General features: G+C 39.1%; 2 protein-coding genes across 2 annotated transcripts; both read left to right on the top strand.

Annotated features, from left to right (window-relative positions):
* Window positions 1-17,357: 17,357 nt before the first annotated feature.
* On the top strand, window positions 17,358-43,455 carry SERTAD4 (SERTA domain containing 4; the record flags this gene model as incomplete). The annotated part of the gene is given in 5 exon segments (XM_083348277.1): window positions 17,358-17,441; window positions 17,444-17,647; window positions 31,789-32,053; window positions 37,505-37,620; window positions 41,085-43,455. Coding segments are annotated over 5 exon segments (1,389 nt in total). The 3' UTR covers window positions 41,805-43,455.
* Window positions 43,456-117,045: 73,590 nt separating this feature from the next.
* Window positions 117,046-240,995, top strand: HHAT (hedgehog acyltransferase; the record flags this gene model as incomplete). The annotated part of the gene is made up of 12 exons (XM_083350204.1): window positions 117,046-117,102; window positions 119,952-120,103; window positions 125,248-125,309; window positions 130,720-130,833; window positions 139,180-139,374; window positions 140,674-140,877; window positions 150,699-150,870; window positions 165,782-165,932; window positions 188,028-188,063; window positions 230,830-231,031; window positions 237,972-238,116; window positions 240,940-240,995. The coding sequence occupies exons 2-12, from the start codon at window positions 119,995-119,997 to the stop codon at window positions 240,993-240,995; spliced, it is 1,446 nt and encodes a 481-aa protein (XP_083206330.1). The 5' UTR covers window positions 117,046-117,102; window positions 119,952-119,994.
* Window positions 240,996-245,697: the final 4,702 nt, after the last annotated feature.

Genomic DNA, 245,697 nt, shown 5'->3' with positions numbered 1-245,697 from the left:
TTTCGGACAGTGTACATCTGAAGAGTTGCTATGCAAGAGAGGCTAGATACTGATTACTTATGAGATTCTCTGTGGTGTCTGCTTTAAACATAATTTTTTTTCCAGAGAGCTGAAATTGTTTTGAAAGAGAATTACCATTTATGGTGTAAAGATACATAACTTTCACTGTTGATAAATAGGCTTTTGTATTATTTCAAAAGTTGTAAAACCTGTTTGACCAGACTGTAGGTCTCACCTCTTAAAAATTACTGGGATGGTGTCTTCAGTTTAACATATCTATGATGCAGGATTATTCATTGTGTGCCTTCTTTGGATCTTAATGAAATAGGACCCAGTGTAAGCACTGAGCACTTTTCAATTTTCTGATTCCTCATTTGCCAGCTGGAAAGCACAGGATCCAAAGATTTGCACAAGGGAGCTTTGGATATGTGATTTTGAAAAGCAGAATTCTTTTCTTTGAAACTGTGCTTCCACATAGATGTTTCTAATGGTACTAATCAAAAGATATTATGTGACTGTTCCACCTTTCCTTAATAAAATTTCTATGCTCATAAAAAAAAGAGAAGCTGAGGAAAAAACATGGAGGTTTACAAGTAGAAGACGATAATATATAATTTCTCCACAAAACGCAGTAGGGCAAACCAGTGTGATGTGGTGGGAGGTCTACTTTTTAAAGGAAAAATGTAAAACAATTCACTGGGCACCCAGAAGTTCCTGGACTTAAGTAAAGTGGTCCCTTCACCCTGTAAACCGCCCTGAGTCCTCAGGGAAAGGGCGGTATATAAATAAAATAAATAAATAATAATAATTATAAGAGGCTTGGAGAAGCTGATGACAACTTGCAGGCAGTTTCTGTCATGGATCTCTCAGTGAGAGATGCTTTAAGTAAGAATTTCACTCATAGATGCTTTTTAATTAAGGTATTTGGTCTTTATATGAAATATGGTTATTGGCAGTTCAGAATCCAAGAAATACATAAATATTTTTTAAAACAGAAAGTTTTAAAAATTCAATGATGATAACATTTTGGAATTATAATATCTGAGTAATTTTAAATAATGACTTAATCCCAGCAGTTAATTCACTTTCTTTCTCTCACGCACATGCAAACAAACTTGAAAAAGACAGTTTCATGAATTACAATAGTTGATATATCCAAGAAAGTGTTGTTGTTGTTATTAGTTGCGAAGTCATGTCCAACCCATCACGACCCCATGGACAACATGGGGCCTTCCAGGCCTTCCTGTCTTGTACCATCTTCTGGTAGAGGACTGGTAGAGGACAGCTCATGGACAGTACCAAAAGGCAAAAACAAAGTATTATACGCTTATTTATTCAAGAATTCTTGCAATAAATGATTTCACCTCTTTCTTTCCAACGATCGCAAGATTTCAGTTATACTGAAGGTTAAGACACTGCTTGCCATGAATATAGTGTTGAGATCATGATAAAAGAAAGTACAGCTTGAAAACACTTACAATGTCCATGGAATCTATATTGGTTGTAAACATAGCCAGAGCTGATGAATTCTATTCAAGTGCTAGCTTTGGCTCTAGAGAAGCTGAAAAAAAGAAGGATCAATGCATTTTTTTAATACTAAAAGTAGACTGATTAAATACATGTTTAATACTCTTACCCACAATAATACTGAATGCTGCTATGTTTGAGATCAAAGACATTGCAGACTTGCATGAATGGATTCAAATCCATCACATGAAGGATGTGTAACGTTCCCAGTTTCAAAAATTTTAACAACCTCCTTAAAATTTCTCAGCCGTAGTCTTAAAATTGTTATTCAGTGCCTTTCATGTTCCACCACTTAAATTTGTAACTATAAAGTGATGCTAAATTGATTGATTTTAAAGGTTTATCAAATGATTTTTTCCTGTGTTGCATGAAATGTATAGCACAAGAAATGTAATTTTGTTAATAAACACTGTTCAGGATCTTTTGCAAACTTAAATATGAATAATAGTACAATTTATTGTATTATTTTCAGTTCTAAATCTTGTTAATTTGCCTTTATACAAGCCTTGCTTTGTATTTTGAAAATCCTTACTTAGTTGCATTTTGGTTAAAAGTTAAATATTTAGATTTTATTTATAGATTTTAGCCTCAATTCCAAACTTGCTTACCATAAAATATGTACTAGAGCTTATTTCTGAAATGCATGTTTAGAATTAAGACTTGCAACATCACAGTGCCTTGAAGAATGGATAAAGTATTTTTAAAGAAGAAAGAATGATGAAAAACTGTGATTATGATCCAGGAAATTCCTGATTCTGGAAGTTTCTTAATCTGAATTGTTCCTCTATATTTTTTTTCTTTTTAAAATATAGTCTATCATAGACACATCTAATGAACTACTTTGTTGGAAAGCAAGATAGATGTGGAGCAATTAATATATATATATATATTATATATATACAGTATTTGTTTTTCTGCCACTGTCATGTCAATACTTTTGTCTTAATTTTGAAATGGTATACACCTTGCTTGAATATTACAATGTACACATAAATAATGTTTGATGGCCTTGTAAACATAATAAACCTTTGAGTTGGCATAAAACATTGGATGGGTACGGGAAATGGAAAACATCTATTACTTTCTATAGGATTATGCTATAAAACAGCTTAAAGTTTCCCACAAGGTATTTTTAAACATTGGGCAGACCTAGTGAATTCAAAACTCCAAAAATTACATTAAATCAAAGCAGTACAGCATTGTATAGATGTGATCTTTTTTATTGCTTTCATTACTGAGGTTTATTTGTTATGCATTTCTACAAACAAACTCCCCTTTCTCTTAGATCAGAGACCTCTGCCAGTAAGGAAGTTTTGTATACAAACTACTTTTTTTAGTGGTATCATTTTCAACTGAATGGATCATGAGATGACCCATTGATAAAGCACACATTTTATGCTTGATGTCCTAAAAATATTTTCTTTACATGTAACTTTTTTGATATAGGTAATCTACATTGACCCATCTGAATCACCTTCCCTGCATGTATTTACTTCAATTTTCAGATTTGGGCAGCACAATCATTTAGTAGTGACTTCAGCTCTCAGAATTTTACAGCTTGATCATTTAGTTGGTAATGCACGTACTTTTAAAATACCACATCTGTCACCCTGGAGATGGAATCAGCCTTGCCTTTAACCACACATCACTTGGATTAGCCCTAACAGACAATTGTGTGCTTCTAGTAAAACAATCAGTCTGTAAAACACTTTACCCACAACTAGGTGTTTCTTAGTTCGAGGCTGAACTTTCTGATGCCACTTTCCAGAGTACTGGTCATTGGGGTAAATGCATAAAAGAAGAATATATGATTTCCAGGATCAGAATCGGGTTGCACCAACTCACAAATTTGATGAGTTTGATTAAAGTTACCTTATTTCGCTGCAACCATAAAGCTGCTCCTTTGAATTTGGTCTCACAGACCCTCACATAGGCAGACTCCATGCTAACGTTTAGTTCACATAAGTATTTGAAATGCCTACATATTCTGGTTTATCTTTCTCCATTTTGATAGCCTTCATGTCATTGGATTACAACATCCATCTCATTTCATTATTGGGTATGCTAACTAGAGATACTGGGATTTGAAATGCTATACATGTGGTAGCACTTATTGGTGGAGGTTAAATTTGGTTTGTCCAATTCATAAAAATATTAATTACATTGCAGAAGAAGCAGCAAATAAAAGTGACCAGGGAAATAACTCTTAAAAATAATAGATGTGTTCTTTAATAGAATTTGACAGCTTTCAAAAGTAGATTTCTTCACCTCTTTATACAATTTCTATATTAGTATTATGGCAGAAGAGCTAGTCAAAGGGAAGTGGTATTGTAACCATATCCACACAATAGCCTCATATGGATCAGACCATTTTATAATATAAAGGGATCTTTCAGAATGTCATTAAGGCTCGTGTGCAATACTCGTTAATTTCAGATTCTTGTACAAGTCACCCTGTGTCTTTGGGATTGACACATTTTAATGTCCCAATTTTGGATTATTTGAAACATTAGATATATGGTTGACTTATGTGCCAGAACTCACACACATCATACAACCTGCCTTGCCTACAAGGTTCCATCCAAAAAAGGTGCCAGAACTCCATTCTGGGCGTTCTGTGACAAAAAAAAGCCCTGTGCAGAAAACTATTTCTGATTAAGAAATTTAAGTACTCTATATGGGCAGTGCTTGTTTCTATGTTGCTGAGATCCTGTTGTGTGTTGATAGTCCCAATTATATATATAATACTATTTTCATTTCTATGCTACAGTAGGGATATACATTATGAGAAAATGTAGTTAAATGCATTTGTAATCAAGGACTTCTCTACACTTGTTCTTAAAATGCCGAAGAAGTTTTTCTTAGCTGAGCACATTGATTTCTGGTTCAGCTGAAACTCAGATGGAAGACTGAAAATATATTTTGCAGCATTAATACTAAAGTTGTGTGATGGGCTGTTCCTCTTCATAAGAACCTTTGCTTCATCCCCCACTGTTTGGCTCCTCTGCTCTTACTTCTCCTTGCTGAAATTAAGGTACTATGTTGCCTAACCAATCTTTTTACCTTGAGTAATCAAGGTTTTCCCCCTCTGACTGAATGAAAAAAAGACAAAGCCTGGGGGCAGGAGGCTTGTTGGATGCCATTTTTGAGGGCTCCATTGGTAGGAGCATTAGTCAGCACACAGGCAGTATTCAGTATTGCCAGAAGAGCAATGCTGAGGACAGCTGACGTATGATGAAATTGTGGTTCTGAGGATAGAAGGTAAAATTCAATGATTAGAAATGTCTTGAATTCAAATGTTGGAATGTAAATAGACCCAAGTATATCAGCCCTTTCCTTTGTTGCTCTCTGACTCATTGGTGTTATCCCTCCCTGTAGGGAAACCTGGCACATTTGGTCGGCCTGCTTCAGGCCATTGATGGACCCAGTGGGTTTCCAGAGACAGCTTGGGATTTTTTCTGAGGAACTGGTGGGTGGGCTTGGCCAAGTCTTTATTTGCTGCTTGGAATGGACAAGTGCTGGGCATTATCCCCTTGTGGCTTCTTCCCATAACCTGATAGAGAGAATACAACTTGCTTTACAAAGGAGCTCTGGGAGGTGAAGATATCTGCTAGATAGAAAAGCTATATTTAGTTACTCTTTCCATAGCCAGGAATTAACAATGGGATGCTGCATAGATTTTGTGTGGACTCTGTGAAGGAACAACTTCTCAGGAGTTTCTCAGGCACTCTGATGTTTATGCAGACCAGGTTTCAATAGGTATTAAAATGAAATTAATATCCAAACCTGGTTCTAAAAGTAGTCAGAAGCCAGCATCATAAAACTGAAAGAAAATCCTAAAGCAAGATAGCATCCTAAATCCAAGATCACAATAGTATTCAAAGAGAAGAAGTCAGGAATGCAGAAGTCAGGGTTAAATGATAAGGATGGATTAAGGTAAGACAGTTCTCAACACCAACTACGCACAGATTAGGCATATAATACAGTCCACTTATTAAAGAGAGAATAAGTATCTGTTAGGTAAAAAGTTCTCAAATTCATTGCAGTAGGTACCAATTTACTTATTTATTTATTTTTTCTTCTTTCCATTCAGGGAGTAGGTGCAAGTGAGCAATCCTATTTGGATAGCACATCTATTTTCTTTATATATGAAGTCATCCTTGTCCTCTAGGAAAGGCAAGTATATGTTTTAATATACATGGATTCCATATGTTTTAGAAATATTTTTCTCTTAAAATATGTCATCTGTTTCAAACTGCTGGGCACAATTACACAGGAGACAATACAGCTTTCTATTTGTCTCTTCATGTAAAGATAAGGCTGCAGCCTCATGGTAAGCATGAATTCTGGTCTTGCTTCTTTGAAAAAGGAAAAAAAAGAACTCAGCCAGAGGCATGGCTTCCTTGGCTGAATCCTATGAATCAGCCAACCCTTTTCTCCTCTAGACAACTTTTCTCCTATCTCTCTTGAATTCAGTTGTGTGCGTGTGAGCATGTGTGTACACATGTAAATTTGCATGATGAGAATGATCAACAAAGGCATATCCAAAAGGACTAATCCACTAACTGTGTACTAGCATGCCTGCTTACACATTTTTGGCACATCATCTCCTGCAAAATAAGAAGAACCAAGTCCTTCAGTTTATCCACTGTCTGTGTGTGGTCACTTGGAACCAAATCTTACTTGCCACAGGAAAGGGCCTATTGACTAGCCTGGGGGTGGTCAAGACAAAGAGCTTTGCAAGCATAAAATCTGGTAATAGATAGTCTTTTCTTTCATGTAAATCCCTTCCTTTTTAATTATATATAATCTCTTTCTGCAAATTTTCTCAGAATGCACATTTTGAATGTTCATTCACAATTTAGTGAAATAAGATCCACACTATAAATGCTACAATACAAAAAAGTTGTTTTACGAAGCAAAATCAAGAATAAAACTATATAGGAACACAAACCTATATAGCAGAGGTGTCAAACTGCCGGCCTGTGGGCCGGTTGCATCATACAGAGGCCGCGCCCACTGCAGCTCCGACAATGTGAAAAAAGTCACTATACATTGTGACACATCACATGACACGGTGAGTTTGACACCCGTGCTATATAGGAACACAAGAACTTGTAAAATTATCTTGAAGGGAAACCAGTAAGTATAAACTGATAATTACTCAATTTATTTTGTTAAAAAGAGAGGGAAAAATGTTAACTATTACCAGAGGCTATAAATTGACAATAGAAACATCTCCCTTAATCTCCATAATGATAAAACAATCTGATTTTGGCAGTCCAAGATCTTAATAGACATAATTAAGGGAGAAAAGTCTTATTTCAGGTTATAATTTTTCCCATAAAAATCAATCTTATCAATGAAATTAAAGTAGATCATAATTTTTAAAGAAGTCAGATATATTTCAAGTGTACAAGTGATTGATATAGCATTTAAATCCTTCGAAGTGTGTATCTTATATCAATCTTCCGTCACTGAAAAAAATGCCTCTAATTCAATAAGGTTAGTCTATGAAAGGTTTCTGGTAATCAATTCCATTACTTTGATTGAGTGATTGTTTATGTTCAATCAAATCAGGGTTGACTTTTAGGACCAATATAGATCTTCTCCTGGACCTAGAGCATCTGCCCCGCAACAGGCCCCCTTAAAGTTTCCCAGTCATATTCCTATTGTTGCTGAAACTAAGTCATTACTTTGCTGTTGGTCGCCATCTTCTTTCCTTTCCTTCCATTTTTTTCTAACATCATAGAGTTTTCAAGGGAGCTTTACAAAGCTCATCAAAAATTCAATAAGCTAAGTCTGGTCACTTTTGCCTGGAAAGAACTCTGGATTGATTTCTACTATGATACGTACAGTATGCTTGTCTTCTTTGTTACTCATGGAATTTCAGGAGTCTTCTCCAATATCAATTTCAAAAGTGTCAATACTTTTTGTATTCTGCATCTTCCAACTCCATCTTTTGTTTTCATAGAGTGTTGCAGGTAAAACTATTACCTGCACAGTTTTGATTTTTGTAAGTATAAATACATCATGTCTTCTGAAAATCTTTCCAAGGCCTGCATGGTTACTTTGCCAAGTGCTAGTCTGTGGCATATTTCTTTACTTTTAGCCAATCCTAAAATGCGGAACCTATCCACCACTTCAGTATCTTCATTATCTAAAGGCTGGTTGCTTCTAACTTCCTTTGATTTATTGGTTGAATAAATTAATACATACAATCTTGTCTCATTCTTTGTTGATTGGGAGCCAATCTGTTTCAGTATGTTCCATCCAAATTAGTGTTTCCTGGCCTGTATAGTGATGACAATCCATATTCCACAGCTTGACAATCAAAGCCTTTCTGTAATCAATGAAGGACATATTGATGTCTTTAGTATTCTTTGGATTTCTCAATCATTCAGGTGCATCAACAGCAATTTCTCTTCTTCTTTAACCTTGTCTAAAACCAGCTTGATATATTTCCATTTCCAAGTAATCTCTGTTAAGCATTAAGCATTATTGTACTGGCATGTGAAATTAAGGATATTGTATGATAGCGTAAGGGACGTAGTGGCTCAGTGGGTTAGGATGCTGAGCTTGTCGATCAGATGGTTAGCAGTTTGGCGGATCAAATCCCGAGTGCTGCGTAACAGAGTGAGCGCCTGTTACTCGTCCCAGCTTCTGCCAACCTAGCAGTTCGAAAGCACGTAAAAATGCAAGTAGAAAAATAGGGACCACTACGGTGGGAAGGTAACAGCGTTCCGTGCGCCTTTGGCATCTAGTCATGTCGGCCACATGACTACGGAGATGTCCTCGGACAAGCGCTGGCTCTTCGGCTTTGAAACGGAGATGAGCACCGGCCCCTAGAGTTGGAAACGACTAGCACGCATGTGCGGGGGAACCTTTACCTTTATGATAGTGTATGTGCTCTGTTAAGTCTCCTTTCTTCGATATTGATTGTATAAACTGACTTCTTCCTATTTTTGAGCACAAGGCCATTTGCTGATGTAATTTGGTTAAAACCTTTACCAATTCTTTTTTTGTATGTATTCCATTAGTTCCTGTGCCCTTCTAATTTAGTAATGGCTGGAATATTGATCTAATAACATTTTCTAGTACTAGAGATTCTTGTGAATAGGGAGCATCTTCCCTATTCACAATATGTTGACATTTCTGTAGTTCAGAAATTCAATATACTCCTTTGATCTTCTATGAATCAGTTATTCTCTGTCTGTTAATATCTTTTAGCATACTAATTCAAAGTTGGAGCTTCCTTTTTTTCAGAAATCTTTTGGAAAATATTACTTGTTTTTTTAACTTTGTTTCCATCTTTCCTTCTTTCCACAGTTAAGGACCATCTCGAGCAAAGTGTTGGAGTTACCTTTCCAAAGCAATTACAGACAGACTCTAATACCAAATAAACATCAGCAGTTGTAGCTAGTTAGCTAGTGCAGTCATGTGGTTTGGTCTTTTGCCAGGCATTTAGGAATATTTGAGATCTACCACCAAAGATTCGCTCCCCCTCTTTCCACTTGGCAGTAGGTCATGCAAACTTTGATAATAACTTTATTGCCTCTACCAACTTTCTGAGCTTTAATGCATCTTCTTCATTATGGCCTAAAGAGAAAAGGGAAGACACATTCCATATTGTGCTTGAAAGGGAACATAGGCCAATAGTATGTAATAACTTGGGCTGGAATTTTGCCAGGGCATTTGGATTAACTACCTTCATGTAGAAAATATGGCCTCAGGTCTTTAATTAACTGAGGTAATTATCATCTCTTTTATATCTTTTCTAGCAGATGGCATCTACCGAAACAAACAAAAAAAAGAAAGAAAACCAAAAAGATTTTCCTGAATATTCCTCCCTAACCAGAGACGCTGCAGCTTTTATAGCACCAAGATGATACATGTAGCTGAAAGAAATTAGGGAGACTGTCCTTACAGTGGCTGCTCATAAGATTCTACAGATTCCCTTAATTGCATGTGGAGCTCTTTACAATACAATGACTGAATAAAGGAGCACCACTTTTAATCCAAGTGATTCATGTATTCCAGGAATTGTTATTATATATAGCTTTTGAAATTTATCTGCAGATACTGCCACTAAGAAAATAATGATCAGATGTATTGAACTTAGTAGCTTTCTTCCCTCAAATTCTCTGTGGGACAGCACTGAATTTTTCATAAAAGGTTGTATTTGAGCTTAGGGCATGAAGTTGTCAAAGTGGGTAGAACCCCTATTTTTAATGAATGATATACCTTCTGAAACTTTTCTCTATACAATTGTTAAAGTAAGGGCCTATCTGGCCACAACCTTTCTCCATAATAAATGCATAAAATGGATTTATTTAATTATTGCCAAAAGGACAATAATTATATTTGATGGTGAAATACGTATATTAGGGAAATATTATTTGTTTATGTCAGAAAAATCAATCCTAAAGTTTCTAAGTTCAATTTCATTGCAAAAACATACACTAACTTCCTATTTATTGCAAGCTTCATTTTCATAAAGTACAGCTGATACTTTATGGCAGTTTTATTACAGATAGTGAACATGATAGTTTGCACTTGTCTACTTGTATAATATCCATCCTCCTAAGCTGGTCCAATGGCACATTATTTTACTATTAGATGCTGACAATGAGATAGTTTGTCTCTGTCAGCTTTAAAAAAGCCTTGGGTGCTCTGTTATTTCATTGCCACAACAAGAACCTATTTATAATCTATTCCAAGTCTAAAATCCTAGTTTTTTCAAACATCCAAAGTCACAGAACTAGTAAATAAGTTTGAGCACACCATCAAGTAAATCAAAGCTTTTAAATGCTTTGTTTTCCATTCATGTGGCACCTGAAAGCTGCCACTGCTGTGGCTACTGCCTGTAGATGGCCTTGGGCTACGCTGAAACAGGAAATAAGATTTGTCCCGTGTCTGGGACCAAGCAAGTGTATTCTGAATGCTTAACAAACATTTAACACACACACACAAATATATATATATATATATATATATATATATATATATATATATATATATGTATGTGTGTGTGTGTGTGTGTATATATATGTATGTATATATATACACACACACACATATTTCAGTCCATAACATTTCCTGAAAATTTCTATAGAACTCATCTTCCTTTCTTTCTACACCTTGTGATCAATTGAAACTGCAGCCAATCTTTTGTTACAATACCTGTATAAGAAACAGTTACTTCCCCTTCTCTTCTTTAAGTTCCCATGCATTCTGATTTATTTTACTTACATTATTCATGAAACAATTCTATTTCCATATGTTACTGTGTTTTGTTATATAGTATATATATACTATATATATATATATAGTATATACTATGAGTCTTACTTCTTAAGGCTCTTCAGGACTCTTACCGTGGTGTTTAGTTTAGTTTTTATTTTGGTCTATGACTGTAATAAAGTCTTATCTGTCTAACCATCTATCACAGGGTTTGTTTTTATAAAGCCTGCTATGTATGTTGAATTCTTCCATCTTTGAAAACATTCTTAAGTATCAAACAATCACATCACAATCAGTTATATGAGTCCCACTCAAACATTCACATTTAAGGTATGAATATGTGCCCAATAATTCTTAAACCTACAGAGATGTCTCAAATGACATCAGCCTTTGGAAAACATCTAGTCACATGATATCTACAACTAATAAATAATGCCTTTACACATATGACTGTACACACAGTGGCTTCCACACAAACAAGATTGCCACAGAACAGCATTTTCTCTGTGCAGAGGCCAGTGTCTGTTAAGGTCTTTCCATGTCCATGCTGGCCATTAGGTTTTTTCAACTGCCGCATTTAGCATAACTCATTAAAGAAGTTAGCTGTTTCTCATTATGATACATGTTGTGTTATTTGTGCACCATTTTTTGAAAATACAGGAGGTGTGTTATTATTATAGTGTATACATTACACTATGGTACAAAGAAATCTACATAGTGGTTCTCAACCTGTGATTTGCGGACCCCTCGGGGTTGCAATATCATCACAGGGGGGTTGCAAAGGCTTGAAGAAATGTTAGGATTTAAATCTTGAGTTAAGCCTTGGTGGTCCATAACCATGATCACAAACTGTATTTAAAGGGTGTCTGTGGTGAAGAAAAGGTTGAGAACCACTGGTCTACATTGCATACGATAATCTAACAGCAAACATATTATCAGAGACTTTCACATAGTGAAGACTTACTTGATGCAAGACAAAGCAAACAGGTAATAAAATAGAGGAATTTATGTTTATTTTCTGAAAAAAATGAGGGATTAACATGAATGAAAGTTGAGGAAATTAGGCCACAATTAAGAAATGATAAAAATCAAAGGGCATGGATTTGGGGAAAGGTAAAAGAGAGCACCAGATCAGAAAGGATAAGTAAATAAATGTCTTTCATTCTCTTGCCCATCAAGTGAACCTGCCTAACACCTTCTAGAAGAGCATGGCATAAATATCACAGCAGAACTTGCCCAATAAATCAAAGCTATTGGCATGCTACCCATGAACACTAGAGTCCATAACATAATCAAGGCCCCCTTCCCAAATTTGTCCAAATAGAAGGAATGTTACAAGTGTTCTTGAGATACTGGAAAGCTCAAAATATCAGAAAACCTATTACATTTCAAATGAGATTTCAAACCTGTCAAGATATCAATTTCAATACCAAGATTCTATTAATTTGAATCAAGTATTTCTCTAATAAGCCATTGTAAGGGAAATGCAACTTATGGCAAGGCTGTTTATTAATTTTTTAACCAATCCACAGAGTCACCATCTTGAGGAGATTTAGCTTCAATTTCCTTATCTATTTTTTAATATGGCATAACTTCTTCATCTTCAGCTCCTCAGCCTGCATGGAAAATGTATAAATTTATCTGGATATTATCATCAAGGTTGTGTTTAAAAATCCTTATAGCATGTAGCTGCTTTTTAAAATCCTCAGTGCTTTGAATGCTCATCAGCTTGTTTCTTTACTCAATGTATTTCATGGCAAGTAAGTCTAAATTCATGTTCTTTACAAGAAATATGCTACAAGTATTTGAAAGATCTCTTACTTCAGACATCTGGAAATATTTGCTCTGCAGGCAACTTTCTAATGTGGTTGCTATATGAGTGTATTAGACTAAATTAAGGAGTTTTTTCCCCCTTGGAGCTGATCATTATGGGATACTGTTTTGGGGCAGTGGGATGGTAATATTAAGTGATATTTAGTGTATCATTAGGTTCAGCCAAACATCTTTACAATTTACACTTCAGATATAATTACATTTCTGAAATTTGTAAGTCTTTACACTGCTTCTCGTATTCTTAACAATTTTAGGCTTTTATTTGCAGACATACAAAAAATCAGTTCAATTCATTTCAGTTATACTTCATTCCTAAAAGTACATGGTAAATTCACAAATACAATTTACATTTATAAAATAGAATCAGCTAGCTCTAAATGCTAAATAAAATAATTCCAAACACCCAGGTTTTAAATTGACTTTTTCATGTGCCCTTGAGTCATTATTGACCCCTGGCAACTGCCTGGAAAAGTTCCTGGGTGGCAAGATTTCCGAAGGGTGTTGCCTCCTTCCTAGGAAGGAGAGAAACTGACTGGGCCAAGGTCACCCAGCTGGCTGTGTGCTGAATGCAAGATTAGAACCCGTGTTCTCACAGTTTCTAGCCCACTGCTTTTAACCACTACACCAAATTGGCTCTCAGACATCTTAATTATTAAATTGATTTGAAAACTGATAAAATACAATTGTCCTTTTGGTATATACTTACCGTAGATAATTTTAGCATTTTGCATTCTGTTGATGTGAACAAGCTAGTCAACTTTTGTTACTTGAGATTTATAATCTTATTCTTTTTTCGTTTGCTTGTCTGCATGCTTGCAAATGAAGTTTTCACTTTAAGTAACACTTTTAGTAAGTCACTGTTTTCCTTTCCTCTAATTAACACTTTGTAACTATTTTGCAAAACAAACCTCAGTATAACTTTTGCTATTATGTGTGGTATATGTATATTATTTGATAGTATCATGATTTAATAAATCATGCAAAATAGTGTCTTCCTTGTTTTATTTGCTTATCTACAGTGCTTTCTAACTGGGTTTGAGATTACAATGTTCAGTTACATTTTGCTTCTTTTTTAGTTAATGTAATAAACGGTTTGATATTCATAATCACTATTTTACCACCTGCAGTGCTTTGTTCAGCTTATTCAGTTGAGCCTGGAAACACCTAAGTTTGAAAAGAAAAAGGAACAAAAAGGTTAGAAGATTCACATTTATACATTTCACAGATAGAGTAGGATCAGAATATTCTCTTAACTTCCTAGTAAATCCTTACAATTGGAATTGAATGCTAGTGGTCTTTCTGAAACTCCTTGATATTTCAGAGATGTTTTAGATCAAAATAGATGTTTTAACCTGTCCAGAGTCCTGAAGATAATGATAACAACAACAACAACAACAATAATGGTGGTGGTGGTGGTGATGATGAGAAAGTTGGAAGGGATCTTGGAGGTCATCTCGTCCAACCCCTGCTCAGGCAGGAAACCCTATACCATTTCAGACAAATGGCTGTCCAGTCTCTTCTTAAAAACTTCCAGTGTTGGAACATTCACAGCTTCTGGAGGTTGTTCCACTGATTAATTGTTCTAACTGTCAGGAAGTTTCTACTTAGTTTTAGGTTGCTTCTCTCTTTGGTTAGTTTCCATCCGTTGCTTCTTATTCTGCCTTCAGATGCTTTGGAGAATAGCTTGACCCCGTCTTCTTTGGGGCAAACCCTGAAATATTGGAACACTGCTATCATGTTCCCCCTCGTCCTTCTCTTCATTAAACTAGACATACCCAATTCCAGCAACCAATCCTTATATGTTTTAGCCTCCAGGTCCCTAATCATCTTTGTTGCTCTTCTCTGTACTCTTTCTAGAGTCTCAACATCTTTTCTACATCGTGGTGACCAAAACTGGATGCAATATTCCAAGTGTGGCCTTACCAAGGCATTGTAAATCGATAATAACACTTCACGTGATCTTGATTCTATCCCTGTGTTAATGCAGCCTAGCACTGTGTTGGCTTTTTTGGCAGCTGCAGCACACAGCTGGTTCATATTTAAGTGATTGTCTACTAGGACTCTAAGATCCCTCTCACAGTTACTACTATTGATCAAGGTACCACTTATACTATACCTGTGCATTTGGTTTTTCTTGCCTAAATGTTGAACCTTACTTTTTTCACCACTGAATTTCATTTTGTTAGATAGCACCCAGTATTCAAGTCTGTCAAGATCCTTCTGTAACTTAAGCCTATCTTCTGGAGTGTTGGTTGTTCCTGCCAGCTTGGTGTCATCTGCAAATTTGATGAGTTTCCCATCTATCCCCTCATCTGAATCATTGATGAAGATATTGAAGAGCACTGGGCCCAGAACAGAGCCCTGGGGCACCCCACTACACACTTCTCTCCATGTAGATTCAGTTCCGTTGATCCAGCTACGAATCCATCTGGTGGTGATACTGTCTAACCCACATTTTTCTATCTTATCAAGTAGTAGTGTCATGGTTCCAATAGATGAAACTTATTAAAGAACTTCAAGGCAAGAATTCTTCCTTAAAGGACATTTTATTCAGGAAACAAAGTATCGGCACTACATAGTTGAACCCAAAACTAGATTCCCTTTCCCCAGATACAAAGTAACAAATTACATGTCCCACCCCCACAAAGCAGTCATAAATCACATTCTCCAATTAGCCAGGAGCGCGGGCTCTCTTCCCCAGCTCCTCAGCCCTCCAAAACGTTATTGGTTTGTGTCCTTGAGTTCACACAGAGTCCCCCTTCAATACCTAATTTCTAAAAAGAAGAAAAAGCATGTTAAAAGCAAAGTAAAAATGGCTGCAGTTTCCATCAGTTGTCAAAGCAGGAACATCCAATGTTACAGCATTGACAAGTAGGTTGTGGTCTATTTTATCAAATGCCTTACTGAAGTCCAAGTAAATTATATCCACAGCGTTCCTCTGTTATACTAATTTTGTCACTTTATCAAAGAATGCAATAAGATTTGTCTGGCATGATTTGTTTTTGACAAACCCATGTTGGCTTTTGGTAATGACTTTGTTTGCCTCTAGATGTTTGCTGATTCGTTGTTTGATTATCTTTTCTAGGTATTGAGATCAGGCTGATAGGTCTGTAGTTTCCTGGATCCATTTTTTCCCCTTTTTTGAAGATGGGAACAACCTCAGCTCTTTCCCAGTCCTCTGGTAGTTCCCCAGTGCTCAAGGAGCTTTGAAAAATATAGTTCAGTGGTTCTGAGATCACATCTGCCAGTTCTTTGAGAACCTTGGGGTGTAATCGATCTGGTCCTGTTGATTTGAACTCATCTAGGGTGGACAGGTGCTCACTTACCATTTTTTTTGCCTATCTTAACTTGTGTTTCTAGTCTGTTTTTTATGGTACTGTTTTTGATAGGTTTCGCTTTTTTCCCTTTGTGTAAATACAGATGCAAAAAACGAGTTGAGTAGTTCTGCTTTCTCCCTATTGCTTGTCAACTTCTTGTCACTTTCTCCCACTAACGGACCAATCATTTCCTTAACTTTTTTCTTGTTTTTTACATGTTGAAAGAAGCTTTTTTTGTTTTTTTTTACTTTTGTTGCAAGCCTTAGTTCATTTTGAGCCTTAGCAGGCTCCGGCTATTTGTTGATATTCTGCCTTAGTTTTGTGCCACTCTCCACTTTTTATACTTGTCCTTTTTGTCTTTCAAGTTATCAGAGTTCTTTATGTAGCCATGCTGGTTTCTTTTGAGAGTTGTTATTTTTCTTCTTCATTGGTATTGTGCTAGACTGGGCTTTTATAATCTCACTTTTCAGATAATCACCTAACTAAAGATAATCATCTTTGGATAGCAAAGAAATTCCCATAGATTGATCATAAATAAAGCTGAGCAAAGCAGATTTTACAGAAGGTATTCATTAACCACTCATAACTATCAGTGCAGTTAATTAAGTAGTTATTAGCTCAGCCCTGAGTATAGCTCAGACAGCTATACTCAGGGTTGCAGAGCTCCTGGAAAGCTCACGGTAAAGTCTTGCTAAATTGGATGTGATGTTGAAATAGATAATTAGTTCTCAGTTCCTTATGTGCATGAAACTTTGAAACAGAGATTGGTATATGGAGCCATCATTCATATAATGCATCTAATATAAAGCATAGAACTATCCTTTGTCACAAATTGATTTTATTTGTTTTTAGAAAGTCTATCTAAGATCGCTCTGGGCCAGAAAGCCCACAAGGGACAAATAGAACAAAAAGGCAAAATGAGCCACACAGGAGCAAGGTAACTGAATTCGGCCTCCCAGACCCAGGTGGAAACTCTTATCCTACAGATCGGCCACCTCCTCTAATGCTTGGCCTTCCAGCTCCTCATCTGGTTCCTATCTGTGCTGCCTTGACTTGAGGAGATGAAAGGACTGCTGGGAGGAAAAAAAAAATTGCAGGGCTCCATAAGCAACAATGGTGATCCGAACAAATTTAACCTAGCCCGTGCAGCAGAAGTAGCCCTTCTGTACCGCAAGGATACCAGAAAGAGGGCGAGAGAGGGCGAAGGGTCTTAACCTCGGGCCGCGAGGGCTCTTTTCGTCCTAGCTGGAGGGGACGGAGAGCCGGAGGTTATTGGAAGACAACAAGGGAGCCTTTCGTTTCCTTTCCTTCTCCTTTTGCTTAGCCAGCCGGTTGCGGCAGGAGGAGCTGGAAGGCGTCCCGTTCCCTTTCTAACCCCGGGGGCACCCTGAGCTGAAATCTGTGTGTGTGTGTGTGTGTGCGCGCGCGCGCGCGCGTATGTACAATTTCATATCCAGGGGTGTACATGAATGTGCAGAAACAGGACAGACTGGTTTCACACGCTCCTTCGCTTTGGGGAGCGAGAGAGGCTCTTTCTTCATCCGCCTCAACCACAACAGCCTCCTGCACACCAGCCAGGGCGGGAAGGAGGAGACAGTCCTCCTCCTCCTCCCCCCTCCGCCGCTTCCCCGGAGAAGCAGCGGGCACCGAGGGCAAGCCTAAAAGAGGCCGCCAGCGGGATCCAGAGGGAGGGAGGAATCGCCGCCGCTAGCCACGCAAAGCTGCGGGTAAGAAGAAGGAGATGGGTCCGGCAAAGCGACTTGGCGCGGCTGGAGAAGGGAAGCCCTTGGGGAGGGGGGAGGCGAGGGGGGCGGGTGAAAGGGTCCAAGGCTTGACGGGGGGGGGCAGCGGTTTTTTTTTTCTGGCCTCCCCCTCCGCTTCTCCAAGGCTGCATCTGCTTTCTCCTCAGGCGAAGGTGCTGCTGGTGGTGGTGGTGGGAGACGGAAGGACAGGACATAAAGCGCGCGCCTCTCTTAAGGTGCCGGGGCGGGGAACAACGGGGGAGGGGCTGAGGGAAACCCAAAGAAGATGCTGAATGACCGATCCTGAGGAAGAGGGCAGGATCCAGTCGAGGACTCCGGTTCCCCTTTGGGAGCGAAGAGGGGAGACGGCGAAGAGGGGCGCCCAGGGTGTTTGGCGTCTTCACCGTGAGAGGCGTAGCCGCCTCTTTTTTCTCTCACCAGCGCCGCCGTCATCACCAGTTCCCCCCCCTCCCCCACGCCCGATAGTCTTCGGTGATTTGGAGGTGTGTGTGTGTGCGTGCGCGCGCGTGTATGTGTGAAAGTGGCAGCCTCTGGCCGTTTGAGGAAAGGAAAACTACGCGAAGCCTGGCGCTCTTCTTGCCCTCTTTTGGCGCTCTCCTCCTTCTGTTTCTCTCCCCGCCTTCGCTAGAAACCCGCGCGCCGTGCCAGGCTCTCTCTGAAGGAGAAGCGCCCGACCCTCCTCCGGAGGGTTATAAATAAACGGGTCGCTTTAGTGTTCATTAATCGCTAACAGCCCTCTTAGTTCACCCTCCTTTTCCCGAGGGCGCCTCGTGCTTAGGAGCATCCTCAGTCTCCCGGCGAAAGGTGTGTGTGTGTGTGTGTGTGTGTGTGTGTGTGGAATGGAGAGTTGCCGTTCGGCCAGTAGCTTCCCCGCGGCTTTCTAGGACTGGCTGGCAGCGCCTTCAAAACGTGGGTGCGATTTCTCCAGACGTGTTTGTGCGTCTGTGATCATTAATCTGCACGTGTTTTGGACAATCGTACACACACATACACACTCGATTATTTTTTTTTGTATTTTATACGGATGACGTGGTTAGCAAAGGGGATTTAGGCCAACCGAAACATTCAGTTAGAGTTTTGCTACTGACTTTCAGATACTATCAGGGTAGAGTAGACTGTCTTGTCTGTCTCTAGTGTGATGCAGAAACAAAAATAAAAAGCACGACTAATAGGTTGTGTATAAAGACACAAATGCTGTACGCTAAGGTAAATTTCTGAAGCTGGGAAGAAAAAATATATATGGCTTGTAGTGTTTGAAAATGAGCTGGTTTAGCTTACTGGCTGCCAGTATAGTTGCCTTTGTCTAAGAGAACCATTCTAAGTGTAATAAATAAATCAGTAACGATTTTGTCCTAGCCAATTTGGGGAGGTGTTTATCTGTAATATTTTGCTGCAGTGCCTCAGCGTTTGAAGATACATGATTCCCATTTTCCTTGCTTGCCAAGGAAATGACTCAGTGACTCAGTCATTAAAAATGTACAACTTAATCTAAAAATGGCATCTTAAATAAAGCCCCTAAGGTAGAGGGCAGGAATTTAAAAGGAGAAAACATAAAGTTGTTATAGTAGCTTACTCCACTGATTTTAATTGAAATTAAGAGGTGAAGTAGCTGATGCAGATTTCTGCAAAGAATGGATTTGGTCTTGAAAGCCTGTTGCCAATATTTGTGATTCACTTCCTTGGAATCCTTCTTTTGGTATTTATTTCTTTTAGTAGGAATCTTGTACAAGTGTAATAATAGCTCTTAAACTTCATGGAAAGTAGCACATGATACAGCAAAGACAACTTCCCTTTTTCCAGAATGCTTAACTTTGGTTTTGTTTGCATTATTCAGTGGACAGAAGATAAGGCAGGAATATAATTAACTCATAAACCATCTAATTTATTGTGTCAGTGACATTTGTGCACTGCTTCATTGGGGTACAAAATCAGTTGGAAAGGCAATTTTAATTGGTACTTATTTTAAGGAGAGTAATTAAAGAATCAAAAGAACCAACATGTGATTTTAGAAATCTTTGTTAAGAGGAGAAGTTTATCAACCCACTCAGGACTCCACTGACCTGTTTTTTCTTTAAAATTAATATTATCAACATGTATTTTGAATTTCTTATTATATAATAACAATTTTCTACATGAAACTTAATTGTTCTATAGATCTATAAGGAAAGGATCTATGTTTTATTAAGATTCTTTCCCACAGCCTCCATGTGATAAACATGCCCTTTAAAAGTAATCATTTACACAAACCATGTAAAATATTTCATAGAGATTATTTATTTATGTAACTTTTCCAAGGATGAATTAACACCAAAGACAAATGCAGTGGAATAAATCTAACAAACCTGCTAATTGATGCATCCCAAAGTACTGCTGTTCTATTGAAAAAAAATATATGAAATTGCTTTTAATATAACTGGAAAATTATGTCAGAAATAACATTTATATATTCAAAATATCAGTTATCTCTGTCATGTTATCAGCAGCCTGATAGCAAAGCATGGTACTTGGAACAGAATAGTTTGGAATCTTGAATATTTTATTATTGTCAAAATATTTACGGGTTCTTAATTATTGTATCATATATGTATCCTAGAACTATGGGTATACAATTCAAATTCCTAGATACTCAAATAAACATGAATCTTCAAATTTTGTATCCTTTCAAGTTTGAAAGGAGGCATACAGGTAGTTTTCATTTAGCAACTGACTCATTTAGCGAATGTTGCTGATAGGATGATTTTAAAAAGTAACTTTGTGACCAGTGGTTGGTTTTATGATCATGGCAAGTCTGTAAAGCAAAGGAAAGCTGAAGTAAAATAGTAAAATCATGATGTTTCAGTTAGGGGACACCTGTCAGGCACAAGCAACCAGAACCTCTCATGAAGAACCTCAAAGTAGAATCTTTGGAAAAATAAACCTTTGGTCCCAGTGACTGACTCAGATTAGACCCTGTGACATAATCCTGGGATATGTACATTTACTGTACCTTCATTTGCAGTCAGATAAGACTGCAGGGATTCTGGGGAAAGTCAGGGCTGTGCTGCACTCTGCAGTGTAAGGACTTCTCCTCTTAATACCTTTCTCCTGACTAGTTGGCGATTCCACCACATCACTTCACTCAATGACTGAATTGCTGGCCCCAGTTGTTAAGTGAGGATTAGTACCTGTACTCTTCTCATTTCTTTCACCAAGAGTCATTTTTCAGGGGGAAATCGATGTACTGTGGTCACATAAGAACTGAGAAGTGAATGCAACGTTTAGATATGCTTTGTAGCATCAATGATTCTGTCCTGATGTAAAAACACTTCAGACTTATTCATTATAGGTACTGCAGTTATATCTTTTTCTGATGGCATATTCTAAAAAGTCTGTGTAAAACTGATGCCAGTTAATTGACACTTAATTGACCCCAACATTTTAAAAAGAAATCAAACTATTTGAAAAAGCTGTTTGTAGAGATTTCAGAAGAATAGTAAGGAAACCTGAAGCTATACATGGGGAAAAAGAAATGCAAAGGTGTTTTTTTTAAAAAAAAACAACTAATAATTTATAACCTGGAATTTTGTTTTTGGAACCCTTAAAAAAGAACTTAAAATCTTTTCTGAATAAGAAGACCACACTGATATTTTATTTTGGCCCTATGAATACATAAATTATTTCCCCATTTATCACTGCCCTAAGCAAAAATAAAAAAGAACTTTTAAAACATTGTTTTAGACTTTGAAGAACATTGAAATGTACTCTAATTTCAATATTTTTGGAAAGAAACAGAGGTATAAGAATTTGTAAAGGTTTTTTTGTCATCAATACTTTTTAATAATTTTTATGAATCTCATAAAACATTAACATACTGAAAATTTATTATGCACTCAGAAAATATTAATATTCTTGAGTTATTTTTAAGTCTGTAGAAATCTCTCTCATCTCTCTGCATATTTCTCTCAATGTATACAGACAGAAAAAGAAAATCTGTAGCCCTCCAGGTGTTGCTAAACTACAATTTCTGCATTCTTAGCCTGATCAATGGCAAAAGATGCTAGCACCTATAGGTCAGTAAGATTTGAAGACTGTTATATTTCCAATTGTCCATTAAACCATTTCCAGTCCAGCAAACTTGTGAATATTTCTGTGAAAAAAAATGGTCAAAAATTGTCAAGGCTACTGAATTTGTTTAAAAGATGAGTATAGTGTCACTAGAATGTGATTCAATACATGAATGTTGAAACTTGATTTAACCCTTGTGCTGTTTTAGGAAAATAATACATAACATGCTATTGTTATCTTAATTTCCAGTGCAATACTTAACAGAAATAAGCTGAGTAATAATTATGTTGCCAGTCAGCACTTACATGAGAAAACTATGAAACAGTGTAACATCATATATATTAAACTTTCCTTTGTTTTATCTCATTTTTTATTTTACCATTCTCTTCAGCCCATACTAGAAGGTTCTTCCTTTAAACTTGAGATATATTACCTGTGGCCACATACAGCTTTCCAGATCCATTCCCCCCAAAATTGCTGCTGAATTGGAATTGCGTGCATAGGGACATGGACTTCACAGGTTATATAGTTTAGCCTATGAAACAGTTCATAGTTGTATAAAATGGTAATCCTTTAGATTTGAAGAAGACATGCTGTTTTGCAGTTCATCTATGGACATACTGATGGCTCTGCTGTCCCAGTCTGGAGGCACAGAATCTGGTGCTGAACAGACTGAAAGGTCATTGTTGTAGTAACTGTGGGTGTTATTCTGTTATTCTGCTCATGGTTTTCTACCAGTTTTTGATGGTGCCTGTCTTCAAAGCTGGTGGAGATTTCATAACAAATGACTCACCAATTGGTTCTGTTAATAGTTGCAGCTTCTAGTTCCTTGGCTAGAATTTCTTTCATAGTGTCTTGCAATGCTTGTGCTGCTGACCTCAAGACCTTTTCCCAGAGTTCAGTACATTACAGAGCAACTGGCAAACTATAGAGTTGTCATCCATTCTGATGATGTGCCCTACCCATCTCATCTGGGCTCTGATAATCAGGAGCCCAATGCAGATGTACTCTTTGTGATCCAAGACCTCCAGATTGGAGACCCGATCTTGCCAATCAATGCTGAGGATGGAGTGCACATATGAAATTTCTCCAGTTCTTTTATGTGCCTTTGGTACAGAGTTGAGGACTCATATCCATGTAGGAAAGAAGGGATAATACAGCTCTGCAGACTTTCACCTTTGTGGAGATATGGATGTTCTGTTGAATGAGTACTCTAGCATGAAGCTGCCCCAGTGCCTAGCAGATCTTGCTGATTTTGGAATCAATTTCTTTGTCCAAAGATCTATCACTCAAGATGAAGTTTCCCAGGTATTTGAAGCTTTTTGCATTTATTAGCTGGATATCATTAACATTGATTTTTGGTTCTACGGATTTGATGTTTGACATCAGTCTTGTTCAGGCTGATAATCAAACTGAAGAGCATAGTAGAATCTGAGAATTAGTTCAGCTGTCAACTACAGATTGCTGACTTTGTGCACCAGGAATGTACAGCAAAGGGTGTTTCTTGAATGACTGTATGAAGGCACTTTGTCTGTGTGTTCAAGTGACAAAAGTCAAAGAGGGAACTGTCCATTAGGTAGTTGATGTACACTCCTTCAGACCCTAGATAGCACGTAACAATATGCAAGCAAAGAACAGATTGAAGAAGACTGGGACCAGCACACAATCCTGGGTTACCCCACTGGAAATGGCAAATGCAGCTGATGTATCACCATTGTAAAGAACCCGTCCTATCATTCTGTCATGGAGTAGCTGAATCAATTTTATGAATTTCCTCAGACATTTATCTTAGGATGATCCAAAGAGCCTCCCTGTTTACATTTTTTTAAAAAAATATTTATTTATTTATTTATTTATTTATTTATTTAATTAATTAATATTTATTGGACATAGTTGTACAGTTTAAGTAACTGACACCTGAAAACATCTTTCTTGGTTTATCATGACTAGCAGATGGCAGATTATTGGCTAGATCCAGAAACTAATTAATGTTTCATATCTAATCTCAAGGGGAAGCAATTTTGGCCATCTGAAATATCTATTAGAGTATTTTACAGGATTTTAACAATTTTCTTCTAATACTGAATGTAAACTATACTTTTTGCACCCTTCCCACTTTATGTCTTAGCTATTATTTATCTGGTACCATACAGATATACTGGATTGTACTTTTCATAATTATATATGAAACAAACTTTTCCAAATCTCCAGTTAGTATGATCAATGGATACATGAATACATTGCCAGACACTTGGATAAAGCAGCATGCTGGCCTAGTGGTGAAGATGCTTGCTTCCCACTCTGAAGGTTGAGAGTTCAATCCTAGGTAACAGCAGATGTTTCTCTCCTAGGGCACAAAGAAAAAAATATCTGCTGTGAACTTCATGTAGCATCAGGAAGGGCATCTGGCCAGTAGCAATAGTAACAGCACTTAGACTTATATTCCTCTTCACAGTGCTTTACAGCCCTCTCCGAGCAGTTTACAAAGTCAGCATATTGCCCCCAACAATCTGGGTCCTCATTTTACTGACCTCGGAAAGATGGAAGGCTGAGTCAACCTTGAGCCAGTGAGACTCAAACTGCCAAACTCCAGACAGCTGGCAGTCACCAAACTAGCCTGCAGTACTGCATTCTAACCACTACACCACCACAGCTCAGTAAATGCTCAGCTCCATCCAGTTGCCCCAACTCTTGGGATTACAGGGTTATAAAAAGGGAGTATTGCCAGACATTTGGATGGGGAATTGCTTTTCTGCTTCTATATTCATTCATTCATTCATTCATTCATTCATTCATTCATTCATTCATTCATTCAATATGTTTGACTAGCCATTTGCATCTGAATAACTAACATTCATTTATAAATAATAATAATAAAACCACCAGCAGAAATTAAAATACTTTATACCTCAATTATCTACATCAATAATCTTGCTACAGATGGGCTCACCTAATTTCCTATCAGTTCTTCCAGATAAACTAGATTAAAAAAATGCAACTAGATGAGCTAAACCTATTTTACTGTAAGACTACATTACAGTGTGAAGGTACAAACTTCCTATTGCCACTTTTAACTATCTGATTTATTAGGGTGAGTCCTTCCTAAGCTTCTTCCTCTGACCATCAAGCCCTTGTTGACTTCCCCCGTCCTCTTGTCTGATTCTTGATCAGCAGATTGTTGACAGGCAACATCGCTTTCCATTGTCCCCCAACTCCATGCATTTCATTACATTTCCTTGCCTGAGGTAAAAAAGCATCACCCTGGGTTCATCTCTTAGTTCGGCAAAGATATGTATCAATACTGTTTGCCTTTACATATTTTCCAAGCCAGACTTACAATGTAAGGAAGGAAGGAAGGAAGGAAGGAAGAAAGGAAGGAAGGAAGGAAGGAAGGAAGGAAGGAAGGAAGGAAGATTGTGAATTCAATAAAAATCCTATACTTACTGAATTGGATAGTAGGTTTGCATAAAATACTGCAAGTCTACCAATTATTTATTTAAATTATTTAAAACATTTATATAATTACCCATCTTATACCAAATTGTGAGTGACTCCCAATCTTTGACAACAGTTTTCTCCTTAAATTAGCCATTCCCTCTCTAGCAACTTTTTTTTTAAAAAATAGCAAAAGATTTCATATTGGAAGTATACAAATTCAGGGAAAAATTCAGTAAAACCTAGGTTCCCTGAATTCATATGGACTATGAATAGCAACGCAGTTTCTCCCATCTAAATTATGTAGCGGTAAGGATGGTGATAATTCTGTTTTTTGATAAATTGTTGAAGCAATAGCAATTTTGTTTCATATGTAATCTGATGAGAAAATACATTTATTATTTATGAATGTCAATCAAAATGCATGCTAAAAAGAATTCAAGGTTCTAGAAGCAAACTACTGTAGTATGTGAGATATAACCTTTCTTGACATCTTCTGTGTATTTGACAGACATAGTAAAGTACTGTGTTATATTACAACTACTACTGAGTTACCTCAATAATTTGCAATACATAAAATTGAATGAATGAATTAAAAAATGAGTTTGCCTTGTTGTGTAAAGTGTCTTTCAGTGACTTACCTTCATGCTGAATTTACTAGAAGTCCTGCCCTGCCATTTTAAATGCCAAACTCTAATGTCTTCTTCTAGATCAGGAGTGTCAAACTGGTGGCCTGTGGGCCGGATGCATCGTGCTCAGGCGACACCCACCCTGGCTCTGTGAAGATAGAAAAGTCATGATATGTCATGATATGTCACTTGACGCTATCAAATTTAGTACCCATGTTCTAGATGAATGTATGTGTGATTAGGTATATTTGCCATTTGTTGGAAACATTAGAATTGTTCTGTGTTTGATTTCATTAATCTTAAGCAGAAAAGAAGAAACAGACAAAGATCCTGGAGGAAATGAAAAGCCAGACTGAAAAAAAGGAAAGAAAATGCTAGGGCTGTTGATATATCCATAATACATCACTTTCAAAATGGAACACATATATAGTGTTGATTTGTATACAATGACTTCCTCCCCAACTCACATATTTAATTAATCAGACATTGGAGATATCTCTCTTTTAGATTAATAAGGTTCTGCATTGTATCAGTCTTTTTTTTTACTCTGCATTAGATGAAATGGGTACCAGCTTATACAAATTGATGTTAGATTTGTTTATTTGTTATCATATATGTATAGCTGCCCATCTCACATGAAAGCGAATCTGGACAGTGCATAGGACTTAGTTAAAAAACAATAAATATATAAAACAAGCAATTTAAAATAAGTCTAAATACTTGAGAAGATTACATTTTAGTCACTAAATTTAAAATCAAGTAATGCTATTGTCAAACAATGATAAATACATACTTCTTGACCCAAAGATGCAAATTGAGTACATTTTTTTCATAAGTGCAGATAAGAATGACTTCATACAACTAACAAATCAAAGAGTTTCAGAATTAGTAATGCCGCATGCTGTTGCTAAACAATGTAGAGTAACTAATGAGGCCCTACCAATACCCCACATTGCTTCCATCTCCACTCCACTTTTTGGCCTGTAGGGATTTCACAAGATTTGCAGCATTGTTGTAACAAGTATTTCAAATTTAACTTCTGTTTTACTGGCTTTCTAGAAGTGCATAAATACCCTTTTTCCTTGACATTGTGAATGGCATCATTACAGTTCTCTCATTAGCATCATAATGACTCTAAAGCAGGGGTGTCAAACTCAATTTTATTCAGGGCCGCATCAGCATTGCGGATGCCCTCAGGGGGCCGGGTGGGTATGGCCAGGGTGGGTGTGGCCTACTGGGTGGGCGTGGCTAGAGTGTGTATGGCCTACTGGGTGGGTGTGGCCAGCTCTACGTTCGCATCAAGGGTGCCTATGGGGGGCTGGGCAGGAGTGGGACAGATCTGAGGGTCTCTGGCAGAAGGAGGGTCTCTGGGCCAGAGCCAAGGCAGTGGGGGCCATTCCCTCACTGTTTCCAGGATGGCTTTGCGGGCCACATGAAACCACTTCGCGGGCCGGATCCGGCCCCCAGGCCTTGTGTTTGACATGTCTGCTCTAAAGGAATAGTAAGTGAAAATGGAATAGTTGTGAAAATAGAACAGTTGAGAAAATGGAATAGTACTGCAAAATGGTCTATCACACCAACAGAACTACACACATGCAATGAAATTTTAACCTTAAGGCTGCTTAGTTGCCTCTGGGTGTGCTCTTAATGCATTCAGTTGGCTGGCAACTGATAGCCTAAAATTTATAAGCTGAATTCAATTCATACTTCATCTAGGCTTCAATATCACTGAAGTCAAGACAAAAATTTGCAAACAGTTATCAGCAGAATTATAGTAAAACTTGAAGCTTGCAAATATGCAAAAAATATTTCAGAATAAAAATTGAGGAGGTGGGAAAGATCCTTTCCGCAATAGTCCATAGAATATGAAACTGAGTGATGGGGAAGGAAAATAATAACAAAATGGAGGCTTGCAGAAGTGGATAGCTGGTTAAGAATAGATATGTAAAGAAAAACAAAAAAGTATAAACCTTGTGGCATTTTGTAATTGAAAAGTTTTGTAAGATAGCTCATACACTTTTTTGGCCTTAACAAAGCAAGGTTTTTTGTATAGTATAGTTACATTACTGAATAATTGTTATATTTATGTTAATATCACCGGATAATAGCACTGGGTGACATTATCTGTCACTGGGTTAAAGTATCTGTAATAAGCTGATGATACCCAACACTTTATTTCCACCCTTGTTCATCCAAGTGATACTGTTGCTGCTGTCTTGTGGTGCCTGGAGGCTGTGGGGGTAAATGGGGGACAACAGATTTTGACTGATCCCTGGCAAGACCATCTGCCTTTAGGTTCATGGATCTTCAAGATCCGGGATTTTGGCATCTTTAGTGCATGATGGGTGGTGGTGGTGGTAGTAATGCAGACAGATCCAATCTACAATTTGGGGGTTCTCCTGGACCCATAACTCCTGCTTGAAGACCAAATGGAAGTCATGGCTAGGAAAGCCTTTGCGCAACTTCAGGTTGTGTGCCAGTTGTAGCCTTTCCTAGATCAGGAGTCCCTGTACTCGGTCATTCGAGCCCTAGTCATCTTGTGGTTGGACTATTGCAACACACTCTACATGGGGTTACCCCTGAAGACTGTTCTGAAGCTACAGCTGGTGCAGAGTGCAGCAGCACCGGCAGTTTGTGCAGCCCCAAAGATAGTATGGATGGGTTTTATATTGATTTTCTGTAATCAAGGATACAGCAACAAAATTACAGAAATATCCCATTATTCAAACAAGTGCAGTAAAGGTAGTATCCTTCCCACAATATATCAGGCACAATGTTTACAAGAAATTTTGGGTGTAGATTCAGGTTTGTCAGAATTGACAATTTGCTACAGTTGGGTGGTTCTTGGTCACAGCCGTTATGTCATGGTGATGTGAAAATGATGGGACATTGTGTAAATGATACAATTATTTACTTTGAATCATTTAATTTGAATTCATTCTGCTAGCTTCCTTTGACCTGTAGAATATGCATTGAGGTAACTTTAATCATTCATTTTGGCGATTAAGAGAGATAGACACACATTAGCCAGTGAATCAAGTTATGGTCCTCCAATGCACAAGAGTAAGTGTAGCCTTTTTTGATTGTTGACTGAAATGGCAAGATGGTCTGCAGGCATTTAAACACTATCCAGAGGAAATGTGTAATGCCCCTCATTTGTAACAGTCATTCTTAGTCTTTCTTAGAAGAGGGTGAGGGCACTTCCTCATTTCCTCAAGAGACGATGGTGCTCCAGGTTGATAAAGTCTACAAAGAACTCACCTTGCTATCTTGAATAAATTGAAGTTTCCAGGACCAGGCAAATTATGCTGTAGCATGTTGAAGGAGCTGGCAGAATTTATTTCAGAAGAAATGATTGTTATCTCCAAGAAACTAGTATAAGGGCAAACATAGTTCCAATATTTAAAAGGGATGAGGTTTGGGGAAATTAAAGAGCTATTTGTTTAATGGCTGTCCTAGAATAAATTGTGAAGCCATATTTCTGTGAATTCTTGGGAAACAGTAACACTATCACTAGGGGGCCAGGATGGGTTTGTGAAGATCAAGCCATATCAGTTATATTTTCTTTTATTATGACAGAGCAATTAGTTTACTAGACTAAGTGAATGCTATCGATAACTTGATTTTAGTACAGTACTTGACAAGTTCAGGTATGATATCCCTGTGGATAAAATGGATAAATGTGGAATAAAAGAAACTTGGCCCGGCATATTTGCAATTTGTTGAACAACCACACCCAAGGGGTGCTATTACTTCACTGCTCTGGAAGAAACTTATCAAGTGGGGTCCATGGGATTCCATCATCATCTGAATGATATTTAACATCTTTATAAATAACTTAAAAAGACAGGGAGGGAAGTTGTACTCTAATATACAGATGACACCAAATTAGAGAGACTGGCTACTAGCTTAGAATACAAAATTACAATTTAAAATGAGCTCAGTTGGCAAGATTTAAAAAAAGTGGTTTGCCATTGCCTTCTTCCTGGGGCTGAGAGACAGTGACTGGCCCAAGCTGGTTCAGCTGATTTCATGCCTAAGATGGGACTCGAACTCACAGACTCCTGATTTCTAGTCAGATGCCTTTAATCAGTGCATCAAACTGGCTCTCTGACCATAACAGGATCAAAGAGGATGCAACAGTTAAAAGACCCAAAGCCATTTTGGGTTGAATTAACAGAAGTATTGGTTCTAGATAGCAGAAAGTAGTATTTTTGTTGCAATTAAGCTGATTAGACTATATTTGGGAGTACTGCACCCGGTTTTTGGAATCACACCTTAATAGAGATGTAGACAAGTTAGAAGATATTCAAAGAATATATTGTCAGGATGAAAAAAGATTAGAAGCCAAGCTTTATGAGGAAAAGTTAAAAGATACAGGCGTTTCTAATTGGCCAAGATTGGCCAAGATTGGACTAAAAGATTTAAACAATCCCTGCCAACTCATCCATTCTTTGAATCCACCTTCCTTATTAATTTTGCCAGACAGATTGTAATTCTTAACACAATATCAGCTTTTGATTCTTTATTACCAGCACCCCTGCACTCTTTACTTTGGAGAAAACGTGCCTTTTGGCAATCGTCAAATCTCTTCAAAATACTCAGGACGGAAAACAGAATTATTCTTGTTTCCTGAAGAGCAAGGCATAGAGCTGAGGAGACATCTGGCTTGTGTGCCAAGGAGTATGTGCATTAATGTAGAAAGCACATTGTAATGCGGGTTGCCTCTCCTTCTCAGAAATTCTCCCTCTCCCTCTCCTTCTCCTGCAATGGGATTGGATAGATGGCTTAGTGCCTGGCTCTGGCCCGGGAATCCCTGCTCCTGTTTAATATTCTGCTTGCTCCACTGATGTTGTGCTTGGCTCCTGTGGGATTGCAACTCACCGCTTGAAACCAGAGCCAATTTTCTGTCTTAATCTCAGTGTTTTGACTGGAGGCAGATCCAGTTCAACGCAATCGGAGCTGGTGGAAACAACTACCTAAGAGTCTCGCTCTGTTTCGCTTGGGGAGGGAAAGAAGAAGGAAGAAGGGGTGGGTGGGGGTGGGAAGAGAGAGAGAGAGAGAGAGAGAGAGAGAGAGAGAGAGAGAGAGAGAGAGAGAGAGAGAGAGAGAGAGAGAGAGAGAGAGGGGCAGGCCAACCAACCAGCCACACGTAAGAGACAAATATACAATGCCGTCTCTGGGATCACTGTATCTGTAGAGAATAAAGTGATTCCTCTGCAGTTGGGTATATCTCTCAGATTGGTTTGTTTGGTCTTTCTTTCTTTCTTTCTTTCTTTCTTTCTTTCTTTCTTTCTTTCTTTCTTTCTTTCTTTCTTTCTTTCTTTCTTTCTTTCTTTCTTTCTTTCTTTCTTTCTTTCTTTCTTTCTTTCTCTCTTTCTCTCTTTCTTTCGCGGTAGAGGAAATCTGAATTAAGAATCGGGAGCGGCAGCCAAAGGGCTTTTAGGCAGACGGTCAGTGAACGGGGAGAAAGGGTTGCCTTTCTTGGGGAAGGGCTGCCAGGATCCTTAACCATTCGGCTGGAAATAAGACGAGAGCCCGGGATCAGCGGCGCTTACTCCTGCCACGAATCGCGGAGGAACGGGGGTGGCCGGGTTCTCGGCTCGTCCTCGCCATTTAAGCAATAGGTGACAAGACAGGGTGCTGAAGGGCAAAATCGGCAGCGACGGAAACGTTCAGAGCCAGCGGCGCGAACCGAGCGAGGCGATCGGCGTCGAGAGGGTGAGAGAGTGGGCGACGGGTGCAGAAGGCAAGCGAGAGCGGGAGGCACCGGCCCTTCGGGGCCGGAGGAGAAGGCCGAGGGCTCGGCGGAGATACCAAATGCCAGGTTGACTGCAGAGCGCGGGCGCGCAATGGCCGCTGCCGGATGAGGGTACGCCAGGGCAGGGCGAGCTTGGCGGGCGCGTGGAGCGCGCGGGGGGCGGGGGGAGCAGGTAGGAAGGAAAGGCGGCGGCTGCCCGACCTGACCGGCCGCGCTCTCTTTGTCTCCGTTTGCAGATCGGAGGCGCCGCGATGACTCTGGTGCTGCCCCTGAGCAGCTTCTGCGAGCCCATTGTCTCTTCCGAAGGAGCCGGCCAGTTCCAGCCGCTGTGGGAAGCGCACTGTTGCAGTAAGAGCAGCCCCGCCTCGGATGCCGCCGCCGCCGCCAGCAGCAGCAGCAGCAGCACCGCCCAGGGGCAGGCGCAACAGCCGCCGCCGCCGCCGCCGCCGCCGCCGCAGGGCAGCGACGGCCGGACACCGGTTGGGCAGCCTCCGCCCTCAGGTAACGCTACAGGCCAGCTCGCTTCTCCTGGAGCGCGGGGCAGCGAGTCTAGAATTACTCCCCCCGTTTTCCTGCCAACCTCCCGTCCTGGGAGATAGTCGGTGCTCAAGGTCTGACTGGCCAGAAATCCAGCAGGAAGCTTCCGTGACGGAAGGGGACGTGGGAACGAGTCCCGAGTCCAACATCTTAAGCGCTCCAGCATACTCGACTCGCTGGCTGTTGCTGGGTTCTGCTTTCATTTCTCTCCACAACCAATTTGGGAGATTTAGACTGGGAATTTTTTTTTTTTTAGCTCCGGATTATTACTTGAGATTTAGGAAAGGCCTCAACTGATCCAAAATCTTTTCTGGTTCAGGATCGTAAAGCCGGCGAACAAAGTCAGCTTTCCACTAAGGGGCATTTCACCAGCAGAGCAAGAGGCAAGAGCCCTTCCTTCAGTTTGGCTGTTGCTTTCCCCCAGTTTCTGGTGCTTTGTGCAAACATGGGCATTTCATGCAGTTAACATAGTATGAGGTGAAAGGCAGGGGTGGGGCAGGGGGACTGATGAACCAAAAAGAGATGTTTTAGGATAAACTGCTCTATAGAAAATCTCTGTAAGGTCAAAGTTAATGCTTTTCTTTTGCAGAAGCTTTTACTTTAACTGACCCTTTGGTTGCTGTGAGCACCTAACGTTGGGGGGGGGGGGTGTTTGATCTCTGTTCTTGTTGGCTGCTTTGTTTTCCATGTTCCAAAAGCAAAAGGGGGCCAAATCTGTGTGTTTGTGTATTTGGTGTGGCAATGATTGTGACTTGTGGTGGTGAATAATAATAATTAATAATAATAATAATAATAATAATAATAATAATAATAATAATAATAATAATAATAATAATAATAGTAGTAGTAGTAGTAGTAGTAGTTGATGATGATGGTGATGATGATGATGTTGGAAGGGACCTTGGAGGTCTTCTAGTCCAACCTCCTGCTCAGGCAGGAAATCCTTTACCTTGGTGGAGCAGTGGGCTAATGCCTCCTTAAGTAACACCAGCTGCCTGCAATTAGTGCAGGTTCGAGTCCCACCAGGCTCAAGGTTGACTCAGCCTTCCATCCTTCCGAGGTAGGTAAAATGAGGACCCAGATTGTTGGGGGCAATTAAGCTGACTTTGTAATAATGCCGCTTGGGGGGTGTGTGTGAAAGCCCTAATAAGCAGGCATATACATAGAATGAAGGCTACTGCTAAGCTTGTAAGCCGTCCTGAGTCTTCGGAGAAGGGCGGGATATAAATGGAATTAAACTAAAAATAAATAAATAAAAATTTCAGACAAATGGCTTCTAGTCTCTTCTTAAAAACTTCCAGTGTTGGAGCATTCACAACTTCTGGAGGCAGGTTGTTCCACTGATTAATTTTTCTGTCAGGAAATGATTCTAAATTAGATTTAGTGCAGGCAAAAGCTTCCTTTGCTGGTTCTCCTGTCGATGGATTGTCTCTCTAACATCCTCTTTGTCTTACTCCATTCAAGAGTAATAGTTCGATTTTTTTTAAAAAAAGGACTTTTTATAAGTTTCTCAAAGGTCCTTTCTTCATTGTTAGATTTTTCCGAGCACCAGTGGAAAAAATATGAGTAGGGTCTAACTCCTAAGCAAACTCAATTTCTAATCAGATCCTTGGTAGTAGTCAGTTTTTAAAAAAGAGAGCATTTTCCAACTTATTCTCTGCTATGTGACTGGTGCAGACAATCTTTGGAATTTACATAACATACCTATATTTAAAGAAAGAGTTGAGAGAAGAAGTGGAGGGGGGTGTCTTTTGAGGTTAAACCTTATAAGCTGAGGAGGATATGATAAAATTATGCGTGGATTGTGTCACATTAGACTGTCTGGTGGAGCTCCTTGTATGATACTCCATAAAAGGTGAACATTTTTGTTCCAAAATCAAACCTAAAGCCACAGAACTAGATATCTAGCAGAATTATTAGCACATCTTCATTTTTTCCATTTTGAACTATTTTAGTTTTGTATGGCAGTACATTTAATGGCAAAAGCTCCCACTATAAGCTGAAATATGGACTGTTTGGACAAGACTGCTAAATTATCCTGATTTAAGAATATTTTTTTCTACGTTACATTTTTTTTCTATACATTACACTCTTTCACCCCACTGAGATCCCACAGTTAGCCCCATTCCATGTCTGGATTTAGGATAAATCCTGGGATCTTTAGGGATGAAGTGTTGACTTCCTTCCAGAGGGAATTTTGAACTGATCTCAATGTGATGGTTTAGGGGAGTGTTTCTCCCTTCACTGCTTTGTGTTTGTGAGAAGAAAAATGAAATAGTTTATAGAGCAACCCTTAGCGTTATGTTAGATTGGAATTACTGAATTGAAATCTTCTTTAACCAAAGTTATCCAAAACAAACTGGAGCCAAGTGGTTTCACATCCATGCAAATCAACTAATTTTAATTTAAATGAATGATGAATGTAACATGCATTGCTTTGCACTACACTAAAAGCAGAACCTTTCCTATGCCTTTACAATAAGGAGGAAAACAGACAAAGCTGAAGCTTATCACGATTTATTCCTGATCACTTGACTATGGTTCAGATGTATGTGTAGAAGAGCCTTTTTCTATAAAAGGCCATTGACCCATGAGGAGAATCACTGGGGGAGGGTGCTTCAAGGTTTGATGAATGAAGTGAGAGCTGCTGGTATATGAACCCAGTGCCAAAATTAGAGCTTTCTGCCTTGCAAGTTTGCATAGTTCTCTTGCGTTCTGTTTCTGCACATTAAATTAGAGCATAGAGTGCATGCAGTCACCTAGATGCAGATTTCCCATCCTGAGCTTAAGTGAATTGGAAGCCTCGCAAGTTATTTCCTACCTCTAATTTCAATTATATATGAGCATACTATAGTTGCTTTATGATTCTACACATGCTTAAAGATGCCTTATGTTGAATTTAGCTTTAGAAGCATGTTACAAAAGACCTCTAGGAAAGAAGGCTGAAATTAAAATTCCATATTAATCAAAGTGTAAACAAACTGGATAGTGATCTATGAGGCTTTCCCCCCTCCCTCCAATGTTGGTGATGGTTTAAATGTTTTAATATTTTCTTTCTCGTACTACAAACATTTTTAGTTGCCAAAACAATATTTTAGACATAAATAATTATATATGACTTATTCCAACTTTGATACTTAGCACCAAAAATGATAACGGGGTTAAGTCCCTCAATATCCACTTTGAAAATGAAGTTTGTGCCCACTTCATTTGTATAGCTTTTATTTCAAGTTTAAAGTAGCATAGGGGAAAAATGCAATGCTTCCCAAACAGGTGCCCATATTAAATGCTAGCAATAATTAAAATTTTACTCTCTGTGGTAGCACACTGTCTGATTGAAATACCATGGCCCAGACTAAATTATGGTATCCATCGGTCTCTAAAGAGTTCAGAGTAATTACGTTTTGGTTACCTGTTCCAAATCACTTCCTTTATATTGAATTTAAAGAACATTTCAAATTGGTTTAGAGCAAATTATGCATATTTGATACACAAATTACAAATAAGATTTGTAATAAGGATATTGTTCCTTCTTGTCAGAAGGGATCATACAAATCTACTTTATCTTCTGTAATAAGAGAGTTGTGAAAGAGATAAAAAATTGGAAAAATAAAAAAAAAATCCATGCACTTGAGATAGTAACAGTGGCATCTTCCATTTCTCCATCACATTTCAGGGGAAATTATTCATTAGAAGGTTGGCCAATGAGAAATCAGGTTCTACTGGCAGTATTTCATGAAATGCAGTCATGTGGCTTTTTGAGTGGGGTTGGGGAGCATAAAATACTGTGCAACACCCTTTGTGGTATGAGGGAAGGCTGCTTGTGGAGATGGAAGTTGGCTGCAGAGTTTGGTGGGGAAAATCTACTCTGGTGCTTCCAAGGACCAAATAAGGTAGGATCTAGGCCAAATAGAGGTTTTAGGTCACAAATAAGATATGATAGCTTTCATATGATATTGTTGTTGTTAGTTGTGAAGTCGTGTCCGACCCCTCGCGAGCCCATGGACAATGTTCCTCCAGGCCTTCCTATCCTCTACCATCTTCTGGAGTCCATTTAAGCTAACACCTACTGTTTCACTGATTCCATCCAACCACCTCATTCTCTGTCATCCACTTCTTCTCTTGCCCTCAATCTTTCCCAGCATTAGGCTCTTCTCCAGTGAGTCCTTCCTTCTCATTAGGTGGCCAAAGTATTTATTTATTTATTTTATTTATTTAGTTACATTTATATACCGCCCTATTCCCTGAGGACTCAGGGCGGTTTACAGGGAATTAAAAATCCACCATACAAAAGTTAAAAAACCAATTAAAAAATATTAAATTACCCTGTATACATTAAAACCCGAATTAAAAATTTCTCCTCAGCCTGGGCCTGAGAGCTCAAAGAGCCAGGTCTTCAGGCCCCGGCGGAATGATCGGAGGTCGGGGGCAGTCCTCAGCTCCACCGGCAGCTGGTTCCAGAGGGCAGGCGCTCCCACAGAGAAGGCCCTAGTTTTTGAGTTTCATCTTCAGGATCTGGCCTTCTAAAGAGTAGTCAGGGTTGATCTCCTCTAGGACTGACTGGTTTGATGGCCTTGCAGTCCAAGAGACTCGCAGGAGTCTTCTCCAGCACCATAGTTCAAAGTGATATGATATGATAGCATCCCAAAACCAATGGGAGGAGGTATTTCTAAAAAGTGGGAGAGTTACAAGCCACCACCTTGTCTTTCTTCCCTGGCTGCCTCAAACTCAGCAGGTTTTATGAAGTGGGAGTTCCCCTTCCACAGAGGAACTCTATGACTTTTGGCTTCCATAGAATTGGTATTTCTGATTAAATACTGGTTAAAGCATTTCTGGTTAAATCAATCTTGAAGACTGTAAGTAGCTACTGTTTACTAGCAATGTATTAAACCTTATTAGTCTTTTTAAGATGGCATAATTGCTAATTCTAAAAAAAAAGATTTGAGTGATGAAAGCTGCAGATATTTTTTCAAATGGGTTGGATGTGTGGGATAAAACTTCTTAAAGTCCAGCATGTAAACAATGTTTAAACTGTTGTGACAACTATGCTTAAATAAACAGATTTCTTTCTTAGAAATCTTTTGGAAAACCTTCCATTACCTCAGTTTATTTTTCGCTTAAACTGTTATTAGATAGATAGACAGACAGACAGACAGACAGACAGATTGATTCCTGTTTGGAGCATACAAGTATACATATATGACCAAAGCAGTAAAGATAAGCTGGAATATATTTTTTTGATATTTTTTGCACTCATGATGTAACCTAGTTTGGGTAATGAAACATCTGCAAGAAAACAATCCAGCTCAGAGAACACCAAGGATCCCTCATTTCAACTCCGAGCTCCAATCTCCTTTATTGGTCTTTTGTACCTGTCAGATGCAGTTTACACCATATGTAATCTGTTTCCCACAGCACTACATCACAGAGGAAATCCAAACCCTATAGCACCATCTAAGATCACATATTTTAAAAGAAAGTATGTGGAAGAAGAAGATTTTCATCCACCACTCAGTAACTGTACACCCAAAGTAAGTTTCAAAAAGCTATTACTTCTGAGTTTCTGATTTGAAGTTGTATAACTTCTATTTTTGCTTGAGTGCAATGCATTTCAGTTTCCATAAATAGTAATATGTTTTTGTAAAAAAAAAGTATGTCTGCGTTTTCTAAACTTGTAATCTGTTAATATGAACTGGTCAATTCTTTTATTTTCTTTATTGCTATCAATTCTGTTTTAGTGAAGAAAATTTGGACTGTGCAATTCTTTTGTATAACTCAGAAATTAATAGAGACTTGGCATCATGAGAATGTACCATAATTTTTCCCTCTGCTGTTTATTGAGCAAATGGTCTATGGTTTGTTGAGTATAGAATCCTTCTCACTCAAAATATTGAACCCACCTTCCATTGCATGTAAACGTATTTATTTATTAAACTTACATGCTGTCCATCTCACTTAGAGGGAACTCTAAGTAGTGTACAATCAATAAAAGCCACAAGATAAAATATTAAAGCATTAAAATAATAAATATTAACACTAAAATTGACTTAAACCTTAACAAAGATGGCAGGGCAGGGAGGAAGATGTACACGGGAGGAAGCAAGCATCAGAGATCAATTAGAGATGACCAATAATATTCGCTATGTTTCTATGTTATAGAAAGCAAGAACCTGGAAGGGTCCTGGTGTATCACGAATAAAAATATATGAAGATGTATGCTCTTACCTGATTCTTCTTGCATCAGAAATGGCTAAACAAACCATAGATGCTCTTTCCGTGATATGTTTACTATGATATATGGGCCAGAGCTGGAAATCATGGGTTGTTCTTAGATCACATTCTAGGTTTGGGATTCTCAAATCAGAATTTATAGTTGACACATATGTCTTTCCAATGTTAGTTTACTATATCCTATCTGCTTTCATGTGACATATAAATGCAGTATCTTTTGCTAGCTCTGATTATTTTCAAGTTAGGTGACCAAGAATTAGGCATTTTGATTGAGATATCAAATTTGAAGCGAGCAATCTAATTCTAGACATCTAATAATAATTTTAAAAAATGGCATTTTACTGTCTTTTAGTAATAAAATAAAAGCTAACTTCTAGGCCAAGTTGTCTGGCCTATTCTAAAGAACTAGCCAAAGCTGAGCATGGTTATGTTTAACTTGCTCAAAAAAACTTCTGCTAGAGTGATGAGTAGCCACGGGGAATAAAGTCCGAACTTGAAGTACAACCTGCCAATATCTGAAAAAACTCATGTAAGTAAAATAAACACATAAAAAGTGAGGGAAAAATGTAGTTGAGGCTCAGATCATAAATGGCAGTCTTGTTGTAATATAGCAGTAAGTTGCGCAGTTTTGGTTTGATGTACTTAACCGCATTGAGATTTGAGCAAGAGGCACATTGCTTTTAAAGTAAACAAGCATTGTATGAAAGTTTGCATTGAATGGCAAGTAAGAATCTGGCCCTGTGATCATATAAACCAGGGATGTCTGACCTTGGGAACTTTAAGACTTGTGGACTTCCAATTCTCAGAATTCCACAGCCAGCATCCTGTGTTGCCTGAGGAAGTTCCATAGCCTTCCAAAAGGGTGTTTGAGGGATGTAGTGGAAAAAGGTGATAGAAAAGCCGCCTGAGATTTCTTCCATTCATATATTCAGCATCCATGTTAATAATGAGGATGGCAATCATAACCGAAACAATGAATGTTAGAGCAACAATATCAATAGTGCAGTTCTTTATACTTAACTCTGTATGGGGGAGGCAGTGTATGCGATTAAAAAAAAACCTACAGTGACATTAAAATTTGTTTCTGCTTCCCTGATTTTCTTTATTGGGATAGGTAGTAAAATTACTATCATTGTGTTAATTGTGTATAGATGCTAATTTAAAATAAAAGCAGAATTTCTGCAAAGAGGAAGCTTTATTTTATGGTTTTGCTTAGGAATCAGTGATACAGAGCATGTTTCTGGACTGAAAATTTTAATATTCAAGAGAGAACTAACACATGCATGGGGGGGAGAGGGAGGGAGAGAGCGTGAGAGGAAGGGGGAGAGAGGGAGGGAGGGAGGAGAGAGAGAGAGAGAGAGAGAGAGAGAGAGAGAGAGAGAGAGAGAGAGAGAGAGAGAGATTCCCCAGAACAGCACTCTAGTACAATAGCATTTTACTGCATAGCTGTACAGATTCTCACCAGTTCTATTCTCCATTATGTCTTACTTCTCATAAGTATCTCATTATGAAATTGGACACCAATTTAACAATCCTTGGGACTGGTTTTTTCTCTTTCCAGCCTGTAATAATATAGATAAGGAGAACATTGCAAGGTTGTTATATTGCCTGGACATCTGGAAAGTCAAAATTCATTCACCAAGGAATGTTGGAATTCATGGTTCATTTAGACCATGACTTTTTTGTTAAGTAAGGTTGCTAAAAGTAATAGTGATTACTTTTATGGGAACTAGACAGAGACCAGTAGATAATTTTACCGCAAACATGAAACAGCCTACCAGATATTTATCAGTTTGTAACTATAAGCATAGTCATTTCAATTGAATCAGGTTTTGAAGTGAACTAGAAACATGGATTAGAGTGTGTGCATGTACATGTTTGTAGTTAATCCTGATTCCTTATAATCTGCTATTTTTTTGCTTTTCTAAAATTACAGTAGGTAATCATTAGTAGATTGCGTACCAAACCTACTAATAGTTGATTTATTTATTTATTAAATGTATATACTGCTGTATCTGACAAGACAACATTTTACAGTATAAATTAAGACAAGTATAAATTAAACCCACCATCAAGACATAGCACAAAGTATCAATAAACAACTAGGGCTCTGTTATAGTCAGTAAAATAATATCAAACTTCTACTGTCCTGCGTAACAGCTCCATCTTGAAAGTCTTATGGAAGGACATCAGATTTGGTGCCAGCCAGACCTCCAGGAGAAAGCTGTTCTTCCTAAAATTATTGTTCTTTTTCACATATTGTTCTATTTACTGGCACATTTCTGTTAAAAGAACTCTTCAAAGATGCATTGGTAATGAATTAGTAATCATTCAAGCACTGTGGTTTCTTTCAGTTGCTAGCTAAATTCAGTTTCCTTGATTTAGGAAGTCTTACTTTGGTGATAAGGTTGAATATACTCAACATTAAGCCTCACAGCTCCTGATGAGATTTGTGAGAGTTGAATAATAATGACAGTAAACAACAATGGAACCACTTAACCATAATAATATAGGAATTTATTAAACTTGCATGCTGCCTCTTTAATAGGACAGCTCTGACTCTGGGCAGCTCACAGTGATCAAAGAAATTGGAATAAAATGAATAGAAAATAAAGATAAAAGATGATCTAACTCTCCTGGGCAAAAGAGAGTCAGCTGCCCAAATATTATATGATGCATGGATGGATAAAATCTCAGTGGCATGATTCAATTAATTAACACTGCACTCATTTTTTATTATTATTTCCTCTCTCGTTCATTTTAGACAATCTCTGTATTTGAGGAGCGGGCACATATTCTGTACATGTCTTTGGAAAAACTGAAGTACATTGACGACCCTGAAGTCTACCTAAGGAGATCTGTTCTTATAAATAATTTAATGAAAAGAATTCATGGAGAGATTATCATGCAAAACAACTGGTGTTTTCCTACATGCTCTTTTGGAGGTACTTCAAGTCAAGAGTGGTTCATGTCTCATGACTGTCCTTATAGGAAGCGTCTTCGGATGGCACGGGAGGACTGTGAAAAGATCCACACATGCTGTTTTTATCAAGAATGTGGCAGCCATTATTTAAGTCTACCATTATCTACTAATTCTGCAGTGGGGAATTCCACTGCTTCTGTGTCTTTACCAAGTTGTTCCCAACAAGTGGAATATGGTAGCAACAGTTCCCCAGTTTATAGGAGTGACGAACATATACATGCCAATGAAATTTTCATTACAAATGCTGGGCCACATGGTAATCAGGACAAGTCAATATTCAATAATGAGAAAGGAGGCCATGATATGGATGGAGAACACGCTTCAGACTGGGAATCTTTGAAAAGTGATCATGCCATAGAATGTAAAAACAAATATTACAATTATTTTGAGATGAGTCATGATGACAAGAGCAACGTGAATGAATCTTGGAAGAAGTGTTTACGAAAAAAGGAGTGCTTACCAGGTAGCAAAATTTGTTGCAGTAAAGGAAATAAAATATGAGCCATCTTCTGAATAATTTCAGTTTAGAAGCAAGCACAGTGTTGACATTATCAGAAAAAAATCAGTCTGGATCAATTTTCTTATGCTTTTGTAGAACTGGTACAATTGTGTCCTAAACTTCATGGATACTTTCAGTGACTGTGGAGCAGATTCTATCAAAGCGTATGTAAGGTCTGCATTATGAGCTATTTATAAATACTGTACATGGGATCCTGATAAAGAGCACAGTTGCACTGTATACTTCCATTGCTAGAAGAACCAATAAACCAGATGGAAAAAATACAATTCCTTTCATGTATCCCTTTGGGAACCTAGCATGAATTAAGAGGAATCTTCTTTATGCTTATCAATTAATTATACATTTGATAAGCAGATTGTTACCAGCAAAAGGAAGAATGCATTTTGCCCATCAAAATGGCTTTGAAAAAGACTGCATAGAAACAAAATGGAATAGGCCCACTTTATGGTCCAGAAGTGACATTATTCTAAATGTATTTAAGTCTGGTTTTATTGATAGGGTACAATGCCCCCTTTTTATGGAGACTTCATTTCAAATGCTACATACAGTTCCAGCACATGTACAGTTTTCAGCTTAGCTGCAAGAATGAACAAGCCTTATAGTGGTTTATTGCTATAATGGTAGAGATTTTTTGGTGCCTTACTTTTAATCTTAATTTTTCCAGGGTGAAAATTAAGTTTAAGAAAACAGCTACAGCAGGGATGTAACCTAAACAGGAAAAAATAATAACAGGGTGGATCAAATATTATTAGAATTCTGTCTCCTTTGAAATACAAAGCTTGATTTCCTATTCAACTGCCGCTATTCATTCTTTTTGCTCAGTCGCTTTTTGATTTGCCATTTTAAAGAAAGGATTGAAGGAAAAAAAACAATAGAGACGTGTCTCTTGTAAACAAGCATTAGCTCTTTGAATATTTCTATGGCAACTGTCGGTTGCTTTGATATTTTTTCCCCTTTTTCTTTCTAGTATAATGAAGTTCATGAACCAGTGGCATGCTTTATATTTTACTCTGTTTCATGTCATTTTCTCTTTTCAGAAAAATGTAAAGAGCATGTACTGGGTTTTCATATAATTGTAGGGTTTTTTATTTTGGAAAAAAGCACAATGTTAATAAATGATGTGGTGATATAAGATTTTTATCTGAAATGAATGTAAGAGTTTCAATCTTTTTTTAAAAATTATCTTGGAGAAAGAGGGGGGACAATCTTCAATTATTAGGATTATATTTGGATCGTTTCTGGAATTTGTCATTTTAAAATATTCTGTCTAAAATTCAAGATCTTTAATTCCAGATAGAGCACACAATGAATTTTGTTCCATTTAAATATAATTTTTATAGCTGAAGGAATCAATAAATTGGAATAATCATTACTACATGACACCATTTAAAGGTCTGGCTGAATTAGGAGCAATCATAATTTCAGAAAAGTAGTTCATTATTGCTGCATCATGCCCTTACTTTTTTTTGCAGAAATGAATGAAAACCTTTCATTTGGATCCAACTTATGCTTTAATAGAATTAATTTAAAAACATTTAACCCTCTTAAAACTATTTACATTTTTCTCTACAGCTACATGAATTATTCAAACAATTATAAAATAATGTTGAGTTCCTAGGCCTTACCCTAGAACCTATACAGGGAGTGCAGAATTATTAGGCAAGTTGTATTTTTGAGGATTAATTTTATTATTGAACAACAACCATTTTCTCAATGAACCCAAAAAACTCATTAATATCAAAGCTGAATATTTTTGGAAGTAGTTTTTAGTTTGTTTGTAGTTATAGCTATTTTAGGGGGATATCTGTGTGTGCAGGTGACTATTACTGTGCATAATTATTAGGCAACTTAACAAAAAACAAATATATACCCATTTCAATTATTTATTTTTACCAGTGAAACCAATATAACATCTCAACATTCACAAATATACATTTCTGACATTCAAAAACATAACAAAAACAAATCAGTGACCAATATAGCCACCTTTCTTTGCAAGGACACTCAAAACCCTGCCATCCATGGATTCTGTCAGTGTTTTGATCTGTTCACCATCAACATTGCGTGCAGCAGCAACCACAGCCTCCCAGACACTGTTCAGAGAGGTGTACTGTTTTCCCTCCTTGTAAATCTCACATTTGATGATGGACCACAGGTTCTCAATGGGGTTCAGATCAGGTGAACAAGGAGGCCATGTCATTAGATTTCCTTCTTTTATACCCTTTCTTGCCAGCCACGCTGTGGAGTACTTGGACACGTGTGATGGAGCATTGTCCTGCATGAAAATCATGTTTTTCTTGAAGGTTGCAGACTTCTTCCTGTACCACTGCTTGAAGAAGGTGTCTTCCAGAAACTGGCAGTAGGACTGGGAGTTGAGCTTGACTCCATCCTCAACCCGAAAAGGCCCCACAAGCTCATCTTTGATGATACCAGCCCAAACCAGTACTCCACCTCCACCTTGCTGGCGTCTGAGTCGGACTGGAGCTCTCTGCCCTTTACCAATCCAGCCACGGGCCCATCCATCTGGCCCATCAAGACTCACTCTCATTTCATCAGTCCATAAAACCTTAGAAAAATCAGTCTTGAGATATTTCTTGGCCCAGTCTTGACGTTTCAGCTTGTGTGTCTTGTTCAGTGGTGGTCGTCTTTCAGCCTTTCTTACCTTGGCCATGTCTCTGAGTATTGCACACCTTGTGCTTTTGGGCACTCCAGTGATGTTGCAGCTCTGAAATATGGCCAAACTGGTGGCAAGTGGCATCTTGGCAGCTGCACGCTTGACTTTTCTCAGTTCATGGGCAGTTATTTTGCGCCTTGGTTTCTCCACACGCTTCTTGCGACCCTGTTGACTATTTTGAATGAAACGCTTGATTGTTCGATGATCACGCTTCAGAAGCTTTGCAATTTTAAGAGTGCTGCATCCCTCTGCAAGATATCTCACTATTTTTGACTTTTCTGAGCCTGTCAAGTCCTTCTTTTGACCCATTTTGCCAAAGGAAAGGAAGTTGCCTAATAATTATGCACACCTGATACAGGGTGTTGATGTCATTAGACCACACCCCTTCTCATTACAGAGATGCACATCACCTAATATGCTTAATTGGTAGTAGGCTTTCGAGCCTATACAGCTTGGAGTAAGACAACATGCATAAAGAGGATGATGTGGTCACAATACTCATTTGCCTAATAATTCTGCACTCCCTGTAATTTCTGTTATTCTGTGTGAAAATCTTTGATGCAATTACGAAAAATATGAATTCTTGAATGGATTGCTGCTTCCTTTGTATAGAATATGCTTTGCATAGAGAAATCTTAGATTCTTTCCTTACATTTTCTTTAAGATATGAGGTGGTAAATTAAGAAAAAGTCTTCTGCCAGAAAATTACTGTGAGTCAGGGTAGATAATACAGGGTTAAAATAATTTTCTTCCCTTCATTCAGCTTCTGATATGGAAGCAATTTAAATTGCAAATACTAGGATATGAAATATGTACTTTTTAACACTAGAAATTAGCTAAACTGCTATATTATTAACTGATACTAAGTGTATAGCTTCTTTCTAATCCCTTCACCATCATGATATGCAGAGTGTGGGTACAGTAAACCATAATATAGTTAGTTTTGGACTTAGAATGTTGTGTTAGACCAACTGAGTTTAGTATTGTATAAATCCAGTCAATTTGGCCAATAAGCTGTGTATTAGTGCAACATACATACACACAAAAAAAACCTGAAGCAATTACATATTTGATTGGATAAGAAGTAGCATTTTCTAGTAGAGTGACTTCAATATGTTTTTTCCCTTAAGACACACTATCTGTCTTAAATACTTGCTTAACCTTTTTACAACTATAGAAAGAGCATTCTAAATATCCAAAGAGAAAACATGAGAGTTAATTTTCACTAGAAGTACAGCTTTAAGTTCACTGCATCCTTGCCAGATAATTAGCAGTTTTAGAGTCTAAGAAACCTAATTTATAATTATTAGTATGTCCCTGTATCAGGAACCAAGCTTTTCCTAAAAGAATCTGGCAAGCAAGGAAGCTAGAGATTGGATTTGTGGGGCAGGAGTAGCTGTGTCAGAAAAGTCACGATGGTGTTTTTAAATGCATAGCCAAGGTCACCATCTTGATTTTTTTCCTCTTCCTGCAGACATCCCTGATTAAAGATTAGAATATCTCATAGCGCTATTCTGCTATTTTGCCAAATATAGAGGGAGGCTACTGAGCTAAAGCTCAGTTGCTTAAGATTCAACAAGAAGAGCTTATCTTCCTTGGCTTTACATCTGAGGACCAGGAAGCAATCAAATGAGGTATCTGGGAAACATTTCTGCTCTAATAGCAAGGAAAGGGCCCTGCAATACATTGTGTGGTCATTTTTCCTCAGCGTCATTTACGTAACATGAGGCTGCCTTCAACTTTTTTCTGTACTGAGGACGTGCAAAGATTTCTAGGGCTGGGGCATTCAATGTGGTATTGGAGGGCAGCATAGTAATGATTAGATCATATTGTGTCACCCATTGGATTCTCTCTTCCATATGCAAATGAATTGAGCCATATCATTTATTTGTACCGGGAAAATAAAATTTGCCCTATTAAAAAATGGGAGCCACTAGAGATACTTGCAGACAAGAGTTTTGTCTCCATGTGGGCTTTCCTCTTTATTTCCAACTAATTTTAAGTGGAGGAGGAATCATTGGACCATTCTATTTTCTTTTTCCTCCTCCTTAGTTTTCTATCTCCCTTCCCTCTTCTTTTTGTTCTGTATAAGAGAAAGAAAAACAGAGATAAAGTAATAGGAACATTCCCAACTATTGTGACTGGCCATTTTGGCCAAGAGTCTGCTGTCTGTTTTCATGACATAAACAATCATCCACCCCCTTTCCCCAATAATAGATATACACTATGATGTGGCAGCAGCAGCAGAATGAGAGTAAATGAATCTGTGCAATGTGGACAATTTTAGAATCCACCTAGCTGCTGCAAAAAAGAGTCAGGGAAGCTCTCAGCCCCCGCTTTGCTTCCCCTTCCAGTTTCTCAAAGACTGAGTGAAAAAAAATATAAGAAACCCACACATGCTTCAAATAATTACGATTCAGGGTGAGGGAGTTCCTTACCCAGATCCCATCAATTTCTACTAATTCTTCATTACACATGTGGCAACAAGGAGGTGGATTAAAAGCCAAAATAACTACAGGAATGGAATGCATAGAGAATGTTTTAAGCTTAGATATTTTTTTTACCGGACTTCTCTAGGACTTTGTCCTCTTAGGAGAGACAGGAACTAGCTAACCATCTGGCTAGCAGTCTTGGATGGTGTTAATTTAACTTTCGGCAAGACTGTGTCTGCTATATCTAAATCCATTCCCCAGGGATCAGCTGATTGAGTCTACTCACACATTTTTAATGCTACTATGACACATAAAATGTCCCGTGTCTGAATTTTTAAGATTCACCCATGGTAGCCATTGTATTGCTATGTCACAGGTATATGTCATGTGCCCGTAGGTCCTGTTTATAGAGAATTAAATATAAAATTGATATATGCCAAAATGGGAAATTTTACAAGGTTGACATTTACATTTTAAAAGGTTGTCCCACCTTTTTTTCTCCAAGACAAAAGCATTTTTATTATTGCTATCAATATTAAATATAGGTCTCATTCATACAGTGTATGAGTAGGATCATTTAGTCATTTGTCCACATGGACCAATTTTTTAAAAAGTTGACTTTTCTTGTGTTAGATTCAGTTGAGAACAGAAAGATCTGTTCTTCCTTTTCCAATATATGTCAAACATTGAATGTTTTAAGCTTAGATATTTAGATATTTGTATACTAAGGTGATGTTGTAATAGTGTTTTTTTCTTGATATATATTTATTAAAATTCTAAAACATTTTCATTTAAAAATGTTTTTTTTTCTTTTTTTTGCCATCAAGAAAACATTTCAGCAAACATTTGAGCAAGTGAAATGTGACTGGTAAAGTTTTAATTGGTTAGATCAGCTAAAGACATCAAAGCTCTTTTTTTCCTAGAACGCTTTGTAATATTGTTTTGCTTTGTACAAGAATTGTATATTCTGAAAGCATTGCTACATTCCTAAATATAAGCTGGACTTAATTTTGCTTTCCTAATTTGGACATTATTTATAAGAGTATTGTATTTTATCAGCTGTGCCCATTTTAAATTTACCAGCCAGGTGGTAAATTAATAAATCCCCAGGCTACCATGAGGCTGAATTCCTGTTTTCAGTTTTAAGGAAAATATTTCTCATGTTTATAGTCTGTTTTAGTGAGGAGATACAGATGTATTGAATTAAATTAAGAGATTTCCTAGGAGACAACCTGTTCATTGAAACTTCCTAATAATGGAACATAGGAAAGCATTTTTGTGTAGTCGCTGGAAATCTTTAAGAGATTGAAAGATTCACTGCAATGGCTTAGAACAGTGTGTCTCGACCTTGGCGGCTTGGAGTTGTAAGGATTTCAACTTGCAGAATTGCCAGCAAATAGGCTAGTTGAGGAATTCTGGTAGTTGAAGTCCACACATCTTCAGGTCTCCAAGGTTGAGAAACACTTGCCTAGAACAATTAAGCCATAGAATACAAGGGGGCTTGGTTTTTAAGAGCAATAGACTCTGTTAGGTTAACAACCCCAGAAAATTTGTTACTAATTGAAACAAAATGGTGTTTTCACCTAAAAAGCTCCTAGTGCTTACCTATTTTATCTTTGCTTCCTTAATGGACTTTTTCTAGGGGAAAAATGAGAGGTCATCGAAGGTTACAAATGAAAGGCAGTTTTCTTTGAAATCTCTTAATACTCAGTGGATTAGTCAACGTGATTAAATAATAATTACCCCTCTAACTACACCCGTAGTAGTGAACCTATGGCACATGTGCAACAGGTGGCACACAAAGCTCTCTCTGTCGCCCCAGTCCTAGGCCTTCAGCTGGGTTTTATAAAACCTTTTCGCTTTAGGCCTCTGCCGCCGTGTGCAAAAAAAGAAAGGTTCAATCAATCAATTTCAACTTCTCGTAGGAAAAAAAAGATCTCGCAAAGTTGGAATTGATTGATTGAACTTTTTAGTCCCACCCAGTCTGCTGTTACCACCGCATCCACACCCACACAATGCGCCACGCTCACCCAATTGGGCACACCCATCCAGTGGGCCATGCCCACCCAGCACATAAGTGAGTTTTGGGTTGCAGTTTGGGCACTCGGTCTCTAAAAGGTTCACCTTCACTGAATTACACCCTTGCGGTAAATGACAATGTGGTTTGTTTGATTAAGGATCAATATTAGTGTGATTCCTAAATGTCATTCACATACGTTTATAGCTTAGCATAATGTATGAATCTAATTTTAATTTTGTAGATATTTAAAAGAGCAAAAAAGAACAATTATTCACTCTTCTCATAGAGACTAGCATCACTACATTTGAATTATGACAAGTAAATTATAGCCAAACAACCTTCCATAATCTCTTAGACTGCTTTTCCTAGTTTTAGATCTCCAGATGATTTTAAGGAAAATAGTTCCAAGTAAGCATTACCCAGCATCAAATTTGATAGGAGTTATAATAAAATATCTGCTGACCCATAGTTGAAGAAGAGTGCAGGCACTCAGTCAAGTTGTGAAAACTACTGTGATACATGATAATAGATCCCAGTGTGCATCTTTTAGTTTTTTCATATTTTTAAACAGATAACAAATTAAAACAATACTGTTGGATTAAATAATATGCCTGAGGATAATAATTAGAAGACTAAATTCCTTGTCATAAAAGAATTTAAACAAAATCCAACAAAATTAGAGGAGGTAATATATTAAAGGTAGGGTAAAAATATCCCATGAATTATTTTATTTTAATATTTTTTAAATTTCATGTTGTCCAGCTCCATATGACTCTGGGTAGCTCATAATATGCCAGAGAATATAAAAACCAATATAATAAAAACATTATGAATTTGTTATGACTTCTTACTAGGGCTAAACAGAAATGGCTACCATGCTTTAATGACTGGAACTAGTTAAATCACAAATGTCTTCTGATGTTTTACTTTGTACATTAATTGTACTGTACATTCTAAAAGTACTGCTACATTCCTGGATGCAAGTAGAAGTTAGTTTTGCTTTCCTAATCGGAAAATTATTTTAGTGTATCTGTGTTTTGTCAGTAGTTCCTATTTAAGACTTACCAAATTGTTCCAGTAAAACCCTCCCTCCTAATACAAAATTCATTAATTTTTACACGGAGACTTCGATCATGGAGAGGCTTGATAAAGCCCATAAACCTGCTCTCTAATAAAGTCTTGTCAAAGAACAATGCTCAACACATGGTTTACATTAAGCCATATTGTGATTTCTTTAGTTTGGGCTTAGCATGTTGAGCAAACCTAGCAAACTGTGTTTTGTAAAACATATTTTGTAGTTTAGTGTAATGTGTCAACTCAGCCAATATTGAACAACATATCTTATGGTTTATTGTAATATATAAACCCAGTTCATTGTTGAGATAAATCATGTTGAATAAAGGGAAAAAATACACAGGGACATAGACATAAAAGTATATATATCAATGCATATTATAACATTTTGCTTGGCAGTCTTATGAAACAGGATACCCCCTTCTCAAATAATGTGCTAATTTTTAAACATAGTTAATTAGAACTATGCTGATTTTCACCGTTGCATGTAAATCAGAGATTGAAGGAAGTTGATGGTGAGGCATTAATTTTCTAACATTGTGATCTACAATGATTCATAAGATAGATAACCACATTTTTGCTTTATATAAACAAATGATTAAGCATTTTGCATGCAATGTTTCATTTTTGTTAGTCTGTGATGAGGACACTATGTCTAGTTTACCACAGTAATACCAATCAGCAGTGCTGATTCTGTCTTTTGGCATATAAAACTTACCCTAATTAGGACTTAATCCTGTGCACAATCAAATTTTGACCTTGGCAAGAGTTCACTTACTTAGGAGTCATCATGACTAAGCTTTACTTCCAGACAAGTACATTTCCAAGTATGAGAGTGACTGACTAAAGAATCTCTCCTTTGTTATTATGGTCTCTTTGTTACCATAAAATATGCATATAATTGTAGAATAAGAAATATAACTCAAACAATACAATGAAGATGGTTTTTAAAATGTATATTTTGATAGAAGCACCATGCAAATGCATAGAAACATAGCATTATGAGCTTAACATACAAGTGGAAAGTCTCCAGTATGTTCAACATGTTCAACAAATAACAACCCTAGGGAGAAATGGATTAGCACTTAATATTGTATACAATCATATACAACATTGTATGCAGTGTATACAATAGTAAAATTATCCCAAAAGATAAAGAGATAATTATAAAACAATTACAGTTATCCTGGCTAGAAATTATGAGGGGTAACTTGAATTAAAAAGTGAAAATTTTACATGCCATAATCAACAGTGAGTTTAATTAGCAAATTTTGATATAGGCATTTCTAGTCATTATTTCAATAAAAATAGGAAATTGTGTCTGTTGCTGAAGCAGATGGAAAGCATTGACTGACTCTGATACACAGAGATTCCCTTGTGATGTTGCAAAATATCTCAGGTCAATTTTATTTTAATGCATATTTTGTCCTGGCAGTCTGCCCAGAAGAAGTTAATCCAGCTCAAGATTAATCTGAGAATGTAAGAGATGCATCCAAGACCATGTAAGGCTCTGTTTTGGCTCTTGTGAACTAAAAAGCTATAAATGCTGAGTGTGGAGCAACTCATGAAGGATGTCAGAATGAGGTCTCATTGTTTTCCAAGTTGAGATAATACAGACTCTTCAAAGCTAGATGAATGGTCTTTTAAGACTATGGTAAGATTTGTAACCATATTTATCAGCCCAAATGATGCATTTTGGAATATTAAAAGTAGCCCTGCTATTTTAGGAGGCTGTGTTGATTATTGATAACACAGTGTTGAAATCTCAATACTTTTGTAAAGTCGCGTGCTTCACAGAGAGACGGACACAGAGCTGGGTAACGATGCATTTATTCAGGAACAGAATGAATCTGGGCAAAAGGGGATACCTGGCGTCTATTTGTACCTGCCCAGGTGAATCACATCCAATCAATTCAAACCTGGGCTTCCCGCCAGTGCAGGTGGCCAATAGGTTTAAACCCTGGCTTCCCGCCAGGGCTGACCATGCCTGGGGCTGTCAACAGCTTGAGCTATTCAGGCTTTTCCCGCGTAAACGGTTATAGCCCGGAGCTGTCCAGCCTCCTGCTGTGCTGTTCAATGTGCATGCTGAGTAGCACACACTGCAACTTTCATTGCCTATCTGCTATAGAACAGCGTTGCTCAATCTTGGCCACCTGAAGATGTGTGGACTTCAGTTCTCAGAGTATCCCAGCCAGCATGAAATAGAACAAAATTATACTCCATAATAGGCTACTGATATATCCCATTCTTCCAGCTCCAAAAGGAATACATTGCATTAGAAGTACCAATATACTTGAAGAATATGGCAAAGACATCTATGGAAAAAGAAGTGGAGAAGTAAGCCAAATCAACCTCAAAACTATGTACATAAAAGCCATAGAATGAAGAGGTAAGGAAATGATGAGCCAAACTCAAGAGCAGGATGTATGCCCTCGCCACCTTTGCCACCACCAATGTTCCACTGCTTCCAGGCTTTAGCATCTGCAGCAGCTATTACCATCCTGGATCCATCAATTGTTTCTAGATCCAGATTTACTTCAGTGTTTAATTCCAAAAACTAAAAGCATGCAAGGATCAGAATCTGTGCTGAGGAACTACAATTTTAGAAGTAGCAGAATACTTAATATAAAGCTGCCCTTTCTGACTCCCTCCCCCATTCCCCTGCCACCCATGTAATGGGTTGGCTGCCTTTGGCTATGATTGCAGGGCAGCTTGAAGCAGCTGGCAAGCAACTATTAGCATAACAAAGAATGGTATTATAGCATTGTTGTATACACTTGTGAGCCTTCAAAATATCTTGATGCTCATGTGCATTTTACACACAGTTAAATTCCTTTTAGAAGTGGGTAAGTTTTAAATGTGCTGTTGGACATTCATGGGAGAAAAAATATAGCTTTATAACTTTGCTCCAATTTTACATAGATATATTATCTTCTGTAATACCTGCAGATAATTGTCACATCATCATGAACCTCTCATTACAGCTATAATGCTGTAGGCGTTACATGGAAGATGCTCATACATTAATACATTCTCAAAATAGAGATAGTGCTGAGATGAGACTTAAGACAGAATATACCCAGATTTGGAAGACCTGCAATATAAAGATTCATACATAACATTTCATGCATCTGAGAATGAATCCGTGATCTCAGTTTAAATTTAATGACACTTTACAATAGCTGAAGGTATCCCTTGGGATAGAGAAACTCCCATGCCCTCCATGTATGTTTGGAATTTGCTCCTTCTCTCTGCTAGTTAGTGTTGACCACAGGATTAGGGCTGGCTAGTATGCAGTCATGAGACTCCATAAACTAGCCAGAAAATGACTTCATATTTGAAGGATCTCCTGGCAAGTCTTTTTGGGAAAACCCCTTTTGAGACAATAACTATGATCTGATCAGCAACCACTTTGTTTTCCCACAATGTACCTGATGTGGCATTTCTCTAAGACACTGTGGCTAATTGTATGCTACTTAGAAATGTTTCAGATACAGATGCACCTGGCAGAGTACACACAAAAGGCCTATCCATATTGATTACATAATTTATATGAAACAGTCTATATTATGTAGTATCCAAGGTGTCTAATAATAAATGCACGCCTTCACTTATGCTGCATAAAAATAATCAAAATTGAAATTACTTTAGTTCAAATTGAAACGCTCTGGTTTGAAGGAAAAGTCATTATTCCTTTCCTGAAAGTGGAAAGAACTGGGACTGAACATAGTACTATATTGCTTGGTAGCAACCTAGCAAAAGTCCCTCTCTTGCACACTCACCAAATGGATCTAACAAAGTGAAGGCATTATTATTAAGGTCACATAGTCTTGTCCTGCTAAAGTTTCCATTGAGTATTGTGAACTACATGACTATTTTCTTCCTGTTATTGTACAGTTATTGTCTTCAAGCAACGGATCTGAGAACACCTACAGGCAAATAAAGTCATAACCAGAAGCCAACATGGGTTTGTCAAAAAATGATCATGCCAGACGAGTCTTATGCATACTTTGACAATGTGACAAAATTAGTGGACCTGAGAAATGCTGTTGATATAATCTCAGTAATGACTTCAGTATGGCATTTGATAAAGTAGATCACAACCTACTACTTGATAAGATAGAAAAATGTGGGTTAGACAGCATCACCACCAGATGGATTTGTAACTGTGATTAGTTTGCACTTTGTAAGTTTTGAAGGGATTTCTTTCTTTAAAAAGGTGTGCTTGTGATTTAAAACAGGTGTGTTGCACATGGACCAAATAATTTATTCACCAAATTTCAAAACTGGTAAATTCAGACTTTTGGCAAAGACAGTGTCCCCAGTGGCGTAGCGTGGGGGGTGCAGGGGGCCCGGCCGCACCGGGCGCAACATCTGGGGGGGCGCCCATTAAGCTCGCCGGAGAGGGACAATTCCGCTTCGCCGAGGGTCGGAGGAGCGAGCGAGCGAGCAAGCGAGCGGAGCGTAGAAAGCAACCGCATTCGGTGCGCCCAGCCAGAGTGGGATCCCGTCCTCTCGCGGCTGCGGATCGCCTCCTTTCTCGGGTGGGGGTGGGGAGGCTTGGCGGCGTCTCGCCTCCCTCTCTTTCTCCTGCCGCGGCTCTCCTCCGCTTGGCTCTCAACCTGCAAGCCCGGCCCCCCCGACCCAGCTCCCGCCCCCGTCTCCTCCTTTCCCGGAGGTAAAGGTAACAACTGCAGCCACCGCACCTGCGGCTGCTTGCTGCTCCTCCTCCTCCTCCTCCTCCTGCCGTATTGACTCTCTGCGGCCACTCGGTTCCCCCTGCAGGAGGCGATCGGGACCGCCCCCCCGACACACGTCGCCAGCAGCGAGAGTTTCCAGCCAGGCTGGCGAATCTTTGGGGCGAGGTGCCAAAGAGAAGGAGGCGGCTTGGCTTGGATAAGCAGCGTCTGGACAGAAAATAGGTCGGGCACCGCAGCAAGTATGAACTCCTGGGGTTCAGCCTAAGCAGGCAAAGCTGCAGGGTGGGTTGGTTGGCTTTTCCAGCTTTGGAATAACCTTGGGAAGCTGAGGCATTGTAAGTTGGAAGTCATTGTTTGTCGCCTAACATGTTGGGTCAACCCCACGCCACATGCTAAGCCATAAACCGTGGTTGGTATCCAGGTTTTAGGACAAGATGGAGAAAACTAGCCAATTGTGGGATCATAAATCTTGATGAAGCCCATCATCGCTCCATGTGATGTATGCACTCAATCTACAAACGTAGTCCAAGCCTATTCACATCTGTTGTAAGGTCATTCTCTCGTGGGGTTTATCTTGACGTCCACTAAGAGTGGAACAAACATGCCCCATTAACCATTTTCAACGCCATGTCCTCTCTTTGTCTCATCCTAAATCACAGCTGAGGCACCTTAAAGTTGCCTTGTTTCAGTTTTAAACTAGCATTTTTCCTCTTCTCCAGAGACCCTTTTTTGCCTTGAACCTAACTCAGGGGTAGGCAACCTTGGCTCTTTTATGACTCATGGACTTCAACTCCCAGAATTCCTGAGCTAGTGGAAGAGACTCGAGTGCTAAAATCCACGGGTTAAGGGGCGCAAATTACTTGCCTTGCCCCGGGTGCTGACAACCCACGCTACGCCACTGAGTGTCCCTTTTCTGGATGCTGGTAGGCCAAATAGAGAGGCAGCTCTGCCATTTCTGGCTCTGGTTTCACCTACAGCTGGTTTTGCCTTTGCCTATCACCATTAAGCAGCCCTTAAAATATTACTTTCTCTTCTGATGTAAAAGCTGCATGACAACCAATAAGATCCAGCTTTGGAATCAGAGCCAATGATATCAGAGGAAAGCACCTGGTGAACCCCATGTCAGGGCAGTACTACTGACCTCACAGATCATTGGCATTTGCTTCTTATCCTCTTTCATGTTGCTGTCTGCTCCCTCTCTTTAATGCATGGCTTGCCAGAAGATCCTGAACAGGGCTAAAGTGACTATTGCATTGGGTGCTACACCAGGACTGGAGGTGAAGGAAACAAAATACAATGACTTCTTCCCAGCTGTGATCTACCTGGCAAATCAGTTATTGCATGGACAAATTTGGGAAAAAAAAGTGATTAACCGGAACAAAGGCAGACTATAACTCTACTAAGATTAGGATTACAAGATATTGGAACAGGCAAAGTTAGAGGTAGACAACTGGAAAGGAGGGAGGACATGCTATTTAATTTTTTTTGGCATCCATCTGCCAGGTAATTTTTTTTGCATCCAAATTACAGTGAAAAAGGCAAAAAAATATATACCTAGGCCTAAATGTATATCAAATTACTTTTTCTAGCATCAGAAAAACTGGTTTTTCAATCTTAATGTTTTTCCTATAGAACATATCCTAGTGATGATATAGAACTGACAACAACACACTTTTCAAATTTCACCATGCAAACTTTGGTGGGTCAGGTGATCTACAGACTACAGATATCATAGATCTGAAGGGCGGGATTGAAGCCAACTGCTGAAATCAGGAAGTAACTTAAATAATGTAAATCTTAGCTATTGAATCTGTCAACAGAGGAGGGAAAGAAAGAAGCAGACATAGGGTCACACTACACAAAAGTGTGAATACCAACTATTGTAAAATCAGTCCCCAAAACAGAATAAAACCATTACACCAATGTAATGTATTGGGGTTTTGGCTTGTGTCTGTTTTTTCACGTGTCTGTTTAAATGCTGCTTAATGGTTACTCAATGGGGTGTCTGTGTAATAGCTACAGAATAAGCCAGACTTGTCTACAGTAATATCATTGGTTGATTTGGGGTGGGAACGGGTTCCTTTAAACCTATTGGCCACCGCCTAGTGGCCAACCATATAAGTAGCTGCGCAGCAGCCACTGTTTCAGTTCTGTTCTGGTTGACTCTAATAAAGCATGTTCCTGTTTGAAACCTTCCATCTTACTTATTGCCTGCAAAGAACCAGTTACACAATACTGGCGATGAAGGTGGGATGCTGCTTCTTCGTAAGAGCCTGAAGTCACTAGGGGGTGAGACCAGCACAGCACCTGGTAGGGACAACATTCCACCCCCTCGGTCTGCCTAGCAAGCCACGCTGGAGACCACCTCGCCCTGAGGATCAGTCCCAGGGCCTACAAAGAAGAAAGCAGCATGAGGCAATGCGAGACATGAGCCGCCAAGACTTCTCACCATGTCGAAGATTGGAAAGCTCAAAGAATTTGATGTCATGCACCTGGAGAGATGGTCATCCTACATTTCGAGGATGGAGAACTACCTCCAGGCAAATCAAGTTGCCGAAGATGGTCTGAAGGCCGCAACATTCCTCTGCATGTGTGGGCCTACAACGTTCGACATTGCTGAGAACTTGGTCACACCAGCCCAGCTGGAGTCCGTTACTTACGCGGACCTAAAGAAACAGCTAGGCGACCATTTTCAGCTGTCAATGATAGTGTGGAGGCATGCCTTCAAACAGCAAGAACAACAACCTGGCGAGACGGCCAAGGAGTTCATCACGGCATTGAGACAAGCGTTGTGTCTTTGTCAATTCACGGACTTGGAAGAAAGACTGCGAGATTGACTTGTCTGTGGACTCAGGACTAGAAAGCTCCAACAAAAACTTTTTGTGAAGGAAACTCTCTCGCTCCAAGAAGCTTTGAAAGAGATCATGGCAGACGAAGCTGCTGGCAGGGCTGTGAAGGCGTTGCAGCCCACCAAAAGCATACCACACGAAGAAGCTATCCACCACAAGGACGCCGAACAACAAGAAGGTGTCGACTCTGACCACGAAGTTGGCAAGATTCAATGGCACCAAGACAAGGACCAGAGACCCGCTTACAAGGCAGTTCCCTTCCTTCGATGTTTGGGCTGTGGTGGCCACCACCAATGAGCAGACTGCAAATTCAGGACAGCCACATGTCGGGCCTGTGAGAAATCCGGCCACATTGCAGCCATCTGTAGAGGTCACCAGAAGGACTGCCAACTGGACGAGCCGTTCAGGAGAGGTACTGGGCCCCCCAGGCAGCATAGAGTAGGGTTCTGCTCCAGCCGCAGGAGTGTCTCCCGCACGGGAGCTCACCGCCCCTTAAAAAAAAACTTCGACAAGTCGAGCTGCAAGGCTTTCCTTACAGGATGGAACTAGACACTGGTTCAACAGTATCCATTATTTCCCTTGAGATTTTCCAGTTCATGTGCAGCCGCAGCAAGAGATGGGCCAGGTTTCGGCCATCTGATATTATTTTAACAGACTTCCAGAATTCCCGAGTAGCCGTCAAGGATGAGGCCACTGTGGCCATACATTTCAAGGGGTTTTTCGGGGCCCCAAGATGTCATTGTGGTGGATGGCCAGAGAACAAGCCTCATTGAGCTTGATTGGTTTGATGCACTGGGCATTCAAGTAACCAGAATTCACTGGACATAATTGGCGACCTTGGTGTCAGTATGCAAGGATTTCGCAGATGTTTTTGAGAGAAGCCTGGGAGAGTACAAGGGCCCTCCGATAGCCTTTAAGCTTGATCCCTCTGTAACCCCAATTAGGGTTAAGTCCCATCGTGTGCCTTTTGCCTTAAAGCACAAAATTGATGGAGAGCTGGACAAGCTAGTCAGGGGGTACTACAGCCTGTAGATGGGTGGTGGGGAGTGGGAAACTCCTATTGGCATGCCACTTAAAGCCAATGGGGAGATCAGGATTTGTGCTGATTACAAGTGCACCATTAACCGGGCACTGCAGCAGCACGCGTACCCGGTGCCAGTCATTAGCCACAGATTGGCATCACTGCAAGGGGGTAGCATGTTTGCTAAGTTAGATTTGGCACAGGCCTATCAGCAGTTACCAGTGGATGAGGCCACAGCGGCTGCACAAATAATTGTGACACATAGGAGGGCTTTTAAGGTCAAGCACCTCCAGTTTGGGGTTAGCGTAGCCCCAGAGAATTTCCAGGGAGTCATGGAGTGTACACTCAAGGGTATTTGGGGGTCTGCCCCTATTTTGACAATGTACTCATCGCTGGAGAGTCCATTGAGGTCCTGGCAAGGTGGCTCAAAGCTGTCCTTCAGCAGTTCTGCACAGCGGGACTCAAGCTGAGGAGGGACAAATGCAAAATTGGGGTCCCTTCCAGTGAATTCCTGGGGTTCCATATTGATGCTGAAGGCATGAATCCTGCAGAGTCCAAACTGCAGGCAATTCAGCTGGCACCAGATCTAAAGGAGAGCTCCAGGCATTCCTGGGTCTCCTAAATTTTTACCATGCATTCCTTCCTAACAAGGCTGCAGTGGCAGAACCATTACACTGGCTCTTAGACAAGAACACTCCATGGAAGTGGACCAAGGTTCAGGAAAACAGTTTTAAGGCAGTAAAATCACTACTGCCCTCAAATTCAATGCTCACGCACTTTAATGAAAACTTGCCAGTTTGTATTGCAAGTGATGCTTCCCCATATGGGGTTGGGGCAGTACTAAGCCATTTGTCAGATGATGGGACTCAGTCCCCTATTGCTTACTATTCTAGGACCTTGTCCTCGGCTGAGCACAATTATGCACAGATTGACAAAGAGGCTTTGCCATCATGGCTGGGGTTAAAAAATTCCACAACTATTTGTACGGCTGCAAATTCATGGTTTTCACTGACCACAAGCCATTGCTGGGACTGTTTACCACAGACAGGCAGACGCCTCAAATACTTTCCCCTAGAATGTTAAGGTGGTCCATTTTTATGTCAGCCTACAGCTACAGGCTGATCCACAAACCCAGCAAAGATATGGGCCACGCAGATGGCCTTAGCAGGTTCCATTGCCACACGTGGAGCCAGCTCCAGCTCCAGCTGCTCGTATCTTGTCCATTCAAGATTTGCCAGAACTTCCTCTCCATGCAGGGGATGTTGTTGTGGAGACAGCAGCAGACAAAATTTTAAGCAGGGTGTTGTCCTGGGTTCACATCGGATGGCTGGAAAATAGCCTGGGACCAGAGTTCCAGAGCTATTTTACACGTAGACATGAGCTCTCAGCTCATAAAGGGTGCATTCTTTGGGGAAGCAGGGTTATTGTTCCCAGTTCATTAAGGCACAGAGTGATCCAGTCTCTGCATGAGGGCCATCTGGGTATCATCTGGATGAAGGCATTGGCATGGAGCTACCTTTGGTGGCCAGGGTTAGATAAGGCTATCGAGGCTCAAGTACACAGGTGTTACATGTGTCAACAGTCCAGACCAGAGATGCCGCAGGCCCTTGTCCACCGATGGGAGGAGACTCACACACCATGGTCAAGGATTCACATTGACTTCTCTGGGCCCTTTCAGGGACAGTTGTTTTTGATCATGGTCGACAACCACTCTAAATGGTTGGAAGTAATTCCAATACCCACTATGACTACTGCTAGGACCATCCAGGTGCTTAGGAAGCTTTTTGCTACACATGGGCTGCCGGATGTCTTAGTCTTGGACAACGGGGCCCGGTTCACAGCATCTGAATTACAGGCCTTCTTGAGGGCCAACCTCATAAGGCATGCAACGTCAACTCCTTTTCACCCCTCGACTAATGGACAGGCAGAACGCATGGTGCGTACGACAAAAGAGTCACTAAAACACATACTTATGGGGGATTGGCCCTATAGGCTGGCTGATTTCTTTCTATGCCAGCACACTACGCCATGCACAGCCACGGGCAAAAGCTCAGCAGAGCTCCGCTGGGAAAGAAGACTGATCACGAAAGTGGAAATGTTGCACCCTGACCAAGTAGATGCAGACACCACATGCCCAAAGGCACCAAGGAGGTTGCAAGTGGGTGATTGGGTGTGGGCTCGGAACTATGGGCATGGGGCTTTGTGGGTGCCCGTTAAAATTGTTAAGATCTCAGGACCTCTGTCCTACGAGGTGGTTCTGGAAGGGGGGGTGAGTCATCCGCCAACATATTGACCAGCTGTGATGGCGGTTTGCTGAACTAACCGAGGACTCCCCAGAGGGTCCGCAACAAGAGCCATTAACCAGCAGTCTAACAGAGCAGTTCACACGCTCTGAGGATTCTTTCAGACATTACAATGGGGAGGTGGCTATAGATGGACACAGTCCAGAAGTTCAAATTGGGTCTCCAGATGGAGAAGGACAACTCGAACTGTGCAGCAGCTCTGCTGACCCAGTTACTACACTGGACTTTGGTTTGGGCCAACCAGGAATGACCAGCCAACGGAACTCGAGTTGACTCACTTGAACCCAAGAGTCCTGGTCTACCCAGCCCAGTGGGCAAGCAGGTAGACCGGGAGTTTCCTGGAACCCCCAGGCATTCTGAGCGGTCACATAGACCACTGAAATATCTTTAAGATTAAATAATAATAGTAAATAATGTGTGTACATTCTAGGGAGGAGAGATGTAAAGTATTGGGGGTTTTGCTTGTACTGATTCATGTGTCTGTTTAAATGCTGCTTAATGGTCACTTAATGGTATGTCTGTGTAACAGCTATGGACTAAGCCAGACTTGTTGTCTCCAGTAATATCATTGGTTGATTTGGGGCGGGAACGGGTTCCTTTAAACCTATTGGCCACCACATAGTGGCCAACCATATAAGTAGCTGCACAGCAGCTACTGTTTCAGTTCTGTTCTGCTTGACTCTAATAAAGCATGTTCCTGTTTGAAACCTTCCGTCTCGCTTATTGCCTGCAAAGAACCGGCTACACAACACCCAAGACACTAAAAAATAAAACTGAGAATATTTCATTTTAAGGGTATGTTCTTTTGCCAGAACTTCTGTAACCATAAACAACAACAGCTTCTAGCAGATCCAGCCAATCAAGGACAGGTTTGATTCCTCAAACAGGTTTGAGGAAGCGTTCATAGTCGTAGGAATAATATCCAGAAGGTGACAGGCTCCTATCCCTGGTGTAAATCATACTAAGAATAAGGCAAGTTTCATTTTCCTTTTTGATAGTGTGTAACCTGGGCCTAGAAGGAAAAAACAGGTGGATCGAGTGGGGCAACTAGAAGAAGCCTTGTTCAGGACACCTTCCCCAAATCTTGAGCCAATATTGTTTTGAATGAATCTTGCTATATTTTTGTCATGCCTGCAGCTTTTCAAGACACAGAAGGCTCTGCCCAAAGGGAAAAAAGGAAGGAAGTCTATTAAGAAGATTGGAAGTCATGCCTAAAATTGTAACCAGCCCCCTCCCTTTGCCCCAGACCCTCAGACCTTCTGCTTAGAGCTGATGCCTGGTAAGAGAAGAGAAAGATACCTGAGGCAGGTAAGGGCATGGTGGATAAGGCTACCTGTGAGACCTGCCAGTGGGAGGGGCTGGCAATAGAAATCTAGGTTACTTTCTGTCAAACCGGTTGCTAGGGAAATTACACATACCAGGATTTAGAGGCATTGCAGAAAATAAGAGAGAGCAGTAGAGCAATCAATGGCATTTTCCTGAAGCTGATTCTCCTTTGTTTTTTTTGTTTTTTTGCCTGTCAGAGAGGTTTGCTGCATAGAGATGCTACATGCTTTCAGACTGAAATCCTCATCTGTAACTTTGCTTGCCTACCTCAGATTGAGAGACCTGACAGAGCAGGAAAACAAGTAAATCCCCATTAGGTGACAAATTCTGTTAGCGTGTCCTCCTCCCACCAACCCTCATGTATGTGTGGCAATGAAGGAGGAAGACTGAGAAAAGTTATGGCAGCCACGTGTCATTCATTCCTATTAGATATTCTTGTCGAACTGAAATACTTTTAACAAAAATATTAACTGCTTAGGTACAGCACTGAAGCAGGATGGAGTTCATAGCACATAGGATATGACTAGGTTTACAGTAAAATGTAACATTGATTATTAACCAGAATTTTGATTAAAATTCTTGGATACTTACTTAAAGTCTTTTGGCGGTTTGGTTTAGCTTGTTTATAAGCTGCTTTTCAATTCTTTTCGTAGAACAGTTAGGAATAAATGTCACATATCAATTGAAAATATATGTTCTTTTGAAGGATGGTTTACCACAAAAGCAGTAGTATCTGCAGCTTTGATAAAATTCCCAAGTTTGGAGAGGTATCTCCCCCCCCAAGTATTAGAAAAAGACTCACAGACAGGGAGAGAACCTTGAATGTGAAATGTTGTGTAGTGGGTTCTGGAGCGCAGGAAGGACGCCGAGACGATGAGTACAGCATAGTAGTCCTTTATTGGTGGAAGTGACTGTACTGGGGAATAGGGGTTACCTGCCCTCCTTTTATACTTGGCCAGGTGAGCAGGTGGCCAATCGGGTTGAACCTCTGTTTCCCTCCGAAACTGGGTTCCCGCCAAAACAGTTACAGTTCAACGCCCCCTGGTGGTGACTGCTATGTAAGTGTGTATGTGTTCTCTTCACCTGGATACATAATATGAAGTAAGGATGGAAGAGGATGAAACTAAAGAGGAAATAAAATAAAATGGCGAACCTTGGAAAAGAGTGTAGCTTGCAGGTTGCCTAGAACTGTAAGCAGGATCATCTCAACGTTTTGTTGCAGACTCACGTAACACTAAAGCCAAGCTATTATGTTTATGCACTTAATTTCTGTTCAAGACTAATTACTTCACAATGATTTGTCATTTGTTATTTTGTGGAACTACTAATTCTGCCTGGCCCAACAGATCCAAAAGAGTTGGCACATTTTAGATCCCTTGTATCAACCAATGCAGTCTAATGGGAACCAAGAAGTTGCCCTTTCTGTTGTGGCATCTGCCTTGTGGAACAATTTACTCCCTGAATTTTTTTTTAAATTCCATTTATATCCCGCCCTTCTCCGAAGACTCAGGGCGGCTTACAAGCTTAGCAGAAATTTGACAGTCCTGATCCTGTTGGCCTTTTAAAAGGTGCTAAAGACCAGGCCATTTCCACACATGCTGAGTTAGTGCGTTGAGGAAGTCAAACTCTGAGTGTTTTTAGAAGCCTTTAGAAGTTGAGTGATTAATCTTGGTTGTGATTTTGCTGTTGTTGAGATTTGATGTTTTTAATCTGGTATTTAGTTGTAAGTTGCCCAGAGGAAGGAAGGAAGGAAGGAAGGAAGGAAGGAAGGAAGGAAGGAAGGAAGGAAGGAAGGAAGGAAGGAAGGAAGGAAGGAATTCTGACTTTTGCCATGAGAAAACTGTATATGCTCCCCTATATGAAAAATGACTATTACTCTGCTGTGGATATCTAGACTTGCACATGCAAGTACACACTTTTAAAGTATTATTGCTTATGCTTTGAACTACATGGCCAAGGATGGTATTTTGCCCATTCCTTACCCACCTTTCCTTCACCTCAGGCTTTGCTCTTCTTTTTCTCCAAATCCTTCCTAAATCTGCAAAAGCTGTGCCTGACAGGTGGTCTTGGCAACAAATTCTGAGATCTATAGGACAGTCACTGTTCAGGGACAATCACCTGAGTCAACTAAGAATCAAAAAGTACCCCAAGACAGGAGGCAAATGGTAAAAAGATGCTGGAAGGAATTTGCAAAAAGCTTCTTTGTTTAAGCCTTCTAAACAAGACTGGACAAGAAAGTGAAGAAATACACCATAAGGAAAACTTCCGCACCTGCCCTCAGGGAGGAATGGCCTGACCGAAGAGCTCTTTTCTAACTTTAATCTCTGTGATCTTGCAGTTAATCATCACCTGTGAAATCCTTGCTCTGAGGGAATGAGATAATTTTACCTGTGGCCAAAACATTCGTTAAATCTTTGTCTAATAAGAGAAGCTTCACATTCAGCAACAAAGAAAGAACTTGGGCAATTTTTTTTCCAGCAAGCTGAAATCATACAGACTACCTGAAGTTAAAACACTGCAGTTTTATTGCTGATGGGTTAGTCTCATTTTACAGCAGAAGCCTTTTGGCATTTCAGTTTTGATTTTTACAAATGCTGTTATGCAGCACAGTTTGAGAAATGAAATAGGGAAGTATTAGCGTTGGTTCAAATCTCGAAGAGACTCACAATACCTTTCACTATGAAATGAATGATGAATGAGCATTGGAAAAGGAAGCATGAAATGACTGGTTCAGTTGATCCAAGTTGTAGCACCCCACCTCCCCATTACAACATACATGACAGAATGAATCTAGGTGCAGAAACTGGAACAGGATTAGAATTTGGCACTTGGAATATCCTTCTTACTTACAGTAATTTATTCTTAACTGTTCTTAATTCCACCCGATTGGATCGTAATCTAAAGATTACTATTGAGTTTTATTTTGTTTGAGAGGCTGTGTTTGTGTGCCTGTGAGTGAACCTTCAGCTCTAAAGCAGAGGAAGAAATCTAGGGGAAATGTAAAATAATATATATATCTGATGGATTAGCCGTCTCTTGTCCAGAAATGCCACACCTTGTAATTAGAGAGTCTGTTAGTCTCTGACACAGGAATGTATTGGGTGTGGGCCCTCTTAAATTTACAGGCTTTGGGGCTTGTGAAGGAGCCTGAGCCCTTTTGGAACCATAAAGTTGATGAGGCCTTTGTTTAAACTACAATTCTGTTTAGAAACTCTGGCAGTTCCCTGGGAAACAAGGAATCAAACATTTTCTTGTTAGAACCCAAGGAAATTTAAATAGACATCTAACCAAAGACTGCTGCAACTTTCTGAGCCCACCATTTATCATTTTAATCACTCTTGATGACCAAAAGTTATCTGGTCTAATATCTTCAGAACTGGCAAACCAAAATCTACTGCTAATGGACATTTTTAATTAGAAATTGGACAGTGCTTTTCCTTTTTTGGTTATTAAACTCTCTTTTTCTTTAGTCTCTTTTTTGTACTGTTAACTGGACAGTACCTTTTCACTGCAATAGTACCAGGAATGATAGTACCAATGCACTCCCTTGCAATAGTACCAAGGGAGTGTAGCCTTCTTAAATGCAGAGCTGTTCAGATCTGCTGCAAATAGTATTTAGGAAATTCTCAGCATACTTGGACAAAGGCTAGTAAAGCAGGTAGAATAATCCGTCTTCCCGAACTACATGATTTCCAAATATGTTGGGTTATAACATTATCAAGATAGCTAAAGAGGATGAGATGCAAAGATGAAACTATGTTGTCACTCTACTGCTATGAAAAGGCCACATTAATAAGAAAAAATAAAATAATTGTTGCCAAAAAAGCTTATAGGTCCACGTTGCCCAGTAATACATACTGCCGCATACATTACTTTGCTAAAATTTCTGAATGGAGGACTTTTGGCACATTCTTAAACATGCAGGTAAGCAACAAAGGGAATAAGGTTACTAAGGAAATCTTTCCACTTTCAGAGGCTCATAATTTAACATCTTTAATGGCCAGAGGCAGAGGATTCTGTTTTTTTTAAAAAATAGGGAACATTTTTCTCCTTGGGAATGATGATGGTAGTGCTCCTAATAATGCCATCTTCCATAGTGATATCTGGGAGAAAGCATGGCTGCTCCTTTCCAACTCATTTCTGGCAAAAAAAGGTAACTATATCCAGTGCTTTTTTTTTGTAAGAAAAAAGGTGCTGGAATCACATCTTGTTAATCTTTTATTTACCTTTTGCATGTAGTCAATCACTGTACACATACCCACACACGTCAGTTGTGTAACAAAACATAACTGTCATCGCCCCAGTAAGCATTCAGCACGCGACCACATGACCAATCACAAACCGAGCAGTGCCACAAGCTGAGCAGTCGGACGAAGTATGCATGCATCGGACTCGACACACAAGCAGCCTGCATGCACTGTTTTAATGATTTTGCCACCAACCTGCTATGCTCAACAAGGCGATTCAGGTCCATGTGGACCAAACATCAAATTTTCAAAAGTTACTTTTAAAACTTGGAAAATCTGTCAAAAAAAAGGTGCCGGAACTCTATTCCGGTGATTTCTACGACAAAAAAAAAAAGCACTGACTATATCAGACATGTCAAACACAAGGCCCGGATTTGCCAGATCCAGCCCGTGAAGTGGTTTCATGCGGCCCGCGAAGCCATCCTGGAAACAGTGAGGGAACGGCCCCCACTGCCTTGGCCCCGGCCCAGAGACCCTCCTTCTGTCAGAGACCCTCAGATCTGTCCTACTCCTGCCCAGGCCCCCATAGGCACCCTTGATGCCAACGATGTAGAGCTGGCCACGCCCACCCAGTAGGCCATATGCACTCTAGCCACGCCCACCCAGTAGGCCATGCACACTCTAGCCACGCCCACCCAGTAGGCCACACCCACCCTGGCCACACCCACCCGGCCCCCTGAGGGCAACCGCCATGCTGATGCGGCCCTCCATGAAATTGAGTTTGACACCCCTGGACTATATCTTTCCCCTCTAAGTGTCAAAAAGAAACTAAGGAAGAAGAAAAAAGCCACTGGACACATCCCACATTGTCCCAATTGGCTATATTTTATTTGCCCTACAACTAATAGTGAATGGCCTTCTCTGTATTAAAATCAGCTTCTAGTTTGGCCCTAAATGTCTGTCTTAATCAAACCAAAGCAGAAGCCCCTACTTTGCCTACAAAAGAAAAAAAAAGGAGTAGCTTTCTGCTTCTCTAAAAAAAAAAGACCTTTTGCAATAGCCAGTAGTTGTCATCTTGTCAAAAACTTGCTCCATGGTTCTCTGTAAAACTATCCTCATTATGTCGCGTGGACCAGGAGTTTGATGGTTCTCTTTTGAAAGGATTTTGCATATGATCCCTGTCCTTTCTATATGGAAATCTGGAGATAACCTCTGAACATTTTGCTGATCTTTGTTTCAGCTTCAAGGACTAGGGTTTGAAAGCTGAAGAATGATCCATATTGTTACTGCTTCTTATTCATTATTGCAGGCTTTTAAAATGCTTGATTTGCAGCTTGGATTGTTATAGCTACTTACCACATGTTGCAATCCTGTATCCTACATATCTAGGACAATGCCAAATTGAGGGGAATTGAGTTAACTACAGTACTCATTGGATATGAAGATCTTGTATATCTCATCATGATACCTAAGTCAGTTTGCTTTTGTTTTATTTTAAATTATTCCTAGAGTTTTGGAGGGTAGCTCATTACAGACACTCCCATATGGCTAGTCCATCCAAAAACACACTTATTTTTCTGGCAGACTTTCTTTATCTTTGTACCATAAATGTATGACACATGGAGATTTAGCAGTTGAGGTTTTCCATGACATTTGTTGTCATACTGGGAAATGTTTTACCAATTGAATCCATGTCTGTTATATTCCTGCAAAAGAAATAGATTTCCTGCTGGGTAAAAAAAGATGGCAACCCTATACTGCTGTGAATTTTCTGTTGGAAATACACCTTTCTCTTCAGTACAGTGTGATGGCCATCTGTGTGAACAGAAGGAAGGGAGACACATTTTATTGGCTTTTCATTTTAATGGAAACTTATCTAATTCATACTTTCCAAACCAATTAATGAAGTGAAATTGGTTCTCATTTGGTATTCACATTTTGCCAAAGTTTGATGCAGTTTTTCAGTTAAAAATGTTTATGAAAATTTTCTATTTACTTAATGTATTTGGGGGCCTCTTTTCATTAAAAATAATGCCAATGGGATTTTTTTAAAACTCCATTTATTTGTGAAAACAATATCTATAGAATGCATGGTATATGGAGAAATGGGTTGTAAAATGTGTAGGCATGCAAAATACAGATTTTAGGAAAATTGTGCCCAAGAATTCATATAACTTTATTTTTTAAAAAAATAAAAATCATGGGCCAAACAGTACTATAGGTAGCAGAATGCACAGATTGTGGAACAAACAATGAGTGATTGGTTCTATATAGGTTAAACTTCAAGAATTGAAGGGTCAAGGCATGTGTGAGTAAATTTTATCCAGAGACAATATTGTTAAAATATAAATTCTATGTAAGGAAGGACTATAATCTATATACCTTATTTATGCAAAAGACAACCTGATGAATTATGGGAAGTAATAAGAGACCTAGTAAAACATGAAGAAGAAAACTCTTCCCCAAAGTTGAAAGGATAAATGTTTGTCTTTCAGAAGAAGGTGAAGAGATAGCCAGGAAGGGACAAAAGATAAAAAGCTTCAGGCAACAGGAGGAATATGCTATAGGTTTGTGCACTTACAGAGAGCATGAAAACTAACATGAACTGATAAAAAGTAAAAACACAAAACAGAAAGAGAAAAAGAAAAAAAACAGACAAAAATGCAGAAAGAAAGAATAAAAAGGAATAGAAAGAAGAAGCTTCTGATTTTCTTTGCAGCAAATATAAGAACAATAACAAATGCTGAGTATAAGTATCTCTTACAGTGCTGAGCACTGAGACTTCATTCACTTCATTTATTGTGCAATTGGTAGAATTCACTGACAGCTTATGAAAGGAAGTTGATGTGCACAAAAAGGCCTGTGATATGAGATGTTCTCTTTCCCTTTCCCCCCCCCCCTGTAACACTGAATAAGCAAAACCAGCCTTCTTGCATCCAAGATGAAAAATAAAGGATTTTAAGGCTCATTTTTCAGATAATCTTGAGCCCCAGGAACTCTAATTTTAAAAGTCAGATGTTGATGCCTGTTGTAGTTTTCTTACTAGTCGGAAACCACTGCCTCAGTACCAACAAAATCACGCTCACAATTGTTTGTGCAAGTCTTCCTCCTCCTTCTTTAAAAACAACAACTAGAAAAAATCTGGCTGCAAGCTGGCTTGTGTCTTCTTGGAGCAAGCTTATGTGTTCTAGTCTGCATTGAATGCAAATTGATCCTTGTATAATAATTCTGTGGGAAAATCCAGCCCTACCGGCATAACTGATTTGGCATGGCACTCGGCTTTAATTGCTTTCAGGTTTTACTTGTGAAGGCCAAAAAAACTGAAACCCCACATAGTGTTGTGCTGCTTTTCCTCTGCAGATGGAGTCTCTGTGGAATATATGACTGAAGATTGAAATGTGCACATTGAAATGCAGTGGGAGGCTTTTAAAAGGCCCAGCAGATGTCTGACTGGTGGGCCTCATGGCAAATTAATGTTTTATTAGGCAGATTCTGTTACGAAGCAGGAGCATTTTCACTGGAGCCAGATCTTTCTCAGGCTTGGATGGACTTAGCAGGCCTGAGTTAAGAATGCCGCTTCAACAGGGGCCCACAAAATAGATCTAACAAGTTGCTTTTTCTCAGCTTTAGTTTCATAACTGCAAACTGGGAATGATAATTACCAGTTGGCCCTTTGCTTATGACAGCAGTAAAGGGCCAAAATAGCTGAAAATCTGTGTAGCAGAACAGAAATCTGTAGTTAATCATCATTTTCCTTCTCTATATATGTATTTATACAGACCAAATAATTTTGCTTTGCTCTCCTATGTAACAGATTTCTGGTGAAATCCTAGTGAATGTACTTTTTCCAGGTAGTTTATTTAATCTCATTGAACTCTGTTTTTTTTAAATATCTAACATTATTATCTAAGAGAATAAACATTTATAATTCTTTTTATCCAATTGTTCATAGATCTAAGAAACAGTGTTGGGCAGCAGTTAAGGCATTACAGTTCATTATATGACTGCAAAGTTACTGATTTGAATTCCCACTTTCTAGTGATCTTGTGCCAGTGATCTCAATCGAATCTACATCACGATGCCACAAGGGAGAAGAAGGGACAAGTTAAGAATGCAAGAAATTAAAATCCTGAGAAACATCCATTTGTACACTTAGTAGGGTGATTCCTTGGGGATGTTTCATATCACAGTGGTTCTTTTTCTTTTCCCTCACTCCCCCAACCCCATTTAAAACATTTTGAGCCATTTCCCACAGAACTGCAGTTTTTCTATCAGTCACAGAAGAGGTGTAAATTCATTTACACTGGTGTTGGGAACATAGTTGGGGAATGACAGATTGTTAGATCTCAAGGATGCACAATATATACCGTATTTTCCGGCATATAAGACGACCAGGCGTATAAGACGACCCCTGACTTTTGACAAGATTTTCAAGGTTTTTCGTCTTATACGCCGGAAAATACTTACATGCCAGTTGCCAAGTGTCCGACACAAGCCCGATTCAGATTCAGCCCCGTCTGATGCAAATGGTGCAAAGCCACGCGCTCTTCCAGGCCAGACTCTGCAAACAGCCGCAACCACCGCGGGAACTCTGAGTCCCCGCCTTTCGGCAGCCTGCACGGCCAAGCGCGATTCGGCTTTGAGAAAGCATTTGCAGACGGAGCAGCCGCCGCGTCTGGAGCCAAGCCCCGCCCAGGAGACGGTTGGCCAGGCGGGCTCGGAAGACGCGCTAGAGAGCCGGGCTTGGGGCGGCCATGCCGAAGCCGGCTGGCGAGAGCCGCTGCATGGTCTGCGGGCAAGAGGGGTGCCAAGTACCGCTGTTCCGCACTCTGTGACCAGGCAAGCGATTCTTCTGGTCGGCGCGGGTCAGGCGGTGCCTCGGCAGGAGCAAAGGTGCTCCCTTCCTACTGTCTGTCACGGCCTATGGGCGCGACATTCAGCGGGGCCCCTCTTTGCAGCACGCCACACGGGCCTCACCCGTCTCCCCATGGACGCGCCTCCCTCGCTACGGGAGCCAGCCCCACCATCCCTGCACGCCACAGACGCAGGCCCACCTCGACTCATCGTGAGCCTACCTTCCGCGCGTCGGCTGCTTCTTCCGACCGACGCTGCGTCCGTCTCTCCAGCGATCGCCGGCCTGGCTCGGAGGCAGGGGAGGCTCACGAAGAGGAGGCTTCTCCCTCCCGTCCAAACCCCGGTGGTGATGGCGACAGCGGCGGCTCAGCTCCAAGCCATTCCGTCCCCTCCCCCGATCCGATGAGTGATTGACACACCGATACCTGGCAGCTGGCCAGCGCGCGCACGCAGGACAACTCTGCCGGGTCTTGCCCGGTGCCAGCGGGCTCCGTGGCGTCCTTGACTGGGACCGGACCCACCCGGGCTGCAGTGCCTAGACGTGGTGTGGGCTGTGAAGTTTGGTGGCGACATGCTGGCTGGGAGGCGGCTTTGGAGCACGTTGCCGGGGACTGCAGATCAGAGAGGTGAATAATATTTTCCGGCGTATAAGACGACCCGGCGTATAAGACAACCCCCCAACTTTTGAGACGATTTTTATGGGTTAAAAAGTCATCTTATACGCCGGAAAATACAGTAATCTACCTCTCCCATATATCCAAATTTAATCTTTTTTATTCTCCCTAATTGACATTAGCTTCAATACTGATGAGATAAATAACACTGACCCTCTCAAGTCTTGCTTTACTGGTGTGTGTGTGTGTGTGTGTGTATCTGTCTGTCCTGGAGGAACACTGGGAATGTATGTCAAGAATATATAATCTCAGCATGGTCACCCAAAGAATGAAGATCATACCAACAGCCTCTGCAATGATACAAAAAGATTGAGTGATGGCATAATACCAAATTATGCCTTTCCTCCTGTTATGTACACAGTTTTACAGCATTGAGCCACTGACACCACCAGGTGGCAACATACTCTATCTGGATTGGCTGGATAGTCCATGGCGGGAAATCCAGACGAGGAGATTGGTCCAGGTTCACCTGGCTAGGTGTATATGTAGGACCAACAGTGGCCTTTGTCTCAGTCTGGTGTGTCCATTCAATAAAGAGTGATCTGATGCTGTAACCTGTTGTCCGAGTCATCCATGCGGTCCACGCGGTACAGACTGGCTATATAGAAGTGGCGACAAAGGTGGGATGCTGTTCCCATCTGCGCTGACTCAATAACAGAAGTCTACGAAGTAGCATTGCTGGACCGGATGCATCATGGCAAAATTCAGACAAACAAGCGAATTCTGCTTCAACATTGATGAGCCCGAAAGATGGGAAGTGCACCTGGGTCGGATCGAAGGGTTCCTGCTGATCAACTGGGTCACGGAGGACCGGATGAAAGCGGCAGCCCTGCTGTGCCTCAGCAGGCAAGATGTTTACGACATAGCCATCGGATTGTGCACCCCGACACTCATTGCGACCGTTCCATACACAGAACTTAAGGAAAAACTGGCTGGCCACTTCATGCCAATGAGGGCTCCAATCTACTGGCGGTTCCAGTTTAACCAATGCATCCAGCGTCCAGGGGAGACAACAGCACAATACGTAGTGGCGCTGAGACAGGCTGCCCGTTCTTGTAAGTTCACCGATCTCGAAGATAGAATTTGAGATCAGGTTGTATTCGGGCTAAGAGATCATCAGCTCCGTCAGAAAATCCTAGCAAAACCTCTGATGAACCTGCGAGAGATCCTAGATGAAGTAATGGCCCACGAGACGGCCACCAGCCCCGGCAAGCCAACACACCGTTCCAGCAGCAGCCCAGGTGGAACAGTCCATTGGGAGTCTGCTGTGTTTGGTGGAAATGGACAGATGGACGAAGAGGCAGAAGTAGATGCAGTGCATCATAAACCAGGAAGACAACCAACGCGATGGGACTTCGATGGAAGCCATCGGAAAACTCCAGCGGCCAGCAAAAGCACCGTGTGCAGCTGAAACTGCAGCTGAAGAGAACAAAGACCTTCCAATGCCTCCAACCAAAAATGTGCTAGCTGCGGAGGGAACCATCACCGAACAACATGCAGATTCCGCTCCACAAAGTGTCGCTCCTGCGGCAAGACGGGGCACATCTCAGCCGTCTGACGAAATTGCAACAGGGACAGCCTAAACAAACTCCAATCCATGGCATTGGCATTAGAAGGTACTGGGCCCCCGCAGCGCAGGTCACCAAAGTCAGGGGGGAGCCGAGGAACTGTGTCGCACATGGACATCCATCATTTGCTCAAACCAAAAATCACAATAGAGGTCCATCTGCAAGGTGTTCCTTGCATGATGGAGCTCGACTCCGGCTCCGCTGTCTCAATAATCTCGTATGAGACATTTAAAGGCATTTGCAGACGGAGCAAGTGGAGGGTTCCTTTAAAGCCCACAAATGTACAATTGTCAGATTTCCAGCCTATACCCATAAGACTCAGGGGAAAAGCCACCTTGCTAGTGGGGTTCAAGGAGTTCCAGGGTCCCTTGGACATCCTGGTAACCGACAGGCAAAGGACTAGTCTAGTGGGGCTGGATTGGTTCGATGCACTGGGCATTTGGCTAGGGGGTGTAAATAGTATCCAGACCAAAAGCCTTGAATCCATCTGCAAAACATTTGCAGACGTATTTGAGGACAAGCTGGGTAAATACACTGCCCCCCCATTAACTTCAAGCTAAATCCCAGTGTCCTACTGGTGCAAATCAAGCCCTGAACAGTCCCATTCACTCTCAAACATAAAAATTGAGAGCGAATTGGACAGGCTCATAGAACAAGGGGTGCTAGAGCCCGTGGAAGGGGGAGAATGTGAGACCCCTATTGTAACCTCTCTGAAGGCTAATGGAGAGGTAAGAATTTGTGCAGATTATAAGGCCACAGTAAACCGGGCCTTGAATCCGCATGCTTACCCGGTCCTGATGGTCCGACACGTCCTCTCGGCAGTACAGGGCAGCACCATCTTTGCTAAGTTAGATTTGGCACAGGCGTATCAGCAGCTCCCCGTTACCAAGGAAATGGCAGATGCTCAGACTATAGTGACACATAGAGGAGCTTTTAGAGTCAAGCACTTGCAGTTTGGCATCTCTGTAGCTCCTGGGATATTCCAAGAAGTGATGGAAAGGACCCTGAAAGGAATTCCTGGGATATGTCCTTATTTTGATGATGTTCTAATTGCTGGAGAATCTGAGGAGATCTTGGCTGACAGGCTGCAGGCTGTTTTAAGCAGATTTCGCTCTGCTGGACTCAAACTAAAAAGGGGTAAGTTCAGTATAGGAGTGGCATCCACTGAATTCTTAGGGTTCAGGATTGATGCCAAGGGGATTCACCCCACATGCTCTAAGGTGAGAGCAATAAAAATGGCTCCAACCCCAACGAACAAGGCTGAATTGCAAGCTTTTCTGGAGTTACTTAATTTCTACCATGCGTTTTTGCCCCACAAAGCAGCAATTGCGGAGCCCTTACACAGATTATTAGATAAGAAATCCCCATGGAACTGGACATCAATCCATGAACAGAGTTTCAGGAATCTTAAACAGCTATTGTCCAGTGATTCAACTGTTATGCATTTTATGGAAAATAAGCCCATATGCATCGCTTGTGATGCATCCCCTTATGGAGTGGGCGCTGTATTGAGCCACATTGAAGAAAACGGGGAGCAAAGGCCCATTGCATATTACTCCAGAACCTTGTCAAGGGCAGAAAGGAACTATGCCCAAATTGACAAGGAGGCCTTAGCAGTCGTGACAGGAGTTAAGAAATCCCATGATTATCTGTATGGCAGAGAATTCACTATTTTTACAGATCACAAACCATTGTTGGGGTTGTTCACCACTGATAAACAAACACCACAAATTCTCTCCCCAAGAATGCTAAGGTGGTCTATATTCTTATCTGCATATACTTGCAAGCTGGTCCACAGACCAGGGAAGGATATGGGCCACGCTGATGTATTAAGCAGATTACCATTAATGATCACGGATCTGGACCCAGCACCTGCGGAGCAGATCCTAGCCATCCAAGATCTACCAGATTGCCCACTTCAGGTGAAAGACATTGCTGCTGGCACCAGGGTGGACAAGGTACTGTGCAGGGTCCTCACGTGGGTGGCATCTGGGTGGCAAGAAAAGAGTCCTGGCCCAGAGTTTCTGGCATATTTCATGAGAAGGCATGAGTTGTCTTCTCATAAGGGATGCCTTTTGTGGGGTAGTAGAGTTATCATCCCGGAGAAACTGAGGGAAAGAGTCTTGCAGTCGCTACATGAGGGTCACCCAGGTATAGTCAGGATGAAGGCTCTAGCTCGAAGTTACTTATGGTGGCCTGGTCTTGACAAAGCCATAGAAGAGCAGGTAGCTGGGTGCTATACTTGTCAAAGGTCAAGACCGGAACAGCCGCAAGCCCCCGTACACAAGTGGGAAACAACTCATACTCCATGGTCAAGGGTACACATCAATTATGCGGGTCCTTTTCAAGGTCAGCTGTTTTTGGTAGTAGTAGACAGTCATTCAAAATGGCTAGAAGTAGTTCCTGTCGCTATTATGACTACAGCTAAAACTATACAAGTGCTCAGGGGACTATTTGCAACTCATGGGTTACCTGATGTGTTGGCCCCTGACAATGGCCCACAATTCACATCTGCTGATTTCCAGGCATTCACCAGGGCCAACTTGATTAGGCATGTCACATCCGCGTCCTTCCACCCATCGACTAACGGCTTAACAGAACGGATGGTGAGAACGACTAAGGACGCATTGAGGCGCATCATCAGTGGAGACTGTCACCAAAGGTTGGCTCAATTCCTCTTAGCTCAACACACCACACTATGCACATCAATGGGCAAGAGTCCTGCTGAGTTACGTTGGAGACGTCGTCTAATCACTAAGTTGGACAGGCTGCACCCGGACAGAGTGGCTGCACAAACGGAGCAACCCGACACTCCTAGAGAACTGCACATAGGTGACATGGTTTGGGTCAGGAATTATGGTCCTGGGCACGTGTGGATTCAAGGGGTGGTGGTTGATAAAATGGGCCCTGTATCATATATTGTAGAGGTGGAGGAGGGCCGCCAGGTCAGAAGACATCTAGATCAATTGAGGAGGCGGGCCCCTGAGAAATCACAGGCAGCTCAACATGACCAACCATCTTCATCTGCCTCATTTTCTTCAGGTTGGGGGAAGGTGGAAGAACATTCTGACAGTAGACATTTACCCAGAAGCATTGGTGGGGCTGAGCAACAACAGGCCCTGGTCCAAAATGACGGGGTCAATAGGGCATGGGATCAGGGCGAAACTGACGACCAAATGGCGGACCTGAGGGACATGAACAAGGAACAAATACCAAAACGGTCTGCCAGGACTCACAGGCTACTGGCGTATCTAGAGGAGTTTGTGAGGGATTGAGGCAAAGGTCTAGTAGGGTCCAAATAATCAGTTATACACTGTTTGTTGTCAATTGTTGTGTCTTTACAGCCTCTGCAATGATACAGAAAGATTGAGTGATGGCATAATATCAAATTATGCCTTTCCTCCAAAGATGAAAGAAAGACATAATCTGATATTGCATGGAAGAAGGCAGTGGTAAACCACTCCTGTATTTTACCAAGAAAACCACGTGATTAGACATTACAGTATAAAATGATTGATAATAACATGGTGGCTCCCTCAGATTGAACGGCACTTAACATGCTACTGAGGAAGAGCTGTAGTTCTTTTGGAGAGTTAATGGTATTTATGACCTAACTAGGTTAAAGTCTTTGGGATGTTTTGTTGCTGATGGTGTCATGCAGGAAAAGAAAATCCAAAACTGAAAAACCAGAATTATAATAAGAAACATAAACACAAGAAAGCTAAACAGAATGAAAAATCAATGAAATAAACGAGTACTGTACACTTCCAGTGAGAATATCATATTGTTTGCTATTTGGAAACAAATAGGAACAGTATTGCTTTCATAGTCAGGAAGGATATAGCAAGGGTAATATTTGGGCAGAATGCAATCAGTGACTGAATATCAGCAGACTTCACAAACAGCCCTTTAGTGTCATGATTGTATTCCAATCACTGGTGCAGAACAAATTCGGGGTTATTGAGTTTTATGATCACATTCAATCTGAAATCAACACAACATGCCAGCAAGGCATGTTGTTTGTGATTGGAGATCAGAAGACTAGCATTGGAAATAATAAGGAATAAAATGTAGTTGGAAAAATGAAGCAGGAAAATGATTTATCAATTTCTGTGAATCCAATGATCACCAGAAGCACACACAAATCAAATTGATTATGTTATTGTCACAAGCAGTGGAACAGCTCAGTTAAGCAAGGTGCTGACTGTGAAACGGGTCATGAGCTGCTCATGTGCATGTTCCAAGTCAAAGTGAAAGAAGAAAGTCAACCGGTTTCCATGATATGATCTGGTATATATATATCATTTTCAAAAACAACTTCAGGAATTGTTTTGAAATTCTGAACCTCATTGATAGGAACAAGGGGAATCATGTAATTATATCGAAGAAGTTGTTTGAGATAAATGTTGAAAGAGACTTCCAAAGACCAAGAAACAGAAGAAAGCAAATGGAATGTTAAAAAAAAAACCTGTGAAATTGTCAAGAAGAGAAGACCAGAAGAAAGAATTTCAGAGAGCTGTTAGAAGATACTTAAAGAAATATTACGACAACATTTGTAAAGACATTGAAGAGGGAAACAAACTTGGAAAAGCAAAAATAGTTCTCCAAAATATCTCTGATCTGAAAGAAGATTTCAACAGGTTGGTATGCTAAAGGACACCAATGGAGAGATAGTAACTGATTCAAAGAAGGTCAAACATAGATGGAATGTACACTGAAATCCTGTATATAAAGATGTCAACATTCAAGACACCTTAGGAAATATGCCCTACTTTTAAGAGCCTCTAAATTGGAACATTAATTTAGCACTCTGGCTATCACTGAATTAGAAGGTTACAGGAATTAGTAGACTATGTACAGAAATATGGAAAGCAACAGAAGGATTAGTAAAGGCTTTGGCCAAACTATTTATTTATTGCACCATGATGTCACTACTTCCTATGCTCTTTTAGTTTTGGTGGCGTTTTAGCCACTGTGGATTTTTTTTAAAACCTATTACACATGCGCTAAAACTTGTCAAAACATGAAACATTAGTATGTGCTCATTTTTCTTCATGTGACTTTTATTTATAAAAACTTCTATGCACCCCAGCTAATCTGGAAACAGCATCCAGGAAATTACATTCTAGTTAAAAGGGGCACTTGCCATCTGCAGAGCGGCAGAAACCTGCCAACTGTATTTTTGGGGGCCTGGCAATGTAACTACAGTATTGGTGAAGCCCACTGTGGCTTCTATTTTCTTGCTCTCTGATGTTCTAAGGCTGACAAGAGCACTCAACCACTGGCACATTTTAAAACAAACAAGTTGGAGCAAATAGTACATGGTTTTGCTTTGCTGACCTACTTAATTAAAAAAAAACAGTTTCTAAAAATGGAAATGCTGTTTGATTTAATACGAAGACAGAGCTGTGTTTTTCCAACATCTGTGTCCAGAAAGGAAGAAAAATCTTGTTTTGACTGGCCTTCCTCCATCACATTTTTCCCTCCCTCTCTTTCAATTCGTGTCTAAGGCACAGTAAGTTACATAAACATTCCATTTCTTTCCATAAATTGGCTTCAGTTTCTGAACAATGGAGTCACTGTGAAGAAGTGAAAAACCACAGACACACCCCACAACTGCTGGTCACACAGCCAAAAAGAACTAAAGATGCATTCTTTGAAAGTACCCAAAAGGAAATCCATGGTCTTAAGGCAAGACCTTTTAATGTTATACTTGGAAGTGTTCCTCCCTGCCACCCCCCCATCCCCCCCACAATCCCCCCTGCTCTTGATTTTCTTCATCTTTGGCTGTCTGGTGCAAAATACTTGACAGAGAGAGAGAGAAGGAGAGGGAGAGAGTGAAGGGGCGGGGTGGGGGAGAGCAGAAGAAAAAAGAAAAGAGGGTTTGGAGGCAGAATATTATTCTCTTTTAAAATGTTGATAATAGCTGTCAGTATTCACTAACTTCTGAATGGTGTGTGCCAGAAATGTGAAGCACCTCACAAAATTGGGAAACGATTTACGGCTAATTTACATAATGCAAGCAATGCTGTTGAAAATGCCCCCAACTGTCTGTATAAAAAAATTTTCTCTGAAAAAGTGTTTGAAATTTTAAATTTTAGCAGCCTGTAATGATAGCAATAGAGAAATAATTCAAAGCCTTCTGATTTAGACAGTAGTAACAATTCACATTCAAGCATTAGGAATATAGTTGCAAATTGATAAGAAATAAATCCTAGGGAAAAATAAGAGGAAAATAAAGATTACAGGTAGTCTTTAATTTAGAACTGTAATTGACTATGTCTGATTTTATTATTATTATTATTTTCAGTGGCTGTTAAGCAAATGCCATATTATTTATTAAGCAAGTCCATTTTCCCCAATGGCAGTTTTTGCTGAAAAGTAATTGCTGGAAACTGGCAAAAAACACTGAAATTCTTTCTACACTGAAAACTGTAGTCATGTGAATTGTTATGTGCTGGGTTCGTTGCTTAATGACGAAGACGAGGCGAGTGAGTTCAGCAAAGATCATTGTTTATTGCTTGCAGGATCTGAACTGGGAAACAAGGCTGCGAATGCAGCAATTTATACCCTGGCCTATTGCTGCCCTAGAGGCAACTAATAGCGGTGCTGGAGGCAGGTTGTCTGAGGAGCTGGGAGCCTTAGCCAGCTTCCCTGCTCAAGCAACCTTTCAGCAATTACCCACGTGGTGTTCCCTTAACAAAGCAAGCCCAATACATTACATGAATGATGATGCAAACAGCTGTAAATGCAAGCTGATTGCCAAGAGGCCAAAATGCAATCACGTGCATTAGGTGTGGGGTGGGTTGTGGCCACTGGAACTTCAAAAACCAGTTGTACGTAGCTTTGGGGAGGTCCATTGTGAACTAGAATGGTCATTAAGTGAGGACTATCTTCAGTTTGCATTATTTACATAAGTTTTCCATATATGTTGTGATAATGTTGTTACTGTACTGAAGTAAAATCCAGCCTTCTAATATTTAATAAGCCTTGAGGACTTGGTTTTGCCAGCTGGCCTGGGGAACCCAACATGGGATAGAGCCCACCAAATGGCTTATTCAATCGTGTGTTGTCGCTAGGGGCTGGAGGTGGTTGGGATGTTATTGGTGTTTTTTTGTTGTTTTTTTAAAAATTCTATATTGTGTTTTTATTGTTTGTAAGCCGCCTTACATCGTTATTTGAGCAGTTCTTCTTCATGAGTGACCTTACTTTGCAGGTTCTAGAAAATATCCCACTTCTATAGGCATTGGAGCTGATGGCTGCAGGAACTGTAAGAGACATAGAATCCATTTTAATGATGCTGTTCCTGCAGCCAGAGCTTCAGACGTTGTGGGTATAACTCACTCTGCTCTCATTTTAACCCAGAGTGAAAAATATCTAACACTGTTAACAGAATCCTGACTAATGTTACCACATTGGTATCCCCATGAAGGGACAAAAAGGGTCACAGTGATGCATGCTATGGCAGCATTCTGATAGAAAACCAACCCCTTTTCTATGTGGTTGTGATATCATGACCCAGAGGGATGGAGCTTATAAGCACAACTCCAATAATCATTAACACCCCGCTGCCCCAATCTATTTGTCATTAAGGTTTCTAGGCTAATTTAGGAGTTATACTTATGTTCTGTATAAAGAATATATTCCAATCATCCATAGCATCTACAGTTGATGGTTCTCAAGAAGCAAAGCTGGGAAAAATCTCAGTAGATAAATTTAGATAGTAGTTTTCAATCAATACAGAGACAGAGCAGTCTTTCAGCTGGCATAGGAAGATTCATATGAGGCAAGTATTGGTCTCATCACTAATCTGGACTGTGTAACCCATCCCCCTCTTTAGATGGTAATATCATCTAAATGCATTTGCATTCGAAAATAGGGTGATTCCTAATGGTGGCTCATGGTGAAGAAGAAGTTGTAAATGGGATAAACTTAATGAATCAGCTCTCTTGGTGCTATGTGCTACTATCTATCAATGCAGACTAGAGACTAGACTGTTCCCTGGAGGAAGTCATCCACTTCCACTGTATGAAGAGAAAGGTCAGGATAGGCAATTTGCAACCTTTACCTAATGAACTGGTCAACTTATATAGCAATGATGAACCTATTGCAAATGAGTTCAGAAAGAACATCAGACAATACAGCTGCCTCTTCCAAATAGTATCTTTTGGTGCCAAAGAAGTCCTTCCAACAAGGAATGGATGGAATCCATCTGTGATTTTCCAAGGGCAAATCCATCATTAAATCAGACATATAATGCCAGACCCCAGCCAGCAAGCCAAATTTATTTTAAATTTACTTCATGGAAAGAGAAGATAGGGTAGAACTGAGAAAGCAATACTCTACATTGATGTAATTCAATGTGAGATTTTTGAATTTTTGGAGAAGCTACCATGACAACGAAAACTAACATTGTGTCATTCAAGACTGAAGATATTCCTCAAAGTGAATTAAAATGTTCATTGTAACATCAGAAAAAACCTCCAGTACTTCAAATTTGCCTCAACAAGTAAGGCTTAGTGTCGGGGATGAGAGCTCCATGATTAGGGAGAGCTTTGAAGCCATATTCTGGACTCTTTGGATATATGTTTGGTGATTTCTATCAGCTTCTACCAATTGTGAAAAGAGAAAATGATGCTGATGTGGAGAATTCATGTATCAAAAATATTACTTATGAGAATCTTTGTCAAGTTTCAATTGAAGAGAAACATGCAAATGTGAGCAGGGGGATAAGGAAGATAGAATATAGATAGAACTCAGAATTTCTTATTGGATGAAGGAGAAAAACAAAATTCAGAAACTTCAAATGATAAAATAGATTTATCTTCAGATTTTCAGAATTACCAGCATGACTTATGGAATAAGGTATAGATTTCATCTACCCGACATTTGACAATCCTGCAGAACTGTTCTCAAAGAACTCTATCTTGGTTTCCCTCAATGAAATAATGAGAAAAAAATCAATTCCATGTGCATTAGATTCTTCTCTGGAATGATGAAAGAATATTGCTAATGCAATGCTGTCAGTGAAGGAGCTAACACTACTCATTTTCCAACATATTTTTTTTATTTAATTTAATTGTTTGGATTGCCAGCAAATACACTGGAACTGAAGATAGGATTTCTCATCATTTTAATTAGGAATTTGGCTCTTCAAAGATTTTGCAATGGAACATGGATGATTGTGAAAGAATTTTACAAAAATCTCATTGTAGCAAAGATAAACATTAAGAAATAATATTGTCATAATTCCAAGAAATATGCTAATTCATCAATCAGAAGGTGAAGATATTCTCCTTCAGTAGATACAGTTCCCAAAACAGTCATGCTTTGCTTTCACTGGGCATAAACTGCAAGAAAAAAACATGATGATCATGCTGATTTATTTGGAGAAACTGGTATTCCACATGATCAGCTCGATGTCACTGTAAGCTGAGGAAAAAGAAGTTAAATGTTAGAATGCATAGGTACAGTCTAGGTGGTATCTCGCTCAATAGTAGTAACTGTGAGAGGGATCTTGGAGTCTTAGTGGACAATCAGTTAAATATGAGCCAACAGTGTGCTGCAGCAGCCAAAAAAGCCAACACAGTTCTAGGCTGCATTAACAGAGGGATAGAATCAAGATCATGTGAAGTGTTACTACCACTTTATAATGCCTTGGTAAGGCCACACTTGGAATACTGCATCCAGTTTTGGTCACCACAATGTAAAAAAGATGTTGAGACTCTACAAAGAGTGCAGACAAGAGCAACAAAGATGATTAGGGGACTGGAGGCTAAAACATATAAAGAACAGTTGCTGGAATTGGATATGTTCGGTTTAATGAAGAGAAGGACTAGGGGTGACATGATAGCACATGTTGCAATATCTCAGGGGCTGCCACAAAGAAGAGGCAGTCAAGCTATTCTAACTAAAAGGATTTTGAATATAATTTTTGCTTCACATGCATAAGAAAATGTTCATAGCATATGCTGGACTGTGAAAATTAAAATACACTTCACATTTTATTAGGCAGGCACTTTTCCTTTCCTCTTGTTTTCTCACCCATTCTGTCTTGGAAAATAGCATTTTTCTTGCCTTAAATTCAGGGTGTGATTACACTTTTGCTAGCACCTCACTGGGCTTTTTACTGATTTGCTTTTTCATATTTGCTATTGCATACTTAGTGAAGGCAAGGGCTTCTGTTGTGGCCACCCAACAGAGGCCACTTATAATTATTCCATGTTGCAGCTGTCAAAACATGGTTTGCTGTTTGTATTCTACAGTTCACCACAAGCAGTTCGATTTTTTCTCTACGCTACCACAAATGCTTTTCCTCAGGAAAAAGAAAAAAGGAAAAATAAGGAACAACTCTTAGAAAACTGCCAGACTGCACCCACATAGTCAACCACTACACCCAAATCAGCACTCATCATATGTTGACAGGCATCACACAGAGTGGTTTAAAATCCTTTTAGTTAGAAAGTTCATCCAGCAAATCTCTAGCACTCATCTAATCTTAGCCTTATCTACCACACACAGACATCTTTTAATTACAAAAAAAGAACCTCACCTAATGCAAATTGGCATTGAAGTAAAGTTGGTATACTAACTCCATAATTAGCCAAATATCTGCTCCAATCAACATTCAGAGATTGCTATAGATTTACAATGAATACATTGGGAGCTACAACTGGTTGAACTTGTATCGTATTTTGTTATAAATGTATATTTAATAACACTACTAGTGCTGCTACTATTAACTACTACTGATTGAGATAAGACTTAGTGAAAAATGATAATACTGCTACAAAAATAACAGCTTCTGAATTTAGTTTTGTTGCCAGTTAAATCTCTGGACATCAAATATACATACTTTGATATTTAAGGACTGCTAGCAGCAGAACTTAGCAAATATTCTCAGAAGATGTTGATGGTTTTTAATACAGTGCGGTATAGAATAAATTATAGCAGAATTCTCCTAGCTGGTAAATTCTATAAAGAATTTAAATAAACCTAAGAAGTAAGCATATGGCTTTTAATGAAATGCATCTGAATTTGTTCTCCGCTGTGTCAAGCTAAGGACAATGAGAGGACAAGCATTCAACAATGAAACTGGTCCACACAGGGAAAGCTTGTAGTGCGTAACTTTTTATCTCCTTTACCAGTAGTATCCATAGGATGTGTTTATTTTCTTCTCTGTAATTAAATAACATTCTGTGTGTCTTTCTTTTCTTCCCTTCTCATGTTGCAGGTTTATATGTTTGTGTGTGTGAATGTGTGGGGAAGCATGTGACTGTGGCTCACGTGACTTAGAATGGAGCAGCTGGCAGCATTCTGAACTAGTGCCCAGCATCTTCTTGCTTGGGGCATTTTTCCCCAGAATGCTTTTCTCTGTAGCCCCTGGCCAGATCCAGCCTTTTGTGAACTTGATCTGTCTACTCCCAACTACTCCCGCCATGCCAATATGGTGTTGTTCTATGCCAATGGACAGAAAGACATATGCACGCACAAACACTTACTATCACTTGACAAAATTTCTGATCAAGCCAAAGGCTTGGTCTGGCCTGCTTGACACTGAGAAGGTTGAGATCAGTGACTGTATTTCAGTGTTGGTGAGGCATTGTGGGGATGTTGCAAGTCCCATTCATCATCATTCCTTCTATGTATGTTATATATTCATCTCTTGCTTCTAGTGTTCTCACAGTCAGTACCAGGACAAGTTTGGAAAGTATTTATTTATAAAATAATGGACACCATTTCAAAAACATTAAAAGAAACTGCTACTAATAGCAACTTTATAGATACGGAAACTAAAGCAAAAACTTCTATAATGGTCTTACAGCAGGCAAAAATGAACAAAGAGAATTTTTTGTTTTATTTATTTATTTTATTTCATTTTAATCCCATTTATATCCCGCCCTTCTCTGAAGACTCAGGGCGGCTTACAAGCTTAGCAGTAGCCTTCATTCTATGTATATGCCTGCTTATTAGGGCTTTCGCCCCCCCCAAGCGGCATTATTACAAAGTCAGCTTATTGCCCCCAACAATCTGGGTCCTCATTTTACCTACCTTGGAAGGATGGAAGGCTGAGTCAACCTTGAGCCTGGTGGGATGCGAACCTGCACTAATTGCAGGCAGCTGGTGTTACCTCCGCATTAGCCCACTGCTCCACCAAGGCTCTTAGACAGTTTGCCTGCCAAACTGTTCCTTTATTCATGATATCCAGCTTTCTGATCTAGAAGCCAAAATTAGTAGGCCTCACATAGATTTCTAAGCTGTGGGAAAGCATAGCTCAACATGGGCACTATTGTTTCCCAGTAACCTTATACTTGACAGTTAATATCTTCAGAAATTCACAAAATGCTCAGGATTGCATTTTGGCATTTTGACTTGGGAAGTCTTGGAATCAGCCAAGTTACCTTTTTGCTGAAGTGTTATGAAAGAATAAAGTAATCAGTCATTACACATTTCAATATGTTTCTAGAAGGACTTTTTTCTTCTTTTGTTCTTTAAAGACACATTTTAATTTGAATACTAGAACTAGATTAGTTGAATATTAAAACTTGATTAGATGAGAACTTTTCCTATCATTTAATGTATACATAAGATAGTCGTAGTTTAATTCTAACCATTTCACTTTGATTTTGTTCTGTTTTTTATTTTATTCTATTTTTAGAGTTTGTAGCTTTACTCTTAATGTGAAGAAGTCTTTATTAAGATCTTACATTTTAAGTTTAACCCGTGGGAATGCTAAATTTTGGGTATATTGTATATTTCACTGTTATCATTTAAATAATGTAATACTTTTTGATGTTATTTTATATTACCCTATGACCAACATTTTAAAAAAGATTCAATTTAAATGTTATTAAAATGAAATCAAGAGTGCTAAAGGATTTATATCAGGGGTGTCAAACTTGCAACATCACGTGACGTGTTGTGACATATCGCGACTTTTTCTCCATTTCCGGCAAAGTGGTGGGCACAGTTTTGGTATGACGCACCTGGCCTGTGGGCCGGCAGTTTGACACCCCTGATTTATATGGACCACATCAGTGAGATAAAGTGCTTACTGTAGGCTGCAGTTTGATTCTAAGCTGCCTTTTCAAAGGTGTGTGTGTGTGTGTGTGTGTGTGTGTGTGTGTATTATAAGCAGGGCTTTTTTTCTCATAGAACGCTCAGAACGGAGTTCCGGCACCTTTTTTGGATGGAACCTTGTAGGGTAGGCAAGATGGGTTGTATGACATGTGTGAGTTCCGGCACCTTTTTCTTTTACAAAAAAAGCACTGATTATAAGGTCTAAAAACATTATTTGTGGAATACATTTATTATTAACCACTGCCAATTGATATTAATGTATTTCAGTTAACAGTGTCTTTCCTTCAGTGGAAGAGATGCTTCTTGTGCAGATTAGGTTTCTTACTGATCAGCCCCCCCCCTCCACAATTGCTCTGGAGAGTTAGTAAAATTTACAGAGATTTGGAGGTATGGGGGAGGTTTTGAAGAAGGCAGAGCAGGTGAATCTATATGACTGATGTTATGTTCTGGGCTTTTGGAAAATCGCCATGTGCGTTGCTGGAGAACTAACGGTTCTCCAGCAACCCAGACAGGACGTCTCCGGTCCTGCAATTGGTCAACTTTGGAGGGCAAGCATGGGTTCAATCTGATTGGTTGCTACCAGAGGGTCTGGCTATATATTGTGGCAGGGTGCTTCCAAGTCCTCAGTACAGTTTCAGCTTAATAAAAGAATGGGTTTCTCTGTACTCAATTGCGTGTCTTCATTCCTGCTCATCAGAGCCCATGACATAACAACTGACATTGAATGAAGATCCACAGATCAATTCCAGGTTGGAAATCTCTTTTGCTATCTGTGAAAACTGAAGTGTTTAGTCAGTCTGATACCAGGCCTGGTCAAGAGAAGGCTTACCTCACTGCGGGAACACAAGACTTTGCCTGCAGAAGTTCAGTTCTTCATGTCTACATAAAAAGCTGGTAGGAACCGTACTACAGGAAATACTATACTTGAGAAACCTCACAAACAGTGAGCAGAGTATTCTTAAATTTAAGACAGACTAGCTCTTTTAGGTTTGTGGATTGGCTAGGTCTTTGTATAATGTGTCTGGAGTAGGATAATTTGAACCTAGTCATTTGTCCCTCAAGGGATAACACTGGATTCATTTGTTCAATGACCCATTTGTTTGTTTTCTTGGCTATCCGTGATTCTCAAGCATCTTTTCCAACTCTAAAAAGTGGAGATCAAAAGTGCCAATAATATTCCTACTAGGCTCCTAATAAAAGCTATCTTTTCTTTTCCTGTAGTTAACTGCTTGAAAGAGAAAAAAGTGAATATTGGTAAAGAGGGAGAATGTGTGTGAGAGAAAGATGGGGGGGTTGTCAACAAGAAAAAAAGTGGTATATTGTGGTGATAGTGCATATTCCATTCTCAGATCTCAGCCACCACTTGCTTCAGAGTTGCCTACTATGTGGCACCCAACAGTTTGTTTTTAAAGGAATGTCACTCTTGATATTAAAAATATTGGTCTCTCCCTCCCCCCTCCCTCCAAAGGAATAGCAGTTGGTCATTCTTGTCCTTTTTCAGTAGAGATATAATGGGGGGGGGGAAGAAATCTCTTGTTTTCACCTATATGTGACAGTTGCAGACTCAAATTTACCCTTGTTTTAACCAATCTGGACAGGCTTAATATTATCTATATTATAATCTTACTTGTGAGGAAAAAAAATCCCTTCAGCTCTTTTCTGACTAACATTAAAATAAAAAGCCACAGATGCTTTGATGGTGGTGCTCCAATTCTTTCAACAGCATGTCATCAGTATGAAAAAGAGAGAAACCCATTTGGCTCTATCTTAACATTAGTTTCCTGAGCCAATATGTCAATGAACACTCTCCTTTGTACTGACAGCTCTCTGAAATTTGCAAGGCAGTTTTTCCATCAAAACCTGCATTTAAAAATTACACATTAGGAGAAAGAGCATTTAAAATGCATAGATTAGTGAACCTATGCAAAATTCATGTATGCAGAAATACATAGTTAGACAAAATATGTATAAATTTTCATACTGACCTCTTTATTTTGACAAACATTTTAGCAAATTAATATAGTGGTGGTGAGACAAAATGCAATTAAATTTAGAAAAAGTTAAAAGAAATTGAAGTTGATATGTTTATCAATTATTGCCCTTATTCTGTGGAGATGAAGGAAAAACTAGCAAAAAAATGACAGTTGAGCATTTCCATTGTATGAACTGTTAGGGACATAGCATAAGAAAGTTTCAAAACATGATCGAAATGAAATGATACAGAAGTGACTGCATGAATTGGCATACCTGAGGCAATATCTTTGAGATATGAATAGTCCCATTAATTTTAATGAATGCTAACTCAAATGCCAGTTACTTGGATCACTACTATTCTGCTTAATTATTTCAGAGATGGAAAAACTTCAGACTTGATGGATTTGCTTTCTTTTCCAAGTACAACAGTTGGAGCCTGGTACACAGAACAGGATATTTCTCAGCACCTTCTTTTTCCGGCAATTTACTCACAGAATGGACTTTTCATCCTAAAATCAACTTCTGGATTTCTCAAGCGAGCCTTCTTTTGCTGGTGCTCACTAGATGTATTGCAAATATAGCTGGATAGTAGATAAAGTTCTCCAACGCACCAAGTAATTCTAATACTGGAATTCTGACATAATTGGTAGTCAAAGACCAGAGCCAAACTTTTGCAAGTCATTGAATGACTTGCCAATTCCAATCTCTTTACCCATTCTTTAAAAAATAGAGAAAATACTACCTTACATCATCATCAATCATCACCATCAATTTAAGATAGATCTTAAGAAAAGAATCACAAACATTAAACCAGTAACTGACATATGTGAACATTTATCCAGAAATAATATGTCAGTAATTACATATTCTTATTGAACATTAATTCTGATCTCTGGGAGCTTCATGTTTCTATGTAACTAACGGATTGTGGAGAGAAAATATGGAGCCAACCTCAATGTTCTGGATTATAAATTTCCACAATCACTTGAATTCTGAAGAGCAACCAGGCCTTGAAAGACAGAATACTAATATAAAGAACTAGATCTCTGCAGGGTCACTCAGTAACAGGGAACCTTTCCGTTGGGTCTTTGGAGAAGAACGAAGAAGTTGTGGCCCTCCAGATTTTGCTGCATTACTACTTCAAGCCTCTTTGGACTGATTATCATGCAGGTCAGCAATTCCACAGAACCATAGATGCCCAATTTTGCTTTAAGCATCTCTGCAAATTGATTGCCACCAAGTTGGTATTAATTCTTAGTGACCACATGGATAGATTTTTCCCCCCAGAGTTTGTTATTATTTGACTGCAAATTGCAACTTTTAAAAAGTTTTGACTCCTATCACAAAGTAAGGAACATGTCTTAAATTCATTACTATGCTTACAGGATAGGGGGGCCTTTGCCCAGATTCGCCTGGTGCGCCAGTTGCGGCCCTACCTGGACCGAGATGCCCTACGCACAGTCACTCATGCACTCGTGACCTCCCAATTGGACTACTGCAACGCTGTCTACATGGGGCTGCCCTTGAGGACCACCCGGAGGCTTCAGCTGGCGCAGAATGCAGCCGCGCAGGTTGTCATGGGGGTTTACCGATACTCCCACATAACACCTCTGCTCTGTGAGCTGCATTGGCTTCTGGTTGCCCTCCAGGTGAGATTCAAGGTGCTGGTGATGACCTATAAAGCCCTAAATGGCTTGGGTTCGGGATATTTGAGGGAGCACCTGCTGCTGGCATCAAGCTCCCTTCGTCCTGTGTGCTCCCACAGGGAGGGTCTTCTCAGGGTACCGCCGGTAAAAGATTGCCGGCGGACAATACCCAGGGGGAGGGCCTTCTCTGTGGGTGCGCCGGCCCTTTGGAACCAGCTGCCTGTAGAGCTTAGGACTGCCCCTGACCTTCGCTCATTCCGCCGGGACCTGAAGACCTGGCTCTTTGAGCTTTCTGGCCTGGACTGAGGGTATTAATTGGGGTTTTAATTGGATTTTAATTAGGATTTTTATATTCAAGGTTAATATAATCATTTTAATTGTTTTAATTTTTGTAATTGTATTGTTTTCTTTTAAAAAACCTTGTGAACCGCCCTGAGTCCTACAGGAGAAGGGCGGTATATAAGTCTAATAAACTAAACTAAACTAAGTGAGAAACAAATCACTACTACTTTTTAAAAAAAATTACAGATATCACTCTTGTCTTGTATATTCTTTTTTACACCATTTTGATTCATCTACTTAAGATACAGATTATCAGTGACTTTTTGGCATATAAATACATTTTTACTCTGCTGGACATGCTGATCACCTTCAATAAGATTAACCTGCTTGAAAGCAATTGTGTATGTATTATGATGTAAAATAAATTATGCATTCCAAATATTTGTCTATTTTATGTATATTTATTTATTTCCTAGAAAATAAATGCTTATTGTTATATTAATGCCAACAGGTTTTTTTAATCACAAATGGAAAACATTCCTGAGAAAGTTGGAATGCACTCAGATATTTCATGTAAGCGGGAACAGTAGAATTCAGTATTTTGCAAATTGCATTTTTGTAATTGTTCCCAACAGACCTCCACCTGTCACTGCCATTTATGCAAGTAGCAGACACAACAAAACCTTCAGAAATGCCTGCTGGGGTGGTTCTCCTCTGCAACATGGAGTAAAAATGCAGGGGATTTGGGGATTTTGAATCAATTTATCTTACAGCAAACATGCTGAAATTACATATCCTTTTACAAACAGAAATCTCCCAAGTGCAAATACTGTAAAAAGTCTTGTACACTTAAAATAGGTTTCTAAATGACAAGAAGAGTTGGTATTTGTTATATAATATTAATATAATATAATATTAACATTGAATATGGTATGGTGAGTGTAACAGCATGCACTTATTAACATATATGCTGATTACCAAAGGATTTTGAATAGTTAGGACTCAGGAATTGGCCAAGTGAAGTTACAGCCTGGGTAGAATCAACCAGATAGGCAGGAATTGCTATTTTTAACCTGATTGCCAAGAAATCAACCAATGTAGATAATGTATTCAACACCAGATTTCTTATTAGGCACTGAGTTTTGGTCCTGCCTTAGGCATCAAGCCAGCTGGGTGACTTCAGGTCAGTCACACACTCTCAGCCCTAGGAAAAAGGCAAAGGCAAGCCACTTCTGAAAAAAAACCCTCAGGAAATCTACAGGGACTTTTCCAGGCAGTCACCAGACTTAAGATTGATTCAAAGGTGTGCAGATTAAATACATAAACTGAAAGAGTTCATGAGATTTTTTTCATCAACATACTTAGGTTATACCAGCACTTCAAGATCTGCATTTTTAAATTTTGACAATTTAAAAAGACAAAATTATTACAATTATTACAACTTCCTACCTGTAGTTACTGGCCCTTTTCTGTGCTCATGATTTGAAACAAATTCCAAGAAGGAGCTGTGGGACTTTAAGCAACCTGTGCCATGATCAGAAGTGCCCCCCACCACCACTTAGATAGACTACTTACTACAGAGTGTGTTTACAGAGTGAGGCTTGGGTTTACGGTTATCCTCAGTCAGAGGCAAGGGGGAAGCAAATGATTTTTTTTCTTTTGTTCAATCATGTCCAATTCTTGGACACTGTTTGAACAAATCCCTGCATTTTTCTTGGCAAGGTTTTTCAGAAGTGGTTTGCCATTGCCTTCTTCCTAGGGCTGAGGGAGAGTGCCTGAGCCAAGGTCACCCAGTTAGCTTTGTGCCTAAGGTGGGTCTAGAACTGTCTCCCAGTATATAGCCTGACGGCTGAAACATTATTGGTTCTACATGATGGTATTCTCATTACTTATGTGTAAAACAGTAAAATAGCACACCATTCAAAGCAACACATATGCAATGAATCTCAGAGAACAATGGGCCTTGCTAAACAAAATATAAGCTTGTGAAATTAATAATGAATGGTTAAAAAAACCCCATCCACCTGACAACTTACTATTCTTGATCTTGCCAGAACACTGTAAGCTACACAGCACAGCATGAAGAGGCAGAAAAAGCAAGATACAGATGCAAGTGGCAATGTATTATTGAAGGACAGAAGCAACAACATCAGCACTAAGAAGTCAGAGCATAACATGCCTGGCTACCATGGGGAATATTTGTACTTGAGAGTCATGGAAGCAAACATGAATGTCCACCTTTCAGTTTATAGAAATGAGGAGTCAGTATCACTTTCTCAAAACACAAACTGAGCCAAAATATGACCATGGAGAAACAGGAGGGAAATCATCAGTATGTTTAATAAATTCTGTGGTTTGCAACAGTATGCAAAGACTGGTTAAAAACCTCTGAAGGAGAGAAACCCCTTGGGGAAAAAATATTGACATGGGTGAAGTATGCCCAGTAGCCATAAACTATTAAGAGTGAACAGGACGAGAAACAGGAAAAACCTATTGATGATATGGAATTTTCTGGTTGGAGATAATGTGTAGCAGACATCCTGAATAGCACCTCCATGCAATCTTTGGCTGCCCATTAAGAAGCCAACCTTGTCCTGCTGTTTTACATAACGATGGCAAAAGATAAGCAATAAGCACTCTTTAGAAGTTATGACAGCAGTTAGACGCAGTCAGTCAGAAGAGATTTGCATCTTAATTTGCAAAGTATATTCCTGATATTCACCAGGTAAAAAAAACTTGACAGTATGTATAACCTGCTTTCAGGGTATTATGTGCAAGAAAAACTGCATGAGTAAGTGCTACAACTTGACTTTAACATCCACAACAGTTTAGCTTAACACCCACAATCTCTCTTTCCAGTGATCACTGCCTTACTTCTGGCTGTCCATTGGGCTATTACGGAAGACAGATCAGATCACCCTCCAGCTTCAGTACGTGCCTCGTCTCACATCTGCAGTTTTTCAGCTGGATTGTTTTTAGATTTGGCTTTAATATTTGTTGAAAAAGTGCCAGACATTTGTTCAGAAATACTCTGTTGTGAAAGATGGTGCCTAGGCAGGGGGAGCTGGTGAGATGGGCTACTATGAAGTGACAGTTTCCCAGGAAAAAGAGAGCATACTAGAGGAAGGAGGGGCACACAAGAGGCAGCACAGCCCGGAGCTGGATAGGAGACAGAGGAAGAGAGTAAGGGTAGAGACTCCCTAGAATCTTCCCTAATCTTCCATTAGGGTGATTGTAGCGAGGGCTTTGTTTGGCAATATTATGTCTATTTTTTGTAAGCAATAAGGAAGTGAACTCTGGTTGAATTCCTTTATTGCCCTTAGGTTTAGTCTGACACCAGTCCCGTCCAACCAGGAATGAGAGAATGATAAGCGGCAATGGTAAGCGGCGTGATCTAAAAACTTATCTATTCAAACAAGCCGGCCTGGCCTGATGGATTTGGGTTTTAATATTATTTTAACTAATGTATTCTTATGTTTATTGCCCTGTACACCGCCCTGAGTCCTTCAGGAGAAGGGTGGTATATAAATCAAATCAAATCAAATCAAATCAAATCAAATAAATAAATAAATAAATAAATAAATAAATAAATAAATAAATAAATAAATAAATAAATAAATGTTCCTAGCCAGCAGATGACAGTCAGTGGAAGAGAAACTGAACAAGGCAAATCCCCCAGTTGTTTTCCTTTATTGTCCCAAATTAAAACAATAATGACAACAGAAACCACCAGACTCACTGCTGAAGCACTCGGGAATAAAACACTTTTCTCTTGGCTCAAAGACTCTGCTCATCATCGGAGAAGAGCCCTAGTACCCTTTCGATTTTGAAATACATTTTTTTTTCATATAAAAGATAAATTGTCGAAGGGATGACATCAACACTATCATCAACCACCACCACCTCTGTACCCTCAGGCATTTTCTTAGAACATCCACTTTCATATATCAATTGTTTTTGAAGTCCGTATTTATTTGTTTAAAATAATATCAGCCAGAAATGAACCGAACAGAATAGAGAACTTATATTGTAAATGAACTGGCCTAACTGAAAAACTATCTGAAGAAAAAAAATAATGCACACAATATTGAAGTAGATATATTGTTGTTTGTATTATAATGATCATTTCTTCTACTTTTGTTTAAAACAGGGGCAATATTGTTACAAATATTACCTGACATATAGATGGTAGTAAATTTTTCAGGTTACTGATACTGTACCTGACTAATGAATTCACTGATTTCTGGGTTTCAATAATATAGTAAAGAATGAAACTAACCAAATAAAAAGAGTGCACACAATATGGTAACTTGTCCCCCAATAACCAAGTTTAACACAAAGTAAAATTTTGTTAGCCCTTCCAAATAAACCAGGCAGGAAACAAGATCAGATGAGCTAATTCTTCTTTATTATAAGACTACATTAACAGAATCTTGCAAGTCTGAAAGTACAAATCTCCTGCCATCTCTTTTTACTGCCTGCTAAATTAGGGTACATGCTTTCTAAATTTCTTTCTCAGCTTGTTATTCAGTTACAAGCCCCTCCCCCTTTTATCTGATCGTTCCCTAGGCAACATTTCTTCCTCCTGTCTTCCAAGGCCATTTTCACATTCCATTGGAGATTCAGATGTTAGACAAATGTATTTTTCAGTCATTATGAATTATGAGACTATGAGAATAAACAGCATTATCTTTACACCTTTTCCAAAACCAGAAATGGAACAAAATAATACCTAAACATATGCAGCTGTGGTGTGGTTTTTGCAAGGCTCATGCAGATATTTTGAAAGCTATTCTGGGCTTCTTGCCCTGTGTGTGCATGCACTGCCATTTGCTTTGCTGTGAGGAAACCATACTAACAAAAGGTTTTGCAAACTCCATGGCTGCTGTAACAGTTTGAAAAGAGGGTTTCATGCACATTCCTGTGCATGTGATCTCTTCTACTCTGCATAACCCTATTAGTTACTAATCAATCTGCCACATTAGATTTTATTTTATATTAAGTAAAATCTGCATACATCTAAGGACTGGACTGTGAAACAAATGACATATCAATAAAAAGCAGTTGAATTCAGATATAATTATTAGTGGAATCTCTTTGTGAACAAGAACATAGCCATAAATCACCTTTAAAAATTTCTAAGAAACATTGTTTAGTAGTCCAATACAGATAACAAACAATTATTATAATTAAATATGTAGAAACTAGTGCATAGGTGAACATTTTTAGGCATTAGAAAAGCATTAAACATTTTTAAAGGAAGAGGGTTGAGCAAAAAACTATCAAAGCTATTTTTTTAATTTGGCTTAAATCTAGATGTTCTGTTTCAGCTTAATAGACATGTAATATAATGATTAAACTGAAATGATAACGGCTTAATCATTATCAAATTATGTTAAATTCTTCTTTCATTTGTAAAACAAAGAAAGAGTTTAAACTTGCTACTATTTTAATTGTACAAATTAGCCAAAGCAATTTTTCTTCCAGTTATATTTTTTTCCAAGAGACAATTTTTTGTACCATAAAGTTTTCCTAAGCAGTCTTTCTCAGTAGCTTGCTACTGGATAAGGAAAATATGACTCTGGCTAATAATATGTTAAAAAAACAACTACAGATAATTAAAAATAATTAAAACAACACACATGTTCGGAGTGACTCATAAGAACACAATCACTTCCCAGAAAACAGTCTCACAGTTTTCTGGTGGACTGCCCAAGGGAAGAATCAGATCTTTAACATCTTACAAAATGCTAGCAGCATTGAAGCCATTCAGATCTTGGGGTGGTGAGTGGATGGGATTATTATATAAATTTAATTTATATGTGCACTGTTCTATTTCTTCTCCTTCCTATTATTGGCCACTGTGGCAAGTGGTTAGAATGCAGTGTTGCAGGCTAATTCTGCTGACTGTCGACTGCCAGTGGTTTGGCAGTTCGATCCTGGCCGGCTCAGGGTTGACTCAATCTTCCTTCTTCCAAGGTCGGTAAAATGAGGACTCAGATTGTTGGGGGCAAGATGCTGACATTTGTAAATCGCTCAGAGAGTGCTGCAAACCACTATGGACTGGCATATAAGTGCTAAGTGCTATTCCTACTTTTCTTCTCTTTTTTCCCAGTCAAATGAGAAGGCTGCCGGTCTTGATATAGCTGGTGATCTGGTGAACTTTTGAAATATTTTTGGCTCTGTGTCTTTGAATGTTTGTAGACTTCAAAGTGATCACAAACTCCAGTAATACAAATTTAGCAGTACAAATAATGCTTAATTCATTTTAGAATCAGTAGCCATCTCTTTTCTCTTCAACAACCAATGAAATTACAGAAGTCCTTGTTAGCCATTTAAGCTGCTAGACATCATCTCTTTTCCTAGCTGCTTTTTTCCACAGTCTTCCTGGATAACTTTTTTAAAAAAATTTCCTCTTTGACCTCTGTTATCTGCCAACCTGCTCTTATCTCCCTATCAGAAAAGCAAATGTTTTGTTTGGGTATGTTCATGAATCATGTTCACGAAGACAGACAGGCAGACAGACATAGATGATAGGTGTTGGCTAGCACACAAAAGAAGTATTGCCTGTATTGTCACAAAGGCCATAACAGATCCCCTTTGATCTCCAATTATCTGAAACTTGAGAATTTTTCCAATCAGTGTAGACTAGTCTTCTCTAATCTAGTTCTTTCTAGATGTCTTGGATTTCAGCTTCCATTGACCTGAGTTATACTGAATTAAATGAACTAGTGATTAAGGCACCGGATTAGAAGCCAGGACATTGTGAGTTCTAGGTAAAGGTAAAGGTTCCCCCGCACATGCATGCTAGTCGTTTCCAACTCTAGGGGCCGGTGCTCATCTCCATTTCAAAGCTGAAGAGCCAGCGCTTGTCCGAGGATATCTTCGTGGTCATGTGGCCGGCATGACTAGACGCCAAAGGCGCACGGAACGCTGTTACCTTCCCACCGTAGTGGTCCCTATTTTTCTACTTGCATTTTTACGTGCTTTCAAACTGCTAGGTTGGCAGAAGCTGGGACGAGTAACAGGCGCTCACTCTGTTACGTGGTACTCGGGATTTGACCAGGCAAACTGCCGACCATCTCAGCGTCCTAACCCACTGAGCCACCACGTCCCTGAGTTCTAGTCCTGCCTTATTCAGGAAAGGCAGCAGCTGTGTAACTTTAGTCACACTCTCTCTCAGCCCAACTCATCTCACAGAATTGTACTGAGGAAAATAGAAGGAGGAAGGAGTATTACGTGAGTTTACCTTGATTTATAAAAATAATATAGGTGATGTATAAATAAAATAGATAAACTTTCTATCTTTATCTAGTGTATGGAATCATTTATTAGTGTTTAATATTTGGTGAGAAAGAAGAACCATGAAACGAGGTCACAGAAATAGTTCTTTTGTTTTTCCAGGAATTAAAACCATGTTTCCTGTCTCAACTGAACGTTCTTAATACAAGGAAGCTGTTCAAGTCAAGTCTAAAATATGCACCAGTCCCAAACAGCTGTTTTAAATCTTCTTCATCCCTGTTTGTACAGCTGCAAAGAAAAACTAAGGGCAGACATTATATTCTGTAGCTGCTTCTCCAATGTTGTTCCCTTCAGAAGCCCTGGATTTCAGATCTGCTGGCCCTCATTCCTAGAATAACAACCAAGCAGCTGGGACTTCCAAGAAGGAAGCTTAAGACACACCTGCAGGGTATCGGGTTGGGAGAGGCCACAACACACAGGATATAAGATGCTTTCAAAATGTTAGGCACAAATGTTTTGCATAAATTATTAAAAAAAACTAGGCATAAGTTATACACATTTCAATGATAAATTATACATAATCTTAAATAATAAATTATACATGATTTATGTATACATTTTAGGCAGAAGACAGTATGCTAATTTAGCAGTCTCCTCTCTTATTACCAAAAAAGTGTAGTTTGTCCATTATATAGAGGATTCAGCAGGATAGGAAACAACATTTTTATCTATGTCTGTCCAATTGAGATGCCAGATAGAATATTGTCCTATCTTATCATCTTGGAAGACAAAAGCCATTATCTAGGTATTAAAAAAAACCTGTCTGCTATAAATAACTTTTCCACAGCTCAGTTCAAAGAAGAAAAAAGAAATCCTCTGTGGAATGAAATGTCATTTCACTCTCCAGTTCTCTGCAGCAATAATCACATGCAAAGAAAAAAAAAGAAGTATAATCACTTTAACAAAAAAAGTTCATGTCACCATGGGGATACATTTCCCTAGATAGAATTTGGTTGTACCTCAGTATGTCGGTATAACAACTCTGTTTTGTGAGTTGCATTGGTTACAGGTACAATTCAGATGCTCATACTCACATTAAAGCCCTACATAGCACAAGATGTGGATATTTGAGGGGTCATCTGTCTGCAGTTATTTCTGCCCATTGTACAAGATCTAACAGGACTGGAATCACCTGATGAGACCCAGAAGACTTGCCTTCTCTGTGAGTCTATCTACCCTATGGAACAGTATCCCTCCAAAATTTGATTGGACCAAACCTTGTCAGCCTTTAAAAGAGTTCTTGTCTTTCCTCCAGGGGCTTGGCCAAGGGATATATATGCCCACTGTGAAAATAAACATATTATTGTTTAGGGCTCCCAAAGTAGTGTGCGTTTTATGTCTTCACTGTTGTTTGTATACATGTTTTTTTTTAAAAAATACATTCATTCCTACATACATACAGTACATCCCATATCTGTTGCCCTCTGAGTTGCTCTGCTAGTGGGCAGCCATACAAACAAACAAATCCAGAAGAAATAAAGCATACTAGGTATGAGTGGGGAGAGGTTCTGAAATTCAGGTTTATGGTCTGGGTTTGTCTATAAGAAGACTATGTTCCCCACATCAACCTTTCTTTTATATCAATTATCTCTGTTAGCCATGCTGGCTGGTATTATTAGAGTTGAAATTGAGAATCTAGACAGCAAAGGGTGGATACTGACCCAGAATTTTATACATGCTACATGACAATATGAATATATGTCTTGTACTATGTTTTTATTACCATATAAACAAATCTTTTCAGCAGTACAGTAGCTTCTCTTGATGCTTTCCCATTTTGATGTATAATAGCCCTCATGATCAAGCCAAGGGCTATTTAATCCAATATTCTATGTTAGTCTATTACCAGTCAACTATATTCAGAAAGCATATAAACATGGTCCTCTTCTACAGCTGTTTGTTTTATTTTTATATTGTAGGCTTTCATGCCATCACTTTTTCTGTTTGAAAGACAAATGCAAACTGTAGGTCTGTGTAAAGTATTTGAAAAGGAGCATCATTAACTGTGCTGGCACAAGCAAAGATGCTTCAAGGGCTTTCCCAAGTTGTTTCTGCATGTGTGGGCATGATGTTACTTTGCTTTGCCAGAGGTCCCAGGAAAGTGTGGCCTCTGCAGGCACATACCTGTACAAACCACCTGGGAGATCCCTTGGAGGAACCACACCAAGCCTTCTGGGGGATGCAGCTGCCTCAATCCTCGGAGGGGGGGGGCAGGGGAAATTGGCTCATGCCAAATACTTTCCAAAGCTTTTGATGCTTTGTGTCTTTTAACCAATTGGGTCAATCAGTAGAGGTTTCTGGGTTATCTAAATAAAAGCGAAGTTTGCAAAGGTTCATTTATAAACTATTCCTTCTGGAATCACAAACATTTTTGGAACATCTTGGACACATTTTTAAGCATCCCAGCTGCCTAGTAAGGCAAACTGGCCCCTACACTAGGCAGAAGGGATGTAGGAAAATGCTGGAGATGGAAGATCTCTGTACATTTGGCTGTGAAGTGTAAAAAGATATTGCTCCTAATTGTGAAGGACCTATCCTGAGTTACTGGTTGCTTATTGTGAGTAACTGAACCATTGCTCCTTGCTGGGTTAACAGAGGCTGCTGGAGAAACTTCAGAAGAATTATAAAGCAGCCAAGTTCTAAGGAGTGAGCTCACTTTGAAAGTAAATCGGGTGAGGAAAGAGAGGAAACTTAGAATGCTATTTATGACACTCAGTAATAGTTGTATACCATACGCTGTATTAAAAAAAACGAACGGAAAACTCTTTCCTGTCCAAGAGGTGATGGGGAATAAAGTTCAGCAGGGGTGTTTAAGGAGGAACCCATAGCAAAATTTCACCCTATGTGCACAGTGTGTACTTGGAAAAAACTGAAACCTTTAGAAAGAAATAACACCTTTTAGTGATATGTTAAGCAACAAGAGGAGCTGACAGAAAAAGCAACTCCTCACAAGGAAAAGAAGTATTACAAGGAACCGAAGCAAATACATGCCAACCGGACCTATCAACCCATGAAGAGCGCTTTCTGCCAGGAGCATGATTCAGTGATTTGACAGAATGAATCACAAGAGTTATCACTTCTATAATCCCTTCTTGTTAATCCATGTAGGGACAAGTGCACCGCAAAAAGCAAGCGCCTCCGACTTTGACAGTCTAAGCAGGAAACTGAAGAACTGGGGAATTCAAATAGTATTCTCATTCATTTTATTTTAATCCTTGTATGATGACTGGAAAAAGAAAGAACAATGCTAGAAATCAGCAAGTGACTTGAAGGAAGACAATTTTTTTCTGGGTTCATGTTTTGGGTTATCTGCAGGGCTTTTTTTCCCTCATAGAATGGCTCAGAACGGAGTTCCGGCACCTTTTTTGGATGGAACCTTGTAGGGTAGGCAAGGTGGGTTGTATGAAATGTGCGAGTTCCGGCACCTTTTTCTTTTACAAAAAAGCACTGGTTATCTGTATGGACTGTTGACATGGAATAACAATAGAAAGGAAGGAGAGTTGTACTGTAGGTGTGTACCAGATGTGTAAAATAACCACTTTTGCTCAGAAATACAGGTGAATAAGTTTGGCAATATTCAAGATATTAATATGGTGAAAGAATAAATAACAGCAATATTAATAATATCTATTATTGCCTATCCAGAGCAGTGTGGTGGCCTAGTGGTGAAGACGCTTGCCTCCCACTTGGAAGGTTGAGAGTTCAATCATAGGTAGTGGCAGATGTTTCTCTCCTAGGGCAAAAAAGAAAAAAAAAGATATGCTGCAAACTCCACATAGGCGTCAGGAAGTGTATACAGCTAGTAAATGCTCAGCTCCATCCAGTTGTCCTACTTTACCCACAGTAGGGACTATAGGATCATAAAAAGGGAGGGGTTTTAATACTTTTTCATAAAAGTTTTATTATTTTTAAAAAAAATTACAGTTTTTAGTGCTTAGTAAACAACATGTTGTCTGTGTTCAAATATTTAACATTGACTTTTTCAGTATAAATCTGTTCAGTACTACACAATCCAGTATTTTTTCCCTGATCCTCCTTTCTTCTCCATATTTTTTCCATTTTCCTTTCATTACACCATTACAATTTTTGGTACTGTTAATGTATACAAAGTTAGATATAAGCATCTTCATCATATTTTAATAATATCATACAAATAACAATATCAATTCATAAATCAATAATGTCAGTTCATTAATCAATATCCTGATTTTGGTGCTCTTGTTAAAATTTGATTTCCCATCAGTATTTGAACTATCCTTATCAATTATGATTTTTTTCCAATATTAATCACATTTATATAGCTGAAAGTTTTATTCAAATCAATCCTCCTCTTATCTTCATATTTCCCACATAAAAAAAAAAAAGAAAAAAATGCTATCTTAATTCTAAATCATATCTTTCATCGTAGCAGTCTAATTATATCTAAAAGTCTTCCATTCTTTTAATCTTATTCAAAAAAGTATTTAAACATATAATGCCCACTCTAAAAGGTCAAGTCTTCTGTTTTTGTAAATCTAACTCTCGCTTTCTTTCTTTGTCGAGTTGCTTTCCAAGCCAGGGCAATTAGCTCACCCAGGTTTTTTTTTTTAATACTATTGACTATCCAATGAAAGAGAAGAGATGGGAGATATTTTCGAAAAGCAAATTGGAGATCTTTTAAATCTGCAATCAATAAGCTTTTATGGCTGAAGTGGACTTGAATTTGGGTTTCCTGCGGTCAGTTTAATATCTTGTCCATTACACCACAGTCTCTTTCTCTCTCTTTGCTTTCTAACTCGTTCTATTTAGTACATGAGAAATATGTAGTTTGCCTTTTCCTCTTGTTTTTCTCATTTTCTCATTGTATGAATACAATCTAGAATATTTTATCATAGCAATGCTCACAACTGCAATCCTTTACGTAATATTTTCCCATAGAAGTTAATTAATCCTGTTGATTTGGCAGAGAGGGAAGAGATATTGAATTGTCTTGGGGTGCTTGGCTTACTTGTGCAACTGAGTGAAATTACAGTCATTCAGTACTTCAGATAGTTTGTGAGAGGATTACGTTTTTTTAAAGTTCTGCAAGAGAAAAATAATCGTTCATGTAGAAATGTATATATAGGATGCTAATTAGGTTTCCTGGTGTATTACGTTTTCCAAGAATAGGAATATTATTTTCATGGGCCAAAGTTGGTATTTCTCAATTACTGTTAGAAATAAAACGGTTAATTTTATCACAACCTGTTTTCTACTGCTTTATGCTGTTAAACCTGTAAAGTCAGCCTTGGGCTGTGAGTTCATGGGATGCTCCAATCCATTTCCTCAATTGATATCTTGATTGCTAATTACCTTTTCTTCTATGCAAGGAATGGGATAGTGCACATAGGCAACCCGCTTTATTTCAAATAAACAGTATAGAACCTTTCCCCTTTATTAGCTCCATCTGACAAAAACAAATTAATTTACTCTTCCTTCCCTAATATCACTTCATAGTAAGTGCTAAACATTTATTCCATTCCTTATAGGCTGGCATTCCATAACTCTCACATTTACTGTTTTGTTTGGATTATTGTCTTCCTATCATCTGTCCTTGTCTCCTGGTAATACAAAAATCCAGTATTCTCAGGGTTTGTAATATTCCTTTTCTTTCTTTCTTGGTGTCTTCAAGTCAGTGTTGACTCTTGGCGAATGCCTGTAGAGGTCCCTGGAGTTTTCTTGGTAAGATTTTGGAAGTGGTTTGCCATTGCCTCCGTCACAGAGCTAAGAAAAAGTATTGGGCCCAAAGTCACCCAGTTGTCCTTTGTGTCTAAGGCATGAGCAGCACTTATCGCCTCCTGGTTTCTAGCCTAATGTCTTAACTCCTATACCAGGGGTAGGCAACCTTGGCTCTTTTATGACTGGTGGACTTCAACTCCTAGAATTCTTGAGTCCACCATGCTGGCTCAGGAATTCTGGCAGTTGAAGTCCACGAGTCATAAAAGAGCCAAGGTTGCCGACCCCTGCCCTATACCAAACTGACTGTATTCTTGAATCGGGCTAATTGATGGTCTTTGGGGTTATGTAATTTTGGAATACATAAGTTCAGTTGGGTTCACACAACTGAGTGAATTATAAACTAATCACATTGGCCGGACTCTTATAGCCAATTGCACCACAAAGTAGCCATACATATTATTTTATTTATAAACTGACAGATAACCTTTTCTCCAACAGTTCCAGGTGGCTTTTATGGAGCTTTCTTTTTATTTTATCCATACAAGATGAATCTGGAGATGTCGGTTGGGGTGAAGGCAGTGGTGTACAGGAGCTATCTCATACCTGCTTGTGAGAAGCAACTGGTAAATTCTCTGGAATTTTGCAAGTTGATAACAGCAGAGATTCTGCTTAGTGCACCAATCAGCTGTGGGAATGGCAGAGTCACCTTGTGAGTTTTTGTGATTAAAGGGGGACTTGAACATAGATTCTAGTCCAACACATTAATCACTTCAGCACACTATAACTTTTGTAGTATGCAAATTCAATCTTTTGGTTTTGTCTGTCTTTTAGCCAGCTAGATGACCTCATTGCTTTTCTACAAAACTACATGTGCTACTTGTGTGTGAATGGAAGATAATTTCCTTGTTTATGATTGACTTTACCATGGAGGTAAGAGGGGTGGGAATTGGCAAATAAACTACTTAATTCAAGCCAGACTTGTGAGAACAAAAGAGAAGAAAGAGCTGTTTTTCCTCTTCTTCTGATGCTCTCATTAGATCAGAAATGCAGCATTCAACCCATATTTAGTATACATTGTGACTTTGGATTTATCATCTTGCAGAATCTGAGTATTTACAAATCCAGCATTGGACCCCTTTTTTTGGTCCTCTCAGACAGAGCTGTATCTTTCCACTGCCAAAAATGGTCATCTTCTTCATCTTATGGACCATGTTTTAGGGTGCATTTATGGCTACTGATATACCTTCTGGAGACAATACAATTGCTTCCTAAATCCACCCAGTATGTATTGTTTAATTTCCAGTTTCTCATACTCTTTTACTTATATTTCATCTGTTAAAAATTTGAAGTAGAAGTCTAATGCTGATTTTTATCAGACTGTCGGCATTTTAAACTATATCTTAATAGTCCCAACTGCAATATGTGTCTGTGTGTCCAAAAAGGCAAGATTGCAGATATGATGCTGTAATATGAGTCCTACCACATTTGAGCATGCACTCAGTAATGGTGCACATACTGTATAAAAGGGACAAGATTTGTATCACAACATATCTACCGCCTTGTCTTTTTAATTTTCTCCCTGCAGAAGCCAATGTATCTCAGATAGATAGCAGTTTCATCTCAGCAGGGAATGTGCACGCACACACACACACACTCACACTCACAGAGAGAGACAGAGAGAGAGACAGAGAGATATTAGTATAAAGGTAATAATATTCACTTATTTACTAGTGAATCCCACCACTAAATATTGTAAGGGTTATATTTCCTTCTGGAAACAGAAGGAAGGCATTTGGAAGATGGGAGAAAAATACTGCATAGATGCTCAAATTAATATTAATAGCAGCTCTGAACACTTGCATCATATTATGTAATTATATCTAAAGATCAAATGCCTAGAGGTTTTAATTTCCCACAGATAATGTCTCAAATTCCCTATACTTATTACCCTGCACATCAAAAGACAAAGTGAGAGATGATTTTGGATGGGGGAGATGAAGACAGGCATAGTATTGTTATGCAAAATATTCCCATGAGCATCCTTACTGCACAGATACTAAGACTGGAAGAGAAAATGTATTTCAGAAAGCTTGCAGGATAAAACCCAGTAACTGTACTGACCTTTTTGCGACTAATTAGGAAGCTACCATCTCTCCCCCTGTCAAACACTGGACATTGAGTGTGTTACGCTTGCACACTTAAATCGGTGATAATTTGACTATTCAGCACTAAAGCAGTATTTACTCTGGCTTAGAAAGTTAATTCTTTCGCAAAATATTACCTGGATTATGTGCCAGGCCATGCTGAATTCTGCAACCTTTGGGCTGATCCTCACTGCTGCTTTAAGCTGGCGGACTCCCACGGGTAAGGCAGCTGAAAAGGAAATCAGCTTAAGCACTCCCTTTACAGATTTCTACTCTTTCCTCTTCCTTGGTTATGGTGATGGCATGATATTATGTCTGGATTGTATTTACTATGAACTCTGATTGGCATATTCCCCCCCCTTTTTTTAACTTTTCCTGCATTATCAGAACAACAACCGCAGCAAACAGCAGCAACAACACAACACGACCTTTTTCCCCCTGTCACTTAGAGTAGAAGGGGAGTAGAATTCACCTTGCTGGGGAAAACAAACAAACAAACCCAAAATAGATCCACCCTTCCACTGTTCCAGGCTAACAAACAAATTCATGTTTTCATTGTTCCCTCGCTGAACCTCTAAAAAAATCGATTCCAGCTTTTCACCAGTTTACTGGGGAACTTGTAAGAATACATAAAGACCACAGAGGGCATTGACCTACAATCAGAAGCAGGGGGAGAGCTCCGTAACCAATAGGACTGGAGATATTTAAGCAGAGTGAAATGAAATGTAGACTAGGCAACAGAGCTTTTGACATGTAACTGGAAAAAAGAGAGGCGGGAATTGCAATCCCTGTGGGAAGGGAGCAGGTAGAAATCAAGGCTTCCTTGAGAAAAAGACCATTAGCTTGTAGAAGTGCTGTGGTGGCAAGTTGTTCTGGTTCAGCCTGCAGAGCAATTGGATTTGCAGTTTCAGTAGGGAAAGAAGAGAGAGACCTGGGAGCAGGTAATTCCTTTCAATGACCCCCCCCCCCAGAGCCCTTACCAGTTAAAGCAGACAATGCTGTACAACGGAGGAGACTGGAGAAGACTGTCTGACCTGAGGCCAAACGATATCTTGTTTAGAAACAAGCAAATCCATCCTAATAATAATTTTTCAGAGATGAAATGAGTGTTGCTAGGGAAAAGCTCAGTGTTGGAAAAATAACCGCAGATGTTCAAATCGATATTTTTAAGGAGCCTTTGTACAGTATGATTAGTTGGCATGTATAAGATGAATCAGCCACGGTTTCATGCAAGCATTCAAAAATGAGCTGCTCAGCTACTCTGTGATGCTAACCAGATGTTTTGCTTTTGTCTGTAGTTCATTTTCTAAACCCTTGAGAAGCACACATGTAACAGGATCCTTACCAAATTTGCAGCAGCTACCCCAATGGCTCACTTTTCCTCTGCCATGTGGAAGAAAAAGAAAATGCAAAGAAGTGAGAAAGCTCAGTAATTTTTCTTCTCTGTTAGAAACCTTATAAAAGTACTGTCAACATCTGAGGGGCCTTGTAGATATTAAATAGATGGGGTGCAGTCCCACGTGGGCACAATTCAGCATCATATCTTGCAATATGAACATACAATAACTTATATACGAAATAGAATTTGTAGAAAATTATAGGTGACTGATACCTTTAGATATAATTCTGAAAAATTCATATCATCCCTAATGTGAACACAATGAAAGAAACAGAGAAGGCTTGAAGAAAAAGGGGAGAGAAGGCAGAGATAAGATGGTGGTGGTGATAATTGCCTTTCTCTCCTTTTCTTCCTGCTTACAGTTGCCAGGATGTTTCCCTATATAATGGAATGGGTGACTTTCTGTTTGTTGTGTAAAACACACACACACAAACACACACACACACACACAGAGAGACAGACAGACAGACAGAGACAGAGAGACAAAGCTAAAGCTGACCAAGAAGCTTCAAACTAAGCAGTTCAAATGACAAAAGAAGCTACACTATACACAAATCCCATTCATACACCAAGCTCTCCTAGGTAAGAGACTTTGGAACTTTTCAGATCAGTGGACATATTTGGGATTTTATAACATATTATAGGTACTCTCACAAAATGACTACTGGGGAGGGGAGTTGCTCATTCATAAAACAGCTTCCATGTAGGACATAACTAATTACAAAATACAAATATATGCTGCTTGCCACCCCTCCAGGCGCATGTGGAGTCAGTTTTGGAAACAGCTACTACACTTTTTATCAATCTAAGAATCATCTCAGAATCAGCTTCCTGGCCAACATCCTGTCCATCCTACTTTGCTTACCATTGTCTTTTCTCTGGGCAGCTGGAAACTGGGCTCCAGAGGACATTCTCAGAACTGAAGATGGTACTTGAGATTTTCCAGCATGCCAACCTGCCATTTTTAAATGTTAAAATTCTGGTGGGGCAAAAACTCATCAAAAGAAGCATCTGCAGGTACGTACGCTAGGGGAATAAACTAATTTTCTCTTTCTTCCCATTCAGTCTTTTGCAGGTTGAAGTAGATATGAGTGTTTCTGAGAGCAAGAATCTATCTGGAGCAAAGATCAGTGAAACAGGTTTACAACTATAGCAGAAAGGAAATTTATTTACTGAAAATATATTATACTGATAGGCAAAACCTATCTCCTAACTATATCCTACCAAGAGATGAGTCAGAACATGTGCTGTCTGTCTGTCTGTGTCTCTGTCTCTGTGTGGAACCAAATGAAGAAGAAAGTGAGCTCAAATTATTTTTTCTTGGACACAGAGCAGGCAGAGTGACAGATTAAATCCTTAACTCTCTATCTACACCAGACATGTCAAACACAAGGCCCGGGGGCCAGATCCGGCCCGCGAAGTGGTTTCATGTGGCCCGCGAAGCCATCCTGGAAACAGTGAGGGAACGGCCCCCACTGTCTTGGCCCTGGCCCAGAGACCCTCCTTCTGCCAGAGACCCTCAGATCTGTCCCACTCTTGCCCAGGCCCCCATAGGCACCCTTGATGCGAACGATGTAGGGCTGGCCACGCCCACCCAGTAGGCCATATGCACTCTAGCCACGCCCACCCAGTAGGCCATGCCCACCCTGGCCATACCCACCTGGCCCCTTGAGGGCAACCGCAATGCTGATGCGGCCCTCAATGAAATTGAGTTTGACACCCCTGATCTACACCCTACTGCCCTTTTATAGTCAATAAGTCATGAGGTGATGAAAAGTCAAAGCTATTAGATTTGGGTCACCAACAATCTCTCTTCTTCTTACTTTTCATCGCAAAGAAGAGCAGCCTCATAATTTCCCAAGAAAATGGTTTGGGTTTTTTTTTTTAAATTAAATGTTAGTGCCACATTGGCAGAATATTCAGGGTTCACAGAATCCTTTTGAGAAGAATTCTTCCCTCCCTAATGTAATACCATTCTCCTGGAAATCAGACTTGTTTGGCAATTGATCTTAATTGCATAATCAAAATATCTTCCCAATCCCCACCTTAACAGAATAACAAAATAACAGAGTTGGAAGGGACCTTGGAGGTCTTCTAGTCCAACCCCCTGTTCAAGCAGGAAACCCTCTACCATTTCAGACAAAGGGTTGTCCAATCTTTCTTTAAAACCTCCAGTGTTGGAGCACCCACAACTTCTGGAGTCCAGTCATTCTATTGATTAATTGTTCTGTCAGGAAATTTGTCTTTAGTTCTAGGTTGCTTCTCTCCTTGATTAGTTTCCATCCATTGCTTCTTGTCCTGCCTTCAGGTACTTTGGAGAATAGCCTGACTCCCTCTTCTTTGGGGCAACCCCTGAGATATTGGAACACTGCTATCATGTCACCTCTTGTCCTTCTCTGCATTAAATTAGACATACCCAATTCCAGCAACTGTTCCTTATATGTTTTAGCTTCCCTAATCAGCTTTGTTGCTTTTCTCTGCACTCTTTCCAAAGTCTCAATGTCTTTTTTTATAATATGGTGACCAAAATTGGATCCAATATTCCAAATCTGATATTATCAAGGCATTATAAAGTGGTACTAACACTTCACCTGATCTTGGATTCATCTATTCCAACATGGAGATATCTGCAGGGTAGGGCAGTTAACCCTTGATCTTGGATTCATCTATTCCACCATGGAGGTATCTGCAGGGTAGGGCAGTTAACCCTTGTCTTCAGAGTTATAGTTCTCTAAACACCCCTAATGCAGGAAAATGGAGCAATAGAGAATCAGAATCTGAAAAAGAGATATGAGGGAAACCCCTCCCCCCTCCAAATAGATTTGGGTCTTAGGCCTGAAGTACATGGAAAATCATTACTTCATGTACAGCTAGCTAGACTGGGAGAAAATACTTTGCAGAGATGCAATTCTCCTTAAAGCCAAACTACTTAATGAAATATTAGTTCCAGAAAAGCCAAATCAAACAAGGAGCAGATGGAAGGATTCAGTGTGATGAAACTGAATATTTTCCACTTGGTAGTCATAGCCCTACATTTGGATACTCTGAAAGGAAGCACAAGTTAACCTTGACTGAATTGTATTTAACTTGGCAGCTAAACTGCCTCTTTTGGTAAACACCACACCTTTTAATGTATATTTTTTCTATCTTGTTCATTTGGTATTTTCAATAGAGAATACACTTTTTTAAAAAACGAGAGGGGGTCATGGTTGATCCCATCCTGCCCCATCCACATATTCTCTGCTAAGTTTGGTTTACTGTATAAATTACTAAAAATATACTAAAACATGTCAATGGATATTTCATGGGACTAGTCATTTTTGTTTCTGTGAAAAATGTGCCCATAAACTTGGCTTTAATATTTTTTATTATCTTTGAACTTCAATATCCAATATTCTTTTGCCAGCCAATACTGGCAAAACTGTAGATGGAGTTCCATGTATCCTTCATTGAGCATGTGGAGAAAAGTTGGACTATACATCCAAAGAATAATAACAGATTATAAAAAGTTATTAAAACCACAGCCTTTGTGCTGCAAAATAGACATACATGCTTCTTGTGTGTTAATCCTGAGATGAATTTCTTTAGCATTGATCCACCAATGTTATAATCTGAACATCTGCTATAACATTAGGACCATTAGGTGTTTTAAATTGCTTTTCAAGAAAAGCAAAAAGGCACCTATTTTTAAGGTTGATACAGTTCAAGATTTTGGAATTTTGATACACATACCGGTAAGTAACAGAAAATAAGATAAAAAATGCTGTCTTTCAAAAAAAAAAGTTATCCAAAAGTAGACAAAAGGACAGGAGATATCCAACAGTGAACAAAAGACTGAGAGAATGAACAGAACACAAAATCAACTGTCCTCAAGGAAATTCAAAACAGAAAAGCTCTATTCTTATTTTGACTTGACATTAAGAAATTTATGCACAACTTGGAATTTGTCTAAGTTAGAAATACGGCATTTAGGATATATGGGGAATCTTTGTAGACCCAGGCAACAAACTGACTGGAGGCAGCCTGATAAACCAAGGCTAGGTAATGTGTCTCTTTCTTCTGGGATGGGTTGAGGGAAGTCAGATTGAACAGGACAGGAGGAGCCATTTTGAGATGCCAAGGGAGTCAGCTCTTCCAGATGAGATCACTGTCAGGGATGATCAATGTACTGACCTACTTAATTTGACAGTGCCTCTTTATCTATCAGAAAATGGTGGCTGATGCTGGTATAATAAATATGCATGACTTCCCCAACAATTTCTTCCCATGTGGGAAGGCTGACTATGCCTTTTAGTATAGTAGCACTGCCTAATCTTAGGAAGACATGACTTTTACAGGGCACATTTTGTACTCTGCAGCCATCTAGTGGTCATGGTATTCAATCACAATTGTTCTCTGCCAGGAAAATGAACATTGATAGCAGCACTATTAGATGGCATTGTACAGCATTTGGTGACTCTGCTTTAAGTTGTTTGTAAAATAAAGCTTAAATCACACTGACCTCCTCTGTTTGCCAGCTGATCAATATTTACTTAGCATTCTCTAAGTAGTTCACAAAGGTAACATAACAGTCCAGTGTATAGGAAATTAACATTGTTAAAACCACAAAACAATCTCAATCTAAATGTCATGCTTCATTTTTTTTAAAAAAATGAGTGGATAAAATGTGGTGTGGGAAAGACCATAAACAAGGCAGCAAAGTTTTTTTGGCTGTTAGGTGGCTATAGAACTGGGATAGACAGACAGACAGATAATAAAGGTATTTTGGGATTGTATTTTCTTAACTATATAAACGTTCCATGTAACAACTATACAATAGTGTAAATAGGAGATAATCAGTAAATGTAATCAGTAATTGCAATCAAGCCATTTACATCCAAATCATGTTATAGTTGATGTATGCCTCTCTGTGGAAGCAGAGCTACAGAGTATAAGCTTGACATCTGAGGAAGAAAAAGTTTCTACTACACCCATAGGTCTGGGAAGGCCATAGTCCTACAAAGTCATGTTCCCTCTGGTTTATTATGTGGAAAACAATATTTTTAATTTAGTCTTTAAATATTTCTCTATATTGCTTATTATATGATTGCATTTCAAACTAGTTTACTATGCAATAAAATGGTTACATAAAATATTAAAACTATATATTAAAACCATATTCATTTAAAAGATGGGGAAAAAAGTAATACATCCAATATTACTACCTAAATATTATTAATGTAAAGTCTGGATAACATGGTAAGTTATTGTGTTGTGGGTTTTGTTTTTGTTTTGTAATGGATAGGTAAAGGTAAAGGTAAAGGTAAAGGTTCCGCCGCACATGCGTGCTAGACGTTTCCGACTCTAGGGGCCGGTGCTCATCTCCGTTTCAAAGCTGAAGAGCCAGCGCTTGTCCAAGGACGTCTCTGTGGTCATGTGGCCGGCATGACTAGACGCCAAAGGTGCACGGAACGCTGTTACCTTCCCACCGCAGTGGTCCCTATTTTTCTAGTTGCATTTTTACGTGCTTTCGAACTGCTAGGTTGGCAGAAGCTGGGACGAGTAACAGGTGCTCACTCTGTTACGCGGCACTCGGGATTCGACCCGCCAAACTGCCAACCTTCTGATCGACAAGCTCAGCGTCCTAACCCACTGAGCCACCGCGTCCCTTTTGTAATGGATAGCAGACTTTTATTCTAAAGAGGCTTTACAAATGTGTACAAAAACTGTAGATCAGGGTGTCCAACCTTGGCAACTTTAAGAATTGTGGTCTTCAACTCGCAAAATTCCCCAGCCAGACAATTCTCCAAGCTGGCTAGGGAATTCTGGGGGTTAAGTCCACAAGTCTTAAAGTTGCCAAGGCTGGACACTAGATATTCCCACTCTAAGGACAGTGGTTTCCTATTTGTGTCAGTTTGCTGTGCATTTCTAAAGGTTTGTTCTTTTTCTATAATATACTAACTCAATTAATTTAAGTGAGCCTAAACAATAACTAGGGATGCGGTGGCTCAGTGGGTTAGGATACTGAGCTTGTCGATCAGATGGTCGGCAGTTTGGTGGGTCGAATCCTGAGTGCCGCGTAACAGAGTGAGCACCTGTTACTCGTCCCAGCTTCTGCCAACCTAGCAGTTTGAAAGCACGTAAAAATGCAAGTAGAAAAACAGGGACCACTACGGTGGGAAGGTAACAGTGTTCCATGCGCCTTTGGCGTCTAGTCATGCCGGCCACATGACCACGGAGACGTCCTTGGACAAGCGCTGGCTCTTCGGCTTTGAAATGGAGATGAGCACCGGCCCCTAGAGTTGGAAACGATTAGCATGCATGTGCGGGGGAACCTTTACCTTTAGTTTTTTAGTTTTTAGTTTTTATTGAATTTTTATACCGCCCTTCTCCCGAAGGACTCAGGGCGGTGAACAGGGCATATAAATAGAAATACAAAAGTTAAAAAAGGATTAAATTATTGCCCGATTAAAACAATCAAAATATAAAAAACATTAAAACCCTAACATTCCCCCATCAGGCCAGGCCAGCTTGTTCGAATAGATGGGTCTTTAACCCGCGCCGGAAGGAGCGAAGATCCGGTGCCATCCGGAGCTCAACCGGCAGTTGGTTCCATAAAGCCGGGGCGCCCACAGAGAAGGCCCTCCCCCTGGGGGCCACCAGTTGGCATTCTCTGACCGGAGGCACCCTGAGGAGGCCCTCTCTGTGGGAACGCACAGGGCGGAGGGGGGTCGACGCCGGCAACAGGTGGTCCCCGAGGTAATCCAGACCCATGCCATGTAAGGACTTAAAAACCATCACCAAGACCTTGAACCTCACCCGGAAGACAACTGGTAACCAATGCAGCTCGCGGAGCAAAGGTGTAATATGGGAGTACCGGGAAACTCCCAAGACAACTCTCGCGGCTGCATTCTGTACCAGTTGGAGCCTCCAAGTGGTCTTCAAGGGAAGCCCCATGTAAAGAGCATTGCAGTAGTCTAGACGAGAGGTCACGAGCGCATGAGTGACCGTACACAGGGCATCTCGGTCCAGATAGGGCCGCAACTGACGCACCAGGCGAACCTGAGCGAAAGCCCCCCTAGTCACGGCTACTATGTGATCTTCTAGAGTAAGCCGTGAATCTAGGAGGACTCCCAAGTTGCGAGCCCTATCCACGGGGGGGGTAAAAACTCACCCCCCATAGAAAGAGATGGAACATTTTGAATGTCCCGGGATGCCGGAATGCACAGCCACTCAGTCTTGTCAGGGTTGAGCTGAAGTCTGTTCCTCCCCATCCAGACCCGAACCGCCTACAGGCAACGGGACATCACAGCGAGGGCATCACTGGGGTGGTTTGGGGTCGAAATGAAAAGTTGGGTATCATCGGCGTATTGATGATACCCAACTCCAAAACCACGAATGATCTCACCCAGCGGTTTCATGTAGATGTTGAACAGGAGAGGCGAGAGGACCGACCCCTGAGGAACTCCACAAACGAGAGACCTAGAGGCCGACCTCTGCCCTCCTGCCAACACCGACTGCAAGCGTCCCAGGAGATAGGAGGAGAACCACTGAAGAACCGTACCTCCCACTCCCAATCCCCTGAGACGCCGCAGCAGGATACCATGGTCGATGGTATCGAAAGCCGCCGAGAGGTCTAATAGGACTAGGACAGAGGAATATCCCCTGTCCCGGGCCCTCCAGAGATCATTCACCAGAGTGACCAATGCCGTCTCCGTGCTGTACCCGGGCCTGAAACCCGATTGGTGCCGGTCTAGATAATCCGCTTCATCCAGGACCAGAGGGAGCTGATGCGCCACCACACTCTCAACAACCTTCGCAAGAAAGCGAAGGTTGGAGACTGGACGAAAGTTGTTTAACACAGCTGGGTCCAAGGCAGGCTTCTTGAGGAGAGGTCTCACCACCGCCTCCTTCAAGACGGTGGGGAAATTACCCTCACTCAAAGAAGCAGATATAACTGCCTGGAACCAGCCTCGTGTCCTCTCCCTAGCTGCATAAGCCAGCCAAGAAGGGCACGGGTCCAATAAACATGTGGTGGAGCTCAACCTCCCCATAATCCTGTCCACTTCCTCAGGGGTCACAGAATCAAAGTCCTCCCAGATAACATTGACAAGACCGCCCGTGTCCTGATTGTCGGACTCTGCCCAGTTGGAGTCCAGACCGGTCCGAATCCGAGCGATTTTATCCGACAGATGTTGACCAAACTCCTCGGCGCAACCCTGCAAGGGATCCTCCCTCTCCTCCTGATTAAGGAGGAAGCGAGTCACCCTAAACAGGGCGGCCGGGCGATTATTTGCGGACGCGATGAGGGCAGAGAAGTAATTACACCTCGCCGCCCTCATCGCTGCGAGATAAGACCTAATATAGGTTCTTAGTCGCAACCGGTCGGATTTGGATCGGCTGGACCTCCAACAGCTCTCTAGGCCCCGTTTCCGTTTTAAACAATAACTCCTTCATTTCACCCCTCCTGTTATCAATCCTCCATTATTTGTTGCTGGTGAACACTTTCTTAACTATTATTACAACATATACAACTGTAGCTACCAGTGCTAGATACATTTTATCTCTAAGATTTTGGTTGCTTTTACTATCCCTCCTCCCTCTTTCTTCAGAGTCTTGCTTCTCCCAATTTGTTCCTTCAGGGATTTGAGTTGGCTGCTCATAATAGATAAATTTCTTCTTCCATTGAGAAAAGTCACCTCTCAGCCTTGACAATGTGCCAGCAGACCCTATGGGAATTTTCCTTTGGGTGAAAGAAGGAATGTCTCCTGATGACTGCCTGCTTCTTGCCCTGGGTCTTTCCAATAGGTAACTAGGATCCCCTGATCCAGATTCTACAGAGAAGCCCTAAAACTCCTGATGATTGCTCCCAGGAGTTTTATATAGGTCTAAACTGGACTGTATATAGATTAGTGCCTTGCGGCAATTGGAATCACCAAGCTGAAGAGATCAGTTATCCATTGCTATTCTCTAAGATCACAGGCCCAAATAGGAGTACAATACAAAACCCCATTCAAGGAAATGGTCTAGAATACTATTTGATTATATAGCAATCTCCCTCAAATTGATGCCATCTTTTGTGTTAGACCCAAGCTCCTATTATTTCCTCCCTGACCCTTTGGCATGGGCTGTTTGCATGACAGTCAGTTCATACCCAGGGGATGAAAGGGGCTCCAAATGAAACAAGGCTCATCTTGGAGCCTTGGTGGAACAGTGGGCTAATGCCTCCTTAAGTAACACCAGCTGCCTGCAATTAGTGCAGGTTCGCATCCCACCAGGCTCAAGGTTGACTCAGCCTTCCGTCCTTCCGAGGTAGGTAAAATGAGGACCCAGATTGTTGGGGGCAATTAAGCTGACTTTGTAATAATGCCACTTGTGGGTGTGTGTGAAAGCCCTAATAAGCAGGCATATACATAGAATGAAGGCTACTGCTAAGCTTGTAAGCCGCCCTGAGTCTTCGGAGAAGGGCGGGATATAAATGGAATTAAAATAAAATTAAATAAATAAAATCTCCCCCGTTTTAGATTTTACGATCTTCAAAGCAGCAAAACGAATCAGTTAAAACGGAATCCTCAGAGGTTTAATATTTTTGAGTTCCCACCAGCTCGATCGCCAGGTATTGATTTTAAGGTACCAATGAAAAGATGGAGGAAAATTATATTGACGTAAGAATCAATGTTATTTCCGTTGGTTGTTTTTTTTTTTTTTGCTGAATCTTAAAAAAGGGCTCTTGGCTTGCTGGCAGGTAAGCAGGCTAAAAGACGGCAGGTTGCAGCAAAACCATCGCTCTTACAATGCAACCGGCCATCTTGCTCCCCATCGTTGCTCTCCAGACACCAAAGACAAAAAAAGAGGCGAACTCGGGAGTGTTTGAGGGGCGGCTCCTGCACGGAGGGAAAAAAAAGCGCCACCGCCATTCGCTCCGTTTCTACTCGAACAGAGCGGCCGCTGAAAGCTCCGCAGTTCGGAGCAGGGAAACGCCACGCCTTCAGGCGAAGAAGGGGCGGAGTCGCGGCTTATTGGGCCGGAGCCGGAAACGTGACAGGCTGGTCTGATGCCGCGCAAGGAGGCGGGCGATGTTTGCTCTGCTGCAGGTCGGTGCGTTTGTTTGTCTCGCGTTGTTAGTTAGAGCAGCGTTTCCCAACCTTAGGAACTTGAAGATGCGTGGACTTCAACTCCCAGAATTCCCCAGCCAGCATAGCTGGCTGGGGAATTCTGGGAGTTGAAGTCCACGCATCTTCAAGTTCCTAAGGTGGCTGTTAGCGGCGATCGCCGGCACAAATGCTTGTTTCTGCTCTTAAAACGCTTCTTGTCGGGGAGAAGGAATGCTGGCCTGGGCTCGTGGTGCCCTGAGACTTTGAAAAGGCCCTGGTGCTGCGCGCCGGATCGAAGTACAAAGAAACATCGTTAAAGATACACGGGCAATTTCTGCAGGGGCAAAGAAATTCACGCAAAATATCGGCGTGCCGCACACGTTTATAGCGGCATCGGCTCCTGTAAGCAAGAGTCTGCCCGCTAGTTCCCTGAGTCAAAATAAAGGTGCTTAATTTTTGTGGTTCAGTCGCTAAGTTGGGGTCCGACTCTTTGCGACCCCCGTGGACTATAAAGCACATCAGCCCTCCTCTTCCCGTCCTCCGCTGTTTCCCGGCTTTTGCGCAAATTCACCTATTGTTGCGCTGATGATGCTATCTAGCCATCTCATGCTCTGCCGTCCCCTTTTGCATTCAGTCGGTCCCCAACGTCAGATTCTTTTCTAGTGAGCCCTCTCTTCTCATTAGGTGGCCAATATTTGAGCTTCAGCCTTAGTTGCTCTCCTTCCAAAAAACACAAGGTTGATTTCCTTTAGGACTGATTGATGTCATCTCCTTGCAGTCCAAGTGAGTCTTCTCTAGCACCACCACTAGAAAGCAAAACGTGCTTAATATGGCACTCCTAGCCAGGTTTGCTTAGAAGTGAGCCTCAGTGTGTACACAGACACCTGTTTCCTCTTGCGGGGTCAGTCTGTGCCAGAGTGGACTATCTATCCTCTGGGATCTTTGATATATGATCCACCACCAACTGATCATCCATCAGTCCTTCCAGCAGGCCAGGAAATCAAACCTCTGAGTACTACTACTATATTGTACATTACCAGAAATCTTGCAAGGTTGTGTTCACCTCCCCCCCCACTTTACATTTCAGAGAACTGTGGAGGGTCATTTCAGAAATGCTTTTTCTTATCCCCATCCCTGCTTGGATTCAGATTTCTCTTACTGTATAACATATTGCTGTCTAGGCTATCTGTAGCTTTTCCTCCTGTCTCTGAAGGTTATTCTCACAGACATTACATTGTCTCATACTGCTTATCTGTGGCCTGTGGCCTATTAGTCCAATCTGAGCACCACACAATCTTATTTCTGAATATGATCTTTGAAAAGAAAAGGTTTCTTCCCTACCTACTGTTTACATACATGAAGAGGTAAGCTTTGCTGAATTCAGTGAACAAATTGAACATATTCTGAGCTATATTAGTGGGTTCATATTACAAGCCAAGAACAGACACAGCAGAAGGAATCAGCTGAATTCATTGTGATTCAGCGGCCAGGAACATACTATTATACCTTCCTGTGCCGCCCCCCCCATTTTTTTCACTCAGAAATTTCATCTTTCTTGAGAGCCTAGTGGCAAAGACACTAGACTAAAAACCAGGAGACTGTGAGTTCTAGTCCTACCTCAGGCATGTAAGCTAGCTGGATGACTTTGGATCAGTTACTCTCTCTCATCGCACACACCAGGCTCAGGCAACAAGCCAGCCAATCAATTTCTGTTCCAAGCAATGGATCAACACTCCCCCCCCCACCCAAAAACATGGACCCTGCACTTGCAGGAAAATGTTAGAGAGAAAAAATGCTACATTTCCTGTCTTCACTGGGGAAAATAATTTCTTAGCTGTATTTCAGAAACAAGCCTACCCTATATCTAATCAGACCTTGATTCTACCTTTTTCATTAATTGTGTCATGTTAATTTCCACCATTCCAGAAAGTTCTAGGAAAGATCAGATTGCTTTGCTTCTACTTTGTGCATTTCAGGAATGGAAAAAGCTGAAGAAAGTTTTGGAGTAGGGAGCATGATTTTGGCCTGGGATTTAGGTTGAAAAACAAAGTCTTTACTTATTTACTTATATTTTGTATATATTTTGTCTAGCTATCTATCATCTATCTGTATTAATAGGTGCATATGGCTTCTATTTTTACTTGCAACATCTCTTCTTATATTCTTAGGAAACCAAACTGTAAGCCTAAGCTCTTCCTCTTCCATCTTCCATTCTCTGCAAAATGAAGAAAAGGAGAAAAAGTTTCCAAAAATAAAATTTGAAGTTCTTCCTTTCTGTGGTCCTTAATAAGGATGTACAGAGTATCTCTTGAGCTAACGAGCGTGCACAGAAAAAGGTGATACTGAGAGTAGTCAGGTTTACGCAGCAACCACACAGATACACTGAGGTGTGTTAAAAACTTTACTTGTGGAATAATACAATAGCAGTCCAAGAAAAAGTCAGTCCAGGTCATACACGAGTGAAGAGATGATAGCAAATAACAATAGTCCAAGGAGTATCCAATTCAGAGTCTTCTTACCAGTCCGTAAGTCAAAACACAGTTCTTCAGGTTTAGCAAACAGTAGCAAACCCACAATAATCAGCAAGTAACAGCAAAAGTTACAGAGAGAATAGCAGAGAGAGAGAAGGTATGTCTCTAGCTCCCTCTTATGGCTGTTGGAAAAACAGCGTTGGCCAATCATCACACATTTAAAGTGATACAATACAGTTTCTATTACAACACCACAATCATAGTTTATATATATTGCCAACCCAACCAGTTAGGCCATAGTCATCTACCTAACAGTCCTGTCTGACATTTCTAAGTGGGACTAACTAAATACTAAACATACTATCTCATTATTTTTAGGTGTATTGCTAGAATGTCCTCCTAAGTGTTGAGAAGCCTAAAAATGTTCTTCCAGTCGGCGACTTTGCCTAGATGGGAATTGTATCTCTACTTATTTCTTTCTTTTGGCTCCCATTTTTATTCTTTCTACAAAGTCTTCCAAGCTTCTCAAGGTAAGTCTCAACTTCATGCCCATTATCTTTAGGTATTATTTTTTTTCCTTTTTGTATTTCCCAGTAAATTGAAATAAAAAATAGAAAATATGTAGCTGCTTTCCTACAGTCCCAAGCAGAGTGTTGCATTGAATCATTTTGCTTGTGTGCGTGTTTCTTAGAATAGCAAGTAGATATAAGATTCTTTGTAATTCATACATCAGCAAAGGAAAGCAACGTAAAATAATCTGTATAAAAATAAATGGATTTGTGATGAATGTGTAAGCTAGCATATCTGGTGCCAAGATATCTTTTTTCATGCTTTGTTTCATTCAACTGATTATGTGCCACCAAGTTGTCTTCATTCTTAGCAGCTACATATCTGGGAAAATGTCATCTATTGTGCTCATTGGCAACAGTGAGGTGCAGAAATATGTGAGGTCCTGGAAGCCAATTTATGTAATGAATCTAGAACTTATGTAGTAACTTTCTCTAAAAAGACTAAAAATTGAAGACTTTTTAAAAATTGCTCGTGCAGTAACATTCTACTTGCTATATAGTACATTTTCCCCAAATTGAGTTTTAACTCAGTGACCTCTCCAGCTAACCTGCCTGTTTCTGAAACTTCCAGAAATTGGTTCACATTGGAGATCACCCAGTTTGAAAAGGTATAGATAACATAAGAAGTATCTGCCATTGCATCATATAATTCACAATATACCTAGCTATTTCAATAACATCTGCACTACTGGAAGATCCTCTCTGCATAACCTTTGATAGGTTTAAATAGCTGCATGCTGTAAAATTTCCTTTTACCCATGTCCCTTTTCCTGGAATCCAAGAGACCAGAGATCATATTTGAAAACAGATTTGTTGAAAGTACTATGTAATTTTCTGCCAATTTTCAGTGAAAAATCAAGAAAAGTGTGCAAGGCTTGGATTGGCTCAATGCACCTAAAACACTTGTTCCCTCAGTTGAGAAAATAGAAAGAAGTAGAAAATTCTTTCCTCAGACAGCGGTCACTATGCCAGGGGTTTCAAGCTTGGCAACTTTAAGACTTGTGGACTTCATCTCCCAGAATTCCTCAGCCAGCTGGCTGGGGAATTCTGGGAGATGAAGTTCACAAGTCTTAAAGTTGCCAAGTTTGGAGACCCCTGCACTATGCTACTGCCCTGTGCCTTAAGGCTCTTGGTTGCTATAGAACAAAATAAAAATTTGCATCCTTCTATATAGTGATTAAGCACATACGGTATATTGTCACTTACCAGTTCAATAACATGAGATATGTGCTAATTCTTTAATCTATATATTTAATTTTTGCCTCTTTTGGGTGGCTTTTTTAGAGTTGGAATTATGTGACTCAATGTGCCTGGGATAATCTTAGTTGTATTCAATATGTACACAAATAAATGTTATATGTATCTGATATATTATTGCTTAGGGTTTGGGCTGGTTACTCCTCACAAAGTTGTGATAGTAGGGAACTATAGTAGTATGTATGCCACCCTGAAAAAAGCTATGGTAGTAGTATCCAATAAATAGAATTACTACTGTAAAGTAACTCCTGCTATTCTTTACTTTTTCCACTAGGAGGAGATAGCATAACAGTTTTTAGAATGTTGAAATAATAACTAATGTATCCCAGTAATAAGGTGGTTTATATAAACAGTTATCATTAGGATGTTGGATGTTTTAACCTCTGACATTTCAAATTATTTTGGTCTCTAGTTTTTGAACTGACACTCTACGTATAGAAAACAAAATAAAGGTATTGATAAGAATATCCTTCATTATTTCAATATCCTCGTATTTCAACTGAGAACTCAGTGATCACAAGAAATGTATCATTTGTGAGAACAGATTGAATCTAAGCTTGGTTTTGAGTAATCTGAAACTCCACATAAGTGTTCAACAATAATATTTCAGCATAAAGGATTCTATTATTGCTGCTGTTTTGAAAATGATCAGGTGTATGCTTTGATAATAGCAATGCAATTTTGTTCCATGATAGTTCATAATGTCAAATGGAAAGCTGAGCTTTCCAGAAGCTCAGTTCAAGAATGTTTGTACTAAATGGACAGTATAAGTAGCTTCTTGAAAAAAATCCTTAGAAGACAGTAGAAAATACTAAAATAAACAGTCAAGGATGTGTAGTAGTAGGATTTTGTCTCAGCAGCACAATAGAAAGGTGTTAAAATGGAAGAGACAAAATAGAATGAGAAGAAGCTAGTAGTACAGAGCATTAACAGAACATGTTTCGGCAGAGAATCTATGAGTTATTTGGATCAAAATATTAATTGTAATAGGAAACTTGAGTATCCCCTTGAAATATAGCACATTTGGAGAATGGTTTAATTTAGCAGATAGACAGTAGTTGTTTCTTTCCTCGGCATGTCTAGGATTGATGGTACCCATGAAATGTCATAAATGCCTGTCTTTATGATTCATCAGATATTTATGCTCATTTTTTCCTCACTATTCTGTTTGTGAGGGCATTGCCTTCAAAACAAATACTTCTGTATAATCTGTATGAGCATATCTGAGGTGGCAATAGAAACTATACAGAGAGGTTTTCAAAAAACATTTGCCCCAGTACTGCAGATTAGAAATATTAGATTTGGCAGGAGAAAAATGATTTGGAAGATGCGTGGTGCCCGTGTACTATCTCTTGGCACTCATTAATCAGATGAGGCTGCAGCTCTATAGGCCTAGTGCAAAATCCAAATTTCTAGATTAGATACTAGGACGGGCACTCTTTAGTGTAATTATTTACTTCCTGGGATAGACACAAGGAAGCACACTTAGTTTTGGGGGAGTTTTTTTCATTAAAGCTTTATACAGATCAGCTAACATCTACACACAATGTAGAAAATTATCAGCAGTTTTGGTAGAATTTGAAGGAAAGTAATCTCCCTCTCTGTGGTACTGAATAAAAAAATTGGTAGGACAGTGTTTTATAAGATGAAATTATCTGTAGTCTTTATTTGACTTTATGTGCTTCTATCCTGCTCATTTTCCTGATGATGATTTAGTTCACTTAACACCCTGCTTGTAATTTTCTGTTAGGAATGGCTACCAGAGAAATTTGCAATCAACAATTAAAGTAAGACAAAGAAACATGTAATTAGAGACACTGATCCCTAGTGATTGGTAATACAAACTTGATTTTCAGCTCTCTTCTCTGCTGGGTAACCAGGCTAAGAAAAAATAGGAAAATATTCTCAGAGAAGATGATGTCTTATACCAGAAATTTATTTTGAGCATCAAAAAATAAAAAGAAAAACTCATTTCTTGAAGAGATGAATTTCTTCAGCTAGATATTAAGAATCTCCTACAAAAACCAAAGGTGATAAATCAAAAGTTTAGCTCCTCATTTTGAAGGCCGTTCCTTCTAAGCTTTGCTCAGCTGATGGCTTGAACTTCTGAGGCATTTTCTCTTACCAGACTTAAAGATGGAAATTCACTTCTGTTAAGGAGTAATTGTTGGAGAGAATCTATTTTATATCCACATAGCCATAGGAAATATTTGGCATAGGAAATATTTGTTAGGAAATAGGCATAGGAAATATTTGTAAAGCATTATTTCTTTTTTCTAGCTGTCTTGGTATTTAGTGGTCAGTAGGGCAATATAAATATACATATCCACTTATTAGAGCTATTGATCAGTTAAGCAATTATTAGCTGATATGCTCCACATAAGAGAGAAATGAATAAAATGAAATGTAATAAGTTGCCATGGTAGCACAGCGGTTAAGTGCAGTACAAGTAGTCCTTGACTTTGTTGTTAGCTGCAAAGTCGTGTCCGACCCATCACGACCCCATGGACAACATTCCTCCAGGCCTTCCTGTCCTCTACCATCTGCTGGAGTCCATTTAAGCTCACGCCTACTGCTTCAGTGACTCCATCCAGCCACCTCATTCTCTGTCGTCCCCTTCTTCTCTTGCCCTCAATCTTTCCCAGCATTAGGCTCTTCTCCAGTGAGTCCTTTCTTCTCATTAGGTGGCAAAGTATTTGAGTTTTAGCTTCAGGATCTGGTCCTTGACTTACAACAGTTCATTTAGTGACCTTTCAAAGTTACAATGGCACTGAAAAAAGTGACTTATGTCCATTTTTCACATGACCATTTCATCATCCCCATGGTCACATGATCAAAATTTGGGTGCTTGGCAGCTGACTCATTTTTATGACCGTTGCTGTGTCCTGGGGTCATGCGATCAACTTTTGTGACTTTTTGACAAGCAAAGTCAGTGGGGAAGCCAAATTCACTTAATATCTGTGTACTAATTTAACAACTGCAGTGATTCACTTAACAACTGTGGCAAGAAAGGTTGTAAACATCTCACTTAGCAACAGAAAGTTTTGGCTCAATTGTGGTCAAAAGTTGAGGAATACCTGCATTTCAGACAAATACTGCCTATACTACCCCTCTGCCCATAGCCTGGAGGTTGATCCTGACAGGGCTCAAGGTTGACTCAGCCTTCCATCCTTCTGAGGACCCAGATTGCAGGGGACAAGAGGTGAACAATGCTTCTTACACTTGTAAACCACCCAAAGAGTGCTGTAAAGCACTATGAGGTGATATATAAGTCTAAATGCTATTGCTATTGCTAGAAACAATATTACAAGATACTGTACTTCAGACTCTCTTCTTTTTAACTATTTTTTTGTTTAATACTGTTAATATTGAGCCCACATGGAACTGATATCCACTGTTCTTAGAACAGTCCTGATGTCATTTTAAAAAAAAGTTTCATATTATTACTGCTATATGCAAATTTTTAAAGGTAGAGCATTTTGAGGAGAGATGGCTAACTTGCTTGCTTTAGGAGGCCTACAAGAAGGTGGAGTTTTAGTAAGTGAGTTGTGAACATAGTCAAAATTATAATTATTTTTATTCAGATTTTCCCTTCTCTGCAAACGGGAAACTGCACGTTTTATTTTTGTTTTGTTTTTTATGTGACAAGCTGATCAAATTTGAGGGTCATGTATTATCTAACAACTGACAATTCATAATATATTAATATATTCTGTAATAGCTCTTACTTCCCTTAGAAAAGAGTCATGGGCCTTAGTAGGCTTTCATTCTAACAATACTACTTGGAATTTAGTTTTTCTTATGTGTCCTCTTTGTAAGAGAACTGATGGTATTTCTTATTTGTGCAGAATACGAAGAGGAACTTGACAGAAAATTTGAACTGGAGAAAAATATACTGGGGTTGAGGAAGGTAAGGTCAATGAGATTACTTAATAGTTTAAAGTGCATTGAAATGTGATTGAGACTGAATGACAATACGTTTTGAGGCCTAATGTTTTAAATTATATTCAAGATGAGGATAGAGCATTTTGATACAAATTATGATAAAACCTGTGTCCATCCAATGCGAAACAGCTTGTCAAATTGTCATGATACGATTTGACAATTAAAACGGCCTCTAGTACTTAAAAGAGAAATAGAATTAGCATAATGCTAAATTTTGAATATTGTTTGCTGTATACCCTTGAGTGTGGTGCTGTCTGAAGGATGGGTCAAAAGAGGCAACAGTGTGGTTACAGCATCACAATTGAAGCCTTTCCCCTTTATACATGTATACATCATTGATGCATAATCAATGTGGGCAGCTTGTTTTGACTCCCACTGTGGGTATTAAAGCTTGAGTGTGCAAATAACTGCAGTTTAGCTGGCACATTCACCTTTCAATGCATACTATTTCTTAGTAATATAAGCTAAAATTGCTTGGAAACAATAACAAAAATTATTTTTATTGGGGGTACCACCCTGGACGGTATCTCTTTACTCTCCTACCATCGGGTAGGAGATATAGGAGTATAGCCAGCCGCACCAACAGGCTGAAAAACAGCTTTGATCCATGGGCTGTTAGGCTTTTGAACGGGAAATAATTTTTATAAATTTTATGCATAATTGACTTGTGAGGCTGGTGTGTTGTGCAATTAGTTCACATGGTGTAATAAGATGGAGGGTTTGTGTCACTGTAAGTTGGGGGGTGGGGGCATGAAGGGAGGCTCAGCCAATTTCAATGTATACGTGGTTGTACTTTGACAATAAAGGTTCATTCATTAAATATTACTAGGCAAAAAAGTTTCAGATTCCATTTCTTTTACAATGTGTTGCCTTATAGCTAAAAACATACCCATGTTTGGGTATGTTTTCAGATATTTTTTCTTTCAGATATAATTATGTTTTCAGATACAAGGGTATTTGGAATACTTGAGGCACGGAAGAATGAAAAAGGCAATTCTAGGTTTAGGTGCAGATGTTGATCAGATCCAACCTCTATTAAATTCTTTCTGCAAACAATAGCTTCAGCCAAATTTTCTTCCAGTCAGCACCTTCTGTAATTCTGGTTGTGCTGAGTTGAGCTAAGTTCCATTTTTACAAATTAGTTTCATTTGGAATACTTAGAAGACTGTTTTGGTATGGCACTTGGAAGCTGAATAGTAGCATGTCAATTTTAATATAGATATACATTGCAGAATGTAATTAGGGCCCTTGCATCATACAGCTCCTGAGATGCACAATTAAAAAAGCGAGTGGCTTTCTGGGTAACAGATCATAGCCCTTCCCTTGATACAAGTACCTAAGTCAAAGAACTGACTTCTATCCAGTAGAGCACGTGACTTGCAACGTCATGTGACGTGTTGTGACATATCGTGACTTTTTTCCATTGCTGGCAATGGGGTGGGTGTGGTTTCGGCATGACGCATCTGGCCCATGGGCCGGCAGTTTGACACCCCTGCAGTAGAGGGATAGAAGTCTATTATTCTTTCTTCTGCATTCCCATATCCTCCTTCAAACAACTTGTCCACCGTATTTTTTAAAAGTTATCCTTGAATGTATTGTATATATACAATCATTTGTAGAAAGATATGTAATAATAAGACCAAAGTTCTTTGCCAAGAAACCTGAAAATCTTGGGGACAAAGTATAATTCTAAGTTTTTAATGTAAATAAAATTTGACAATTTTTGGATGATAGCTACGGGGGTTTGCCTTTCTTAGAGACATTACTCTTTCACAACTGTTAATATTCGTGTGCTGTAGGTATGTTACATTTTAAGCAGCTTATTTATGTCAGCAAGGGGATACATCATTAAACAACAGTCAGAGTCAGAATACAAGTAGTCCTCATTTCTTGATCACAGTTGGGACCAGCAACTTGATTGTTGTGAGGTGGTCACTAAGTGAAACCATGGCTGTGTATACCATCATACTTCAGTTTTCTTTCGCTTTATAGATCCGTGAAGGTTGTAAATGTGAAGATTGGTTGAAAATTATTATTTTTTGTCATCATGTAACTGTGAACAGTCACTGTATAAAGCAGTCTCCAAACAAGGACTATAATTCTGATAAAATTTGAATGGCTCAGCCAATGGTAACTAATGTCTTTATTATAGCTTAGCTTATGACTCTTCTGGCTTACCTGCTTCTTTTTGATAAATAGAAGGAGCCAGCACTTATATGAAAATCCCATAGCATACACACATTTTAGTACTTAATATGAAAGGGCCATTAGCTGTTGCACAATAGTTTCCTTTCTCATATTACAGGACTACAGATGTTGAGAAGCATAAAGCTACTTGTTGCATTAACATTTTTCATGGTAACATATTTTGAGTTTAAAGCAAGAAAGCTGTTCTTGGGACATACAGTATATTTGAAATCTGTGCCACGCTCCTCAAGGAATGGAAGCATAAACACAGACAATGATGATTGCCTGCTTTCTGTTCTAATTTGGAAATTCCTTTTGATCAAGACTGCTGCAAAGGATGTTCTTGGCAGGTCTCCTGGAAACAGATTCCAAAAGTGAACATTGCCTTGCAATTTGACAGGGAAACATTAGGAGACAAAAGGCAATATTTTTGTTTATCTGTTTCATGCTATCTCCTACCTTTCTGTCGAGAGAGTCTGCAGTTTGAAAAAGTGACCTTAAAATAAAATGTAGGCATAAAGAAGAAAAAAGGTAATTAAATGCAGCTACTAAATGGCAGTTTGTCATAGACTAATAAAAGAATTTTGCTCCCCTCTTGGATGCAATATTTTGGAAAGGCTACTCATGGAGACAGTTTCACCAGCCAAATGGCAATTAGTTGAAGTCATCATTTTGGTAGGGGCCCTTTTAGTTTTTTTTCGTGGGGGAATTCTCCTTTTCCACTAGGTGGATAAATTCTCTAGTTACACATTAAATATATAAACCCACTGAAGATCTCTTTTTAAGTACAAGCCACAATGGTTTGGCGAGGGAGATTTTCTGGGAAAGTCAGAATAAGTATTACTGTTGGTGTCAGTAGCAGTTTCTGTTCAGAGCTGAATGGCGCCTTTTGGAAAGAGGCTTTCTCACAACATCCTTTGCTACCTTTGTATCAACATCTGAACAAAAGGGCAGTGGGTAGGTCTTTCCCTTGTTAAGCTGTACCATGACAATTAGTGCAGGTTCGCATCCCACCAGGCTCAAGGTTGACTCAGCCTTCCATCCTTCCGAGGTAGGTAAAATGAGGACCCAGATTGTTGGGGGCAATTAAGCTGACTTTGTAATAATGCCGCTTGGGGTGTGTGTGAAAGCCCTAATAAGCAGGCATATACATAGAATGAAGGCTACTGCTAAGCTTGTAAGCTGCCCTGAGTCTTCGGAGAAGGGCGGGATATAAATGGAATTAAAATAAAATAAAATAAATAAACACACAACAGCTGTGATCTATGAGTGCAGCACAGTTGACTAGGGCATACAACTGATTGCAGAAGGAGCTGAGGGCTCTTTGCAAAACCTTCTATAAGGAGCTGGGACCTTGCATTTAGAAGTCTCTAATGCAGTGATTCTCAAGCTTAGCAATTTTAAGATCTGTGGATTTCAACTCCCAAAATTTTCCAGCCAATGTTGTTCCAAATGGCTGATTGGGGAATTCTGGGAATTGAAATCCACAGAACTTAAAGTAGCGAAGATTGAAATACACGGCTTTAATGAATATAGGAATATTCCTTGCTTCTGGCAGCTATTTCTGGAAACAAAAAGACAACAATACAAAATCCAAAGAAACTCTGTAACAGTGTAGTCAACTTTTTGTAACGGGTATGAGACCTGAGCTACTAGATTTTGAGACTAAAATACAGATGTCTTTGACCACTGCTATCTACATCACATCATTGTGGGACTGCCTTTCCCCAGTGATTTCTGCCCATAACATCAGGTCTTGTGAAGGGAGGCAACATCAACCATGGGGTCCTAGGAAGGTTGCCCTCTCTGTTATGGTACTTTCTCCCAAAGATCTTTCAGGAGGCCATGAAATCTTGCCTCTTCCTCCAGGAATTGGGCCCTACCTATTTGTTGTGCAGCTGCACCATGACATATGGCATAGAAGAAATTTTAATGAAAGGCCCTCAGCCTGATTTTGTATTATGTGTGTGTGTGTGTGTGTGTGTGTGTGTGTGTGTGTTTTACAACTGCTGATATGTTTGCCATCCATGGTTTCATTGCATAGATAGGGGCCTTATAAATTGGCATTGGATTTCCAGTAATGATCTTATGTGAAGGTGTTTTCAGGAAGTCTAAGAGAGTGTCCGCTTTGGACTTAAAAAATATTAGGTGACAGAAGTGAATCAATCAAATGAGAATGCCTTCCAGCCAGCGATCAAGGCTAGTTTTTACTAACCATCAGTGAACCTACATGGAAATGCCCCTGTGGTGAGCTTTGTATTAAAATTAAAAAAAAGACTTGTTGAAAAAGAAGGAAGAGATATTGCATAGAAGTGCTGAAGCCTAGAGTATAGCAAAAACTGGCAACTTCATGTAGCTGCTGTTCTCCCAACTGCATGTAATGAATTAATGAATTAGAAAATAAATTAATGAATTAATTAATGAATTAGAAAATAAATTAATTAATGCACTTCCTACACTGTATCTAAGTGGCAAGATAGGGGTAATAAGAAAGCTAGCAGAGATTGACTCAACCATGCCATCATTAGTATTTTGTGTTATTACCACATTCTCTGATAATGTCCAAGGTTTCTATAAATTATTATATAGAAATGATTTATTGTTGTTGTTATTTTGTGCATTTAATCTAGTCTTCTCCTAGAGCTTGCCTGTAGTTTTCTTGGCAAGAAATGGTTTACTGTTGTCTTCTTCCTAGGGTTAAGTGACTGACTCAAAGTCATCAAGCTGGCCTTTTTGTCTAAGATGGGAATAGAGCTCATGATTTTCTGGTTTCTGGTCTGCTGCCTTAACCACTATACCAAACTGGCTGTCATTGAAATCATCACTCAACAGGCTATTTATGGGATTTTTATAATTGAAAAAAAAGAAACAAAAGAATAAGTGGGTAAAGGTTCCTAGAGCCTTTACTGACAGCCTTGCTAAGTCTTACTGTTGTGTTCTATGCAATAAATCTATTTGGGTAACTATCCTGTATTTTTTCCTGGTACCTAGCATGAAATATTACAGTGATGTGATATGAGCTTCTCCGAGTTGGGTCTCTATAATGTGTATCCTTCATCTTCAGCTAACATGGCAACGTTTTGGAGATGATAGGAATTTCAGTACCAAACATTTTATATGTTTGATTTCTTTATAAGGAAGCTCATTTCAAAAGAAATTAATGATAGTTTGGTTCCATTGATGTCTAGGATCCAGTTGATTTTGAATGGAGTTTCTGGATGGAATGGGGCAAAGGATATATACTGTGGCTTCTTTTTGGCCACCTGATGGTATCACTGATATCCAGCATCTACGTGGAAAAGGTACGTGATTTTGTTTTCTACTAAACATTTTCTCCTCTGCTTTCTACCGAAATTATAACAATCTGTAACTAGAATTACAAAAATCCATATTTAGAATATAAATGCTTAAATGATATAGTTTGTCAGTTTTTGTTATTGCTGTTGTATTAGCATCTTACCTTTCTTCAGTGATGCTTCAGACTGGTGACTGTGTTGGAAGATGGGATACAAGTGAATCAGGTGTTTCCCCCCTCATTTATATGTTACTCATGTGAAAGGCTTTCTTGTGAATACAGTATTGGTCTCCCCCCCCAAAAAAAAATACTGTTTGTGTTCAGCAAAGATTGAAGAGGATTCAGCAGTGCTTCTGGATTCTCCACTGTGTGGGAGATGAAAATATAGCCCCCTCCTCATATAACAAGATGAGGCTGGAGCAAATCTGTGATAGGCCCCACAGTAGTGATTTAAAACAAAGCTTTGACTTGAACTTTATACTATTTCACAATACGAACGTACTATTTGTAATTTGTGCAATATGAAATTGCAAAGTAGATAGGTCTATGTATATTTGGAACATGAGTATTATAACCGTGGGAGAAATAGGGAACTGAAAGTAGCTGATGGATGCAGGTTCCAATGTACATGGGTATATTTGGAAAGTTATGTTCAGCAGAACGTATATGTGGAAAGTAGGTCAGCAGAGAGTCAGTAAGAGGTCAGCAAACGTCAGCAGAAGTCAGCAAAAGTCAGCAGACCATCTGCCTACAGTCGTAGAACAAGAAATGGTATAAATGGTTGGGACTGAACCTGATTGATTTGCCATTGGCCTATAGCTGTCCTATTGGAATTTGCTATAACCATTTGGTCCTCATTGCAGTGGGTTACTAATGTACGTGATGATGTGTTATTATGCTTGCTGTGTTCCAATTTATTAGAAAAATAAACCTCTGAATCTTAAAGTAAGAATTATTGGTTTGTGTTGCTGTCTCTTGTCTTTTCCATTGGGTTTTTTTCCACAACTGCAACAGGAACCCCAAACAATTGAGGCTCCTGATCATAGGAATAAACATTCTGGAGTGCAAACCTGAGCTGCTTCAGTCTTTCCTTCAGCATGTGGGACCCCAGAGCACAGCTGTGTTGCCCTTGAATCATGCTGACGTCTCTCACATAAAAATATGTGGAGAGGGTTACATTTTATAGGCAAGACAACAGGACAAAGGTTTTGACTGATATCCCTCATTTCTTCTTTCTGTCTCCTCTATTACTGCTTTACTTGTTTTATTTATTTGACTATCAGAAGAAATAAATTTGATCTATGTAACACCACTGTATAGAGTTTCCCCTAGGTAGCAGTCATGATATAGTGTTCCTTAGAAGAAATGCTGTATTTTATTTGCATGATGTCTTGGTAAAAATAGGAACTGAGTTTTTTTGGAGGAGGAGGAGGAGGCACAAAACATTCTGTTGCCCCTTCTACCCTTGCTACCCTACCCTTTGCTGCCCTTGCCACTCTGCAGTCTGCCCTGCAGTCCTGTCACCCTGCCCTCTGCCGCCCCTGCACTCCACTGTCTCTGCCTCCCTGCACTCTATTGCCTTCATCACCTTGTTTTGTTGTCTTGACACTCTCTGCTCTGCCTTGCATGCCCACCACCCTGCACGTGGCTGCCCCTGCTACTTTGTCCTCTGCCCTACACCCCTGGTGCCCCCCCTATGCTCCCCCCCTTGGCTCTGCTTGCCTTTGTGAAGCGCGGCACACCTCATCAGTAGCAGGAGGAAGAAGGCAGGGGTTTGGCCGAACACAGGGCAGGGGTGCATGGCAGAATGGCAGGAATGGTGGAGTAACAGGGTGGAGGAGTACTGGGTGGCTATAAGGACAGAGATGGGGGAGATAGGCAGATGGGGGGGGTGCGGTGTTGAAGCGTACCTTGCAGTTGTAAATGCAGCCTGAATTTTGATCACCTGACTGCGAGGCTGCTGCAATGGCTGTAACTTTGAGGACTGGGCATAAGTACCATTTGTTCAGTGCCTTTGTAACTTCAAATGGTCTCTGAACGAATGGTTGTTAAACTGTATTCTTACTGACAGTGTAGGACAGCAATCTAAATATAGTTATCGGAATAATATCACATTTTAAAAATACCTTGTGGACAACTTATGGGAGGGTTACAAGTAACAGGTAAAATGTTGCTATAATTACAATGAAAGCAGTTGTGCAATTATTTTTAAATGAAAATAGTTGTTTTAGTTTGATTTGAAGCCACTGCTGTCAGATAGATTTTTAAATTAAATGCTCTCTACATGGGGCTGCCCTTGAGGACCACTCGGAGGCTTCAGCTGGGGCAGAATGTAGCTGCGCGAGTTGTTATGGGAGTTTCCCGATACTCCCATGTAACACCTCTTCTCCGTGAGCTGCATTGGCTTCCGGTTGCCCTCTGGGTGAGATTCAAGGTGCTGGTAATGACCTATAAAGCTTTAAATGGCTTGGGTCCGGATTATCTAAGGGAACACCTGCTGCCGGCATCAACTTCCCATCGTCTTGTGCGCTCCCACAGGGAGGGCCTTAGGGTACCGCCGGTTAAGGAATGCCGGCTGGTTATTCCCAGGGGAAGGGCGTTCTCTGTGGGTGCGCCAGCCCTTTGGAACCAGCTTCCCACGGAGCTTAGGACCGCCCCCGACCTTCGCTCATTTTGTAGGGACTTGAAAACTTGGTTTTTTGAGCTGTCTGGCCCAGACTGAGGGGTTTTAATTATTTAATTAATGGGGTTTTAGTTAAGTTCAGGGATTAATTTAATCTTAGTTTTAATCGCTTTAATTGTATGTGATGTATTTTAACTTTTAATTTTCCCTGTAAACCGCCCTGAGTCCTACGGGAATAGGGCGGTATATAAATTTAAATAAATAAATAAATAAATAAATTAGCAGTATATACTAGTGGATGATCACTTGACTATGAGCCAGCAGTCTGCAGCAGCAACCAAAAAAGCTAATACAATCCTGGGTTGTATAAACAGAGGCATAGAATCAAAATCATGTGAGGTATTAGTACCGCTTTATAAAAACCTACTAAGACCACAGCTGGAATACTGTAGCCAATTTTGGTCACCATATCACAAAAAAGATGTTGAGAGTTTGGAAAAAATCCAGAGAAGAGCAGCTAAGATGATTAAAGGCCTGGAGAACGTATGAAGAAGAACATATGAAGAACAGCTGTGGGACTTGGGTTTGGCTAGCCTAAAGAAAAGAAAAAATAAGGGAGACATGATAGAAGTATTCCAGTATCTGAGGGGCTGCCACAAGGAAGAGGGGGGTCACTTTGTTCACCAGAGCACCAAAGGGAAGGACGAGAAACAATGGTTGGAAACTGATCAAAGAGAGAAGCAACCTGGAATTAAGCAGAAACTTCCTGACAGTGAGGACAATCAACCAGTGGAACAGCCTGCCTCCAGAAATCATGGGTGCTCCATCACTGGAGGTTTTTTGGAAGAGACTAGACAATCACCTGTCTGAGATGGTATAGGTTCCCCTGCTTGAGCAGGGGGCTGGACTAGAAGACCTCCAAGGTCCCTTCCAGCTTCTATTCTATTCTATTCTATTCTATTCTATTCTATTCTATTCTATTCTATTCTATTCTACTCTACTCTACTCTACTCTACTTTTATTATTATATTATTATTATTATTATATTATTAATATTATATTATATTATTAATATTATATTATTATATTATATTATATTATTATATTATATTATATTATATTATATTATATTATATTATATTATATTATATTATATTATATTATAATATTATATTATATTATATTATATTATATTATATTATATTATATTATATTATTATATTATATTATTATATTTATTATATTATATTATATTATATTATATTATAATATAATATTATATTATATTATATTATATTATATTATATTATATTATATTATATTATATTATATTATATTATATTATATTATATTATATTATATTATATGTAGTTCCTACTGATCAACTTAATTAAGCAAGGGCTGCGTATATTTTTATTTGTTTTAATAAGATCATTACTTTCAGGTCAGTGTGAAAGAGAATACTTATAGTTCCTCAGTTTCATCTGAAAGGTTTTTTTTTAAAAAATGTGTCCAAATGAATAACTTCACTCCTACAAAATTGACTGGGGTAGTTACGTTCAGAGGTTTTGTTTTCAAAGGAAGCATGGAGAAAAGCAAAATGGCTTCTATCTACACTGTTTTTGCTTGTTCACAGCAACATGCCATATTATATTACAACTCTGATGTCACACAAGCCTGAGAGTTATTCCAATGCTATGGCATATAGTGTTTGGCTGTTGCTCAGGTTTCTGTTTAATCACACTGCTCTGTGGTTATGGGCCCAAAATAGGATAACGTCAGGCATGCTGGTCTGAGTAGAGGCAAATATGATAAGAGTAAAGCAAGATTCTCTAATGTTAAACCAAGCATCTTTCTTCCTATTCTGTTTTGGCATGTTGTATAACTCACTAAGGAATGTGCCCTAGTTTATGGTAATCATGGAATGCCTATGTAAGACTGGTTTTCCTGGAACAGGTGAGATAGATCTGAAGGGACGTTCAGCACCTTTCTTTGAAATAGCCCATGAATTTGGAAGAAAGTTAGGTTCTGAAACATATAGCAGTCTATCTGTTGCTCTATCTGCTAAGATAGCCACCTGATAAGAGTCGCTTGGTAGAGGGATGGGTAGCATACTGTATATACTTGAGTATAAGCCGAATTTTTCAGCCCACTTTTTGGGCTGAAAAATTCCACTTCGGCTTATACTCCAGTCAACAAAAAAAACTTACCGAGGACTTGTGCGCGGCCGAGGCTTTGGTGCTTCCGGGATTGCGCGCACCTCTCCCAAGCAGCCGCCGTCCGGAGACCTGCCGAAGTTTGGGGAGGTTTGGGGAGGTGCGCGCGCACCTCCCCAAACCTCCCCAAACGTCGGCAGGTCTCTGGATCTCCGTGCCTTGCCTGCCTGCTTCTTTCCGCTGCGGAAAGAAGCAGGCAGGCAGGTCACAGAGATCCGGAGACCTGCTGACGTTTGGGGAGGTTTGGGCACCTCCCCAAACCTCCCCAAACGTCGGCAGGTCTCCGGATCTCCGTGCCTTGCCTGCCTGCTTCTTTCCGCAGCGGAAAGAAGCAGGCAGGCAAGGCACGGAGATCCAGAGACCTGCCGACGTTTGGGGAGGTTTGGGGAGGAGATCCGGAGATCTGCTGACGTTTGGGGAGGTTTGGGCACCTCCCCAAACCTCCCCAAACATCGGCAGGTCTCCGGATCTCCGTGCCTTGCCTGCCTGCTTCTTTCCGCAGCGGAAAGAAGCAGGCAGGCAAGGCACGGAGATCCGGAGACCTGCCGACGTTTGGGGAGGTGCCCAAACCTCCCCAAACGTCAGCAGGTCTCCGGATCTCCGTGACCTGCCTGCCTGCTTCTTTCCGCAGCGGAAAGAAGCAGGCAGGCAAGGCACGGAGATCCGGAGACCTGCCGACGTTTGGGGAAGTTTGGGGAGGTGCCCAAACCTCCCCAAACGTCAGCAGGTCTCCGGATCTCCTCCCCAAACCTCCCCAAACGTCGGCAGGTCTCCGGATCTCCGTGCCTTGCCTGCCTGCTTCTTTCCGCTGCGGAACAAAGCAGCCTGAACGAAGCAGGCTGCTTCTTTCCGCTGCGGAAAGAAGCAGCCTGCCTGCTTCTTTCCGCTGCGGAACGAAGCAGCCTGCCTGCTTCTTTCCGCTGCGGAACGAAGCAGCCTGCCTGCTTCTTTCCGCTGCGGAACGAAGCAGCCTGCCTGCTTCTTTCCGCTGCGGAACGAAGCAGCCTGAACGAAGCAGGCTGCTTCTTTCCACTGTGGAAAGAAGCAGCCTTCTTTCCGCAGCGGAAAGAAGCAGCCTGCCTGCTTCTTTCCGCTGCGGAACGAAGCAGCCTGAACGAAGCAGGCTGCTTCTTTCCGCTGCGGAAAGAAGCAGCCTTCTTTCCGCAGCGGAAAGAAGCAGCCTGCCTGCTTCTTTCCGCTGCGGAACGAAGCAGCCTGCCTGCTTCTTTCCGCTGCGGAACGAAGCAGCCGGCGGCGGAGGCTTGCAGAACGGCGGATCGGCTTATACTCAAGTCACCAACTTTTTCCAGTTTTTGGGGGTGAAATTGGGGGTCTCGGCTTATACTCGAGTCGGCTTATACTCAAGTATATACGGTATATAGTTAATAAAAAATTACATGGCTGTTTATTAGAACTAATAGATAAAACCTACCTGTGTGGCTTGTTGAAAGTGCTTGTGGTCACCTCCTATTTGATACGCTTGGCCTAAAGTAACTGTAGAAACATGCTAAAGCCCATATGATCTTTTCTGACTAAAAGCTCTTTGAATCCCGTTTACCTTCTTCCTGAGAATTGCAGGACTGAAAATAGAATTATTTCTTGTGAAAACTCAGACTTTGGGCTTCACTACCTCCTTTCTGTCTATTAATCCTGGGTCCTTTAAATAGCACTTACTTCAACTTAGATATACTGCTCACCCTGGGCATCTCATCCCACCATTTTTAGAAAATAGTAATTATCTTCAAGTTGTTCTACAGTGGGAGTAAAGTTGGCAGTGTCCCCCACATCTTCCTTCATAGTTCACTTCTAATGAACTCCACACTGAGTAGTGCTGGATGGATGCTGTGCTATAAGCTTATTAAAATTTGAGGGGGGAGGGAATTATTGAACTATGACAGTAAAAAAGTCAACAAAGAAAAAAAAAGAAATCTACGTCATCAGTTTTAGATAGGAGGTGAATTTATGAGACACAGGGGAAAACTAATTTTTGCTTGTTCCTAAATAGCCAGTTCGGTGTTTTTTCTTTGCAGATGTGTTCCCCCCCCCCAGAAAAGCAAAGTTCTTCTTCCCATTTCAAATTTGCATTGGAGAATAGTATTTTTATGCACATTGTTTGCTTAATATATTCAAGTTGTTTCAAGTATTGTGTTTCATAGTTAGAATGATTTGAATAATGCTTGTCTTCCAAGGCAGACATGTAGAGAGGGCATGCCTGGTTGAGCTTGAATGGGTAGTTGATGTACCCTGAGCAGTATCTGCAGTGATTCTCTCAGCTAAAACTTCTCTTAGAATCCTTTGACTCTCCTTGAGGCCAGAGAGGATTTTTTTTTTGAATGAGCCTCTCATTTGAGCCATATGAAATCTAGGGCACCATTACTGCATTAATCTGCAGCTGAAAAACTTGTTATGGTGCTCATACTTTCCCTGTGAAGGCCAGTAGACGGTAAGATTGAGATAGCAAGCCCATTCACTGTCAGGCTGGTAGCTAACGTAATCATGCGTGAGTTAGAAAACGCTATTTAAATATTTAATTCCATTTGCTTTTAAAAACCTGTATTGATTCTTTTTTTCTCTCTGTGGACAATTGCATACATTGTGTTGCACTTGGAGGGTGGGGTTGATGTCTCAGCATCATACAAACCAGTGTTACAGGAGGGAGTATATAATACGCAAAATTTGTTTTTTCTTAGGGAGAAAAATATTAAAATAATCCTCAGAGATAAAATGTTGAATTTAGTTTAAGTGATCTTGGTTCACATTACTGTTTTATCATAAATCACATTGGGTAATCTTCTCAGCTAAAATTATTTCACAGAGATTTTCTCAAGCTGGAACACTCCCTCTGTTCTGTTCAGCCTACGACCGGCCCTGTTTGAATGTCAGGGACAACCCCTTTTTATAGTCAACAGGCTGGAAAAACCCAACCAAATTTATTTACAAAGAAATCAAAAGTTCAAACAAGAGTTAAACCAAAAGTTCAAACAACAGTTTAACAGGAATAACAGACCAGGACTCTAGCAGAAGATCTTCAAACGGTTGCCTTCAGCAACCAGCACCACCCACACCTTCCCCTTTTATCAGCAGTCCCAAGGCGTGGCTTCTCATTGCCTTCTCCTCTCACCAAGTTGCCTCATGGCCTTTCTCTGTTCTACTCTGCTGGAATGCCTCCTGCTCCTAGCATCCCTGAATAGATCCAGCTGTGAATCATTTACATCCAATACCTCGTGCTCCCACGGCTGAGTCTGATGAGGAACATGACTGGAGGGGCCAGACTGAGAATCCTGCAGTGCATCAGAGCCTCCCTCTGACACCAAAGGCTCTCCAAACCCCTCCTCCTCTTCAGAATCATCAGACTCAGCTGCCGGTATCACAGGCTGACGCTGAAACACAACACCCTCTGTCCCTCCTCCTCATATATGGTTTTGAGTTCCTTTGAGAGAGTTGAATGTATTGGTGATAGATTAAATATTATTCATGTATAACATTTTATCATCTGTTCTCTCTGACATTTCAGTACAAACCATGGTTTCTGTTAATGTATGGAATTGCTGCCTGTTGGTTTCTACTGGGATCCAAAGGACTGACTATGATTTTTGTACATACCAGTATCTCGTATTTAGTAGCCCAGTTGAAAAATCCAGTGCTTACATGGTTGACGTCTTTGCTTCTGTTGTCAACTCTGCATCTATCTTCCATAGAAGAAGTGAAGGTAATTACAATTGTAATTTTTGTGTGTGTTAAAATAAGTTATTTTGTAAAAGTCTGGGATTTTGAGAAATTTAGAGGAATAATTCTTACAGGATGTTATAGTATTCTTAGAATGTTTCCTCTTTAGAAATTTAGAAATAAGATATGTATGTATATGTATTAGTGACGATACAATGTTGTTATATTTATTTTACAAAAAAAACGTTGATAAAACTTGTTTTTTTTTAAAAAGCAAGAATCAGATTGACTCCTTCATAGCTAAAATGTAAGCATAGAATAATTTAAATATTAAATGGCCAGTGGTTCAAGTTGGGATTTCTTATCTGAGGCTGATAGTAAATCATAGTGTGAAGGAGATGAAAATGACCTGAAGAAAAGTTGACATAGATGAAGCCAGATGGATTGTAAGTGATTCTGAAATAGCAAAGTCATTTATCAGTTAATACATCTAATACTCTCAGTAATGTAAATTTCAAATTACTGCAGTACAGTTGGAAGCAACAGTTCTTCTAGATTTTTGTATATGCTTATCCTTTGTAATAGTGATCACTGTAAAACAGTGTTTCTTAAAGAATCAGCTTTGCTTATTTGAGAATCTGCAGCAGCATGTATATGTATGCAGAGATATATACATATATGTATGAATGTATAACAAATGTGTATGTATGTATATACCGTATGTATAAATAGAAATAAATATTACTTTACACTGTGGGCCTAAGTTGCTAAGGAAAGGGAGTTTCGGATAATGTAGCACTTTCCTTTTGCTTCCTGGAAGATTCTTTTCCTAAATGCATGGGGTGAATTCCATAATGAGGCTGGCTTAGAATAGATTTAATGAAATAATTGGGTGCTGTGGTGGCACAGTGGTTAGTGATTAGAATACAGTATTGCAGACTAATTCTGCTGACTAGCAACAGTTTGATCCTGGCTGGCTCAAGGTTGACTCAGCCTTCCATTCTTCTGAGGTCAGTAAAATGAGGACCCAGATTATTGGGCGCAATATGCTGACTCTGTAAACCATTTAGAGAGGGTTGTAAAGCACTATGAAGTGGATATAAGTGCTATCGCTATAGTGCTATAGCTATGGAATAAATTTGTTTATTCCATAAACTTTGTCTAATGCTACCTTTTGCCAATAAAACCCATAGGAAGTGTTTGGATAATATAAAGCTATTCTGGAGTCTTTTGATTATAAATCTGTACACATGCAGGTCTCAGGTTTCGGGGTATGGAATATTACTTTCAATAGCTATGTGATTTTTTTACATAATATTCAAATTGGTTTCATTTTTTTCAGAGAGGCTGGTATGCCTGTGAAAATGAGTACTATCTACTAGTTTTCACCCTGATTGTGCGCTGTCTCTATTATACAAGCTTCAGTCTGGAATATTGTTGGGATAGGACTACTGAGCATTCATTTCTTTGGATGTTGTCATATATATTCTATTATCCTGTGTTTCACAATGGACCTGTTATCACCTTTGATGAATTTTATACACAGGTAACAACATTTGGATTGATTTGATGTTCTTGACAATATGTTTTTGTATTGCTTCTGATGCCACTTTTTAATATCTTACGTCATGTCAATAACCAAAATGAACGTGCACGAAATGGTTTCCCTAGTAGTGGGAACCCAGAGTTTACATTCAATAAAGGCATGGGCATAATGTTGATTGGATTATATGGATCTTAAATTAACATTCTAGCAAAACAGAATTAATTGTAAATAGATCAAACGTCTGCATTTATACAAGAGGGAAAAATACTAAAATACAGAATTGGGATGACAAATATTGGTTGATAATAGTTCAGGTGGAATGAATGTTAGGAATGCAATTGATTAAATGTCAAGCATTAGAAAAAAAAACCTCTGATATTATTTTACTCTTCAGAAATAGACCCATAATTTTCAGATGATGATGATGATGATGATTAGCATATGGTATTGTTACATTAGCCAGGAGACCACAATGCTATTGTAGAGTAGTAGATTGGCTGCCAGTTTACCAGCTCTGTTGAGAGACACTCATGCGCTTCCCAAGGTACACTACAGGAGGGCGAGCTGGTTTCACCCCAGAAAAAAAGATGAGCTGCTCTTACTGCAGCCTCATCCAAGCTCCCCTCCCTTCCCTGGAGCTGCATCACAAATGGGTGTTGCAACCAGGAAGGTTCAGAGCTGACTGCCTATATGGAGCACCAATTCATCTCCCCCTGGAGGTGGTATCTATTTATCTACTCGCGTAGAACAAGCTTTTGAACTGCTGGGTGGACCGAAGCTGAGGCGTGATGGAAACTCACTCTGCCATGCAGTGCTTGGACTTGAACCGCTGGTGCAGAGTTGATTTCCAGCACCATTAAGCCATTGAACCACCACACCTCTTATAATTTTCAGATCATGAAAAGTAAAGTAAAGTAATAATTTGAATTTTTCTGTGTAACCCCGTGCCATTTTGGAATACTAAATTGAAAAAAGATTACTTTTAAAAATTATGCAGACAAATTCAAACAGTTTCAGAATATGTATTGAAAAATTGGGTATAACGGCCTAGAAAAGTCTTTTTCAAAGACATTGAGGATGAGAAAGACTTGGTCTATGCTGTCCCAGGAGCAGGGCTAAATCTATTGGGTATAAGTTCCAGAAATTTTAACTTCAATTGAGTATTTAGCTGAATCTTGAGAAGCGTAGCTTCATGGTGGAAGCCAATTATAAAGTGTAGGAGATGGTTATCATGGAAGTAGAATATCTGTTGGGAATATGCTAACTCTAGATTTCCTGTGTTGAATAGCTAGATTATTATGCCAGACCCTTTCCTTTTGATTCTGATTCTGTGAACATGTAAACTGAAGCTAGGGTGATGCTTAGAATTGGATATTGAGTTTTTGCTATTAGATTTAGCTCAGTTTTCTCAACAATAATTTCAACCATGTGGGACATGAAAGCTGTCTGTATAGAGCTGATTGCATTTCAGGGGTGGGGGCCTGGAGAGAAAATCAGAGTTTTAGGCATTCAAAGAGAGACTTTTTAATAGCACTGGTACAAGCCCCTTTGGGAATTCATGCTAGAAAATTCCTTTTGAATTTATACTAGATGATTATTCCCATTAGCTTTTTTAATTGTATTTTTCTTACTTGAAAAATTCATGTTGATAAGATTTTAAATGGATGTTTTAAATATTGGCCTGTTTCCATAATTTATTTTAAATAGAAATGGTCTCTCTGAAGGGAGCTGGGAAAAGTAGAGCACAGTTTGCTGTTCTTCTTGATAAAATAGATCTAGATGTTTATATAAAATTTGGGAAAAGTGTATTAGTACATATGAAGTTCATTGATGATAGGGAGTTGTTTTGTGTGTTGTAATGTGTCTCTCCTAGTTCTCTTACAGCTATCCTGCCTTTGAGGAACCCTGTTTCTTAGATTCTTAACTTCTCAGCAGCCATCACTCTTTTTTAGGTCTGGGTATTGGGGCTGGGTTGATCAGGCTGTTAGAGGTTCTGATCAATCCCTGTATGTTCCCTGAAGTCCAGATGGGACAACGTGCTGCAGCCCGCCACCACTAACTTGCTACTGCCAAGTCACCGCAGGACAACTTCACATAGCAACTTGCTGCAGGGATAAGTTGCTGCGGGTGGCTGGAGGGAGACCTGTGCAGGTGAGAAAGCAGATGGGCAGAGCGCACAGAGCAGCTGGATGGGTGGTAGGGAGGCAGTGACGGCTGGGGGCTTCCTATTTTCACACACCCAGCGACCACCACTGTACCAGGCTTGGAGCCCTGTGTGGTAGTGGCAGCGGCTCCGAGCCTGGTGTGCTGCTGTGCTGTCCTCATTGCACTGGGCTCACAACTGCCGTTGCTGCCACCACTGCACCAGGCTTGCATCTGTTATCTATGTTGCCATTGCACCGAGCTCAGAACCATTGCCGATGCCATCGCTTCCCTGCCTCCCACCCTTACTACCACCACTGCCATCCCCGGCCTCTTCTGCTCAGAGCCTGGTGCAGTGACAGTGAGCAGTGTGAAAATGGGGAGCCCCCAGGCACTGCTGCGCATCCGCTTGCCTACCCACCTGGATCTCCCCCAGCTGCCCATGGTGAGCTGTCCCAGGGATGAGTTGACTGTGTAGAGTTGTCCTGAGGTGACTTGGTGGCAGTAAGTTGACAGAGTTTTGAACTACGTTGCTTCCTACTTTGCAATGAAATTAAACATCTCAGCTGGTATCCACAGTTTAGTATTTTAATGTTGGCTATGTAACAGGAAACAGGTGTGTCTACATGCCTTAAGAAGTCTGATTCACATGCATCATAACTGAATTGACAACATTGTAGGAATTTGTTTTCTCTTTCCTCCTCAGTACTTTGAAAATAGTTTCTTTAAAGTAGTTGCAGATAGTAAGATGTCATTAAAGATGAATCAGTCTGGTGAAAGCATCTGGCAAGCTTGCTGAAAGAAGTACTGTAATAAGAGTCATTAAGTAATCTTCTATTCTTTATGGAGAATAAGCCAATCATGTGTGTAATCACTTCCTAGCAATGAACAGGAAAAATGGAGGGGAAAAAAATCAAGTAAAGAAATTGGAAGTTGGCTGAATGAGGAGTTTCCTTATTCCTTTTTCTGCAACAACTAAGGAAATAGCTTCTTAAAAGCTCTCCAGAATTCTACTTTATATTTATATTTATATTTATATTTATAATAGAACAAAAACCTACAATAATCTTATGGAAGGAGGAGATCAGTAATCCTGTTGAGCAAGATATCAGATATATAATCCTATTAAACAATTTCATAGATGTTGTAAGAAATATAAAATTGATATATATAAGTCATATACCCTCCACCTTCATCCCATTTCTGCCTAAATCAGAAGTCACCAAGCTTTCTCGGTTGATGGACTGGAGGAAAAGGGAGGGGGAAGCATTTTACACACATGCGTGCATGTGCATGGGGCCATGAGCTCATGCACACCGCAAATGGGGTGGGGCTAGCACCCACGTGATACTCACTAACCCTGCCCTGTTCTTGCATGGTGCAGTGCCTCATTTCCGCCACCTGCAGCGTGGTGGCGGCCATTTTTGCACCTTGCAGCACCCATTTTTGTGGTGCAGCGGTGTCCGCTTTTGTGCCTTGCAGCACAGCTGCAACCTGGTTTTATGCCCTGTGGCATGGCGGCGTCCCATTTTCATGCCTTGAGGCACAGCGGTGGCCTGTTTTTGTACCCTGTGGCCGCAGCGCTAGCGTGAGTGAGGGTGTGTGTGCACACATATGCATGCACTGGCCAGCCTGTCCCAGGCCCACAGGTTGGGTACCCCTGGCCTAAATGATCAGAATCATTATATTACTTCCCTGATACATCTGTGAACAAAAAGCTTGTTTTAGGAACAATTATCTCAACATTGAAGATATATTGAAATATAATATACTTCCCTTTCAAATGAGTTCTCCCAGCTATTACAGGTTGAATGAAATGTTACAGAATGATCAAACTTGCTTAGGGAAATTCAGCTTGCTTTTCAGAAGCTGAATTTAGAGAAAGTCATAAATGTGAAAGACAATGACCATAATTCACTGGTGGTATAAAGTGAGATGTTTATTTTTAAAAAAAAATGTCAAAAGTTTTTTTTTTGAGGGGAGAATTTACTGAGAATTTAAAATACCCACAGAAATGTTTCTTTTTAAAAAAGAACTTATAATGGTAGGTGATTAACTTTATTAGTCTGAATTGGCAAACTAATCTGGTGTTTGAGATCAGAAAAGGAATCTTTGCATGAGGCTGCACTCCTATTTATAGATACTCAACTGAAATTAATTCTGTTTACATATGTTTTTCACAATTCAAATACAAATAATACAAACATAACACATATATATCTAAATAAAAACAATATAAAAATTCAAATACTACAGTGCACCCACACCCTGGAGACCATTTTTATTACCTGTATTTCTTCTCATATTACAACTAACGATATACAATATATTTCAATTGTGCCTTTATTCCCTCCAAAACAGCATATATTCTTGAGCAGGTTTATTTCCTTTGCCTTCCTAAAATCATCCCATATTTCATTATAATTATTTACTTTAATCATCCCTTTTCTAAATTTAATTTCTTTTGTTAATTTATCATTACAATCAATTCCTTTTTTGCTTCATTTATATCTTAGAAATATATTTTCTTTAAGGAAAGTAATTATGTAATAAACTGCTTCCAATAATGGTTCCACCCATTTTTGGAATTGTCCCCAATTTATTTAATGCAGAAACATTATCAGTGGATATGGCTTTTCAGAGATGGCATACCTGCCTCCAAGTTGTGCTTGTGGAATACTTTTAAAAGTTGGTGGAATACTTTTAAAAGTTGGTAATCTTAAGAGATTACCAATTTTTATGTCAGTGTTCCGCATGAAATGTTTGGTGAGAATGCTAACATCCAGTAAGATTTAGGGTTCTTATAATATTTCCATTATACTGGCACACACATGGTATGCATGTGTAGATGGATTAGTGCGCCTGCTAATGACCATTTGCATCATTTGTGATTACTAGTGCTCCCTGGATCAAAGATCAGGACTCAGTGAATTACATTATTTGCAGTATGACAACATTAATGTGTGGCTAGCAAAAGCCCTGGAGATCTGGCGTGGGGATCTACTAGCTCTAGACAACCCCTAGGGGTAGTAAGTGGCTTGAGGGTGTTCCTTCTGCTTTAACTTTCTACATTTGCTTTTGTTTTTATTTTTATTATTTTATTGTTGCTTTTATTTATTTTTAAATCTGTTTCTAATGTTGACTTTTAAATAGTTTTATGACTTTTATTTGTAAACTTTCTGTCAAGGTTCCGATGAATGAGACAAATCAAACAAATTGCTGGCATAATTATTTATCTAAAAAGTCTTAGTAATAAAACGAAACATCAGCACTCATGGAGGGATGCCAGAATCTGAAATCTCCCTCCAAACCCATCGTAACACACATACAATCCCCACCCTTATCTACACGTCATAAATCACATTATCCAATTAGTTTCACATATGACGTCTCTCCTCCCATTCTGTACCCGGGCTTCTTATCTTCTCAAAATAGCTGTTAGAAAATTCCCTCCCTACAAGATTCAAAGGGAAGCAGTTTAAACAAAAGGCTGTCTCTTATATTGTCAGTGCAAAAACATGTCAATGTTTGCAGCATTGACATCCGCCCCCCCTTAAAAATGTAAACAAACACAAGTTAGGAGCTGACTCTTGGTTTGTTGGGGTGTTTCTCATAAAACTTTTTGATAAGCCTGTCAGCTTTCACATCGCTAGATTTTACCTAAATGGCTTCAGACAATGGGTATCCCTTCCATTGTACTAGGAACTGCAATTTTCCCTTAAAGATTCTAGAGTCAAGGATACATTTCACTTCATAATGGGTCTGACCCGCTACTATGAGGGATCCAGGAGCTTTCTTAGGGGGAGGTTTTAAAGTGGAGGCTCGAAAAGGTTTCAGTAAGCTGCAATGGAACACCGGGTGAATTTTCCCCAAAAGTCTGGGGAGTTTCAATTTTACTGTGACTGGGTTGATGATTTTCACAATGGGGAAAGGCCCCAAGAATTTCACTCCCAATTTCCTGCTGGGTAATTTGAGATGTAAATATTTAGTTGACAGATAAACCTTTCCCCCCACTTGGAATGTTCTTTGGGGAGCCCTCTTTTTATCAGCTTGTTTTTTATAAGTCTCAGAAGTCTTCTGTAACACCGTTTTCATGTTTCTCCAAACCTCTTCCCACCTCCTTACCCATTGAACAAGTGTCGGGGAAGCGGAGGGCACTTGAGGATAGTCAGGCAATAAAAAGGGTAGGATGTGTCGACTCACCATCGGGTCATTCTCCCCTTCGTCATCACTGTCAAAAGAGAGTAGAACTGGGGTGGATCCAGTCTGAGTTCCGGCGTCCTCCTGTGTGGGGGATGTGACCTGGACAACAGGTTCCTGTGTCATCCGGTTGGATTTCTCTCCCTTTAGCTGCTGTGCAGGTCTCTTCCTCACTGCTTGTCCTGGTCTGCTCTGCTGTTGGGGAAAGGGGACCGGGCATTTCGCTGCTCGATGTCCCTGCTGTCCGCATCGGAAACACTTAATTGCCGGGTTTACAGGTGGCTTGGGTCTTTCAGCCATCACAGTAGTTGGAGATTTTGGTGGGGGTGATTGCCATTCAGGTTGTTCTGACCTTGGGTAGGAGAGGCTTCTTATAGCGGGTGAGCTGAACATCTAATTTCACTGCTTCCTGGTACCATTCATGCAGTTGGTCAGTTACAGCTTGGTAGATACATGCCAGAGAAAGGTAGTCATCTAACCCTTCTCTAAAAAGATGAATTATGGATTGCTCAGGCCATCACTGTATCCAACCAGCCAGCTTTCGAAACTCCTGCACGTACTCCAGGGCAGGCCGGCCAGCTTGCTTTATCTTATGGATTTGCTCTTCCGCTCTGAGGGCGATGGATGAGTCCTCAAATCTTTCCCTTAGCCCCATGAGGAAAAGGTGGGGGTCCTCCAATTCAGGGACCTGCTCGTTATATAAATTGTTCAACCATTCAGATGCTTCTCCCTCTAGGCTGGACGCAATCACATCGACCATAGCACCTGGGTCCAGTTAGAGATGGGCCCAACTATTCAAATGAGAACATACGTGGTTGAGGAAGAAAATAAGTTTCTCTGGGTTTCCATCGAAGGTTGCTCTGAAGGGTGGGTTCATCATTGGTTGCTGGGGTCCCCATTGCTGCTGGCCCCACCCTGGTTGTTGGTTAAATGGTTGCTGGGGCCCCCACTTCTGTTGTTGTGTCTCCAGTTGCTGCTGGCCTCACTCTGGTTGCTGATTTAATGGCTGCCAGGGCCCCCACTGCTGCTGGCCCCACTGGTCCTGCTGTACGTTCAGGGGTTGGACGTTTGGGTCCTGCTGCTGCCACCCTTGCTGTTGTCCTCCCACCAGCTCCTGATCTCCAGGCTTCTGCACCACCCCCAGCTGTTGTAAGGCTTCTATTAGCTGGGGCAAGCTCAGAGGTTGTTGGCCTTTCACTTGTGGGGGCTTCCCAACCTCCCATTGCTGCAGAGGCCCCAGGCTGGGGTCCTCTGTCTCTATGGGTCTGGAGGGCTTGGCAGAGGACTCCTGGGTCTGGCAGGCAGTCTGATCTGCGGACAGGATTTTCCACTCACCCAGATTCTCAGTGGTTGACGATATGACATCTCCTCCCCATTCTGCTTCTGAGGCCTCTTGCCGCACAGTCTGGCCTCCATTTTCTCTACTAGAGTGGTTCCAGCTTGACAACGAGATAAGCTCTGTTATCTGCTGATGTTTGGAGATCGGCCCATATTCATCTTCCCACAGAAATCTATTTATTATTTCCTCTTCAGAAGTTTCGCCAGCAATCAGGCCTTCCTTTTCCATCTTGAGGATTCTTCCCTGAATCTTTGCCAGCTTATCTCTCTTACCGGAGACAGCGGTGGGGGTTCAGGACCCCCCTTTGAAAGAAGGTAGATTCTGGCATGATATCAAGGTTCCGATGAATGAGACAAATCAAACAAATTTCTGGCATAATTATTTATCTAAGAAGTCTTAGTAATGAAATGAAACATCGGCAGTCATGGAGGGATGCAAGAATCTGAAATCTCCTCCCCCCAAATCCATCGTAACATACCCCGCCCGTATCTACACATCATAAATCACATTATCCAATTAGTTTCACATATGAGGTCTCTCCTCCCATTCTGTACACAGGCTTCTTATCTTCTCAAAATAGCTGTTAGAATATTCCCTCCCTACAAGATTCAAAGTGAAGCAGTTTAAACAAAAGGCTGTCTCTTACATTGTCAGTGCAAAAACATGTCAATGTTTGCAGCATTGACACTTTCCAGACTCACTCAGAGTGACATGGTTGGTGTATAAATTTGATAGATAAATAAGATACCATATGTATGATCTTTACATGACAATCATGACTAGCCTTCAACAGCTTGATAGATTAGGCTCCCAGAGAATTCTGGGAGTTGACTATCACAGGGGTCCTCAACCTTGGCAACTTTAAGGCTTGTGGACTTCAACTCTCAGAATTCCTCAGCCAGTCTTAGTGATGGTTTTTAAGTCCTTACATGGCATGGGTCCGGAATACCTCGGGGACCACCTGCTGCCGGCGTCGACTCCCCTCCGCCCCGTGCGTTCCCACAGAGAGGGCCTCCTCAGGGTGCCTCCAGTCAGAGAATGTCGGCTGGTGGCCCCCAGGGGGAGGGCCTTCTCTGTGGGCGCTCCGGCTTTGTGGAATCAGCTGCTGGTTGAGCTCCGGATGGCACCGGATCTCCGCTCCTTCCGGCGTGGGTTAAAGACCCATTTATTTGAACAAGCTGGCCTGGCCTGATGGGGAATCACTTAGGGTTTTAATATTTATATATATATTTTATTGTTTTTTATTGTGGGCAATAATTTAATTCTTTTTTTTTAACTTTTGTACTTTTGTAGTTTTAAGATATGCCCTGTTCACCGCCCTGAGTCCTTCGGGAGAAGGGCGGTATAAAAATTTAATTAAATAAATAAATAAATCACATCTGGAGGACAGAAGGTTGCTCTATAGAGTGTTGTTTTGGTAGTGTGGAATCAAACACAGGACCCAGAAAGCAGTAATCAAGGCTCCCTGCAGTATCTATTTATTTAACAGTGCGCACTGGAGACGCTCTCTTCCAAAAGGAAAGTGAGAGACACACCCCTTCAGACAAATACATCCATGTGTATTATATATTTCAGAAAGGAGGGGAAAGTTATGCATGCATGCACATGTATTTGTAGTACATCTCAGGTTACTTCCTGTCCTTCTGTTATCTACAGAGTGTAATGATTGTTTTCTATAGATAACAGAAGGGGAGGAGATAAATTGAGACGTATTACAAATACATATGTTAAAAGAAACATTTGTATCCTGAGATTCAGCGATTGCTATGGGGATGTTCTGATAAAACCACAGCTGCTGTGAGCTGCAAGGACACATTCCTTATGCCTCAATTTGTCTGAGTCCTATTCATCTGAAAACTGATTTTCCCTAGAGCAGTATTTTTGTATGTTTTGCCATTTTTTAAAATTTCTTTAATACCTCCCGTATCACAATTAAATGCATATGTTCTTCAGATTACAAAAATCCAAGACTATCAGCAAGCACAATATATTTTATATTGTTTACATGTTTTAATTTTCAAACACAAAGACTAAATAAAGATTCTGATTGGAATTAAAAAGGAAAGAAAAATTGCTTGATACAATAGTCAATTATAATCCAGTTCTATATAGTATTAATGTTTAATTTATTCTAATACAGATGAGCAAACAACAATCCTGCAATTGGAAGTCCAAACTATCTATTTTCATCTGGGGAGCCATTCGTATTTTGATTTGGTGGTGGTTGGCAGAATTGATGATTCATTTCATGTATATGCATACTATCTACAGTAGCATTTCACACCTGGAAGCAGTAACATACTGGACGTTAGGTGAGTGTATGTCTTTGTGTATAGAATTGATTGCTATGTATTTATTAGGTGGCTAATCCTAACTCAGTGTAGGAACTTTGTCCCCAGTGGGCTCACCAATAACATAAGGAACAGAATGGGTTTCAGCAACAATTGCATGGGTTTATTGATTCAGAATTCCAAAATAATTACCTTTTTTGAACATTGCTTTGTTTCAGCACAAACGAATTAGAGATATCCACAGATAATTAACATTGCCTTCTCATTAAGGGAAGCAGTAATGTATCTATGTCTTCATTGGGCTACTAGGAATGAGTTCTATTTGGCTTCCCATGCTAGGGAAGCTGCATGCTTAGGTTAGAAAAAGATAAAGTAAGCAGAGAAATAACAAAGGGAGCATAAGTATTTAATCACCCTCACCAATTTCCATCCATTTATACTCTCACTCTACCAAATATGGTGCTTGTTAAATGTAACTTGCCATTTAAAGAATGGCTGGCATGACTAGTCAAGTTCTTGTATCATTCCATTGCATAGACAACATGGTCAAGCCACTAGTGGTATCTCAGCAGAAGTGCAATAGATTCTCTACCTCCCCTTCTCAACACAGCTTATCATGTTTTATGCTGGAATCCTATAAGGGCTGTATTTTTGATTCTTACTCATATACTATATACTGTACAGTGGTACTCAATTGCTTTGAAACTCATTGAATTTCATAGTCAACACATTTTGACATGAAAATTTTGTCCTGGTACTCATTGTTTGTTTGGTACTTCATACATAAGTGATAACTTGTCATTATTGGCTGCTTTGTAATTCATACATTATTCCTTATGGGAAAAATTTGTTTGGTATTCATCATTTTTGGTACTCATTGTGCCTCCCACAACTGATTAACAATAAGTACCGAAATACATGCTGATGTAATCAAGTCCATCCATCTTGCTGATGATCATCCTCTTCTACTTTTCCATTTTCCCTAGTAGTGGAGTCTTATCTGGGTAGCTGGGCTTTTGTAAGTATTCTGAATATCCTTTTCAAAGCCTTCATTGCTACCCTACCAAATGCTAATATTTGATGAATTTCTCGATTACTGGTCTTTTTATTGTCAATCCCAAATGGCAGAAGTTACCCACCACTTCAATATCTTCATTGTCAATTTTAAGGCTGTTTGTTGTATCTGCTGTCATTAATTTTGTCTTCTTTATATTTACTCTTAGTCTCATTTTTCCAATGTGCTCCTTGATTTATTTTACTTAGAGCTTCCAGATAATTTGCACTTTTAACTTTTAGAGTAGCATCATCTGCATAATGCAGGTTATTGATGATTCTTCTTCCAAATCTAAAATCACACTCATCTTCTTCCAATTCAGCTTCACTTGATACATTCAGCATCTGGGCTGAATAAATAAGGGAAGAGTATGTGGCTTTGTTGCATTCCTTTGCTAATCTGGAATCTGCTTTGTCCTGTTCCATCCAGACTGTGGCTTCTGGCCTATGTATACTTTCTCATGGGGGTCAGTGAAATGTTCTGGAATTGCCATTTTCCTGAGGATATTCCACAGCTTGATATGTTTGGCACAACCACAAATCTTTCCATAATAAATGAAGCCCATATTAACTTCTTTCTGATATTTTTTGACTATTTCAATTTTCTAGCATCTATCAGCATTAAACATAATTACTTTGCTAGCATGTGAAATTAAAGATATTGTAGCGCAGTGCAATGTGTATAGGTATCAGTTGGATGTTGGAAGTTTGTGTTAGTGTTGAAGAAATCATTGAATGGGCAGAAGTCATTTTCTTGCTTTGTTTTGAATTCCTAGCTCATGCAATCCAATTACATTTTTCTCCTTAATAATTTTGGTATTCTAGTTTCCAGCCATCTTCTTGCATGTTCTAGTAATTTCAGATTGAATCTGACCGTAAAATTTATCAGTCTCCTCTTTTTCTGCATCAGTGCTTGCTGCATAAACTTGGATAATCATATTAAAGTGTTGTCCACAAAGTTTAATTGATAATATTAAGGTATTGAGTCCCTTAGGGAGAAGGGCGGTATAGAAATAAAATAAATAAATAAATAAATAAATAAAATATTTGTTCCCAAATACTGCCCTTGTTATATCCTTCCTGAAAACTATGAAAACAATACCATTATTTCATGGTATATTTTCATGCCTTGAGTAGTAAACAGTTCCAGGTCTTGTCCATTTCACATTGGTAGTGTGTCAGTATGTAGTCAACCTATTTCGTCTTTTACATTGTTGAGTTTTCCCGTATTCATTCTCTGTTTAGCTTCAGATTTTATTTTCCTACATGACAACTAGACATCCCAAAGGTTTTAATTTAGCCATGACATAAATACATTAGTACTCTGAAAGATGATTAGTTCTTCCTTAGTAGCATGTTGAATGCCATTCAACCTGGGAGGTCCTTCATCCAGTACTATATCATTAATCATTCTATATTTCATGTCCTTATGGCTTTCTTGGTAAAATACAGAAATAGTTTACCATTGCTTTCTCCAGAATGGTATGAAACGATGCCTTTTCCGTTGTGATCATCTCCCCCCAGTATCTTCCTGTACCACTGCTGCCTAGTATACATGCCTACTTGTTTTAGTTATGTAGCTGAGATGACTTGGGAGTACAAATGTGATCAAAGTACTGATACTCTCAATTTCCCCCCCAAAGAAATCTTGATTTGTTGTGAAATAAGTTGAAAGTGACACAAGTAAATGTCATCCAACATATTTTAACTCATAATTAAAAGAACCAGACACTTTGCTTGATGTATAACTTAACATATTCTTGTAAATAATAAAAAAATGAAAATTGCATGGAAATAATTATGGCACTCCTAACCTACTATTTCATAGCATATTTTTTTGAAGCAGTAACTACAATCGAACACTTTTTGCAGCTCTGAATAAGACTTCTACTCTTGTCAAATGGTAATTTTTCATACTTTTCTTGAACAAATGGCTCCAGTTACCTTAGATTTGATGTGTTCCTTCTTCTAACTGTGAGTTTTAGCTCCTTCCATAGATGTTCTATAGGACTCAGATTAAGATTCATAGCAGGCTACTTCAGAAGAGTCCATTGTTTACTTTTCAACCATTCTTGGATTTTCCAAAATTTATTTTTTAGGTCATTATCCTGCTGGAGGACCTGTGAGATGCAACTGAGGCACTGGGCATTATGTTTTGCTCTAGAACAGACATGTCAAACACAAGGCCCGGGGGTCAGATCCGGCCCGCGAAGTTGTTTCATGCGGCCCGCGAAGCCATCCTGGAAACAGTGAGGGAACAGCCCCCACTGCCTTGGCCCTGGCCCAGAGACCCTCCTTCTGCCAGAGACCCTCAGATCTGTCCCACTCCTGCTCAGGCCCCCATAGGCACCCTTGATGCGAACGATGTAGAGCTAGCCATGCCCACCCAGTAGGTCATACACACTCTAGCCACACCCACCCAGTAGGCCACGCCCACCCAGGTCATACCCACCCGGCCCCCTGAGGGCAACTGCAATGCTGATGCGGCCCTCAATGAAATTGAGTTTGACACCCCTGCTCTAGAATGCTTTAAACATCTTCTGATTTCATTATGTCTTGCACAGATTCAAGGTTTGCAATGTAAAAGGCAAACAAGTAACCATAGCATTATGGAACCTCCTCCATGTTTCATAGTAGGGATGATGTCCTTTTCTTTAAAAGCTTAATTTTTCCTTCTGTGAACATACGGCTTACTAAAACACTCTAATTTTGTTTCGTATGTCCAACATATATTCTCCCAGAACTGTACTTGTCAACATGCCTTTTAGAAAACTCCAATCTTTTTTGTGTCTGTCTTTCAGAAGTGGGGTCTTCCTGGGTGTTTTATCAGGGAAGTCACTTTTAGTCAGACAATGAAGGATGCTGTGACTTAACATTGTTGTACCTTGATTTTGAACGTCAGCCAGGATCGTTTTTGAAATTTCATTCTCTACCTTTCAAACTATCCTTCTGTTTAATCTGGGGTCAATTTTCCTCTAGCAGCTTTGTCCTGGGAGATGGGCTACAGTTCCATGGACCTTAAATTATGGTCACGGGAACATTAAGCTACTTGGAGATGTTTTACCATGCTTGGCTATCACCATCCTCTTTTTCTCCTTTGACGATTCTCTGCTTTTCTTTCTGTGGTCCATGTTCATTGTGCTGCACAAAATGCTCGAGGGAATACTTTTCTCCATCCAGATAGGCTGAGTGACTAATTATGAGATACCAATTATGAGATACCTGTGATACCAATTAAACATTCTGCTTGAGAGATCACTAAAGTCCAGTTATATCTTTACTCCTAGGGCAGACATGTCAAATTCATGACGTCACGTGACATCGTGCGACGTATCGGAGCTTTTTCTCCATTGTCAGCAATGGAGTGGGCACGGTTTCCTCGTGACGCGTCCGGCCTGCAGGCTGGCAGTTTGACACCCCTGTTCTAAGGGAACCAATAATTAAATCCATGCTATTTTCATTTGCTGCTATTTTTTTGTAGACGTAAAAACTAGTCTTATGTTCATTTCATTAAATTCATTCATTCATCATCACTTTGTGAAAAATGATTTTTTAATAAAAATGAATGCTAGTAATTGATGCTTATAGATTTGGAAATATGGATAATTTGTTGAGCAGCTGTTATGAAGTAGACTGTACCTTCCAGTGTACTTGAGAAATTTTGGAATGCTTTTCTAATGCTTATTAGGAATTTGGGAGCCAGTTTGGTGTATTGGTTAAGGTATCAGCCTAGAAACTGTGAGACTGTGAGTTCTAGTCCTGCCTTAGACACAAAGCCAGATGGGTAACCTTAGCCAGTCATTTTCTCTCAGCCCTAGGAAGGAGGCAATAGCAAACCTCTTCTGAAAAACTTTGCCAGGAAAACTTTAGGGACTTGCCTAGGCAGTCTCCAGAACAGAACAGAAAAATAAATAAATTAAGAGTTCAGGATCCTGTTTAGGCAATAAAATTACAGTTTAGTTGCTTACATAATTTCTGTTTAAAATGCATAAATGATGGGATGTGTTACCTTATTAATCTGAAATAAAAGTGAGGGTATTCTTGATAATTTCTTATCCTAAAGAATAAATTGATGTCTGGGAAAAAGTGGTATAAAGAATTCTGATCCAGCCCTCCCTTATGTGAATAACGGCTGTTTTCAATAGCAGCTTCCAAACTGTGGGATATTTTATTTTCTACAATCCATCAGGATCTTTCTCTTAGAGCTTTTCTTTTCTTTTTCTTTTTTTGCCAACTGATTTAAGGTTTCCTGTTTGTCTTGCCAGGCAGATGGTTTTTATATGACACATGCTCCTTTTATGTTTTAGCTGCTTCTGATTTGGGACTATTACTTTATTTCTTTTATGAGATTTCTTTGTGCTTAATTATTGCAAGCCACTGTGAGTGGTGTAGATATCTTGCCAAAAATAATGTCACATTTTCCAGTTTTAACATACAATTTTTTTACAGTTTCTAAAAGAGATTATATATAAAGAATTCTGCTTTCCTTCCCTAAATACTGGGCATTCAAATAATTATGGAACTAATCCTGGTGTGTCCCTGGGAGCTAATATAATTAGACAGCAATGTTGTAATTTTGCTTTATCTTTTAATTTATTTTCATAGTACTTATAATAAAGGGTGGAAAAATGGGTATTGCTTATCGCCCATAAAAAATAGAGCAAAACCCTGATATTTAGTAAAAGAAAACACAGCTACTTGGAATTGTAAAGTGAACTGTACTTTTATTGAACCCCTGTAGCAACTTCTTTATTAGATTTTTAGTTATCATTTACAAATATTTACAAAATATTTACAAAATATTTCTATGAAATATTTGGATTGTGTTTCTGTCTCCCTTTTATCCTTACAATAATATATTTATCTTGCTTTTTTCTGTGAATAGATCAGAAAGTAAATTTGCCTACACTAAGATTTGTCTATAGCAGGGGTGTCAAACTCAATTTCATTGAGGGCCGCATCAGCATTGCGGTTGCCCTCAGGGGGCCGGGTGGGTGTGGCCTGGGTGGGTGTGGCCTACTTGGGTGGGCATGGCTAGAGTGCATATGGCCTACTGGGTGGGCGTGGCCAGCTCTACATCGTTCGCATCAAGGGTGCCTATGGGGGCCTGGGCAGGAGTGGGACAGATCCGAGGGTCTCTGGCAGGAGGAGGGTCTCTAGGCCAGGGCCAAGGCAGCGGGGGCTGTTTCCTCACTGTTTCCAGGATGGCTTCACGGGCCACATGAAACCACTTTGCGGGCCGGATCTGGCCCCCGGGCCTTGTGTTTGACATGTCTGGTCTATAGAGATTCTCAGTCATCCAGATTATGGGTGTCTCAAAGGTGTTTTTTTCCAAAAAGCAACTGAACTGAAGAAGCTTCTTGGATGAAAAGCAAAATGTCTTCAAGGAAAAACAAAGCCCAGTTACCTTTTTTGAAAAAGCACCTTTGGGACTACATTAGGATCCTCCAAGTGAGAAGTGATGCTCAGGACAGGCTACAGCCTTGGCATTCGAGAACAATCTTAATAAATGTATTTGTTTATTACCAAACAAATTTATAAAAGCCGTCTGGATGAAAACCAAATTAAGGCAACACAGAATCATCAAAAAAGAATCTCCTCCATTTCTCTCTCTCTCCTTCCCTGTTTCGAATTTGGGTCTAAGAAAACCTAGCTGAGTTCCCAATTTTTGCACAGATTTTTACATTGCACAGTACATGTGCAGATATGGCAAAAGAAAATGGAATACGAGATTTCTTTAAAACATCATTATCACTACCACTAAACTATGAAGTTACTTAGCCTCACCTAATACAAGCGCATCTATACTTATATTCAGTGATGGGATTCAAATACATGAACCACCAGATGCTGCTTCCGGAAGTCCATTCTGGGCCTGGGCAACAAAAAATTAGCTACCAGTTCTGCCGAAGTGGTGGGAACTGGCTGAATTCCACCACTGCTTATATTCATTAATTAGACATAATAGGAATAATGGAATAAATCAAAAGATAAGTGGGAGCCTCAGAGATTTTCCTTCAAGAGTTTCCTCAGTGATGAATTAGAGCTCGTGCAAAATACATTGCCAAGATACTATGTCTGCTGTTCAGGATAGACCAGACTAGGAAATCAAAATCATTCATACCGATACATTTATTATTAAGCTATGGTAGCAGAATCTTGCTATTCTGAATGGGTTTTCCCCCTCCCTCCCTCCCTCCTTTTATTATGGTGAGGACTAGGGAGGGCTTTATTGGAAGCTATAGCAGATTCTGGCCTAGACTCAGATTTCTTTTGTCTGACTATTATCTTCTTTGCAGCTCTTTTTCCTGTTCCTCAGCATGATTCCTTCTGCCCAATACACAGTAAAGGAATATTTCAGCCTTTTATGGATTTGAAAGAAAATCTTCTAGAATACAGAACTGTTCAAGTTTGTACTGACACTCTAATTTCAGTGTTGTACTTGCAGCATTGTAGTTGCATCCAGGGGGGATCCAAATTTAATCTTACTTTGGGCCATATAAGGTCACTGATGGACTTTCTACCAACTACTATTTCTCAGCAAAATCTTCTTCATAAAAGCTATTTTGGATATGCTACAATAATCACTGCATTGCTTATTAGTTAATATGTATCTGTATAGAAATCAAGATAGGATAATTATACGGTATATAATTACACACACACACACACACACACACGCATACACACAGAGAGAGAGAGAGAGACAGAGAGAGAGAGAGACAGAGAGAGAGAGAGAGAGAGAGAGAGAGAGAGAGAGAGAGAGAGAGGGAGCTTAAGTTTTTCAGCAGTCAGGATAACTTTAGAACTACAGCTTATGGTAGGCTAATTAAGTCAAAGTACTTTTGAACAGTATGAATAAGATGACACATCTGTTCCCCATACCAGTTTGAAATCATCAATTTTTAGTGATATTCATTTATGATGCCTAGTAGCCTTCTTTTTGACATGTTGCTCTAATACCAATAAGACAAAAGAACTGTGTTACTGTAAGTAGTGTATGTGTTTGATCTTAATAGATTCTTGTGGGGAGAGAAAGCTTTTAACTAATTTGGGTCGTGAATATTCACAGAGATATTGGAACACTGCTATCATGTCCCCCCTCGTCCTTCTCTTCATTAAACTAGACATACCCAATTCCAGCAGCTGTTCCTTATATGATTTAGCCTCTAGTCCCCTAAATACTCTGGCTGATACCTTTAATTTATTGACTAATAACCCAGCAAATTATTTTTAAATTCAGTTTTAGAGTTTCTATTTAATGGAAGATTTTGGTGTCTCTGCATTCATTGACATTCTAATGAACTATTAACAAAGGAATTAATTTGCTGCCATTTTTCAAACAATAATGGGCAAGAAGAATTTGGAGATAAGAAAATACAAAGTGTGGCACAAGACGTTTAATGAGATCTAGTGCCGTTCAAGTACTGTGCAAATGCTTTTTACCTAAGGGCTACAAATATCCTTAGAGTAAAATATCATGGTTGCTTTGTAGATACAGACCACCGTCATCAGTCTTACAATATACTTAAGCTGAGAGGTGTTAGCTGAGAGGTGTAGGTGAAACAGTGTGGCCTATGGCAGCTGGAGTTAGACCTGCCTCTTCTTTTCCCTCCATCACCATCTTTCTGTACCTTGTGACCTTCAGTGGGTAGGGCTTAGGAAAATAAAATATGTATTTGTACTATAGCACAGAGAGTATTTAAAAAGGATGAATTAAGGTACATTAAAATAGTTACCTCACACTCTTCTAATTATTGTATTTTGTGGAAAAAAATTCCTAGCTCTTTGACAGTCCTGATTAAAATGTGTCTTTGAACAGTGTTGGCATGTGAAATGTATTTCAGTGTATTTTTTCATGAACTTTTTAGAGTTCTCAGTGGATAGTTCTGTTTCCCACCTTTGTTAGGCTAATAGCAAAAAACAAAAAAACAGTCACATGGTGGTAAACAAAACTCATCAAAGGCTATCTTCTGTTAAGAACATCTAGGAAAGCAATAGAATAGGTTAAACTTATATTTGCAAGAATAGGTTTCTCTTCTTAGTAAAGGGGGAGTGAATTCAGCCAAGCCTGTTGCTTTTCACTGTGGTCTGTCTGGCCTTATTCATTGTGGTTCTTAATTCATTTATGTGACTCATGCACCTGGAATTTTCTGAAGCTTATGGAATTGTTTAGTAGCAGTTCTGTGTGACTAGGCAGGCTGCCAACACATGCCTGTAGCTCCACTTTGACCATAATTTTATCATCCTTGAGCTGATTGTCATTCTGCTTCATTAAAATTATTTTTAATATCTAGCTACTGGTATATACTTAGGAAGTATTTACATACAAAAGTTTGAGCCATTTTTCTGTGCTTCCTTTAATCATCTCCAAAACTCTTTGATTTGTTTGTCAGGACACCTTCTCCAGCTTCATGGGTATCTTTTAAGGGTCAATGTTGCAGGAGCAAACTTTCTCTCCACCATGGATGAGTGTGTCCTGTTTCCATTAGAAAAGGTCACATAATAGACATTTGTAAGCACTGCAGGCACTTAATAGCTTACTTCAATCATTGTTTTCATTTGCAAACAATTCACTGGGGAGGAAGTTCTGAAGACAGATTCTGAAGCTGTTTGTGAGAAACTGGAAAGTGGGGGTTGAGGTGTTTGGTTTATGTAAGAAAAGACAACACAGTCCAGATGTGAGAGACACGAGAAAATACATTTCAAAGAGACTCCACTTTAATTTAATCCCACTATAATTGGGGCTGGGATTCTGATTGTAGTTTTCAAGAAATCTTCTTTTGTCACATTAAAGACATGTTCTTGGAATTAATATTCTTGCTTCTCTGATTTCATAAAGCTATACATCACTGTAGGCCACTTCTTCCTACCACATCCAAAAGTTATCTGGTAGCTTCCTCATCAATCAGATGAGATTCATTCCCATGTAGAGAAGATCTTCAGGTCTCTGCTAGAATAGTGGAAAACTTCCATTAAGGGATCAACGTCTTTCTTGCCAGATTTCAACCAGAGTAGAAAGATTCCTTTTTACAGCAGGCTTAGCCAAAGATTGCTTAACCAAGACCTGGTTCCTCAATCAAGGACTCTATTTTGCATTTTCTAGCCCTTATCAGCAATTTTTCATGCCTATCTCCAGCACTGCACAAGCGGACCGCTCACAGACCGCTCACAAAATATACCAATGCAAGATTGTGTCCAAAGAGTTAAGGCAGATGGAAGCTGATGCTTAAAAGAATTGTCAAAGTCACATTGACCTTGTTTCTTTGTTTGGGTTCTCAGAGATCATGGGGTGTATTCAGGGAGATTCTATAGAACCTTTTTCTCTGTTGGCAATAGTCTTGCAAAAATACAAGAATGGACATGCTGTTGAATGCGAAAGTCCAATAAATCCTGACAGTATGAACTCAGCATTTTTTCTGATTATGTTAAGGATGGAATCATAACAGATATAAAGAACATGCTAAGAAAAGGCTATAGCTTCACCCCAATAAAAATCAGTTCAGGAAGTCAGTGAATGAAGGCCTGAGCTTAAAAATATAAAAATCTTTTGGGCTTTTTGGAAGTAAAGCCATCAGCAGCTGGTTTGATGCATAATATTTTAAGCACCATTGTAAATAATGAACTATAGTAGAATACTGTAAAGGAGTTCCAGCCAAGAGCTACTGTATATAAATATGTCCATGCTGTATCTCACAGCTATGATTTATTCATGAATATAAACTACCATGTTATTTATTCCACAAGTGCAAAACATCTTTAGAATTGTAGAATGTATTTAGAATTAAATTATACTATATGAAATCAATGTCATTTTCTCCCAGTATAAACATCTGTATCCAAAATTATGCTAAAGGCTTTGTGCATAATAAGATGGTTAGTATATTATACATTTTCTGAAGCATTCATGTCTCTTCCGCTTCAAAAGATATCCACAAAATGCTGAGATCATTTCTGAGAAAGAGGAATAACACAATCTTGAGTTTAGAACTTCTGAACTGCATTTCCAAATTGTTTAAGTCACTGCAAACTAACATAAGCATATCTGATGGGCCTTTTCAGACTCTCAATCATTTTCAGCATGCCAAAAGTTGTTACAATATTTTGTGCACATTGAAGCAATAGCATAGGTATGGGACCTGTCTAAGGAATTTTTGAGTCAATATGTCTCAACAGTAAAATTTCAGGATGACCTTTTTAATGATCAAAGACCCTTTGCAGAGAGCCAGTTCAAAACAATTGTGTTCTTCATAAGACTGGACAGAACAATGACAAATAAAACAGATTTGTTAGTTTGAATAAAGTAGTTTTTATGTTTTCTGAGCCACAGTCATCCATCCATCCATTCAATGTCAACAACTGATGATGGTTTGTATGTAACTACAGAAGTTCTGGTTAAGAATAGTAATAGTGATTTATCAAACATTTCTCCTAAGTAATTGCTGTTGTGCTGATCATTACAGAAATTTGATTCTGTTAAGAAAACGAGGTGGCAGAAAATCATTTGTTTCTTTAATACTGTTTTTAGTAGTATCTTCACACATTTTTGTTTAAATACATAATACCTTCAATAATAGAAAACCAAAATAGATACCGGGAAAAATTAGAAAATATTAACATGACCGGTAAATTAACTAATAAGCTTGTTCAATGTCTGTTTAAAACGTGGAGTCACATAAGAATCTGTTAATGCTGAATATATTTCCTTTTAGTCCTGTACTAAACAAGTAAGATGTTTGGAAAAGTTTATATTATATGAAAGAGTTTTGTAGAACTTCTACTTTTCTAATTAAAGTTGAATTTTGAGAGGTATTAAGAAGTGAATTAATTAGACAGAAGGCTTGCGGATTGAGACTTTTTTTAAATAAAGGGGGGGTTAATCAAGGCAATAGATCACTTATAAAATCTGAATGTGTGCTTATGTGTGCTTACATTTGAAGAATGTATATTCTTCAAAAATTTATAACATGATAATATACTCAAAAATTGGAAATGTGGAGTTTATGAAAGTGGTATGTGAATTCCCTTTTGAGAATACTCGAAGGAGAATGGAAATGAGCATGCAAAAATGTATTCCTAGGTTACCCTTAACTAACTTTATAGGAAATCTACTTAGAGATTTGGCGCTTCATTTTGTACAGTATAAGATTATTGTTTACTTTTTATGTTTTATTGGTAACTATTGTGAGCTGCCCAGGATTTATTGTATATAAGATGAGTGGCCATACAAGTCTATTAAATAAATAAATTCCAATGAATGTTTCATACCTAATAAAAACAATTAATATTTTCTGGTAAGAATATAATTCCAAAAAATAAAACATTATTAATACTTTTTGGTAGTGGCTACTAATAACTCTAACCCTAAATTTTAAAAAAGAAATCAACTATCTGTATGACATTATAAAAATGCAACAGCTGTGAATGATACAATGTTTGTGAAATAAAATGCATGGAAATGGAGCCTTGTTTTTTGTAAAATGTTGAAAATGAATTTATTCAAATTAGTGAAATGTTACTGCTGGGAAATTTTAACATGAAGTAAATATTTTATTTTTAAAGATTACTGAGTCAGTAAATAGTATTTGAAAATATGCCATCTTACAATTGCTGGTTTTGTCCTCCATTTTGTAGCATATAATTAAGAGGTTAAAGTTCTCTAACTAAATTCCATTCTGAAGAGAAGTTCTAGAAAGGCCCAAGTTTGAGTTATCTTGTCATGGAGACGAACAATTAGGCTTCCTCTGAACTTTGAAACAGCAGAGAGAGATGGCTTGGATAATGGTCCATGCAACCTCCTAAAGTAGCAAAGAACATTTTGTTCTACCGAAAAAGCTTTATCTACTAAAGATCAGAGCAGTAATACCTGCCCAGCCCTAGCATCTGTGATAGATCTTTTCTACTCCAGAACTGAAAAGACATTTGACAATAAGAGAGTTAAGTACCATGGTCCTTAAGCAATTTTGGGCAGCAGCTTCCAACTGTGTGTTTCTTTCAGGAAGGGAGAATCTGTCTGTTTATCTGATTTCTGAGGCTTTTCTGAGTACACACAACAAGTCTATTGTGATCTATAAAAAAAATAAGGATTTTGGGGCATATCGCCATAATTATCACATTTAATACATGTACGCAATTCTCATTCATTCGAAGCACCATGTAGAATTATTTTTGGAAAGGTCTGGTTTATGCATCTTAAAAAGCCACCTAATCACTAGAAATATTATAAGATATTTCATATCCATACAACAGTGCATGTTTCATGTATTATTCAGCCTTAAGATCAGTGTTGTATCTGCTACCATTGCCTGAAAGCATTCTGTAGGCTTTTAGAAAATGAAGCATACAGAAAATATTGGGCCTGGTAGAGGGTGGGAAAGATACTCCCTAAAATTGCTGAGCACTATATTAAAGAGACTATACTGTATACTTTTTATTCCCTATTAGGGGTATAACAGTGTAACTTAACTTTGGCTAAGGTAAGTGGGCTAGAACAGAATACAATTCAAATACAATACAAATCTAGCTGCTTTATTTTAATGACCTTTATCAAATAATTTCAACTATATCAACAATATGTTATAAGTGCTGTAGAAGGATGCAAATGGCTGACACTCATGCCTGTCATTGCAGTTTGTAGAATATGCACATGGCTGACGTGTGAAGAAACATGAGTTACAATAGTCCGGTTTATGTAAATAGAAGAGGGCTGTGTTTTTTTAGCTTTTGCGGTCATGAACATTGATAGATGTTGCAAAGCAATAAGACTGCAGGTTACTGCACTGAAAAGGGAATATAGCGTAGTATTTTAAAGGCTCTTACTTTCAGAAGTTGTAGCATTTATCCTGTCCATTTCCTCCCCCCTGGAGTCACATATCTTTGAAGCAGCACAATATTAAAGGCTAAAAGAAATTTAGGTGCAGAAGTAAAGCCGTATCTGTAATAACACCGAACATATGAAGTATTGACTTAATATTTAGGGCACATGAAGATTTATAGTTTTTGGAGGGTAAATATTTATCTTTCAGATCTATGTATTGATTTACACTGAGATGAAAATCAATACCCATTTCAATCTAGAAATCCTAGCTACATTGTGGAAGTGTGATACTCCTGCATTCTTACAGTTTTTAAACTGCATAACAACAAGTGAGAAAATGCATAGATTAAAAAAAAACCTATTACAACTTTTCCATTGGTGATTTTAAGATAATATATTGTTCCTTAAATAAAATTTCACCCCTGTTCTAGAAAAAGAGTTTTGAAAAAAATCAGTAACTGGGCGAATGAGGGCTGGAGCAACCATTCTATGCAAAGGAAAGAATAAATGTTTTCAGTTGGAAAGTACAGCACAGTAGACAGAGAAGTCTGGGTCTTCTAGACAGACTTGTGAAATGTGATTCATGTTCCCTCACCTTTTTTCCTAAAGCTAGTAGTTTGTTGTGAGTTGGCTCCCTTATTGTTAAAAGCCAAATGTATTGTGAAATGGGCTGTAATTTTCCAAGATGCATGGTAAAAATGACCTGCATTTATCTCCATTTTGTGGAAATCCTATGTGTGAACCATATCAGTTTCACTATGAATTTGCCAAACTCTTCCAAGTTGGTACATCTTTCGTCTGTCCAAGAGGTACAGTACTGATAGAAGAGAATATTTGTAGCTTAGGGTTGAAAGTGAGCTCTTTGGCACTCTCTGAGCTTGGTACTTATACTCTGAGATACAGTTTGTGCATATCTGTGGCAGGCAGGAAAAAATACATATTGTATGCTTTAATGAAGTGCATTTGTAAAAGCACAATAATGACCTTATGTAGAAAAAAAGAGGAGTATAAATATTACAATGATATACTAAAGTAGAGCATTTTTCTCTTGCATTCTTACAGGTGGCCTTGCACTGGCCCAGGTCCTATTTTTTTATGTGAAATACCTTGTACTTTTTGGTGTTCCAGCACTTGTTATTCGCATGGATGGACTCAAGCCTCCCGATTTACCTCGTTGTGTAAGCACCATGTACAGTTTTTCTGGAATGTGGAGGTTAGCTTTATTTGATTGCTGATTTTTATTATGCAAGTCTTTTTATGAAATAACAGTTGGGTGCTAGGGCAGTCTTTGCATATTTATTACAAATGTCTTCTCTTTTTAAAATAATTTTCTATTTAATAATCACTGTCACCTAATGCATAGAAAAAGTCAAACCTGCCATTGGGATGTTCTTGACTAACTGACACTGATCTGATAATTATTTCCCTATTCAGTTGGTTTCTGAAATATGATTCACTTTCCATTATTGTCCCCTTTGAAAAAAGCACTTTGTCTGAAAACTCATAAAGTTGGTTAAATAACATTTTATTAGGCAATCCCATAGGAACAGTACTGAGGATAATTTCTTCTGTGTCAAGTTAAAAGTAATGGGCTCTACATGTAATGAAGTAACTAGAGTCACTTTGAAGGTGCAAAAATTTGATTGATTTCAGTGCACTTTTGGGTTTCCATTCTTTTAGAAGGTTATTTTTGCTATTGTGGATGACATATATAAACTACTTTTGCTGTCTAGAGAAAGGGGCTAACCTATGAAATGAACATCTGCTTAGCTATTTAGTCTGCTCTTGATAGTGTGGATTTAGCAGCTATTCCCAGGAATGCTTTATATCATCAACACTGTTTGTCAATTACACTGTCCTCCAGATGGCATCAAGCTTTCCACCATATGTGTATGATTGCTAACCTCCTTGTAATGAGCCTTACGATGGAATTGTTTTTTAAAACTGTTTTAGAGCTTTGGCTGGTACAATATCAATGGGCTCAATGCAAGATGTCCATAAGGTAACCTAAATTAACATGACAAAAACAGCTTCCATACATAAAATTAAAACCTATTTTTTCCCATATTAATCAGTTGGATATCTCTGGGAAACCCAGAAGCAAAGCAAAGGCATCGGTTTATTGCTTTCTTTATTTTATATAATGTTCTCCATAATGGTTTGATCCCATTTTATAGTTGAATCCCTGTTATTTAGGGAAGAACGACTTCAGTTACATAATACTCTGTTATCCTGAGATCTGAAGGAAAAGCCAGATCTAGAAATAGTTGTTTCAAACTAACAGAAAGGAAATTATAGGGAAGTTATTCTAAGTTTCAGGAAACAGTTGAAAGCCTTAGTTTATCATTCTTTGGGAGGAGGGAGAAATTGTATATTGTGGTTTAGCTTTTACATCATCATAATGTTAGTGGCTCATGTTTATTTTAGGAGAGTTTTGCTGTTTAAGCTAATATCAGATTTGTACATTTTATTCTTGGTAACTATTATTATTATTTTCTTCATTGTGCCTTTCATACTTTTCTAGTTTATTTTGCTTATTTATTTATATCTGACCTTTATTGTTTTTACAAATAACTCACGGTGGTAAACACATACAATAAAGCCAACACAGTGCTAGGCTGCATTAACAGAGGGATAGAATCACGTCAAGTGTTAATACCACTTAACAGTGCCTTGGTAAGGCCACACTTGGAATACTGCATCCAGTTTTGGTCACCATGATTTAAAAAAGATGTTAAGACTCTAGAAAGAGTACAGAGAAGAGCAACAAAGATGATTAGGGGACTGAGGCTAAAACATATAATAATAATAATAATAATAATAATAATAATAATAATAATAATAATAATAATAATGATGATGATGATGATGATGATGATGATGATGATGATGATGATGGAAGGGACCTTGGAGGTCATCTACTCCAACCCCCTGCTCGAGCAGGAAAACTTATACCATTTCAGACAAATGGCTGTCCAGTCTCTTCTTAAAAACTTCCAGTGTTGGAGCATTCACCGCTTCTTGAGGCAGGTTGTTCCACTGGTTAATTGTTCTAACTGTCAGGAAGTTTCTCCTTATTCAGCCTTGATTATCACTTGCCGTGGTACCTAATATGAACTGAGACAGGAAGGGAGGAAAAAGTGAATGCTATGTTTATTCTCTCTTACATAGGAGCTTTGGGATATTAGATGCTGATCATAAAAAGTAATGAGCATGTTTATGGATTTAAAATAAATTACATGAAGGTTCCATGAAAATATGATATAGTTCAAATTTCCATCTATTGCGAGTGGAAAAATATTGTTGAGTCATTCAAAATGATGTTGTTTCAGATAATAATTAATGTAAGTTCACTGCCTTGAGTTATTTATATAAAACAAAGTAGAATATAAATAAATAAAAACAACCAGGTTGCAAACATAATAAAATGTGATTGGGGATGGGGGCACAACTATGTGTCATTACTGAAAAAATATTTCTGATAACATGCAGTCATTTCACCCAACTTGACATCAAGTTGCTTGGGAATTTAGGAAACTTTATTCCAGCACATCTGGAGATGTCAGATTGAGGAAAGCAAATTCACAGCTTTGCCGATTTTAATCAGTGATGAATTCATTGATTGTTAGACTTTTGAGAGTGAGAGGTAAAGATAGCAAAAAAAAAAAAAGGTTTTAAAAGCCGTGACACGATCCTTTCTGGGATTGGAAAGATTGTTTTCTGTTTCATGCTTGGAATTAGGCCAGAGTACTGGAGCTTCATGACAAGTTTCAAGCTGCTTTACTTCTTTTTCTGTAAGTCCTGGGGACAAGACGTTTTTAATTCCACTGTGGCATGATAGCGGGCGTGGGAAGGAGCCATTTCCATTCTGAGCTTAGATCATCCTTCTCTGTTTCCTTTTGTAACCATAGTAAAGGTGATATTGATTTTTTTTTCTAGGTTCAACTTCTCAATTTCTGCAGCTTTCAGAAGATTAAGAATATCTTCTGTCATCCCATACCATTTTTTCTCCCTTTCAATCTGTAAAAAGGGGGAGATTTTGATTGGGAAAATGCCTGGTTGCAGAATGTTGGTAGTTTTTGCACGAGTCACTCAAAGCTATCAATGATGGTGGAATTTAGCAGCTCCAGAAGGTTAAACAATAATGAGCCAAAACAACATGGTATTGTTTCTATTTCCCTTTAAGATTATTATGGGAAAACTAATAAAGGTGAAAATTGTTTTTATCCTTTCATTTTTCCTTCTCCCCCCCCCCTTTTTAAGAAACACATGAAATAATACATTCTGGAAGACAGTATAATTAGAGTTCCTAACAGTGTTCCCATTTGAATTAAATTCTCCTTTATGTCATTCTCAATTATATTTGTATAATTATTTCAGCAGAAAGTAATTTCTACCAATCTTTCCTTTGATTGCCCAATAACTAACTGAACTCAGTCCATGAATAGATTAAATCTTACACTTGCTTCTCATGAGCATGAGTGTTTTTCTTCCCTTTGTACAATCCCAATCAGAAATTGCCACCCTGTAGACATAAATTTATTTGGAAGGATGCACATCAAAAGAAACTTTGAGCCGATAGTGGATGATTTATTTAATTATTTATTTGCATGCCTGTAGGGTTAGTAATATTTGAGCTCCATCACTACTTTTATAAAATATTTCTGTGTGCTTTCCCTGCCAGTTATTAATGTATTCATTCTTCTGATGTTATAAATTGAAAAGCAGAACTATAAATTGATCTATAACTGGTTTGGCTGGCAGAGCATGAAAGATGGTTTCAAACAGGGCTTTTTTTTCTCATAGAACGCTCAGAACGGAGTTCCGGCACCTTTTTTGGATGAAACCTTGTAGGGTAGGCAAGGTGGGTTGTATGACATGTGTGAGTTCCGGCACCTTTTTCTTTTACAAAAAAAGCACTGGTTTCAAATGTGAGAAGCAAAAGTATGAAACATTTAGCTACACAGAAATCAATCTACCTACCTGTGTGTTGGGGGGAGAGAGCACAGGGGGAGGCTCAGCTAATCTCAATGTACACATGTTGTACTTTGACAATAAAAAGGTTTATTATTATTATTATCTGTCTGTCTGTCTGTCTGTCTATCATCTTTATCATCATGATCATCTCTCTCATCTGAAAGCAACTTTCAACTAGAGACAGAAAGTAATTTTAACAAAGTTTTAAACAGTTAAGAAATATTTCTTTAGATTAAAAAAGTCAAAAGAATATTAGAACTTTATCTCTGCCCACAAACTTGGATATTCTTATTATCTGATAATAATAAGAGCAACAAAGAAGTTGTACTCTCTGTCCAGTAGTGTTTTCAGGATGGGGTAGATGAGTGTTATACTGATTTACTTATCTTCCCAACTTTACTGCAAAATTCAGAGAAAGATAACTTGGGAGAACTGTTCCTGTGAGTTTATTCTAAATCAGCATACAGTAGGTAGGCAGTTAAGAATACTGTAAATAAAATAGCATCTCTTATTACCTAAGAGCAATTTGAAGTCACTACTACTAAAATTCCAGAGAATATTGAGGATAAGATAGTAGGGATATTCATGACATGGAAAACAGCTTCACTTGAGATATTCTGAGTGGTTATATTCCAACAGAATAAAAAACAAAAGAGCTTAAGAAAATATATTTCTTGAGTCTTCTTGTCATAGAAAGCAATGGGAAAATTATTATGAATCTTTTGCTACCTTGTTTATTGTTCCATTATCACAGGCAGAAGTGTGGTATTCTGTGGTGACTACTATCAGTCAGTCAACTTTAGGTGGTGTTGAGTAAAGAACACCTCAACAAAATACAGCCAAGAAGATTATTTTGAAACATTTTCTAAAATTTCCAACAGGATAGAAATGAAAGAGATTGAAACCTATGCTGTCATTCTAAGCAGAGCATATTAATTTTCAGTTAATTAAACAGATTCCCCTGAGATATTCTCAGCAAATAGAGAAAAAAGCAAGCCATTTATCTGCCTTCTTTTCACTAACACCTAGTTTGGATTGTTGTCATCAGCCAAGTTAACTCTCTGACTGCTAGTTTTCTTGGCAACATTTTTGGAAGTGGTTTGATGGCATCTTCCTCCTAGAGCTGAGACAGAGAGTCTGGCCCCAAGTCACCCAACTGGTTTTATCTTTAAGGACTAAAACTCAGATGTCTCTTACCACTTAACCACTACCCCAAACTTATTTTATTAGTTGTTAGATACCTTAAACCAGGGGTGTCAAACTGGGCCGGTTGCATCGTGCGGAGGCGGTGCCCACCCCAGCTCTGGCAATGTGAAAAAAGTCGTGATACTTTGCAGCAAATCACGTGATGCAGTGAGTTTGACACCTGTGCCTTAAACTATAATAGTACATGGCTAAGCTCCTGGAAAGAACAGAAGAAGCCAGGACAGCCAGTACAAATAATACTATTAAAAATTGTGGAAATGCCTCCTTACTGTCTACAGCTCCCACCCTAAATCCTCCACACAAAAAAAACCTGTTAAAATTGATGTAATCTTTTCCAGTTACTACTTGGAATGGTCTCCTTGATGTCTGCTGAATTCCTTTGTCAAGGATGGAGTGATGCAAACAACTCAATATTACTGTATTTTCCCAGTTACACACTGAGCTCAAGTCACAACATTAAACAGAACAAAATCTCCAACAACATAGGAAAGCAAGAGCAAAGTTCACCAACAATCCCAAAGCAATAGACTTCAGCTTGAGCATTTTAAATGCCTTCTGTAAGCTGAACACAAAAAGAACAGAAGAATACATCTCCTCTTTTTTAGTGACCAAGTTCTGTTTCATTTCAAGGTAGTCCTCAACTTTACAGCCATTCATTTAGTGATGGTTCAAAGTTACAATGGCTTATGACTTATGACTGTTTTTCACATTTATTACTATTGTAACTTCTCCATGGCCATATGATCAAAATTTGTCAACTGGCATGTATTTATCATAGTCCCAGGCTCAGGTGATCACCATTTGTAACCTTCCCAGCTGGCTTTTGACAAGCAAAGTCAATGGGGGGTGGATACCAGATTCATTTAATAACTGCATGATTCACTTAATAATAGCAGTGATTCACTTAACAACGGTGACTGAAAAAGTCACAAAACGATGCAACTCACTTAACTCACTCAACAACAACAACTTAGCAGAACTGGGCAAAATTTGGGGCTTAATTGTTGCCATAAGTTGATAACTTTTTGTATAATGGTTTCTAAAAGCCAGGTGCAAACAACCAGGCCCACAGTATGTTTTGCCTATAATATAGGAATCTCCCTAGTATTGCAGCTCTTTCTTGGGTACAATTACATAAGGTTCCAAGGAACCTGGAGAAGTTTCTAAGAAAGTCTCTAGCCCTTTTGTGGTTGTGTAGTGAGTCCAGGCAGAATCCGTGCTTCCCAACACATGACTGAGACAGGGAAAGAGACTGCAAAATTGATTGTTGCTAGGAAGATAAAGTTTTCTCATGCAGCTATGCCAGCATTAACTCTTGCTCTGGTATACGTTACTGGCAGGATCCCAAAATTTGGATGTAAATGCCCAGATTGGTCAGAAAATTAATGTTTTGTTATTGTTTATTGTCATATTTTTGAATGGGCATTAACCCCGGTAGTCATTAAACAAGGATTCAGAGTCTATAATACCCACCAAAACTATTATCAAACCAATTTATTTGCATTTTTACAATCTTTATAATACAAGTAGGCCTTGACTTACAACCATTCATTTAATAACTATATGAAATTACAGTGGCACTGAAAAAAATGACTTATGACTGTTTTACAAACTTATGACCGCTGCACCATCCCCATAGTCAGGTGATCAAAATTTGGATGCTTGGCAACTGGTATATATTTATGACAATGGGTTGCCACTTGGAACACTTGAAATGGTCATTTCAGGTCAAAACATTTATGCATCTCTGTGAGGTTAAAATACGAAACAAAAACCCAGAGGCATTTTCACAAGGGAAAAGAGAGGATAATGTTCTTCATAGTTCTTCATAGTATCAAGTAAGCAAATTGTTTGGGGAAAGTTTATTGTCAACATCATTGATAGTCTCTATCTTTCTAACCTTTTTCTCCCCAGTTCCTCTCCTGGGACAGTTCCTACCACTAGATAACAACAGTCCTTGCTTCTCTATGAAAAAACGATGTCTTCAGCATTCATTTTGTGGCAGCTAACTCACATGTATTTATTTTTCTCATTTGCTCATTTACTATAGTATGGCGTATCTGAAAAGAATAATTAAATATTATCGGCGTGTATGGAATCTGTGTCTTTGTTTCTGCATTATGAAAGTTAGGCAAGAGCGGAATTTCCCCAGGGCTACTGGTGAATTATGGGTCAATTTCAATTATCTAAAAATCTTACTGAGCTTGCCCTCCACATCTCTTGAGTTATGACTCTTTCATGCTTTTACAGTTAAAATAATGAATCACAGCTACCCATGGGGTTGACAGAGAGAGAGAGCTTATTTCTCCTTTGTCTTCTGTAGGAATATTGCCATCTATGTTGGAAGGCAGAAACAGTTAAAGTATATATTGGATCTGTCAAGTCAGGCTGTGCAGTTCTTTGGATTTAGTTGAGAAGAGGGGCTTCAGAGTGTGTAGGAGCATGAACACAGCAGTTTTCTAATTCAATAAAGCCCCTGTTTCCATCTGCGTGGATGCAGCAGATACCTCTCCATCAACACTCTGCAGTCCTAGAAGAGGCTATAGTTTTAATAGCCTGTAGACAGGAGCAGTATTTCTATTTCTGCATTTCCAAAACTGCCTCTTATCAACTGAATCTGAGGCACAGCAATGAGTAGCAGGGTGTTTTAAGAAGCACTGGCAGAAAGTTGTCTTGTGCTGTTGATTCAGGGGTTTTCTCTGGAGATATTGCAATTATTTTATTTCTTTACAATAGGAAAAAAATGAGCTTGTAAATGTGCAGAGCAGTAAATGTGTTAACTTCAACCATATTCTAGGGAGCTATTAAAGGAAGGCACCATACCAGTTACGTAATTTCAGCATAAAAGCACATGGTACACATTCAGCTGGAAGAAAAGAACTCAAGGCATGTCTAACTACTAAGAGCAATGACCCATCAGTCACTCGAAAAAGAAGTTAATAGGGGAATACATCACATTGGAGTGCAGTGATTACCTGTATAGCAGCATTTTTCCTCATCCCATTTCCGATGGAAAATCCTCTTCCCAATCTCAAGGTGGCAATGAGAGTTGTGGGATGGGAGAGGAGAATTGTGTGTCTTTTAATTTAATTTAATTTAATTTAATTTAATTTAATTTAATTTAATTTAATTTAATAATTTGATTTCTATACCGCCCTTCTCCCGAAGGACTCAGGGCAGTGAACAGGGCAATACACAATAAAAATCGAATACAAAAATTAAAAAGCCATTAAACATCATGCCCATAAAATCAATACATATTAAAGTTAAAACTAGTTTTAAAAAACCCAACCCTATCCCGTCAGACCAGGCCATGTACTATGTATGTACTATATTGGAATGTTGAAGAGCTTCGCTAACTTTGGGATCCATTTGCTCTCTTCTGTTCTGACTTCAGGTTCATAACAGTGTGAAAAAGAAGTTGTCTTTGTTGCGTTAATTTATAGTGTCCAACTACATGGCAGCACTCAGCTTTCTGAGATCAGCCAAGATCAGCTAAGCAGGTTTTAACCTGGCTAATATTTCTTTGGGGAAACACTATGGCTGCACAATGGATAAATAATTAAAAACAAACAAAAGGTTGCTCTGGCAAGATAATTTTGTTTTTGTTTTTTTGACAAGAAAACCACATGGTGCTGTTTGTGAAATCACTAGGAATTAAGTTTGGCTCAAAAGGAGGCTCTACACTGATTTCCAAATGATTATTCCTATAATGATATTGTGGTTGCTTTTATTATAACATGAGCTTGTTTATGCCTACATGAGCTTGGTATAATCCTATTAATATGTTGGGAATGCAGACTTAGTAATGAATCTCAGGCTTAGATTTAAGGACAAGTACTGATTAACATGTTATTCAAACGTCTGGAAACAAAGAGGTGTTTCTAAAAAGACACACATTGATTTGACCATAAGTCATACAAAACAGAATAAAAGAATAAAGGGATCAATAGGCTATCACAGATGAACATTCAGTTACAACACTAAGATATTGTTTAGTCTGACTGTATAAATCCCCAGATTCCACATTTCCAAAATCATTAAAATGTAATAAAGATAGCCTAGTTAGGTAGGAAACTATACAGGTTTGTACATTAATATTGATCTGCCATAAACCTCTAAGAAACAATCAACAAAAATATGCAACGGAGAGTAATGGTTAAACCTGTGCCTGTTACAGTAGCTGTGGACTATTTTGCTCTGTCTTCAGAATAGAAAGTTAAGGTGAACTAGTTTTGACTGTCCTTCCCCACTGTGTAGATAACCTGGGAGGAAAGTGCAGACTCAACAACCTTCAGATTTGTATTAAAAAAAAAATGTGCAGCTGGGGCTCCATAGAATAGCATGCCTATGTTGTTGAAGTCAGCAACATCCCTCCCAGATGATTTTGGGAAATCTCTGCTGATTGATCCACAAGAACAAGGCTTTTGCTCATGTGGAATTCCTACTGTCCTCTTTTCCAAAACTGAAGACATTAAATGTAATCTTGCCAGCTTTAGTTCTCTCCTCATACTGAATTTGTCCACTTCCTAGAGTTATGGACCTATTCTAAATTAAGAAGCTTTAATCATAGTGTATTTTTGTGGCTTGGGGCAAAGTAATTTTGCATTAAAATATTCTGGATCTGAGTATTGATTTCACATTTGGCATTTATCCTATCCAAACATGCAAAATATCAGAGCAGTTTTTTGCAGCAACAGCATTACATACTTGGTGTGGCCTTTACACAAACTCAGAATTAATTGATCTTGTAGCTTCCTGGTAGGAAGGTGACATTCAGACATCCCGTTTCAGCCAATAGTTGGAAACTAGTTGGTAAAAGATATACTGATAAATAGGTGTCATTTTCTAGTCCTGAGAAACAAGCAAGTGTATACTTGGGTGTTCCCAGAATTAATCTTACAGTACATTTCTGAGCACTGTTGAGGTTGCTACATTTGCAATTCATACAATAATTGGGATCAATATTTATAATCTGTTAGCTTGATAACAGAGGTAACTTAGCTTTTCATTAATCTATTGAGCATCTTTTCAGCCTTTAGTCTGACTGCTTTGATACATTATTACCACAAACCTTACGACAGGAAACATCATTCTTAAATATCTATATTCCTTAACTTGTTCAATGGCATTTCTGCCAATATGCCACCTCTCATCCTAAGTGCCTTTCCAAAACCAATGATTTTTTAAAAAAAGTTTGGATAATTACTGTGCAGCCAACCAATCTAATAGCCTTTTCAATCTTAGCTGGGTTGGAATGAAGAATTTTGTTATCTGCATACATTGAAAGTGCAGGCTGTCTGGGACTGGGAATGGTGCTGAGGGAACTGCTTCTATCATTAATGCAAAATTTGAACAAAATAGGACCGTCTATACCCTTGTGTGACTCCCCAGGATATAATTATGGGTTCAGATAAAATTAAGCTAGAATCAGTTTAACTTTTAATGAAGTATTTGCATTTAATGCTCAGATCTGATTTCATTCCAAATTCATATTATCTAACTTTTTCCATAGCAAATCTTGATTAATAGAACTAAAAGGCTGCCTTCAGGTCAGTGACCATAGCATACACTTTGCCTTTTTCATAGTTTATATATTTCATTGTTTATTTATATACTGATTGATTTAAAACAAATCCATTATCAATCATGGAATAACTTTTTCTTAAACTCAGCCTGTTCTTCCAAGAAACCTACGTATCACTTGGATTTCCTAATTCTTCAGTTTAGCTATCAGGAATCTAGCATACATTTTTGCCACAATATTGATAAAACTGAGAGGTCTATAGTTTAAAGGCAGTGACTTACCACCTTTTTAAAAGTTTAGGATGATGCTGTAGGGCTCAGTTTTCTATTCCCTCCTATTTAACATCTACATGATGCCATTGGATGAGGTCTCTTTATAGTTTAGATGAGGTATCACCCATATTTCGATGATACCCAGTTTTACATCTCCATCCCGGGCTGCCGGAGTGATGATGTCAATATCCTGACACTGGCTGTAAGAATGGGGTTATGCAAGAGGCTGCAGCTCAATCTAAGCAAGACTGAGTGGCTTTGGCTGCTTGGATCTCCTGGTGCTGCGTTTTTCCACCTTTGGTTCTGAATGGTTGGCATTGCCTCAGATAGACCTGGTGTACAATCTGAGGGTCCTCTTGGACTCACAATTCCTGTCGGCAGAGCAGGTAGCTAGGAGAGCCTTTACACAACTTTGGACTGTGTGCCAATTGTGCTCATTCTTAGACCAGGAGGCCTGCCTCACTTTCACTCATGCCCTCTTAATTCCCATCCGAACTATTGCAACACGTTCTACATGGGGCTGTCCTTGAAGAACATTCAGAAGCTTCAGCTGGTGCAAAATGTAGCCACGAGTAGTAAATGATGTCAGTGACTCTTGGCTTATGTAACAACACTACTCCTTCAGCTGCATTGGTTGTCAGTGTGCTTCTGGGTGCAATTCAAAGTGCTGATTGTCACCTTGAAAGCCCTTGGTGTCTTCGGTTATCTGAGAGACTGTCTGATTTGGTCCAGTAGGATGGGCATGCTCTAGAATAGAAATAAAACCAGAATTATTGATAAAATTAACAAGTGTATCTGCTTTTCTTTAATTGTTAAAGCTTAAAATGTCAATCCAGAATATGCATAAAGAGGAGTTCACGGCTTTTTCTGGTGAAGGTCCCACTTCACCTTTGAGTGGTATATGAAGCACATCACGGCTTTTTCTGGTGAAGGTCCCACTTCACCTTTGAGTGGTATATGAAGCACATCTTTCATATATAACAAATGGGGCAAGTTAAGTACTTAATTTGATTTTGTTTACATTTATATTTAAACAATTAAATATTATTAATTTTCATGTCATGTATTTGAACACTTCCCTGTTTTTCACATTAAAAGTTATATCAGTAATACCTTCTGAAGGTTTCTGAGGATCCCAGCCAAGTTATTTTTTGCGGGGGGAGGGCACATGTAATCCTTGGAGTTCAGCTTGTACTCCTCTAATAGGAAGTCTATACCTTCCTTACATAAAGGTCCTCTGCAATTTTTCAGTATTCTGCAATCTTGAAAAGTTCCCTTTAATTATATTAAAATACAATATTTTGAAATGAAATAACCCTGGACAGACAGCAAACCAAATGAAAGGTGGTGGTGGTGGGGGGGAAGAGGAAAACACTTCATCCTGTTGTTTTTCCAAACAGATTTTAAGTGAAAAGAAGGGAATAAAGTGGTAAAAGGAGTTACAGCAAATCCAAGGCTGCTGTAGAAATTTATGCTTGAGGTCTTGTATCAAGAATAGGAGTGCTAAGCTTTCTGAAATTGCCAGGACTAATGTGCCCCCTTGATATAATTCCTTTCCACTAGCAATGCAAGAAAGGCTGAGCGCCAAAAAATTGAGGCCTTTGAACTTTTTTTTTTTAATTCCATTTATATCCCGCCCTTCTCCGAAGACTCAGGGCGGCTTACAAGCTTAGCAGTAGCCTTCATTCTATGTATATGCCTGCTTATTAGGGCTTTCACACACACACCCCAAGCAGCATTATTACAAAGTCAGCTTAATTGCCCCCAACAATCTGGGTCCTCATTTTACCTACCTCGGAAGGATGGAAGGCTGAGTCAACCTTGAGCCTGGTGGGATGCAAACCTGCACTAATTGCAGGCAGCTGGTGTTACTTAAGGAGGCATTAGCCCACTGCTCCACCAAGGCTCTGAACTATGGTGCTGGAGAAGACTCCTGCAAGTCCCTTGGACTGCAAGGCATTCAAAATGGTCAGTCCTAGAGGAGATCAACCCTGGTTGAAACCCAAATTCTTTGGCCACCTAATGAGAAGGAAGGACTCACTGGAGAAGAGCCTAATGCTGGGAAAGATTGAGGGCAAGAGAAGAAGGCGACGACAGAGAATGAGGTGGCTGGATGGAGTCACTGAATTGGTAGGCGTGAGCTTAAATGGACTCCAGAAGATGGTAGAGGACGGGAAGGCCTGGAGGAATGTTGTCCATGGGGTCGCGATGGGTCGGACACGACTTCGCAGCTAACAACAACAAGCAATGCAAAATCTTTACCTTCATTCTGTTCAGTGGACATAGAATATGTCGGTCTGCCATGAAAGGCTGGAGTCAGGAAGAAAGCATTGAAAGTGTGTGCTCAGATGTGCAACAGTGTAACCATGGACATTTATTTGTTTTGTTTTGTTTTTTCAAAATGTTCAATGGGGGAAAGAGGGAAATGCTGGCCCTTTGTTTTGTTTTTCCCCCTTTTATTTTAATTGGGAGACATTGACAAATGTTCTGTCCAAGTTTTCCCTTGTGGAAGAACTGTAAAACTTTGGTGTTTTGTCCGCTTGCTTTTAAGTTCAGTGGAAGATGGTAAAATGCTGTAACTTTTTTTTTAAAAAAAAACCATGAATTTGACAAGTGCCTTGGAGCTCAAGTGACTAGAAGAACTATAAAATTGATATACTTTATTTTTCTCGCCACCAGTGCTCAAAAACATGCTTACAAAAGGGAAAATAATTGGCATTTGCTTTTCTGGCAAGAGGGTGGTGGAAAGCTATTAATCAAAAGTTACAAGGCCAGAATATCTGGCCATCACTGAAGCCAAAGTGGAGGAAGGCATTAAAAATTAGGGAAGGATTTCTTCAGGCACATTCATTTCCAGCCAGTTTATGCATGAGGGACACAAGACTTCAATGAAGAAAAAGCCTTTAGTTTACTACAACACATTAGTTGACTGGTTCAATTATTTTTTAATAATACGTTTATTAAAAGTTATAGTTAATGATAAAAAACTAATGCAAGCTAAAAAAATAAAAATATAGTAAAGAAAAAGAAAAGAAATATATAAAGAAATGGCTCTCCCCCGTCACAAGAAATTTAAGTACTCTTATTTAATTGTAAACCTTAGTTCCTTCTAGTTTCCTCTTGTGTCCAACCTTTAAACTCCCATTCTATTATGTTCAAAAGAAAAACATTTTTCCATAGGAAGGATTATTATGATTAATTCCAAATTCTTATTTCAAATCCATCTGGACCCTTAGTCCATTGTAACTTTCCAAAATCAAAGTCTGCTGGTGATGACCTATAAAGCCCTAAATGGCTTGGGTCCGGGATATCTGAGGGAACACCTGCTGCCAGCATCAAGTTCCCTTCGTCCAGTGCGCTCCCACAGGGAGGGTCTTCTCAGGGTGCCGCCGGTAAAAGATTGCCGGCGGATAACACCCAGGGGGAGGGCCTTCTCAGTGGGTGCGCCTGCCCTCTGGAACCAGCTGCCCGTGGAGCTTAGGACTGCCCCCGACCTCCGTTCATTTCGCCGGGACCTGAAGACCTGGCTCTTCGAGCTCTCTGGCCCAGGCTGAGAATTTTAATTTTAATTGGGGTTTTTATTTTTTCAGGGATTGATGTAATTTTTAAAATTGTTTTTAACTTTGGTATTCCTTGTTTTAAATACCCTGTAAACCGCCCTGAGTCCTTCGGGAAAGGGCAGTATATAAATCCAATAAAATAAATAAATAAAATACCGTAAATAATCACCCTTTTGCTGAATGTTTATGGTGATTCTCAGTCATCCAGGCCATGGTTGTCCCAAAGGTGCTTTTTCAAGAGTCAGATTGGACTTTGTTTTTCTTTGAAGACATTTCACTTCTCATCCAAGAAGCTTCTTTAGCTCTGACTGATGGTGGGGAATGGAGGGATTTATATTCCTTGCAGACAGCTGGTCATTTGCATCCTTTTAGAGAGTCGTAGAGGCCACTTGGAGGTTTATCTGTGTTCTCAAGGTTACCTGAGTGGTGCAAATGGAAATGGAGCCTTTCAGCAGTTCCAAGAAAGACCAGTTGCCTGTTGAAAAAGCACCTTTGGAACACCCTTTTGCTGTTTATCTCTCTCTCCCCGCCCCATTTTAAAAAAATTCTTAAACTTGTATTTAAATTTTCTTTTACTAAGGACTGAAAGAAACTCATTCCCTTGTTTCCCAAAGCTCTAAATCTGCCAGAGACTGTTGTTTTGGTCTCCTTGTGAAGCACGATTGTCTGCAACACTTGTGGGTGTTCCCAAATCCTCTCCTTGTCCAGAGAGGAATTAGGAAGAGTTAGTCTACTAAGTCGCTCATCATTTCATTGCAGTCGTCAGCTTTGCTTTCGGTGGAACTGTTTTCAGTTCTCCATTTCTTTTCCAGAAGTTCCAAATAGTTTATTTATAATGCTAAACGCATACAAGCAGCTTGGATCCTCTTATTTATATGAGGAAAGAATAATGAATGGACTTTAAGGTTAGCTGACTTTAAGGTTAGCCAGAAAATGCCACCTTGCTGCTGGTTAGGTTGAAGTTGGAAAAAGCAAAGTATGTTTTTTTTATTTTATTATTTATTTAGTTATATTTATATACCGCCCTATTCCCTGAGGACTCAGGGCGGTTTACAGGGAATTAAAAATCCAAAATACAAAAATTAAGAACAAATTAAAAAGTATTAAATTAACCCTGTAGTCAGTTAAAAAGAACCCCAAATTAAAAATTCTTCCTCAGTCTGGGCCCGAGAGCTGAAAAAGCCAGGTCTTCAGGCCCCGGCGGAATGATCGGAGGTCGGGGGCAGTCCTCAGCTCCACCGGCAGCTGGTTCCAGAGGGCAGGCGCTCCCACTGAGAAGGCCCTATCCCTGGGTGTCATCCGCCGGCAATCTCTCACCGGCGGAACCCTGAGCAGACCCTCCCTGTGGGAGCGCACTGGGCGAAGGGCGTTTGATGCCGGCAGCAGGTGTTCCCTCAAATATCCCGGACCCAGGCCATGTAGGGCTTTATAGGTGATAACCAGCACCTTGAATTTCACCCGGAGGGCAACTGGAAGCCAATGCAGCTCGCGGAGTAGAGGTGTTACATGGGAGTATCGGGAAACCCCCATTACAACTCGTGCGGCCGCATTCTGCACCAGTTGAAGCCTCCGAGTGGTCTTCAAGGGCAGCCCCATGTAGAGAGCGTTACAGTAGTCCAAACGGGAGGTCACAAGCGCATGAGTGACTGTGCGTAGGGCGTCTCGGTCCAGATAGGGACGCAACTGGCGCACCAGGCGAACCTGTGCAAAAGCCCCCCTGGTCACGGCTCCTATGTGATCTACAAAATTGAGCCGTGAATCCAGGAGGACGCCCAAGTTGCGAGCCCTATCAACGGGGGGTAACACCTCACCCCCCATCATTAGAGGTGGAATAACATGGTTAACCCGGGACGCCGATATGCACAGCCACTCGGTCTTGGCGGGATTGAGACGAAGCCTGTTTCTCCCCATCCAGACCTGAACCGCCTCCAGGCACCGGGACATCACGGAGAGGGCATCACTGGGTTGGTTCGGGGTGGAAAGAAAAAGTTGGGTATCATCAGCATACTGGTGATACCCCACCCCAAAACCACGAATGATCTCGCCCAGCGGCTTCATGTAGATGTTGAACAGGAGAGGTGAGAGAACCGACCCCTGAGGAACTCCACAAATGAGAGACCTCGGGGCGGATCTCTGCCCTCCTGTCAACACCGACTGCGAGCGGCCCCGGAGGTAGGAGGAGAACCACCGTAAAACGGTGCCTCCCACTCCCAACCCCCTGAGACGCCGCAGCAGGATACCATGGTCGATGGTATCAAAAGCCGCTGAGAGATCTAATAGGACCAGGACAGAGGAGCAACCCCTGTCCCTAGCCCTCCAGAGATCATTCACCAGTGCGACCAATGCCGTCTCCGTGCTGTGTCCGGACCTGAAGCCCGATTGGTACGGGTCCAGATAATCAGTTTCCTCCAGGAACAGAGGGAGCTGATGCGCCACCACACTCTCAACAACCTTCGCCAGAAAGCGAAGGTTGGAGACTGGACGATAGTTGTTTAAAACAGCCGGGTCCAAAGCAGGCTTCTTGAGGAGGGGTCTCACCACCGCCTCCTTCAGGGCGGCAGGGAAGACACCCTCCTTCAAAGAAGCAGTTATTACTGCATGGAACCAGCCTCGTGTTCCCTCCCGAGCCGCATAAGCTAGCCAGGAGGGGCACGGATCCAACAAACAGGTGGTGGAGCTCAGTCTCCCCATGATCCTGTCCACATCATCAGGGGAAACAGGGTCGAACTCAGTCCAGATAACATGCTCAAGACCGCCTGATTCCTCCACATCAGACTCTGCCCAGTCAGAGTCCAGGCCGGTCCGGATCCGAGCGATTTTGTCCGCCAGATGATGACTAAACTCCTCGGCTCGTCCCTGCAAGGGATCCTCTCTCACCTCCTGGTTAAGGAGGGAGCGAGTCACCCTAAACAGGGCGGCCGGGCGATTATCTGCGGATGCGACAAGGGCGGCAAAGTAGTTAGACTTCGCCGTCCTTATCGCCGCAAGATAAGACCTTATAAAGGTTCTTAACTGCAATCGGTCGGATTCGGATGTGCCAATCAGCTGTTCTTTCCAGCACTGAACATGGTGGGAGATAACAGGATTGCTGACATTCTATTGTATAGCTTGCTACTTTTCATGGCCAGTGTTGCAGACAACTGAACAGGAGATATGAAATATATTCCTCCACTTTCTTATGTACTGAGCTGAGCTAGGAAGGCTGTGTGTGAGAGAGAGAAGAGAAGAAAGAATAGGTTTACAAATCAAGTTAAGGAATTCATTACTGGCATGTAATCACCCATTTTTTCTTCAATAAATCACATTTAAGCAAGCTTTGGCTTGGTGTAATGTGTGAATGAGATTAACGGTTGAATAAAAATGGTTTGTTTGTCTGTTCAAATGTGTATCAGGTTGTGGGCTATATGTGCTGCCTGCCCACCTGCCTACAGCCAGCGCATATAGTCCACAACCTCTGATACCTTCTGTCCATATCTCTGTGTGAAAAAGACATACGGATGACACTTTGCCAAAAATGGAAACTAACGCCATACTTGTGCTGGTCTTTCATTGATGTGCAATTTATGGTCCTGAGTGATTTGTTTCTAGCTGTGGTTAGCCTTTTATCTGCCTTGCCTGTGTTCCCTGATATCTAGCAAAAAGGGATTCTTTCACCTCTGAGCCTTTCTTCAGCCACTGAAATCGGAGAGCAGTGAAGGGGCAGACAAGCTGACATGTTCTTTCGTCTTCCACTGTGAGCCAGCTTCTGTAGAGATTTTGGCTTCTTTGTGCTAAATGGATTTTAATTGAGGGCATTAAAATCTTGATGAGCCTGTCAAATAAAAAGAAGCTATTTTTAAAGATAATTTTAACACTGTGAATATGGTTCATCAAATTATTGTACATGCTTTCTCCTCCTACACAGATTAGATCAAATTTCATACATGAATTATTCCTGAAATATAATATCTGGGAAATTTGCCTATCAATAAAAGAGAATGTTTGTAGCTCGGGGTTGAAATGAGGGGTCCTTGGTGCCCTGGGAGTTTGGTTGTTTTCTTGCAGATGTTTCATTCCCAAACTTGGTTTAACATAATCAATGTTACCTAGTTTGAGTAATGAAACATCTGCAAGAAAACAACCAACTTCAGAGAGCACGAAGGACCTCTCAAATTTCTCTATATTTTGGAAGTGCCCATGGAGTGCTTAGACATCCTAGGGATAGGAATTCATTCCTTCAATTAAAAAAACAACAACCCTGCTTTTGAATTCTAACCTTAAAAGCCAGAATTTACATATTTGAATCAGCGAATGTGTCATAAGAACTGGGTGTTTTCAAACTGGGTTTTTCATCCGTAGGAAAAGTATGCAATTTCCATTACTGTTGGAATAATCCATAGTCTACTTTCTATTAATTATTGTAGTAATGAATTTTCATGTGTCTTATAGAATTGAATGAACTTTTCCCTCCTCCTCTCCTTATATGTTATTTTTTTTAAAATAGTTTTAAACCTGAAAAAGGACCCAAATTATTGCTGATTTTGCCAGCCTCACTCAGAGAATTTTTGACTAAAGAGCAAGATAAAAGTATATACACCCATCCATATATAAATAAATTTGGTGTTGCAAAGGTACTCTGCAAAAATAACAATTTTATTGGGAGGATGAAGGAAAATTTACACAGTAACACATTATGTAGTCTTTTAATTCTACAGGAATGGTTGATTGTCCGGAAAAAAAATGATAGGTTTAGATGATCTTCACATTTAAAATCAATTCATGGCACTTCCCTTTTTCTACTCCTACAGTTAAGTAATACAATTTTTAATACAGAGAAAAAGAAACAAAAAGAAACAAATTTTATATAATTAATCCAAAGTGCAAGGAGGGATGTATTCAGAAAAATTCATGAAACTCTTATTTTCTAAAATGTCTGAGAATGACATTAAGATTAAGAATGTTTTACCCATAACTCACTTTTTTCTCCTCTCTCTCTCTCTCTCTCTCTCTCTCTCTCTCTCTCTCTCTCTCTCTCTCTCTCTCTCATTTCTCTGCCCCGCGCCCCATACTTTGGCTTATAAATAGACATCCCTTTCTCAGAAGAAATAGAAAGGGGTCCTCTGGGTGGAAAAAAAAGGACAATTTGAAGAGGGTTTCAGAAATCATTTCAGTGGAAGGAATCTTTAGTTCTCTGTGACATAAAGATGATACCCCAAACACAATATAGTCAGTCAGTCAGTCAAAAAACTAGTGCAGAAAATCAGAATTCTAAGGTTTGCAAGTTCCACAAGAGGTAGAGGCCAAATTTCACTTACCACTCATAGTGAATATTTTGCCAAATTCTACGCTGTAAGACAAAACTGTTCTTTTATCACATACTCTTCTTTCCCGAAAGAGGGAAGGAAAGATTTACACTTTCTCATAGGAAAGGTTTATTTATCGTAAGAAAATAGTACCAACATAGCCAGATGCATCATCGTCTGTTCAAACAACCCTCTAGATGGAAATATTGAATATTGATGCTTGTTTTTATGACTTCTTAACATCAGAAAACATGGAAACATAAACTTCAAAGTTTAATTGTGTTTCTCTTTGGCTTTGTTTTCATTATTGATTTATTTTTATACACATTTCTCTTTGAGCTGTCCTTTCAGGTTCTTGAGTCAATTTGCTGTGAAGGAACTTTACTTGACCCCAGTCCACATTGTTTGTTCAAGTCTTTTAAACCCCCTTTCTTCCTTCATCTCAAGGTCAACCCTGATCTCCTTCCTACAACTATTATTTTCAAATCTCCTGCGTTGTCTCTTCCCTTAGCTGCTCTTGCTTTCTCAGGCTTTCTTCCCTTCAAACCAAAGCCAATTTAGGCATTTAAAACTGAAATTAAGACAAAGTGGGCTTTCTATATACAACTATATATTCAGCTCAGTCTGTAATCATACCAGATAATCACTTCCTCATGTGGTTGTTCTACATAGGTCCATCTATTTAACATGACCGAATTAGATAAAAAGCACACATGTCTAGGTTTTCCTTTTATAGAAATCCTGAAAATAATGTTACCAGTAGTATTAACTCAAATTCTTGCATATTGATTATTATATTATGAACCTATGAACTGAGGAATTCTTGGTGATTACAAACTTCAGTTTCCTCTTTAAAGAATTACCTTTGCAAAAAGATGAGGAAAGGGAGCTTATTGGCTTAAATTCTTCAAACGATTATTATAATAAACTAGAAGAAAAATTATGTACATCAGCTGTCTCCCATTCCTCCTGATTCTTGGTCATGCTGATTTGTGATGATGAAATCCAGGGGCATCTGAAAAGCAGAGCATATTTTGACTACCTCAGTATGAAATTGTTTGCTATGTAAATAAGATTTCCTCTAAAAGATATTCTACCTACCCTTTGCCTTCTCTAATGAATGTGTAGCCCCTTCTCTTCTGATAAAATTGCTTCAGTAAATAAATGATGAAGAAAAAGCCTCAGGGGCAGGTTTCAAATGGTATAATCTGACACCGTGGAGTTGTGTCTGTTTTTACCAATTAGAGCCTGAGGTGTAATAAGAATGATATATCCTACATTCTGTTTTGTAAGCTGCCTGGTAAGGCAGTAACAGTGTCAAACTACTCTCAAAATGGCCATGCTGAGAAAGAAATACTTCTGGTGAAATAAGAACTCCTGGCAAATAACTTCAGGGCATATGTGACACCGTAGGATAGTGGTTTTCAACATTTTTCATCTCATGTCACGTTAACAAGTGCTAAAATTGTCAAGGCACACCATACGTTTTTAAAGGTCTCATTGAAAAAACAAGCCTTTAAGATTTGGCTTAACGTTCAATAATTAAAAGAAATTTGTGGGAAATCTGTGCTTGGTGATGTTTCATGATGTCCTTTGTCCAAAGGTGGATGGTTGACAAGAATATCCTGAAGTCCTTCTCTACTGTTTAAAGCCACAATCTATTGTTGCTCTTCATTGTGTCATAACTAGAAACCAGCCTCACATAGATAAGATGCTGAAAAAGGAAAAAGTGCTTTAATTGCCATCTTTGTGATGACAGAATATTCCTCAGGATGAAAAATAGAGGTAGTCCACTCTTGGTGATGGCAGAGTTGGGGTTGACTTCCCATCATTTATTTGTGGCTCACAAGTAATGTAGCACCTGTCCAGATCTTTTGTGCCACACAAATGTGTTGTGGGACTACAGTGGTTGAAAACGGCTACCTTAGGATCTCTACTTTATGCTAATTATTCCTTCTGTTTAATTTCCTAATTTTTAATATTGTTTTAGAAATTGGAGTAATCAAAAAGATCAACAAACATCCAAAATTAGTTGGGTTTTTTTGGAAGACAGTAGAACCTGAAAAGATCATACTGTAGGTCTTTTGATTTTCTATCTAGGTTTAGATCAATAGGATAATTTAATATCTATTTATTTTTGAAAGTGTGGTTCCAAGCTCATTTTTCAGTGTCAGTGGTTACACCTTCGTGTCCCACTAAGCAAAGTTTAAAGTAGAAAAATCTACAGTGAATCTCAAGTTTTAGTACTTTCTCCATTCATTTTCTTATATGGCTAGAAGAATAATTCAGAAACATTTTTCCTTCTTTTGGTTAATTATAGTTTTCATTTTATCTGAACCAAGAAACTTATTAAGATTAACTGGGTGACCAGTTAAAATAAGTTTCCTTTATCATAATTTGATCATGATTTCAAACTTGCTTCTTATAAAAATTATAATATTTTTTTCTCTCTTCCCCTTCCTTTTCCTTTTCTTTCTTCCACAGAAGTTTTGATGTTGGATTACATAGGTTCCTTATCAGGTAAGTCAAATGTTTTGTTATATCAATCCCGATTAAGGCCTACAGTCCAATGAGTTATATATATGTATACTGCTCAAAAAAATAAAGGGAACACAAGATAAGACATCCTACTATTAAATACAGTACATTGTGTTGTTTAAGTGTTCCCTTTATTTTTTTGAGCAGTATATATTTTTATCATACTTCCTAGACCTAGATGGTTGTAGTACTGTTAAAGTGATCCAATAATATTTGAGTTCTGTTTTATTGATTTGATTTTACCACTGCCCAACTCTAAATGGCTTAGGCCCGGGATATTTGCAGGACTGTCTGCTGCCAGGAACGACTTCCCATCGCCCGGTGCGCTCACACAGGGAGGGCCTCCTCAGGGTGCCGTCGGCTAGACAATGTCGGCTGGCGACCCCCAGGGGGTGGGCCTTCTCTGTGGGAGCGCCGGCCCTGTGGAATCAGCTTCCCCTTGAGCTTCGGATGGCCCTGGATCTCTGGTCCTTTCGTCGCGACCTCAAAACATTTCTTTTCTATCAAGCTGACCTGGATTGATGATAGGGGTTTTTAAAAAGAAAATGTTTTTAATATTTTAGTTTAATCTTTTTTAAAAAAACATTTGTATTATTGTGTTTTATTGTTGTTAGCCGCCCTGAGTCCTTCGGGAGATAGGCGGCATATAAGTCACAATAATAAATGACTCTGCTAAAGTTATGGAAGGGTTTCTATTTTAACAAATAGGATGAATTAAAACCCAAGATTTTATGAGCAGACCTGGACTCCCTCCAACCTCAGAAATGGTTCTGGTGGTATGGAGAATGCTCTGAGTAAACTTTCAAAGTTCTTGACCTTGTCTTTTTTCTGGCCCCCAGTTCTGCTAATAGAAGGGTTTGTTCAGCAGAAGCATTTCCCCCTCTATGTCAAGAAACATGTAGAACGATTTAGTAGTAGAACTAGAAAACGTGACCTGAATGCAAATGGTTTAGCATTCTCTACTAAACAGAAAATTAATTTATAGGCTCTACAATACAATTCTGAGATCATGATTTATTTATTTAAACATTATTTGATGCTAAGTGTACTATTTCATTAGCAGACTGGTAGTGTAAATATAGAAAAGTGATTTACCATCAATATAAATATAACTTCTCATAGAAGGCTAAAACATATAGGGAATGGAGGCTAAAACATATAGGGAACGGTTGCTGGAATTGGGTATGTGTAGTTTAATGAAGAGAAGGGTGAGGGGTGAGGGTGAGGGGTGAGGGTTGACATGATAGCAGTGTTCCAATATCTCAGGGGCTGCCACAAAGAAGAGGGAGCCAAGCTATTCTCCAAAGCACCTGAAAGCAGGACAAGAAGCAACGGATGGAAACTAGTCAAGGAGAGAAGCAACCTAAAACTAAGGAGAAACTTCCTGACAGTTAGAACAATTAACCAGCGGAACAACCTGCCTCCAGAAGTGGTGAATGCTCCATCACTGGAAGTTTTTAAGAAGAGACTGGACAGCCATTTGTCTGAAATGGTATAGGGTTTCCTGCCTTAGCAGGGGGTTGGACTAGATGACCTCCAAGGTCCCTTCCAACTTATTATTATTATTATTATTATTATTATTATTATTATTATTATTATTATTATTATTATTATTATTATTATAGAATATATGTAGCTCAGGATTGAACCGTAGAATCCTTGGTGCTCTCTGAGCTTGCTTTCTTGCAGACATTTCATTACCCAATTAGGTAACAATATCAATGTATTATGATGTTATCAGTCCATGAGACATTTAATTTGTGTAATGAAATGTCTGCAAGCAGACTACCAAGTTCAGAGTCCACCAAAGACTGCATAGTATAACTTCTCAATTTTTCCAAAAGATGGGCCAAAAAAGAAGAATAAGCAATTATGGCCAAATTAGGTTTCTTAGTTCATTTAATATTTATTAGTCAAGAAGTAAATAAATATGATGTGAAAGCATCAGCAGGCAACTGGATAACAGTAAAAAATTGGATACATTTTTAATGATATACATAGAAATATTAATATGCTAAGTAAGAAGATAGCAGATACCTGTGAGAATCCCTGATATTTTGCTGCTTTCATTAAACTGCTGTATGGGAAGGCATTTTACTAATGAGAAGAGAGATTGGTGATTTGCAGTCTTGCTTCTGTTCCCATTATTATCATTATACCTTCATGATAATGGGATTTGTGGGAATAGTTTCATCAGGAAAGAAGGCACTTCATTGTTCTGATGTGTAAGAGGTTGGCATGACTGCAAAGTTGTTTTTTCCCACCAGAGATTCATATGCAAATATGCTTTTTAAAAAAATCCCTGAAACAAGTTCTTAAATTTGTAAAGTTATCTGCTCACCTATTGCTTTTTGTAAGCACTAGTTTTCTGTTGTTTGAGGAAAAAAAGAAGTACAAGAAAAAGTGGCAGGTTATATTTTGCTTTTGCACTTTCTTCATCTGGAAAATGATGGTATACTTTATATGCTTTATGATAAGATTAGGAAAGCACCTTTTATTAGTCCCCCCCCCTTAAATCTAGTTCACATTTACATATTTATCATTTAGAGGGAGAAAATAACCCTGGACATATTTTGGCTTCAGAATACTATGACAGTTAGCAAATTGTGACTCATCAGAATGATAGTGTCTCTCACTTATAAAAAGGGGGGCAGGATCTGAATGAAATAAATGTTAAGACTCATGGTATCTAGCAAGCCTTTGTGCCTATAGCAATCTATTTAGCATCATTTAGTTCTTATTTTTCCAGTGTTGTGAACAATTGCCTGCATACAGCCCTGGCTTCCTCCTGGCTGTTCCCATACCCATACAGAAACCTAAACATATCGTCCTAGCCAGCTGATCAGAGAAACTGAAATTTGAAATAAATTGCATTTTCTATTGGAAAATGTTCTTATAGAAGAAACAATGGCTCTTGGACTGGCTTTGGGAGTGATGACTTAAAGCAGAGGAGTCCTGGGAAGTGGTGGAGGTGTGCAATGGCTAACGTGTCATACAATAAAAAAAAAAATGTTGAGACTCTGGAAAGAGTGCAGAGAAGAGCAACAGAAATGATTAGTGGGCTGGAGGCTAAAACGTACCAAGAACAGTTACAGGAATTGGTTATGTCTAGTCCAGGGGTCAGCAACCTGAAACAGTGAAAGAGGCGCTCGGAACCGGTTCCCTCACAAAAGGAAAAACTGGGAGCTGCAAAAAATGTGTGCGCATGCACGTACATGCGCGCATGCGCAGAACAGAGTTTGACTGAAGAGTGGAGCCAAGGCGAGATATGCACCTACCCTGCATATTTGAATTGATTGGTTGAACTTTTAGTCTCACTTTTTTTTTTTGGAGTACACATAGCAGAGGACTGGGAGCCGCATGCGGCTCCGGAGCTGCAGGTTGCAGACCTGTGGTCTAGTCTAATGAAAAGAAGGAATAAGGGTGACATGATAGCAGTGCTTCAGTATTTGAGGGGCTGCTATAAAGATGAGGGGGTCAAACTATTTCCCAAAGCACCAGAAGGCAAGACAAGAAACAATGGTTGGAAACTAACCAAGGAGAGAAGCAATCTAGAACTAAGGAGAAATTTCCTAATGGTGAGAGTAATCCACTAATGGAATAGCTTGCCTTCACAAGTTGTGGAGGTTTTCAAAAAGAGACTGGACAACCATTTGTCTGAAATGGTTATAGGTTCTCCTGCTCGAGCAGGCGGTTGGACTAGAAGACCTCCAAAGTCCTTTCCAGCTCTACTATTCTAAATAAGATGTACAACAGTAACTGATGCAAATCGTTAGCTTTAAGAAAGCACATAGATGACAAGCCTAAATGGGACTGCTAAAGGTTTGTTTCATTCTGGGATGTCTAAGACTTTCAAAGCACAGTCTGAAGAAGTGGAGAAACAAAGAGAGGAGAGGCTTTGAGACCCATCAAAATGCATCGAAGGTCCTCAAAAAAAAACAACCCCTTTACATCCTATAACCATACAGCAAGGTTCACCTTAAATCCTGGCCCCATAACCAAGTTTGTAAAGCTTTTCTAGATAAATATATACAGGATGTTTGTGATGAGGGTAGAGATATGTTGTCTGGGAATGTGAATGTACTTTTGTATGCAGAAATCACTGGGTTGGCTAAGAACCTGAACGGCATTCATTGAATGTTAGGTTACGTAATGCAGTGACATGGAACTGAAAACCTGTGTATCAAAGACAAATACAATTGTAAGTGACAGGGTAAAAGGACTGCAAGTCACATATAAATGGTAAAAAAAATAGAGCACGTAGATGAATATGTACACTCCAATAGAGTGTTTATATAGAGAAGAAAATGAAATTTTAAAACATGCAGAAAGTTAGATGGATAATATGTGATCTTGTGCAAAGAATGATGAAAGAAGATAAGATGGTTGTATCTAAGAGCCTATTGTTTACATCTGTCTTGACACTTGCAACTCTTACACTTCCATAAGGAAGGTGGGAGCGGGCTACTTAAGTATGTGATAAACCATAAGAGATAGGGTAAAGGACACATGGGTGCTGAAAGACCCTATACTGAATATGAATGTGAATGAACCAAATGTAAGAAATACATTGTGGTGGCTTGGTCATATGAAGAGAATGAATGAGGATCAAAACTCAGAACAAACAATTGAAGGAAGAGAAAATAAGTAAAGAGGAAAGGGAAGAGTGAGAAAGTCATGGCTATGTGGAGCTGAAGAGATCCTGAAAAAAGGAAGAAATGAAATGTTTAACAAACGAGGCAGTGTAAAAAAGTAACGCACTGAAGTGATGGAAACAGAAATGGTTTGGCAGGATACATACATGTTGCACGGTTGCTAGAAACAATTTTATCTGTGTTCCTTTTTCTTCCTGCATGCCTTTAATTTTGTTGGTTCACTATTTCATATGATTTTCTGAGTTTTGCAGAATATGATTTATCCAAAAGGGAATAATATTATGGGTATGCACATATTGTATATGCAAGTATGCATTCATGCAACCCTTCAGCTATCTGCCACAATCAATTTCCTCATGCTGATAGCTAACCATCCTTTCCCAGGATAGCAGATAACCACTGCTAGTTGATAGGCATTCCTGTGCATGTTTGTCTGTGTGTGTCTCTGTGTGTGTTTGAACTTGCTGTTGGTTTTTATCAGCAAGTTTCTGGAGACAAGTTTATTATAAGTATTTTATGATAGATAGTTTGGTTTGCTGTGTTCTGTTCTTGCATAAATAATGCATGTTGACAGTTTCCTGGTATGACAGAAGTTCCCAAGGGGTATAAAAAGACTGGTTCCACAAGGTAATTCTGTTAAAATTTTTGAATTATTCATTTTTTAAAACAAAAATCTATCATGCTGTCACATGCAACCTTGTTCCCAGGAATGTGTTTTAATATTTTAGATGATGATTTTGCATCTGTTCAATATTCTGGGTTATGAATCAGATCCATTTCTCCTTAGCTGCAGCATTGCTATGACATGGGTCTTCCCAAACAATTCACGGAGTCCACTTGTATTGTATTCTTACATTTACAAGTACTTTAAGAGTCCTGAAGATATGAAATTATTTTTTTGGCCCATTTGCTGCCTGTTATTCTATTTATTTCCCTTTAATGTCAAAAGGAAAAGAATAGGAGTTTTCTTAACACAGCGTTGTCTTTGTTACTGAATATGAATATTATACCTGTAGATAAAGGTATGAGTTAGCCTGTAGAAAAAAAATAATATGGAAAGTACATTCAAGCCATTCAAGCCAGAAGATTCAAAGCCTAGTTATCCTATTTTGACATTCTTTGTGTTTGAGATTGGCACTCCCACTGGGTCCTACCTATTCTGGTACTATCCAAAGACTAACAGAATTTGAATAATGAGCCATCTGCTAGGTTACTAAATGCTCTGAGTCTGATACTGGCAAAGCTGCTGAAGAAGGAGGTGCTAACCATCAGCAGTGTACATACCTGTCTTGTAAGTAAAAGGACATTGCAATGAGTTCATATAGTGAAGTATTTGTTGTGATTCCTCACCAGCCAGTGGACCCGGCAGCTGAGTCTGAGGAATCAGATGAGGAGGAGGAGCCTGGAGTGACATTAGAGTCAGAGGAAAGCTCTGAGGAGCTCCAAGACTTATAGTCAGATGAGGAGCCTGGCCCCTCTACTCGCGCTCAGGCTGGGAACACAGCTGTGCTGGGAGCCTGAGTTGGACAGTGATGAAAAACATTTGGGACAAATCCAGGATGCACGAAAGCACAGGCAAGAGAAGCGAGTAGGACAGAGGAATGCAATGGGGCAGCTCCAAAGGCAAAGGAGAAGGCATTAGGAAGCCACGCCTTGGCTGAATTATAAAATGGAAGGTGTGGGAGGTGCTGTTTGCCAAAGGCAACCGTTCGTTTTGAGGATCGAGTTTCTGTGTGTTTGTTTGCCTTGGATATTGACTCAGGTCTGTGAGAATAAAAGGGGTTGGTTTTTTCTTGCGGTTCCTGCCTGTTTCTTGGAAGAGGAGTTTCTCCTTGTGAGCATAACAAGGACTCATGTAGGCTGGGACAGAACAATATTATGCCCTTTTTGAAATATGCAAGCCTTGTTAGAGTAGGCCAAAGACCCACAGAGTTCAAAATTCTATAGAAAATAGTGACTGGGCAGATGCATCCAGACAGCTGACAAACAGGACATGACTGGGATAGTCCTCTTCCACTGTAACTCCCCTGGCAAATAGAATTTAATTTTTGCCTCCTTCTTGTATTAAGAGTTAGGGTTAGGATTGTATCCTAATCTTCCATGAATATGTCCAGTCCCATTTTAGTACAGTCTGAATTGGCGACCTTTACAGACTTGATGACAGTGCATTCAACAGTAGGTGCATGTTGTTTCGTGATGTACTCTTATTTTATAGGTTGTTACGTTCCCTATATTTAGCCTTAGGAAGTAGGAAAATGTTCTAATATTAACACTTTGTCCACATTCCACATACCATTTGAAATATTTTATTATATCCCCCATGATTTCTCTTCCTTCTGAATTTTTTCCTTCTTTCTTTGGGGAACTGCTGTAACCCCTTAATTATTTTGATTTCCCCCCTGCACTGTATGTAAGGATTTGCACATTTGCAACTCCACAGTTGAAAAAGAATTCAGTCTTTTGCTACAGTCACTCAGGCAATCACAATAGGGTGATTTTGGTAGCAACTCTCCTTCTCCTTATTCTTGCCCTTTGTTTGAACAGTTAATTTAAAATTGTGGTTTGCTAGCTTAAATCATGGTTTGGGAAAGAGAGGGAGAGGGAGAGGGAGAGAGAATTGATGAAGCTGTGTGAACACAGGGAAAAAGTGATATTTAAGTTAATGGTTCGTTCCTGAACTTTCAAACCATGGCTTTTAGGATTGTGCAAATTCAGAATTTCAGATATAAAATTAGTATTATCATGGATACCTCTCACATAGAAACTTTGTGCTATGTCTTTATTTTCACAGTATCTTTTTCTCTCCCCCCCTTTTTTGAGTTCAAATCATGGCTTGCTTTTTTGTTTGTAATGGTAAAATGTGGTGCAGTAGCAGAGCAGATTTTGTATGTTGAAAGTTAAAGGTCTCCAAACCATGTTTGAGTCTGTAGAATATGCCTTTGGCTCTTGGCTGTTGCAGCAGTTCAGTAATCCCCCTTGCCAACAACTATATTCCAAGCAGCCTCTTGGTGACTCTGTTATGTAAGAGAAATAGTACTCCCACAGCCTGGATGCCCTTCTGGAAAGTAAAAGGGAAAAATGATTAAATGAATATATGTTATATAATGGCACCTCTCAAACCTGTAGTGTTGTGATTTGTGGTTATAGAAATCAACCTCTTTTTCTTCTCTTCCTTAGTTGTGGGAAGGTAGAAGAATGTCAGAAGAGCAAAATAAATAAAAAAAATATTTTAAAAAGGGAAAGAGAGATGTAGAGAGCAAGGGAAGCAACCTTGACTCTATTGCCAAGGCAACACGGACTAAAGCATTTTTAAAGTAAAAAATAACAAATTATCATCCAGAAGTGGCTCAGGCTGATGCCTCCCTCGTTCATTACTATAAGAAGAATCAGGAGAAGGTAACAGCAAAATCAGAATTGCAGGTTTCTGTTATTATCACCAATCGGAATAAAGCTAGAGAACCAGTTTGGTGTGGTGATTAAGGAATCAGCTAGAAACTGGGAGAGTGTGAGTTTTAGTTCTGCCATGGGCACAAAAGCAGGAGGACCAGTCATTCTCTCAGCTCTAGGAAAGAGTTAACTAACTAATCCAAGCTGATTTGACCCCATCCTTTTGATATTCCAAAGGACCCTTAGGACATGGTTATGTGATCAGGCTTGGGGCTCCCACTGAACAGAGTCTATCCAGGTTGCTACAACGTTGAGGGGCCATTTTTTTATTCTTCTGTCCTTCTGGTTTTTTATTAGTATGTTTTTACATTTGTATTTTTTATTTTTGTATCTTCATTTTTTTAATCTATTGTTGTGCTTTACCCACATAATAACTGGAACCAGCAGCAGTCCTGTTGTCAAGCCACTAAATGGGAAATCATGTGACCATGACTGTGCTTTTTCCCCCCCCACTTCCCTGTTCTTTGGAATGCTCATTCTGATGCTGGGAGAATTAGCCAGAAAGGAATTAATGTTTCTATTTTATATCCTTGGAGAACTATAAGAACTAAGGAGATACAAAATGAGGATTATACATCAAAAACAATGCATTGGCACTGGTACTTTCCCCCCTCCTCACTTGTTTAAACAATCTTTCTGTCTGAAAGGGGGGAAAAACCTCAAGCAATTTCTATGAGCAATCTCTCCTATGTCTGACCCGTTTTTTCCTCCCCTCCCACTCCCAGAGGAAGGGATTACAAGAGAGTAAGCAGGCAAACAATGGGAATACATTGGCTGTTCCTAGCCCAGAATGCACCTAGGGCTGCCACCATACTCCTCTTGATGTATATTCCTGATTGTATGGCTGCTTACTCTTTAATCTGTTCCTCTTCAATTTCTCTGCTTTTCAAGGAGAGGGAAAAACAAAATAGCGATCCTGTGGCTGATGGAAGCTGTTGAGATTATTGGTCCTAAAGCTGTTTTTTTCAACATTCATAAGTTTGAATGGTGCTGAATGAAGCAGTTGTAAGCCAGGTTTACCTGTGTATATTGTGCGGTGTTCGTTTCGTGGTCCACCTAATAAGGCTGGTTGAACATAAACACATATTTTACCTTTTAAAAACACTGGAGCAGCAAAGTTAAGATTAAGAAAGATACAGATACTGGCCTACTTGTATGTATCCATGGCTTGTGACTGAAAAACAGTATTGTGATTGTGAGGCAGAGTATTAACTAGTTCAGCTGTTAATAATAATGAGAAGTACCCAACTTGTTGACTTTTTCCTGGAATGTTACAGTAATAGTGGCTAAAGTCCAAAAAACTGTGTGGTGCTTCCATGCATTTCTTGGCATTTTTAAACTACCCTTTAGTTTAGTCCTCCCATCACAAAGTAACATGTTTAAGAGTAATGATATGGAGGCAGAGTAGGAGAGATTACATGTATTGTGTTATACTTATTTGCCTTATAAACCTTTGTAATCTGCTTGCTCTCTCAATGGTTAACAACAAAATTATACATCAAATTAAAATACCCACAGGAAACACAAAATAAAATATTCATGATAAAGAAATACATTAATTGGTAATAATTAATGTGAAAATAAAAATAAACTAAATAAAAACAGTACCTCAGCCACAAAAATTGAACAGCTGAAACTACCTCATTCAACAAATGTTTTCCAGAAGAAAGTTTCTGAGAAATAAAGAAGAAACAAATCTGAGCCTCTTCCAAAGAACCAGTGCTCCAAGAAGCAGCATCTCCAATCATCACACTCCTCACTTGTAGATAAAATGTTTTTCTTTAGGATCAATACAAGCTCCTATCCTTGGCCTTGGTGTCAAGGCTGTTGAAGTTCCTGAAATCCTGTCACTGATGACAGCACCAAACTGTATTTTGGTAATGCATGTTAAACTCATAAATAATGGATAAAAGTTTTTTTTTATTACAGATAGAAGTTTATCCCAAATGACTATGCGTCAGGAATGTAGTCATGTCTTATAAAGTCAATTGTAAGATTTTATTAATAAGATTTGTCAGTTTATTAGTTTTAGTTCCCTTAAGGTTTTTTTCATGAAATATTTAAGCAAGATGTTTGTTTCCTTGAATATTAAAAAAGTCCCTGAAATATACATTTATTTTGCAACCTAACTATTAATTCTGTTTGGAGACAGGGTTATGGGAAATAGCACAGAGAACTTCAGAATGTTTCACTATTACGCAGAGCTGAAAAGTCAGAATATCTGTTGGTTAAAGCTGCAGTGAAGCACTACAGATGGAACCAAAGCCAGAGTAGCCCTAAGAGCATGAACCTTTCCTTGAAGACATGCGTGGGATAATATTCTTTGTCTATCAGTAACACTCCGCCATACATTCCTAAGTTATGTCTACTTTAATAACAAATGCTGTAGATATAATTTACTTGGACTTCAGTAAGGCATTTGATAAAGTAGATCGCAACCTACTACTTGATAAGATAGAAAAATGTGGGTTAGATAGCATCACCACCAGATGGATTTGTAGCTGGCTGACAGGCCATAGTCAGCATGTGGTCCTCAATGGAACTGCATCTACATGGAAGGAAGTATGTAGTGGGGTGCCCCAGGGCTCTGTTCTGGGCCCAGTGCTCTTCAACATCTTCATCAACGATTTGGATGAGGGGATAGATGGGGAACTCATCAAATTTGCAGACAACACCAAGCTGGCAGGAATAGCCAATACTCCAGAAGATAGGCTTAAGATATAGGAGAATCTGGATGGAAGTCCATTAGACAAAAACACATAAGCTTGTCTACAATGGAGGCTGAATTTTCATGTCTATCAGTGTTATGTACAGAACTGCTAGTGTACAAACAATTATTGTTAGATATGGGTTTAAATGTAAATGATCCATTTATTGTGTATGAGGACAATCAAGCTGCAATAAAGATGGCAAACAAAGCTGCAGTAAGAACAAGATCTAAACATACTGATCTTCGTTATTTAAATGTCAGACAATGTATCAAGGATAAATTAATACAGCTAGAGTATTGTTCATCTGATGTAAATATTGCAGACCATTTTACGAAGGTACAAAGTGCTGTGAAACACAATGCTAATTGTGAAAGAATGTGCATAAGATTGTAAGAGTTATATATTATTCTACCCAAAGGGGAGAATGTTAGGCATATGGTGTTAGCCTACAATATTGGGTTGAAAATATATTAACCATAATGCTATGTCTTTAAGTTGTTAATTGGCCAATGGGTGTGTAAGTGTTCTCATGGCCATAAGAGGAAGCTAGGAATGTAGCTTCTCTCTCTCTCTGAATTCATTGCTCTCTACTATTACTGTTTTTTGCTCTGCTGTTGGTTTACTACTGTTGTAACCTGAACTGTGTATTGACCTCTGGACTGGTATGAAGACTTTGTAGTTTGGATTACTCCTTGGACTGTTGCTATTGTGTATGACCTGGACTGTTTATTTTTTGACTGTGCATTTTTGTTCTTACACCACCTCAAAAGTAAACTACTTTTTGTTTTTATAACTCAGTGTATTCTTGTGTGACTTTTACTGCTCTCAGTACCCTTCCTTGTCTGTGCAACTCTTTGGTAGCACAAGGAGACCCTGCACAACAAATTCCTTAACAGACACGAACACTGGGCACTATCTAACAAAATGAAATTCAATTGTGAAAAAAGTAAGGTTCTACATTTAGGCAGGAAAAATCAAATGCAGAGGTATAGTATAGGTGGTACCTTGCTCAATAGTACTAACTGTGAGAGAGATCTTGGAGTCCTAGTGGACAATCACTTCAATATGAGCCAGCAGTGTGCTGCAGCTGCCAAAAAAGCCAACACAGTGCTAGGCTGCATTAACAGAGGGATAGGATCAAGATCACGTGAAGTACTAATACCACTTTACAATGCCTTGATAAGGCCACACCTGGAATACTGCATCCAGTTTTGGTCACCACGATGTAAAAAAGATGTTGAGACTCTAGAAAGAGTACAGAGAAGAAGAACAAAGATGATTGGGGGGCTGGAGGCTAAAACATACCGGAAACTGTTGCTGGAATTGGGTATGTGTAGTTTAATGAAGAGAAGGGTGAGGGGTGACATGATAGCAGTGTTCCAATATCTCAGGGGCTGCCACAAAGAAGAGGGAGGCAAGCTATTCTCCAAAGCACCTGAAAGCAGGACAAGAGGCAATGGATGGAAACTAGTCAAAGAGAGAAGCAACCTAGAACTAAGGAGAAATTTCCTGACAGTTAGAACAACTAAGCAGTGGAACTACCTGCCTCCAGAAGTGGTGAATGCTGCAACACTGGAAGTTCTTAAGAAGAGACTGGCCAGCCATTTGTCTGAAATGGTATAGGGTTTCCTGCCTGAGCAGGGGGTTGGACTAGATGACCTACAAGGTCCCTTCCAACTTATTATTATTATTAAACTTATCTTTGGGAAACAGAGGGAATGTCACTCTAATATCTAAATATAAGAAATGCTCTTCCTTGAGAATTCAGATAGTTGATCAAAGTGCAGTGTAAATTGTGTACTCTGTGGCTAAATTTCTGCGCTAAATGGGAGATATTCCAAGAAAAAAAAATTCATTGGGATGGATGCACTAGCACTTAGACTTATATACCACAACGATTGCCAGATGGATTTTAACAATTGCCTGTTTAAAAAAAAGTTATTGGATGGTAGGCCAGGAAGCTTAGTGGGCTCTGGAGTAGTTGGTTTTGAACAGAAGATTACGAAAATCAATCAATCAATCAATCAATCAATCAATCAATCAATCCTGGACTGCTGGATAGATGAAATAAAAACCAATCCTGAACAAGTATACAATACATTTCTGGATTCTTGCCAAAAGGACATAGTCATGTCTATGAAGTTAGTAGAATATAATTGTAGTTAGGCTTACTGACAATCCTAAAAGGCATGTAGCTAAAATTACTGATGGCTTTTTACCAGCTACAGGGGAGACTGTCTATGGAGATTCTCAATCATCCAGGTCATTTTTGTTCCAAAGGTGCTTTTTCAAGAGGCAATTGGACTGTCTTATTTTTATATAAAGATGTTTTGCTCCTTGCTGGTCATTTGCATTCTTTTAGAGAGTCATTGAGGCCACTTGGAGGTTTATCTGTGTATTTAGGGTCACTTGTGTAGTGCAAATGGGTATGGAGCCTACTTGGAACTGATGAAAGTGTTCCAAGAAGGCTCCAAATCCATTTGCATTACTCAGCCTTCCAAGAAGGCTCCACACCCATTTGCACTACTGAGGAGACAGATAAATCTCCAAGTGGCCTCAATGACTCTAAAAGAATGCAATTGACCAGCTGTCTGCAACAGTGGTGTAGCGTGGGGGGTGCAGGGGGGGCGGCCACACCAGGCGCAACATCTGGGGGGCGCGCTCGCACTGAGCTGCTCAGGGAGCCCCAAGGGCTGCACAGAGTCAGCTTGGCTCCACTCTCGAGCTGCTCTTTCTTGCAAAGCGAAACGAGTCTGGCAGGTGAGATGGGCGGCCACATAAACTGAATAAAATAAATAGAAGCGCCCAACTCTCCGCCCAGGCTCAGGCCAACCGCAAGCGCCCCGCAGGCGCCCCGGCAGGCTTGGCCGAGTGAAGACGGACCTGCCGGCCAGCCGGCCTAGCTTCGTGCGCATGCGTGGCTTTATTTAGTGGGGCTCACGTGCGAGCTTGAATGCAGCAGCTCTTGCAGGTCGGAGCCCCGCCCAGCCGCCCTCGAGAGGGATCCGGAAGCATCCCGCATGCGCGCGACTCTTCTTGGAAAGTCTACGCCGCTGCAGGGCGCGTCTTTTCGGCGGTGCCGTGACGTCACTTGCCTTGCCCCGGGTGCTGACAACCCACGCTACGCCACTGGTCTGCAAGGAATATAAATCTTTCCATTCCCGCCATCCAGTCAGAACTGAAGAAGCTTCTTGGATGAGAAGCGAAATGTCTTCAAAGGAAAAGAAGAAAGTCCAGTTGCCTCTTGAAAAGACACCTTTGGGAGAGAGGGAAATATTTATTTGACATTATTGAAACAAGTATGTCAGCCTGAATCAACTTTTAAAGGGTAAGAAAGGACTAAACAATTACTTCCTCAGAGAAATAACTAGGCTGAACAATAGTCTTTATACATAGGAGATCTTGAAAGAATGTTTTAGTCTGGTTACATTTCAGCTTCTTGAACATTCTTTTACATTTAAAATGAGGACAAATGAAACCAGGAAAAAAATCATTAAAAACATAGAGAAAAACAGAACATTTTGGTTCTAGATCTTAAATCATCCTATATGATCCTTGAATGCTGTTACCATGTTCACATATTGTGTGTGTTTTTCTTTTCTTGTCAACATGTCTATGTTTTTCTTAAAATAAATACTATCTAGATCAGAGTTTCTCAACCTTGACAACTTTAAGATGTATGGACTTTTAACTTCCAGGATTCCCCAGCCATCATGCACACAGTTGACGTCCACACATCTTAAAGTTATCAAGGTTGAGAAACATTCATCTAGATCAGGGATAGGCAACCTTGGCTGTTTTATGGCTCGTGGACTTCAACTCTCAGAATTCCTGAGCCAATATGGCTGGCTCAGGAATTCTGGGGGTTGAAGTCAACAAGTCATAAAAGAGCCAAGGTTGCCTACCCCTGATCTAGATGATATTTTGCAAGTAAAAGCTTCATATTATGTGGAAGTAAATTTACTTTATATAATTCATTAGGTCAGCAAATGTTTTTTGGCAAAATTAAAGATATATGAGCATAGCTTTTGAAAAGATAAAAAATACCTGGGTCTCATGGTAGAAAAGTTAATAGTATTATTTTTTGGAAGTCATCTCGCTCCTTTTATGCAGATGATGAAGTCAATGTCACTTAAAGATAGTATCAGTTCCAAATAAATTATTTTCAAATTCTTGCCTGTATAGTGCCTTTTTAGTCTCTCATTTTATTTCATAGTCTTCCATTTCTTATTTGACTGACTGGAAGGCAGCTTACCTTTCCAAACAATTAGGATTCAATTGGCACAAAGCTCATTACTGTGCTGTCAAAGCCAGGCAATTGGTTTCCCAATTATTCCATAAGCAGAGACATGTATGTTTTCTGTGGGCTTTAAAAAGCTGTTTGTCATACTTGCATTATTATCAGCTTGGGACAGTTAGATTTGGACATGAGGAGAAAGAAAATGTAAAACAAAGTATCACATTCCACAATAATTTTGGTATACTTCTGTGTTTATGTGTCTATCTACCTATCTGGAATTTGTTGTTCTGTATCTATTTGCTAATAATTGCGGTAAAGCTTTCTTCCCTTTTCTCTAGTATACTCTATGTTCTGTGCTTTATGTGTGACCTTTTTAATTATTTCTTGCTGTATTTTATTATTTTATCATGGCAATAAAATCTCAAGAAACTCTTGTATTTGCTGATACTTTATTGAGTGAAGGCTTTACAGTCCTATTTATTGCTTATCTCATGAGAAATCAGGGATGGTGCTTTGTGAGGCTCAATTCATGCCTTAGCATTATTAGCATCATGCTGACAAATGGAGATATTCAGATTAAGGTATTTCATCATCAGCCAATCCAGCTTTCTTGCAGACTTTCCTTTGGCAGCAAAGTATTTCTTGTTATCTCTTCATGGATAAAGCTTATTACATTTCTTTGTTCCAGTATTAAGTCAAAGTTCTGAAATAGAAAATTTTCTTCAGCCACTTCATAGGGCAAAATTGGTTCATGAAATCCAGAAGATTTGAAGGCTAGAGAGAGTGGCAGGATAGCATCCTATAGCTGGTAGCAATGACATATTCTCTTTTTCTCTAGATTTAATGAGCCTAGTTTTCTTAATTTCTGCTGTCCATGGTACTGAAGATTTCTTAATAGTCACACCAGCAATAGTATGGCAGTTTAGTGGTTTGAATGTTGGACTTACATCATTGGTGAAACAATCTCCTAGTTCAACCTAGCTCACAAGGTGGTTCTGGGGATAAAATTAGGTCAAGTCCCTGTGTAACTTGGGTTTTGCATTCATAGGTAAAAGGTGGGGTAAAAGCACCTTGGAATCATTGTGATCACAAAGAACCATTATTATTCTTATCAGGCCAACTCTTATTCCCTGCTAAGGCATATAATAAAATTAATTTATAATTTATCATAAATTGAATTTATGAATCAGAATAGAGCCAACTTGCCCTTGAGCAACAACAATTCTAAAACTGGTGGATAAGTGATAAATATGTAGACTGCCGTATTATCTTTTATCATGTAGTATGTGTGAGATAACTTTAACTGTGCAATAAATTTGTTGTCACTAGAGGGACACCTTGTATTAATATTTTAGGGAACTTAATAGGTTTTCACAGCTGCATCAGGGAGAGACATTCAATTACTCGAAGCCTTGCTTTTCTCATGAAACTCCGTGTTTTGCAACATTTTACTTTTAACATACCTGAAAATTAACAACATTCTATGCCAGTTTATTGTGCTACCTGAGCCATACTTAGAATTAGGTTTATATAACCATAAAACATAGCTGAAGTGTATTATGTCAGCACTCTTCTCAGTTTACCTGCTTCTTCTGTATATATAGATTATAGATGGTGAAGAAGTTACTATTGATAAGCTTATTACAAGCTCTGTCACCTGATATACTTCTAATTGTCGTTGTTTGCAGAGGCTGAAGAAAAATATTTATTTTTTTGTTTTCATTTTACATATAACCAATGTATCCTTTGTTTCATTCCTCCCAATAGACATGCAAACTGTCTTGTGATTTGATTACAATTCATTTAAACATTTTGTATTGTTTTTTAAGCAACTTGATTCCTTCCCTGTGGATGTTTTTCAAAATCAATTTTCAGAATACAGGAAAACAAACTGAAACATTAGAAATGAAGAGAAAGAATAAAATAATTTAATCTATGTATATTTCAATCAGTACAACAGTATGCTCAAATGATGCATTATCAACCTACCAGAGGAAGAATGTCAGCGCTTATCTTCTCAACCATACAATTTCTTGGGAGGCTGAATCAGTGCTAAATGTGTAACTGCATGTGTGAACTGCCTCGGAGATACAAAAAGTGGTATATATTTGAAGTAAATGGCTTTGGGCTATGCCTAAATTCACATCTCTTTTTCTTCTGAGGCAATCATAAAAGTTACTTCCATGTTTCTGGGAATTAGATACTGTGAGAATATTTTATAGATACAGGTAACAGCTGAGCATCTAAAATTAATCAGCACTTCCACAGAGACTGTTCCACTTCATAAAATTAAGTTCATGAAGTCTTTTCTTTGATGAAGTTACTTCGAGCTTATGGAAGCATGACAGAAACCAAATATTGTCTTTTTTCTTTCTTTCTCAATTACAAGAAGAGATTTGAGAGCAGTGTGACAGGCAGAAATTCAGCTGGTCTGGTTTTCCTTGATATAACAATTCAGTGAACAATCCTCTGCTTATCTCAGCCCTCCTTGCTTTAGAGCTGAGTCATAGTAACCTTTATTTATTAAAAACACATACATAAGAATGTGATAAAAACCAGTAAATTAAATTTATTTTGGTATTATTACATTTTGAAATAAAAAATGTAGAATTATATTTAGAGTTTTCTCATAATGGGTAAGCACGGGTTCAATTATAATATCTGCTAGCAAAAATCAGAATGTATAATTTACATATGAAACAGAAAATTTTCTCGTAGATTTTGTTGAAACTGAACACTTAAATCTTTAATTGTTGTTGAATAATATTTTGCCACCATAGATCAGTGTCATTTGTCTTCAGTTAATGGCACATCTGTAATATTTAAAAGTACACTGAATATTAATATTTTTTTCTATAGCTCATGGCTACATTTCTCATAACATAAGTCATCATAGAATTTTGCACCAGGAAGATAGATTCAAAGACCCACTCAACCATGAAGCACATAAGATATCCTAGGGACCAGTCACCACCTTTCTCTCTTTGAGATATCTTCCGTGTCTTGGGTTTCTGGAGAATGAAGGTCATGGGTGAAGCCAGGGAGCTACTGATGTATAGGATGGAGCTGTCATGAGTTTTGCTAGCCTGCACTAGCAGAGTTGGAAAAAAATGATTCAGCTTGTTCCCAATTTTATATCAGTCGAGAAATAAAAGATCTGATTTATTTCTATAGAGAGAAACTTAGTTTTTACTAAAACCACTGACCATATTATAGCTAATCTACAACTTTAAATTATTGCCAGTTACATTTGCAGACTCTGTTTTCTATGTACAGCAAAACCCAAGTTATTTCTCTCCCAGAATTTTTTTGCATGGAATTCCATTCTGGAAGTTATAGTTGTAACATATCTGAGGCATCTTGATAGAGGAAGGCCAAATGAAGATGTATTGTTCTGATGCAGGATATGAGAATGATAAGTATGAGCATTTATGAGATTATTCTGTGTGCCATTATTAAAAACCTTCAAAAAAAACAGAAATAGCAAACTGTACTAAATAGCTTCAGGATGGTTATTACGGACAAATAACAGGGATTATCAGCATAAATATTAACTATTTACATTAGTTACCAAACAGGCAAAAAAAACCCTTCTCAGAAAGAAATTTGTATAGCTACTTCAGTTGTTAAAATAATTAATTCAGAAGCTGTGTTGTAAAAAAATTTTATATTCATAATCAAAATTGTCATGCTATACCAAGCAACTGATTAATGGATGGTTGGATTATTTATGCGCCTTCAAATTATTTTTGACTCTTAGTAACCATATCGTTAGGTTTTCTCCATGATGATTTGTCCCTAGCCTGGTCTTTTGGATCTTCCAATGGTCTGCTTATTGCCGCTGTAACTGAGTGCACCCACTTTTATCCTCTTCTTCTCTTTTCTTCTACTTTTTCTAGCCTTAGAAACGTCTCTAGAGAGCTGGCTCTTCCTGTCAGGTGTCTGAAGTAGGATAATTTGAGCATGGTCATTTGTGCCTTGAATAAGAACCTTGGTTTGTTTTGTTCCATAATTTTTGCTTTCTTTTCTTGGCTGATCATGGTAGTCTTGGAAATCTTCTTCAACACCAAAGTTCAAAAGCTGCATTATTCTTCCTATCCTGCTTTTAAAGTATTTCAAGATACTTATATTGTGAAAATATTCTTATTTTTTAAAAAAATGAGTGGCTACCCTTTCCTAATATAGTAGTAATTTTAACCCATTGACATTCAAATACTTTATTTTAAATTATATTACCACATGGAGATAGAGCTCGGCTTGGGTGCTGCTGGATGAGGGAGGTTGCATGAAGGTGTGGAAATGGCTGGGGAGGTACAGTACAAGCCCAGGGCGGCTCAGGCAAGGTGGCCGAGGGGTTGTAGGCAGTGGTGGGATTCAAATATGTGAACAACCGGTTCTTTATGTGGATGCCGCTTCTGGAAGTCCATTCTGGGCCTGGGAAACAAAAAATTAGCTACCAGTTCTGCCTAACTGATGGAGACCGGCTGAACCCCACCACTGATATTTATTTATTTATTTATTTATTTATTTATAATGAGACTTGTATGCCGCCCTATCTCCCGAAGGACTCAGGGCGGCTAACAACAATAAAACACAAATGAATACAAATATTAAAAAAGAATTAAATTGTGTCAAAGTCCCACTAAAACCAACAAAAACATTTAAAATCATAATTAAAAACCCCATTATCATCAGTCCAGGTCGTCCTGTTGGAAAAGATATGTCTTAAGGTCACGGCAAAAGAACCGAAGGTCTGGGGCCATCCGGAGCTCCCGGGGGAGTTGATTCCACCAAGCAGGTGCCCCAACAGAGAAGGCCCTCCCCCTGGGGGGTCACCAGCCGACATTGTCTGGCCGATGGCACCCTGAGGAGGCCCTCTCTGTGTGAGCGCACAGGGCGATGGGAAAACGTTCCTGGCAGCAGACGGTCCTGCAAATACCCCGGGCCTAAGCCATGTAGCCATGATAATTCTAGATGTACCATTTATCTTAATTTTGCCATAGTGTACACCATAATTTTGGTGTAATAAATTTCAACTCCCTCATAATCTGTATTGGAACAGATTCAGAAACTATATGGAATGATATGGGGAAAAGAGAGTACTCGTCTTATTTCATCAAAGCAAACTGCTTTTCTTGCTAGAAATAATACAGTTGGATCTCACCCACACCCTGGATGATTATCTACTTATTGTACATTTGAGAAATTCTGCGATTATTTGTCACACACAGTTTAATTGACAGATTATTGATTTAACAAAAAATGTGGCTGGTATAGCAAAAGTGCATTGTTTAAAGCAACAAGTGATTTTAGTTAATCATTGTCATATTCTATATTTTTGTAAATGGATTGACTCAGGCAGCCTTCATGTTCACAACTGAATAAGCAATGCTAATAAGATTACTTGAGCCAGCTTTTCACTTAATTTTACATACTAGAAATCAGTGTGTTACCTACCAGAGGAAATAATATTATTTTCTGTTTCTTGGGAAATTTTTATTTGCCAAGCGCCATTATATTGAGCCATTGTAAATACTAGGAAAAGTTAAGCTATGCATTCAATCTTTTCCTTTGAATTAAGGTGAATCTTTAATTCAGAGAAAGGGACGCGGTGGCTCAGTGGGTTAGGACGCTGAGCTTGTCGATCAGAAGGTCGGCAGTTTGGCGGGTCAAATCCCGAGTGCTGCGTAACAGAGTGAGCGCCTGTTCCTCGTCCCAGCTTCTGCCAACCTAGCAGTTCGAAAGCACGTAAAAATGCAAGTAGAAAAATAGGGACCACTATGGTGGGAAGGTAACAGCGTTCCGTGCGCCTTTGGCGTCTAGTCATGCCGGCCACATGACCACGGAGACGTCCTCGGACAAGCGCTGGCTCTTCGGCTATGAAACGGAGATGAGCACCGGCCCCTAGAGTCAGAAACGACTAGCACGCATGTGCGGGGGAATCTTTACCTTTAGCTTTAATTCAGAGAGAGAGAGAGAGAGATGGAGGGAGGGAGGGAGAGAGAGAGGGAGAGAGAACTTTTGCTACAAGATCACCCCTGGATTTTCCAGGTGCTAAGGGAGGAGCTTATTTGAATAACTACATCAGCTTCATTGGTTGGGACTGAGCCAATCATTAGAGATTGTTTCAGAAGTTGCTCCATTGCCTGTTTAGACCTGACGCATGCCTGACACAAGACAAAAGCTTCATCCTGGTTGATTTCTTTGCCAGTTTGCAAATTCATCCCCAATTTTGCCAAGCAAAGTGATTTGGAAAATCATGCCATTTGACACATCTCCCAATTCTTGAGCGGTTCTGTAAATGAAAGGTGCCGCTTGCTTGCTTTCATTAAAGACATGGCAGAGATCTTGCATGCACCATCACTTTTTCTTTCTTCATAAAACATTTATGTATAATATGAATTTCAGTTCATTGCTTCTGTGACTTTTGGGGCTGTTGCTGCAAAACTAAAGGATATTAATTAAATATTGATGTAAATCACCTGGCATCTTAAAATTATACACTTGCCAATGTCAGAAACACATTCATGCCTTGGCAGCTGTACCTAACAGCAAGAAATTAGCGGGGCATTTTGGAAGAAACTTCTGAATCTATTGGAACTGCATAATACTACCTGTCATTCACTACTCTTAGCAGAGCACTCTAATAGTTATGGAATGTTTATTTGTGGATATTGTTTTCTTCCTGAAGAAAATAGGTGTCAAGATATTGGTTGGTTTTTGGTTGTTATTGATCTGTGATCCAGCTAATAATCCTTGCCATACAAAACTGGTGCAGAGTGCAGCTGCACGGGTAGTGATGGGAGCACCCCGATACTCCCATATTACACCCCTCCTACGTGAGCTGCATTGGCTACCGGTTGCCCTCCGGGTGAGATTTAAGGTGCTGGTTCTTACCTTTAAAGCCCTACATGGCTTAGGCCCGGGATATTTGCAGGACCATCTGCTACCGGGAACGAATTCCCATCACCCAGTACGCTCACACAGAGAAGGCCTCCTCAGGGTACTGTCGGCTAGACAATGTCGGCTTGCGACCCCCAGGGGAAGAGCCTTCTCTGTAGGAGCGCCAGCCCTGTGGAACCAGCTCCCCCTGAGCTTCGGATGGCCCAAGATCTCCAGTCCTTTCGCCGCAGCCTCAAAACACTCCTTTTCCACCTGGCTGACCTAGGCTGACAGGGATTTTAATTATGTTTACAACTCTAACTCTATTCTTTAATTTATTTTAATTTATTTCAAATTTTTATTTTTAATTTACTGTACAGAGACCTTTAAGTTCTGTTGTTGTTAGCCGCCCTGAGTCCCTCGGGAGATAGGGCGGGATATAAATCCCATTAATAAATAAATAATAAATAAATAAAATATGGAGACATCTCCTTTTAAGAGGTGTTTTAATAGTGCAATATATTTATTATAAATGTACAGAATTTAAGAAATATGCAGATAATAATCATGATCAGCAACCATATTTTAAAAAGTGGCATATAGGTGATTACAGGTAATCCTCAACTTTCAACAGTTTGTTTAGTGACCAAAGTTACAACACCACTAAAAAAAAAGTGACGTATGACCATTTTTCATACTTATGGCTTTTGCAGCATCCCCTTGGTCACATGATCAAAGTTCAGACGCTTGGCAACTTACGACGGCTAAAGTGTCCCAGGATCATGTGCTCACCTTTTGCAACCTTCTGACAAATAAAATGAATTGGGAAGCCAGATTCACTTAACAACCATATTACTAACTTAACGACTGCACTGACTCACAATTGTGGCATGAAAGGTCATAAAATGGGGCAAAAATCATTTAACAACTGTCATGCTTAGCAACAGAAATTTTAGGCTCAATTGTGCTCATAAGTCGAGGACTACCTATAGTAAGTGTCGATAGTTTAATATTAAAAACTCATATTTATTGGTAAAAGATGTCAATTCTAGGTGTATTTTTATGGGAAGACTGCTGTGATGGATGTGGTCCATTACAAAACACCAGTTTCATTAACTGACATGGGGCAGAGAGCACTCTTTTGCTCTTCCATATAGATGCATGTATAACACATCTAGAAAATTATAAAAGAAGACTTAATTTGACATCTCTTTTGCACAGACAGAATTATGGGAGATTCAGGGCAGATATTATATTGTGTTCCTTTCACTTATAAAAATAGGTGTTTTACCACACTAAAGTAAGATAGATCGAAAAGAGTGATTGTTAGAGGAGTAATTCATATGAAAAATGACAGAAGTGGATCATATTATGTATTTTAACAGGATAAGAGAGTTGGAAGGCAACTTGGAGGTCCTCTAGTCCAACCCCCTGCTCAAGCAGGAAACCACTTGTGCCGGCAGAGTAGGCATGCTGCGGGTCCCTTCAGCCTGATGGGATCCAGGAGGATGGCCTTCCCTGCTGTTGTCCTGTTCTCTGGAACATCTTGCCCCTGCTGCAAAATTAACCCCAACCGTCCTACATTTTTGTAAAGGCCTAAAGACATGGCTCTGCCAATCGGCTTGGGGCCCCAGTGGGGGAACAACAAAATGGAGGTTGATGATTGAATAGAATAACAGAGTTGGAAGGGACCTTGGAGGTCTTCTAGTCCAACCTCCTGCTTAGGCCCCCAGGGGGAGGTCCTTCTCTGTGGGCGCCCCGGAGCTATGGAATCGGTTACCGGTTGAGCTCCGGATGGCGCCTGACCTTCGCTCCTTCCATCGCAATCTAAAGACATTCTTATTTGAACAAGCCGGCCTGGCCTGATGGGGGATGGGTGGGGTTTGTTATTGTTATTTTAATATTTGTATTTATTGTTTTTAGTTGGGCATATATTTAATCCTTTTTAACTTTTGTATTTCTGTATTTTTTATGCTTGCCCTGTTCACCACCCTGAGTCCTTCGAGAGAAGGGCGGTATATAAATAAAATTATTATTATTATTATTATTATTATTATTATTATTATTATTATTATTATTATTATTATTATTATTATTATTATTATTATTATTATGCAGGAAACCCTATACCAATTCAGACAAATGGTTGTCAAATCTCTTCTTAAAAACTTTCATTGTTGGAGCATTCACATCTTCTGGAGGCAGGTTGTTCCACTGATTAATTGTTTTAACTGTCAGGAAAATTATCTTTAGTTCAAGATTCATTAGTTCTCTCCTTGATTAGTTTCCATCCATTGCTTCTTCTCCTGCCTTCAGATGCTTTTTTTATGCTTGCTCTTCAAAGTGAAATGAAACGAGCTGAGGTTTCTTTGACTTGTATGAGAAACGCCTCTGTAAAGAATTGTTTGTTTGATTCTCTTTACTTCTCACAGTGCCCATTTAATGCACTTCTTTTTCTGCTTTTCCAGCCATGAATTATGGGTGGCAAAGTGCAGTATTCTGCCATTTATCTTAATGGGGTCAAATATCTTGCTCCTTTCCCTCCCTTTTCTTCTAGATCAGGGAGGCCACTTATGGTTATGATCTTTTCATATATATTTTCTCAAGATTGAAGGTTTCATTATTCTATACCAATATAGAAAAATGCAAAAGTCAATTAAATTCCTTTCCACCTTCCTAATTGGAGAAAATGATCAATGTTTATTGGATACTACTACTACTACTACTATTACTACTACTACTACTATTACTACTAATAGTAATGATAATATAAAAGTTGGAAGGCATCTTGGAGGTCATCTAGTCCACTTCCGTGCTCAGGCAGGAAATCCTATACCATTTCAGACAAATGGCTGTCCAGTCTCTTCTTAAAAACTTCCAGTGTTGGAGCATTCACAGCTTCTGGAGGCAGGTTGGTCCACTGATTAATTGTTCTAACTGTCAGGAAATTTCTCCTTAGTTCTAGGTTGCTTCTCTTTTGATTAGTTTCCATCTGTTGCTTCTTGTCCTGCTTTCAGGACAATAGCTTTGGAGAATAGCTTGACTCCCTCTTCTTTGTGGCAGCGCCTCAGATATTGGAACACTGCTATCATGTCCCCTCTCATCCTTCTCTTCATTAAACTAGACATACCCAATTCCAGCAACCGTTCCCTATATGTTTTAGCCTCCAGTCCCCTAATCATCTTTGTTGCTCTTCTCTGTACTCTTTCTAGAATCTCAGCATCTTTTTTACATCGTGGCAACCAAAACTGGATGTAGTACTCCAAGTGTGGCCTTACCAAGGCATTGTAAAATGGTATCAACACTTCATGTGATCTTGATTCTATCACTTTCTTAATGCAGCCTAGCACTGTGTTGATTTTTTTGGCAGCTGCCGAAATTTGTGTTTGTGTGGTGTGTGTGTGTGTGTGTGTGTGTCCCACAAGTTAAGTTCAAATGTTATGCTGCTTTGTGATAATTTTTGCCAGGTACATAAGTCTCTGATAAGGGACACAGTTTAGTCTAGTGGTTATGGCACCAGTCTAGAAACCAGGTGACTGTGAGTTCTAGTCTGCCTTAGATAGAAAAGCTGGCTGAATGACTGAACCAGTCATTCTGTCTCAGCCTATGACATCAAGCTCAGGCAATAAGGTGGTTGGTTAACTTTTCTCTCAAACAATGAATCAACATTTGGTTGATCTGGGGAAAAGCACTAGGAAGAAACTCCCCCCCGCCAAAAAAATCTCTGAAATATCTATGCGACAATAATATAGGTCTGTAAACACTCTGAAGTTGTGTTATACACTTGTATAAGTGAGTCTTTGTAAACAAATGCATCATGGCAATATTACATCCTTTATTCTATTTTTATAATGTCCCTATTTCTTTGTAATCATTAACATGTGAATAAAGTAAATTGTTACTTCTAATTAGATGACATCCCTTACCAATAGAAGAGAATATTTGTAGCTCATAGTTGAACTGTGGGGTCCTTGGTACTCTCTGAATTTGATGGTCTTCTTGAAGATGTCTTGTTAGCAAACTAGGTAACATCTAGCACTGATTACCTAGTTTGGTAATCAAACATCAGTAAGAAAACCACCAAATTCAAAGAGCATAAAGGATCCCATATGTTATCCCTTACTGGGCAGGTATAAGCTACTACATGGAATGTGAAGCAGAGGAAAAACTAAGTTTCTTCAAACCTCTGTCCAACCAGCCCCAAACCATAATAGGATAATCAAGTGACTTGGCTGATATATATAGAATTTGGAATAAACGTTGGCAGTTTAACAGATTGGGCTTTTTAGCTGGCACATGGCATTAAAATATGAATGTTACAATGTGCATATTGGAAATGTTGCAAAACTGTTCCACAAAAAGTTGTTATTTATAGGATGCACATTTTAAGGACATTCTAATTTTGGGCTACTCTTTGTATGTAAGCAAAGATGATGTTTTCCTTGACTGACACTTAAGTTCTTTATTTTTTAAGAATTTTGAAATTTTGATTTTTACTTTTTCAAATTTTTAAATTTCTAAAGCTCCAGAATTTCTTCCTTGATTAAAAAACCAAGATATTCCAATTAGGATGATGCCCAACTATCTACAGGAGGACTGAAGAGTTTCTGTTTATAGTTTTAGATTCTGGTTATATATCAGAGACTCACATATCTGGCAAACTTCATAGAGCTTTAACTGTTTCTCCTTTCTTTGATCAACTAAAGAGGGGCAGATTTCTTCAGATTGCTTCAAGCAGGACCTAAGGTCTGCTTGATGTCATCATACATCCCCTTGATATTGCTTGTGTCAGCTGTATCTGGATCCAAGAGCGAAGCTGCAGCCAATAATCGTTAGCACATCTCCTGGCAGTCTGTTGGACTTTGCTACGAGCAGCTCGCAGAACCTGTAGATTGCGCTCACTGGAACAGGCTTTATATGCAATTAAAGCTCTCCCTTTTTCCTTGATGGCTGGTGTCAGCTCCTCCGAATGGGCTTCAAACCAATCTGCTGTCTTTCTGATCTCTTTACCAAATATTGACAAGGCGGTGTTATAAACAGCATTCTTGAAATATTCCCATTGTTCAGAGGCATTTACTTCAGCCGGACCTGGGAGAGTTTCCTTGAGTGCTTGTGCAAATTCCTCCACTTTGCCCTGATTGCGGCTCTTGCTGATGTCGATTCGTGGTCTTCCTTCCTTCTTCGAGTGATGCAATCTCTTTGTTTTCAGTTTTATTTTGCTGCACACCAAGGAGTGTTCTGTATCGCAATCAGCACCCTGATAGCTGCGTGTGATTGTAATACTGGGAAGGTTGGAGCGCCTGGTAAGAATCAAATCAAGCTGGTGCCAATGCTTCGATCTTGGATGTCTCCAAGAGACTCTGTGTTGAGGCTTTGTTTTAAAGAATGTATTGCTAACACAAAAACTATAGTAGCAGCAAGACTCCAGCAGGTGTTGGCCATTTTCATTCATCTTCCCGATGCCGAACTGACCTAAACAAGTGGGCCAAGAGCTATAATCAGCTCTTACTCTGGCATTAAAATCGCCAAGGACAAACAGTAGTTCTTTCTCAGGGATTTTCTTGATACTAGCAGCCAGATCATCGTAGAATTTGTCTTTGGATTCTATTGAGGATGATAATGTTGGTGCATATGCGCTAATAAGAGTAACCAGCTCTGCTGATGAGTGAAGCTGCAAGGACAGAATTCTTTCACTTCCTGCAGCAGGTGGAGTAGTGAATCCTAGTAGGGTGTTTCTGACCAAAAAGCCAACCCCATATTCCCTTGTCTCATTTGATGGTTTTCCCTGCCAGAAGGAGAAGTTTCTCTCCTTAAGAGATCTTGAGTCTGTCAGCCTTGTCTCTTGAAGGGCAATGATGTCCATCTGCAGTCTGCTCAGCTCCATGTCGATGAAAGGTGTCTTACGTACGTCATCTATTTCTTGCAAATTGTCAGAAAGGCCGGGGGTCATTGTCTGAACATTCGAAGTGCCCAACTTTAGGGCTAAAAATTTTTTATGTTTGTTGTATGGTGCAGAGTTGTCAATCTGCTTGTTGGCTTTGACTCTAAACCCCATGCACCCTGTGAGGTTAACAGACCATGGCAGGGCAGCACCTTACTGGCTGGGGGCTGCCCATCTTATTTTATCTATTTTAGGTAAATAATTTGATGAATTTCCTTTATTTTTGTTTTTCTTTTAATTATGCTAAGCATACCTAAGGGGTTATGTGCTTCCACCTCAAAATACATTTGGCCAAGGAATAAGGCCAGTGCCATGCAGGATCTTAGGAATGTGTACAGTAGGTACTTAATTTATCCATAGTTAAATTCATCCCATGGTGAAATGGGCTTATAATTAATGAAGCAGGAAGAATTAAGCCAGAATATTGTGTCTTTTTATTGATAAATTAGAACAAGCCTTTTTCTATATTGACATATCCCTTACCAGTATTGGTACCAAAGATGGTTGTAAATTTTCTTGAATTGGTCAGTAATGATCAAGAGTTCTAAAGACCAGCTTTGGTTGATATTTATCACCTCACCTATTCATGGAGAATTATAACCCATCACAATAATCTGTGCCTGTGTCACTTCCCATCTAGATTACTTATACATAGGGATCCCCTTAAAATGTTTAGAAGGCATTATTAATAGTGACCCGATTTAGTGTATTATGATCAAATAGTGCCAGTCTTAAAACAGCATTGTTGGCTTCGTATTGGTTTTTAAGACTAATTGTAAAGCTTGAAAGCTAGAAAACCTCAAAGACATCCTCCTTTCAGTAATTTGTCCTCTTCTCTTGTCTAATATGTTAAGCATTGAAACTCCTCTTATGTATTCCACTTCCTAAAATAACCCAAGACTAGACCTATAATGAAATATTTGTGCAGACCCAGCAGGTCACTTAAGAACAGAATATAGCAGATGATAAAAGGATTTTCTCTTTCATGTTGACAATTCAAATTAGGTCAAGACCAGTATGTTTTTATATGACCTGCACCTGAGTCAGATTCATGCCAGCCTTTTCTGTGGATACTGACCACCTATTTCCCTCCATTTCCTCAACCATGCATTCTTGCTTTGGCAAGAAATATAATGTGGAAAAGAATCTACTGAAACACTCATTGTTGAGAAAGAATAAACCCAGTTTATGGGATATTGTTACTTGTTCCAAAGAAGCTATTTGGTCAGCTATAGTTGTTTTCTCAATTTAATTGACTCTCCTTCATATGCTTTTTGTCTGGATAAAGGGGATAAATAATAATAACTGATAGAGAGTAAATGTCTGTGAGGTTTTATTGTCAATTTTGCTCCAAAATTGCAGGGAATGTAATTTCAGAGTAAGAAAAGCAATTGTTCAGTCAGAACACTAATTTTTAATAATATGATGAGATAATCTACATGTCTGTGGGCATAATTCTGTATAAAAAGAGCTATATTTTATACTATGAAGCTAGGTGGTTTACTGTTTTCCTCCTTTTTTTCTACCTCCGTACTTCTGCTTTTTCTACAGTGATTACGATTTATTTCCAGATGGAGTAATGCAATGTAGAATCAGTAGGCAACTCATCTGGATGCCAGATGAATGAATGGCTAAATGACTGGACTTACGCTAAATAAAGTGATTTCTTCAATTTTGGAGGCTTGATGTGTGAACATACCCATTGTGATTTGAAAACATACATGCAGATTTAATAATAATTCAATAAAATAAATATTTTTGACTTAGTGTTAAAACTGTAGCATTTAAAATTACTGTTAAACTAATTGTAAATTTGTGGTTACAGTATGGGCTGGCATGAAAAGAATCCATCCTAAGACAGAATGTCAATTATAGATATAAGATCAAATGACGTATGGGTTAAAGCCAACCTCTATTTCACACAGTAGTAATTTAAAGGTAAAATTCAGTTGTGATTTTTCAGTCCTTTATGGGCTGCATTTTCTCTGGCTCTCCCAAATAATATAGCAGTTACTTTTGCTGTATTATACTTCTTCGCAAGAATATTGTGACAGAATACATTATTTTATCTTTCATTAAAACTACTGTCTTTGGTTTCCTTTGTACATATGTGTTTTGAAAGTGTGGTATAGATTGGGATTGAAGTACACCTGGAGAATTTAGTAAGACTAGTAAGCATAGAAAATTTTATTGGTTGATTCATGGAAATTTTTATCCTGTGCTGTAATCATCAATACCAAGATTTTCTGACTTTTTTTTCAAAGAATTATAGAACCATTATATATAATAAAGTCAGTTGAAGATTCAAAACCAAAATGGAAGTAGCAGAGATTGTGTCATGGACATCAAACAGTGTTAACTTCTAGAGACTTTTAACTTTGATATAGAAAGTGCAACTAATACTTCAGCAATTTAATAGATTAGCATAGAAAGACACCTTTTTATTTGTGTTTGCCTAAGATCTATCATTAATTGCCAATGATTTGTGATTGGGCTGATCACAAATCATTAGCAATTAATGATAGATCTTAGGCAAACACAAATAAAAAGGTATCTTTCTATGCTAATTTATTAAATTGCTGAAGTATTAGTTGCACTTTCTATATCAAAAATCTCTAGAATTTGTGATCGGGCTGCCATTTGAGATACCAATTTCTTTGTAGACCACGTTCCTGCAACTTTGATTTCTGCACATCAAGCTGTTATAAAGGCACAAAAAGCACCAACAGATGCAAGCAGTAGAGCTTGTAATATTTTTTTGTAGGCTTTGGAAAGGCTCACAAATCAATGTTGCTTATGACACTCAGTCTTCCCATTGCCAGTGAGGGCAGTCTTCTGAATCATAATACTATAGAAAATCTGAAAGTCAAGATTCTAATGTTTGTATTGCTTTTCCTTGAAAACTCTGCAAGAGTTTCTTGGCAGTTTTGTTCTGTTGCTAAATTGTCCTCATAATGGAAATTTTTCCTTTTAAAATTTAATTATAGAACTGTCTTCCTGTATTTTAAATCCATATCTGATACCTTGGAATATCTGCCATTGTCTGCACTAATTCAATATGAAAAATATAGTTTAAAGAGTTGTACATTCAACTTCTGCTGTTCAAACCACTTTATTTTTATTAGCTCAACTGAACCAATGTAATATATTTGTTTTATTGTGTGTAAGAGCTGGGATTTTATATTCCCGATAAACATTTGCTCTAAAACTCTACCAGAACATTAATTATCATCAACTGATTTATTCAGTTGAGTTTATCTGGGAAATGGCATAGCTATTATAAGCAGCTAATCTCTTTTCTTTTCTTTTTTCTTTCCTTTTCTTTTTTCCTTTTCTTCCTTTTCTTCCTTTTAGTTTCTTAGTTTAATATAGTCTTTATTTCCAGACAAAATGGGCTCTTTTACAGATGAAAGATTCAAAGGTAGAATTTCTGCATCTTTTTGCATGTGATTTACATGCCTTTTCCCCTTCATTTGTCTGTTATATCTTGTTCTTTGTGTGTTGTATTGCATTCTGGTTTTGGATTTTGAAAGGCTTTAAGTGACAGGAAAGTTCACTGGCTTTTGGCATAGTTTTGGAAAATTCACTGGCTTTTGGCATAATTTCTGGCCCAAGATTTATAATTGTTTGGAGCGGTCAGTCCCTTGTTTGTGATCTAAATTTCTTTAAATATAATGGCTGCTGAACTGGCAAATACATGGCATGGGTCCGGATTACCTACGGCAACACCTGCGGCCAGCGTCAACTTCCCTCCGTCCAGTGCGCTCCCACAGAGAGGGCCTCCTCAGGGTGCCACCGGTCAGAGAATGTCGATTGGTGGCCCCCAGGGGGAGGGCCTTCTCTGTGGGCGTGCCAGACCTATGGAACCGCTTGCCAGTTGAGCTCCGAACGGCCCCCGACCTTCGCTCCTTTCGGCGTGATCTCAAAACGTTTCTTTTTGAACAAGCTGGCCTGGTCTGATGGGTTGGGGCTGGGTTTTATAATCGGTTTTAACTTTTAATATGTATTAATTTATTACGGGCATTGTAGTTTAATTACTTTTTAATTTTTTGTATTCTGGTTTTTATTATGTATTGCCCTGTTCACCGCCCTGAGTCCTTCAGGAGAAGGGCGGTATACAAATTAAATTATTATTATTTATTAAATAGGCCACAACTTGTTCAAAATGGACAATATAAATTATATTCACCTTTAATTTTTTAAATATTTTTGTCATTCCCTTCTGGTATTATATTTTATGCCTGTGGAGTTTAAGGTTTTATATAGCAGAAGAAAAATCACAATTGTCAAATTACATACATCAAAAATGGCATTTAAAATTAGATATATCAAAACATTTCAGTGCCAGTAGTTTGTAATCCAGGTCTGTCTAGTTTTGGATGAAAGTATTTAACTAAGTACAGGTTTGTTCAAATTTTAAAGGCATGTTCCTGAATGTACAGAAGTGCATGTAGCAAAATACAGTCAATATAAATTTCATTTGGGTTTATCAGAATCCTATCTTAAAAATACAAAAGGACTAAGCAAAAATGTACAAATGCCAGGAAATTGCTAGCATTCTCAAACATTGCCAGTTCCCCCTCCATTAAGTGCTTAGTTTCTTTGTGATGTACAGATTATTTAACCAAACTGAAATTTCAGTACAAATGCTCAACAATTTTCAAATTTCAAATCCAGCTAGATCTTTACTACTGGTGTTAGACTTTATCATTTAATCTACCAATTTATCTGTAATATTACTAGTAGAGTTGCAGTTTTACTTTGTTTCACCTTCACAGGTTGTCTTCTCTTTTTCAATATTCTCTAGTTAATATTTCTCCCCTCCCCTCCCCTTTGGGATGCCATGCTCCTTGAAGTGACCTGTATTTCTTCTCCAGTGTTTTTTGGCCTGCTAGCCTGAGGTTGTGAAGATTAAGTGGATACAGGCAACAAGTCGACAACAAGTGTGTGTCAATTGAGGGCTCAAATCTGTCTCATAATATTTTTTCCCTTTCTTCAAAAAAATAGCAACAGCTCCATGATATAGCTCTGCAAATCTAAATCATATTTAAATTTAAAAATGCAAAAATCAACTATTGTAAAGCATTATCAGTTTCTGCTTGCAAAGTCTTCCCTATGTACAAATACGCATTCTGTGGCTAGGCTAATGCTGAGGCTGTGGTTATGTTTCAGCTTATTTCCTCATGCAGACATTGATTCTTGCGCTAATATTGCCTGATTCCTGAAGAGACCTGTGCTGTCCTGCTCCCCCCCCCCACATGCACGTATGACAAGAGTTCTACTGGTGTTTATTCAAACCCCCCAGGTCCTCCAAAAGCACCCTTGTTGCACAGGTCCAAATTCCAGGCTCAGTACCGCAAGAGTCACTGGGTAACCAAGTCCAGCGGGCACACATGAAGTTCAGGAAAGCAGTCCAGTAGTTGAACAGGCCAGGATATAAGGCACTGGCATACAAGGCACAGAACTGGGCATGTTGTTCCAGAAACACTCAAGTCCTCAGGGCAAGATTAAATAAGCAACGCTGGTACAGCCCTTCATGAGAAGCAAGGTTGCCTCCTGATGAGTAGTCCAGCTCTAGCTGACCCTCTTTGTGTCTGTCTCCTCTCTGCTCTGTGTGTCCTTGGAGCCTCATTGCTAAGGGCAGCAGCTACTCTAGGTCCTAGCTTGGAGCTTCCTGGCCCACTTGCTGCAGCTGTGGCTTATCTCCCTCAACCTGTCACTCGTCCAATTGACCCAGCTATAAGGCTGCTCCATCAGGCTAGAATTCTCTGAGTCCCAATCCTGACCAAAACTCAGCTCCATGCTTTCCTCTGCAGACTCAAACTCACCCTCCTCCTCTGAACTCACATCTGGAGAGGGATCTGGGGATGGATCCATGGATGACAAGACCTGATCTATCTGTACAAAGAATATCTCAAACAACTAAGGCTACAGATGGGAAAATCTTTTTTTTCTCAATTCATTTTTTCAGCTCCATTTAGCTTCTAAATTAGTGTGTGTGTGTGTGTTTTGTCAGCACAAAAATCAGTATGTTTTCTCACATGCATTTCTATAGTAAGTACATTTTAATACAATTTCTTCCTAAAATGCACCTATTTAACAGTATTTTCCCTACTTCTTTCTTCTTAATATAATGAATTTCCTAAATCTCTTAATAAGTACTATATTTGCACAATCTTGAATTAATTGCATTATAAAGTGTCTTCAGGTTTCCAGAAGGGTTAATTAACATTTCAAAAGAGCAAATATTTTCCCCTTCTCTGTTTAAACTTGTTTCCAAATCAGAAATGCCTAAGGTTAAAAAAAACCTCAAATATCTTAGCTCAGATTCAGATGTATTTTTGAAGAAAAATCTTGGGAGTCTTCGAGAAACAGAAATTAGAAGTTCTTTTATCAGTTTCCCCTCTAGTGCCTTCCCCACCTACTCTGATCTGCATTTTTTTGCAACTCCTTAGAGAATATTATTAGAATCTTCTATTCCATGAATCGGTAGTTCATTTACAAAACCCAAGATCATCGTCATCATCATCGTCATCATCATTCCCCCCTCCTCCTCCCTCTCCCTAACTTCAAAGTGTTCCAAACATCCATGGTAATTAGAAACTCTACAAAGCCCCTTAAAAACCCACCTGGCTTCTGAGCTACTGTAGACTGACTTACCCAAATCCAGCACTTCTACAGAGAAAGTTCTTGAAAGCTAGTACAATGAATTAAGTAAGAGAAAAGAAACACATACAAAAATTGCTTTCTTTAAAAATTTGAATATAAATACCTGAAGACAGTTGGACTAATGTAATCATCTCCCTCTCCTTGATTGGTTTTTTTAAAGCTGTGCAACCCTAAAATGTATAGTGACTGCTGTTCTGGGCTCTTTATTTTTGTCACTAGTTCTGAATACTTATCAGAGGCAGATGAATTGAGTTAAAGGTGCCAGTGTTAGAGCTTTCTACACCACAAATCCAGTCTAAACCACACAGATTTTTAAAGCTTTCATTCTTCTCAAAAAGTATAGATTTTGAAACAACGAAGGTATGTGCTTAGACTTTGAAGAAGTAGGCTTGAGGATATTACTACCTTCACAACAAAATAGAAAATATTACAGGTCATTAACATGACTATCCACTTAATAGGGAATTATTTGATACCTTGGGAAGATTTGCCTATTAACTTCTTGATAATAAGATAGATGGCAAATAAATTTAATAAACAAATAAACTTAGTGGGTTCCAAATTATGTTCCAAGATGGAAGGAAATATATATATATATATATATATTTATTTATTTAATTGATTTTATATACCGCCCTATTCCCGAAGGACTCAGGGCGGTTTACAGGGAGAGTTAAAAAAAATACAAATAAGTACACTTTAAAATAGAATTAAATTAAGATTAGCCCACAATTAAACAAATTAAAATTAAATTAAAATTAAATTAAAACCCCCTCAGTCCAGGCCAGCAAGATCAAATATACTCCATCTTAATAAATGGAAAAGTCACTACTACTCATGGAGTAGTTATTTTCTTAGTTTTATATTAATAAATCCATTTAATAATCTGACACACCGTTAATATTTCCTTTAAATTGTTTTTATATATTGAGTATTTGCAAATGACTTCAGAGAAAAAAATATTTTTAGCACTTTTAGTTTAGTTTAGAGTTTTCTATAATATTGATGAAATTATTATGTGTGCCATCCAGCCCTAGCTGACTTTTAGCAATCACATAGATAGAACCTATCCAGGATCATCTTTTCTTATTCTAGTCTTTCAGATCTTCCAATGGTATGCCCATCATTACTGTAATTTAGTCTGTCCACTTTGCTGCTGGTCCTCTTCTTTTTCTTTCTCCTTTACCAGCATCATAAACATATTGAGAGAACTAAGTATTTGTATAATGTGTCCAAAATATAATAATTTCAGCTTGGCGCTCAAAAGAGAATTGTGGGTTGATTTCTTCAGGAGTCCATTGGTTTGGGTTTTTTTGGCTATCCATAGTATTCTCTGGAGTCTTCTTCAAGATCAAAGTACAAAAATGTCAATATTCTTTCTATCCTGTTTCTTCAATATCTAACTTTACACTTCCGTGGTATTACAGGACCAACCATTTCCTACACAATTATAATATTTCTTAGGTAGAGATATCATGACATCTTATATTTTTTCTATGGGCATAGTTTGCAACTCAGCCAATCTCAATGTTTACATGGTTGTATTTTGACAATAAACGTTCAGTTCAATAACTACTGATTCTTTACTGCTGATAATCAATCCTAAAAGCCAAAGCTGTCATTTACTTCAGTATCTTCATTATCAATTCTTTCATTAGTTTGACTTCTTTATATTTAATCTTAGTCCCATTTTTACTGCATTCCTTGGCTTTAATTACTAGAGCTTCCAGATGATTTGCATTTTTAAATAATCAGAGCAGCAGCATCTTTTAATCCAGCTTCACAAACAATGGTTACATGACCTTAAGAACAGAGTACTGTTGGGTCAACTAAAGAGGCAATTTAAAAAAAAAGCTTGCAGGAGAGGAGAAGCATGGGGCAAACTGATCTTCCCTTCCTTCACCTCTTCCTGTGAATTCTAGTCAATTCAAAGGCTAAGGGAAGCAATAAAAAGTTTTCCCCAATTTTGAAATCCATTTTGATTTCTGCTTACTTGGCCTTCAGCAGGAGCAAGTTACTTATCTATTCAAATTCTAAACTGTGCTGTCATACTTTTAACAAATGCTTAATTCACTTAAAAGCTCTGAAAGTGTTTGTGTATAGTATGTATTATTTTCATTCTGTCTCACATGATATCTGATAGTAGAATCTCTACGCTGGAAATATTTATATAATTGAGCTATGCTTATTACTAATTGTTGTTGTTAGCTGCGAAGTTGTGTGCGACCCATCGCGACCCTATGGACAACGTTCCTCCAGGCCTTCCTGTCTTCTACCATCTTCCGGAGTCCATTTAAGCTCACGCCTACTGCTTCATTACTAATTTATTACTAATACAGTCCTATTAAAGATTCAGCTTAGATTAACAATTTTCACTTCTATGTTTTGTTGACCTGGATGAATACGATTAATGCTTTCATATCTTGCCTAGGCTCATTGCCCTTCATTTGTTCTAAAATCAGATATAGTTTGAATTAGCTTGTAAAGAATGCATCAACACTTCCTTGCATTCTAGCAGTACTTGTAGCCATGTTTTAATATTATCTTAATATGTTCAGTGTATGCAGGAATCCTATTTTTATTCCACCATAACTAAAAAGACTCTCAATGGCTCACATAGAAAATATACCATCTAAAATAAATCCCCTACAAAAGCAAAAGCATAACAGTGTTAGAATATAAAGGAAATTAAATATGGCAACATCACATCAGAAGGCTTTTATGTGAGTTGGCAACCTTAAGTGTCTGTCCACAAAGAAAAGAATTGTAGGCAAATTAGAGTGTGTGATGTCAATAGTTGTATCGTAAGCAAGGAGAGTATTGCTTTATTTGCATCTTCAGCCTGGTAGGAGAGAACAGGGACTGCTCACCAACTCTTCATGGGGGATTGAAACTGTCAACTAAAAAGCATTAAAAGTACATAAAGATGCATTTGGTAATGATGACTGATAGGAAAAACAATTAAAGTTTAGCGAAATTACAAGGTTGCACAATACTTCATAATGAGCTTCTTTGAAAGTGATGAATTGTGAAATTATAGTTATTAAGTAACAAAGTTTAAAAGTACAAGCAAATTTTTCCAAGAATTATGTTGTTATGCTATTGCTGATGTCATTCATCCTTCCCGAAGTTTGTAAGAGGTTGTTGAATGTGTAAGTTTTCATTTAATGTCATTCTTAACTTTTTCAGAAATTAAGTTTTTAACACAGCAGGGATTTGAAGAGTAATATTCACATAATCTGTCCAATTCAGTAATGGGTATCTAGTGAGTTAAAATTATGATGTGCTGTTTAATTGGAACAGCTTGCTGGCAGGAGATTAGATCAGTGGTGGGATTCAAATATGTGAACAACCAGTTCTTTGTGTAGATGCCACTTCCCGAAGTCCATTCTGGGCCTGGGCAACAAAAAATTAGCTACCGGTTCTGCCAAAGTGGTGCGAACCAGCTGATTCCCACCACTGGGTAACATGACTTAAAAAGCTGCCCAGTTTTGAAAAGGAAGCAGTGTAGTTGCTTGGTATAGGCAATCAGAACAAATTCTAGTCTCATTTTCAATTAACACTTTAAAATGTTTATTATTTTTGTGTCCCTAAAACAGGCATTACAATTACATTTTAAATTGGCATCATGGTTTTTATTTAGATAGATAAAATATGTAGGTTTTATGCACATTATATGAAGACCTGGCTCCTTAGAGAAGGCTCTAATCCCAGGAAAGGTGACCAGAAGGAGAAATGGATGACCAGCTGCAAAGTTGGTGGACTCGGTTACAGAGGCTATGAGGGCATCATTGGAAGACCAATGGAAGGTTAGGGACAAATCATCATGGAGAAAATCAGTAAGAGTTAACATGTAAAGTAGATGAAACATAATTAGTCAAAGAATATATGAGTATGGGTATACATATGTGTACATTTATACAGAAAGTGATAAAACAATATACATTGTGAATCATTATAGTTCAATTACTGTATTTACCACACCATTTTTTACAGTATCACACACACTGTCATCACAATACTTGGAAGAATTGGCTTGTATTTTCAAATGTTAGTAGTCATAATATTAGACTTCAAAATAAATTTGTCCTTTCAATGAAGTTCATATGAAGAATGTATATACTGTATGTGTGTGTTTAATTGGAAGTATAAATTTACAAGTATATACACTATAATTCCTAGAATCTGACCAATTACAACTGGTATGATATTTATAAATAAATAAAAAATATGAACAGAATTATATCTCCAGAAAAGGTTCAATGTGATATGTGGAATTATATTGCAAATGTTGTGACTCTGATTTGCTGAATTTATGTGTGAACCTACTTTAGCTTCTAGACCAGGGGTGTCAAACTGCCGGCCCACAGGCCGGATGCATCATGCAGAAGCCACGCCCACCCCATTGCCGGCAATGGCAAAACCGTCCCAATACGTTGCGTGACATCACCAGACGTAGCGAATTTGACATGTCTGTTCTAGACTATATCATGTCTATACCATTTGTTGACAGAAAAATGTGCATTTTTAGATAACTTGGGTAAGAACTATTAAGTTTAAATCTGCAGCTAGGTTTACTCAATTAACTTTGCACAAGCTATGCAAAATTTGCTTTCAGTGTCTTTAGACTGGATCCAGTCCTTTATCAGTCTTTATTTTCAGTGTAATGGCATTTATCATGTGGCTCTTGGCAATAATTTACCCACCTGGGTTCACCTCCATATTTTTAAACAAAATAAAATTAAGCCTGCACAATTAACCAACTACTTCTATTAGACAATAAAAGTCTGAAAATGGATCCTTTTTCCTCTGAGAAGTCACTAGTCAATGACATATAAACTAGACCATAATTTAAAATATGGTTCGAAGGGAATGCAGGCACTAACGGGAGGGTTGCGGCTCCCCCACATTTCTGCAAAAGCCCCCTTCTTGCCGGTCGCCCCTCCAGGGCGACTCTTTGGCCCTTTTAGGACTCCCCAGCGATGCGAAACTGGACGTGGAAGATGACAGCCATCCTCCAGATGTCCATAACGGCAGCATTGGCAAACCAGAAGCCCAGCATTAAAAACTTCCATTAACCTTAGCAGGCTTGAAATCCCTATACTGATGCAAAAATGCATAGCATTGTGCCTATTTACTTTTCAAATATGTTACCATACTTCAAGAAGGAGCTAGGTTTGAGAAGAAATTAACTGGATCATCAGTGGGAGAGCTTGATATTCATATTTTATTTTTGACTCAGGGGTAGGAACATAACATTTATTACAGCTAAGTAACCAGTAGAAAGAGAAATAACACAGCAAAATATCCATGTACATACACCATAGATAATTTATGTAGATTTGATAGCAAAAAAAAATTAGACATAAAACCTGATGAGCTGATTTAGTTAACTAAAGCCATAAAACATTCTTTATAAAAGATAAATACTCTATTTGCTACTTTACAGTTTTTGGGTGCTTATATGAATAAAATAGAGGAAGTAAAATGGAGGACGTAAACAGCTTTATAGTATATAATATTCAGGTGAGACAAAAGATAGCATTTTGCCTTGATAAGCTTGCTGTATGGCTCCAGAAGATGGTAGAGGACAGGAAGGCCTGGAGGAACGTTGTCCATGGGGTCACGATGGGTTGTACACGACTTTGCAACTAACAACAACAACATGGCTTCAGAACAAATCTTGCAACTTGTGGTGCATTATTAATGGGTAGAGATAAAGTTCTGTAGACTGCCCTTTATACCTTTTAATATAGGGAGTTTTTACTTTAGTGCCTGACTTGCTCACAGAATAGGCAGCTTAGAAACGTGAGCCATTAATTCTACTTCCCACTTTCCACACTGACAGAGTATTTCTAGGTATAGAATCTTATTATATCTGCCTCCCAGTACTGCAGTGGGAAAAATATTATTATATGGCCTTGAAAAAATATGTCTACAATTGTTAAAAATGGGATTTTGTAATTAATTGACCTGGGCACCATTACACTATATAGGCAACCATTTAAGCCAATGTCTTCATGGATATCTTTCTTGCTGCTGACCAGACTACCTGCTCCGCTTTTTAAAAACTTTTTAAAAACTACCTGCTCGGCTTTTTAAAAACTATTTTCTAGCTGCCTATTCTGTGAGCAAGTCAGGCACTGAAGTAAAACTCCCTATATTAAAAAGTATAAAGGGCAGTCTACAGAACTTTATCTCTACCCATTAATAATGCACCACAAGTTGCAACTATTTTCATGAATGAAGGCAAATATTGCAGGATCCAGTCTGGGCCGGGCACCAGGGCCAGAGGTTTAATATGCTGAGCTTTTGGACTCGTACTGGAGCCCATCATCAGGAAACTTCTCTATACCAGAATGTGTGCTTCAGACTATTCTATGTGTAGTATTTATGTGGTGCCTGGTGGTGTGTGTCTTTTTATTTATTGATTGGGATATTGATCGCTGGCTATTAAGTTGTTGGCTGTTTTTTCCTTGTGCTGCCAAGTCCTTGGCTCCTAAGTACCTGATAAGATGGTGGTAAATCAGCAGTCCTGTTGACTGACAAAGGCCCCTTCCCCCGGCTTCAATCATTTCTCTGGCTAACTTTGTACCTGCTCAGCCAACAATCTTAGTAGCTGCAAAATTAATGTATGTCCTTTTCATTGCAATGTGAGGCTACCAATGAGTTTGGATCTCCTTATATGACCACTCTCTTGCAATCTGATGGTTAGCTTCCTCCCCATCTGTCCTACATGTCACGGGCAGTCCATGCAGGGGATCTGGTAGATTACATTAGAAGTATTTCCCACCTCCAAGCAATCTTTGCAATGCATGATTTGTCCTCTTATAGTAGCTTCTGGGCGGTGTGTGATGCCCACTTGCAGATCTTGGAAGCTGTGTTCCACTGCTTCCGAAATGTTTTTTTATGTTTGGCAGGGTGTGTCATATAGTTGGACTTGAACTTTCTTTCTATAAATATAAATATGGTTAATTTCCTACTCTAAAGAAAGGAGTGTGCATTGCAAATACAGTAGTTTTATGTCACTATTTCACTCTTTTTAACTTGCCCTGTATCTTATAGTCATTGTGCTACATAGTTATCCCACTTTTGCCATTCTTCCTGTCAATTTGTTTTAAGACTAAGAAAATATAGAATGCCATGTTATCAGGATCCTTGATGAGTTACAGAAAGAGAAAACCCTTAATTCTGCATTTTCATAATCTAGTCCAAATCTGAAGTATACATACCACACTAGTGAAAAATAATATTTTAAAAAATCAATTTAAGAAATGTTTGAATTATTTGTAATAAAAAGAGATTGTGTAATTTCTAGGACTTGGATAAAAGAATTAATTTTCATTGGAATATTCATGCAAAGGATGCTGTAGAGATGAGAAGAGGGAGAGAGGTGTTGGAAAACAGGCAGAAATTATCAGCAAACGAGAAAAAGTGGCTGCTGCTACTTTTGCTAGTGGCATTTTGAGTGTAAATCTTCACTGAAAACAAGAAAGTATACTTTAAAAGAACTTTTCTCATAAAAACAAAGATTGGACCTCCACTTTTCCAAACAAGAAACAAGTAGTTCACAGATCAGTTGTGGGTCCGCTGAAAGTGATATAGGGCATGAATTTGGTGGTACTTCGTCTGCGGGAAAAATGTTTTTACATTTGTTAAAAATGTTATGATCCTCTCTGCTTGAGAAACTAGAGTGGATAGCAAATACAGCATATCAGGTAATTAGTCAAGACAAAACTTGTATCATTAATAAAAACAAGCAACTCTTGGAAAGCTTGTATCTTCCAAGTTTTCAATGAAGTCCAAATTCCGTGGTGGCGAACCTATGGCATGCGTGCCAGAGGTGGCACACAGAGCCCTCTCTGTGGACATGCGCGCCATTGCCCCAGTCCTGGGCCTTCAAGCTGGGTTTTATAAAACCTTTTCGCTTTAGGCCTCCGCCACCGTGTGCAAAAAAAATTTCAATCAATTAATTTCAACTTCTCACAGGAAAAAAAAATCTTGCAAAGTTGGAATTGATTGATTGAACTATTTAGTCCCACCCAGTCGGCCGTTACCACTACAGCCACGCCCACTCAATGGGCCACACCCACCTGGCACCCAACCATACATAAGTGGGTTTTGGGTTGCAGTTTGGGCACTCGGTCTCTAAAACATTCGCCATCACTGTCCTAATTACTTCTATTTTTAATTTCTCCTGCAGGTATATTTACGTCCCAATGGGAGGATCTCATTGCAGCATGTTTAAGATGGTGTTTTCGACTGCCATCACATTTGCTTTTGTAAGCTACTGGCATGGAAGCCACAGCTATCTTTGGTCCTGGGCTGTGCTTAATTGGCTTGGAGTAACAGCTGAAAATGGAGTGAAGAGGATTGTTTCTTTTCCAATTGTCCATAATTTTATTGTAAGTTAATCCTTTTTCATGTTTCTAGAAATCATATTTAAGTTTGGGATTAAATCTGAAGTGTGTTTTCTGAAAGCATCCTGACCAGCTTGAATGCTTTTTAGAACTGCTTTTCCCCTAACCCAAAAAGAAACTATGGAACTAGCACTGTAATGGAGGAAGCAATTACATAAAGTGATATGTGTTCTGTGTAATCTTTGATTGTCATTTGCAAAGGAACTATGTGGTTTAGGACCAGTCTTGCCTTTAGCAACTGCCAGTTTCCACAGTCATTGGGCAGTCTAGGGCTTGAATAGGGAACTACTTTATGATGGTTCAGCAGTTAAGATGCTGAGCTTGTCGGCTGGAAAGCTGACAGCTCACGTTTGAGACTCAAGCTTCATGTGACGGTCCCATCCTTGCTCCAGCTCCTGCCAACTTAGAAATTCTAAAGCATACAAATGCAAGTAGATAAATAGGTGCCACTTTGGTGGGAAGGTAACAGCGCTCCATGACATCATGCTGCTCACATGACTATGGATATGTCTTTGGACAGCGCTGGCTCAATGGCCTTGAAATGGAGATGAGCACCAGTCCCTATAATCAGCAATGATTACGGAGTAAAAGCCTTTACATATTTACCAGAGTTTACAAGAGCAGAAAGTTCTACTTTCTGCCCAGAATCTGAAGTAACAATAATAGAAATAATTAAACATGCTTGCTTACTTAATGTTCTTGGTTATCAGAGTTCTCCTCAAATGGTGGATGGCCTCCTTTTGGAGCTCTGAGGAGGGGGAAATGGTGAGGTTTTCCTCAGCCGCTGTCTGGGAGTGAACTAGTCATTTGCAGGCTTTGTATTCCATTGATTTACAAGTTCTGCATCTTATTATTGTGACTATCAGTGCTGTTTTTATTGGGTATGATCTAGCTACGTGTCCACAGGCCCCACAGTAATAGCATAGTCCATGCTCCCTTTTTCTTTGGTTCTCCCCCTGGCTATTTTCCCATGCTAGATTTAGAAGATTGGGTTTCTCCCTTATCTGAATTCTTCCAGCTGGCCATCTATAGTTACACAATGTAGAAAAAGCTCATCCAGGGTATTTTGGGCTCCTTGCCTCACTAGCTTCTCTGTCAGTTCATTAGCCAGCCTTTCACTGAACTTGTCAATTAGTGCTAAGTTATTCCACTCTACATCACTAGTGAATAACTTAAAACTCTGAAATATATGCTCCTATTCTCCTCTGTCCCAGCTTGAACTTCCAAATGTCTTGTTCAATAAGCATGCATAGTTATGATGGTAATGAAAAAGTAGCTGTACAACTAATCCTTGCATTTATAGGTCTGTAAAGCAAAGGAAAACTAAATTAAGATCATAACTTTCGCTTAATAACTGAGTTACCAGTCCCAGTTGTGATCACTAAATGAATAGTAGTAGCTGTGGTAGTTTGAATAAGAATGTAAATGAAAAGTTCTGTTTGCAGTAATTCTGACCCTGTCAAACCATTAAAGGGAGTGGCTTGTGGGGGGAGGGTGTTGGAAGAAACAAGACAGGATATAAGAACCTCCTAATCTCCTTAGAAGTTATTGGAGGACATGGAAAATGGTTAGTTACACTTTAGTTGCCTAAGTTTTTGGCTTTCTCATATTGCTCATATGATTCTAGGCAATCACAATCAGCCTACTGAATGTGGAGATGGCTGATTCTATCAGTCATGCTATATGACCACAGCCATTGAGAAAGACCAGGAATAATAAATTATAGCAACAATTTATTTTGCTCTTGAAATGTTTGAAAAGTTGTAAAATGGATCTCTGTTTAATAATTTTAAAACTTCTAGTTACTGCTTAATGGTGTAGGTGATCAATCAGCATCTCTGTCTTATGAAAGAAACAAGGAGCAAGTATTAATGGAAAATCTGATGGATGGCGGGTTAGGCCTTCGTTCTTATTCTCCTATTTCTCTGTGGTGAACTGCTTAATCCTGGCTTAGAATTGAAGAAGAAACAGTCGCATGGTGCTACAAGCGGTAATTCCCTGGATAGTGGCTGAAAAACTGGAGATGAGGTGAAACTAGAGTGAAGTGGGAATTAGCAAAGAAATATATCACTGTAAAATATCAAGCAGCCTAAGAACAGAGCCAACAAATGACACCCAAAGAAATTCAGTGCTGTTTTTGCATTTCTTTCTTTTTCCCCCCAGCAGAATCAAGAAATAATTATTCTTTTTTCACCAATAGCCACTCTATTTGTTGCCGAAACAATCTATGAGAGTTTAGGTTCCACAATTAACCAGTGGAAAAACCTGCCTCCAGAAGCTGTGAATGCTCCAACACTGGAAGTTTTTAAGAAGAGACCTGACAGCCATTTGTCTGAAATGGTATAGGGTTTCCTGTCTGAGCAGGGGGTTGGACTAGATGACCTCCAAGATCCCTTCCAACTTTATGATGATGATGATGATGTAGAGAAGTCTACCAGATTTTCAGCAAGCATGGTGGAGGGTTGCAATGGGAAAGTGCTCCTTTTATGCCCACTGACAGAACAAATTCTGTAATTGACAAGTTGCCTTCAACAAGTTACATAAAAAGTGAGCAACAAGCAAAGCTGCATGAAAATGAGTTATGTATGGCTGAAATTTCATCTCAGCTAAAAATACTCTAGTGGTAAACTTCATGTTTCTGTTTTAGAGGGGAAAAAAGCTATGCCTTTGTCTTATAATAGATACTGATGCAGGAATTGGTCGATTTTGGGATCAGAAAAGGAATTTGTGGGGAAAGCTTACTTTGTAAGTGTGCAAATAGGGCCTCCCCTGCACCCTTTCAAACTACTTTCGAAAGCAGTTACACCTCTACCAAATTAACCAGAAGTTTTTAAATATATCATTACTATTGTAATATGCCTTTAATCGACTTGATAGTTTATTATTTAAGTATGTTTGGTTAAACAAAGAAAGATGTATGAAAACTTCACAGAATACTTTGGTTATGGTAAAATAATTTGCTGCACTTATATGTTTGGTGAAGATACAGCTGCTTACCCTTTATCTCTTGTTTTCTGTATGCAATTCCTGACATATATCATTTCAATTTAATCCTTTTTTTTTCTTCAGGAGTTTCCCCTCCCCCATCAACAGTTTTGTACTGTAATTAATTGTGATGCTTTATTATAAAATGCATTGTCCTTCAGCCCAGCAGATGATTAAGATGCTAAATATCTTTCAGTATTTCGTTTGCTTTCTCTGCATTGGGCTTGATCATCCAAAAGGCAATATTTGTAGTACAGGTATTCCCTGACGTATGACCACAATAGAACCCAAAATTTCTATTGCTAAGTGAGACAGTTGCTAAAATTTTGCCCCATTGTATGACCTTTATGGCCACAGTTGTTAAGTGAATCACTGCAGTTGTTAATTTAGTGACATTGTTGTTAAGTGGATCTGGCTTCTCCATTTATTTTGCTTGGCAAAAAGTGATCACACAATCCCAGTTCACTTCAACTGTCATAAATATGAGTCAGTTGGCAAGCATCTGAATTTTGTTCACATGGCCATGGGGATGCTGCAATGGTTGCAAGTATGAAAAGTGTACACAAGTCACTTTTTTCAATGCCATTGTAACATGTTGTAAGTCGAGGACTACTTATAGATTGAATTTTTACAAATCTTCTCTGGTAACCTAGGCCAGGGGTAGGCAACCTCGGCTCTTTTATGACTCATGGACTTCAACTCTCAGAATTCCTGAGTCAGCTGACAGGAATTCTGGGAGTTGAAGTCCATGAGTCATAAAAGAGCCGAGGTTGCCTACCCCTGACCTAGGCAAAACTAATATTCAAATATTGCAAATATTTTTATGCTTGTCATGCATGAAATATGGAATCCTAGAAGTTACGTTAAAGGGTATCTTTATGAATTAATTAAAAATTTCCTGCCCTAACTTCACGTCACAAGGCATTCAAACTCCTTTTTCTTTTTACAATTTCTTTAAAAAAAAATTACTGTATTTAGCATTACTACTGATATATCAATGTTGTTATAAATATCTATTCAGGATTTGGAAGAAAAATCAATATGTGTATTTGAAATGTGACAGCTGGAGTAACTGCTAAATTTAGCACAATGATTGAGAAAATCATCATGTTACAGTTCTTGTGCAAGGCAAGAGCAGGTAGGACTGGTGTTGTTGCACAACTGAGATTTTCATGGTCACAATATTTTGCCAGTACATGGAAAGCCAGGTGGCATTGTACTGATGCAGATTGCTATCCATGTACTAATTAATTGCTCTATAAAGAAACAGAAACAAAAAACATTGCATTTAAGAACTGGCCATCTCAGCAGAACTAAGGATCCATTTGTGCAATTAGTGTCTATAGTGAGGCATCCTTGGATGAATGAACGGCCGTATCCTTAAGTCACTGATGTGGCAAGATACTGCACAGCCATCCTGTGTAAACTGGACTGCTTCTCTCTTCTTGGATAGGATTCAGCAATAGCTGATAATAAGTGCCTGGATTTCTCTTCTCTTTCCCTTGTTAGTGGTTGCTAGGTATCACAAAATGTTCTTACATGGGAATAACCAATATCCCCAAAGACTGGATCGTAACAATACAGGGCATAGGAGACAGAAAGATGAATTTCTCTCTGATGAAAGATAATGTGTTGTTTTCACTCACAAGAGTACCATAGTCTGGTTCCATTCATTTTTTACCTTAGAATTTGGTATTAAAACAACATAAGATATCATATTTTTCCCCAGAGGCTGCCTTTTCTGCTGTTCATGGAGTTCCTGGAAAACTATGAAAGGAATTTGTATTCTGTCATGTCATTAGGCATGGCCCTTTTGAGCCCTTTCTCAGAAGTTGGCAGATGATATTTATATGCAGGATCTTTTCTACCAGCCAGGCACATCATTTGCTTAAATTCCAGGTTGCAATCAGTTTGTTTTCATGAAAAGGCTCCATAGCCAAATATTCACTACCATTTCTCATCCAAGCAATGTTGAGTCATGCTGTAGATTGACTTCCACATTTCAAAGCAAATTATTATACTCATGTGTTTCCTATGAGATCCTAAGCCTTCCATTTTCATCACCATTCAAAACATCAATATGCTTATTTTTTAATTTAAAACAGCTATTTGTGCTCTTTGCGATTTTTAAATGTTTAAGAACACATTTGCTGTCATATAAACTTTTCATCATAAAGCAAATTATTAAAGTTGGCCAAAATTAAATTATCTCTTAATATTTAAACATGAATAAATAGTTATTACTGCTTATGGCACTAAGACTACAGACTGGGATCTCTCATAATGCCAGTTATGTTAGAGCTTAGCTTCTATTGCCTCTCTCTCAACAAAGAATATAAACATGCATATTACAACCTAATTAAACAAATAATCCATCCAACAGCATAAAAATCATGTCTATTAAGGGGGTCAAATCCACCCTACCCTCCAAATTCTGGGAATATATCTAGGTTTTCGGGGCTTGTGGTGTGCCCTGGGGATGGGGGCCACAAGAATTTCTGCAAGGATCTCATAACAGAGGCCATGACAGAGAAGGAAGGCTTCCTAGGTTCTGTTAGATGGCATTGTTTAATCGGGGTCCAGAGCATATAAACTTGGCCAGCTCTTCCCAAGCAAGCAGATACCATGGAAAAGTTATAGTGAATATTTCACTATTTGACTCTTGTTATTAAAAACTATGTAGTAGATTAGAAACAGGCTTATGTATTCCTAAAATTCAAAATGAATTTATATTTAATAATCAATATATATTATCAAGACATATTTGAGATCTATGGCACATCAGATATGAACATTTGATGATAATTGTATACAGGGCTATCAAATAAGAAGTTAATAATCAATTAAAACTGTAATGCATTCAGTTCAGTGAAAGAAAAATAAAGCAAGTATTAGAAAACTGTCAGGAAAAACTGGAGAAATTTCAAATGGTGATTCCTTTAGACCAGGGGTGTCAAACTCAATTTCATTGAGGGCCGCATCAGCATTGCTGTTGCCCTCAGGGGGCCGGGTGGGTATGGCCAGGGTGGGCGTGGCCTACTGGGTGGGCGTGGCCAGAGTGCGTATGGCCTACTGGGTGGGTGTGGCCAGCTATACATCATTCACATCAAGGGTGCCTATGGGGGCCTGGGCAGGAGTGGGACAGATCTGAGGGTCTCTGGCAGAAGGAAGGTCTCTAGGCCTGGGCCAAGGTAGTGGGGGCCATTCCCTCACTGTTTCCAGGATGGTTTCACGGGCCACATGAAACCACTTCGCGGGCCAGATCTGGCCCCCGGGCCTTGTGTTTGACTGTCTGCTTTAGACAGTTGTTCGGCTATAGTCTTAACGGCTCAAGGTTGACTCATTCTTCCATCCTTCCGAGGTTGTTAAAATGAGGACCCAGATTGTTGGAGGCAATAGGCTGGCTCTGTAAACTGGTTAGAGAGAGCTGTAAAGCACTGTGAAGCGGTATATAAGTTTAAGTGCTACTTCTATAGGAGAATACGGAAAAGCAAAATAAGACTTTTGCTGTCAGAAAGAAAGCTTCCTGTCAAAGAGGAAAAAAACCCATGTAGTGCTCTCTCGTGCTCTCTCTCTCTCTCTCTCTCTCTCTCTCTCTCTCTCTCTCTCTCTGTGTGTGTGTGTGTGTGTCTCTGTCTCTGTCTCTGTCTCTCTCTCTCTCTCTCACACACACACACAAAATGGTTGACTTGGATTAACTGCTATTCAACCTAATCTAAAGACAACTTTCAGAGCTAGCAGCATTTAAATACAATTCACAAAGCCCGTGTACTTTGTGGATTAAAATTTTTCACCTGAAAATTATTTCTGGAATGTTTTAACACTCTGCCCCCACCCTTGTAATATTTAATCTGGCAACAACAAATAGATTTCAGTTAATCCAGGATTAAAATTGTACGGGCTTTTATTTTAAGCTGTCTTTTAATTTTTATCTTTTTAGAACCGGGTTTTATCCCCAAGAGGAATTCGTCGATTACATGCAGCAATGGCAGCTGTATCCACCACTTTCTTGATTTTTTCAAACCTCATCTTTCTTGGTGGAAATGATGTTGGCAGAATTTATTGGAACAAGATCTTCAAAGAAGGCAAGTTAAGTGAATCTGAATTTTTCTTTAAAAATTATTAAAAATTCCTGCATGGATATACATTGCTGGTATATCTTAATCTTGATACTATAACAACAACAATTTGTCTTGTTGGCTTTCAAACTGATCTTTGTTTTTATTTTGTTTTATTTGAGATGCATTTTCTACCAAAACCATATTTAGATCCTGATGGTAAGAATAGTAATAAATACTGCTTTGTGCAATTTGAATCTAATTTAGTGAATTTATCAAACTGCAAATTATTTGTCAGTGTTAGCATAAAGAGCGAGGTAAAAACTTAAGTTTTTCATCAGTAAAGGATATATTAAGATAAGAGTTATGTTTCATATAATCGAACTAAAGATTGTAAGAGAGTTTTTATAGTCTTTTGAAATTATAACATTGAATATTCAGAAAGCCATGCAGAGTAGGCTGTACCGCAATTAGGAGCATATGAGAACATAACAGCAACACTTCTGCAGCTGTGTTATTAGGCACATCTTTTTTTAGGATTTCTTAGATGCCCCCTTGCAAACAGATGCAGAGTTTGTGTTTCCACGTGCGCCACCACACTTTGTGTTTCAAATAAAGCATTGCCCAGCCAAATATACAATATTTAGATTGTTTACATTCCTATATATCATAATTCCTTATTTTATTTATAGTATTTTACTCTTTTGTAATTTCAGTATATAATGAATTTTATTACCAGTTTTAAAAAGTTGTGGAGTTGTTTAGAATTTTTATTCCAATGACTAACAATTTCTGATGCTGAATAAAACCTTAGGTAGGTTTATATGTGATATGTGCTTGACATAAGCAGTTGATACCCATTTAACTGATAGAAAATGTACACTCAAGGCTTCGAGATAACAGGGCTACAATTCCCACTGTGTTCAGCCATCATGACAGCTCCATATATTCCTTTTGAAGCTACATTGAAAACTATTAGATTAATTTGTGCATTTATGGAGATGTCTCTGTATCTGTTATTCCAAGAAATTAAATCTGTCCTTGTTGTCCTTCAGGAGGACCCTAAATATTTCCAGTCCAATATATGCTTGTGGTACTTAACGTTTTTCTGAAATATATTTGAATCTTAGCACAATATGACTTTTCATTTGAGCACTTTTATTTCCTTTGGGCAATTCATTTTAACATTCAACAATAGACATGTGTTTTCCATGTAATTAGGCACATGATTTTGAATCACAAGGTTTTGTACAACAATCTGTGTGAACCCAAGAATGCCCTGTATGGCAGCAGTCCCCAACCCCCGGTCCGTGGATCAGTACTGGGCCGCGGCATGCCAGCAACCAGTCTGCACAAACAAGCAAAGCCCCATCTGTGGGATGCAGGCAGCGCACAAAACCATGCACCCTCCGGTCTACGGATAAACCTCTTTCCACGGAACTAATCCCTGGTGCCCAAAAGGTTGGGGATCTCTACTGTATGGAATTAAATATACAGTTTTTCCTGACATGAAGAGGGTCTACCTCTGTTGGAAGTCAAGTAGGATAGTTTTATCTCTTTCAGTCCCAAATTGGGCTTGAACTTCTGAGGAATTTCATCAGGCCTATCAAGTCTGGTTTTGTTTTTACAAAATTTATCTGTTAATTTTTACTTTAAGCCAAATTTGAGTACAGGTAGAATAGATGCAGTTAGTGAATTGGTCAAGAACAATTGTTATTCCTTGCAAGAACTTGAAAATAAGGTTAATTGCATGATCCAACAATTCCCCTGTTATTTACTTCCTGCTACAAATTCTTATCTATCTATATATGTGTGAAACCAATACTGGATGAACATACTATTCTAGTTATGTATTACTTGATTCTGCTATGTGGCATTTGAGAAGTTTTAATGCAAACCAATCTGTTGCTTGCTTCTCATTAAGATTAAGACTAAGATTTTTAAATTTTATTTCTTATTTTTATAAATAACTCTGAGTGACAAACATAGCTAATATTCCTTCATCTTCATATTTTCCTCACAACAACAACCCTGAAAGATGTGTTGGGCTGAGAGAGACTACCTGGCCCAAAATATCCCATCCAGCTTTCACGCCTTATGCAGAACTAGAACTCACAGGTCTCCTGGTTTCTAGGCGAGCACCTTTACCACTTAGACCAAACTAGCTCTTATAATTTTCATTGATTTTAATTATTAAATTTATTCATTATGTAATAATAATAATAATAATATAATGTAATTATTGTTTAATAATTTAAATCAGTTCTTGTAATATTGCAGTGTATTTCTTACTTGTTTAAACATGAGAATTAAGGTAATATTTGGAATGAATAAAATACTTTGTAAACACTAATAAATTAATATTAAAATACAATTGGAATGGTTTTCTTCCAAGGGAAAGGCTTTTACAGCCTTTTGAGAGAAGCACTTCCACATATATATGCAATTCTTACAATTTTTGACAGGCTTATTTTTTAAGTTACAGTTTCATAAAAAAACAAGCAGAATAGTCTTTGGAATGAATGTGACATGGACACACACTGGAAAGAAAATAGTGTATCCCTTGATCTTTGAAACTTGTTTTGATTCTTTGTATAAAAATAGAAAGCTAGTCATTTTCATGATAAAATAAGAATAATATTTTAAAAATAATTTACAGGCTATTTTTAGAAGTAAGACATGAAAGCATGATTTGCTCTGAGATTATAGAGTGTCTTGGCTGTTCAGACTTCTATTGAATGAAATTATTTTGGACAGGCATTGCATTTACAACTGATCTGGAAGACTGCAATTTTAAATCAAGGAAAGCTGTGTAGATTTTTAAGCATGTACCCTAATCTATATTTATAGATTATCACTCTGCAGTGGGATTTGTTGGTCTGAAGTCTGCAAAAGTTCTGGAATAGCTGCTTTCAATTTTTACATCAGATCTGGCTTCCTTGTTCCATGAAGCCTTGTAGCTAAAAACTATTATGTGTACAAGAAAGGAAATAAAATGAACTCTTTTGAATTAGAATGTTAATTAGCCATCTATTGTTTTCATTGAGTACATTGTGGTGAGGGAAGCTTTGAGACTGTCCTATTTAATTCTAGGAGCTGGAGCAGGTTATATTGGAGCGCAGGTACCATCATCCCCCAACATACATCATGCAGTTAAGGTGTATGGAGGTTGACATTTGACAACTGCAGGGGGACCATAATCCATGATGTACAGATTTGGCTTATATTATTTACCATTAATTACAATTATTTAGAATTGTAACATCTAATGAGATAGATGGATGCAATAGCATTCATAAGATCTGTAAGAAACCTCCAGTGTTCTACTTAGTATTTTCAATAAGTATTTCTGCTACTATTTATTTATTTATTTATTTATTTATTTATTTATTTATTTATTTATTTATTGTATTTTTATACCGCCCTTCTCCCGAAGGACTCAGGGTGGTGTACAGGGCAATAAATACAAAACAGGATACAAAAGTTAAAAGCAATTAAATAAATGCCCAAGGTTAAAACAATAATTAAAACGTATTTAAAACCCCAACCCTAACCCATCAGACCAGGTCAGATTGCTCAAATAGATACGTTTTTAGATCGCGCCGGAAGGAGTGAAGGTCGGGGGCCGTCTGGAGCTCAACCGGCAAGCGGTTCCATAGGTCTGGCGCGCCCACAGAGAACGCTCTCATTAGTTCTGCTCTACTTCAGGTTTTCTTTTATCTGAACCAATTTTTAAAAGATGAGAAACAAAGCATCAATAACCATGATGATCAAATGAGACATTTCAAATGTTATCATTGTGGAAATGACTATCCCGGGCTGTCCCATGCATTAGAGAAAATATGACAGCAGCTCCAAGAAGTAGATGTTAGCACCAGTAAAATGGAAAGCTGTTATCAGTTAACATGTACATATTTTTGTTTTTGGTTTGAAAGCACCATTAGGAACTGTCATTTGAAATCTACCCCTGGACACTTTCACATAACTGTATAAGAGTGAAAGTATTAGATATATTCATACTAATTATTGTGCTGAGGAATAGCAGTAAAAGGCCATTAAGAGGATTCCATGTATGGTTTATATAAAAGCTAGCATTTTCCTTTTAAGCTTGTTAAATTAAAAGGAGTAATAAATTAGACATTAGCTGATGTGAATGAGGAATATAAAGTTCTGAAAAGATCTGATCATGGACAAATAGCTGAACTAAGTAAATACCTGCCACTGGATGAAATCAGAATTAAAATTGAACATGGGTAATTTGTAAATCAAACTGCGGAAATCAGATCTTCTGAACAGCAGAAAACTGTTCTGTGAATACTTACAATTATCAGAGATGACTAACTAACCTTAGGTAAAAAGGTAAAGGTAAAGGTTCCCCCCCACATGCGTGCTAGTCGTTTCCAACTCTAGGGGCCGGTGCTCATCTCTGTTTCAAAGCCGAAGAGCCAGCGCTTGTCCGAGGACGTCTCCGTGGTCATGTGGCCGGCATGACTAGACGCCAAAGGCGCACGGAACGCTGTTACCTTCCCACCGTAGTGGTCCCTATTTTTCTACTTGCATTTTTACGTGCTTTTGAACTGCTAGGTTGGCAGAAGCTGGGACGAATAACAGGCGCTCACTCTGTTACGTGGCACTTGGGATTTGACCCGCCAAACTGCCAGCCTTCTGATCGACAAGCTCAGCGTCCTAACCCACTGAGCCACCGCGTCTCTTAACCTTAGGTAGAACTTCCCAAGAATTCTGACAGGGAATGAATGATTTTTAGTCAAGTGACTTGAGAGTGAAGGGCTTGTACACAAATAGGATTTTATTTAACATTTATTTAGACATTTTATTCTCCAAAGAATTCAGGTGTAAATTTTGGGTACTCTTAATAGGACAGATTCTTAAGTGTTGTGTGTTGATGCAATTCATTACTTTATGGGAAACGTTTATCCAAGGGTTTTTCAACAGCTAAGAGGAATGTAATTTCATTAATGTCTAAAATATTTAAACTGTTTGAAATGGATTTGCCAAGTAAAAGATAATCCCCATTAAGGAAAAAAACACCTTACAATGGTGGATCATCATATGATAATTCATAAATATAGAAGATCTGAAAAATTTTCAGTTCCTGATATATATGTATGTCAAGTCATGTTGAATTCAGTAGACGTATGGATCATTTTGTTCATATTATATTCTACTATCACTCTGAGACAAGAGCATGGTAGCAGAACACTGATGAGTGCATAATTCAATCATGGATTGTTGCAAGCAATTTAGCTCCTAAGAATTTTGAAATTATATTTCATTTGGACATCTTACTTATGCTTAATACTTTTCAACAGTATCTATTCATGGGTAATTTTTCTACACTATATAATTTATGTTTACATTAGATGTGCTACTTGCAAGGCTGTCTTCTTGCATAGTCTTGAACTACACATTAACTCAAAGCTTCTTTCCATGCAATTGTTTGTCAGTGTAATCAGGCCAGAACTAATTTATGTATTCAAGAATGACTAATTTATTGCTGCAAGGCTGGTATAAGATAAAATTTGAAGATGCTTTAGATGCAGGGTGAACATTTTTGACCAGTGAAGATGGGTTAACATTCTACTGCAAAGGAAGGTGGGTAGAAGATTAAGAGCAATGGAAATATGTTTCTAATAAGGAATTGTGGGCTTTGCCATCAGTAGTTCATCTTCATCTTCATTTTATGAAGCTTTGCGACTGATTGTGTGTGTGTGTGTGTGTGTGTGTGTGTGTGTGTGTAATATTTTGGATATGATTCAGATTTATCCAGAGTCTGTTGAAATTGCAGTGCAACTACCTTCTCCACTCTACAAAGGGAAGGTTGGAAACCAGATGAAAACTGTTCAAACTGGTTGGGCCGAGTGATAACCCTTTAGTAGGGAGCACACCACCATCACCTTAAGAGTTGGCAAAACCACACCTTAACTCAAGGAAGAATTAATCATCACCCAAACCCTCTCCCTGGAAATCTTGACCAAACAGGAGTGGATGGATCTAATACAGAGGCAGCTGAACCAACAGCTGTAAGAGCCCCAGGTCCTCAGGTTTAACAGGACCAAATTCGTCCCAGATAACCATGTAAGACAGTGGCCACCAACCATTTAGGCATGAGGGACTGGTTCTGTGGAGAGAGGTTTTTTTCTGTGGACTGTAGGGGGCATGGTTTCATGTTCATTCATTCCATAGATAGGGCTTTGCTTGTTCGCACGGACCGGTTTCTGCCATGCTGCAGACCAGTGACAGTCCAGGGACCAGGGGCAAGGGACCCCTGATGTAAGACTTAGGTCTCATAACTATAACTTTTTTTTTGCTTCAATGATGGAGTCCAGTGCAAAGTGAATCTGAACAACTTTATTTGTCATATTACAGAATTACTCACTCCAGGGAGAGTCCATGTTACCTGAATTGGGTCTGCCAGATGGCAGATGCTATAAGGATGGGGAAAAATTATGTTTTGCTGTAAACGTCCTTCATGTCATGGGTCCAGGTTACTTGAGGGACCATCTCACCCCACTGGGATTGGCTCACACCACTTGTGCTGGCAGTGGAGGCATGCTGTGGATCCCGTCAGCCCAATTATTCTGGCTAGTGGGATCCAGGAGGACGTCCTTCTCTGCTGTTGCTCTTGTTCTCTGGAACATCTTGCCCCTGCTGTGAAATTGACCCTAACCGTCCTACATTTTTGTAAAGGCCTAAAGACATGGCTCTGCCAATCGGTTTGGGGCCCCAGTGGGGGAACAACACGATGGAGGTTGATGATTGAATAGAATAATAGAGTTGGAAGGGACCTTAGAGGTCTTCTAGTCCAACCCCATGCTTAGGCAGGAAACCCTATACCATGGTTGTCAAATCTCTTCTTAAAAACTTTCAGTGTTGGAGCATTCACATCTTCTGGAGGCAGGTTGTTCTACTGATTAATTCTTTTAACTGTCAAGAAAATTCTCCTTAGTTCTAGATTGCTTCTGTCTTTGATTAGTTTCCATCCATTGCTTCTTGTCCTGCTCTCAGGGGCTTTGGAGAATAGCTTGACTCCCTCTTCTTTGTGGCAACCCCTGAGATATTGGAACACTGCTATCATGTCACCTCTAATCCTTGTTTTCATTAGACATACCCAATTCCAGCAACTGTTCTTTATATGTTATAGCCTCCAGTCCCCTGATCATCTTTGTTGCTCTTCTCTGCATTCTTTTTTACATCGTGGTGACCAAAACTGGCTGCAGTATTCCAAGTGTGGAATTGAGTGATAATAAATCCCATCCACCCCCACTCTGCCCCCACTTTCCCCATGTGTCCTTGATTTTAATATCTGATTTTAACTTTTTATGTTTTATGTAACTGTAAGCTGCCTAGAGTTATCCTGTGGTAAGATGAGCAGCCAATAAATTTTATAAATAAATATGTAAAAAGTAGTCTATAACAGTGATTCTAGCCTATGGCACTCAAGGTGTCTCTTCACCCACTTCATCTCCCTTAACTCCTAGATCCATGGTATAGAGAGATCACTCAGGTGTAATACCTCCCAGGTGGCCATCAGGACTTCCTTTTTGCAGGAAACACAATTAACTTTCATCCCATTTTCCTAATTTTCTT

The sequence above is a fragment of the Vipera ursinii genome (genome assembly GCF_947247035.1).
Source record: "Vipera ursinii genome assembly, chromosome: 1".
NCBI classification, from domain to species: domain Eukaryota; kingdom Metazoa; phylum Chordata; class Lepidosauria; order Squamata; family Viperidae; genus Vipera; species Vipera ursinii.
Note: the sequence above shows the minus strand (reverse complement) of the source record. Positions and strands in the feature narration are given on the sequence as shown.